General features: G+C 44.5%; 4 protein-coding genes across 7 annotated transcripts; 3 read left to right on the top strand and 1 right to left on the bottom strand.

Moving 5' to 3' along the window:
• Positions 1-36,208: 36,208 nt before the first annotated feature.
• Positions 36,209-202,286, top strand: ABTB3 (ankyrin repeat and BTB domain containing 3). Of its 2 annotated transcripts, XM_065743074.1 has the most exons (18): positions 36,209-37,190; positions 132,247-132,396; positions 144,904-145,108; positions 154,460-154,612; positions 167,384-167,549; positions 170,652-170,741; positions 173,970-174,071; positions 175,191-175,284; positions 175,387-175,522; positions 177,217-177,437; positions 178,780-178,958; positions 185,036-185,107; positions 190,139-190,244; positions 191,039-191,141; positions 192,518-192,599; positions 193,587-193,655; positions 196,983-197,096; positions 200,317-202,286. In XM_065743074.1, exons 1-18 carry the CDS (start codon positions 36,209-36,211, stop codon positions 200,524-200,526), a joined length of 3,234 nt encoding a protein of 1,077 aa, XP_065599146.1. In that variant the 3' UTR covers positions 200,527-202,286. The 2 variants fall into 2 exon arrangements, with proteins under 2 accessions (XP_065599146.1, XP_065599147.1); XM_065743075.1 differs by lacking the exon at positions 185,036-185,107.
• Positions 202,287-218,343: 16,057 nt separating this feature from the next.
• PWP1 (PWP1 homolog, endonuclein) lies at positions 218,344-230,127 on the top strand. Of its 2 annotated transcripts, XM_065743090.1 has the most exons (15): positions 218,344-218,417; positions 218,498-218,556; positions 219,189-219,373; positions 219,799-219,884; positions 220,939-221,035; positions 221,579-221,689; positions 222,139-222,269; positions 223,180-223,253; positions 224,878-224,974; positions 225,282-225,343; positions 226,713-226,824; positions 227,275-227,365; positions 228,449-228,570; positions 229,023-229,128; positions 229,819-230,127. In XM_065743090.1, the coding sequence occupies exons 1-15, from the start codon at positions 218,352-218,354 to the stop codon at positions 229,932-229,934; spliced, it is 1,515 nt and encodes a 504-aa protein (XP_065599162.1). In that variant the 5' UTR covers positions 218,344-218,351; the 3' UTR covers positions 229,935-230,127. The 2 variants fall into 2 exon arrangements, with proteins under 2 accessions (XP_065599162.1, XP_065599163.1); XM_065743091.1 differs by lacking the exon at positions 218,498-218,556 and having other exon boundaries at positions 218,380-218,417.
• A 2,119-nt stretch (positions 230,128-232,246) lies between these two features.
• On the bottom strand, positions 232,247-246,940 carry PRDM4 (PR/SET domain 4). Of its 2 annotated transcripts, none has more exons than XM_065743067.1 (11): positions 246,856-246,940; positions 245,603-245,736; positions 244,808-244,993; positions 241,709-242,503; positions 239,630-239,779; positions 238,272-238,411; positions 237,434-237,519; positions 236,915-237,042; positions 236,073-236,387; positions 234,166-234,334; positions 232,247-232,599 (listed from the first exon to the last, which is right to left on the bottom strand). In XM_065743067.1, exons 1-11 carry the CDS (start codon positions 246,864-246,866, stop codon positions 232,293-232,295), a joined length of 2,421 nt encoding a protein of 806 aa, XP_065599139.1. In that variant the 5' UTR covers positions 246,867-246,940; the 3' UTR covers positions 232,247-232,292. The 2 variants fall into 2 exon arrangements, with proteins under 2 accessions (XP_065599139.1, XP_065599141.1); XM_065743069.1 differs by having other exon boundaries at positions 238,272-238,390.
• A 5,905-nt stretch (positions 246,941-252,845) lies between these two features.
• Positions 252,846-254,849, top strand: ASCL4 (achaete-scute family bHLH transcription factor 4). The gene has a single exon (XM_065741316.1). The coding sequence runs from the start codon at positions 252,991-252,993 to the stop codon at positions 253,555-253,557; it is 567 nt and encodes a 188-aa protein (XP_065597388.1). The 5' UTR covers positions 252,846-252,990; the 3' UTR covers positions 253,558-254,849.
• The last annotated feature ends 7,035 nt before the right edge of the window (positions 254,850-261,884 follow it).

The following is a 261,884-nucleotide window of genomic DNA, read 5'->3' as shown; positions in this document are numbered from 1 at the left end:
TTCAGGTAGGAGCACCCATGCAATTAGTTTGTGAGCAAATGAGTTCAGCTCTGTCTAAAGCCCCCCGAAGGCAGAAGGTGCCTGGTGATATGGGTTCTTGGCAGCACTGTGCAGTCCTCGTGGTTGCTCAAACTCACGGCTTTGGGGCATTTTCAGCACGTACCAGACATGACATATGTGATTTAAGCTTTTTTCTTTGCTCTGGGAATGTTGGTTTTGAGGCACTTTTAGAAGAAACTCAGCAGGTTGCACTGAGGAGAAAAAAAAATAGCACACCCAAAGAAAGGGTTTTATATATAAAGAAAACTGGAAAAAAGTGGAGGGATCAGAAATGTTGGTAGGTCTTACTTGTGACACGGAGATTACTTGTGACACGGAGAAAAACAATGAAATGAAAACGCTTTAGATGGAAAAGGGACTTATTTAGATCACTCATTTTAATATCCATCCCATCTCTGTTTATATTTGAGATAGTACACAGGGTGAAACTTCTTTGTTCCATTCTTCTAGAAAGACTTCATGCACAACCACCCTTTCTTTATTAAAAAAAGATTTTCGTAGCCAGCAGTTGTATTAATTTGGGAAGGATGGTGGTAGTCAGGAGAAGAGGCAAATGCGTACATCTGCTCTGTACAAAAGGTGTTATATTGTTCATTCCTCATTTACTGCCATCTAACACCATCTCTAATGGCAAGTGCTAATGACTGCACAGCTACAGAAAATACCCCAGGAAATGGAGTACACCCACTAAGACCCTCCAGCCAAACGGAGGTTCCCTATAAGATCTCCATTAATTAAAATCTCTACAGATGGGCTCCCCTAATTGTAGGAAATGGAACACAATACCTGTAATTAACTCCTCACTCCAAGGCCTTTTTTTTCCCCAGCCTCCAAAGGGAGTGGCTACCATTGTTTGGTGTCTCCTTGCTGCAGTCCCTCCTGTCCCCCCTGGCTGATGGTGGGGGTCCCTGGGTGGAACCAGCCTGGTCTCATCACTCAGACCCCTCCAGCAGCCCTACTGCACTGAGAAAGTTTTGTGGATCACCACGTGGCATCCACTAGCACAGTGCCCGTTGCTCTTGGCTGTGGAAGGGGAATGCAGGTTCCTCAAAGGGACCACCTCTGCTGGGCTGTAGGGTGAGCACCTCCTCACTGCTGCTGCACAAGGAAAGGTGCTGAGCTGGGGAACAGGTCCTTCCTTTTCTTCCTTATAGAGCATCCCCTCAGTCCTGACACTTAAGGAGAAGTGGTGAAGCCAGCGCCTGTGCTGAGTAACCCTGCTGAGTAGATCCATGCTCCTTTGACTGACCAGCAAGGAGCTGCCTGCATCACATTGACCTGTTGGAGTGCATCCACAGGAGTGCCACGAAATTGTTCCAAGTGGTGGAACACCTCCCCTGCAAGGACAGGCTGAGAAACCCAGGGCTACTCATGCTGGAAAAGGCTCCAGGGAGGCCTGAGAGTGGAATTTCAATATCTAAAGGTGGGGAGGGCTATATAAGGATGAAGTTTTTTTATGATAAGGATGGTGAGGCACTATTACAGATTACCCAGAGAAGCTGTGGGTACCCTGTCCCTGTAGGTCAGGCTGGAGGGGCTCTGAGCATCCTGACCTATCTGTGGGCATCCCTGTTCATTGCAGTGGGGTTGGCCTAGATGGCCTTTTAAAGTCCCTTCCAGCTGAAATGATTGTGTGTAGCCCAGCAAACAGGAAGGTGTTTCCTGCTTGCCCATTGTCAGAGGATCTTGGCAGGATGGATGTGGTGCTGGGATGCTGCAGACCTGCAGCTTGGAGGAGACAGAGGTCAGAGGACAGAGGGAAGCTGTGAGTCAAAGCCTTTAAAGCCTAGCTGAAGTCCACGCTTAGGCTGCTGGAGAACAGTCTGTAAAACTACAGGGAGGGCTGCTCTGTTGGGTTGGAGGCAGGCACACTGTCTTCCCCCCAGCTGCTCACAGTGACTGCATTCCCTTCATCTCTGTGAGCTGCTTATAAATGCCTTAGTAATGTATTTCCTTTTATCTGAGAAGAGGGAAGGATATTGTTATCCTGCTCCTTTCTGTTCAGGTTTTTGCAGTTCACACCTGTCTCATCTACTGTTTTTCCTTCACTTTTGCTGCAGTGTGAGGCTCTGTGGCACGGTGAAGTCACGGAAGAAATCTTCCTGAGAAATGTGAAACAGGGCCACACAGACTGAATATTGTGTTCCAGCCCTAAGACAGCAGCTTGGGAAAGGACCATGCTCCATGCTGCCCTGCACCCCCGCTTTTCTCTTGTTTTATGTCAGTGTGTGAGTATCCACTCTGTACAAATCTTTGGGTGGTTCTACTGAAGATATTTCCATGCTGTGCAGCACAGAAAGATGTTTTACTGCTGCTGCTTCCCACGCTTATCAGGAACTGAAGCCAATAGTGGTTGTCTAATCACTTATATGCTCTCTCTGTTCTGCAACAGCGTTGTCAGAGTTTTCTATCTATGGCAATTGTTTTGTTTGTGCTTTTTTTTTTTTTCTTTCCTGATGTCTAGGATGAGTTAGTTTTAGGAACAAAAGTCTGCTTTTAATCAGTGTCTTAAATAAGTTTTTCCTGGAAATAGCTCAAGGAATGGCATCACTGGCGTCACTTGCTCCTTGAGACAAGCTTTCAGCTGCTGTGAAACATGAAGATCTGCTGTCTCTCCTGCAAGGTTCAAGGTGTGTAGATACTGCATCTTTGGCTTGTTACAGCCAGCCCAGCCACCCTTCAACCCACAAGGGTTAATGTGTGGGGTGGGCAGTACCTTTCTGAGTGTAAGCTTCTTGTAAATGTCTTACTGATATGTGTTCTTTTATCTGAAAAAGAGGAAATAACAATCTTATTCACCTGCTCTTCATGGATTTTATGAATGCTTCTTCTACCAATCCATATGGGTACATCCAGCTTGTGATTTTTCACCATAAGGTTTTGCTAGGTGCATCAAGGGGTGCTTCATGTAAAGCACTGCCTCAATGAATGTGCCCTGCAAACCTGCAAAATAATTTATTTCACTCTGTTAAACTCACTTAAGCAAAAGCATTTCCTATCTCAAAGAAGGGTGTACCCTTTGTAGCTTTTACTCAATAAATTTATAAATGCCTCTTTTTTTTTTCTTCCTTTTGGTTCACTGTCTTTGTTGCTGAGCCATAAGTATTATAATCAGAATACAGGAAGGTTTATCCCGTTGCATGTGTAAGAGTGTGAAACTAGAAATATTGATTTGATTGTGCATTCAGCTTGTAAGAGTTCATCTAATAGCCACATTGAAGTCCTGCTTTTCTACTGCTTACAGAGCGAAAAACAATTCTGTTTTGCTCTTCCTAGCCAAGGAGCATCCTGTTGGCCTTTCACACTGTAGGCTTGCCGATAGGCTTTTTGTCACTGGTTTATTTTTTCCTTTATGCTTTATCTTGTAAGGTAGGTTGAAGCGAAGTAGGATGATATGGTCTGATCATGTCTGTACTAAAGTCAATGCACAATGTTAGTGGATTTTGGTTCCTCTAGATTAACTCATTAGTTGTACCTGCATTAGCAGGGAGGCAAGGACTGTGACAAAAACATGCCCAGATTATACCTGTATAATGTATAATATACCTATGGACACAGTCTTAGTTTGACTTCCTTCACTGTAAGCATACAGGAAATCACTAGGTACAGGCTCAACAAATTCCATCTCTCACAGTGTTCTACCACTGACAAATTGCAATAGATGTAAGTGTGAGATAGAAATATAAGAAACAAATGCCCTGAAGAGATGGGTGGCTCTGTCTAGTTGTCCTTGCTCATTACCTTGAGGGCATTGATGTTCCCTCACACCAGCTGTACCCAATGCCCATCACATGAGATTCTCCTTTTTGTGTTGCCTGTAGGGAGACGTGTGCCATAGCATTTCTTTAGGAGGATGTGTTCATAAATGCACGTGTGCACTAAGTCATCGTTCATCCTCTAAGGGGAGCTGGGACTCTGGAAAATGCAAGAGGACCAGAAACATTGGAGAACAAAGGTACTTGCCATCAGCTAAATGTGCTGGAAGAGAAAATGATTTCTACTGTTCTTTTATTATTTTTTTTCCTGAAAGTTCTGGGGCCAAACATGATCCCTTAATACTTTTAATTTTGCCTATTTCCGATAGAAATATTGATGCATGGAGTGACAGCTAACAACCAGTCTTCTTTTATGGACTGCTTCTGCTTCTTAGCTCTTCTAGTTAAATATTATTTCCTTAGAAATGTTCTCCCAGTGTGTCCTAGCTGGTTAGTTATAATCCTCTCCCTTTGGCTGTAAAGTGTCTCCTGCAGATCAAGTGCAGCAAAGTGCTACTCCTTACCCAGGCAAGCATCTCTGCAGTTCTCAAGGGCTCAGGGTGACAATGTGCCCCTATGGAGCTTGGCTCCAGGTCCCACTCAGGTCCCCATGTCTGCTATCGACCAAGGGAAGCCACCTCTGGGAAGGGACTCTTTCTTTCTTAGCGCTCAGATTCTCCCTGCAAGCTTAGTGCAAGTGGCTCAAGTCAACCCATCTTCGGTTGGGGTGAACTGGTACAATGGAATTCATGAAAGAAATGGAAGGAAAACAAAATAAAACCAGAAAAACAAAATAAAAAACTTCTCCAGCTTCACTGAATGTGGGTCCAGGTCAAATGTTACTGAAGTCCGTGTAGATGAGGAATACCACTTTTCCCTAATCAAGACAACCCATTATTCCAACAAGTTTACTCTGATGCAAGCTGTCTTCCAGTTGCATTTCACCTCCATTTGTTTCTGCACCTTAATTATTACTTCCTTCAATATGTGTTTGAAACTTTGTATATGATAGAGGTCAGACTAATGTTCTGTACTTTCAGAATGGTTTCTTCCCCGGCTCAAGATCTACCCTAAACTCTTTAAAGCTCTTTTAGTTATAGAAGTGCCTGAGCAGTCTCCACTGCTTCTACTTTGTTAACTCTGCAGTGCTCGGGGAAGATAGGTGTAACCTTGAATTGTCTGTATACGCAGGTTCTCTGGCTGTTCAACATCAATTGACATTTTCAAAGAAATTGAACACCATGCAGGTTAAGTCTTCATTTTCAGCTTCAAGTATGTACAGATTGTGACATAGCCTCTGCTCAGTATTGCAGTCATATCAATAGTTAACAGATGTAGGCAATGTGTTTCATTTACTTGAGGCTCTCAGATCAATAGAAAGTGTGTCACTTTTTTTTTAATGCAAAAATGTCATCAATTATTAATCAAAGCAGACCAAATTTCATTGAAGATCTGACTTCCTGCAGCAAGATACGGTATCCTTAAATGTTAAAGTGCATTAAATAGTGCATGCTGGAATAGTTTTTAATTGAGATGTGGAATGGATCTAGTAGGAAAGTGTAAATTGAGAGTAATATGAGCTTCAATATGGGTGTGGAAAGGACGCAGAGCAGCATGCCATAGAAATGATCCTGCAGGCTCTCAGACCCCATATAATCATAGAATTGTGAAGGCTGGAAGAGAGACCACTAAGATCACCCAGTCCAACCATCAGCCCACTCCCACCGTGCCCATAACCTTGTCCCTGAGTGCCATTTGGTTCTTGAACATCTCCAGGGATGGTCACTCCACCACCTCCCATTTCATCACCTCTAAGGATTTATCTGCAGCTATGAGGGTCAGCATGGGTGTTCATATCTGTGCAGAGAGCCAACAGGCCCCAAATCCACATCTGTGGTCCATCCCCTCATGAGGAAGCAGGGGATGCCAGAAGCCAAATGTTGAGGCTGGGGATGTCTTCCATGCAGTGGTCTCTGGTGATCTTCAACCCTGCTCTCAGTGAGGTCCTGGGTACCCCTGACCTGCTGGGGCTGTGCTGGGCCATGCCAGGAGCCATGCTACTGAAGGAGCCATGATAATTGCTGCACTGGACCTAGGCCTTGCTTTAGCTTCCAGCAAACAGCTTCCAGTGTTTATTTCCAAGCTCTGGCTTTTAAAAAAAGCTCCATTTGAGCCATGGCTGTCAGGAGCATTATGTTCAAATGTGAGATGAAATGACTTAAAGACTCGTTTAGAAGGACTGCGAACCCTGTCAGAACTGATAAGCAAGGCCTTGCTTGCCTGATTATTTTCCCATGCTCAATTTATTGAGTGTGTGCGGGGAATGAGTTGAAAACAAAGTGCTGTGTTTGTGTGACATATTTAAATTGTCTAGCAGTAGCCTAAGACGCTGTGGTTAGCCATTAAATAAATCATTGTTAACAGGCCAATACGGAGTGATCTATTTTGGTATTTATGCTTGTGGCCTAGGAGAGGAAACAGGCTTTTTGCAGGGAAAAAATGACCCATCCATCCCAGGGTCCTCCAAGTAAGGTATCAAATGCTACTGAAAATGGTATTTTGAAATATAGTATGGAATGAGTTTCCAGCCACTCCCAGGGGTGGAAGGCAGGCCAGTTTCTGTGCTTTGCCCTTTCAGTTTTTACATGATGTATGTGTTCATTTTGAGCTAAATGGAAGAACAGCGTGCTGATTGGGTATTTTTATTTTACTATTAGAAAATTGTTTTTCTTTAATAAGATTGGAATCCATGCCTTTGGAACTCACCTGCTGCCGATCTCAGCAGGCGAAACTGGACAGCCTTGCCATTCATTAATTGCAACAAGGCCAGTAGAGATGGCAGTACATGTGATGACCTCACAGGCTCTGTGTTTGTGTGTGTGCATGTGCTGGTGCTTCCCATTCGCAGGAGCAGCTCCTGGAATCGTGAGGGTGCTGCTGTGTTTTTGCGCCTGCTTGGAGGATCCCAGCATGGGGGTTGCCAGAGCATCCTTGTGCAAGCAAGGCCTAATATAGCAATGCTGAGGTGGTTTGGGGTTTGGTTCGTGCTCTGCTTCTCAGTCGTGGTGTTATTTATTTAATTGAGATCTCTTCTGTGTTGAGGAAAGTAAAATTCAAGTTCTACTTTGTTCTAGCTCTTTTAAGGCTCCCTTTTGTGTCCTTTGGTGCAGTTCTGTAACAGTTAGCAGGACCAAGCACGCTGAGGGGGCTGTTTGCACTAAGGTTTACATTTCTAGTGAAAAATATATACACAGAAAAAAGAACATTTTCATTACTTAAAGACTTAACTCACTGACATCCTTCAGGTTTCACCTCAACTCACAGTAATTCCTAATCTGGAGCAGTAAACCTTCTGTGATGATGCCAAGCTGAATGGTGCAATTGATGCAATAGGAGGAAGGGACACCATTCAGATGGACCTGGACAGGTTTGTGGAGTGAGCCCATGAGAACTAAATGCGGTTCAACAAGGCTTAGTGCAGAGCATTGCACTTGGGTCAGGGCAATCCCAGATAAGCACAGACTGATGCATCATGTCTCAAAGAAACCCAACCACAAAGCTGCAGAAAGAATAGCACCTCAGGTTTGCTTTCTCCCTGCATAAACATGCTGGTTTGAACGTGTGTGGGGAACTTGAGAGGCTGCATCTCAGCAACAGAAGAACATTCTCCTGTATTGGTACCTCGTTAAAAGTGGAACAAGCCATTTGTTAAAAAGAAGAAATGTCCATCTTTGTATGTGTATGATGTTTCTTTCACACTTGACCAATATTTCTGAATTTCTTCTGTCAAGAAAAATGCACTGGGAAAGAATCCCTTAAAAACCCATCTCAGTAATGTCAGGCAAGCAAACAACACCTCTGTGTACATCACTGCTTCTAAACCTGTTGAGCTAAATGTTTGCCTGGGTATTTCTGCTTTTCTTCTCACTCTGTGGTGTGTCAGCATTAGCAAACAGAGTCTAATGTCTTTGTATGCAGTTACCCACTCTGCCTCCTTCCCTCCCTCATAGCTTTTATTCTGGAGAGTTCACAGAAGGAGAGGGGGTAAAAAAGAACTCAAGCTTACTTGATATGGCTCATTCTGGTGGGCAGCTGTGCTCATCCCCATTCCCAGGCAGGGAAGCTGAGGCATGGAGGCTCATGGGAGGTTTGTCTGAGGCTGGAGAAGTTCTGGAGCAGAAATGGGAAGAGAAGAAAGCACATCTCGTGATTACACCACCACAGCTGTCCCTGGAGTCTAGCATGTGGCATCAAGGAAGCATCAGGCCCTGGTTGAAGCGCTGCCAATTTTTTCCCCTCTTCAGCTGGTAAGTGAATTTAAACAGACTCATTCCAGTCATCCTGGCAGTGGTTTAGTGACGGGGATCTGTAGTCAGCTTGCTGTTTGGACTTGATGGTCCTGAAGATTGTTTCCAACACAGAGCAATTCTATGCTCATTCTATGCTGTTCCTCGCCACCCTTAGAAGCTACACTAGTAAAAGGGGCAGGAATTGATCTCTTCTGCCTTTGAGTTACTCAGAAGCTTTATCTGTTCCTTTGAATCATGACCTGGCCTTGTTGTCTGTCAGTTATTTTACTTGATGCCAAAGGGGGCTGTGTCACGAGGACTGCAGCATGCCCCACATGCCCTCTCATGCCCAAACACACAGCCATGGGCCACGCTTTAAGGCTCTGGGCAGATAGGAGGAAGAAACTGTTATAGATGTGCCAACACCTGCAGAGCATGCCTGCTGTTTCCTACTGAACTGGGGCTGTTTGTGAGGCACGGTGGAAGCAGAAGGGAGCTGCAACCCTTCTGTCCTCTCTTGTCACCCCTCTTCTGGGGGGTCTGTATCCTGTCCCTGTGCAGAGCAGAATTTGGGATCTGGAGACAGCAGACAGAGCACAGAGCCTCGGTAAAACAGAGCTCTGTTCTTTCCTCTTTACACAAACAAAAGTCCCATTGAAAGCAGTCAGACATTGAGTCTAATGATTGAAATATACATACGCGTACATATAAAAAAAATTGGAGTATTACTGTTTCACTCTGCTCTCCCTTGATTTTAATTTTCTCGGTGGAGTTCAAACATAGAGTGTTCCTTCAGTGCTTACTTTCAAAGCCTTTTTTTGTCTATCACATCTAAACTCTCTTAGGTTCTTCCCCCAGCTGTGGAAGGCAAGGACAGCGAGGGACAGAAAAGTCAAAGGCTGACTTCCAGCCCAGACACCTTTAAAGATCATCCTTGAAATATAGGAGGAAAAAAAAAGCTGACAATGAATAACACTTCAGTATTTTTAAAGCAATTTTTTCCTGAGTGAGGCCTTTCCTCAGTTTTGGAGCATGAACTAATTAAAGTGCGTGTGTTTGCATATTCAAGCTTTGTCTCTAAACCTTCCAGGATTGCTTTTTTTTCCTTTTTTTCCCCTCACTTTTGCTCCTGTTTTATCACTTGTATGTTACCGACTGGATACTGCTAGTAGAGTAGGTGTCCTTGGAAAGGAGAAGTGCCTGAGCTTATGCCAGCACCACTGTCCTGGTTTTTCGGCACAAGCAGGTTTGTGACACGTGTCCTGTGCCGCACGCGCCCTGCCTGAACTGCCACCAGCTCTCATGGGGTTTTGATGCCATTCCTCACTTGTGCCACAGTTTTGGGGCTCTGCTTTGAGCCCTGAACTCGATGGCTGAAAATTTGCACCTGTTCTGTTCTCCTGTTGGAAAGCAAAGTTTGCTTTATTTATTTTTCTCAGAATGAATGAGAGGACTGAAGTTAGAATTCTAGTAGTAATACTGGATCCACTGCATCATGCTTCCGCTTTGTTGTCCTTCCTCCGCAGACCTCCTTGTCCTCTGCAGAGCTTTGACATGTGACATGAATACTGCAGCCTGTGCTGGATCTGGTAGTTCTGAGTGCCAGCTCTAGTAGCAGCAGCAGCTGGGTTTGTTTTCCTAGGGTAGAGTGAGCTACAAGCAACTTTGGCAGGTTTCTCTTAACCATTTAAGTTGGAAAAGACCAATAAGATCATCTGGTTCAGCCATCCACCTACCACCACTATTGCCCTCTAAACCCTCAGTACCACATCCACTCAGTTCTGGAACACTTCCAGGGACAGTGACCTCACCACCTCCCTGGGCAGCCTGACCCAGTGCAGCACTGCTACTTCAGAAAGGAAATTCTCCCTAATATCCAACCTGAACCTCCCCTGATGCAACCAGATGCTGTTACTTCTCACCCTGTCTCTGTGACCTGGGAGGAGAGGCTGACCCCCACCTTCTTTCAGGTCACCGTAGAAGCATGGAGGTCATCCAAGTGCTGGCTTTGACACACAGCCTTCCTTACCCTGGATAACAGGGAGACTGTCTTCCCATGCAGAAAGCTACTCCAGACGATGCTGAGGTGGAAGAGGAGGAGGGTTTTGCCAGAGCATCTCGAGCACTTTGGAGTGTGTGTACCAGGACCAGAGGCTCCTGGTGTAGCACCTGCCAAGAGAGGGCATGGGGAGGGAAGGCAGCAGCTGTGGATGTGTGGTGTTGGTTTATGGAGTGTGCTGTGTGTTTGTAAAACACCTCAGCAATACAGCTGGGGAGGGCGATTAGCTAATTTCTTCCTCCTTTATTTTCTCTGCATGAGGCAGTTATTTCTGCAGTGCAATTAGTGGGGATCTGTGCAGGTGTGTACCATCTGGAGAGCACCCAATTAAGTCAAGAGAATAAAAAATGGGCTGGGAGAAGATGAACAGGAGGGAAAAGCTGGGAATAACACCTCAGTGGGGTCCTTGCTCATCCCAGTGGCCAAATGCCTCAGAAAGTGGGAGAGACTCAGGAGTCCCCAAGCTCATTTTACAGAGAGGTTTGTTGTGTCAAAGAAGCAGGCCCTGATGGGGGTCCACCAAGTAGATCACCTTTGTACCTCAGAGCAGCCATTGCTTGTCCAGCATCTTGCACATTCTTGTGCCACCAGAAGAACAGGGTTGGGGTTGGCTGTACTGCGGAGGACTGGGGAGCAGAAGATGCAAATCTGTAGAAAAACAGGCTCCTTTAATCCCATTGCTTTATAAGTAAGGGTGTGAGGAGTAGTCACTGGCCAGGATGCTTGTGATCATTAAAACAATGCCACGAAAGCTATGAAATTAACATGCTTAGGTGCATTACTTCTCTGGATGCTCTTATTCAGAAATCACTTTTTTTTTTTTTTTCTCTCAGGTCTTTGGTTAGATTGTTAAAAAAAAATAATTAAAGGGCCCCAGCCAGAGCTCAGAGTGGCAAACTATGTGTAACTTGAAAGATTTTCTGCATACATTATAAAACTCTCGGCATCTCTTGAGCAGCTCAAGTATTTCTTCTGTTTAAAAAATGTCACAATCCTGCTTCCTGAACCAGATTTCCAGACGTGTTGTTAAAGGGGTCAATGAAATGTTTGTTAATTTAGAACAAGTAAATGTGCCCTGCTCTTGAGAATGTGGCCTGTTGCAGCTACCTAGACTGCAGTGCAGACTGGGGAACCCATTGTAACCATTGGTGTCCACTTGTGCAGCAGCACCTGTGGGGTCTACATTAAGCTGGGCCATGCTGGGAGCACTATTGCACCACCATGTGTCAAATGCATCTCTTTCAGGGGGAACTCCTCCACCCCCACACTGACAATAAAAAAAACAAACCACATTTAATGCAATATAATTTGCTGCTTTTGGTCCTGTATACAGCAAGCTCGTGGCTCCTCTGGACTCTCATTTGCTGGGTGCTGTGTGTTGTTCTCTCTATGTGATACCACTGTGACTGCTGGCAAAGCTCTCGTTGGCTTTGATAAATGCCACACTGAGGCTGGATTCTGCCTTTCTTCCATGTGCCTTCATGATAAAAAGCTGTGATTTTCAATATTCCAGGCATATTTCTGGAGCTATACAGAGAGAAATAGTCTGGGGGCTGGGTGACCATACCTCGTGAGCTAAATTGGGAGTCTTCCTACTGTGGCAGGTGTACAGAGTCCCATGGTATAACTGCTGTAGACAGAAAACAGGGTCCCCTGGGCCTTCCTTAATAACCAGGAGGCTGAAGAAATCCTTATGAGCCATTTATTGCCTCTCAGGATATGAAGGTGGATTTAAATGGGGCTCATTAGATGTCTCCTTTGCACTTTCAGTTCCAGGCTGATGCTCCTCGTCATGCCTTCTCAGTCTCCTTACCCTTCTGTTTCTCCTTTCTTTCATACACAGTTTTGAAGATGCACGGGCAGTTAGCAATTCAGTGTCATCTTTAGTTCTTTTTCTTAAAGCTGGAGAGTTAGATACTGGCAAGTGCTTGTGTGTTGCTCCTTTTCATCCTTTTACCTACCCAGGGCCCCATCCAACCGGGTGCTGAGTGCCTGGAGGGATGGGGCATCCACAGATGTCAAACAGTCAAGCCCGTAGCTAAGATAAATCTGAAGTGAGGTCATTTGTGATGTCAGAACTAAAGTCGCCTGCTGCAGGCCTGCCTGTATGGCTATATCAAGGGAAAGACACAGGTGAGCAGGGCCCTGTGCACCCAAGGCTGCAAAGCGGATCGCACAGGGTGGCCTTGCTGCTCCCTTTGCTTCAGCCTGGGTGGCCAGTGAGGGGCAGCAGTGCTGGGGGAAGGGGAAAGGCATTGCCCCCAGAGAGGAGCCTGCACAACCTTCCCTGGTGGCTGCCAGAGACAAATGTGCAAACCATTTCTCTGAGGTGATTGATATAAAATGTAAAGGGATTAGTGAAATTGGTTTGTAAGACAAATTAATGTTGACCTTTCAAGTGATGGGTTGAAGCCAGCAGCAAGAAAGCAGGCTTTGACAGAGACTGGTGTTGACTGGCTAAAAGCATCACAAGGTAAATGAGGGTCTGTTTGGTGATGCATAGGAACAAGGTCACACTGTCACGTGGGGATGCTGCTGGTCAGCAAGGTGATTGCTCTGTGCTTGTGAGCCACTTTCCTATAATATATCTGAGCCACCACTGCTTGTGTGTCAGTGTGTACTGTCATTGTATCCATCAGGTAGCTACCATTTGTGTAAAATGATAACAAGGTTAATGGTGAGAGTTGGCGTGTCGTTTTATGAGATGGTCCCTCTCTACTCAGCACTGTGAGGCCTGCACCTCGGGTACTATGCTCAGTTCTGGGCCCCTTACTGCAAGAAAGACATGGAGGCCCTGGAGCGTGTCCAGAGAAGGGCAGCGGAGCTGTGAGGGGTCTGCAGCACAAATCTGATGGGGAGCGGCTGAGGGAACTGGGTTTGTTCAGCCTGGAGAAGAGGAGCTCAGGGGAGACCTTACTGCTCTCTATAGCTACCTGAAAGGAGGTTGTGGTGATGAGGGGGTCGGCCTCTTCTCCCCGGTAACAGCAATAGGGTGAGAGGTAATGGCCTCAAGTTGTGCCAAGGGAGGCTCAGGTTGGATATTATGAAGAAGCTCTTTAAAAGAATGGTGCTGAAGTGGCACAGGCTGCCCAGGGAGGTGGTGGAGTCACCAACCCTGGAGGTGCTCAAGAACCGCATGGATGTGGCATTGAGGGACATAGTTAGTGGACAGTACTGGTCGTAGGTGGACAGTTGGACTGGCTGATCTTAGAGATTTCTTCCAACCTTAATGATTCTACGATTCTATGTAATAAAGAGTGCATAACCCAGTGATCACACTGAACTCAATGATCCCTTATTAGTAGAAATAGAAATTATCAGTAGAAACTATCTAGCAATATTGCAATGATTTCTCCAGCTCTTCCTGGAAACCAGGGGCATTCAGATTTCCTTTTGCTGCCCACTGTGAGTGCACAGACAGCCACGTCTCTATCCTGGTGTGACAATGAAATGAGAAAATTGTATCTTTAAATACCAAGTTAATCTAATCTGGGACAAAAACAATGAAAGGCTTTAATCATAATTGCATGGTGCCTGCAGGTTGTCACCAGAGGGCAGAGACAAGGTTGTTTGTTGCCACGTGTGGATAGTTCAGAAATTAAATCTTCTTTCCACAAAGGCAATAGATTCTGATCTAGCTTGTGTCCTTTCCAAATATTTCAGCTCTGTAACCAGATCACTCATTTCATCAGCATCTGTCACAAACACTGTCTTGCTTCTGTCAAGCTATGTACAAAGGGGCAAGGAGAAATGTCTTTATCGTACCGTGGGTGCCTGACTTTACAGCATCACAGCTTACACGAAGTACTGGCTCACAATATAAACAAGAGACTTACTTTACCTTCACAAGGCTTGTCCAGAGGTTGGTGCTTGCAGTGCCTGCACTGAGTTCTTCCCAGCTGGGCAACCACAACAGGAAAAGGGGAGCCTAATGGGGATCCATCTTTGACTGGGAGCTGGTCTTACACAGTGCCTGTGGAAAGCTCTGCTGTCTCAGCTTAGGAGAATGAAAATTTTAAAGCCCAAGGCAGTAAAAGGTACAACTTGTGTGACGTTCATCCTATGTGAGGAAGGCAGATTCCCTGCAGCTGGCAGCACGGGTGCCTGGGGTGGGGCAAACAGAGGAGCATTCAGGTGTCTACTCTCTGTGGCTGCGTACCTGTTTGCTGGAACCAATGAGCAGATAAGTTTGTTTAGGAAGAGTTTAAAGACTTTACTGCCCTACCTGATGCTCCCTTGGTTGTAAAGTGGCATGGGAACACCTGGGGGCTTTGCATCCTGGTGAGGCTGAAGGTGCCACATCAGATGGTGCTATGCTGGAAACGTGTCTGAAAGGTCAGGATTATATACAGGGTCAGAACAGTGTCCTTGTGTTTCAGCATATAACTTCAGGTGAAACACTCAGCACTGTGCGTTTCCCTTTCAGTACTGGTAAAAATTATTGGAGAAATCCATAGGTGGGGAAGGATTTCTGCTGTGGCTGAGCTCCAGGGCCACAGTGATGCAGGCTCTTTGCAGTGTGTTGGCTCTGCTGTACCTCCAGATCTATAATTTCACCGCTTTTCAGAATGAAGACAAAGAAGCTAAGCTGAAATTAGCCAGTGACCTAAATATGACATGGAGGACTTGAGGGAAGCAAAGTGGACATGCAGCAGGAAAATTCAGCATCGCCAATGTGAACCATGATGTTACAGATGCATGATCAGCTTTTTGTCCATTGGTTCCTTGCTGCCAGCTCTGGCAGGTGTGACTTCTGCAAACACACAAAAGCTCTCACTATTTTTTTACTTCTAAAGTAAGATACAGAGACTCTGTCTTGTTCTCTGCTTTCCACCCATCATGTTTTTCAGTTAGCTTGCATGATGAGGGATCTGATGCTTACAAAAAGCTTGTGGTCTTAAATTTAGGATCAAGAATAGAATAAAAGGTACAAGGAAGTAGACTCGCTCTTTCACCTGTCACTTCTTTTGATTTCCTAATGATTTAAGGGTGGTGAAGCGCTGGCACAGCTGCCCAGAGGAGCTGTGGGTTCCCCATCCCTGGAGGTTCAAGGCCAAGTTGGTTGGGGCCCTGGGCAGCCTGAGCTGCTATGTGGCCCACAGCATGGGGTTGGAACTCAGTGAGCTTTAAGGTCCCCTCCAACCCAAGCCATTCTTTGACTATCAGAGGCCAGCCCCTTCCCATCTTGCTCCAGGTTATCTTGTTCTTTAACTGGAAAAATATTTATACACTATCTCAGGCCACAGGAGAGGGAAGAAGGCTTGTCAAAGCATGTTGCAGAGATATTGTAGGGAAATGTTATTTTGTCTTACTGGCTCACATTCAGATTCTGCATTTATCACTTTTAGAACTTAAGCCTTAAATTGTTGTTAGATAACTGGACTTTAGCAGTCTTATCACACCTACATGCTTGTACTTTTTTTTTTGTACTTTATTTTTAAGTTTTATGATTGTGATATTGAATCCTCTTAAAGAAAATGCAAGCTGCTTTGACTTTGAGTATTATTTCCATGCTCAGCTGAGCTTGCATTTTTTCTCTGTGCATCTTTCATTCTGAACATCTAATGCTTACTTTCTGGATAACTGTAACCTCTGTAGTGCTTTATCTCAGAATGCAGTTTTGGACCATCTACCTTCTAGAAAAGCTACATTATACAGAACAGCTCTGCTAGTCTGCAGAATGAGCTTACCAGAAGAACTACTGCTGCTCAAGCGTCTCTGTGCCACGCACTGCTGGACAGCCAGGCATGGTGTCTACAAACAAGCCCCTGGGCCTGCTGTTTGCAGCTGTGGTGCCAAGGCTTAACTGTGATAGGGATTCCACAAATGAAGAAGGCAACACTCTTAATCTGAACCAGGAATCATTGGTATTTCTTGCCAGATCAGACCAAGAGGAGTTTATACGGCCGTTATGAGAACTCAGCATAAAGTGTCTGGGCATACAAGACATTGGTACATAAACATGATGTACCCTGATTTTTTAATTATTTTGGCCTGCAACAGTGAAGACTATTTTAAAGGCTAGACCCTTTGTAGTGCTGAATATCCTCAACATTAGTATCACACCTCAGAACACACTGTGCTCAGCGCCTTCCCATGAGGTGCCTTGGGTAGAGCCCCACTCTGCCTTCCCCCCCAGCCAGCAGCTGCCACCACCCTGGGGGTGGAAAATCCAGGGGCAACTTGACTCCATCGAGAACCACAAGACATTCCTTGTACCTGAAATTTCTGCAGATTCAAGATTTCTACATAGCTGTGCTGCCACTTACTTACAGAAACATGTTTTCACAGCTTAAATGCATTAACCTCTAGTGGGCCTTAGATTTTTGTGTAGGGTTTGACAAGTCTTTGGGAGATCCTCAGGACAGGAAGACAAAACACCACTCCTGGAAATTAGAAAATAACTGAATTTAGATCAAACGCTTGGAAAGTCTGGATTTGGCTTTAAAAGTTTGGATTTATTTATTTATTTATTTTGCCGTGGGAGATTCCTTGTGTAGTTATTGAAAAGCAAGATCAAAAGCCAGCATCATCTTTTGAGTGCCAATGTCACGCCTGGACAAAAACAAGCTAGATCAGCCCTAATGATATTTGCTTCTGGACATACTACAGAATCCCTGCCTATGCTTAGAATAGGAAGGAATTTCCTCATGTAGTGAACTGGCAGAGGTTTTGGGTTTGTCTTGTTCTCGTGTATTGCTCAAGGACTGTCTCTTGGAATTTTATTTCACTTTTATTAATTTATTTTTCTTTCTTCAGCCTCGTGATCAGAGCTGACCATTAGACTTGTACCCACTCTGAGCCCTGTTTTGCTTCTAAGGATTTCCTCTGCTTTACTGAACAGGTGTGGATTGGTTTGATTATTTTTTGCATTACAAGAATACTCTGGTAGTCACAAAAAATCATCTAGATTACTGTCCACCTAGAAATGAGATGCAGGGAAAGGAAGAGAGTTAAGAGAATAACCAGCTGCTCAACCAGTTACAGCCTTCTAGTCCACTCCCTAGGAAATCAATGGATTGTAGAGTGCTCCAATGTTCAAGATTGCAATCAAAGCACACATTGTGTCAGATGCAGTACTACACATAAGCAGCAACCTCTCAATTTCTGTGTGATCTACCAGATCATTGCCAGGCCTAGAATAAGGTGAACAAAATTTCTAATCTCACGATTAATGACAACATACCTTTATTGTTCTACTGTTGTTATGCTTATGAAAACAATCTGTATGTGTGATGGATATTTATCCATGCTGACTTTTCTTATTTCAGGCATGTTGTTTCTAGGTCTTTATAAACATCCCCAGGGTTTTCTTTTTGTGTGTTTTTTGTTGTGGGGTTTTTTGGTTTTTTTTTTGGCACATAATTGGCCACACTTGAAGCTGATGGGAGAGTTTGCATTGGACTCAGAGAGTGGGCTTTGCCTTGGGTTAATCACAGGATCACAGAGTTGTAGGGATTGGGAGGGATCTCTAGAGTCCAAGCCCCCTGCCAAAGCAGCTCCCTAGCCCAGGTTGCACAGGTAGGTGTCCAGGCGTCCAGCAACTTCTACTTGATCTCTAGTTTTCATCTTCTCCAATTGTCTTGTCTGTTCTGCAAAAGCTAAGTTAATTACAAATAATAGGCCCTAACTTGACATACACCTCTCTCATATTCAAGCCCTATGATTTGAAAAACAGCAAGACTAGATATCTGCATGAAAGCTATCTTGTGATCATGTAGAATAGCTGGAAACTAGACCTCAAAGAGAGGAGTAAGTCAGATTGTTCCTCCAAAAGGGATATTCACTTCAACACATTGTAGCTATGACTGGCATTTGCAATTCTGTATCTCATCCCATTAGTTAAATTGGTTTGCTGCAAGGGAGGACGGGGGAGTTTTCACAGAGAAGGCACTGATGTCCTCCTTTCCCTCTAATGCCTTGGCATTAAACCAGATGAGACAGTGTTCAACTGGTTTAATATCTTTGTTGTTCACAAGTTTTCCCTAGATCAGAGGCTGCTGAGGAGGCTTGTGCAAGGCAATAGCCCCAGCTATATACGTGACCAACAAAGTGCTCTTTGCTGCCACCAGCTCTGCCAGAGCACAAAGCTTAAAAGGCTCTTTGACATGGCCCAGCCCCTCACACTGAAATCTCTTTCATTTAGTAAATCAATAACAAATGTCCTTTGACTTCTGCTGTATGTGAGCATGTGCTTTTCTGGTCCAAAAAAAGAGGATTTGGTCCTGCCAGGGTAGACGGGTGCCCATTGAAGTGCACAGAAGGCAGGTGGACAAGCTGGAACTCGTGCTCCTTCTACCATTATTTCATTACTGTTCATCATTTATCATAATTGTGATTTCATTGTTATTGCTATGTATCTGAGGAACACACTTCCTCTTTGCACCTTTGAGCACACTTCCTCTTTGCACCTGACAGAGAAGGGAGCATCTCAAAAAATCCCTAAGGGTTTTTGAGATCACAAAGCTCAGAAAGATAGCACAATTAGTGCACATAACTCCCCTTGGTTTTCTTGATGCCTGCTGACAGGGTTAGCAGTAACCCGTCTCTGTGAGGGATTGTTTTGTCTTCTCTACCAACGTATACAGACTGGCAAGCTTTAGGTCTGACTTATTATAGTGTATCTCATTTCTCTTAGGGAAACTGGTGAAATTAGAGACATACTGCATAAAGACATCACAAGTTATAAAAGGGTGAATACCAAAGGAAATTAATAATTAAAAAAACACCCCTTTTATTTTTGTTGCTAACATGAAGCCTGATCTGCAGACTATGAGGAGCTGTACAGTGAGCTTCTGTATGTCCACCTCTAGCTTGAACTGGGTCTGGTTTAAACAGCTCTACTGGGAGGTGAATGGTGAAGCCATAGCTCAGTGAAGCTGCAGTGATTAGACTGAGTGTGGTCCGTGATTTGGCTGCTGGAGCTGGAGCCAAGCTGGCTGTCCTCAAATGAGCTCCTCTTGAGTTACAGTAACACAAGCAATTCTGACTTTATCCTAGATGCCAACCCTCAGCTATTGCTGGAATTAGATTCTAGGCTAGGAGTGTGTGTTTTAATAGAAAAACATCTAAACAATAGATGTTTAATAGAAAGACATCTCCAATTTTTTCATTCTCCTAAAGAAATGTTAATTTTTCTAATTTCTTTTTTTTTTTTTTCCATGGACCCACTGATCCTCCCACACATTCTGCCTTGTGATAGAAGCGCTTCTGTGATGAAAGAAAGTAGGACCTATTCATGGGAAAAGGTAGACAGTCTGAATGCTTCAGAGGATCATCTTGTAAGTAGCTTGTCTTTATTGCTTCATGGTGCAAATGTGAGTTGCAGTCCTTGCTAATCTGGTTGATTCAGAGTTAGGAATTTTATGCAGTGATATTGATGGATTATCCCTGCGGCTGAAGAGTGAGAATGCTTCTGTTTGAAAGTCTCAGTTACGTTCTCACCAAAACATCCTCATTTTCTCAGGAATTTCTGTATACTCAGCACAAAATGCTTGCACAATAGGCACGGTGACTCCTGTAAGTACTGTTTACAATCTGCCGGCTAATCCTTTCTGTGAGCCAGGCGGTGCCTACTGGGTTAGGCTTTTGACTGGGATTAGAAACTGGTGCTGATGCATACTGCCATGCTGCCTGAGGACCTCAGCAGGATCATGGTCACATTGTGCCAAGCAGCACACAGACCCAGAGCTTGTTGTTTGAGTCTCTCCCCTCTAATTCTGCATTTGACCCCATTTCTCCTTCTAGCCCTTAAATAAGGCGTGTAATCCTGTTCCATTTCCATATCTTTTCAGGGATCCGTTTCCTACTATCAGTGTCTATAACCTGCTTTTGGAGGGAGGATGCCAGGATGGTGTCACCCAAAGGCTATAGCAAACTACCATAGCTCAAGCAGTGGGAAGCTGTATTTCCTCAGCTCAAGTACCTCTACTGTTCAATGAAATTGCTTTTTCCATGGGAATCTGTGCTCTCTCCAGCAGTGCTGCTGTGCCCAAACCATTCGCAAGCAAGGAGGCATGGCAAGTCTCAAGGTTGAGGCATGGAGTTGCCCACTGATTATGGGACACGCAGTAAGTGACTTTTAGGATTTTCCTTCTGGCCTGTCCCTGTTGCACCAATGCTACTCCAGGGTCTGTGTGAGGCAGCAGGGAGCCCTTCCTCCTTCCAGTCCTTTCAGGCTTCAGGGGTTCACTGTTCCAGTTTCACGTCAAAAGGGTGCTTGCTGGGTCTAGGTACAGCACACCTGCTCCTCAGGCTCCATCCGAACACAGCCACAGCCTTGCATCCATGTCTGCAGTTAACAGCAGGCCTCATCTGCAACCTGTTGCTCCTGCCCTACAATACTACTTAAATTCAGTTTAAAATCTGTCCATTTTACTGCTGCATCATCCCGCATTCCTCAAAGACAGTGGCAAGCTAATAACAGTGTGCTGGTGCCATCTCAGCCATCATAGGCTGGAGCTGGCATGCACAGTCTTGTTTCATAAACTTCTTTGTCCCGTGAGAAGTTTGAGACTTTAATGCATATTTGGTCTGTACCTCCTTCTTTGAGGCTGACCAATCTGAATCACTTTTGATAAACTCTGAACAGGAATTTCAAACATAGTTAAGTTCCTATCACTTTAATTAAATTAGGTAGGGAAGCCCTGTGAAATGTTCCCATTGAGAATGCTGTGCTGGGTGTGCCCCTGAGGAAACCACCAGAGAATCTGTGCAGGGCCACGGCTGTTATCACAGGGCACTGAGGTGCTTTACTTGAAAGTAAGACCTCTCACACTAAGAAAAAGTTGAGACAGGAGTGACTATGGAGTAATCACTTCTGTTATATCATGAGAATAGCTGAGAGGAAATAGAGGAGCCACCACCAGATGATATGAGACCTAGATCTGTAGGAAACTGGTCTGTACGAGAGACTGTCTGACATGGCTAAGATTTCTAGACACTTTAAATACTTTACTTTAGATAATATTTCTACAGGAACAAGGTCAATTTGTAAAAGTGTTAACAAATTATATTTAAAGGCTTTCTTTACCTACTGCATTCTAGCTATGTGTTGCACTACATTTTTAGGATGTAGCACTGTGTGGATATGAGAAGCTGGAAAGAGAAAGCGGGGAGAAGAAGGCATTTAGGGCAGGTGTGGCATGGAGTTTACTTTGCCAACACTGGCAAGTTACTGGTGCTGGCCACAGTGATGGAGGACACCTCTGAGGGACTCAGATTCATTTGAGAGGCTGTTCCATAGCTTTCATTGTGTCTTCTCTGAAATCAATGTTAGTAGAAATTAACCAGAGATTAAAATCAATTACTGCATTGCTCCCATGGGATGCAGACTATAGGGCTTAGGCAATGCTCTGTGGCTAACATGAGCCAACAAGTTTTACCTGAGTCATCCCTCTGGGTAAAACGTGCCCTGCTCCAGTGATGACAGGAGATGCCAAATGTCAACACAAGGGCAGTCATCTCCCATTGTGATTAACCATGCAGAGCCTGCTTGGAAGAGCCATCGAGACGATCCATCTTATTGTTATCCGGCAGTGATAGCAGGCTGCCAGTGAGATTAGAAGGAATACACTTAATGTAGTCTTTTGGTAGTGAGGGAAGATTTATATTCTTAGCATAAGCTGCTTAGGAAAAGCTGCTTTTTTAGCATTTACCATTTGTTATTGACATTTTATTGCATTGATAGCCATCCCAAGAAAACATTTTACACTTCCTACCTGTTTCATACGTGAGCAGTATTCTCTTTGAAACCAAACATATTCTGAGAAAACCAGACTGGTGACAAGCTATGTTAGACCTAATGAGTTACACTAGTGTAAACTTAGAGTAATTATTTTTTAGAGCAATGTAGCAGTGTCTGATGTTTTTCCCAAGTCATTGTGTTTTTTCCTTCTGGCACTGATGCATACAGCTGATGGTCATCTCAGCTCTGTGGACTGTGCTCAAGAGAAGCTTCCACTGAGCCAAACAGGATTTCTGGTTTGAGCAGGAAATTCCACATTTGATCTTGTAAGGTGAAACATGCTGTGTTTCCTCAAACATGACTTTGGTCCACATTTTTATTGTGTTATATTTTTTCCCAAATGAGCACTGTCTAGAGCCAGACACGTTCTTGCTGTAAATGAAATGGTCTTTTTTTGTTTGTTTGTTTTTTTGGTTTTTGTTTTTGTTTTTTTCCCCCACATTCTTTATATATACAGAAGGATAATGCAGTGTATGTGCATCATCACCTAACGGTGCACGTAAGCAGTACTATGCAGAAGAGTCCCAAGCTGCAGTACAATGAAATTCTACAATAACCTTATTAACAAAGAGCAATTAAGAGCAGCAGTTAACCTATATTTTTCTACCCTACTTTAGGTGTCAATGTATACCCAGGAACTGCAAATACTGGTTGGAAACACGTTTGCTGTCCAGAGGCATAATTACAGAAAGCTTGTAGTTGTCTTTATCACAAAGTTTTAATTAGCAGGACACATTAAATAACCAGCTGATATAGATCTTAATGAATCATTTATAGGCCTACATCTAGGATAATTATATGTAGCTGGTCACACAAAATCACTTGCATACGCCTGGGCTTATGTGCAATGGAATAGGCATTTTCCTCATAAAATAAGAGTGAAAGAGAGGGATGAAATGAAATTGGGGCACAAGCCTACCTTCCCCGAGCTGTTTTTGTGTAGTATATTGCCAACAAAACAAATATAGCTGTTTTCAGGAAGTCTGCCGAGCTTCGGGATGGGCACCTGGGGCAAGATCCCTTTCTCTTGGCTGGCTTGTCTCTCCTACTGTTCTGGGTTCCCTATAGCACTCATTTTCCACCTTCACTGCATGCTGGCCCATGGGCAGGGGTCTTGGTCTTAGGTCTTTTCACAGAATTGCAGGGGTTGGAAGGTTGACCTCAAAAGATCATCGAGTCCAACCACCCTGCTAAAGCAGGTTCCCTACAGTAGGTTGCACAGGTAGGCATCCAGGTGGGTCTTCAATATCTCCATTGAAGAGGACTCTACAACCTCTATGGGCAAACTGTTCCAGTACTCTGTCACCCCTACGATATCCTTAACTTGTATAATTGGCAGCTGTTTTTATTTTTCTTAATCAAGTGGTACTTCAGCTGCTGGTTCTGTGTACTGTGTTATGTGCAAAACAAAATAATGACCTCCTGTATGGGACGGATGTGTTGTCCAATGATATTTTGTATAGTGGCCTACTTGGCTTGCTCAGCAGGAGCCCCAGAAGGAGCAGAGCCCATATTCGTCTGACTGTAAGTCAAAAGTGAGGCATAAACACACCATTGCAAGTGTGTATTTGAAAAGATTAAGAGCAAAGTGTTACCAACCCATGCAATATTGTAATCAAAAGTCCTTTAAAAGTGGCGTTGACTAATTTTCTCAATTATCCACAGAGTCTGCTGTTAACAGGTTTCCCCAGTTTCTCAGCACCAGACGAATTCTGCTGATCTCTACAAAACGTCTTCCACCTTAAGTACAGAGTTCTCCTTAAAATTAGTGGTTTTTTCAGAGTTAATATGTTAGTCTCCTGGTGTGCCACAGCAGGCGTCTGGAGCAGATTTTACCAGACTGTTTATGCTGTGCTTCCTCCTAGGTCGGTTTGAGGCAAGGGAGCAGCTGTGGCAAGAGCCAATGTAGTGCAGGGTTTGATAGAACCTTTCCACAGGTAGGTTTTGCTTTTGTCAAGGAGGATCCAAGTATGGCTTCTGAGTTCTCATCAGGGGACAACCACAGAGCAGGGCATGGACGTGTACCCCATTTCCAAGGTGGCAGAGATGTCCTCTGCCACTTTTTTCTAAAATAAAAAGAGAAATATGTTAAAAGGGATCACTTTCTCCCCCGAGGCAGGAAATGGTCAGTATGTGATCCATTCCTTAGACCGTGCTGCATGGTCCCACCCAACAGGGTGGACATGGTCAGAACCACGTGTGATAGCACGTTATGTGCTGAAGCCGACAGTCTGCCTGGACTGATGGCTGTAATAACTTTGCACATTGTGGTTGTTGGTGTTTTTATCCTCCTACCCCCTTGGGAAGTAAGGAAGTTCTATTAGGCATTTTCTGGGGAGAAACTGAGATGTGGCTTGATGAGGCCACACAGGGAGCCTGTGGCATAGCAGCTATCAGACCAACCATCCTTGTTCCTTATCAGCTCTGCTAGATACTTGTGCATAGCTGTGAGGAATAGGACAGAGGCAGGGAAGGGGAAGAGCAGTGCCTGCTCCTGGCACCAAAGAGGTGCTATGGAAATGCCCTTTGTGGTGGCAGAAGGCTCCTGCCCTATGCCTTCAGCGGAGCAGATTTTTCCCAGTTTCTTGTTAGACGCCCAGTCTTGGCTTTTCAGCCACCGCCAACACTGTCTGGGCACTGAGCCATGTTTACTCTGGCTCTACAGCCAGAAATATGGCTATCTCTGGTTCATGCTGGTGTGTGGTTGGGCTGAATGCATCAAAATGCGTCATCAGGAGCCACCAGCTGCATAACGCCGAGCCATGGCAGGGAAATTGGGGGGCATGTAGCACAGTGCTGAAGAGAGGAGCCACACCCAGCAACCAGACACACAGAATGCTCTTAATTTTCAAATCACTTTATTGGAAGGTCACTTCCTAAAGTAAAGCATCTCTTTCAGAGTGCTGTGTTTCAATTTCTGAGCTGTATCTGGAGTGCAGTGTTGTTTTGCAAGAGCCAATGTACCAATTACAGGCTGAGGCTTTGAGGGAGAGGCTTGAGGGACTCAACCACACATCTTCCATTAATTATCTCTTGGCCACATTAGTGGTACAATGATAGCACCAGTAATATGTCACAAGCTCATTTTCTGTCATTAAAATCAGCAGATGTGACCCTGATGCTTGCTGGGAGCGCATCTTCTCAGCAAGAAGAAGCTGTTTTATCACAGGCACTTTTAAAGTAGAGTGCCATTTAAATGCCAGATTGTGCTGGAGTAGAGCTCTGCTCCTGCTTCCCCAGACCTCCTGCAGCAGGGGAGAGCTGAGCTCTGCAGTAGTCCTCACAGCAGTGATGAGCCTGGACTGAGCTTGTCTGTACCACCTTTGTTCTCTCGGTGTGATAGAGAAATGGTCAAAGTTTCAGGAAGTTGGTCCACAGGCACTTCTGGTAGACACGAAGCATCAGTTGTAGGCTGCTGGAATGCAAATAATTTGGCTGTTGTTTCACCTTAGGGTGCCAGATCCATCATTGTGGGCTGCATCATGTTGGGCACCTTCTCCCTGCATCCCCTGCAGCCACGAGCTGGGCTAAGAGTGTCGAGCCCCAGGTTACTGCTGTATTCCAAGTCAGAACGTTGTTCCAACTTCCAGCTCCTATTCCCTCTCCCATTCTGCCATAAATGTTTTGGGGGCCAGAAAGCATCTCTTTCCAGGTTATGCCTAGTGCCAAACTCTGTGCGTTGAAACTTAGCGATCCACTCACCTAAGCAACGATAGCTTAGGCAGCAGCTTGCTCCGCCAGCCTGTTCCTTCTGTCTCTGAGGAGAAAAAGAACAGAAAAACACTCCGGTTGGAATATTGTGTAACACTGCCATTCCAAAGAGAAAATGTGGAAAAACCCAGCCACTGGTATCGGCCATATCCTTCCTTTACCCTTCACAGGGAGCGGTGGTGGTGCACAGACGCGTGCCTGCGTCTGTCCATCTGGCTGCGTGGTGCCTCTGAAGGCGGCAGCTGGGCTGGACGAGGGCAGGAGGTAACCTGCTGTGGGAAGGCATCCAGATTGTAAATTAGTCCCAAAAACTAACAAGAAGAAAGAGATTGCACTGTCCAAAGATTAGAAGTTGAAAGGGATGGGATGACACCACATTAAGCAGCCTCTTCTGGTTGCAATATGAGCGGCAGGCGTCAGCAGCGACAGAGCAGGTTGCCTACACCCCCTGTAAGGTGCTCCGGCCTCTTCTTTCTGTGCACAGACATTGGTTTGTTCTCTTTCAATGATTAGCTTTGTAAGATCAGAGATGCGACTGTGTTCCAGCACCAGCAATCTCATTTCTGTTGCAGGGTTACAAATGTGTCTGGGACCTTGGCATGCGTCTGCATGGCCCAGGGGCTCCGAAGCATACCTGAGTTGCAACCAGGAGGACCTGTGGCCATGCACACAGCTCTTGCACTGACACAGTGGCATAAAAAGGTAGGTTGGAAGCTGCTGCTTCAAGGCCAACAGGAAAATATATTGCACTTTCCTTTTGTGTGACACAGAGCCTTTTCTAACAGGGTTGCTGCTGTAGGGCATGTTGCATGCTGCTTCCCCATCTTGCTGCTGCACCAGCAAGGCTGGAACATGAGCCTGGGTGGGCAAAGGCTGATACTGCTTGAACAAGCAAACACAGATGAAGAAATAACTCTTTGTCAGAAATGTTATAAAGCAGCAAACATTAAAGATTACTATGCAGTGAAATACGAGAGCAGTGAGATCCATATACATTCACCATGGGCTATATTTTGTGAACCTCACAAGAGAGATAAGATTTCAGGAATAAGAGGAAACTGCTTTTAAGCTGATTTCTAATAAAACCAGGCTTTATTATTTGATGCTCTGTTTTACACCAGGAGGACTATTGGTAGAGGCTGTCACTGACGTGCTTCAGCCTGGCTCTTGTCTCTCAGGAAGCAGTTATCAGATAGAATTTTAATGGATCTTATGGGCCATATGAGGGGCTGGTAATATCAGAGGGAATTCTTAAACAGGCTTGTTCTGAGTTTTTCCCGATGCCTCCTTCTTCACCTTGCTGCAGAAGCACAAGCCCTCACCTCACACCACAGAGTGCTGTGGCTGCTGAGTGCCCCAGTGTGGGGTGGTGGTGACTGTGTCCCGGGGAGGGGTTGCATTCACTGCTGTCTGTGATAACCTGGCTCCTGGGCTCTGCTCCTTTCTGTGAAAGGGCCACACACTGTGCTCTATCCCGTCCTCCTGGATGGAGCCATCTCTGGGGCTGTGGTTCAGCACGGGTGTTAGAAGCTGAGCACAGGGAAAGAGGGAGATCAATAAACCTCAATGAGAGGATAAATAGGGCAGTGGCTTCAGGGAAGATCCAGAGAGCTTGTAGTTGTTATTAGGATGGACTAGCAGTGTTGTCTTGTTGCCATATCTCATTAGAAAGTGCTGGGAGCTACTGAACTGGACAGTCACTTCAAATGCCAGTGACCTCCAGAAGCTGGATGTGAATGTTGTAATTGATACAGGGATGGAAGCTGCTGCACTACAAAGTGGCATTTCGGATACTGTGGGAACAGGTGATGCGAAGCATCCGTAGCAAGATCTGTTTCCCTCCACTCTTTTGACTCCTGTCAGAGGTGCATGTTCGAGCTTTTTTCCAGGCAGATGGCATCTGCAAATAGAACCGGCTTTGAAATACAAAGTTTTGTCGAATTCATTATACACCTTCTAACTTCAAAGGCTTGCAGTTCCCTCTCCAGTTTCAAACAGAGTCGCATGGCTGAACCACATTTACGGCCACAGCTGGAGCCACACGGGCCTGCACTTACCTGGTCCTTGGTGCTCTCCTTGATGGGGATGTCCCTGGCTTTCCCCATTAGGTGAGGTGCAGCCACGTGAGCCTGTCCCAGCTCTTCCAGACACAGAAGCCAGGGCACGTGGGCTGGGGATGGACTTCACCCTTGGAGATGTCATGCCCAGCTGGGCGCCAGACCTCCTCACTGAGGGGTTCTCAACAAGAGGCTTCCTCCTTGGAAGGAAGGAGCTGTACAAGTACATCTTCACGTCGCTTTGTTTTGAATTTACAGCTCCTAAAGCTGTCTGCATTACTTCACTTCAGCTACGTGTGCTTAACTCTGACCGAAGTTTTGGTTTTGGGGTTTCACATCTCATTTTTTTTTTCTTTTGAGGATGTGTTGGAGATGCTCTAAGGGATGTCAATTAGAGAGCTTTCTCTTTGTATCTGCTTGCTGCGCAGAGAGATGACATTTTTTTGGCCAAAAGTTTTCTTGGAAAGAAAATGTCACTTTGTGAAATTGAAATGTCAGTTTAGTCAAGTTGTTCGTATGCAAAAAAGAAGTGCAGAAAAGAAGAACCCAAACTTCAAAGCAGTAGAAACGCTCCTTTCGACATCTTCTGATTTGCCATAACTTCGTTTTGAAAGGCTTCAGGTTCATTTTGGAAGTTTCAAAAGGCTCGAAGCCAAAATGTTGCGACAGAACAAAATGTTTGCTCCATCCTCTACTCATTCTTTTCTTTTTTATTATTATTTTAGAACTGGCATCAAATAGAAGATCTCTTTTCTGTCCTGCTTTGGTTGTCTACAGCATCTGGATAGGCTGAAGACAGCATTTGCTAAACTGAGAAGTATTTAGGGAGGAAAAGTTCTTTGTCCGCACCTCAGCTCTCAGCAGCTGGACCCTTTATGGGTGCTCTGTAAGGGTGGTGTATGACGACTCGCATCATCCTTCCATATACCCTTGCATCGAGAAGCTTTTGTGGGATTTCTGTCTTATCATTAGCACATTATAAAAATGTCAACTATATCCAAAGCTTTCAAGTTTCATTGGAAGGACTATTCTGAATTTCAGCCCTGGAGTTGGTTTATGTGTGGTTTGATCATCTGTTCTTTCTCTCATGCAGATGCTCTCAATGTGGGCAGCAGAGCAGTCCTGTCACAGCAGATTAATGGCAGAATGCAGCATTGCTTGTGGAAGCAGAGTAACTAAAGATGAACAGTGATGCTGTACCATCTGAATAAACTCTGAAATTAGAACAATTTTTCTCAGTGTTTTGGCATCCTAAATACAAAGTAATAACCCTGTCAGGAGCAATATTTGCTGCTGTCTTGTGTGGATGCATCGGAAATAAGCTGCAGCCTCCTGGGCAGAAGGCAGGTGTGTCGGTGGTGGGACGCCGAACTAAAGGGAAAAGCACACAAGAACCTTGGTCGCAGTGCAGGGTGGAAACCTAATCCTGCAGGGAAGATCAGTGCTGCTTTGAACATGGTGTTTGGTTTGGTTTCCTCACGGAAAGGATAACGGAAAAATGGGTAATATATATATATTTGTGTAGCGGGCAAAAGGTGCTGTGGTGTCACAAAAAGAGAAGTAATCCCTTAGCATATACTGGGATGGGGGAAGTCACTTAGCCGTCTTTGGAATTTGTTAAACTACTTGCTTCTGGACTTCCAAGTGCATCCATTTCAGAGAAGAGAAGTCTCAGAGGAAACCTCATGGCTCGCTACGGTGACCTGTGTAAGGAAGTTGTGATGAGGTGGAAGTTGGCCTTTTCTCCCAGGTAACAGGGATAGGATGAGAGGGAACAGCCTCAAGTTGCACCAGGGGAGGTTGAGGCTAGATATTAGGAAACATTTCTTCTCAGAAAGAGCAGTGCTGCACAGGCACAGGCTGCCCAGAGAGGTGCTGGACTCACTGTCTGGAGGTGTTCCAGAACCATGAGGGTGTGGCACTGAGGACATGGTGGGGATGGGCTGATGGTTGGACTTAGAGGTCTCTTCCAACCTTAAAAATTCTATGAAATGATTTTCAGAGGGGCCAGCCAAAAGATGCTTGATGCTGAGGAAACTGAAAATTCAGCTGTTCTTAGCTTTCTCGAGGTGAGCGCTCAGACATTTAAATTTTGGAAATGCCAGGTCCAGGACATTGCATAGAGAAATGGATGCACGATTACGTTGTTTATCCTATCTGCTCACAAACATATTGAACCCCAGCCAGCTTTGAAATGAAATCCTCCTCCTTAGCACATCCAGCTTTGCAGACGTTTGACAACAGGAAGGGTCTGTGCCTTTGGTGGGTGCTTCCCTGCCCTCCTCCCAGGCCATGCTCATGGGCAGCACTATCTCTGGCACTGCTGCTCACACGTTTGTTTTCCAATGTGTAACCACTGGCCCTTTCACCACTCCTTTATGTGACGGCTACCCTGCAGTCTGGGCCACATAAACAAAACCCTTGCATTTGCATCTTGCTGATATGGGTGTTCTGAAATCCTTTCCAAATACTTTTGCCAGTGACTGCTGCAAAGATTTTATAGCAGTAAGAATGTGTATACTGGGCTTTCTTCCAGAGGTGGTGAGAGGGACACTTTATGTGCTGGTGGATTATTTTACCAACTGAATAAATGTCATCCCTTTTTCAAACAAGCAACTTGGAGTCTGGCAAAAGAAGTATTTAGAAATGAGCTCTACACATCCAGAGCAAGAACTGAGCTGTTTGTTATGCAGAGCTGCTCGGCTAAGTGGCAGACTCCAACTGCCCAATACTGCACACCTTCCTCTCCCCCTTGAAGGAACTGGATTCTTAAGGCAGCAACTGAGATCAAGGGGAATATGTGAATACCCAGATCCAAGGGGAAAAGAAATATTTGCAAAATCTCAGGTGGTTTTGGGCCACACCATTGTAAATTTGAATCCCTGACTTTTATCCCCCCTTCCCTGTTGTTCAGGAGGATGATCAGGCTGTACCTGTTCTATATGAGGTGGTGGCCTATTGCAGTCTCAAGACTTGTTTAGATGTAAAGCTATTCCACTTGCTACTATGTTGCTGGAGTATTTTTCCTTTGAAAAATGTGAATGTACCAGGAAGATGTCCTCAAGGGATACATCATGTGGCTTCAAATTTAGTGTGCAAGGAAGGAAGGCATTGTGTTAAAATAAAGTTTGTTTCTAATTAGGAGATAATCAAGGTGCTGTTCTCTAGCACTCATAGAATAGAATCATAGAATCATTGAGGTTGGAAAAGATCACTGAGTCCAACCATCAGCCCATCCCCACCATGCCCACTAACCATGTCCTGTATGTCACATCCACGTGGTTCTTGAACACCTCCAGAGAAATCCTCTACTCTGGAAAAGTCTCCCGGATGCTGAAATGCCTTGGGCAGCACTGCTGTTGAGGTATAGTACAGATGGTGGCCCTGTGGAGTCTGTCTCCTCCAGACTTGTCTAGATGCCCCAGCCAGCAGCACAGTGCAGGGGACACAGCGTCCTGTAGCCATGGGGGCTGTGGAGCCAGCTTCTCCAGTAGTCTCTTTAGAAAAGAAAACCTCTGCATAAGCCTACTCCCCTCCTTCCCACCTGTGTGACTTCAGAAAAGGCAGTGTAGCACCTACGGTTCCTGCAGCTCTGTGTCTGTAGAAGGGAGACAGGCGGAGGCTGGTACCCAGGGTGCATAGCCTTGCATGCATTCATGAGTGGATAAAGCTTCCCTGTTGCTTGTCCTTGTTATAAAAATGTACAGCTTGTGGCACTGTAGGAAAGAAAGGTTGGACATTAGGGAAAACTTCTCAGAAAGAGCAGTGCTGCAGTGGCACAGGCTGCCCAGGGAGGTGGTGGGGTCACTGTCCCTGGAGGTGTTCCAGAGCTGTGTGGATGTGGCACTGAGGGATGTGGTCAATGGGCACAGTGGGGGTGGGTTGATGGTGGACTAATGTGGTCTTAATGAGGTCTTTTCCAACCTCAATGGTTCTATGAAATCAGTGTGTTACAGTCTGAGTGTGATAAGTGTTTTTGCTGTTGTTGGCAGCTCTTCTGATGATTTAGTCAGTAGTGCTGGGTGACAACCAGGGTGTCAAGAGGGAGCGGGAAGCAGGCAGTTCCTCGGCCACAAAGTGGTTTAGTGCCTTTGGGCTGGCTTTTAGTGGAGAATGGAATTAAACTAGTTCCTTCTGGAGCTTTCCTAGAAGAACCTTAAGTTAGTTTGCAGGTTTGCCTGGTAGTTGGAGTACAGGAGATGTTGGTCTGAGCTTGTGTGCATGTTAAGTCAGCTGACCATTGTCAGCAAAAAGGACAGTACGTTTTTTAAAGTTTTAAATCGTTAAAGCTGATAAGTGCCTCTCTTTGACAGAGTGTTAAACATTTACATGAACTAGTAGGGTGCTTCCTTCATCAAACTCAGACGTCTGATCTGCAAAAATGGCCCCAAAAACAAACTAAAAACTATTCTCCTCATATGCAGAAAGCTCAGCCAAATACATTTTCTTCCTTCTGTGATCAAAGTGGGAAATATATGGTTCGGTTCGTGCAATAGAGTTAGGTTTTCCTCCTCCCTGTGACATAGCTTTAGTCAGTTGTCAGCCAAGAGATATGTTTGGATTTTTCATCCCCATGTGGATTTGCGAGAACATGCACTAAGAGACCAGACCAACATTGTCATGGTGCCTGCATTGATCTAGCACAGTGTTTATGTGGACTCCAGCCATCATTCATTCCTTCCCCAGCATCCAGAGGCTGTAATGGATTATTTTACACATAGTTATGATAGTACTTAGCTGTTGCATTGCAAGGCATTTTATAGAGCAGGTCAATACAATTACTGCCATTTTGCAGCTGGAAAACAGAAGAGGGTGGGCTCCTGGAGTCTGTCTCAGCCCAGCCTCCTGTGCAGGAGGTATTGATATTGATTCTTTTGCAGATAGTGCTGGCATGTGCCCCACACGAGGCACAGCATGGAATCCAGCAGGGAAGCTTGTTGGGATAGGAGTTTTGGCAGGTTTTAAAGTGAAATACAGCCCCTTTGTGAGCCTTGTGAGGTGAAGTAGTTACCGCCTCTGTCCCTCCTGTGCTCCCAGAGCCTTTAGGCAGCTGCAAATGCAAGAAATACTTGAAATTATAATTGGAAGGGACAGGTTGGTAGTTCATATTTCTTGCAGTGCATGAAATTCCAGTAGGTCACTGGCTGGGCAAGGTGTATAAAATGTAATCCCTGTGCAGACCGTAAGTATTTTGTCTGCTACTGGCAATGGAAGGGGAAGAGGGAGAGGGGATTTCACGATGACTGGGGCTGAGATTTCCCACAAATGTTTTATGCTTTGCTCACACCTTCACTGTGTGTGAAGCCAGGGGCTAGCAATGACTGTATGACTCCTGAAAGCACACTGGCTCCATCTGGAAATCCACGGTGGGTTCGTGTTGGATGTCTGCTCCTGCGTGGAGCTCCCATGTGGCCATCTCACGCCACATCAGAGCCCCTGGGGTGATGGAATGGGTGATGAGACACAGCCCCTGGTGGAGCTGGGCAATGTCAGGTCTTGCTGCATGGTGCTCCCTACTGCTAACCATAAAAACAATCGAAAGCAACATCCAAGAAAAAAACTCTTAGTCCTCAAAAACTAAAAGAGGTTTCTATAATAGATTGTCCTGCTTACAATTTGAACATCTGTATATTTTTAACTGTCTATTTTTTAACTTGTCCATCCCGTGCATCAAGACATGGTTTGTTGTTGAGCCTGGTGGTGTGCTGCAGGGATGTAAGTCCCCTGCAAAGAACTCTGACAGCAATATGAGCTTTGCTGGGGACAGTTCTTGTTGGTTTTGAGGCTTTTGTTGTTGTTGGCTGATTTATTTGCAGTCATTTCAGCAATGCTTTTGGTTGCTCAAGGAACCAACAGAATGCTGTAATATTAAAAAAAAAAGCAAGAAAAGAAGAAAGATTTAATCGTGTTTTTAAGTAAACTGTGAGGAAAACATGCAAAAGGAGTTGCAGGCATTAGGGATAAAGGAAATGGAACAGCACAACGCTGCTCAGTTCCTTAAACCTTATCTTATGCCAAACATGCCTGGGTTTTGTTTTCTTTTTTTAAGCGATGAGCGAAAAACCCTCTTTGTATTAAAATGACTTCTTTGTGCACTTCTCCTGCAGTTTGCCTACAGACAGCGAGTTCCCCTTAGTACCAGAGCATTGAATCTGCCTCTGATCTCAATGGCTCAGTGCAGGTGGGGGCTCTGGAGGCCCTCCAGAACCAGGAGGAGCCCCTGCCCATGAGGTAAATTCCTGAGGGCTGCTTTCCCTCTCTTTGTCAGTCCTGAACTGCTGCATATTAAGAGGTGGTGATGGATAGACGGGGAGAAATGATCACTTAAAATGCAGAGTGAGTTAAACCACTTCTGTGCCAGATGCCCTCTCTACTGCAGACCAACACAGCAGTCACTGCTCATCTCCAGCACGTGTGTTGCTTCATGTTTCATCTTTAAACTGTTTTCTCGCATACCTGTGCATTTGTCCCTGTTGCAGGCTCGATGTGTCTGGGTGGGAATGGAAATTCCCAGTGGTGGAGCACAGCTGTTCCTGTCCCTGGGCTCAGGGAAGCCTGCTATTCCTGTTTCCTTTAGTTCTGATCAAAACGTAGCACGTATGTATGATCTCACTGCACACAAAGCATGCAAACACTGTTATGCTTTATGGGAGGGGTGTAGTAAATCGTGAGAAGCACCCGGAGCCACTGGCTGGAGGATGGCTTTGTGTATCCTGCTTGGCTCTATTTGCTTTCAGTGCTGCCTAAGAGGAAGTGTTGTAAAGACGTCTGTCCAGGCCACTAACAAAGGTTGGGAGCATCTTTTTACTTTCTACATTTGCGCCAAAGAAAAGCTTAGATCAGATGCTTGGAGGGCTGTTCCTGGCAGCAGTGGGACTCTGAAAGGGACCATCCAAGGAAGCTGTAGAGTCTTCATCACACATGGGTTGAGCAGGAGGGGAGATTGAAATCTGTCAGGATGGGTGTAGAGGTCACGGCTGAGCCTTCCTGCGAACCAAGGGCTCGAACCAAGGGGCAGCCTCGAGGGCTTTTATTCCATCCACAGCACTGTCTCTGCTCTCACAGCTGCCAGCTGCAGAGCCACGAGGCACCAAGCAGTCACAAAGCACGTCTTCCCCTGGCATCACCTCCCCACTTCTGGCAAACAGCTGTTGAAAAACCTTCTGAGCTGAAGATCGCAGTGCATCGTCGTATTTAATAGTTACCAGCGGTCTTAGCCTGCAGGAATGCGTCAGCTCTCTCTGAATTCACTTAAGCTTTTGGTTCCAACAAAAACCGAAGGAATTTGGCATATGGTGGTGGCACGGGGTGGCCTGCTCCGGGGCCTGCCCTGCTGCTCCCTGAGCTCCCACTGCAGTGCAGCCTGCAGGCAGCTCACCGCGTGGGGAAGGTGAAAGAAAGCACTGTGCCCATCGCTGCTCACCCCACGCCATCTCATTCCTGTTTGCTTCAATCTGCCCTGAGCACCTCCCTAAACTGTGTTTCAGTGTAGTCATTTCGGAGCTCATGCCGGCACTCATCATCCCCTGTGGGTACTTCATCAGCTCCTGCCTGAGCTCCCTGCTCTGCCCACGGATAACTGATGCCCATGGACCCAACCAGCAGGAAATTGCCACTGCCTCCCCAGGGAGCGGAGGGCAGCGCTGAGCTCAGCTCTGTGTGACAGCGACAGGGCCCGAGGGAACGGCATGGAGCTGTGTCAGGGGAGGGGCAGCTGGGGGTTGGGGACAGGGGCTGCACCGCAGGGCGGACGGCACCGCTGGGCGTGCGCTGCGGGGCTGCGGACAGCAGAGGGCTCTGCTGAGGGATGCTGGCGCGGCCAGCCCCGACGTGCCGGTGCTCTGCTCGCAGCGCTCGGCTCACGGCGGGGTCCTTCCCACTGCCATCCGTGCCGTCCTGTTGGAAGGGTCACGCTGCGGCAGGCACCGGCGCCCAAGCAGCCCGAACGCCTCGGAGCGCGCGCGTGCAGCCGTTAGCCCGCTCACAGCACAGCCCGCGAACTGGCGGAGCGCAGCGGGGCTCTCCGCCTCCTCCCAGAGGAGCGCTGCCGGCTGTCGCGGCTCCGTCCCGCGGGCAGCGCCCGCACCGCGCTGCGGCTCCGCACCCCGCCGAGCCGACGGCTAGAACGGAGGGGCGGGGCCTGGCCTCGGGAGGCGCCGCCCCATTGGCCGCGGGGCGCGGCGCTTCGCGTGTCCCCGCCCCCCCTCGCCGTCCTATTGGCTAAAGGCCGGCGTCGCTTTGCATATCCCCGCCCCCACCCGCCCCCCCGCGCCGCCCGGCGCTGCGGTGCGGGTCGGGCCGGCGGCGCAGTGCAGGAGCCGGGCAGGCAGCGGGGCGCGGGCAGCAGCGGCGGAGGCAACAGCCGAGCAGCAGCGGCAGAGCAGCAGCGCTAGCGACGGCAGCAGCGCTCCGAGGGCCGGCGGTGCTGAGAGCACGGCAGCGGGCTGCCCCGCGGGGCTCCGTGCTCCGCCTCGTCCCCGCCGGCCGCCGCTCCCCGCCCGGGTCCCGCGGGTGCAGCATGAAGCGCGGCGATGATGGCACGGCGGGGTAAGACGGCGGCGCGGACGCTGGAAGACCTGACGCTGGACTCCGGCTATGGTGGCGCGGCGGACTCGGTGCGCTCCTCCAACTTGTCGCTGTGCTGCTCGGATTCGCACCCCGCGTACCCCTATGGAGGAAGCTGCCGGCCGCACCTAACTGACTCCATGCACAGTCGCCACAACAGCTTCGACACCGTCAACACCGTCCTAGCGGAAGACTCCGAGGTGCTGGACTGCGCGGGGCAGCACTGCTCCCGGCTCCTGCCCGACCTTGAGGAGGTCCCCTGGAGCCTGGAGGAGGTGGAGGCGCTGCTGCAGCCGCCGCAGCCGCGCCGGGATCCGCGGGCGCCGGGCGGAGGCGCGGCGGGGCGGGATGCGGCGGCGCGGCTGTCCACGCTGGTGAGCCGGGCTCTGGTGCGCATCGCCCGCGAGGCTCAGCGTCTCAGCCTGCGCTTCGCCAAGTGCACCAAGCACGAGGTGCGCAGCGCCATGGAGATCGTGCTGGGCTGGACGCTGGCCGCCCGCTGCACGGCGGCCGCGCTCGGAGCCCTCTCGCTTTACAACATGAGCGGCAGCGGAGGGGACCGCTTCAGCCGCGGCAAGTCGGCGCGCTGCGGGCTGGCCTTCTCCGTCGGCAAGTTCTACCGCTGGATGGTGGACAGCCGCGTGGCCCTGCGCATCCACGAGCACGCCGCCATCTACCTGACGGCCGGCACCGAGAGCCTGTTCCGCGATATCCACGCGCGGGTGCTGGCCGGGGCCGGGCCCTCCGCCCCGCTGCCGCCGCCGCCGCCGCCGCCGCCCGGCCGCACCACCCCCGCCGCAGCCGCCGGTCCGGCCGACAGGGAGAAGGAGAGCGCCGAGGGGCCGCGCTTCACGCTGGAGGCTCTGGAGCAGACGGTCAACAACGACCCCGAGCTGTGGGGGCTGCTGCAGCCCTACCAGCATCTCATCTGCGGGAAGAACGCCAGCGGTGAGTGAGAGCGGGCGGCCACCTGCTGCGCCGGGTACCGCCGGGGAGCGGGCCGTGCCGGGCAGCGTCGGCAGCTCGGAGCTTTCCGCAGGCGAGCTCGGCGAGAGCAAACTTTGCTCCCCCGGCAGGCAGCGGTTCGGCAGGCTGTCCGCACGCATCCCCGGCGTGTTGCTGCTTGTTTACCCGGAGCTTGACGCGGGGGGTTTCTGTGCGTTTTCTTCGTTTTTGTTCCCGAGCGAAGGCGTGGGGGGTGATGCCGCGAAGGAGTGCGGTTCCGTAGAGCAGCACCCCAGAGTTGACGGTCTCGGGGGGGCGGGAGGGAGCGCGGTTGCAGCCCGCAGCCGGCACGGGAACCGCGGTCGGAGCGGAGCGGGTGTTGTTCTCCTACGTATCAGCATGCACGGGCACATCGGCTCCCATACAAAACAGCTGTCAAGCAGAGATGCAAATGTCAGAGAAAAAGAAACCGGGTAAACGGGGAGAACTGGAAGCGCAGAGCAGGTTAGCCCTGCCGGGGTGCCTGCCGGCGGAGCGCGACCGCACGGCCCATAGCCATTGTCTTCCCTCCCCACGGAAACCCAGGGGGAGGATGCTGAGAGCAAGTGAAGGGGCGAATCCCACCCCTAACCCCCTCTTCGATCTAAATAGCGGTGTCCAGGCTGCGTTTGCCCCCGGCTGCCTTCCCCAGGGCCGTGCCCAGCCTCCCGTCGGGATGCTGTCGCCGCAGGATCCCTCTGTGCTTTGGTGCTGTGGCTGCAGGCAGGCGGGCAGCCTTCCCCGAGTGCCTCTTGCCCTCCCGTCCCGCTGCTCTGCCCGCAGGGCTCAGGCAGCTCTGCGCTGCCACTCCGGCGTTGCAGCACTGTCTCCTATGGAGCCAGTTCCTATCGCAGAGCGGCTCCCGATGTGCCGTTCATTTTGCTGTACCAGCCTGGGGGACTGACGCGAACTTCAGCCTGCCCTCATCCATCTCCCTCCGGGGACATGATTCAGAGTTTTCGTCTCCATTTTGTTGCAGCTTTACCTGGCACAAATCTCAGCCCTGACTCGAGCAAATGGCATTTTTTGAAGGTGTTTGAGCCGGACCCCAGCGAGTTGTCCATTTTGTTTTGTCTCTCCTGGTGACGTTATGTTTCCCACGCAGTTTTAGCACCTTATAGGATGCAATTTGACGTTCTCTTATGTGCTCTTAGAGTTACAGGTGCAAATAAGATTCAGGCCTTCTTATAAAAAAAGCCGTTTTTTATTGCTGTTTACATTCGGGGCTGCATACCCTGAAGTATTTCCGTGGCTGGCAGCTAAAGCAGACATAAGTCATTAAAAAACATCGTGCTGCTCCTTCAGCAGGGAGAAAGGCATCTGGTTATCGAGCCCTCACCATTCTGATGTTTGAGTGTTCAGTGGTTGCTTGTGAATGTTTCCTTCCCGGGCACTTGAAAGAGGGGGGGAAGTCCGATGGGAGAGATTATCTGCCCCGCTCAAAAGTCTTGGGAAATCTGTGGTAGGTAGCTAGAAGAGCTGGAAGCCGTGTCTCCATATGGTGGCATAACCACAAGTTGCTTATTCTTCCTCTATGCTCAGTGCTTGGAAGACCACGATGAACAGGCTGCCCAGGGAGGTGGTGGAGTCACCATCCCTCGAGGTGCTCAAGAACAGTGTGGATGTGGCACTGAGGGACATGGTCAGTGGGCATGGGGAGGGTGGGCTGGCAGTTGGACTAGATGGTCTTTGAGGTCTTCTCCAACCTTTTTGATTACATGATTCTATGAAACAGCACGTAGCAGGCTTCTCCTTATGTTTCTGTTCCAGGAAAAGAGGCAGGTCCTGGTGCTACAAAGAGTTGGTGAACAGGACAGTGTGTGGGCATGCAGACATTGGAATGGGTTGACTCGGTCCATTGGACATGGATGGATGCCAGTCTCTGGTTGAGTCTTTTCCAAAGGTACCACGGCTGTATCTTTTGAGTGGCCGTAAAAGGGAAACAGGGCAAAGCAGACCCTGTAAGCAATAACTGTTCTGCTCACAGTTCTGGTGGGGAGAGGCAGTACCTTCTCTGCCAGGCAAACGTCAAACCACAAAAACATCTCTCGGTTAAATTCAACACCTTAAATTCTGTCTGGACCGTGAAACAGGCAGCCCATGATGATCACAGGATACAAGTATGAGAGGCACATGGTTGGAGTGTGAAGTAGTCAGAGGCTGCTTGAATACAGGCGGTGAGCAGTCTTAGGATCTGAAAAGCCCAACCATTCTTACAGGGTTTCCCTGTTGGCTGTGCTGAGCACTTAGTGGTTACAGCTGAGGTTTTTTACTCTTGTGTCATACCCAGTCATCTTGGAAGCTGCTGAATAAGATCAGTATTGCAAGATCACCCTCTCCTTCCCATAAATGATGGTCATGCGCCTTCAGATAAGGATGTTGTTTTGGTAAGTGCGTCAGCCCGCTGGGTTTGTCATGGGTACATCTGTTGTGCTGTGGCAGCTGACTTGGCGTGAGCCCTGCTCTCATGCAGCCTGCTTGTGGTTTCTCACGCAGGGCAGGAGGTACATGGGTGAAGGTGATGGCACTCATGCGTTGCAGGCCAAGACCCCATCTCCTTTACAAACCTCTTGGCAACCTCTTCTGTGCTGTAGGAGTAGGGATGGGAAAAGAGAATTAGGTAGCAGCACCAGGAAGAAGCTTACTGGATCAGAAGGAATAGACCTCAAAAGCACTCTGAGGCAGTATTTTCTTTTTCCTGCACAACCAGAATTTTAATGTCACATGAATGAAAATTAAAAACGCTACGCTTGGGATTTCATTGGCTCTCACATATTTCAATTATGAGCTCCGTCTGAACAGTGGAGTACACATTTAGATCCCACAGCAATCACATGGAGCATTATTTTCCTTGAAATAGTGGGAGCAAAATATTGTATACTCAATAAAAGGAGTAAAAAGTGGCACCTCTGTGGTTTAAGCTAAATTATTATTTTTTTCTCTATTGCTCACGAAACCCCTGCTTTTACGCCAGATCTCAGAGCTGCTTTGAGAGGAGTGGGAGGTTTCCCCAGCTCTCGAATCCAGCACAAAGAATAGGAGTAAGTGCATGGGAAAGCTTGGAGGGGCAGTGCAAACTGCTGAAGTTATCTGCCCTGTATGATAAAGGTATTAGCCTAAGTCTAAATTCACAGTCGTGGAATGGCTTGGGTTGGAAGGGAACTCAGAGAACACTAGCTCCGCCAGCCCACCGTGGGCAAACACACTGTTTCTGTCCAAGTCTTGGGGGGGGTCCTCTTTATTTGCTGCAAAGACTTCACTGAGCATTTCTTCCCACTTCAGCATCTGAAGGAGGCACTCGGGTTGGGGCTGGCTCCGAACTACTGTGTGGGGAGGGGAAAGGGGAGGGCTGGGGAAAGGGGAGCAGGGTTTTATGGAGCAGTCAGCATGCACAGCTAGCCCTCATCTGCTTGTGCACAGCTCCTACAAATAGTTATTTGGAACACAACCATAGCCTTGTGGGTTCATCCTATTCTTAATAGTATTCTTAATAATATTCTTAATATTATTTAGAGAGAAAGTCACAACAAGTCAGAAGAAACCAAGGATTAGGTCAGGCTTGGCTGACATGTGCCAGCTAACCTCAGTTTAACCCCAGCCTCTCCACTTCTGAGCGGGACTCCAAGCAAATGAAGGAGAGACCGATTTATTAGCAGAGCTGAACCAAGTCAGTTAATGCTTTTAACTTCTGATGCACACACGTACGTGTGTGTGTACAGGGACTGTTCCCTTCATTTACCGGTGAGCACGCTGTGTCAGTAGCTATCATGGCTCTAGGGGTAGTACAAAAATCCATCTAAAACTTATTTCAAGTGCTGACTTCAGTAGCAGTGCAACGTATGAGACGTGTTTTCCCTCGACTCTCTTAACTGACAGCCTCCTGTGCAGCTTTCCATGGCTGTGGGAGGAGTGGGGCTGGGCTGGAGGTGGAGGCCCAGCGGGACACTGCTGCTGCCTGCCTGCCTGATGAAGGGCTGTTTCCCTCTGGACAATTTTATTCGTGTAATTTGTTTCAGTAATGAGAGCAGCTTAAAAAATAAAAATATTAAAAAAATCCAGAAATGATTATACTAGAAACACCTTAGTGCTAAAGCATAAAGTTGATGTATGCTGATATAATTATTCCCTTTATCGTATTGGAAAGTACCTTAGCAGCAGGGAGTTTTAGGGCTGCAGCTATAGCACTCTGTTTCTGATGTAAACGAGACTTCAGGGTTGTGAGGAAGAACCTAAGTAGGGGAATAACAGTGTCCCTTGGGCAGCGCAGTGGTTTCCTGCCTTTTTGGCTTTCCCCATGCTTTCCTCCCTGTGGCAGTGGGAGAGAGGAAAGCTGTGCTCCACTAGGTCACAGAGGAAGAGAGCTTGTTCCCTAAATGTGGGCGTCAAGAATTAACTCCTGCCAGCAGTGATTTAATCCAGCCTGTAGCAGAAAAGTGTGTGGCACTGGAGGTGGTTGGGGGGCTTCCTTCAGATGGCTCCCTGACACTAGCAGCTTCTGCACAAAGTAGCTGTTGCTGGTGTAGTAGAGGATGAAGAGAACAGCGAGGCTGCCTGTCACCAGGATGTGCTGTCTTGCACTGCTACTGTTAGCAAGGCACCTGGGCAAGGTTCTTTCGATACTGCCTCCCTCCAAAACTCCCATATGATCTTTGTGGCTTGCATCAGTGCTTGGCCACTTTCCCGTTGCCCTCTCAGTTTCACCGTCTTCTGCTCTCTCTCTGTCTCCTGGGTGGGATCGTGCTGCTGCCACATTCTTTCCAGTGCTGTGTACCAGCCCCTCCATGCCAGCATTTCCTTCACAGGGCTTTCTGCAGGGTGTTTTCCTTCCTCTCGTGTGCAGGAGAATCCAGCAGAGGTGCAGAACCAGTAGGGACTTTCTTCTTCCTTTGCTTTTTGTCTTGTTTTCTTCCCAGCTGAAAGCAATGTACTGCACTGTCTCTGTCGATCTGCAATTACAATTTTTATGCACCTGGTAAGTATTTAAAAACTTTTAAAGACATACAGATGGAGTCAGAGTTACCCCAGAGTTTGTGCAGTCAGCTTAACCTAGAGCTGCTTTGCCAGAGGTGTGCAATTGAGCAGTCTGAAATGTGTAGACGCTACAGAATAATTTAGAATCATAGAATCATTTGTGATGGAAGGAACCCGTAAAGGCCATCTAGTCCAGCTCCTCTGCAATGAACAGGAGTACACACAGCTCCATCAGGGTGCTCAGAGCCCCTCCAGACAGACCTTGAATGTCTCCAGGGACAGGGGACCCACCTCATCTCTGCGCAACCTGTGTTTATTTTTTTACTTTATTGTAAAGAACTTCTTCCTTAAATCCAATCTAAATCTTCTATCTTGCAGTTTGAAATCATTTCTGCTTTTCCTGTCCCAACAGACCCTATTGAAGAGTTGGTCTCCTTCTTTCTTATAGCCTCCTTTTATGTGCCAGCTGAAGTCTCATGTGCAGCTCTCAACCTGTCCTTGCTTCTAGAACTACCTACAACAAAGAGTTCCCAGCAGTGAGCTCAGTGTGGCCACGTTTCTCTGTCTATGCATAATATTCTCATTATTCCAGAAGTAATAATGTAGTCCTTCTGTAGTAGGCTGTGAAGAGAGAGCATCTCGTGTTCAATTGCTTGTTTTGCTTTCTGTGAAGAGAAATCTCTCTTCCTGAAAAACAGAAGAGACATGGCCACTGTTGAAGGGAAATGAATCAGTTAAAAAATTCACAAAAAAAAGTGTTGATACATGGGAACAGGCTGCCCAGGGAGGTGGTGGCATCACTGTCTGTGGAGGTGTTCCAGAACCATGTGGATGTGGCACTGAGGTCACGGTGGGGATGGGTAGATGGTTGGATTAGATGATCTGAGTGTTCTTTTCCAACCTTAATATCTCTATGATTCTGTGATGTGGTCTTCTTTGGATGTGTTTCTGAGCATACTGCAAGATCTGAGAGCCACTGCTGGTATTGATACACTCAGTGGAACAGACAGGTTGTGCTCACTTGCACTGATGCCTTGTGAGGGCTGCAGAGACTTGTCTTGATTAATTAATTTAATCCCTAATACTGAGCTGATGCTTTTGAATTGTCTCATTCCTTCCCGTAGCGTTTTGTGGGTGGTGTAGAAGTTTCACAGCACGGCTTACAGTTGGTTTCTGCTGGGGTATCTAGAGAGGCTTCCAAACTTCCAGTCTAGAAAAATGCAAAGTGAAGTTCTGCTGGGGCAAACTGGGTCTGTGTGGTCTTCCTCTTCTCTTGCCTGAGGTCAGAATTGAGCTTTAAAAGAAATGTGGCCCTTTTCTCTTGACCCATTGTAGGGGAAAACAAAGAAAAAAAGACTTGGTTTACTTAGAGTTCATTGATGATGGATTGGTAGGAGCAGTGAGAAAATTATACCACTCATGCAAATGGTGGGCACTGGAACAGGTGGTGGAACCCTGCTGAACTGACAGTGGGCAGGGCAGGAAGGAAGGTGTTGGTGAGTTGGGTCCACGTTGTTCAGTGGTGCCCTATTTGTTCAGTATGCTGGGGCCAATTCCTGGTCCTGGTGACTCTCTCAGAAGACTGGTGTAGATCTGCATGGTGGTTTGTGGCTGTCTGTTGCTGGTGGGCCACGGGCTTGCTCAATGGGAATTTTGCTGACGTACCACTCCAGCTCGTGCTACTGTTGTGCTTAAGACAGAAGTGAGTGTTTCCAGTTAACTGGGGGAGAAGGGTTGAAAGATCCCCAGGTGTAGAAGTATAAGAGACAGAAGCTTTGTTCCCTTGGTGCTGTAAGGCAGCTGAAAGCAAAAGTGTGGGGAGGGTGTGAGCTGGGGCTGTGTGGGAGGCAGGATCCTTGCCAGCAGATAGGAGCCCACGCTGTGTTCAGCTGAGCCAAAGAGACAGGCAGTCCCTTTGGGTCAGCTCACACATAGCCTGATCCCCAGCCCTTACACTGCTGGGGCCATGCCTGTGAGCGGCACCTTGGCTCCAGACAGCCACAAAGGTCTCATGAGTGAGTGGATGAGCAGGAATGCCTAGGAGATTACAGAAAGAGGCCTCTTCAAGGAGCGGATTTCTATCCTCGAGTGCTGTGGGGGTAGCACCTGGACCTGTGAGAATGTGAGGCTTTAAAATTAATAAAAACCACCCTGACTTTAAATTGCAGTGCTGTGAAATACTGCTCCCAGGTGCAGTTGCAGCAGAGGTATGGAGAATGCATTTGCATTTTCAAGACGGTCAAATAATTCGAGGAAACTCTGTGTCCTGCAGTGTTTTCCAGTTTTGCTGGCCCTGTGGTAGTCTTGAATAAACACTGCTGGGCTGTAGTGCCTTTGCTAATATATTGTGTTTGGCTGTGTAGGGAGTGCCGGGGCTGCAGAGCCCAGAGATGATGGGGAGTGAGTGAGGAGCACAAGGAGGGGAAGGATGGATTTCTCCTGTAGGGAGCTGAAGAGGACCCTGCCAGCTTCTCTCATTGGGTACCCACCAACAGGAGGTCTTGGGGAAGGTTTTTTTAATATGGGAGCACGTGTGGCTTGGAGGGACGTGGTTAGTGGGCATGGTGGGGATGGGCTGACTCTTGGACAAGGTGGTCCAACCTTACCAGCCTTAATGGTTCTGTGATTCTATGTCGTAGCACACCAGCATATCACAGAAATGAGTGTCACTGAATCGTCAGAATGAACGATTCTGGATGAAGTCTTTGTACACAGTTTATTTCACGGTGAGCTGTTGCAGCGTAGTGAACAAAGACACTAGGGACTGAGTTAGGAGCCTCAGCTACTTGATGTGTAAAAAGCAGTTACAAAACTCAGTGCTTCAGAAAAGTTATCCTGGTGCTGCTGGTGTTCCACTTCTGTAGGTCATGTTTGGTGGGAGTGACACAGGATGAAAGATGCCCCAGATGAAGTCCCAACTCAATCCTGTAGCACCCACCTGGGTAAAGCTCCCACTGATGCTAGCTCCAGTGATTTGGTAACAAATGAAAGGAACTCTTGCGTCAAAGCTGTAGGCCCAGATTTAGTTTTGCTAAAAATAAGCTTTTTCAAAACTGAAGATCAATATCAGTATCTGATTGTCGGTATTTATTCTTATCTTGAAAGGAGAAATGCTGGTTTTTTCATTGTTTTACTGGTTCATTGTGCTCAGCTTGAAGGCTGCGAAGCGAGCTCTGCCAGGAGCAGCCTGCAGCCCGCCGCGCTCACTGGCTATAGCCTATTTCTGCTGGCCCACATAGGAAATGTCCTAAAAATAGTTCCAGCAGCATATGTTTTCAAAACTAAATTAGATTTTAAAAATAAGAGCTTTAGTTTAATTATCTGGCAGGCTCTCAGTAAGAAGGGTTTTCAAAATACCCCATGCCCTTAACGTGGAAAAAAGGGGATCTAAACAACTTGCCTCTGAGTAGCTGGGACATGCTGTTGCTTTGCTGTTGAGCTTTTCCTGTTAACCACTTCGTTGTTACACCACTGTGTACTGAGTAGTGCAAAGTTGTGCAGGCTGAGTGAATGTGGGAGAAATCTTACAGCGGAGAATTCCCACCTGTACGAACGCCGTGTGATGCCTTGCTTTCCACCTCAATGGGCATGTCTGGTTAACCACAGTTAAGAGAAGCAGGAGTCATTTCAAACGTTTTACAGGTTTAAATTTGGGAATGAGATAAACACCCATTTCATGCAAAAGTTGGCGAACTTCTGCAGCAAAATTCTTGCAGCCATCAGGAGCCAGCGTAGATAAGTAGGTGATGCTGCCTGCCTGGCATACATCAGCAGTTAGCTGTGGGGGCCAAATGCTACCACAGCAAGATTAAATTCAACAGGAGAAAATACCCTCACCAAAGCTTACCCTCTTTAAGTATACAGATAAGTTGATTTTCAGGAAGGATGTAAGCTGTCACCTCTCTTTAGCACATTGATACTGTGTGCACATGGGATAATTGGTGGGTTCTGCAAGGAGAGCTGTGGTGTTGGAAAGGTCAGTGTCTGCCAGCCCTGCCTCTCTCTGCTGACCATAGACATCACAGGAAAGTCATGCCTGGGATTGAACCAGCAGTGGCTGGGCATGCAGTCCTGGAGGGGTGCTCTCAGATGGGTGTGTGCTGTCCTACAGAGGCACCTTTAATTACACAGATTGTGCCTGTGTGATACAGGAGCTGGTGAGTCACCAAGTGTTTTCTAAGATTTTGGCTGGCCCTGGATGCTCAGGCACTGGCCTTTATCGCATGTAACCTGCGGAGGTGCAGCCATGGTGAGCTTCTCTTTAGAAGGGGCCCTGCTGCCATTACCCACACCACTGTCACCTTGAGATGACACCAATTAGCCCAACCTAGGGCTATGCTCTGAGACTCTTTGGAGTTTACTTGGAGTGCTGCTGCCTGCTTAATAGCTGCTTCTCACACTAACAGTGCAACAACATCCAAACTGAAAATCTGGCTGCAAAGCTAGCTGCTGTATCATGGGAAGGAGCTGCATGAACACCTTGTGCAATGTGTGTTGCAACTCCCAGCAGCGGTGATGAGATGTCCCTTGGCTGGAATGATAAGGTGTTGATGGCATGTTGGAGTCTTTAGGATTGGGATTTATGCCTTTCATTGGTCTGATAGGCTCTGAAGTGGATGGAAATGTCTGGTCAGCAGGACTAGGGAGGGCACCTTCCCTCTGTACTTGGCACTAGTGAGGCCACACCTTGATTGCAGAGTTCAGTTTTGTGCCCTTCACTATAAGAAAGACATCATGGCGCTGGAGCGGGTCCAGAGAATGGCAGTGGAGCTGGTAAAGGGTCTTCTCTCAGGTACCTAGTGGTAGAATGAGAGGTAATGGCCGCAAGTTGCACCAGGGGAGGTTCAGGTTGGATACTGGGAAAAATTTCTTCCCAGCAAGATCATTGCTGCGCTGGCACAGGCTGCCCTGGGAGGTGGGAGAGCTACCATCCCTGGAGGTGTGCCCAGGAACTGTGTGGACTGAGGGACATGGTTAGTGGGCATGGTGGGGGGTAGGCTGGCAGCTGGACTGGGTGGTCTTAGGGTTTCTTCCAACCTTAATGATTCTGTGCTTCTATCAAAACATACATTTTTGGGGTAAAGACAGCAAGAGTTGAGAAAATGAGGAATTAGTAGCTTTTCTGTTTTTGATCATGGCTTGCAGAGCAGTTGTGTGGATGGGTTCTGGTGTTCCCAGCAAAGGTTTGCATCACTGCTGGTGTTGCACTGACATACCCTGAAATAGTTGTAGATATTGAAGTAAGTCTATGAATATTGGCTCTGGCATGAGAAAAAATAGGAACAATTCATCACCTGCGTAAAACATCCTCTGAGCCTGGAGTAATTAGTTCAGTTTCAGTAGCCTCATTTCCAGAAAGGAAAAGAATAGAGCAACAGCAGAAAAGATAATGGGAGACTGGAGGCCTAGGGGGAGTGTTTTGGTACGGTGATAGTCAACTGGAGTGGCATTATTTGGTGAAGAAAGAAGGCATCCAGAAGAAGCTATGATTGAACCATGCAAAGAATGAGTGGCAGAGTAGAAGCAGATCAACAGCTTAATTTTATTTTTGCAGAGAGGCAGGATGCGAGAAGATTAAATGAAACTGAGAGTAAATTTAAAATAACTATAAAGAGCCCTCTCCTTTCAGCAACATACTGGGGCTTTGAGGAACTCAGTACTGCAGGAAGGGATAGGAAACAATTGACTGGGATTATGCAAGCAAAGGAGGATATTTCTACAGATTTGCTTTATATTTGCTCATATTGCAGAGGAAGTACTATTTCATGTTTTAGCCCAGGCTTCACTTGGACAGCCTTCCCAGGCATTACACAACACATGGCAGGCGTTCCTGGCCTTCCTCTGTGCTGCGTAACCATTTGCTGCTGACTAGGCACTCTGCAAACAGACTCAGAACGACAAACTTCATTCATTTCAATAGTTGCATGAATGAGTAAGAGCTGCAGGATCAGATGATCTACCATTCTGGGCTCCTTACATCTGGTAGCTTCTGTAGGCTTTCTTCTTCAGTTTGGACACTGGCAAAATGTTTCTCCCTGGCTTTCATTTGGGGTCTCTATGTTACAAGTTGGTGACCCTCTAGATATACCTTTTTTTTCCTTAACATCACATAAGTCTTGCTAGTTTACTGCATGGGTCTCTGAAAATAGTCCGTCCAAACGATGTTGTAGAAGCAGTATTTAGAGACAGATGCAATTTTGAGTTGTATCAAATAGAAACCCAAGTATTCATGTTTGATTAGGGACAGGTGTTTAACTTCTGTACAGCTGTTTTTGTGTTGTTTCTGGAATTTCTGACCTACTGGCAAAGGAAACCCTCCCTAAATTTGGCACCAGCGCTGCAGCACAGTGAGCTCAGTGATCAGTGGGAGGCACGTAGAGTACTGCTTCATTACACCAGACTGTTGCATCAATAATGCAGTACTGTAATGTCTTAGAGGAAAAATAATGGGCTCTAATGGTGTAACTAGTGTGTTCAGTGTTGGTATATCACAATTAATTGTGGCTTTCTTGGAATTTAGTGCTGCAAATAGTTTCTGTTAAAAGTGGATGCAGGGCATTCAAGCTTAACCTCTCTAACAAGGAGGCTCGTGCCTTTACCCTGTACCGTTGAGAACACCTGCAGAAAAATAAAAAGGTGGCTCATGAATTGAAAATGACGGGAGTGGATTTCTCTGTTCATTGGGTAGTGGCATGTTAGGGCTTGATAGGTGCTCTGCTTTCTCAGGCCTCTGCTTTGTGCCTTCCTGCAGACTTTGACAGAACAAGAGGTGATGGGCTCCAGTTGTGCCAGGGAGGATCAGGTTGGGAATCAGGAAGCATTTCTTCTCTGAAAGAGCAGTGCTGCAGTGGCACAGGCTGCCCATGGAGGTGGTGGGGTTACCGTCCCTGGAGGTATTCCAGAACTGTGTGGATGTGGCACTGAGGGTCATGGTTAGGGGGCATGGCAGGTTGGGCTGATGACTTTCCAATCTTCATGATCTTACAGTTCAAGTCTTTTCACCTTTTTCTTTTTTTTTCTTCCCAGTGGGACTGTGGGTGGTGTGAGAAGTCTTGTCAGGAAGATAACAGACCTGCACCAGCACTACTAGCTGGTGCCTCCCAAGTGCTGTGCCCTCTGAGAAGTAAGACAGGGTCTCTTCGCAAGATCACAGTGGCTCTTTTGGGATAGTGGATTAAACCCTGCTGTGTTCAGTGAGTCATTTGCTATTATGGCCAAAACCCAGGAGTGGAGGGCCAAGGAGAGCTCCGCATTTGGGTTACGCCGAAGAAAGTTTTTACCCATCTTTCTGTCATCTGTGTCACTTCTCTGATGCTTACCATCAGCATTATGGTCCAGGGAGAAGATGACACAGTTTCTTCCAGATCTTTGGTTTTCATACTCTTTGCAGAAACACAGTTATTGGTGGCCATCTTTTGCAGCATCTTTTGCTTGGGAAGAATTGGGTGAAAGCTGCCTGTGAGTGATCTGGAAGGCTGCTGGGGGCGATGGAGGGACTGGCAGGCACAAAGAACTGCAGAAATCTCATTTTCTTAAAAGCTAGGTAAGACACGCAACTTCCCGCTTTGCGAGGTTTTTGAGAAATGGTCTTCATGTGCTCATTCATGTTTCTTGTAAACTCACTTAACAGTCACGCTCATGTCACGTACAGAAGATGGAGAATTACAGCTGCAGCTCAGGCTCCAAGCAGTGGTTGAAAGCATCCCTAAGGATCTCAGTACCTTTGGCAGGCACAGCTTGCGCTGTTTTTGTATCAGCGGGCTCAGAGATGTGTCCTGATTTCTTAGCTGTGTATTATTGAAAGTGGAGATACAGAATAGGAGGGAATACATTCCTTAAAGACTTTATAGTGCACCCTTGTCCCCGCTTTGAAACTGAACAGTATGCTTCTGATGAGATTTTAAGTGACAGTTGTCTGCTAGAAGAAGTTTTCTTTTTCCTATTATGAAATGAAAGAATGATTCAGTTTTATCTTCTAGTTTGTTTCAAAAGAGCCGAAATGATACATTCAGTCATTTCATAACTGCTTACTTTCAACACTGTGTTTATCTGATCTTTTTTTTGCCGCAGTGGATAACTTATTTATACAGAACTAGGTATTTTCTGGTGGCTGTTTTATCTGCTCTTTCACATGTATGTAGCAGCTTTGTTTTAAAAAGACTGTGTCAGAGAGAGGTCATAACTTCAGTTCACAGAAGCAACACTGTGCATTTAAAAGTAGGACACTTGGTTTCCTTTTATGTAGCGCAGAGAGGCAGTCAGAGATGTCCGTGTGATGAGAATGTGGGACTGGGACTTGCTGAGAAGATTCCCCGTGTAATGAAGCGAGAGTTCTTTGGAACTTTGCTGGTGGCACTTTCTGATGATAAACATTTCCCTATTACCTGAAGATGCAGGCAGACATTTAGCTTATTATAGGCTACCTGTAGCCATGAGATCCAAAGTGCATAGCCAACTGGTGGCAGTTTCCTCCCCTGGAACAGGAGAGAGCTTCTGATGTGCTTGACCATCAGAATAAGCCTTGCTCATTTTTTCTTGCATTTGCTACATTAATTTGATGTCAGCTTTCTTCTAAAGAGTACAAAATCATAATTTATCTTATTTTTAGAGCTGCATGATTTATACCCTGAGATATGTCTCAGCGGTTTCAAATTACAGAGGAGCATGGAAATACTTGCTGATTTCTCCCTTCCCCCAGTCCATAGATTTCAAGCTGTAGGTCCAAGCTTAGAACTCAGCAATTTGTAATGAAATCATAGTTTGGTTTCGTGGCCTCAAGTCCTTCCTTAAACCTCTGCTTCCTCTTATCTGATGAGGACGTACTGCAGTGATCTTCCTTACGATCTACCTCATTATTGAAAAGGAAAGCTACTTCCATTCATTTAGGTCAGATGTGTTATCAGGCAGGCCTTCTGGTGCTTTAGGAATGGAAAAGTTCTCCTGAAGTCAGTGAAACAACAACAAAAAAAAACCAACAAAAAAAACAGCCCCACAACAAACAAGTCTGTGACCTGGTATCTCCACCAGTTATAGAGTGTTGACCTAGAAAACATTCATCCATCCTCCTGTAAATCACAGTGTTTTACTGTGGTTTCTATTACTGGAGCATGCTTGTTGGCAAAAAACATCTTTTTATATTTGAGCTTTCATGTAACACTTCCCTCCTCTTGGACAATTTTCAGCAATATCAGTCTTTATGTTTCAAGCACCGCTGCTAATGGGGGCGGCCCTTGGAAGGCACACACTCCAGCCACCACAAAATAAATGTCTAACACGAGATGTTAGCGCTTTTTATGCCATACTTTTGGCATGCCACCCGCATGTGAAGGCAGCTTCAAGGATGCTATCCAGATCTAGCAGATATGCCACAGCCTGTTGCTGTCTGGTTGCCTGATGCACGTGATTCTCCGACACGGCATGGTTCCCAGTGGCCCTGCTGCCTGGGGGTAGTGGGTAAGCTGTCAGCTAGCTGAGAGCTTGTCTCTGTTTTACATGCTGGGAAGTAGTGTTGGGAAGAACCAGCTCCCTCAAGCACACACAAATGAATCCTGTACTTGCAACATGCGTTTTAGTCTGAGGATGCTGAGGTTTGCAGTCACCTTGCTTAATGCAAGAGAGCACTCTCAGGCAGGTGCAGCTGTAGGCAGTTGAGGCAGTAATACATCTGATACCTACATTCTAGTGTTGCTTCAACTTCCTGACTTTGGGAGCTCTTTTCCTTGACTCTAGGGAAGCTGGAAGGGATGGGAAATCCCAGGCTTTGCTCACTAGAATTGATACAGCTGTGTCTCAGATGGAACTAAAAGGGATGTAAAGCAGGGGTGGGTGCTGCCTTCACATATGGAAATGCCACATCTCCAGGCATGCCCAGCCTGGCTCCTTGCCCTGCTTCAGTCCTGGTCCCTGCCAGGTGGAAGGTGTGTGTTGTCTATGCAGCTGTGATCTGTTTGCTGCCCTTTCCTTAGCTAGGAGCCTGCCTCAGGAAACTGATGTGCCTGGAAACACTGCCCAACTTCAGACAGCTTTGTGGTTGGAAATTCCTCTTTGTCAGCTCCAGTTGGTGTTTCATTTCTGTCTTTGTTAGCAGGATGCCTAGCTTTAAAGTCTTCAGAGAGAGCATCCTCAAAATGTAGGAAAAAGAAAAGTCTTAAGTACTTTGACTCCTTGATACTCCTTGCAGAGCCAGAGCACTCCTTTCCAACCCACGTGCTGTGAAGCAGCTACAAAGCCTCGCAGTTCCCAAAGAGCTGGAGCCAAGGCACAGGGGCTCTGGCAGCATTCTTGGGGTGACCTGCAGTGTCGCTGCCAGCTCCCTCCTCAGCTCAGCAGCCCTGGGAAGGCTCCACCGGGAGGGATGTGAGTGCTGAATTGTTTCTAGGACCACAGCAGAGCCTCTGCACAGCAGCTGATCGTACTCAGAAACTCCGCACCTTTTTATGGCAGCAGAGGGAACCAGAAGGCTTAACGAGTGCTGTTGGCTCCTCCAGAAAAGGAAGGAGGGATTTATGTTGTTCTCCAGGCCCTTAAATAAAAACAGTAGAAAGCCAGAAATATTCTCTGGCCTGTGCGAAGTAAATGCGTAAACTTGCTGGAAATGGGAGAAATGTTTGCATGCTGTTTTGCACCCACCTGAGCAGCTTCTAGAGAGGAGGAAATCTTTAAGGGAAGCAGCAAAGAAGGACAGATCCCCATAGGAGTAATGACTGCCTTGCTGTGGGAACATGGGACATTGCCCGTTCTGTTTCTGCACGCATACATTGAATTTCCAAGATCTGTTCAGCATTGCTGGTGAATATGTATTCAGAAAAATGACAGACACAGGAATAACTTCACTCTCCTGAGAAGCCACCACTTGGGCATCAGGATTAGTGCCTTTTTGTTTGTTGGTTTGTTGCTTCAGAAACCAGCAAAACCTGAAAAAAGATTCCTCCCCTCCAGAGAATAATTAAAGTTGCTGGAAAGTACATGTGTCTGTAAAGAGTGTGCATGTTTGCAGTGTGTTGATCTGGATTTGCCTGAGATTTAAATGACCGCATTTGTTTGCTGTCTGCTGTGAGACAAAGCAGCAGGAACTGGGCATGCATAAGGAGGAGAAAATGCCTCTAACCAGGAGCACTGTGACAGTTCCGAAAACTGAGTGACCAGCCAAATTCAGTTTTAGTTTTGACTGTTCAGGAACAACGTAGATAGCAGCTTCCAGAATCCCCTCGAAACACAGGAAGCATGTGTCACAGATCACGCCTTCAGCATCGCCAGATTTTGATAGGCCTCAAAGAAACGTGTGCGGTGGTTAGCTGCACAAGTCTGGCTCTGTCTGGGCTGCCCATGTTTGAAAACCTGGCTCAAGCATCCACCTGCACGGTTTGCAAGGTGTTGGTGGTACCTGAGGCACTGCTCCTCCAGCACCTTGCCAGGGTGTGCTTTGTTACAGATTCAGCAGGAGCAAGGAGAGCCAAGCCTGTAGGAAATGCAGTCATCAGCAAGTGGTTAGGGTCTGCTATGAGTCTGGAGTAATTCTGTTGCTGCAGCACTTCACTGGTGTGTCCGTAATTGCTTTTTTAATTATTATAGGTGTCCATTGTGTTTATTATCTGTAAGGAAAAGGAAGCAGGGAAGACCAAATAATGTACCTGTGACAACAGCACTTGCTGAATTCATGGAGTGAGCTCTGGAGCCACCTTTAGTTTTCCTACATGTTGGTAAATCTGTGACCTAACATTGTCTGAGCTCAGTGGGAATGTGCTTCAGCAAGGCTGGAAAGCAAAGCATTCCCCTGTTTCACTCCTCCTCAAGTAATGACCAAGCCATAAGACACATGTCCCAAGTTTCTTAGTGTGATGATGTTGGGCTGACTAGAAATCTCTGCAGCTTCATTCAGTGCATGATAGGAGACCTCACTGGGCAATTGATCTTCTCTGCCCTCTCTGTGAAGGAAGCCAACCCCATTCACTCCTCCCCTGTTCTTATCAGTAAACTAATGTCTAGGTGGATTTTGAGACTGAAACACAAAAGGAGGGTGGACAAGAACTCTTCTGCCCATTTATAATGAATGAGGCTCTGAGCACCCTGCTCAGATGTAGATGTCCCTGTTCATTGTTCGGGAGATGGACCAGGTGGCCATTAAAGGTCCCTTCCAACTCAAACAATTCTGTGATTCTATGATGCAATCAACCTGGAGCAGTGTGGTTAAAACCATAGCTCTACTCCCACTCCTGTCATGGGTGCCTAGAGGGAAGGATCCTCTTCTATGCAGTGCCCAGGAAGTCTGCAGCAAATCTGCTCAGTGTTCGAGTGTTTCAGCTGCTATTGAGGCCATTTGCCTATTTTAACTCATGCATATGCTATGCAAAAGTAAGAAAGGTGGGTTCTCAGAGGCAGATAGCTCTGAGTGAATCCTCTTCCAGTCTCTGTCTCTTTCTTCAACATTTAAGTAGCAGAGTCAACAGCAATGACCAAGTTACTAGGTGAAGGTGAGGTGTAGAAGTGCTCTCCGGCGTTTTGCAGTAGCAGGAGCACTGCAGTGCCTCTGACTGGCAGTGATAGCAGCAGCTGTGTCTCCTTAACACACCCAAAGCTGTGTCGCTGCTGCTGGTGTTTCTCAGAGGCATGCTGCAACACGGCCTTCTGCCCGCATCCGTACTTGATACCTTCATGACAATGTACAAAGCAGCACTCCCAGGGAGAGGCTTCTTTGTGAGAGCTTTGCTTTACTTCTAAATTGGAACGGTGAGATTTCATTTCAAATACAAAATCAGCTGGCAGTATTGGGGCTGATTTGGGGTTTTTGCCTCAGACATGACATTCAGCTTTGTCGTTCTACGATTAGCACTACAAATCATCCTTGGAATTAACTGCTTAAGCTCTGTGTTTTGTCAGGAGGCGTAATCTCCCTCCTGTCTCAATGTCACATACCACATATGATGTAGCATGTTACTAATTATTGAGCACAAACACAGGCAGCCCCATTCCATACATTCTCATTTCTGTTTGATGCTAATTAGGAATTGTCATGCTGCTGGTGGGCTCTGGTGCTCCGTCTGTACTGTCTGTAGGGTAGGCATCTGCCAGAGGGTGGTGGTTACTTCGAGTTAGATCTGAACATCCGTCTCACCCCTGCGATTTTCTGCAACATTACAGACTTTCCTAGCTTTAAAAATGCCAGAAGTGGAGAATTCAGGGTAGATGATCTTGCTGTCATTCATAACCTGATGCAAAAGCTGGGAACGCCAGGCTGTGCAGTACAATCCTATTTAGCTTTAAAGGATGGTTAGGAAATAGAAAGCGGGTGTGGGAATACATGGTGAATTCCTAGAGGTGACCTGCAAAGCGCTTTAAAAATTGAGCTGTCCCTTTAGCAATATGCAAACAGCAATAGGAAAGGGAGCATTTAGTCACATACCTTTTCTTCTAAACCTCTGAAGTTCTCGGAAACTGCAGCAGCCTGTCCCCAGTGTGCCATGATGCCTCAGAACATCCTGATGTCTCTGGTACCCCACTGGGTGACTGATATACTCTGTACAGGTACTGTGGTGATTTTCTATTGTGAGGGGAAACAGTTTAGCATGGCCTATGATCATACCGTCTTATTTCCTTTTGGGATAGCATAAACATTATAAAAGATTGTGAAAGAAGTGTTGCTCTTTTGTAAGCAGAATTTTCCATCCTTCTTTCTTTTCAAATCTGTCCTTTTTCCAGGGAGAAGAGAAGTGAAATGAGTGGAGATAATTGACTTGGCCATATGGGCAAGCCAACCAAGTGGATGGACTTGGTATTTTAATTTCTGAGTTCCTATCAGTGATGCTGAAAATAGTTGGCTTTTTAAATGCTATTGGTTCTGCCACTTTAGGATGGCATGAAATTTGTCTGTAGCATTTTGTAGCTTTTAGCTTTCACAGTTTGGCTTCTGATGGCCAAGTTGGCTCAGTTTTCTCTAAGGAGCTGCTCTATCTCAAGTTCCAGCTGGGCTGAAGCACATGTTGTGCTGGAATCAGCAGAGGAGCAACCAAATTTCTTTCCTAATGGGTGCTACAAAACTTAATCAAGTGAGCTGGATCTGCTGAGCATGGCTATATCAGTTAAACTGCTAACGTATATTAACATCCTACTTGCATGGGGCATTAAGGGACAAAGCAAATTACCACTGCATCGTTAATGGAGAAGATTCAAACAGCCTAGGATTTGTGTTTTGGACTTCTCAACTTAATTCTGTTCCTTGTAGTTGCCAAAGATGTATTATTTACCAAATTACTTCTGAACAACATCATCACGCCATGCAGGTGACTGGGAGAAAATTAAGGGAAATCTACAGTGAACATCTTGACCAAGTCCATGTCACTGGAAGATGCTGATACAGGCCTGAAGCTCTTCTAACTATGTTTCCAGAGTCTTTCTCTTCCTCTCAGCACTCTGCTTTCCCAGCTCAATGGTGTCCTGGTTTACAGGGAAATTGCAAATCCAGACTCATGGCCCATAGTGAGGTGTGAAGTCCTGTGCTGCCCGTGGCTCTTCTCTGCTGGTGGTGTGGCCAGTGGCAAGGCTTACTGCCACCAAAGGACTGAGCTTTTGGTAGCATTGTTCATTGAAGCTCGCAGAAACCAGTGGTGTGGCCAGTACCTCCTGGTGCAATGCCTGGCATTGACGATCAAGCCTGGCTTTCCAGCAAAGGACATTCAACCTCTCCTTCTGGAAAAGGACACTCAGCAAAGGGAGAGACAGCTTAAGACAGACATGGGGAGCCACACAACTTGTGCTAATCTCTGGCTAAGCCACCTGGCATCAGGCTTATCTGCCAAGTTGCTGATACAGCAGTTGGAAATCTGTTGCTTTTCCACAGGGCTTCCCAAGCAGCACTGGCTGTGTCCTGCTGGAGGGGAGTCACCGGGGTGTAGACGTTGCATGGTGGCCTGGCAGATGGTGAGCAAGCTTGTGTTGGCAGCCAGAAAGTGGCCAATTCTGGCAAAGGCCAAACAGAGATGACGGTAGGTTTTGAAGTGCTGTTTAATTTTAGTTGAGGAATCCATCACTGGGAATTGAACATTGGGAGAGTCGCTCAAAAAAGTACAAACCTGCATTTCATTTGTCGGTTCATACCGGCACCACAATAAGCCTTCATGGCGGTGCTGTTTCTGCACCATACATAGTTACAGGAGAGACACAAACTGAAAGCCAGGTTAAATGCAGATGTCCTGGAAATCCTGTCTGGAAATGCCTGTCACCTCTCAGTGGTGAGAGCAAAAGAAAAGAAAGGTATTTTCACGAGGGCCATGAACTCCAGACAGGCTGAGCGAGCCTGAATAAACTTGTTCTTCTGTTCCTGTCTCGACAAGGTGAACTGCCTCCAAAAACACAAAGCACGCAAGAGAAACTCCCAGCATTGTTCCAAGAAGCAGGAATCACCGTGCTGTGGGCCTTTTGATCTACAGCTGTGGCAACAGGCCTGGCTGGGTGTTTAAATGCCCTGTGACGTCCTATGGCAAGGCCTGGCACTCACACCCATCCCAAAGCATGGGATCAGGATGGCACTGGGGTGCAGAGCAGAGTTGCTCCCTAGAGTGGGTGCCTCGTCTCAGAGCCAGACCTGCTGCTCTCTCCTTCTGTGTGAGGGATGGGAGTATAGAGTACGGGACATATCAAGAGATCTGCAATAAATAGTGATTTTGCAGTATAGAGCTGGAGTGGAGCTGTTTGGGTAGGGGGCATGGAGCCCGCACCACGGCTATTCGGTCTCTGCTGCTGGCTGACAGCCTCTGCACAAGCCTTTCTTCCGAGCTGCTCACGAGTTTCCATCTTTTGCACACTATCCATCCTCACTGCCACATACTGCTATTTTTCAATTATGTGTAAATTGTCTCCACTTCCTCTTCCTTCCCTGAACTAATTTCCTCGAAGCCTTCAAGCCTCCTCGATCTGCAGATCATTTTGGCAGCCTCTCCAGCTGTGTCTCCCCCCCCTCCCTCCCCCCAGTGCCTCTGTGACCTCCCCATGCCTCAGGCAGGCAGGATCACTCCAACAGCGTGCACTTTGCAGACAGCTGTGGGGAGCTGCTGCCAGAGCCCCTGTCTTGCAGCTGCAGAGCCCTGCAAGCCCCTTGCAGTTGCCCCTACCATGTTTTGGATCCTTAAGGGAGGGCTTCTCCATTTTGTGCTTCTGCTGGGCACGGGTTTCACCTCTATTACTGTCCGTTTTGTCCACATGAAGACTTCTTCCTGAGTGTGTGCGTTGCCTCTGGGCTGCGAGGTTGCTATGTGGTTGCTCTCAATCTTCCACCGTGCTGGTCATGCTCCTCTGCCTGGTAACATCCTCAGCACTCATCAAAGCAAAATACATTTTCTTATTAGGCTCTAAGTGGAGGGCAGGAACAGATGCATATCAGCCCTCTTCCTGTGGCTGGTTTGTAAATTTGTAAATGTGATCAAGATATTTACTTGTGGTCTTCAAGACATTTTGGTAAAAAACAGTGATACAGCATTTGTAACATGACAGTGGGAGATACAGAGGTTCTGCAGGCAAAATTTTGAATTAAAATATGGTATAAATTGTGCTTATGTGTACACGTACATTTTTTCAGGAGTGCCAATTGCCTCGTTTACCTCCTTTTTAGTGGGTTCCTGAAACTCACAGTGGCCACACCAGCGGATGTTGGGGCTGTTTGGTTCATGTAGCTTAGTGAATGTCTCTGGGCACATTCCCATTAGTCATGCTGATCTCCAGCAGTGTCGGCACTCTGCATTCTGTTCTCAGCTCATCCAAATCAATCCTCCCAACTGGCTCCTCTGACCAGTGGCAATCTATTTACCGCCTTCCTCCAGCATGAGCAGTAGTGTGCAGGGCATGCTGTGCAGCTTTGCTTTCCAAGACAAGCTGAGAAGGTCATTATCCCTGTGTGCTACGTTAGCACCTTTCCTAAGAGCATTAGTTCACACTGTGCAGGATTGGGTCCAAGGCTTGGCTTCCAGCTCTGCTGAGCTCAATCTGTGGTGGCCAATGACTGTTCCCCAAATTCTTACCAAGGGAGATGAGCTCAGACTATGGCCTGGGATGTGCCCATTCTTCTCTGGTTTTGTGGGGCTGTTCATGAGAGATCATATTCTTTCTTGGATGTTTGTAATCCTGCAGTAAAGACTGTTTAATTAATCTAGAATTCATTCCCGTCAAGAGTTGCATATTTAGAAGGCACTGCAATTTCTCCAGGCAGAATCATTCTTTATTGAACCTTTCTTCATTGAACCTTCTCATCATGCTGTTTTATGCTGTGTACTTTACTTCTTCTAATAAAACAATTGATTGGAATTTCCTAATGTTAGATCTTACCCCATCCTGAGGTTATACCTACTTTCTACAAACTATTTTCTCCACACTGCTGGTGTCTTGCTAGTTCCATATGAGCTTCAAGACTGCTCAACAGCAGTTTTACGGTGTTTGTGTATATATGGTTTCTTTAGATCCCTTCTGTGCATCTCATTTGGTCTTACTGAGTTATAAAATGTAGGCTAAATTTATCCCTTGTTTAACTCTGCTAACTTCAGTGGATGTTTGCTATAGAAAGAATTTGGCGCATTGATTAAATGGGTGTACTTTCACATTTCTTTATTTTTTTTCAGGCTTGCCTAGATCATGAATTTTATCTCCTGCCTAATTATTTCTGTGTGCTTTGTAGAGAACACATAGAGAAATATCTACTGAGTCCTTTATCTGTCTGAATTCTTGTTATGTGATCCCCTGCCTGACTCAACAAAAGACCCATTCTCTCCCCTGTATTTTCTTTGGTTATATTTATAAAAACATATACTTGTTTCCCATTACTCTTTCAAGCTAAAAGCAAAACAAAAACCTTACTGTTCGTTTCCTTAACTTTATTCCTTATAATATTTTACCTCCAGCATATATTCAGACTTTTCTGTTTCCTCTCTCTCTCTTTTTTTTTTAATGTTTTTGTCTCACTTAAGAAATGAGCTCACTTCACACCAAGAGCCAGAGGAGCCACTTATTTTCACCCAGTTGTTTCTCTCTAGCACTGGAATTGTTTTCACGTGTATTTCCTCCAGGTGAGCCTTTAGGATATTCTATTCTGTGCATTTTGAAATGCTGTTTTCTCCATGGTTTTAACTGAAGATCAGGCTGTTTTCCTGAACAGAGATGGAAAATACCTTTCTTAGTACTCAGTTCATGCTGAAGGGACACCAAGATTTCTCTTTTCTTCTAGGTTTTTAGTAAACACCTCCTAGTTAGCACCAAATTTAGCATTACCTCATGTCTCATTGTATTCCCTGTTGAAACGTGTTATCATTAACTTTACAGTTCACGAGGTCCTCTGACCTATATAGTATAGAATGGCAGGTCTTTCCCAGGAGCTGGCTCAGCAATTAAAACTTCCCACTGGCACAGATGGTTATGATAATAGGACATCATATATTTACATAGGGAGAGTGAGAAAGAGAAGGAGAGCACTCCTACATTTTTCAAAGCAGTGTACAAACATTAGCTAATTAACCCTAATAACAGCTCTGCAAAGGGAATTAAATGTGATTATTCCCATTTTATAGATGGAAAAGCTCAGGAAAGCAGTCTAAATGATGAGACAGAGGCCAGCATGAGAAGTTGTTGTTGAGAGCTGGGATGAGACTTGAGATCCCAGTGCTATCCTGGCACCACTGCTGTTCAGGCTGCCAAATGCTAGGTGAGACCTCTACCGAAACCCATCAAGTTCACAGCTTTTGTATGGTTTTGTGTTGTCCCCATTGGGAGAACTGGTGTGCTCATTTGAGAGAGTTAAACTGCTACTTTTATAACTCATCCTTCTTTGCATGGCTTGGTTTTGTCACCATTCTCAAGCAAGAAGAGGCTTTTGGCACTGGACATTTATTTTCTATCTGCATTTTTGGTGATAAAAACAAGTAAGTTCATTCTGTAGCTGCACCCAGGACCTCCACTGGGTTTCAGGGCAGGGTGCTTGGTTCCCATGTGGCTGCTGTTGCTTCGAGTTCAGGAGTCATCACTGTAGCCTAAGGTCTGACAATGCTGAAAAGTGGAGAAGTGATTACGTAGTGTGTTGTTAATCATTCTAAATTGATTTTTGTGCCATCTGAACAAGGGACTCAACATAGACATCACCAGCCCTGGCTGGGCATGTGCGTATTCATACCTTAACAGGGCAGTGGCTTAGGATCCCATTGAGTCTCACAGTGCTCATGGAAGACATGTCAGTGTTGGAGTCAGTGGGCAGTGCCCCAGGGCTGTGATGGCACTTCAGCCTTCAGGTGGCTCCTAGGATTTGAAGGTAGGTTTGGATTTGGTCCTTCAAATGAGATGTGAAATCCCGAGTTGGACCTCATGCACTTTCCTCATCTTCTCTCACCTTGTCTGTCACTTCTGGTTTTTGAGTGCTGGGCAGAAGTGTTGTATCATGTTATCAGCTGCTATTTTTAACCTGTGCAACTGGCACCAGAGGTAACCTGCGCACTTGCAAGCCATTCTGGGAATGTCCATCTTTCCAATAACCTGCCTCTGAAAGAACGCATACAAAGTCAGGTGCAGAGGTTGCAAGTGGTTTGGAAAAAGATGGTGAATTTTGCATGCCGTTTGCTCTTTATTTTCAGGTAACCATCTAATCTGGCTGAACACCTGAAGTGGGGTAGCAGTATGGTGTTTGCTCTGTCATTATCAGTCACAGGTCAGGCTGTAGCAAAGCTTGTCCCCAGGGAGAGCTGTCCCGGTGAGGGCAGAGCAGAAGTATTTGAATTGAAAATGCTGGTGCTGTGTGAATTTTTATGTGCCTTATGGAAATCGCGGGGAGCTGGAAGAAGCAAAAAACATTTCTTTTTCTGTGACTTCACTGTCGTAATTTACAACGTCACGAAACCTAGTGTATATCTAGATAGCCTTCAACCCAGAAAGCACGGGGGCAGCGCAAAGCTGCGGCGCTGGGGTGATGAAGGGCTCTTACTCATCGTCCCACCCCTCCGCACAATAGAAACGCTTTCTCAGCAGCCGGCATGTGCAAAACCTGAAATCCCTCTGCTGCCCCCGAGCCTGGGAGCTGAAGCAGCATGTGGGGCTTTTTGTTCATGGACAGGCGTTTTGCTCAGTCCCCGCTGCTGGTGAAGTGCAGTTATCTGTGCCTTACAGGCAGAGGGGACCCAAAGAGGGGCTGCCTCCCCACAGCTGGGATCTCTGCTCTGACTGCCCACGGACTGAGCCTGAGCTAATGCCTTCAAGAGGAAACTCTGCGGTGCTTTTCATTATCTATGGTTCGTGCTCAGGCTTAGTTTTTAAACGGATCATTCTGCATAGTGGTGGAATTAGACCCAGTAAGGTTTAAAGTGGATTTGGTTTATGAAAGAATGCAAATCTAGCCATACTGCTTCTGGAGAAGCCTCGTGGAAAGTGGCACCACTTAACAAGGCCCTAAATATTTTGGTTTGTTTGCTTTTTTTTTTTTTTTTTTTGCTTTTTTTTCCTTCCAAATCTGGCATCTATGAATTAATTTTCATATGTTAGGAACTATGCCAGCCAACAGCTGCTGGCTGGTGGCAAAATTCAGGAGCGATGCTTACCTGTGAGGTGAACCCCATGCAGTGAGCTGAGCTGGTGAGGTGGGGAACTGCCCTGTTCTCCATAGGAGCCCAAGGTTCCTAAGTCTTATTCTAAAAGCCTGAATCCCTCCTTCACCCGCAACTTTGGCACGAGGCCCACACCTTTCCTATAGGACTGCCCCGTGGAGAGCCTGTTGCCCCACAGGGGCTGTTTCCAGCATGCTGCAGCAAGCGTATGGGCCAAGTCTGTGCACTATGAAACAGTATCAAAACAATACACGGTATGATTAGAAATGCTCTCTGGAGTTTCTGTTTATGTTCTGAATTAAATTAAGGTTTCTGAAATTTCAAGTCGAGGGGAAAGGGAGTTTACTGACTGAGAGGTGTAGCTCACAAAAGCGCATTACAGAGGCTGGGTAAAAAGGCCCCGAGGAATCTGATGGAGTGGTTATATGGGATATTGAGGAAAACCAGACTGTTTTCCAAATTTTGCCCTTAACTGTACTTTTCTGTCTTCATTAAAGCCGGTGGCAACCTTGCATATACATCTGGGGCCAGTGTTTCGTGCATTAAAAGAGGCAGGCTCGGGGTGTTTATTATTGGTGCGCAGATTTACTCTGTGGGGGATAAATGCAGTTTATTTTCATATGGTGATGTATAAGAATGCTTCAAGGAATTGCAGGCACCAGCAGGGGCTTAAAGCAAAATCTAGAAAAACGCTCACATATTTAAAAAATTAAACTACAAATCATGGCTTTATTTCCAGCTTAACATGATATTTTCATTCCGCAAAATAAAAATAAAAGATTAAAAAAATCAGTTTTCATATGGCACTAACAGATTGGTTTGAGCAGATCTATGCTCACGCTATGAAAGATGTCTCGCGACGAGGCTGTGCGGCGTGAAAGAATACTGATGCTGTCTCTGCAGAGTTTGCTGTGCATTGGCAAGTGGCCTGGCTGAAGCAAGAGGTAAGCAGTGTGATAGCCAGTTCCATGAAGAGGGCACATCGGGCATGCTTTGCACATAGCAGCAGCAGCAGTGAGACTGAGCAAGTAGAAGGGGGGAGAGCTAAGACAATTGGGCAGCTGCTTGCGGAGCTGGAACTAGCATAGGTGTGTGGAAACACTAATTCGCTTGGGGTGAAAATACTGTCAGCTAAAAATTAGAAGGAGATTATTAAAATGCAGAGGAGCAGGGAAGGCCTGAGGATACCTCACATAACTCGCTGATCACATGTGAGTATTCAGTTTGATGTGTTGCAGAAAGCAAACGTTATTTGCCTTCCAGGACTACAAGAGAGTATGTTCAAGAGCAAATAATGCATTCTTAAGTGTACCTACTTAGCATTCCTGTGAGCTGGCATAGCATAAGCTGGTTTGTACTGGGGGTTATAAGAAGGGCCCTCGATTTCTTTCTTGATGTTGGGATCTGCCAGCAGGAACTAGCTGTGGCTGGAAGTCACACTTAAACTCATTGTACATTTGTCCGTCATGCAGCCGGCTTAAAACTGAAATCGCTTTGGCAGTGGTATTTTTTTTTCATTTAATACCATTTTTCAAAGGTTCTGGGAAAGTGCAGGAGGAAATAGCGGAGATTTCTTGTTTCGCGGCTGAAGGAGCAGCCTGCTGATCCATTGCTTTGGTGTTGGGCGTGTTACCAACCTCAAACGGCCCATTCTCAACCCATTAGCACAGCTGTCATGGGTTGATTCTGATTGCTTGCATTGCCTGGCTGGCCTAAGAGGGTAGCTGCACTTCCCTATAATCACATGGCAAAAAAACGAAAGAAAAAAAATCCCAACCAACCAACCAACCAAACAAAAAACACCAAAAAAACCCTAGGAGGTCTTTTATGTGCTTATCAATAGCATTAAGAGATAGGTGTTAAGACCTGAAGGCGTGTTGTTAAGGGTTGTGGCCAGATTGCCAGCAATGATGTGCTTTGCTTTTCAAACTGCCGTCCATTTCAGGTATGTTTGCTGATAATTTTTGCCTGTCTGTGCTCTGGTCATTCCTCTTTGCTTATATGAAAGTATGACCTTTCCTATGAAGGTCATGTTCCCATCTCTATGAGCTTGCAGCTGGTGAAGTTCAGGTGATGAACGAATTCTTTTTGGCAAAGAGTTTGCCTTGTCTGTCATTTCCAGCAGAGTAGTTCCAGCTAAACATGGGTTAACAGAATCTGATTTCGGTACTGCTTATTTTCTCCTGCTTGCTGAACGTTTAAGTTTATTCTAATTTCAGTCATGCTGTGCCGCAGCCCAGTCCCACGGAGTTCTGGTTCACATCCTGCGTTGGTAGCTTGAAGTCAGCCTTGCTTCTCAGAGACTTCCATGAATGCAGGCTGATTGTGCGTTGTTTTTTCCTTCCCTCTTTGATATTGCAAAGTGTTTTATGTGAATGTCAGCAGAGGTATTAGTAAATGAGTGTGACACTGCTGTTTTGTTGTTCTGCAATTATCCTCATGCTTCTGAGAGAGCAACCTGGAAGGAGTTTCTTTATTCTGAACGCTCACTAATGCATGTGCATACATGCATAGTGACAGGTGAGCCATGCTCAGCAATGTGCTTTGTGTTCTCTGTGATCAGCCTGTCCCGCCAGCACTGCTCTCTGAGCTCTGGTCAGTCTGTGGGCTCTGACTGTCTGGAACTCAATAGGGGAAGGGGATAGCATTGCTATCTCCCCTCAGTCCAGCATAATCTCCTCCTGTCTGAGGCAGACCATGCTGCCACCCTGTGCCTCCTTAGCTGAGCTCTCCACCTAGGGTGTGCTCACAGCAGCTCACAAAGTGCATCCACCCCATATCTGCCCTTGCTTGCTGTGTGCTGCGCTGCTGGGTGAGGCTGTGCTGCTGGGGCAAGTCAGAATAACTGCAGTAGCAGAACTTCTTCAAAGAATGTGATTTATTTATTTATTGACTGCAAGATGGACTTTGTTGCTGGGCAGCTTTTGTCCAGCACTTGTAAACTCTTTCAGGTTAGCCTGGTGCTGGGCTCTGTGGTCCACCAGCCATAGTTTCTGCTCTGGATTGTTTCCCAAGCATTTTATGTAGTTGCTGCAAATGTTTCTTATCTGCTGTCATTTTTCTGAGCTCCTTGATCTAATCTTCAAGGCAAGCCCAGGATGTGGCATACCAGCTATATGGAAATCATACAATTGTAGGGGTTGGAAGAGACCTCTAGAGATCATCGAGTCCAACCCCCTGCCAAAGCAGCTCCTAGCCCAGGTTGCACAGGTAGGCATCCAGGTGGGTCTTGAGTATCTCCAGAGAAGGAGACCCTGCAACCTCTCTGTGCAGCTGTGCCAGTGCTCCGTCACTGCACTGTGAAGAAGTTCCCACACACATTTGTGTGGAACTTCCTGTGCAACAGTTTGTGGCCATTTCCTTGTCCTATTGCCACACACTGCTGAGAAGAGTCCGGCCTCGTCCCTTTGCCTCCCGCAACTTAGATTATTTATAGATGTGTATGAGATCCCCTCTGAATCTTCTTTTTTCATGTTTCTATTTTCCAAATGTGATTACTTTCCTACATTAGTAGAGGCCTTACTCACTTGCAGAGCACTTTCTGTGGTTGGAGCCATAGAGATGGGGCTGGGGGACCACACCTTCCAAGGACATTATGGTGATGGAGAATCACCTTGAATTGCTGAGAGCTCTATTACTGTCTGCTGGAAACGATGTTGTGCTGCTTGTGGTGTGGCCCTAAGTTTAGGTCCTGTCTTTCGAGCTTGCTGCAGTGGCAGCAGCAGAAACTTAGTGAATGAACCCAGAGACCCTGACGGGACACAGAACAGCTTCTGGGGTGACTTCGTTCCTTTTCAATTACTGTGTGTGTTTCTATGTATACTGAGGAATGCTCTCTGCAAGAGGTTCAAACTGCTGCTAACATCTATATCCTCTGTATCATGATGCAGCGTTCAGATTAACTCCTTCCACTCGAACCAGATTGCATTCCAAGAGAAAATCTCTTTTCAGGGAATGAGATCAGGCAGCTTGACTGTATCATTTTATATTGTCATTTGTAAGAATCATTTCTTCGCAGCTGGGACCATTCCTCTGGAAGAAGTGAAGGTTATAATTTACTTAGCTCCAGCAGGGCAGTGGATGCTGCATGGCTATACTCACATCTTATTGTTTTCACAGTGGCAAGCAGCACCATCTTCTAAAATTCAGAGCCTAGGGTTTAATATAGCTTTAGAGAAATGGCAGCTTTTGTGAGAAAAGGGCGTAGAAGTGTTAATCTGAGTGTCTTCGTAATTCCCACATGAAGTGAAAATTAGCTTCCTTCCACTTTGCAGGAAAATTTTACTATGTGGACATCTGAAGGAAGGATTGTTTTATTTTTACTTAACATGCTATATTACATTTTACCTGCCTCTTAGCAGCAACTGAAACCAAGTGTAGTTGGCAGAATGAATATGCTGAGCACATTTTGCCTGCTTGTGTAAGGCTATCTCCGAATATTGAGTCAACGCTTGGTCCTGGATGGCCACAGCTGACCACTGGATGGTCATCCTACTCCTGCAGCCTCTCAGGACAGCATTTCTGGTCTCTTATGGTCAAGGCCTGCTCCTGAGCATGTTAGTGGAGAAGCCCCTGGAGTCTTCTTTGGACCTGCACTTTGAGACTTTCTGGGCTTGCTTGCCTGCGGAGAGGGACAGGACCTAATTTCCATGATGCAATGAATTATTTTAACTTGATCTCCCAAGCTGTGTTGCATGCTTCATTCCTTAGGGTGACAGGAAGTATTTTCTCACCAGCAGTGCCTTGGGGCCAGGGAAACATTCCTACCCTTCCTGCAACAGCTGGCGGAGGAGAGCACCTGCCAGGGATCCCGTTGCCTGCTGTGTTGTTATTTCTGCTTCAGTCTGTCAGCTGTTGTAACAGGAGTTGCATTTACTGTCTTCTGGTGCTGTAGGGTGAGATCAAATTGCTTCTTATGGGCTGGAAGACTTTAATGCATTGGTAGATACTGCCATATATAGTGCCTTTTCCACTCGATAGAAAGGCTACCAAAATAGTGCAGGAGCAGAAGGTACACAACCAACTGCTCTCTCCATCTCAGTGTGAAATATGATGGCGCTGGAGATGAGCTCAGCCATGTCCTGTTGGAAAAGTCAGTTAGAAGTCAGGAGAGAAGGGCCCAGGTAGGGAAAATCAGCTGTGTGTGGAGTAGTGTGGCTCTGCCAGTAGCTCCTTGCAGTTCATGAGGCGTTGTTTGATGGGCATGCAGATTGGCTGGGTCTAGGCAGGAGTGAATATTAATTGACTTCCAAAAAATAGATTTTATACAGGTTTATATTCAACAGGCCAATGTGCTTGAAATCTGGTTGCAAATCAGTGGGTTTTTTGGTTTGTTTGGGTTTTTTTTTTTGATACTGCGACTTGGTTTGATCTTTTTTTTCCTTCTTCTCTTTTTGTACTTTGGATGAGATAACTGGAGTCTTGCAAGAGTTCGAAGAAGGCAGATACAGGTAGATGTGAGCATCCCTGATGTTCTCATGTAAAGATACAGGAAATACATATTTTATTTGTATGCATGAACAGGCATAGAGGCAAATTTAGCAAATTACGACATGAACTGAAAAGCTTATTTTTTTGTTCTTCTTTATAATGCTATTTCTAGTTCCAACTCTTTGAAAGAATGGCTGGCTTTTTTTGGCTATACAGCTCTGGAAACTGAGTCCAATATTTACATATACTGCTTGTGCTAGAAGTGGTACAGTCCTATTGCAGAGCAGTTTTCAGTCATCGATAGCAGTGTAGGTTCACAGAGGTTAGATGATGCAAACGTAGATCAGCAGAAGTTGGGTTCCAGTGAGAGTTTAAGTTTTCAGAGCCCTGGAAGGCACTGACAAGTCATCTTAATGTGGAAAACTAACACACAGACCATAAATATGCTGAGTGCAGTGGATTTTGTGGCCATGAGCAAAGCACATCAACTTTTATTTTATTTATTTTTAAGTAGCTGTTTGTCTATTTTTGTGCAGCATTTGGTTGTCACTGCCAGTACAGCTCCCCTTTGTCCCTTTCTCAGCTGTAATAAAACAATCTCTGCTCCTCCACCCCTATCCTCCCACTCTCCTTCATCTGGGGAAACCCAGATTTCACTGTACTGTGTTCAGCAGCTGTAAATAGCGATCTGAAAGTGAAACAGCAGCTTAGGAGGAGATGTGTAGTTCTGCAGCTTGTACAGTATACATGCATGCTCTTTGGAGCATGGTTTTGCCCCACCTATCCGGCTGGCTTCCCCCTCCTGTGGTTTCACAGTCCTTTGGCAATAGTGGAAAATAGTTACACATATCTGAAGTAACCATAAATGATTTCTCCATTTTCTTCCTGTTCTTTCCAGTTGCAATATATTTTCCTATGTAGGTTTTGTGTTTCAACTTTTCCAGGCTTTCAGTCTTGTGAGGTAGACATATTCCTGTTTTTCTAAATTAAGTAAGCTTGACCCATGCCACTGCTGTTAGGCTCTCAAATCAAACCTTGTAATCTCTTCATAAGCTGTCTTCTAGCCAGATCATGAAGTTTGCACTTAGATAAAATCCATAGGCATTTGCCTGAAGAAAAAACTCAGGGTAAGGTTTTTGAAGAGTGAGCTCATTATGTATTTGAGTTCAACCCTTCTCTTTAAGAAAGAGGTCACCAAGTTTTCATTCTTGCCTCGTAGTGTTTCCTTGTTTCTATCGTGAAGGCTTTTATTTTGATTCTGACTGCTCTCTCATATATGACCATGAAGGTCTTTTCTTGGCCCTGCCCTAGGGTACCCAATGTTATATATCTGTGCATCACTTTTATTTTGGAACTAGTGGAAGACAGACCTTTGGCTACAGAAGCAACAGCTCTTGCTCTTCAAAAAATTGAATGAGGAAAGCACCTATATGGAGCTTAACAAAGTGAGGTAAATTGTCTCTTTTATGTCATGATACTCCAAAGAAGTCAGTGGAAGAATCCAGTCATGTGTCAGGGCAGAAACTGGGTCCTGTGTTGCAATGTGTGCTGTGGAGATAAGCCTGTTAGGTGGATGAGCATCCTTCTCTCTCTGTTTTTTTTTGTTTTGTTCCAGTTCTTTTTTTTTTCCTTTTTTTTCTCAAAAGCTGTCAAAGTAGCAGCATAGTTCTGGACCTTTTAAAATACTGTCACTTATGAGCCAAAAGAAAAGAAAACGTGGTGTGTTAAAATAATGAGTAGCTTCAACAGAAGGATGTAATTGTGCTGGGGATTCTGGTGACCTCATAAACCACACGAACAGATTCAGAGTCGCTTTTCACCAAATTCCCAAGGTGGAAGACTCTGTGACTGTGAGATTGAGTATGAAAATGAAGCCAGTCATAACTTCAGTTGCCCCAGCTCGCTTTTCACACATCTTGCTTGTGATTGTTTCGGATCTTTCTCTTCTTCCATCCACTGCTCTAGGAGCTACTTGTGAATGTGCTGTGTTTTGGTATCAGGAGCCAAATCTGAACGGTGTGGGGCTCTGGTTACTGCTCTCTGTTGGCTTTGTGTTTTCTGCTGTGGTGGCTCCTCTTGGCTTCCTCACTAAGTTCTCTGTTCACCCGCCTTGTGCCTCCAGTCAAACCCCTTCCTGTTGCCACATCCCAAGGCAGCCCCTGCCTTCTTTGTGGTCTCCACCATCACCTTGCTTTTCTCCACAGGCTGGGAGCCTATAAACATATCTTTGTGCAAAAATTCAGCACTAGCTAGTGGTGCTCATTACCCAATCTGTGCTCAGTAATGACCTTGTGAAATTAAATGTCTGGTGCAGCAGCCCTTGAGTGCACGTGCTCATGTGTCACAATGCCCATCAATGCCATTAAGTGGCAAGCTTTTGGCACACTGCTATTCACACCTAGAAGGACATAAAACTATTAGAGTGTCCAAAAGAGGGATGCAGAGATGGGGAAGGGTCTGAGGGCAACATGTGTGAGGAGCAGCTGAGCTGGTGAATGGCTTCTTTGCTGCTCCTAGGGAACAAGAGATCCTGGTGTGAGCTGGCACCGTAGTGCTAATCGATAGCTCTGCTTCTGCAGGCTGTCATGTGCCAGAAGTGCGGTTTTATGCTCTTTCTTGCTCAGCCTCTGCTGCTGTCTACAGGTGGACTGTGTTTGTGTGGCAGTGGCTCATGGGACACTATGCATGGGACTTCTCCTGGGGTTGGGCTGGTGGGCTTTTGTGTGGGGCTCCCACCAAGATCAGCAGGATTACCTGGGTGTGGGAATGACAGCAATATTGAACTGACATATACACAGCTTTAGTCTATAAATGGCACCTTAGCAAGCATTGGTCTGCATACAGTCTGCACTTTGCTCCTAGGTTCAAAATTTCTATGTCTGTCTGCAAGGTCTCTTGCTCTATAATTCTAGGTGTGAAGCCTTACTGTAATAGTGCTTTGCTGTCAGGAAAAATCCCAGGTAAGCAGATGCCTGCCACACTCAGATCCAAAAACTGCAGTGCAGGCTGGGGATGAACGTTTTCTACCTTCCATGGGGAGAATTTCATGCTAGCGAATAATAATAAAATGACTGTTAATGGCATTAGTAATAATTAATGATAGTTTGCATTTCTGCTATGCATTTATTCCAAGAATCTCAGAATGCATGTAGTTTCAGGATGGTGTGGAATAAATCCTGATGCAACCAGGGAAGAGTTCAGTCAACAGAGTCCACCTCTGCTGTCACCAAATGAAAGTGTGAGAAGGCTGGAAGGCGGTGCTTGGTGACTGCTCCTCGTTGCTTGTGCAATAAACCATGGGTAATACCTCTCCTACCTGGATGTGCCTGCTTGTCAGATATCCTGTTAAATATATTTGCTTTATTGTATCTCTTGCCAGCATCAGCAGAGATCCGTTATGCTCTCTGCAGAGCAAAGCGTAAACAGGAGGTGACCACAGATGTGGAAAGTTTGTAACCTAAAGACTGACCCCACAGAACAGGCACCTGGTGCCCTAGTGTCCCAGCCTGTGTGCAGTGTGTTCTGCTGCTGCTGCCTGATACGCACTGCTGGTAACAGGCTGCTGGTAGCATGGTGAGAGATACCTGGAGCAAAGTGGGTCTGTCACAGCTCGTTTTGTTTAATGAGCGGAGCCCTGTGGAGACTTAAATTCATTCAGTGGACAGAAGGGCTGAACTTGCTTCTCGATCTATTCCCTGTGCTTATTCTTAGCATTTAGCTGTGCTTTTTATATTACTCGGAAGACTGAAAAGCAAGATCATGTGTGTTTATTAATCTCTGCCTAATAAAGATGACTAGCAGATATGTTCTTTGGCCTTAACAAAAAGGTATAATTAGTGATGAGATTAGACACGACCCAAGAGGAAGCATTTGCTACGGATAAAATTGAGCAATGGCATATAATACAGCCTATGTGAGGCACCACATCCTCCCTGGGGACATCATCTCGAACTGAGCTGTGACCCTTTCTGGCACTTTGGTGCTGCAGAAAATCTGGGACGAATATTAATGATAAAGGGATACACAAAGTGAGCTTCACCTCAGTCAAATTATGCGCTGCCAACCCAAAATTATTTAGCAGAAGTTTAGTTGGCAAACTTAATAATTGATGGTTCTGGCTGATACCACCACATGCAATAGCTGTGTGTGCAGGAGCCCCAGACCTGATTAAAAATTCATGGACTCATTGGATGCAATTTCAGTGCAATTAGTGTATGAAGGCAGAAAGAGCAGTGTCATTTATGGAGCTATACCAAAAGACTTGAGTAGTTCTTCCTTTATGATGTTGTACAGCTTAGTAATTGTTCCACACTGTCTGTATTTAAGTATGCTGTTGTAAGGGGTGGCTTCCCACAGTGTTACCTGCTACAGGAGAAGACAAGAACTCTGAGTGTCACCAGGCTCAGGGGCTGCTTGGAAATAGCTAGCTCAGGACTAGAGAAGACTTGTAGTAAATCTTCCACATGTGCTGAATTTGTATGTGCTGGCAGCACTGAGCACAGTGTGAGGAAGAGGTTAGAGTGGAGAGGACCATCGATCTCATTTATTTTTCCTTTCTTTCCTGTAGAAACTTGTATATTGTGCTCATCCTTAGGCCTTCTGAATGCTGGGTGCAGGAGTTTAAGTATTTGTAGAAGCACTTCAAACAATAAAGGGAAAAATGGTACTTGGATACTCCATAAACAGCTTTGTCAGCATCTGTGTCTGTGTCCTGGCAATATACCAACTGCCTGAGCTGCTTCACTCCTAGCACCATCTTGACAATGTTTGTGTTTCAGCCCCAGCACGGACAGTTCCTCAGATAGAGATGAATTTGACCAGTCTGCACCAGCTGGCATCTGGCTTGTTTGGTTTTGTGATGAAAATCCTCTCTCCTCTGCAGCTTGCTTCGTTCTCTTTTCTCTCTTTTGCCCCTGTATTTTTGTATGGGAACTGTTGAATCACGGCCTGAACCACTGATTCATCACTCAGGCGAGCACTGAGTCAGTTGCGGGAGCACAGGTGAAGGCAATGCACCTGTGTGACTGGAAGGGGTAGAGTCTGGCTCCAGCTCTCCCAGACCTCATTTAAGGGCTGACCACCACTGGGGAAGGTTCTTTTGTTGGAGATCCCTCCCCTGTGGAGTTCTAGGCGAACCTTGACTGTCACTGACAGGTGAACCTTTCCTAATTTACTGGTTGTCTTTATACCATCTGGATAAGCCATACAAAAATATATCATCTATCTTAATTGTTTTGTGTGGGTGCTATTCTTCTGGGGTATTCACCCTACAGTTTTCCTTCTTCCTCTGCACTGGCTGCTTTCTCTTTCCTGCTGGCTGTATGCTGTCAGTCTGATGCCTGCTTGTGAGTCCACGTTTTCTGACATGATTCCAGCTCCTTCAGTGTGTGCACACATATGCTTTGGTAAGCATGTAAAACACATCGCTTTACTAGCTTGTCACCAAACAGCTATTTAATCATGACAGCCATTGGATTACCTAGATTAACTGCAGATGCAGTCCCCTTGGTGCAGTCACCTGAATGAGCAGCTCCCTGCAGCAGCTCCAAGGGGAACACTTGGCTCAGTAGTGCGTGACTAGAAAGGATTTTGAAGGGAGGAGTGGGCTACAAACTGATGCATTATCCATAGCACTTCAGTCCTCACCTGTGGCAAAAGCATCACAGTGCAGGAACATTACAGTCACAGCAGAGTTGAGGTTTGAGCAGACTGATGGAGAGTGGCTCATCTAACACCTGGCTTGAGGAAAAACCAACTTCAGATTTAGGTCACATTGCTCAAGGGCTGACCAGTCAAGGGTGGTAAGCAGAAATAACAAGAAAAAGAACCTGTGTTTCTGCTCAGCAAATACATTTATAATCCGCTTCTTTTGGTTAGTCTGTGTGAATTGTTCATGCTATGAGAATTACTTTTACACTCTTGTTTGTTTTTTGTTTTGTTTTTATTTTTAATCCTGGAGAAGTGCAACCTATGATATATTTATTGGTATGAGTTCATAAAGATGCTTGCCTAGCTGTTTGATCACAGAATCATAGGGGTTGGAACGGACCTCTAGAGATCATCGAGTCCAACCCCTCTGCCAAAGCAGGCTCCCTACACCAGGTCATATCCCTGCCTTGTGCCTGTTTTTAACGTGACAGTATGGAGCTTTGGGGATTTCCCTTCTTGTGTTCCCATGATTCCGTCTCTTGCACTGTGATTTCCCAGGGAGCCCAAGGGAATGCCAAAAGCTTGGTGGGAGTTAGATGCTGAGGGCTGCCTGGATGCTTATTTTCACCCGTGTGTGCTAGTGTTACCTGCTGGTTGGCTTCAGCTGCCTGTCTGCCCTTCCAAAAACCCAGAGCCACTGGTTTCTGTGTACAGGAACCTGGGAATTGAGGGCAGCTCAGTGCCTCCCTTAATGCCTTCTGGTCTTCTTGAGCGTGCAAGCTCTCTTCTTTGGCTTCAGTAGTTTGGGGATAACACAGGTGTCTGCTTCTTGGAGGCAATGGGAAACACTTTGGAGATGGGCACATGGATGCAGGTGGCATTGCAGTGTGGCAGTTGGGATTTACTTAGCAGGTCAGGTAGGGCAGCTTGAGACGTCCCTGGCTGAAACTACGGCCCCTGAAAATTTTGTAGTGTGCAAAGGACAGCCTGTGCTGCCTCAAAATAAGCATGTGCCCCAGTTTCCACACCTGCTGCCAACACTGCAGACACAGATGCGAATGCAGCTCAAAAGCAAGTGCATCCTTTCAGATGGAATTTTTGCTTTTCAAGGCATGTGTTAGAGTTTCTAGTGGAGTTAGAGGCGTCTGTGACCAGAAAAGGTTTCCAGAGGGAGGCTAATTTATTTTAAATTATAGGACAGAGCTCCTCATGTGAGATTGCTCAGCAGAACTCTTTCTACATCAGTCACTTCTCTGCCTGTAATGGCTTTCTGCTGGCACTGGGAACACGTTCAGAGGTAGATGTACTCCATAGGAGAACGGGCATTCCATCTTGTTTGCAGAGCCCAGGAAAAGGGCCCACACAGTTAAACACACACTTCTTAAATCACCTGTCACTCATGCAGTACCCCAGAAAGCCAGGCAGCTCCACGTGGATGATGCACTGGAGGAAGTCCATGCAAATAGCTCATTTCACCCCGGGCACCGTGGTATTATTGACCTTTAGAAAACACTTGGTGCCTCTCATCACCAAAGGTGTTACTCTCAGCTGGAAAACAACCTTTTAAAGTAGGTAGCTCTTCATAATGTGCTGTACAGAGGCAGCACCTGGGCACTAAGCAGCCCTGAGTATTGCCTGGGAAACCAGCAGCTGGGCAGTGCTGGAAATTAATGAGTCTGTGTGATTGCCTGCCAGGCTCATCCCCGTTTTCCGCTTTACCGCTGAGAGGGTGGAGGACAGGTTTGCTTTCTCAGAATGACTGCTTGCCCTGTTTGGGTGTTAACCGTCAAAATTCTGTGACACAATTTCAGTGAGTGGCTGGTGATATGGTGAGAGCAGCTCAAAGAAGACTGGAGCACAGAGAAGGGAAATGAGAAGGCAAACTAAAGGAAGAAGAAAAATAGAAGAGGGAATTATGGTTCAAGAGCAGATGTGCTCATTTATGTATAAATCCATGTGGAAGGATGCTAGCTGCTACTTACGTGTTATCTCTGTAAGGTGCATCGCAAGTAAGTAGGTAGAAGGAAAAACACAGCCCGATGAGAGGGGGGAGAAAGGCCAGAAAAATGAGGGATCTTGAAAATATGTGCTAAGGTTCTTGCAGCTCATTGGAAAGTACCTTTTTTATTATTTATTTATAATAATAATCTTTTGTCACCTTTTAAAATCAGACAGTATTTTCTTATTGCATAGGTATTTTGTATTCATTCAAAAATAAGAACTTAAAACCATTCTTATAAAAGTTTTGTTTGGAGCTTACAGCTGTCATTCATTTATTTATATTTTTTGTTATTTTCCTGTGTGAACAGGTTTCCCATACTTTATTTTTCCGTGTCTTTACTTCTGGAGGATCTGTTCTTTTCTAGAAATTAGCTATTGCACATCTGGTTGTCAGTAGCACTTGTGTCTCGTTGGGTTCTTTGCCAACACAGGAATTTTCCTTGGGTTGTAACCTAATAAAATCAACGTCAGTTCTGTACGTGAGGCTACTGACCTTGAATACTCCGTTGTTCTTCCTTGCAAGCAGTCCTTCAGGATATTCTTACAGTGTATTCAGAAAGGTCCTTCATCAAAGAGAAATCATGTTATCTTCAGTAATAAGCTTTTTGTGGAGTTGAATGGGGGGAGACTCTTGAAAGTAAGGAGAACTGGGTATAAAGTGTTTGCTTCTTTCTTTATGTGAAGGTTGTGTAAGTACTGAAATACACTGCTTAGAGAGGTAGGCAGGGAATTAGCCAATGAAATGTTTTACCAAGTGTTTTGCTGTTATTTGGAAAGTTGAACTTTTCTTCACAACATTGGTATGTGCTAGTACGTGGTATGTAAGGAGAAACATCTCTGGTTAAAAATGGCCTGAGAATTTTCCAGAACACTATTATAAAAATTAATTATTGCAAGCCAGATATTCTTCATGGAAGGCAGTTAGTAACAGAATAAAGTATGTATGTAGGGAATAGATTATTGCCTTTAAGGCAAAGATACATTCATATTAAGTTTTGCATAAATAAAAATAGATACATAATCAACTCCTGCATATTCAGCAGCTCTGAAAGAGAAATGGTTTCATATCTTCCATCAGTTTTCAACAATGGAAGTATGCAAATTACTTTCTCATGAAAATTTTAAGTCAAACGTTTGCAACCTTATTAATCTGATTACTCAAAACAACTTTTCTCAAACAGTTAAGCCAAATTTAATAGTTAATAGTTGAATGTTTGTCTTCCAAAACAAAACAAAAAGAAGCACAATGTTTCAATGGAATGTATTGATTAATTGGAACCAGGGGAACTGTTTGATTAGTAGTGTAACTTTTAATATAGCAGTATTTTAAAATAATAGGGTAGGCAGCATTTAAATCCTTTATTATTTCCAGAATATCGGCCGATAATTTCAACGTAAAAAGAAAAATAGGAATTCTTCATTCACAAAGCATGGTGATACTGTCACGTAAGTGAACTGGGGTTACTGTGGATTTCAAATAGGAATGTTAGATGCATAAAAAAACCTGCTGCTAGCTTTGTTTTATCCCAAACCATAGGGTGTTTTTGATTATCTAGTTATTCCTGGCCTCTCAAGGGAGAGTTTGGCAGCTTGGAGTAAGAAGCAATAGCAAGACAAATAGAGGAGATTAACAGTGCTCTGTTTCGCATCAGCTCAGATGGTGTTTGGGACAGAAGCAGTATGATTTAAAAGGTGACCACAAAGTCCATCTTTGACTGTGGATTTCAAACTTTTGTTCCCTTTTTTTTTGGCAAAGAAAAGCAGCACACAAAGCATGCTGCTGTTGGCATATAACCTGCACTTTTTTTCTCTTTCAGTGCTGTGTGGTGGTGATGGTCAGAGGTGAATTTTGCATTGGGTTTGGATATTAAGCAAGTGGCAAGTCCAGAAGCGGCCTTGAAACAAGCCCAGACCTCCAAGCCCAGTTTCCAAGGGGGCATTTTTATTCAAATCTGTGGCTTTGATAGACCTGAAGTTTACTGAGATCTGGGTGCTGATGCTATACTTCATCATGAATAGAATCATAGAATGGTTTGGGTTGGAAGATCACCTAGTTCCAACCCCACTGCTATAGGCAGGGACACCTCCCTCTAGACCAGGTCGCTCAAAGCCCCATCCAGCCTGGCCTTTCAAGGAATTCCCTTTCCAGGAAGGGAGCATTCACAACATCTCTGGGCAACCTGTTCCAGTGTATCACCACCCTCACAGTAAGAAATCTTTTCCTGATACCTAGTCTAAATGCTACTGCTAGCTTCTGTGATTTTACTGCTCATATTTCAGGGATTATTTCCTTATTCGTTTTTAAAGCCCCGTCCACTGCAAGAAGACTCAGAAGAATTGCTACGTTCATTTAGCCTTCTTCCTTCCCTCCAAATCCACACCTACCACACATGTCAGTTTCTGCATGCTGTGGTTGCACAAAGAGGCTTGAAAATATGCAGCGTGTATACTCCAGAGGCTCAGCAGCTTGACAGCAAATAAAAAGAATTATGGTTTGAAAACATATACATCGAGCTTTTTAAGAGTCATGTTAGGGGGAAGAGGGCAGCAGACAGATGAATTTCAAATATTTGTGGTTGACTGGTCAGAGCACCTTACCCCCACGTACTGCTTATTTGTGACACAGGAACTCTGTCTAGACAGGCGAGTGCAGCACATTTGGAAAGGTGTTAGATAACTTATTAACGTGAACTTTAGAGTTTGCAGTAAATGGAGTTTAAGTGTTTTTCTGTTTAAATAATTAGCCTTAACATTGCCACTCTTGCCCCTAAAACATAAGCTTCCTCAAGGATTAACTGGTCCAAGACCTATTGGAACATCATGTAGTTTACCCAAGTGGGTCTTACAGATTGTTGAGAAAATATACTACGGGAAATGGCTATGACTGCTGAGTGGGTTTTGGGTTGTTAGTCTTAGGTTGGTGAGGCCATCGAGACATGGCTGGCTTCAGCAGATCCAGGGCTAGAGCTATGTAGAAGCTTCCTTTGACCACAGCACCTGGAGTCACGGTTCCCCACCAACCCCCACATTCACTACTGCTAAATCCATGCTTATGAAGACAACTGACAGAAGGATTTATGTACTACTTAAATTATATTGGAAATGCCAAAACATAGCTTAATGTTCTTGGTGTCCATGGGTGCATTTGTCATGGACTACTTTTTTCTCCTAAATTCTTACAAAGTAAGAAGCAGCAGTACCTAGTAAACAGAGATATAAAATACATCAATTACCTGAAGACTAACTACTAACAACCTACAAACTGGAGTTTGTGAATACAAGAATTGTACCAGATGTCAGAGTACCATGCAGCCCTGTAATTAAGTGCTTTTACCTGGAGCTTGTCCTTACTTAAAAACAAACAAAACTCGGTGGTAAAAATGTCAAGAGATGAGTCTGCCAAAAGAAGTAAGCATTTTCTACCTGTCATGAGCACTAAAAATATAGAAAGTTGCAGAACAAATGTGTTTTGGGCAAGGTTCTGTAGAAAAATGTGGTTCAAACACAGCGTTAATTTAAGGGGAAGATTTGATAAGATTTAGAAAATTGAAAGGACTGCTTCTTGAGATCAGTTGACTGGAAGCAGATGCAGTGACGTTGTTTTGGGATAGGTGGGTAAATGCAGTTTTCTGGGTAAGACTATACACAGTATCCATTGGTAGGGTCTTGTCTGGGTGGGTAGGGAGGTCATTGGCATGGAGCAGGGCTCCTAGGCTTGGTTCTTCAGGGTTTTGCATCATACTGAGGTCCTCCAGAGCCACGCTGCAGTGATGGGTCTGTGTGATACTTGTATCCAGCACCTGCTGCTGGAGAATGTGGACCTTGCTGAGATGCTTCCTGCTTTATTGCCATTTTGGGGGTGCACAGAGTGTGTAGTTTTCTCTTTGCATTGTGGTTACCGAGAAAAGGCTTAGGCCTTTCTGTCATGTTGGATGGCTGTTTGATTCCCATCCTGCTGTGGCCTTCTTTTATCAGTGCTACAGCAAGTCTGCTTTAACTTCAGATTTTCCCAGATGTGACCCTTTTTTCTGGATTCATTCAGGGTGTGAGATCTGGAAATGCAGCTTGTGCTCCTGGGCATATCCTGACGCTTGGAGACATCTCTGCTGCAAGCTGAGACCATCTCAGCACAGCACATAAGAGAAGTTACATCAGAGGTATACAGCATACTGTGCGCATGTCGTGTACTGTTTGCTTGTAGATGGTGGATGTGCAGCTCGTTGGTTTTGTTTGAAATGAAGTCTGATACGGAATGATTGAACAAATGGCTCAAAGCTTGCCGAGGAAGAGTGAGCACACATGCAGTGTAATTCAGGCAGGAAGGAGTATTTAAATATACCGAATATCAGGATGTAGTATGTGTGGAGTAAGCATCCCAGAGAAAGAGTCAAGTGGGTTGTGTGGGTATTTTCATGGGGCAGTGCTCAGAGAGGGCACAGGCCAGGCTGAGGTTTGAACCTGCCACTCCAGCTGTGAGATCTGTTAAGAATATCCAGGTGTTTGGGTATTTTTAGAGCACTTCTTGATACTAGGTACTTCTCACAAAAAAAACCCCACCACCTTGTACTTCAAAGAGATATATCGTGCTCTTTGAAAGCCAAGTCTCTCTAAGTTCCCTCGAGCTGGCACCCAAAGTCACTTGTTAGTGAGTCCTTTGGCCAACTGCAGCAGGGACTTCAGGAACCTGCCAGGGAAGTTCACTGTGTTTTGGTTGCTGCCATTACTGCTGTACTTAGTTTGGGGTACCACTGTCAGTCTAAATTGAGTAGTCAAAGTGGATCAACAGCAACAAGAAGAGATTTGGAAGCAGAAGGCTTGTCACAGAAAAGGCTTAGGATCAGCCCTGTGCGGAAAGGAGTCAGAGAGGCCCAATATCTATAAATACATACAGAGCAGTTTCAAAGCGGGCAGGGATCAATTCTCTGCAGGCAGTTGGAACGTAAATAGGGATGAATTTAGACTGCAGCAGAGAGAAAAAACAGCAGAATAGATGGGAGGAGAATGAAGACCGCTTCCATAAGGGCCTTGGGATCTGTGCTGTAGATGTGGGTGGCTGGGCCTGATGGGTCTGCTCCCCTGCAGGTGGCTCAGGCAGCCCTGAAGGCAATGGCAGAACTCACCCCAGCGACACCCAGTGCTCTGCTGAGCACCCTGCTGCTGGTGAGGGCTAAAAATTGAGGAGTGGATACTGTGGGAGGACAAAGAGAGCTACGGGGAACTATTTTCCAGGCCTCAGTATTGAGAAAGTGTTTGAGCACATACTTGCTTTGAGGCATGATGGTTTCAGCAGCACGTTAGGTGTACTTTCCTGAGTCATGGCCTCGCAGAAGTGGAACTCTTCAACTTGTGCAAGTCTAGATCATCTCAAAGTGAATTTTTAAATGGTTATATTAGCCCAGAGCATTGAAGAAAGCATTTCCAGTGGTCACTAAAGCTATAATACAAGCTGTTAGTTCCAGCTCAGAGGCTGAATCTTTGCAGTCCCTCAAAGCTGGACTGACCTATGAGTCAGTGGAGGAACAGGGCTTGTTTGTAATGGGGTGAAAGTTATTCCTGATGCCTCTGGAATAAATCCTTGGAGTACTGTGAGTGTAAATAAAGAGTTACCAGGATGTTGATTTGGTCAGTGGTGAGCATAATGCTGGTGATAGAAAAAAAAATTAATGGTTCCATTTATACCATTTCAGACTTTTTGCCTGGCTCCAACAGACATACCATCATTTAAAAGAGGTCTCTATGGGTTTGAGAGCAGAGGTGGGAGCCGTGCTCAGCACAAACAGGGACAAGTTTTATTTTTATTTTTTGGTGTTATTTTTTGGAAGCACAGCCTACTTCTAGAAATCAGTGTTACTTCCTCAGAAACCTGGCCATCACTCCTCCTACAGAGCACTTTCCTCTTCATTGGGAAAACACGGACACCTTTAATGCTACCAAACTAAAGTTGCTTCAGACTCAGTGAGGCAGGCATTGGCTTCTCTTAGGGCAGTCAGGTTTTTGGTTTGAGCAGACATCAGGTTTGAAAAGCTTTTAGCTAACATACTGAACACAGATTTGCTTGTTGGTGTAGACTTGCTATTTTGTTGGTACCCACCAGTCTGAAAGCAAACTTTACTGGTGGAGAAGTTATGTTTACTGTGCTGTGGGGTAAATTTCGAGCTCTCTGAGAGTGAAGAGCTTGTCTTCAGGTGCCCTTGCCTTCTGAAAATGGATGCATGGCCATGTATGTTTGCTCAGAAGGTATCCCTCTGTGTGCTGCTCCTTCTGGGAGGAGAACATAGAAATGTCTGAGAGTTGGTGGTCATCCAACTTCAGCAAACACATGAGAGCTTCATGTCAGAAACCATATAGGTTGGTGTGTTTATTAGTATTGACTCACCACATTCGCAGCCACACTAGTCATTTTTACCTGTGGTAATTACCATCTATATCACCTTTCTATTCATTTCATTGTAGGCTACAAGGAACTGAACTCAATTACATGCATTGCACGCAATGCAAACACACTTGTAGGAGGCCCAGTCTGTAGTCTTCAGCATTTCTCATCCGAATGCAGTTATTCTGGTTGTCACATTTCAAGCCTTTCTACAAGTATTAACCCTCTCCTGCCATCTTTTTGTTCCTTCTCTGCAGATCCTTTAAATTCCAGTCAGCTGCTTTGTCTGTGTAGGAGATTTCATGGTCTTATGATTCTGCTTTGATTTAATTTTGATGCAGTCCAGCTTCAGCAGAACAGGACATGGGTAGGCATGAAGCCTCTGTTGCATTGAGCCCAGCAGTGGGGTTTAGAAGAGGGGCATGGACCTAGCCAGGACAGATGAGGGAGCTTGTGAAAGAGCCCGATGCCACCAGCCCAGTACTTTCTGCAGAGATGAAATCATCCCTGGGTTCCAGGGGAACCTGTTTCCCATCAGTTGGCTGAGAAGATGGTAAGGAATGTGGCATGCAGCAAGCTACTCCTGCCCTACTTGTCCTTCAAGCTTCTGACAGTCTGCAGCTCATATGCAGCGTCCCTGTGAAATAAAGAGAATCTGGGTGCTCTGCAAGGAGGCCTAGGACTGAATTACAATCCTTAAGGGTCTGAACTGTTCAAATTTAGCAAAACACTTAAGCATGTGACTTTGTCCCACTGACTTTGGTATGAATTCGTTACGCACATGGACGCTCAGGAAGACTCAGGCGTACCCTTTGTGAATACATAGGAGATGCAGTTGTAGCCTAGAGGCACTGGAGCTCAGATAAATTTCCGTTTTAGCATCCACACTGTTTTCATTCCTTTTCTTCTGTATCTGTTTTCTTTGGCACTAGAAATTCACAAAACTTCATTATCTTAGGAACAAAAACAAAACAACCATTTCTTTTTATTCATGAAGTGATGCCTGTTTTGAAATCTCATCAGGAGGGGAGGGGGAAGAAAACACATCCGATTCTTTATTTGTGTGCTGGGTTGTTTATCTCCACTCGGTGCTGTGGGTAGAAATCCTGCAAAAGGCACTGCAAGGCAAAAAGCGTTTCGGGAGACTGCCTTATTTAGAAATGTGATTCAGCGGGGTCCTAGAGCAGAAGCTTTAGTGCATTGTGGAATTAGGAGCTAAAATCAGACAGAAGGAGAAAAACAGCAGAGCCTCAGATGTAAAGCGAGTTATTTGTGATTAAATAACTATTAAGAAGGAGCTATTAAAAGCAGCTTTCTTAGTGGATTTGTGTCACCCAACCACAAGAATCCCGAATCCCCAGCTGAGCTTCCAGTGCCCCGTCTGTCCCCACATCCCTAGACTCCTTCCAGCCCCTTCCCACCCTCCCTCGCTGCGGTGTGCCCGCTGAACCCTGCTCATCATTTTTCATTCATGGCACGAGACTCCACATTTTGAGATCCTTGCTCCCTCTGTCAGGTAGATGTGAGACGTTGCTAGTGGATGTAAAGGTGGTCAGAGAGGGCTCAGGATGCTGCAGACTGAGTGAGCCTCCCTGCCCTGAGGGGAAGGGAAGGATGCCTGGGAGGCTACTCCTTGGATGGAAAGGCAGTGATGTAGCTAACAGCCAGCTATAATCCTGTTACATTTGCTGCCGAGAAAATGGAAAATAATAATAAAAAAAACACCAACTTCAGAGCTTTCTGTCCTGTATTGCAAAGTATAATACAGACTTAGAGACGGTGAAATTTTGTGTGTGGAAAGTACATCTGAGAACGGGAGATTTGGCTTATCGGTGCTGATTATTTTTCATTTTCACTTCTCCTGAAATTACGTATAATAACTTTTTTAATTACCTTTTCAACATTGTTCGTTTTCATAATGGTTTTACTTTTTGAGGCCATTCTGTGTTTTCCACTTAAAAATTAATCTTTTCCTTATGTTTCCTCTCTTCCCTCACGCCTGTTAGGTGCTGTCGAGTCAAGTATCAAAGCAGATAATTTTTTCCTTTTTTTTTTTTAGGGATTATATAATTTTATGTCAGATACTCAGTTATGCATATGAAAATAGAGCTAAACAAATTTCATGCTTCAGGTTATAGCTGCTTCTCTGGAGATCTGGAGAGATGGTTTGCCGCATTGCACAGCTGCAAAGCAGTGGTCCCATGGTGGCCAGCTCGCTCTGCAGGTGGGGGTCCCCAGCACCTGGCAACATTGGTCAGGGTTTTGCAGTGTTGAAGGCTGTGGCTTTCACCTTCTGCTGGAGCATGAGGACTTGCTCATTGCTGGAGGCAGGAATAGTGAACTTCCTAACTCGCTGAGCTTTGCATTCAAGTGAAGCATATGCTTCTGCGTATCTGATGCAGTCCTTCCCTCTTTTACAATGGGATTCCCATCTCTGCTTCTCTAGGAGTCTATGAAAGATGCAACGCAGGTAGCAGCTCCATAAATCAAGATGCTTGACTGACTTGTACTTTGGGACTTAAATTGGCTCTTCGTGAGGCTGCCAAACTGTAAATCACCATGCTGAGATTTCCCAAGAAGGTCAGCAAAAGCAATGTGTTTGTTTATTCTAATTTTGGAGCAGGAGGGAGTTTCAGCCAGAATAGTTCAGATGTTTTTGAAAGCGGTGTTAGGGGGAAATACGCTGTGTAGGCTAGGTAAGATATTTTGGGAGCAGAGGGTTGCGGTCTGGCAGAGAAGCTGCTCTGTGCCAGGCGTGTTATCGTGAGGACCTGCACATTTAGGAGAAGTGCAGAGCAGTGGAAGATGACATGCCCAGAAGAAGGCAGTTGGTTGCTGTCTTCTCCCCACATCAGCACAAAATTGTTTGAGTCGGAAGGGTCCTTTTAAGGCCATCTAGTTCACCTCCTCTGCAGTGAACAGGGACACCTACAGAAAGAGCAGGGTGTTCGGAGCCCTTCCAGCCTGACCCTGAATATCCCCAAGGATGAAGCATCTCCTTTGCTGTAGCGTGGCCATCTCCATCAGAGCAGCCCTTGCTGCCACAATGCTATGCCCAGTGTTGGTTGTGGGTGACACAGTGACAGCAGAGCTGCCCTGACAGGAGGAGCACCCTGCTGCATTGCACTCCTTTTCCCTCAGCTCCAGCCTCTGGAGTTTTAGTAGGTGAATAAAGTAACACCCAGGGGATTTTGCATGCATTTTTGAGGCAATTTAGTCCATATTTAGGTAATCTAGGGAGTTGTTCTTGATATCTACTGCCTCTTCATGTAGCATCATGTCTCAGTGTCCTTTCTCAGTTCAAATTTTAATGGGCTCAGGTGTGTAGGGTGCCCTCCAGCCACTGCAAGCACAGCCCGAGCAGCAAGCCTCACCCTTGCCAGGGCTTGCAGCTGCAGTCATACCCACTGACAGACTGTGGTGTCTTTTTGCAGCCTTGTCTTTTAACATCTCCTGTGTGTGCCTGTGAGTCTGCTCAACACCTGTCCTATATTTTCTTTTTTATTTTTTTAAGTCATGATTTGTCAGGATTCATATGCTACCCTCCAGACTGCAGCCTTATTTGAGATTGGGGGCAGGCTGGTTCTCGGCGTCACTGCTTATTCCCAGTGCATCTACCTGAGCAAAGATGGTGCTGGGGAGAGGGGAGGGTGGGAGAAGGGTGGGCAGGGGCTGAAACAAGACAAAGGGTGCACAGGGAGGAAGAGAAAGGCAAGAAGGTAGCACAGAGTAAACCAGAAAGCAGTGTGACGCTGATAGATCTTGCGGTGGTGAAACCAGGCTGAGTGCTGCACAGAATGTGTCTGAATGGTTTAAGTCTTGGAGAATTGTTTTGATGGAGGTTTGCATCCTGTTACTGGAACAGAGAGTGGAGTCTGATCAGCAAATTACACAGCCCCCTGTCAGGGCCCTGCCTCTTCCAGCTCCCGCAGATCCCATCACCGCAGCGGCTTTGCTGGATTAATTTTCTCCCTTCAAGAGAGTTTATGATAGGTGTCTGCTGCTATTTCATGCTCCTTTTCTCTTGTGCTTTAGGTTTTTTTTTTTTATTGTGCAGTTTTCCAATAACTGAGCAATAGTTTACTTTTGCTCCACAGTAAATTTAATTTTCAGTGTACTGGCCTACTTACATAAGTGATCTGAATCCCTATGGATCTCTCTTGTGGTTGCTTTGTATTTACTACTCCCTTCAGTTTCATGTCATCAGCAATTTAGCAATTTTACAGCTGGTTTCTCCAAGTAATTTATAGACACTACCAACGGGGAGAAGTAGATACTGAAAATCTGCTGCATAGATCCCACTGACTCTTGATGAACTGCTTTTGCAGGCACAAGAATAAATGACAAAGGGATGACGGCAAATATTCATGTTTCAGGTGGGCATTGTGTGGACGCTGATGACTGGGATGTAGCCCAGCCATCAATTTTGATGGCAGCATTAGGGTGTGTGGGATCAGTGCTTCTGAATGTTTCCAGTTGGAGGCCTGTGTTGATGTATAAGCTCTTGCAGCTACACTAACAGCAGACACTGCTGTCAGCATCACCTTGAAGGGTGCTGGTAGTGAAGAGACTAGTTTAATTTCTTCCCTTGGGAGACACAGGTATTTCTTCTGCTGCTTCTTGGGAAGGAGTGCTTGGGGCAAGGATGCTAAATCTCTGTGATGCTATCCACAGAGTGGGGCAAAAAAAAAAAAAAAAAAAAGATCCTGAGAAGAACCACTTAAGCTCAGAGTGTAAAGCGGAGTGGAGGAAATTCTGTGTAGAACCATCCCTTCAGGGCTCACTGCACCCTAAGATTTTTTCATGGAAGAAAGATCATCAAATCCAACTGTCAGCCCATCACCACCAAGCCACTGACCACATCCCTCAGCGCCACATCCACTCAGCTCTGGAGCACCTCCAGGGACAGAGACTCCACCACCTCTCTGGGCAGCCTGTGCCACTGCAGCACCAATCTTCCTCAGAATTTTTTCCTAATACCCAACCTGAACCTCCCCTGGCACACCTTAAGGCCATCACCTAGAAGGCTGCTGTTGTGCAGAGCTGGCCTGTTACAGGTAATATAATATAGAGACTTGGGACCAAGGCTGCTTGTAGCTTCATGTGCTTGGTGGTAGCTGAAGACATGGCACAGGGGCTCTCTCTACAGCTTACCTTGCCCAGAAGCCCAGGGTACCCATCTGTCTGTCATCTGCACCCAGGGATGGTGAGTGCTTCTCAGGTGGCTGTAGGAGGGATTTGTATGTGGAAATGCAAGCTGTCCCCATTAAATATATATATATATATATATACACACACACATATATCAGCACAGCCTGGAGGCTGCCTCCTCCCTATGTAAATTGCAGGCATAAAGATAGCTTTGGGAAAAACCTTGGAAAAACATAAAAAGCAAAGGAAAAGGAGGAATTATAGCTCGTCCCCCAGCATGAACCTGCCCTATTGCCTGCTTGGTGTCCAGTGAGAGCTGCAGGGGGCTAGGGGAGTACTGGGGGGGCTTTGGCCTTATCCTGCTGCCATCCCTGTGGCCTCTTTCCTGGTGCCTCCAGAAGAGGAGCAGTGAAATATCCTCAGGAAAGAACAACCCCAGCACTTCTCTTCATTGCACGTGAAATCAGTGCCATTGCTGGTCTAGATCCCGTGATGGCTGATCAGGAACTAGGGAGTGACTGCTTCATCTGGTAACATAGACTGTGAAAGCTGATGTCTCCAGCCTTTCTTTGACATTTCAAAGGTGTCTCCCTTCCCTTCTGAGTGAAATAAACTAGGACTGCCCATTGAGTCATGCTACTGCTGTCATTTTGAAGACTTGCTTTACAACCACAAATGCTGATGGTTAAGTTAAAACACTGCAGTTAAATAATAAATAATGGAAGGGACTGGTCCTCCCTCCCCCTGCTCATTGTTCATCTTTGAGGGGAACTGGAGCTCAGAGAAACATTACTGTAAACATTTATTCTAAAGGGCAACAAACCAAATTCCTTCTCATGGGAAGTATTAAATGTTGACCTTTAGCAATAATTTAATGGGTGTTAAAATCTTTAGTGAATAATGCATGGGCTTCCCCAAGAAGCCTCAGATAATCCAGGGGCAATCTGTGCACTGCACCTCATTTCTAGGTGGTAGAGGAACGCAGCACAGTGACCTGCTGTCCCCTGCCACTGGGGAAGTGTTGTGAGTGTAGCAACAATTTGCTTGGAACATTGGCAGAATACATTTCATCCCTGTCAGGGTTTCAAAAAAATAATCAGACAGAACAGCCCTTGGAAAATGGTTGGGACATTAGATGGTTTTAATTGCTTTTCTTGGCAGCGCTAACAAAGCGGTCCCCTCCCCACCACACATCTGTTACCACTGTATTTTCCTTTGGCTTATCTTCACATAACTGTTTTATATTTTTGTGGTGACACTTCCTACCTGGTTTTGACACTCTTTGTTTCACTGCTTCTGCTTTGTTTCTGAAAAGGGATGAGAAGAGCTCAGCCTTCCAAGGTACAAATAAACCCCTTATCATCACAGAATCAGAAGAGCGATTAAGGTTGAATCTCAGGTCTTTTTTTCTCCTGTCTGTTTGCCTAAGTAATTCCTTGATCCAAAAGCTGTCTCTGTTGATTTTTCAACTGATTGGAGCAGTGCTCAAGCAAAAAGCAAGACTGTAAAATGATTGTCAGGAAGAGCACCTATGTAATTTAATTACTGGAGTAGAGTGGATGCTCCTTAAAACCCCTTACTTTTAGTCCAGGAAGTTTAGGTATGGGAACAGTCAGGAGTGATGATGATGTCTACAAGCATATAAAAGCACATGCATGTACTATTACCAATAGTTTTAACACAGTAAAGGCTAGCTGTATAACCTCTTGAGTTTCTCTTTGGAGTTCATGTCCAATGGCTTGCCATTGGGTTGCCCAGTCCTTCCCACACCCCTCTCCTGCAGTCCTGCACGCTCCGCTCAGCCCTACAGCTGTCCTGTGTTGGTGGGGATCCATCAGCACAGAGCCTGCACCACTGGTAGCTTTACATGACCCTGGGGAGGCTGAATGCTTGCCTGGACCTGGCCAGAGAAACGAGGCAATCAAGAAGCCAGAGTATTTTTCAAGGGGAGATGGGCTTGCTTGCAAACGGCTGGGTTAATGAAACTGCTGGGGAGGAGGAATGACAGCCTAAACGAGTGTGTGCAAAAAGCCAGTTATTGCAGGGCTACGAGCAGGCCGTTTTCAGGACAACATGCTGTTTTGGTCTTGCAAACAGTCTGTAATAGTTACAAGGGTGACCGCTTGCCAATGTAAATAGTTGGATAAACGAATGTATAGAAGAGCAACTGTGGTATGAATAAGCCTCTCTTTATTTAGAGGATATGAGGACATGTGTAGCTCTAATCAAATTTGCTGGGGAAGTGGCCACAGAGGGGATTCTGGTGTGATGAGGAAATGGCAGTGTTAACCTGGAGGAACAGAGCAGCTGAGCACCGTGTCACAGACCTGAGTCCAGGGGCAGTGCCTCTGTCCTTGGAGCTCTGCTTGTCTGCAAGGCTGGGTGAAAATCAAGGGCATGCTGAAACTCAGCAAAAAGCTCTGCAGTACTGTGCTAAATATATAGCCATCAGGACTAAGGGTGCTTTAATTCAGTGAGTTTATTGCTTGTTCTTATTAAAGACACTGTGGGGACAGCTTTTCAGGTGGACATGGTGGGATGGAGGTACAAAGGGGAGCTGCTGCAGTCTGTAGCCAAAGAATCTGTCCCAAAGGCATTCTGAGCAGGATGAGCCTGGAAAGGTGTTTTCTCACAAGGAGTGATTGATAGCCTAGGACCAGAGGAGAGGAAGGCAGCCAGGAACAGCTGAGCTCATCTCTGCAGGCTGGCATGGGGAAAGAAGCTGTCCTGTGGTACAGCAGCTGAATAGTGGGAACACAGGCAGTAGGGCTGTGACTATGAGGCAAGGTTAGCTGAATGGAGAAGTGAATTTTCTCCCCCAAGTCCTCTTGCTAATATAGGAAAATAAAGGGTTTGAAATGTGCATGCTTTCTACTCATCCTTTTCCCCACTGGCAAACAGGAGCCTGTAGTTTGCTTTCCAGAGCTGCTGCCTAAGTGTGTATAAACAGCTTTAGGGGATGGTGCTGTTAGCTGTGCTTTCCAGAAAGGTAGCTGCTGGTGAAGTACCTGGCAACACCTCCTTGTAGTAAGGTGTTTTGAGGATGGATAATATGCTTCAGACCATGGAAGCTGCAGTAGGATGCTGTCTGGGGTGCACTACCAGTCTCTTGGGTTTCACAAAATGTCAAAGAAACACTGTCAAAGTTGTTCTACCAGGTGCAGCACAGACAAAACTCCAACCTGCTTCACCTGCCTTACGCTGTTGATTTATTACAAGACAGAAATGATTCCTTTTTAGCCTGCCTCTGGATTTTTAGCTACTTGATGTAAAACACTTTGCACAGTTACAGCTTTGTAAAGTCTGAAATATTCTTGTCCTTTTGAGTAGTATTTTTTTGTTGGTTTGTTTTGGGAGGAATGCTAGGGAGAATGCACTCATTCAGTGAGTACTCAGCACTCAGCAGAGCCCTTGAAAAATGGGTCCAGTGTGGCTCTAACCTGTACTTGACCTACTTCAGACCTAGAGGTGTGATAGGAGAAATCTTCAAATGAATGAATGGTTAGATATCATCTTTGTCTTTATTGCATTCAGAATAAGCAAATGGTTACATGTGTGTTCTGTGATGTTTTATTAGGAAAATAAAAGGCAAGGTGCAGTCTCATGAAGGCAGTTGAAAAGAGGCATTCACGTGGGCTGTCATTTTAGCCATTATCGTTCAGTATGACAGTTAATTATATGTAAATACATAAAAAGTTTAACTGTTGCTCACCTAATCTTTACTGCTAATTGGAGTTGTGAATGGCTGTGTTACATTTGGTAGTCAATGGATTAAGCAGAACAAAGTTTGCATGTCTCTATAACAGAGGTAGTTGAATTATTCAGACAGATGCCAAAGATGATTATATGTTGTCCCATAGTTCATAGATGCTTTCTTCTCTGGTAGCACCCTTAGTTTTCAATAAGTAGCAGTGGGTTTGGTATTAATGTTGCCATGATTATAACATGGCTTTTGTGGATGTAGGAATAGGTTTAAGATGCACCGTAACCTGTACTGGAAGTTGGACTTGGAGACTTGGTCCCATCCATCAGGATGACGGACTGAATTATTTATCAGTGTACTGTTTCTCAATGTTGAACTGATGTCCAAAATCATTACATATAACAGTAGCATCCTTGGGAAGGTGAGCAAGAATGATGGAAAACACAAATTTGTACGGAAACATCTTGGATTCAATGTATACTTAGAGCTGAGAGGAGGCATTAGGCTGCTGTGCTCAAAGCAGTGCAACTCTGTAGGTGGCCCAAAGCAGCAGTTTTCAGACAGATGCTCAGGTGTTTTTTATTATTTGTTTTCCTTTAGAAAAGTTGTAAGATCTCAGGTACACAAGGTAAAAAGCTCTGGAAGTTCCCCAACAAAGGCAGCTGCAAGAGGATAATAGGACTGAATCTTAATTGAGATATTTTTGGCACTTTTCCTGCAAATTTTAAATGATTCTGTTTGGCCATTTTTGCCAAAATGCTGAGCCATTTTGTAGAGATGTTTTGATTTCTTATTAGCTGTAAGATTCTGAGATCCAAGCTGAACCTCTCATACACCACTCCCCCTGTCACTCCCAGGGAGGTGGTAGGAGAGGTGTATTGGGGTGAAGAAGGGAGGGAAAGGAGAGGGAAACAGAAAATGTGACCTGTTCATGCTGTCCTGTTCCTGTTGAGTATCTCTGTTGCTAATTAAGCTTGTAAAGCTTCTAGCTTCTTAGACACAGAGTAAAATCCAGAAAGGTAAATTAAATATAGTTCTTAGCTAGAAAAAGTGTTTTATCCTGGGAAAAAAAATAGGTCTCTTCTGAGCAGCTGCTCTTTCTTGGGCAGTTCTGAAACTTGGGAGCCTGCCCTGAAGGATAATACTGAAGTCTGCATGTGTAGAGATCTGACAGGAGAATGTCTTTTTCTGTGATTGCAGGAGTGATCCTCTGGGTCAGAAGATCTGACATTAGTATCTAAGGGAAATCCATGTTTCATGGCTGTACTGTACTGAACACAGCATGCAGTAAAGCCCCTCCTTGCATGGAGGAGGTTGTAGATAAAATATGTTGTAAGATTGCTCCAGCAGCTGAAAGTCAGGTAGGAACATAGCAGCTCGGAGGGTGATCTAGTGATTGGAGAGTATAGTGGGGCTGTTAACTCTGCGCTTGTCTGAAGACATAGCATGCATGCTTATAAGGTGAGACATCAGAGGCTGAACCCTGAGGATGAAAACTGAACTGTGACCTGCGCTTGTTTGAGAACCCTTCTCCTGCAGCTGATGGGCTGCACCCAGGAAGGTGGCCCCTAACAGCAGGGATTTGGCAGCGCATGGGGCTCTGGGTGGACTGGCTGCTGAGCACTTGATGTCATGTGGCAGATATCCTCTGTGAGCAAAGCGATATTCTCTATCCAGCCAGGAGCCCAGCACTGTTGCACAAGCCATGCATTGTATGCTGCTAAGTCTCTGTCTGTTTGAGAAACTGAATATGTTGGTGCTGTTTCCTCTGCACAGCTGAAATGATGCTGCTGGTGAGGAGGCTCATGCCTAGCTGGCTTTGCTGAGCCACAGCTGACAACAAATGACCCAGGCTGTTTGGGGCAACTGGATCCCAAAAAAGCCTTCTTCTGAAGCTCCCAGTGTGCAACAAGTGATTTTAGTCTAATACGTTTCATAACCTGAGAAATGAAACTCACAGAATAAATCTCTTTTGACCGCTGCTGGAGTCTTATTAGCTTGTTTATCAAATCTGTACCAGCATTTCAGTGAGTATGAGGAATGATGGTTTGGGCTGATATTTCCTCTCCCAAACCCCTGTTTGCACTGGAACAGCATTGTCTTTCTTGTAGGGATGGTAAACATGTGAGTGAACACTTGGAGCAGATGCTACATCAAAAGTAACTGCACTGTCATTCCTTTCAGTTGGAAGCATACTTGTAATTTTAGGCCCAGCGATAGAAATTTGGGTCTTTGTCAGATGCTTTCATACCTGCTTTTTTTTTCCCCAGTGAGTTACTTATCAGTCCTCCTGACTTATATCAATTTAGGGAAGATGTGCAGTACCCTTAAGTAGTCACTGAGAAATCAATGGATTTAAATCAGCTGGAAATCTCAGGGTGAGGATCATGAATGCTTTGCCTGGTGTGTTTGTAACTCCTGTCACCATTCTGTCTGCAGAAAACCAAGTCAGCCCTCTGTGTGAAACAGGAATGCCAACTCCTGGAGCAAAAGGCTTGTTGAAGTGCTTTGAGGTCAGAGTTGGAAGGATGTATGCTTTGTTATATGTCTAGTTGTCAAAATTGTGTTCTTGCTCTTTCTCCTCTGATATGTCTGTGTTTAGCACTAAATAAGCAATGCATGTATTGTGGACAACCCTCTGTGGAGCAACGCAGTCATTAATGAGTCTGAGCTACACCAGCCAACAAAAGTTGGGAAAGCAAATGACAGCCTTCCACTCATCCTTCCTTCTGTCCTTGCCCACAAGCATGAGGAGCTCTTATTGTGTACCGTGATAATGACATTTACTATCTCTCGGGAGAATCAGGAATCTATTACTTACTCATAAGAATAGTTCTGGAAGTTATTTTAGGTGTCTACACTCTTGTCTCTGGTGAGGTACCTTTGCCATTTTTTGGCAGAATTTGCCTATTTGCTCCAGTAACTGTATTCGCTATGGGAAATTTACAGCATCCCCCAACAAACCTCTCCAGGGTTATCTTTACCACTGGGAAAAGCCTTCCCTGATGCCTAAATTAAATCTCCTCTGCTGTACTTTCAACCCATGAGTTCTTGTTCTGGTCACTGTCATTGTGGAGAAGGAATCAGTTCATCGCTATTTGCAGCAACCTTTATGCATCTGCAGATCTCTGAACAATTCTGTTAGCTTCAATCTCTTCTCACAGGTACAGTCCTTTGATTATTTTTATCCTAGTCAAAGCGTTTCCTTCAGCCACCCAATTTTTTTATTCCATGTACCGATGACGCAGATAGATGCACAAGTTCAGTGAAAGAGCCTGTTTGGTGGACTGAAGTAGCTTATGAGTCTTGAAAACTTTCCTCTACAGACTTGGTACCATCAGTGTAGTTGCTATTCTGGTAATTTCTTCTGTACTTATTTCAGTCTTCCTATATGAAATCTAGCATTTATTTCAGAAGGCTGAAACTTCAAGGAGTACTAGTGTTCTCTTTCATTTCCCTGTGAGATAAATGATAGGTTGTCTTTCCAATTTTGGATGGCAGCAGGTGACCAGCAAGGACACAACACCATGAAGTACATAAAAATCATAGGTATGGGGAAAAAAGTCTGAATGTCAGAAATGTCACAAACTGGTAAAGTCTGGGTTATACTTTAACATTTGTGGTAGTTAGGCACTGCTTGACCTCTCCCCTATTAGTTTTGTTTTACTTCCTGGCTCTGTACTTTTCAGCCGTGTTTAGCAGTTTACAGTGGATGAGCTTTGAGTTGTCTGCAAAAACACAACTAAGAAAAGCAAGCTGATGGTCACGCAACTGAAATGTGTGTCAGTGGTTTCACTAGAAAGCTTTTGGGAGCTGCATAGTGAAAAAGGGTTAAATTCATACTTCCTGTTGCCCGAGAGACCCTCCCTTTTCTAAAGTAAATAAATGCTATTCATATTCTGTCATTGGGCTGTAAGTCCCTTTCCTGCAGAAGTACTTTATTTGTTCTTCAGCAGAAAAAAAGCATATTTTAAAATATTTTGATTTCATTTGTCAAGGAGAATAACTGCTATTTTTTAAGTTCTTAATGTTCAGAAAGATAAAGATCTGGTCACCTTTATTGTTACCTGTTCATGAAATGCAGCAGTAAGTCCAAGAATGTTTTGTAGGATAAGAAGAACACTTTTCAGTAAGCGTAAGCAGTAAGTAAAACTAACACCAGACTATGCAGGTTGTAAATGACTCCCTGGCAGTTTGAAAGGTTGCTTTCCTTAATCATGCAATCAAGTAATTCACAGGGTCATAGAACATTTGCAAATAGTCACAGGTAACCGTTTCTGCAGAATGGCAGATGAATGAGGAGTCATAAATAATGACAGTCTCTTCTTTGCCGTTGGGTTGGAGGCACGGTAGCTATCTGGCAACTGAATGGTGAGCTAAACATATTTTCATAAGCTATTTGTTTTGTAGTTGTGGATGTTGAATGCACTGGAAACTTTTACAGCCTCCTTGAAGATCATTTGTAGCATATAAAGATGAATTATTTAGGTAAATAATGTGCAAATAGCAATTTGACAAGATTTAGTTTCTACTATTCTGAAAGGCAGGGCCTTAAATATCATTGTAATGATATTTAAATAAAAAATCTTGACTTATTTATTGTACAGTTTTAAAGACTGAGAAGGTTTGCTGAGCCTCTGTGAAGCATTATGAATCACCTGTAATAGGGGTCTCGCAGTGACACTAATAAAAAGGCAGCAGCACATCCAGGAAACATTATAGCACTCATTTATAAGGACTGAGTTTTCAGCTGTCAGAAATGAGAGGGCAGGGGAGACTGGAGTTTTTCTTCTTTTCCCTGTCAAGACAGAATTTGTGTTAGAGGTGGTATTCAAGCAATGCTTAAGGAAGTTCAGCAAACCCATCACATTTTTCAGCATTTAATCACTCAGCTTAGTTACAAGTCTTGAGAAATATCTTACTTAATCTATTTTTTAAATAATTTTGAATCCTATTCTTGGGGTCTGGATGGCTTTCAATAGTAGTCAATAATAGTTGGACATGTTGCTCAGAGGCTGCTTTCTTAGCTGGTTTTCAGAAAGAATGGGAGCAAACAGATGGGTATGAAGAAAGTTCTTTGTAGAGAAACTTCAAAGGTCTGTTTAGTCTGTAGAAAGCTAATCTGCAAACTGGAGCTGGAAGCCATCAGGGCTATTTTTTGTGCAATTTTCATAAGCAAACACTGGCGTGCAATAACATATTTGCTATTCTTTTGGGACTTTTCTTTTTTGGTTTGGGGATTAATGTTGCTGTACCTATAGCTCACTTTTAAGTATGTAATTTCAGAGAATACCATATTTTTTTTTTTCTTGCCTGTTGGTATATTGCAGACTTGAAGAAAGACTGAACAAGAAGTTTTATTAACCGTAGCCATAGCAATTTCAAAGATACTGGTTGTGCTGGAAGCTTTTCTGACAGGACTTATTCATAATGGCCTGAATGTGTTGAAGGCAGCGTGATCTGTAGCTTTTAATCAGCTAATGGATTGAGCCTCATGGTGGAACTTAGCTGGATTCAGTTAGAATCAGAACAGAAAGGATTTTGCAGTTTTACAGTTCTCAGACTGGGAGTTTCTGAGGAGAGCAGCAGCGTTATTCCTGGCTGCTGGATGACAAGGCAGTGTGCAATGCAGAACAAAAGGCTGTGTTTAGATGAGTTTTGCAGAAGCCTTTGTTGGGGCCTTTGCCCTTGTCCTGCTTTAGGATTTTAGATCTTTATTTGGCAGTGTTTTGGTCTTGCTACATGCAAGAACAAGTAGAGCAGAGCGTTAAGGGATTACTGTGATTCAAGGGTGGATTTCCACTGTAAAGCTTTATAATCTGTCATCTTCCTCTGGGCCTGTGTGGTCAAATAGGTAGAAGAAAGAGCTGGTAAAGGAAAATATGCAGTAGTTAGTGGGGGGTCTCCACATCTTGTCCTGGTCACTGCTGTGACACAGGTGTGTATATGGTGCCAGAAACTGTGTGCTGGAGTCTCTAGAAGTTCTCTTGTCAAGGTTTCTTTGTGTTTGAGAACTCTTTATGTTGATTAACAAGGTTCCACATTTCTATTTCCAGTTCTTCTGTCAGCTGTTTCCTTTGCTCTTTTAGTCCAAGCGTCCAAAACTGGTATCAGAGGAAAAATATTTCCATCAGACCTTAGAGAACAGGAGTTGCCGAGAGGTAGAGAGAAATCATTCTGCTCAGAGCAGAGTTCTGGTAGGAAGGTGAAAATTGCTGTGTAAATGTGAATTTGACTTTAACGTACTGGTGACGAAGGCCCCAAGCTCTGTAGCACAGGTACTTGCCACATGTAGTTGCAAAGTAAGACAAGCCTTTTTTATTTTCATTTTTTCTCCCTTCCTTTAAGAAATACCTAAGGGAGCAAGCTGAAGATTGGCCAGCATAACTACAGGTGATGCTGCTGGTGGCCACACTTACTGTACTTCGGCTGGAGCTGGCTTGCCCACCCTTCCTAGTTACGTGCCTGGAGGGTAAAACAGAATCTTTTCACCTTAAACAATATCAGATATCCTAAATGTTAAATGTTAAATGTCACATTCACACCTGGCATTGCACAATGAGAACACTGTCTTTTAAGTGAGATTTCTCTGTCCCTGCAGAGTGGGGTGCTGTTACAAACATAGCATGCCAAGCTGTCAGGCACTCCCATGTGCTGCTTCTGCCACCCGCAGCGGGTGGGAGCATCCTGTCTGCACCCTTCCCACAAAGAGCAAGGCAGGGCTGTGAGCAGCTTTTCCTTCTCTCTATGCAGTGATGCCATGTTGGGTGATGCCATGTTGGGTGAGAGCAAGCCAGAGGAAATAGACTTTCAGTTGTTCTTCATGTAATTCTCCTACCTTCTTTGTCCTTGGATGCCCTTCTTCTCTCTTTCCTATCTCTTCCCATCCCTTTGCCTTTCCTAGTGCTCTCCAGCTTCCCCTCTGGTCCCCGACTAAGCTATGCATCGCTCCGAGCTGTCATTTCTTTCATGTTTCAGCCTTAACGGCCATCTTCATGACAAGCCCTGGGCCACAGGCGCAGCTGCTGTGCCCTTGATGCTCAGCCCTGAAGGAAGCAGAAAGTCAGTGCAATCATAGATTTTGGTCTTTACGGGAATGCACACAGCCAAACACATCCCTTTTCTACAGCTGCTCAAAGGAGGCTGTGATAAAGTATGTACTGCTAGGAGAAACACCAAGAAAGTGAAGGCGCCGTGCTTCAGGAGTATTTGTTGTCTCAACCTTCTTGGGTCATGAAGCTGAGCTGCTTTGACCAGCACAAGTCACCATAAGGTTTCTCCTCTCCTGCAAGCGACATCTCTGAGCAGGGCAAATACCACATCTTTTGATCTCTGTCCTTGGGGCTTGAGACCATGTGCTGGCCCAAAGTTGTGGCCTTGTGATGGAGACACAGCAGAGGAGAAAGGTAGTGCTGGCAGTAGGTGTGGGACCATACTGGCTTTCTTCCTGTTCTCAGCAAGGGGATGGTGGCAGCAGGCCCCGTCACATCGCTACGCTGATGTGAGTTCCTCAAGCAGTTTTTTAATGGGATTATTTCACATGCTGTTACTACACAAGCTGGAACATGACTCAGACCTTAATTAAAATGCCATAGTTAGTAGCTATCTGCATACAAGCAGTGCCATTTTCCCACGTGCAGACGGCTCATACTTCAACTTTGCCGTGAGACTGCTCAGAAAAGCAAATTTTGGATTCATGTGAAGGAACTTTTCTTTTGCAGGGTATCATCTTGAGCAAAGTTTAATCGTGTTTAAGGATTGGTCTTGCCAGCAGCAGAGCTGCAGAGCCTCGTGTGCTAACCTGGAGGTTGTTGTTTTTGCTATGATGGGTGGAGAAGGAAAAGAAGGAGAAATGCAGCCTTGTTTCACACAGGACAGGAGTGATTCACTGCCCACCTTTGTTACTGCTGTGACTTAGGATTTGCGTTGCTCAGGAGTCATGTATGTCATACCACATTTACTGCTCGCAGTCATGTCATGATGTCACCAAAGTAAACATTGTAATTTTAAATGGGAAGGGAAGAAAGCTGGTGGATGTCAGGGAAAAGATAGCATTTAATGCATTTGCAAATATGAGCCCCACATCAAGCAAGTATATCTGCAACAGATCTTATGTGCATCCTCTCTGCTTTCTGTAAATGAATCTGCAGGAGAGGTGTTTGATAAAGCTGTTCTCTAATTTTTAAAGAGAGGGAGCGAGTGAGAGTTTATTTGATTGAGAAATTAAAAAAATCATTCAGTATCAAATTTTTATGAATGCCTGGAATGGGCACGTTGCTCATTTTTATAAGTTTTAATGAGAAAAAGTCTTTGGTCTGTTGCTCTGAGCACTGTTAGCTATTGTTTTTGCTATCAAATCTGATACAACGCAGAGTGGGCTGTTATACTGAAGTTCCTTCTACTGTGAGAATCATTATTCCCAGTCTGTTTCAATGGTTTAGATGTATGAAGAAAGAATTTTGAATATGTTTCTATTTTGGCTTATTATTGCTTTCAGAAAGTTGTAGACCAGAAGCCACGTGGAGTTGGGTGTGGAGTCAGGAGTTAGACTCGGTGGTCCTTGTGGGCTCCTTCCAACTCAGGATATTCTCACTGGTTCACACCCATCCCACGTGTAACTTAGAGTCCAAGGGAGCCCCAGTGTGTCTGAAGTGTGATGGTGCCAGTGGGTGCTGGTGCTGTGGGGACCTTGCACTGCCATGAATTGAGGGAGGCCTGCACATTTGCATGTAGGTTACAGTGCAGCACGTCAGGGTAAGGAGCAAGCCTGCTAACATAGGGCACAGAACAGCTCTTCTAGCTGTTGCATTCACCCCACATATGGGTATGAACATCTGGTTGGGGCACGCAGCTGCTTCACAGCTCCAGCTCCTTGTTTGTCATTAGATTTCCCAAACCCTTCTTTGCTGCATCCTTCCCAGCTCTTTGTGCTTCCTGAAGAGGAAGTTAATGTCCCGATGAATGGGGAGCAGCCTTGCAGAAAAGCTGAGTGGAACAGAAACCTGCCAGAAAGATGCATGGGTGCTGGCTGAACCTAGCAAGATGTACTCACAGGACTTAGATAGCATGGGAGAAAAAAAACAAGCATCTATCAAGAATAGCAAAGCAGATAGAATCTGCAGGTGCGGAGGCTGGTGTGCGCAGAGGTGGGAAGTGGAGGGACCAGGTGTGTCCAGGACTCTGCTTCAGGCCAGTGCATGGAGAACTGTCTTGTCTTAGGTAGTCCTCCTGGGCTGTTATTTGAATTTCCCTTACAAACACTCATAAACACACCGGATGAGTAAGTCGGAGTGCTGGCAGAAGGCAGAGCAATGTCCAGTAAACCTTTCCCAAGCATGACATAAAAACAAGTGCAGCAAATAGCAGAACAGCTCTGTGCAGGCGCTGCGTGCAGATGTAATGCAGCAGGGATTATTAACCTCTGCATGCAGCAGGGTTATCTTTCATCTTTGTGTTTGACAACAAAGCATAATTCCTGAAGTGCAGTAGTTCTTCTCTCCTTGTACACTCCATCTGTAAGAGATACACTTTCAAACAGTTACTCTCCGTGGGGAGAAGGTGTTTTGTCCTTTTCCTAATGCGTATACCAAAAAGATTGCCCTTTCAAGTCATATTATTTCTGCAGGTGGAACTTTAAGCACACCCTCTCTGGGGTGGTTGCTGTCAGCTCCAGCTGTCCCCAGCAGCTTTCTTTGACAGACAGCGTGCTGGGGAAGTGATGGAAATCCAGTGCCAGCAGAAATTAGTAGGAGTGGGATTTCTGCCAGGGCCATAGGAAAGGTGGCTCTTTCTTGCTGCACCTGAGTCTTGTTTAATGCCATGTTACTTCCCTCAGCAAGATCAGTAAGGTTAAAGGATACTTTTCCTATCTCTGTTATGAGCATAGGGACCTCATGATCACCCTTGAGTGGCTGAGGGAGGGTATGTATTTGTGTGTGGTCTGCAGACGCCCCTCCAGGACAGCCGGTTTTGTGGATATTAGGACCTGTTTTCAGCAGACAGGCTTTTTATCTGTGATTCAGACCCTAAACAGAGGTAGGCGCTGCCAACAGTGGGAGTTGGGTTCCTGAAATACATCAGTGAAAGTTGAGCTGAGGGTCAGTGGCAGTGAAGAGGCAGAAGCAGAGCCCCGGGCTTGGGTGGGTTTGTAGATGGTTGCAGTTTCAGGCACGTATGGCAGGATGCATCCCATTTAAGTTCAGGCACCTGACCAGAGCTTTGGAAGCAGGAATCGAATTTCCAACCTCCAGCTCCAGAAGAAGCAAGGAGTTCAGGCATGTAGGTGGGAGAGGGGCTGGGGCAGATGTGCTTTCCTGGTAGCCCACCCTTCCAGGTGGACTGGGAGGAAGGCAGAGGTCCAAGTCTGACAGAGGAAGGAAAAACAGTTTGAAATAGACCTAATCTTCTTTAATTAGAAAACATGGTAAATTAAAAAGCCTAGGAGTGATCTCGTGGATGTCGGCTTACTGGGAGATAATAATTAATCTGAGAATCTCATAGTTGGCTGAGCTTCATATCTGTATTTGATAGCATTGTTAGGCTTTTATGTACTTTGTTACACCAAGATAAACTTGACCCAAATAGAGAGCTCAAGTGTTGCTTTCTGACTTCTTCAGGACTGGCATTGAACAGATTTACTTAATAATAATCTAATGTCTGTAATCTCAGATAAAATAACAGCTAGTTTTAGGAGGCTTTGGAGAACAAATCTCTTAATGATTGCAGCTGTGGGCTCAACCTACAGCTTTTCACAGCAGCACCTTTGGATATGTTTCTAGGAGGACACATCTGAGGCATGGATGCTGCTTGGGATACACAGGGCAGCGAGCAGCAGGGATGCTCTGGCTCTGCTCAGCAGCAGGCAGGCAAATTGGCTGTTTCCTGATTGAATACAGCAGGGAGATTTCATCTTCTTAGAGAATTCTTCTCCTGCTTTAGGGCGGTGCAAGAAGGTGCTTGTGGATTTCAGCGGCCTTTGGATTTGACTTGAAAGCATTTTGTATGAGCAACAGCATTAGAACAAGTAAAGGTAATCATGAAAACTTCACTGATGTAGACACAGTTACAAAGAAACAGAGAATGTTCTCTTCGGACTGGCCTTCCGATACAGTAATACAGTCAAGCCAGTGCTTTTCTCAGTAAAACCAATTTTATGCTAATGTTTACACCAAGTGTGATGGAATTACTCCCAGCTTACACTGGTAAGTGAGAGGAAAATCAATCTCAGTGCATCGATCTCAAAATGCACTAATTACTTGCAGCATGGGGCAGCACGCGGCCACTCTCCATGTTCGGTGGGGCTGCTGCACCCTTCCTCCTGCCCACTACTCTCCTCCTGTGGTTTCACTGCTCAAACAGCCAGCACCACTTTCCTGCCCCGTCAGATTTTGAACCATGCTGATTCTGGAGCCATTCGATCAGCATTCTGCAACGTGATGGAGGAAGGATGGGCTCCGCTCTCACAGACGTTCGTGCACACAAGTTCTGTGTCCTGGGGGAAAATGAAAGCCTCGGACATGCTGTCGGCTGAAATTTGTGTCTTCTGTTTGTCGTGCAAAAATGCCAGCTGAGAGACAAACCAGGATGCTCTGACTAAGACACTCGGAGGCGCAGCCCTGACAGCAGAGCTCTGCAGGGAGCCAAGTGCTGGGGCTGGGAGGCGGTGAGATTGGGCTGGAAAGCTGGGAGCCTGCCAGGGGCTTTTCCTAATCTCAGACATCGATTCAGCAAAGTGCTGCATTCAATCCCGTGCTTACCCTTAACAGCAGCAATAATAATTACAGTGTGACTTATAATCAGTGTTTGCCACCTGAAATTTAAGTGCTTGCCTTCTTGCTTAGCCAAATCGACGCCTGATGTCTGAAATATGTGTGGGAAGGGGAGGGTAGTAGATGCTCATGTCTCGTCGAGGCAAGGCTTTACACGCATGTACCTGCACCGGTGTGGGTATGCTTGCTGGGCAGCTGTGCCTAGCTGAGGGTACCAGCAGCAGAGTGCCATTTTTCAGCTTTTGTGTCCTGCAGTGACAGAAAGGGTAGTGCATGCTGCAGTGACAGGTGTGAGGGAAGAGCAGAAGCATTCCAGCCAACGAACTACAAACCCATCAAGAAAAACTGTTATCAGTAACTGCACAGCCTCTAGAACAAGAATTGCATTCACTTTGTGTTTGTAGCAAGGGCTGGTCTCGTATCTGGAAGGTAAGTGCTCCCTTTTGTTTCAAACATAAGGAAGTCCTTTTTTGGGTGACAGTTGAGAGAGAAAACCACGGAAGTTTCCCCTTCTTTCAGTGCACGCTGCCCAAAGCGTGTTTGCAGGAAGTACTTGTTCCTGCCTTAGAAATGAAAGCTCTGCAGTGCACAGCTGTGATGCTCTGCTCTCCAAATACATACTACAAAAAGTGTGATGCTGGATAATTTCATAAGCCGTTACCAGAACAATCAATTGTCTTAAAATAAAGGAAATTCAGAGGCTAAATAATGCTGAGTAGCTGTCAGTAGCAATCTAAAGATGACACCTCAATAAGCAAGTTCGTCTCTGAAGAACCTCCTAAAACTACTGTCAGTCCTGCTCCTTTTTAGCCAGCTTGCAACTTCTGATTGCTTGTTTCATTTGTACAACCACAGAACATCCTTAATTGGAAAGGACACACAAGGATCATGGAGCCCAACTATCATAGCCTTCTTGTGTTATCTTAAAACATGCTTTACCTTGCTGAAAACTCTGGCAATTATAGCCTTTTAATATCATGCTCTAGATAAAGTAGTGCCCATTTTCTGTTGGGTAAAATGACTTTGCAGCTTTTCACGTGCTTAATAAGCTGGCTGCAGGCCTTGCTTTCATTTCTGAAGAGAAGAACAGGTAAATCCATCTCTTTCCTCTTTTAGGCACAAGTAAGACATCTGAAGTGGGCAAAAGCTGTTTGTCTGACTTTTCATTAGAGCATTAGCTCTCCATCCATTTTATTTTAAGGCCTTTCAGCATTTTGTATTCAGTGAAAAGCCTACTGTTAAATTATATAAAAGCAACATCTCCTTTTTCAACGATCCGTGCGATTCTATTGATTGTTTTGTGTAAGTTTTGTGCAAATGTCAACGTTATGAATTGATGGTGCTCGGCTTGTTTGTGACAGATAATGATTGATGTGTTTTGGCACACAGTATTTGTTCATAATTCATGAACTTGCCTTTCTGTGCGGTTTCATCTGTGGCCGGAGTTTGCAGCTGTGTAAATCCAGAGAGCACTTCGGTGCTCCCAGTCCCCCGTGACCTGGAAGTCTTTGTTAAAGATGGCAGGACTGTCTCATCTCATTGTCCGATCTGATGTTTCCATCACCATAGGGACTGAAAAGGTGCTGGTGGCAAAGTCTTGCTATCTGCTTTCTTGTGTACTTGTATCTGAATTTTTGAAGAATCATAGAATGGCTTTGGTTGGAAGGTGCCTCAAAGATGATCTAGTTCAAGCCTCTCTCTCAATTGGTTTCCAGTAAAGTGTCTGAGACATTTAGGGCAGGGTCTTTATTTCAGACACCGCTACAAATGATGCGCTGCCATATTCTGCTTTCAGACAGACAGATGTGCTGCTTATTTCATATAGAAACTGTGAAAAGGTGGCTTAACAGTAAAAGAAAGAAATATTTGGCTTTGTAGGGCCCTTTTCTGCTCTCGTTCTGTTTGCAGGATGTGTGCTGATAGGAAGCTCTGTTTTAAGCATGCTCTCTTGCTTCTGACCCAGCTGGTGACCTTCAGAGTGCCCTAATCCACACAGTGCTGTCTGTGGACAATATTCCAGCCAAATTACTCATCACCACGGTACAGTCCCCGAAAGGCTTTAAATGATGCATTAAGTGATGCAGCAGCATCTGCCACATGTGGTTCCTCCTCTTGGGGATGTTCGCATGCGGGAAGCTCTTTGTTCCGCTGTGTGCTCTGGAGGGTATGGGAGGGGGTACATATGCATGAGCAGGAGGGAAGGGCACATTACTTGTTTTTGTGGGGACCACGCTAAGGAGGGATATCTGGGTTCAGCATTGCAGCATTGCCCAACAAAGCCTTTAAAGGTGCAAACAGATGCAGAGAATTCATAGAAGTGCCTTAAGCGCTATCTTATCGAAGAGCTTGATTTCTCAGTACCTGCAACAGAGGTCCTTAATGGGAAGGGAGGTTAATAGCACTGCAGATGCTTGGCCTGAAAGAAAAGGGAAGTGCCATCTTCTGTGCCTTGGTCAGTGTTGGATTGGAACTAGATAATCTTTAAGCGCCATTCCAACCTTAGTCATTCTATGATTCCTGCACAGATTACTGCAGAATTCAGAGACAAACTTGGCAACGGGGCTATGTTTGCAAATAATAAGATATGCCTCAGCAAATCACAACTGTAGCACGTCACTCGAACCATCCACATTTGGGAAGCTGGAATTAACTGTTATGGTTTTGACTTGCACCTGGGAATAAGTAGCTAATTACCAATTGAACCAAGGTGCTGTCGTGGGCTACTGCTGATTTTCATAGAATCAGGAATCATAGAATGGCTTGGGTTGGAAGAGACCTCAAAGTCCACCTAGTTCCTGCTCTGTGTCATGGGCAGGGCTGCACCCCACCAGCTCAGGCTGCCCAGGGCGCTGTCCAGCCTGGCCTTAAACCTAAAGGGATGGAGCACCCGCAGCTTCTATGGGCAGCCTGTGCAGCACATCACTACCATAACAGTGAAAAATCTCCCCAACATCAAATTTAATTGTAATGTTATCCAGAAGCTCCATCTGCATATGCATTGTGCTTTTTTTTTTCTTTTTCTTTTTTTTTTTTCCATTTAGAAAGAGCTAGCTTCTCTCCCTGTGGGCACAGAGCAAAGGGAGCAGGCTGGATATGAGAGGTTCACACAGGTGCCTCATCTGGGGCCCCTTTAGGAGTCTGCAGAAATGGAGCCTGGTCTTCCTCGTTTCAGTGAAGCGCTGAACACTGAGATTGCCATTATTAATGGCAAAGTGAAAAGGAATGACTCAGGAAAAAGCATGGTGTCTGTGAGGCTGACAGGTGCAAAGTAATGGTTGTTGGGAGCCAGGGCTTGATATTTTATTGAGTGTAAAGAACCTCAGCGTGTTCCCTGGTAAGATTAATACCTGCGAATCAACCTGGTGTACAGCAGGAAAAAATACACAGATTGCTGCTTGTAAATTATTTTAGAATGGAGGCAACATTTCAAATCCTCTTTGGAATTGGTAACGGCATCCAGATAATCAGTGCAGTGCTTCTGGGTCTCCGCTTCCCTCCTGCAGAGACAGAAACAGCAAATCAGTGCCCTGGTGAGATTCGGGCTGGAACAAACTTTTGCATGAGTGGGTTCAGGTGGCAGAAATCTCAGTGCAGCCCATGGGTCTCTCCACTGGGTGCAGCTGCGCAGCAGTGGTTATAACGGCAGAGACCTGGGGCAGATGCTGCCACACAGAAACGTCTGGTGGGGAGTGAATATGAGCTGTATTTCTGCTGTGGTGAAAGGAGAGGAAAATACTTTTACAAGGTTTTGCCATTTTCCCTCTCAGTATTTGAGCTGCAGAAATCCTCCCCTTCTTGGAGGAAAACTCAGCATAGATCTGAGAGATAGTGGGAAATCTGGTGACCAAAGGAAGATGTTAGACCTAGAAGGGGATTCTCTGCATGTGAACCATCAGAATAACCAGTTTCCTTTTTGCATCTTGACAATGGGTGGGCAACGACGGCTTTCTAGAGCACAGGTGAAATTGCTGCTAACTGCTTTGTCAGCATATTTACCTTTCTATTTGCATCATCCCTGTCTTAAAAAAAGCAAACAGAAAGAATGAAGGGAAAAAAAAAAAAAGCCAGCTCATCTAGCCACATCAATGCACGGCCTTAAACTTTTTGTCAACAAACAGAGTGATTCTAAGGTTACGCTTTAGTCCGGTGTGGAGATATTTAAAACCTCGTCAGTGGCAATGCTTGGAGAAATAAAGGGTTTAGAAACAGAATATAGCTTCATTTGGCACAGAGGAGGTGCGAGCCATATGGAGCCCAGATGTTCCCGGTGCCTTCCGAAAAGGTAACAAATCCAGAGTCACTGAAGGAGGAATTTCAGACTAAACAAATGAGAAAAATATGTGGCTGAACACAACAGGGCTTTTCAGTGCAGCCGTCCGTCCCTCTTGTCTCTCACCTCCTCACTATCGCTCTGTTTTGGTGTCGGCTGTGGGAATTCTTTAAAGTAGCGAAACCTGTGTCTTGATAGGCAGGATTGTGTCTCAGTTTCCTCTCCAGGTCTGTCTCGGCATCTGTATGCAGTTTGAAGTTGGCAGATGAGGCAAGATGCCCTGCTTTGAGGGATAATAAATGCAAAAAAAAAAAAAAAAAAAAAAAAAAAGTTTAATGGGGAGAAATAAATAGAATAAATAGAAAATGTAAAACATATTCCTTTGAAAAAAGAAACAATCTGCTTTCTCTTCAGTGTTTCCCATTTTTCTACTCCTTTCCTTCAGTATAGGCCTTGATAATTTCTCTTTAAATCATCTGTGTTGAATGGCAATTTTTTATCAATAATGCATAATTTGCATTTGCAGCACATTGCTTCATTTGCATTTTACTCTTCAAGCAGCTCAAACACAAAGAAATGGAGGCCCCTCTCAGCAAACATCAATATGTATGAGTAACAGTTCAACTAAGGAAAGACATACACATGCATCTATTTGTGGGACTGAAGCCCGTGTGTTCCTTCTGAGGTCATTTTGCAAGTTTAGGGTCTATTCAAGTTGAGAACGTTTACTGATAGCCAGAATACTAAATGTCAGTTGCTTCAGTACTTAAAGGAGAAAGGAAGGGTGGTAAAACTGTTTGTGATGGGCAGCACTTGGATATGCAGGACCATATTCCTCAAAGCCTTACACAACTGGTGCTGCACTGGCACAGGCTGCCCAGGGAGGTGGAGTCACCATGCCTGGAGGTGTGGATGTAGCACTGAGGGACATGGTCAGTGGGCAGAGTGGAGATGGGCTTGGTTGGACTTGATGTTCTCAGTGGTCTTTTCCAACTTCCAATGATTCTGTGACTCCATTCTGGCTTGCAGTGCCTGCATTTGATGCTGAAATTGCCAGATCTTTCAACTTCGTGTCTTGTACCATCTCCAGCTGCATAAATCCCAGCAGGAGACCCATGCATAGGTGCAGACAAAAAGGCAAATCTGTCATCAGGTTTTGCTTGAGGTGAGAAGAAGGAAAAGAAAAGAACTGCTCTTTAGTGAACTGAAATTGTCCTAGCCATTAGGGAGAGCCCATTTCTGCAAGCTGTTTGCCTGGCTGTGTGAGTGTGACACTGCCCTTGCACACCTGCCTAGGAGAGCTCTGGGTGTGAGGTTATGCCTTGGAGTACCCTCATGCTTTTCTCTACCTATGTTTGAGGGACTGATGAGCAGCAGAAAGGGTGAGGCCTTCTGGAGTGGCTGCTGCTGCTGCTAGCAGAGGGACCCCAAGATGGAAGTCAGCAACCTCTTTCTGCCCTGAGTTCAGACAGCAAGGCAAGCGTGGCTGCAGTATCTTCTCATGAGGTTCACCTTGTCCAAATTAAGCAAGGAAATTGGTTTTCTGGAGGCATGCTCCTTGCATTTACTCTCATTAAAACTTCTTGCTAATGTGAATATTCAGCAGTATATTGCCTTGGCAGATTTCAAAGCTAATGGGTGTGGACTGCAGCTAATGAATGGTCTCCTCCATTCCTGTGAGAGGAGAAAAATACATCTCATCTTGGAGGATTTCACCTGACAGCAGCACTTAGTGTTTCTGGATAGCTCTCGCTTTGGATGTTAATGAGGCTCACATACTGCAGGCCAACTGTGTCCTGGCCTTAGGCTGCCGGTACTCAGGAGCAAGGGGCAGAGAGGCTCGGGCCCATGCTCAGCCAGCTGTGACTGTCATCCAGCAGTGTGGTCAGGCTCTTGGCTGAGGTCCTGGCCTCTGCTGGTGCTGTCACAACACCTTGCTGGGTGTCACAGACCCTGCAGAGTTGTTGGCCTCATCCCCAGGCTGCTCAATTAACAGAGCACAGATATTTTGGTGGCTGGATAACTCTGCATGGGTGAGATTTTGGGAAAAACAGCTAAAGCTACAGGAGGACTTCCTTGGATGTGCTAAAGTACCAGTGATGATGTGGTTCTCTCCCAATCTGTGCTGCCTAAATTCCTTTCTGTTTGCTCTGAATGAATTAGAAAAAAGCAAAAGGAAGTGAAGTGGCATGAAACAGAAGAGTCAAAGTGCATTTTCTTGTAAGCAAAACAGTGTTTTCAAAGGGGCACTTCCTATAAAGGCTTAAAACGTTTTGCTTTTTCATGTGTGGGCACTGCCTTATTAGATGCTTTGAGTCTCAAGCTAGAATCTTTAGTTCCGCTTCCTTTCCTACTTTAAGCAAGGTGTTGCTTTGTTCCTGCTTTCAAAGCTGGGGGTGACAGTTTTGTTTTTTTGATATCCCAATTCAAGTGTGCTGGCACCACAGCAACAGCCTGCTGGTGTTCCTCCTAGAAATTGCTTATTCTTTGTATTTCTTGCCTTAAATCAACTGTTTTTCAGACAGTTTGGCTGTTTGTTTGCTCAGGTAACATCTGTAAGGGTCTGTTGTGCCAGGAGCGGGATGAGCACACCTGGTTTTGGTCCTGAAGCATTTACCATCCTAAGGTTATGAAGGCTGTCTTAAGTTTTCACTTGGCTTCCTTAAAGTGTTTTCTACGAGTATCTGAACTTGCAAATAGGTGCGACATGTGGATGATGATCAGAAGTGCAGTTTATTATCTGTTGCCTTCTGGGACCAGAAATGAGGCCCCATTCTCTGCACAGACTGTGCATTTGTGGTGTTCAAGAAAATAAATGCAGTTGGGGCACCTTGTTTCTTGTCCCGCACATCCTCTGCTTTTTTCCTTGGTTCATTCATTTGTTATTTCAGAGAGGATCGTTGTGCAGCCAGGGAGATGCCACCGAGGATACAAATACCGGTGTACTCTAGTAACCTTCGTTTCTGACCTCAGATAAATTGTATGAGATTTGGGGTGTGTGGACCAGCAGGCAGTCCTGTAGAGGTTTAAAAACTGACTGCAGCAGTGCCATAATGCTCACCACCCCATGCTGTTAGTGAACCTCGCCCTTGAAACGCGTGCTTTTTTGTGCTTCATGAAGTTTCTGTTAAATAACTCATTATAATGCAAGCATTTTTACCTGGAATTTGCAGAAGTCAGAAGGATTTCAGCAGTGGAGCTGAGACAGGTGATTGAAGGGCCCAAATTTATAGTAGGCAGGGAGTGCTAATGATTGGTATTATGAAAGACTGTACTTTCCATTGGAGATTTAATGATACAGAGAACAAACTGAAGGCTTCCACCCTTGCCATCAGGGTCCTTAGAGACACCAGGCAAATCTTTGCTCAGTGCAACAAAAAAAAAAAAAAAAAAAAAAAAAAAAAAAGGCTTTTGGACATCAGCAGTCCCCCAGTTCTCTGGGGTTTTGCGCTGCCTGTTCAAGCGGAGATCCTGCACGATGACCCAGATGGGCCATTTAATGAGATGTTCCTCTAATGAGAGGTTATCATTTCTAAAGCCAAGCAAATAAAGGGTGAGATCTAGTTTCGGATGCTTCCTTTTTGGGTTTGACTGGGCATTCAACTGTCCTACTTCAGATGAATGAAACTCTGGCACTGCAGAGCAGTATTTCACAAAAAAAAAAAACAACAAAAAACAAAACCAGATTGGTGCCATGTTTCTATATTCCCTGGAAGATTACCTGTTACAGACTGAAAATCTTTGTATTTTTTTTCTCCCAATGGATGTTATCGCTCTGTAGATATTCAGTCAATGAAAAGGTAGCCGGCTATGTTGGGAAATCTAGCATGTAGATTTTAAGCCATCCATCTCAATGACACAAGGGTAAGCTCATGCAGTGGGTGTTCGGGTTTTCTTTTTCTTTCTTTGTTACTGTTTTTCCCCAGAATCATGGAGTAATCACTGTAATCTCCTGTTATTTCTGTTTCCCTTCCAGTTTTGCTGTAGTTTTTGCTGGTCTCCTGTCAGTTTTGTGAAAAAAATCATATGCGCTCCTGGGATAAAATTGTGTGTGGTAGTGCACATGCACAAGAGAATAAAATTACTGCACTAGTAAATTTAATCTGGCATTTCCTAATTTTAGAATGCCTGACACTGTGACCTTAACTTCCCTTTAGTGTGGTTTGGGCATGCAATCAACCAAGTTGTTCAAAAATATTACATTTTCTGATTACATCACGTGCAGGAAATATTCTAGCTTAAAAATCATTAACTCAAAGGTATTTATTTGTATTTTGATATCTGTGTATTGATGAGTACAACCATATTTTTGCATGCATGTTGTTTTTTTCTTCCTGTGTGTTTGTTTTCATGATTCTTAGGTATTTATTTAGTGCTTATATTCAAATACATGCAGTTTTTGACAACTATGAAATATTTGGCCCTGAGGTCTAATTTTAGTCCAGGTCATGCTTGCAGTGCTGGTCATTTAAATGTTAGTGGATTGCTAGTAGATCCAGCATGTTACACGATGTATGTTAGTTGAAAGGCAATTGCATTTGCCATTCGGGTGAATTGACGTTGCTTTAAAAAGTCACTCTTTTCTAAAATCAGCATTCATAGTTTACAAACTTAAATGAAGGAAGACATAATGTGTATGCAAAGCATTTATAGAAACATTAAAATTGTAAGAATGGAAAGAAGGAATTCCTTCATGTAACATCTCATTTCCAGTTGTCAATGTCCTCGTCTCTTGAGCAATGACTTTTAAATGTCCTTAAAGGCTATCCAGTCCAACTCCCCCACAATGAACAGGGACACCCACAGATCAATCAGGCTCGGAGCCTCTCCAGCCTGACCTTAGGTATCTCCTGAGATGGGTCATCCACTGCTCCTCTGGGCAACCTGTTCCAGTGCCTCACTACTCTTATTGTAAATAACTTCTTCCTCCTATCCAGTCTAAATCTTCCCTCTTTTAGTTTGAAACCATTTCCCCTTGTCCTGTCCCAACAGACCCTGCTGAAGAGTCTGTCCCCTTCTTTCTTACTGCCCCCCTTTAGACACTGAAAGGCCGCTCTCAGGTCTCCCCAGAGTCTTCTCCAGGCCACACAACCCCAGCTAGATAAGCCTGTCCTTGTAGCAGGGACGTTCCATCCCTCAGGTCATTTTTGTGGCCTTTCCACATCCCTCATTTTCTAGCAGAACTCTATAGAACAAGGGGACAGGTTTATGGCCATTCCCCAAATGCTTGCTCGTGGGAAGCCTTGCTGTTCATACGGCACAAGGTTGGGCTGTGTTTTCGCTTGTGCAGAAGCTGCAGCTGGAGCCATGTTCCTGATGCTGAGCCCAGGTGACATAGGGTAGGCAGAGTCTCCTGCTGTGGCTTCCACAACCTGGCTGGCAAAAGCCCTTTCGTTGTCTGTATTGCTCCAGCCAGGATTTAATGATGTGGTGTTATATAGACTCACATCAGCTGAAGGTGAGGAGAAATTACTCCAAAAAGCACACGTGGGCTTGCAAAGCATCTGGTATCACTTCCACCTTTCCCAGGTTTTCTTTACCCCATCTTCTGCTCTGGTTGCATCTCTACCATACTTGCCAGATGTTTCCAGCCTATTTTTTGAGTTATCCTACAGACAAGAGACAGCCTTGGAGTAAAAGCTTGCATTTCTTCTCATTTTATGCATCTTTCTTATACACTTGCTTCTAACAGCATTTGCCTTTAACAATGTACATATTCCTTGTCTATATATGACAGCAAGAATAACATCAAGTTAAAGACTGTAAGAGTTTGAGCTGTGCATAATTTTTTTAACAGCTGAATCCTATTTAAGATGCAAAGCACAAATGCCATCTTTTCAGTTGGTGACATTATCCCAATTGGCTGTGAGTTATGGCCAATTATTCTATGAACTGCATCCCTTCTTGTGAGGTGCAAGTTGTGTTTTAATTACAATTCTTCCTTTGGAACAGCTGCTAGCTCTGGGGTCAACCCATTGGCCTTTATCACATCTGTGTGTTGGCTAAGTTACGCCTGGAAGACTTGGGGACTTTGGGAATGGCATGCTTTTTGTTAAACCATATATTGTTACCATTTTCAGTTGTTCTCCCAGTAGAGTCACCGCAATTCCCAGCTACAGCAGCGAGCAAATTCTCACTGATCTGACACCAGTCTTTATTCTGAACCATGTATTAAATCTGCATTTGCTTTAAGTATTCAATCTGCAGCTTGGTATAAAGACTAGATGATGTAATTATTTTTGTTGGCAAGCCTAACACTTCAAGATGTTCCAGAGTGAACAGTGATGGAGTCTGTCAAGTACTTTCTTGAAATCTCTGAAGTTTATGATGAGTGAATTTTGCCATTCTGTGCTTTCTTTGGTGATTAGTCTTAGAGTGAAAATCTGGTCAACACATGAGCTTTTGGGTCATACTGTTCACTCTTTTTCTTTCAGATATTCATGAGCTTTTCTTTTTTCCTTTTTCTTTTTTTTTTAATGCTGACATTATTTCCTTGTGTTCAGTAAACCAAAGTTTCTCATAAAATGAACGAGAAAAGTGCCTCTGAAAAAATGACAACCCAAACACACTAAAACTTGCCATGTACCTTGTTGCCAGGCTCAGCACCGTGTTATTGGGAGTGCCCGTTGCTGAAGGCTGCAGGGGCTCAGGGTGAGTGCCAAACGTTGCTTCAGGCAAAGACTAACAAACCCCGTGATGAATTTTAGGTTCAATTACTTGTAAATGCTTGTCATCCACATGTGTTTTCAGCTGGGATTTTCAAACAAAGGCTTTGCAGAGATAAGTGTGTTCTGCCGGAGAGCAAGAGGTCCTGCTTTTGTGGGCTGCACGCCTGCCAGCCCGCTCCATTACCATCTGTGATTTTCCCCTGGGTCTGGGAGTAAGTAGTTAGGTGAGGACTACTTCCACCCAAAACAGAGAGGGAGCACTGATTTCTGTTTTGGAGTGTTTTGCCTGGTGGCACCCTTCATGACTGTGTTAGGGTTGCTCCTTGTTTTTCACTGCAGTGACGGAGAGCTTGATCAGGTCCGTAATCGTTATGGTGGGGTTTAAAAAAACAAAAAGCAGATGAGCAGGCAGATAAAATAGTCGTGCCATCTTTGATCTTCACTGTGCTCACAATGAAATCAGTATGAGTTTTGCCTTGTCTCAAACCTGTTTCTTATGGGCTTTGTCTGGCTAAGAATATTCTGCTAAATCCCTGGCCGAGTTGAAGTCATTTATCACTGTCCCTTGGCATTTTCATTAAACTTTCCCTGAAGAGTGACAGGATGGGTCTTTTACTGTAAAAGGGTGTCACATTTGCAACAACACAGAAACCAAAGAAATGCTGACAACCAAAGCCCAAAATTTCACACTGGGACACCGTGTTTTAATTTTGAAATGGCGGTGTTTCTCACAAATGTTCATTCCTATTTAATCCCTTCCATCATGTTTGCATTCAAAGCATGATCTGGACAGGGGCATTTCATTCTGCTTTGGTGCTGTCCCTGCAGTCCCAGACATTCAGGGCAGGCTGAGCTTGGTGTTAGTCCCAGCAGAGCTCAAGCTGCTGGGACATTTTAAGAAAGAAATATCAAGTCAGAATTACAGCATAGAGAAATGACCTCCTGCCCTGGGACTATTGCATTGTATTTGGACTATTTTATGTTTTTATCAGTATAGGCTCCTTTTCCTAGAACTGAATTATTTTTACTGTCTTCTCTTTTTCCTCTTTCCCTGGCAAACTGCACAAGTTGGGGTTTTTGTATTCCTTTTTATCCTTTTTTTTTCCCCTTCTTTATTCACAAAAGATGAAAGAAAAGTGGAAGTCTTTGATAGATTTATTGCCTGTAAATCTCTGAAAGTTGCCGCTAAAAATCTCCAACTGAATGCCTGCAATACCAGCAAGGATCCAGTTATGAAGCATGGACGAGCTGGTCAGTATAAGTCTCTGTGTTCGATGACTTTCCTAAAGCCCCAGCTCTTGGGACACCGGGCTTTTGCCGGAGTTTTTGTTCTGACATGCAGAAAAATGTAATTTATATTCTTCTTGTTCGAAGAGATAAGTTTGACAACATGACTAGCACTGAGCATATGCTGAAAGCTGTGAAAATAAAGCAGCAAATGAAAGGACTGCAGTTTAACTCATATAAATGTATTTATTTTTAAGCCAGTTTCAGGATTTTTTTGACATTTGGATTTCCTGATAATGAAATGTTTAAAAGTATCTTTGAGACTGTTAAACAGTTCTACTAAGCTACTTCATAATATTTCACTGCCCTTGAATATTTGTTCTGTTTGATTCAAAACGTCTGTACTTGGCATTTTTTTTCTCTTTCCATCAACTCTCCCAGGTAGGCTGTGCAGGACTTTAATGGATATAAAATGTGCTCTCCTCCTTGCATTTTTCTTTTGACCTTTTTTTTTTTAATTTTAATTTTAATTTTTTTTTACAAGGCTCAGTTTCTAAGAATTGAAATCTTAGCCATCTGGATTTATTTAAGTCCTCTGTGTTGGATGAGGGGATTTTTTTTTTATGTGCACTTTGTTTTTCACCTCCACGTAGCAGAACTGGCACTGAAGTGCACCCATTTCTGTTTGCAGGGCCACGTCCTCTGCGGCTGTTTAAATATGTCACCATGATGCTCCGTTTTCTATATTCACTGCTCCTTTGGAGAATTAATTCATTAAGAAACCTCCCTGTGTAGTACAGCATGTCCCACAGGGCATTTTTAGCCAAAGAAGGTGCCCAAGCATCACCAATCTAACGGGATACACCTGTGTATGGTGGGGCTTGTTGGACACCTTGCAGCCCCATGGTAGAGTGGTGGGCCCTGATGCACAGTCCTTGAGGCATAAATGGGGGCTATGTGTTGAGAGAGAAGCTCTTCTTTCTCCACGCTATTCAGTGCAGCATGCTCCGCTGGTTTTCCCCATTTTTGTATGGTGAATAGTGTTTTGGGCTTGAAGTTGGGGCTGTGTATATGGCGCTGTAGGTAAGGAGCAGTACCCCGGTGTCAGTGTGTGGGGTGAAGGCACACTGTGTGAAGTCAGGATGCAGTCTTATTTTTGTTTGTTTCTTTGCTTAATGAACCATCCCTGGATCATTATATCATAGAATCATGATACGGCTTGGGTTGGAAGGGACTAAAAAGCCCACCCAGCTACTACCCCATGCCATGGGCAGGGCTGCCAGCTCAGGCTGCCCAGGGCCCCATCCAACTTGGCCTTGAACCTTCAGGGATGGGGCACCGCAGCTTCCCTGGGCAGCTGTGCCAGCGTCTCACCGCCCTGAGTAAACAATTCTTCCTAATATCCAACCTAATGAGCTCCCTTCAAGTACTGGATCCACGTCCTGCTGCCAACTCATTCATTTACTATAGAAAAGGAGGCTTGGGCTGTTGGATTCAGACTTCTCATCCCTGGTTTTGTCATGGGTGTTGATATCTCTGCTCACATTCAAGGCAGCAGATTTAAAGTACTGCACATTAAACGTGCCAATAAGAGAGCCCTAATCTTACCCGCCTGCAAAAAAATTAATGCACTAATATTTGTTGCTTGCTTTGAAGATGTATTTTGAAAATAACTTCTAAGTACCTTGGTAAATATTGCTTCCTTTATTATGGCAATGTGTCTTACACTGTTATAGTCATGTGCACAGCATTTAGCTGACATTAATGAGGCAAACCTGGCCTCATGCCTTCCGGAGCAGTGCTGGTGAGGGTTTGGTGCGTGCTCGTGACCCCACAAAGCCAACGGATGCTCTCTGGTGAGCGCAGTGGAGCAGGCATTGCACACACACTGTGTGCGTATGCTGCTGACCACAGCCTGCAAACCACAGCACCTGAAATGTCACGTACATGCCTGCAGCCTCCCACAGCTCTGCAGAAGAAGCTGGTCCCTTCTCACGAGCTGCAATTTATGTTGCTGCAGAGCTGTCCCCTGCTGCCGTAACAGAGCTTGGGGGAGCTGTCCTAGCACAGTGGTGGCAGCACTGGTTTTCCTGTGCTCTTGGCCTGTTCGTCCCCACAGCAGTGCCATTGGCCACCAGGCTCTTCTTTGCCGCACTCAAACTCCAAGCTGTAGTTTACAGCATTTGGTTGGCAGCCAAAATAAACCAACAGAGAGAATTGAATAAGAGCGGGTGTTGGCAAACATACACACACACACACACATCCTGACAGGGAGCTGGTGCTGGAACAGGATTTCCATGGGCAGCCAGCTCACCAGGATTTTCCACTAGCCAAGCCCCAACAGCAGGCGTTTCACTTGCCTGCAGAAGTCACCATCCACATTTAAACATTCCCACTCTGCTTTGCAGCACATTTCCAACCTGTCCTGCTGGCCCACCTGTAGCTTTTTAAAGCTAAATTTTCAGCTTTCAGGCTGATGGGGTTGTTCTGACGTGCACCAAGTAAAGGTAAAGCAAGACACGTGGGTGTCCTGCACCATTTGATATCCAGATGGGATATTAACTCAGTAAATGTGCCTTGTGTGTGGACTGCGGAGCAGTGGAATGCCATGGAGCTTTAGGTCTGAGGAAGTGATGGCTTAACAGCCTGTGTGGCTGCGGCACTCTGCCACAAGCCAGGGTATGCCAGGGCACAAAGGTTTTGCTATTAGGAACTGCTGTTGTCCAGCTGATTGACAGCAGAAGTCTATATCCTTCCACCTCATCTAGGTTCATCTCTAATAATACATTTCTTTTGACAAGATGTTATCTCGGACACCTCTCTTGCTGAATACCGGTACAGTCTTGCTGCCATCAAGATCTTGATCTTTCTCTGCATTGGTGTTTCTCCTTGCTTTACTTCAGATTCGTTTCTTGATCAGTCTGTTTTTAAAGCTCTAAAATGAATGTTTTCAGTATAGTCAAAATTAGGTGCAAACTGGTGTTTGCTTCTACAAAGCTGTCCTCATATGTTACTGCTATGCATAGCAGCTTGTTACTATTAACTTGTAGAAAGTAGGAGGATGGCAGATCACACAAGCATTATTGCACACTCAGCTGTCAGATCTTTGCCCAAAAGCATGCACAATGGCAAAGTGTGAGGATTACTTTCCATCATCTATGTTTTTACTGTTTTCCCTCTCTATAGTTGCTTGTATTAATCTTGTGTGTCATACTGATAAGCCACAGTTCACAAGCTCCTTCTGTTTCTTTTCTACATCGTACTCTTGAGTTATGCACCTAAGGACGTTTTAATCACAGTTCCACTTGCACATGAAAGCCATTGCTTCATCCTGCATATTTCCCATGATCCTGAAGTCATCCTAAAAATATTTTACCACTTTTCTCCTTAGGCTTGCAAGTACTGTCTAGCAGTCATATTTTTTCTTTGTTCTTCTCCCAGGATTTGCAGATGCTGGAACGTGTTTTTAGCTTCTAGGAACAATCCAGGTTGAATTTTTCAACAGATTAAGGCTATGGATCCTAAAAAACAAGTTGTCAGTGCTTAAGGAGGGCATTTGACTGCACCTGCATCCATTTCCCTACCAAAGAACATGCTGGGGAAAGCCACACTGCTGGACTTGCCCTTTCGGAGTCAGATTGTTTCTGAAACACTTCTTGCTTAAAAACTCCACTGGGTAGACTTTGCAAGTGTCAGCCTTACGGTCAGTTCATTATTGACCTGAAGGATGGTTCCCAGTTCCTCTTTCCAGCTCCATGTGAAATAACAAAAGTCTGTCTCAAAATTTCCAGTCATTTCTTTCATTCACGATCAGGGCAAACGTGTCAAATTGCCCAGCTCTGCTTACGGGTATACTAAAAGGAAAAAAGTTTCAGCATTTTGCTCTTTTTGGGAAATATCAAAAACAATAATTTCCACACGCAAAAAAAAAAAAAAAATTAAAAAACCCAAAACAAAACCAAAAACTCAAAAAAAATCACCAAAGTGGCTCACTTTTTTTTATCAGAATTTGTCTTCATTAAACGTGTGCCCATAGAGAAGGCTTTGCCTACTGCACCTGTGTTCGTGGTTAACATGCTTATTTTGCCATTTATCATTTCTGGAGTGGCAGTATTCCCGGAGATGGGGAGAAAGAAGATTGGTTCCAGGTCTAAGAGAAATTCATTTACTCAACCAACCATTTTGAGCATCCTATAACCCATTGTTAGCTACTGAGAGACATGATTAACGTGAGGAATTTGGGCCAGAAGAACTGTCTGTGTCCTTTAGACAAGCCTCATGTCAGAAAAGATGACCCACATGCAATATATTTCAAGTACCGTGTCTTTATATATAATGATGCAAGGGAAAATGATACCTTTTCCCATTTAAATGAACAGTTTTGCTGTGCCTACAAATAGTCTATAGATAGAAGTAGGGTGTATTTTTGTCCCTATTTATATATATATATAATATATACATGAACTGTAATTCCTTAATGAAGCTCGTAGCTCACTTGGCACGCTCTGTGGCTAAGGTCAGTGGCGGTGTAAAGACCACTCATGGCTGGAGGCCATGAATCCACAAATGATTTAAACTGGGAGGCTCAGCCTTTTCACTAGAATGGAATTAAAATAACTAATTATAACATCATTTGAGAATTAGAAATTGAATCTGTTTTAGTTTTCCTCGCGATGTGCAGCTGAGGCGATAAAAACTTGCTTGTAATTCCTGTTTTGCAGTGTGGTTAACATTTTGTGGTGTGCTTCTATGCGACAAAATCACAGTTCTCTCTGAATCCCTGTCTTGTTTGATTATGATGATCTTCATCATTCCCTAACTTTTATAATTCCCTGTGGTTCTTATCACTGTTAACATCAGAAGATACAAACCTGGGGAGCATTGTGCTGGGTTCCACAGAGCCTGGAGTAAGTGCAACATGTCAGTACTCTTAAGAATGTGGTTGGAGTAAGTTTATTTAGACTAGATTTATCTTCAGTTCCAGTGTCCTTTAGAGCACGTGCTGCTCCTTAAGTCAGCCTGCCTGTTAAGTAATGCAGCCCGCTGAAGCCAAGTCTGGAAGTTCGAAAATACCAGTTGGATTCTTTCAATCTGCTTAGAAGAGAAAAGGCTGAATAAAGCCAAGGGGTGAGATGTAAGAGGCGAGGCAGTTAGCGTGGCCTGCTGTTACGGCTACCTGCTGATTATCACTACAAGCCCCTGATCTGGGTTGCTGTAATATGTTCCAACTGCATTTTCCATTTTCTAAGGCAGATGTTCCCCTCACAGCTGATTTAAATATATATATATTTGGAACCATTTCATCAAACTGGATGTGGAATCATTTCATTCATTAGCTCAGCCATTTCTAAGAAGGACGCGTTGGGGGCAGAAGCAGGGCCTTCACTGCCCCATAGTTTGTTCTCCCTCCTAGCTGTGTTGTCATGCCATAAACTGCACTGAACCAGAAGGGTATAATATTGAGTATCTATTTATTCCTTATCTGCTGGCTAATCGTTTCCTCACAGTAGGGTCTGATGGGGAAATGCTTGTATTCCTTTACTGTATGGTTTTTGGTGTTTGTGAATTAGTATGTGGACATCTGGGTGAAGAAGTGGAGGAAATGAATAATGCAGAGGTTCAAATCTGAAGCTTATGCATAAAGTGAGAACAGAGTTTGACCTTTAACTGCTCTGAGAATAAATACACAGCTTTCTCTGTCAGGGAAAAGTAATAGAGGGCATCATTTTCAAAAAATGAAATAGGTTTTTTTAGGAGTAAGGCTGTATATCTTGATGTCATAAAATTCAGAATGTACAAACTGATACCCTATGGAGATCAAAGCAAAAAAAAAAAAGTTAAGAATTAAACCCCTGTTTGTGTTTGTTTAACAATTTTTAGAATTCTTTCTTTGGTTAATCTGGTAGCCCTGTAATGAGTTCATGCACCTGAACGCAGCTTTATTGTAGCTGGCTGGGGGAAGAAGGCTTCTGTCAAGTCTGTAAAATTGGAATTATTTGGAATGGGGTCAGCCAGCCAATCTGTGGGGCAACCAGTCATAAAAGTCTGCCAGAGACGTAGTCTAATGTCTCTTCTCGTAAATTTTATTCATTGTCTGTAATGATTTTACCATATATATGTATATATATGTACATCTAGGCTAACCTTTACTGGTCAGAACTGATTTATTGCTGTAGGTATCTATATCAAAGGTCTGGATGGCAAAACACGTGCTAATGACAAGCCGTGTCTATACAGTAAGCCAAGTGGAATTTTTGAAGAACGTAAAGGTTACTTTTAGAAAGGACCGTCCCCTGGCCGGCATCCAGGCTTTCCAGTCAGTGAAGTTTTTAGACAAATTCTTGGCTTTAAGTACATGGCAAAAACCCCTTGAAGCATGTACTGAAGTCAGAGCGTTATTCTTCTACTGAGGTTGGGGGGAAAGGGGGTACTCCAGACCCACGCAGCTCACAGCTGTCCCTGGTTGAGCTCGGGGAGTTCAACTGCTGGAAATCCCCCACATCGCACAGCCAAGCTGGGCTGGGGGCGGGTAAGGGGCTGTAGGGCACATCCTGCCTTGAGGTTATGACTACTAAAGAGATGGTGGTGGTCCTATGCCCTCTGCCTTCAGGAGCGAGTGGTTTTTGTTCAGTTTGCTCAGCATTGCGCATTGTGGGGTGGGTGGGAGCGTGGTCAGTGCTCCTTGGGGTGATGGGATGCTGCCCTAGAGTCAGTAAATAGCAGTGCTTGTTTCTTCAACCTCTCTGCTTTCATTAAGCGTGGGCTTTCCTGGGGAGGGAGTGGCTGATCTGATAGTCATCTCCACAAGCGGTAGAAAGGAAGTTCTAATTACGTAACCTTTGCTGTGGGCTCGGCACGCTCCAGTTTACCCAGAACTCATTGCTCAGGGATAAACCCAGCCTTGACATACTAAGTTCTGCCCAAATGGTCTGAGTTTCCCCCAGAGCACAGCTCTGTGCCCCAATGACTGTGGATTTTGCTCGTTTATTACCTTATTCAATCCCATGTTCTTGTACCCTCCTGGAAATGGTGAGGGCTGATGATTTGTCCCCTCTCACTGAACCGTGGTTGTCATTGCATTATTTCTTGATATCACCTGAGCGTTCTCCACGAGAGGGCCCAGCACTTTGGTGTTTGAAGATCAATGAGCACCTAGCTTTGCAGAAACGTGTGTCACCTTCCAGTCAGCCCATTACCCCAGCCTGGTAAGGGCGGATGTTCACTGCTTTGAATGTATGAGTTCCATAAATACGTGCACGTGACTGTAGAGAGTGACTGCATGCATACCACAGAGGCCTTGTACAGGTCCCACTCTCCTCTGCCAGTTGCTGGCTGCTGACACCATGCCTGCTAGTGAAAGTGTAAAGGATTTGGTTGGTAGCTGGTTTGGGAATGCCCTGTATTCAGTCCGAGCACTGAATGTCTTTGCTATTATGTATTATTCATGTTTTTTTTGTACAAGCTGATGGTATTTTGAGGCGAAGGGAGGAATTTTGGCAAACAACTCCTTCTGTAAAAGGCATACTGATCTTTACAAATACTGAAGCAACCAGGGGAGGTATTTTTTTAAGATGTTCTAAATATTCTTGCCAACTGTATTGTAGAGTACTCAGAAATTGCAAGCACATCAGTGTTTTTGAAATGATGGGGCCACGCCTTGGAGGGATCTGATGCTTGGTGCCTATGCGAAATGAATGGAGGTACACAGAGAAAGCAATGGACAAAAATGCTCAGTTGCATCAAGCATTTTGCACTGCCGTTCTGTAGCTGCAGAACCTGGTGTAGGAGTTTGTAGTGGGGGAGTACGTGCTTGCATGAGGTTATTCATTCGCAATTGAAATACTCAGCCTCTGTTCTCATGAGGTCCGCCCTACCACAGCATGGTTACAAGAAACTTGTCGCTCCTAAAAAACCAGTCTCAAGCACAGCCGTTTGTGATAATACCTGATGAGTTGCTGGAGTTTTGTTTATCACATAACGGATGAGCCCTGGCTGGGCTAGGAAAGATGCCTTATCGGCACAGCTGGGCTTCCATGCCGTGCATGCGTTCCGGTTGCTGAGCAGGAAGTCATCCGTCGCGGCCGGGCATTTTGGGAGGCTGGTGGTAATGAGTGGTGGAAATTACGGGCTCTAGGAAAGCATATTAAGCTATGAATCACTGAATCCTCGTGTTCTGCTGCTGTCAGGTGACAGGTCTTCTTTTCTGGGAAATAAAAAAACTGCTAATGCATTCTTGGTCATTTTCAGTGACTCAAAGGCTTCGACCTTCTACAAACTCTCAGCCTAATGGGAGAATTCGCCTGTTTTTAGACAGACCCATCCTTGCATGAGTTAGTACTGCAGTGCATTCCCAAAGTCCATAGTTGTTCCAGTGTAGACATCCTTTCCTCTCTGTACTTTGAGTGCTAGCTGGACCTGGAAGAGGCATCTCACTGTCAGGTTGCATGCTGCAAACTCCAGATTCATCCCTAAGCCTCCACCCCAGCCAGTACTGCCAACACATTCATCATTCTCTTTTCTTTCTGCACATTTCCCACAATCTATCAACTTCTAGCTGATATTGAGACACTGAAGGCAGCATGTATTGTATTTATTTGCATGTAGCAGAGAAGAAAGATGACAGCTGTATTTTTTATTATTATTATTTATTTACCTCGATGCCTCCTGTCAAAGAGTTTGATAGAAAGCCTTTCTCCTCCACATTGCTATTTCGAGGGCAGCACAGCTCAGACCCGGGTAATCTCGAGCCGATGAGTGCTCTGTGTGAAATAAATGTACTGTGTCAGCTCAAACATCTCTGTGCCAAAAAAATCCCAGCTCGTACTGGAACTTTTATGACCACTGTGACAGTGGAATAGTCTGGCTGATCACAGCATGCTGTCAAGCAGTTTCCTGTTGTGAAGTCCATAAAATGCCACTTCACGGTCAAGAGGGAGAGAGGTGTTGAAAATCACGGGAGGGTGAGGGCTCATCAGTCTTCTCACTGTGGAAAAGGGAATTTCAAAAGCCATTCAAGGGAATGCGGCTTCACGTTGGGTGCTGCTCACCATGCCACCAGCAGGTGCTGGCTGTCCAACATTCAGTGGCACTGGCTGCTTCGTGCCCAGCACAGGGCCATCAGGGCCATCTCATGCCCAACTGGAGGACCACGAGAGCCCCTCTTGGGACCTGGGAGAGACCTGGGGAAAAGCATCAGAAGGTGGATCTCCATAACTTCTCTTGTTTGTGGACCAGCTTGCTTTGGGATTGCTCTTCTTTTCTTTTGGTGGTGGTTTTGAGGATTTAAAAGTTTCACAATCGATTTTGGAGGGACCAAGGTTTTGCTTTCCTTATATCTTAATAAAAATTAATGTTAAGCTGTAGCTGCTGATCTGAGAGTTTAGTTTCTATGTTTAGCAGGATCTAATCTCCCGATTCTTCTTTCTTTTGTAATTTATAATCTAAGCAATCAATTCAGTCTGGCGTTCCACTTGGTTGTGCACCACTTAACTGCTTGGTACCAGCAGAATATATCCTAATTTAGTTGAATTGTTGTTACTTCAGTGCCATTTAAAGCAGCAGTGATTGCCACTCATTATCATTAGGCTAAAGCGATTGCCTTAGAAGGCTCCTAATAAGGAGAACGTCCCAATTAAGTAGAATGTGTTGTGCTAACAAACTCCTTACAAGAAAAGATGTCACAGCCGTGTGTAGCCATATAATTCTATTATCTCGTCTTCCTATAACATCTGTTCTAATAACTCACAGAGGTATTCTGCTTTGGATAACGATCATCCATTCTGGCTTCTGATGAAATCAAATCCAGCTCAGCTGGGGTACTGCCCTGAAAACGATCACACAGCTTTGAAAGAAACTGCTCTCCAGATATGCAAACAGTTGCTGAAATTTCCAATTGCAAGGAGACAGAGATGAAACTGCTGAGACGAAACCTCCACACTTGGCCAGATGAAATAACGAAGCAGCACTGGCGCAGCTCAGATTATTGCAGTTGTTCTGGAAATTCCTGCTGGTAGGATCCCAGCCCCTATGGCTTGCGTAACTTCTGTTTGTCGTTTGTCAGTGGTTGCTGCTGTTGATCACTTTCTGGCAGATTTATTAGGATCTCCGTTCTCATTTTTAAACATTTTTCGTTTGCTCTTCTACTGATTTTTCCAGGAGAGAAAGGGTGATCTCTTGTGGTTAAACAGCATAACTAGAGGCCTGATGCTCTCTTCCTGCTTTTCTCTGACATTTCACCTTGAATTAGCTACTGAACTTCGCAGTGCTTTACTTTCATTTCACATATAAATTGCATGTGAATATTATCTTAGCTGCTTAACACCTGTTCCTGTAGGCTAAGTGGAGAGCTCGTAATGCTTCTTAATGGCTTTGGTTAGTAGGTGTTAAAGACACACCAAGCGGTATTACTCTCCTGTTTTGCATTGGATTCCTGCGCCTATCCCACGTTTCCTCTTTTGGGCTGCTTCGCCTCCTCTGCGACTTTGATTCTGGAAACTTTTTATCACCTTCTAGCTTTCCCAAGTGCTTTGCATTTTCTCCACGCAAAGCCACTCCCTGTTATTTAACCAGGCTGGAATGTGTGGAAAGAAGACGCTTTGCACTCCTTGCCTTGAATACTTTCCAGGCCTTCAGTTAACTGAAAGCACTGGTTGATACGATAAGCATTAAGGTTTTCCCCATAGTCTCATTTCTGTAAGGAGAAGTCAAGATGTTTTCCATCTGCCTTTCCCGTCAGTTTGACAGGCTGAGCTTAGGAGTCGTGCAGGTTGCCTGCTGTTGGCAACCCAAGTTGGAGGGAGCCTTCTACATAGTTGAAATGAGTTAGTGTTCACCATCTCATGGAGTTGGACTCGATGATCCGTATTGAATCACAGAATCATAGAATGGCCTGGGTTGAAAAGAACCTCAAAGATCATCGAGTTTCAACCCCTCTGCCATGGGCAGAGTTGGCAGCCACCAGACCAGGCTGTCCAGAGCCACATCCAGCCTTGCCTTGAATGCCTCCAGGGATGGGGCATCCACAACCTCTCTGGGCAACCTTATCGGATCCCTTCCAGCTCAGGATATTCTACAATTCTATATTCTCTGCATCAATACTGGGGTGCTGAGTTCCTGGTGTCCACAGTATGCTTCAGAATCTGTGGCATGGTTGGTTCATCCTCCCACGTGCTTGTGGCTGCCATGACAGCCAAGTGTGGGGACAGGAGAAAGGTCTTCTGTGTGTCAGAATATCAACTGTGTGGGGTTTGCACTTGCTGAAGTTTATTGCTGTTGTAAAGGTAGTTGCCAACACTTTTGTACTTTTTTGCTCTTTCCAGTAGTTTTTCTGAGTTTTGAGGACAGTTCAGGGTTAACTACCATTTTCAGGCTCAATTTACAGAGTAATTTGCCCAGTACCTTCACAGTGCTCTTAATCTCTATAAACTCATGGAAGAATCCATGAAGTGGGAGTATAAGAAGTTTTCCAGGTATGTATGTTTGCTTAAGATGTAAGAGGTAGATAAAGAGATATCAAAGATGCTTCAAATTACTTTCTACTATAAGTGGGAGCCCTTAATTAAAGGAAAAAAACAAAACAAAACAGTATCAGTAAAACCTTTCATCTTCTGTCTAGACTGCAGATTCACATATAGTGAAAAATCTAGTAGTATTCTGAAAGGAAAAGAATAATAATGTGCAAAAACTGTTTTACAGTCTTTATGATGCTTATATTTTTAGTCAAAACAAATGTGTGTTAGGTTCCTGCTAGATGCCTCTGTGTGGATCATTTGAATCACATTGTCTAGTGGGCATTTATATTAATTTTAGTGCCATTGGAAGTTTGTTTTGTTTTAGACCATGGGATTTGACAGAGAGAGAAGACAAAGAATTTAAAACGCAGGCAACCTTTGGTTTATCTCTGTGTGTATACATATATATAGCAAATGGAATTCAGTGGTACCTGCATGATCTTATGATCATACACAGTCAGTTTTCTGTATGCTCAAGTAATAGCTTGATAAATGCCTCTGGGCTCCCTGAAATACAACAGTGACCTTCAGAAAGGAGTTCATGCTAGGTAGGTTAGAAGAGGAGGGGCTGAACAGAAACTTCAGGCCTGCAGTAACTGTAACTGCAATTTAGGTTCTGTTTAGAATCATAGAATGGTTTCAGTTGGAAAGGATCCTTAAAGGCCCTCCAGTCAAACTCCCCCACAATGAACAAAGACACCCACAGCTTGATCAGGGTGCTCAGAGCCCCTCCAGCCTGACCTTGGATGTCTCCAAGGACGGGGCACCCACCACCTCTGTGGGCAACCTGTTTCAGTGCCTCACCACCTTTATTAATAACTTTCTACCTGGTATAAATCTCTCAGTCTTATAAAATCTTCTCATCCTTCTGAGATGTACCTAGTGTTTGAACTGTTTCTTTAGCTGGGGAAGTTGGTGTGGGACCGAACTACGAAATGTTTAAGGATGTAACACACCTTTGCACAAAACATTGCTTCCCATTCCAAATAAACAGACTTGCCATTTTATTATTTAATGCATTATGTAGTCATTCATGGTGGTGTAGTGAGTGTGCACAGAAGACTGCACATATCAATTTTTTGCTGTTTTGCCCTTTGACCTGCCTTTGCCCAGTGCAGATAGCTGGGTAGTGACAAAAGCAGACCATGGGAAGCTTCCAGGCTCCAATATTGCAGTGGACATGAAACCCAATCACTAATTCTGGCATATGGGCACTACAGGTCCCAGCACTCCAGGAATCAACTGTTTTGCAACTCTTGCAACAGTTGGCAGATAAATAAATGCAGGTAACTGTCTAAATAGAGGAATAGTGGAGAAGGCTGAGATTTTTTGATGTCTTCTCTGTGTTTGGGTAAAATTTGAGCTACAAACCCTGTGCTTCTCCTTCCCTAAAAGCTAAGGTTTCCAAACTGCTATTGTGTCCAGTATTGGAGTTGCTATGGGCCCTCAAGTTTTTTCAGACAGGAAGGAGCTGAGACAAATTAAGCTAGGACTGCTATGCAGCACTGCATTTGGGATGTTAGTGGGATGTGCGCACGCCTCTGCCATGCTGTAAGAACTGTACCCACAGCTCTATGCCAGCTCTGTCAGTGTCACACCAACGTGGCATGTGTTTGTACCGAAATCTGCCTTCCCAGCACAAGAAGTGGGAATTTGCATGGGGAAAGCAGAACAGAGCTTCCACGTACTTCTGGCTTTGGAAGAGGTTGTGTGAGGGTTTGAAAGACTTGTTGCTTCTGCAAGTTCAAGCATCTTCGGTGTCATTCTGTGCAATACTTCTTTGGTTTGGGATTTTTAGGTCTTTGGGGATTGAGCTCTGGTTTATGCTTTCACAGAGACCAGAGAACAGGAAAAATGTAGAGTGTATTAATTGTGCATTGGATCTTCCCTGTGTTGATTGTATTTTTCTCCCTGAAGATTTGGGAGTAGAGCACTAGGAGCTTTTCTCTGTGAGTTTTTTTTTGGTATGCTGCCAATTTTCACGTATTTTTGTTGTGTTTCTCTGCAGTCTTTTACCTACAGACTGCAAGGCAAGCTGAGGTCAAGGGCAAAACAAAAACAGACGCTTATAAAGCAAACTTTGGGTTTGACCCATTCTGGATGTTTTAGACAGATACCTGCCCCAAGGATCTTACAGCCAAGCATGACAAGAGGAGACAAAACCAAATACACAGGAGTGCTTTGGTTGTTTCTCTTTGTTCCAGTGATTCATAACAGCCATAAATGCAACGTATGGCTGCCATACATCACCATGGGCATGGAGCAGCCAGGGGCATGTTGTGTGTGGCCTCACATTCATCCTGATACAACAGACTGCTCCATTTCTACTCTAGTGAATTGGAAGGAAGACGAAGGATAGAGTAATGGGCAAAGAAGAGCACAGGGCTGAGTAACCATGCAGAAAGGAAGGACATTTAGCAGTGCCAGGCGAGAGAAAAGACAGATATTGTAGTTGATTTCTGAACATACTACACAGAAATGCTTGGTTTGGAATGACAGCATCAGCAGCAACAGTCAAGAGAGCAAAAAAAGCAAGGGCAAAAGCTGTATCTTTCAAGCCTCTGGAAGCATGAGATCCTTACCTGTGCATCAAGTATAGTGCAGTGGGGCTGAAGCCGTGGCTGACAAAGCAAGTGAATAATGCCAGTCAGCAGGGAATTAACATGAGGAGGTTGAACTGTAGCCAAGCCAGTGAAAGCAGGTGATGGCTATTTAAATGTTTCTATTTATATAAAGAAGACATAATCACAAAGTTTTTACCATCTCTTCAATTCGATGTGTTCTCTTCTTGCTAGGGAGCAATTTCTTTCCATAGTCATTCATCAGCAAGTTTCAGCTTTACATGAAACACTGATAAAATAGAGCAAGTTTTTCTGCCCAAAAGCATTTCAGTAACTTTTTTTAGCTGTTTTGGGGGGAAACAGTTGAAGCTAGGAAAGTGGTGGAGTCGTGTGCTCGAGCATAGAATTTCCTCTCTCCATTATGGCAGTGTTCACCAGCAAAATGATGAGGGTTATAAAAAAATCTTCCAGCACACCACTGGTCACCCGCTGTGGTCAATTATAGTTGTGAAGCTGGCGTGTAAGTATCAGATGTTTGGCTATTGCATGGCTTTAATCATGTCACACTCAAGTGAAAAAACCCTTTGGCGTGACATATCCTATAATTTGCTAAGTTTTCTAACAATGGTACATTTTGCATTTCATTTGCACTTTTCATCTGAAAACCTAAGAATACACTCCCCTCGCTATGGAACAGAGTAATTAATCATCAGGGCTGTTTGTAAGGGAGAGCGTGGCTGTGGGAGCAGGCAGAGACACAATGGAGAATAAAATATCTGTATGCCACTGCTCATCACTCAGAGACTGCTCTCCTGTGCATCTAATGGTTTTAAACCATTTAAATCCTGTTCATAAAGGTGCTTTAAAACAGTACTTTTTCCTACACTTTAGGATATATTTTCAATAGACTATTTTCTCATTGGGTATTCTTTTTGTTTTAAAGATAATGTAAAGTTGTTTGTACTGTTCCTTGATTTTAGAAGTCTTTTAGAGTATTTGATGTTACACATCTGTTTTCTTCAGGGAAGAGTCTTCCAATTTTGTCTTAATTTCTATCCATTAAAATTATGAGGAGTAATCTAAATAAATGAGAAACATTTCCAAGAGAGAATGCTTATTAAACTATGCAGTCAAGTCTGCATTCTAAATCCAGGTGTTGAACATCTCAAGATCTGCGCATCTACAGAATATAAATGTCATGCTGAGTGTTGATTCAAGGCAAACACTAAGCGATCAGAAGTGAATTTGGAAAGCTTGTTTGGTAATTTTTGATTGCTTGTTTGATATTTTTTCACTGCTGCCCCTCGGTGCTTTTAGTCCTTCAGTCCCTTATGCTGCGTCAGATGCCCTGTATTTTTGCCCACAGCCCTCCTCATATGCATGTGGTTTGACTGTGGCGGCCACAATCCTGGGCCTGCAGTCAGGACTGGGATTATGTCGGCTTGTGCTCTTCTATCCCCAGTGCTCAAACAGGCTATTTTAAGGCATTTGTTTTGGTCTTGCTGTTGTGTGGGGAGGGGGAGCCAAGTTCAGCCTGCCATCCTACAGCTGTGAGCCATGAGGCCTTTGGTTCTGTTTTTTTCCAGTGTGTGTCCCCCGCTTTTCACCGCCTCTCTTATATCAAAGTGTGTGTTTTTAGGTCCGTGCTGCAAGTAGAATTTTACACTGGACTATTTGCAGGCAGAGAGGGGATGGATGTGAAGCTGGTGGAGCTAACAAAGTGTCTGAGAAACATCCCTTTCCAGGCCTTGCAGTGCTCCAAAGCAGTGGTGTTTAGAGGGCTCTTTAAATACCAAAATAAACAAGGGGTTAAGGCAGCCATTCATCAAGGGACTTACAATGTTGTGCACCTACTGGTTACCCAGAGGAGTTGTGGATGACCCTTCCCTGGGTCGAATTCAAGGCCAGGTTGAATGGAGCCCTGGGCAACCTGAGGTGCTGGCTGGCAGCCATGCCCGTGGCACGAGGTTGGAACTGGGTGGGCTTTGAGGTCCCTTCCAGTCCAAGCCATTCTGTGATTCTATGATACTAACAGAATTACTTATTCATAGGGTTAGTCACCAGTTACTTCCTGAGCTGAGAGTTCTCACTTCTGAAGAAAGAAGATATGTAGCTTTTTCTTAATGTGTTTTGTAAAGTGTTTTCTTAAGGGGGATTTTCTCCCCTGTGCTTAAAAGGAACAAAGAGTATAAGCTAATTGGAAAAAATACATTTCCTACTTTATCTTATTTTCAAAGCAAATTGTTGCAAATCCCACAGTCAGAGATAGGATGGAATTTAATCGCTACAAAGAGGTACAACCCCACTGCCTCCCAGGGTTGTCCACTTGTGTGGTCCCAGAGGGGTTTGGAAGGCATTGCTATGGAAGAGCATGGCCATAGTCACTTGTTCTCAGATCTCAGGAGGGGTGGAGAGCTTACTGTCCATGCTGAGCTTCCATGTATCTGTTACTCAAGGATGGTAATGAACCATCTGCTGTTGTACTTAAGTTATGTTTTCTAGCAGGATAATGATTTGACTAATAAATTCATGCCCTCTTTCTGCCCCTGTGGTTTAGATATCGTGGCAGAAAGTGACTTTTGTGCCAGCATAGATGTGTACTGTAATTTTTTTTTATGTCCATAGCTTTGCTTATGCCTCTGCATAAAAGTAAACTGCTTTGAGGGCTTCTGCATGATGGGCTTTTGAAAGCTATGCAGTTCAGTTGTCAGGAGCTGTATTTACAAAAGAAATTCAATAAACTCATCGATGACACAGCAGGCATCTTGATGCTGTCCATTATTTTGGCAATTGTCAGTGGAATTCCCCATACAGGAAAATCCTGTAAATGCATCAGCCAAAGTTGATCTTTAAGGAGTCTGTTGCTGAGATTCTGTGGTTTTGGAGTACTTTCTTGAAGGCTTCTTTGGAAGCCTCTTGACCTCACCTTGGGCAATTACATGGGATTTTCTGTAAGCATTATCCCTTGGTGACATCATGAGTGATTTGGGGATATTCAGAAGAGTTAATGGGGGACCACTTCTGAGAACATGAGTCATTTGTGACATTGAGTTACAAATGCTTATTGTCTTTGAGCTCTGCTCACATGGGCCTTGGAATGTTCCCAGAATATGCTGTGGTGACAGCAATAGTGGCTGAAATTACACTAAACTTCTTTTTTTGTTGTTTTACCCATTGTAGGTGTTCTCTGCCTGCCAGACAGCCTGAACCTTCACAAAGACCAGCAGCGGTCAAACAAACCTGGGGAAGTGCAGATGTTCAGCCAGTCCGAGCTAAGGACCATCGAGCAGTCTTTACTGGCTACACGTGTGGGGAGCATTGCCGAGCTCAGTAAGTATGAGGTTGTTCACATTCCTCAAAGTGAAACAAAGCCACCTTTGTTCTCTAGCTGTGCAATGGGAAGATGGGTGCATGTGTAACACTGGAGACATTGGGGCAGACTTCAGCCATGTTCATGCTCTGTAGCTGGCACTGAAACTTGAAGTTGGAGCCATAGGAGGAAAGAAGACTTAGCAATGGCTACAGCTTGTTTGCATGCACTGCTCCTGTTTTTAAAGGTGAGAGATCCTTGAGATGTTAAAAGAAAAGATAGATGTAGCGCTTAAGCACGTGCTTTAGCGAGCAGCATTGGTGGTAGCTGGATGGTTGGACTAGAGGGTCTTTTCAACCTGAATGATTCCATGATTCTATTTTATCTTCCTTACATTATGCTTGAGAATATCTCACAGCTTCACTAGGCTTGCAAATATCTGACATACTGATGTCCTGTTTTGAGATGTGCGGGCAAAAAGATGAAGGTTGCAATACATTAAATAAATAGTCACAGGCTGAAACAGAGCTACGTCCATCTGTGTTACAGGAGAGGTCCCTCGCTCTTTCTGTCTTTCTCTAGTTTTAGCAGAGGAAACAAAACATTGCTCAAACCTGAAGCAGAGCAATTAACACCTGGAAGATAAGTAATTTGTTATTAATCAAAACACTTTTTGAGAAATATGCCCAATTATTCTATCTGAAAGCTTTGATTACAGCACAGATAAATTATTTACAGTTTTCTGAATGCTACCTAGCTGCTCTGATGGCAAGAGGCAAATGCCTGGTAAGTTTTAGTTTACAGTTAGCAAAAGTCTTGGATTTTTTTGTTAGTAAAGGAGCCTTCCAGTCACATTTATGATATAGAGAGAAAGAGTTACGGATGGGAAAAGTTCATTTTCATGAGCTCCACTTTGAAATTTTGGGGAGAAACTGTACAGCCAAATGTAAAGACACATGCAGCTCAACTTACTGTTGTCAATGTTGGATTCTTGGTGATCGGCACTAAACAATACACATTGTGATCTCAGGTACAATTTCTCAGCCTTTTCTGTAGCAACAGGGGCAATGAAATGCAGCCATTTCATAATGTCAGGGCTCACTTTACGTGCTGTTTATGAGCCCTGTGGATGAACCATGAATGTTTATCTGCAAGCCACAGTATAAATTTCTGTTTTCAACTTGCTAATTTTCCTCTGTTCTGGTGAAATGTCAACAAGCCAAGAGCTCTTACATGCCTTAGCGTGAAGTGTTGCTCAGTCTCTGGAATCAGGTGCTCAGTATTATTCAAATAAGTAATTTATGCTTATTTATTTCACACATATGAAATACACAACAGCCAAGTAAATTAGTCATGATACTTCTCCCACTCTTAAAGTATGTGTGGTTGCATTTTAGTAAGTAATCTGTGGATATTTCAGGTTTTGGTTGTTTTTTTGTTTTTTGTTTTTTGTTTTTTTTTCCATCTTGGATTATTTTCTACCTCTGTACACAACAGAAGACCCAGGATCTTTAAGACCCCCTCACCTCTGGTGAATACAGTCTGCTGTGCATGTGTCTGTTGACTCCAAACACAGGCAAAACACTCTTCAGGGTGGCCAACTTGAAGAACACAGCGCCTCAGTGGGAGTTAAGATGCAGCTGTCAGAGAGAGCTTGGCACGCAGCAGGCTGACAGCACTCCAGAATGCCCTCTGGACAGCAGTGCGGGCAGCTCCCCATCCTCTGCAAGCAGATGCATGTCGTGGAAGAAATCGTAGGAGTAGTGGTAACTGGCAAAGCTTGCAAGGCTTTCTGTTCAAGTGGATAGAAATCTGTGCTGTGGAGCGATGCTGGTGCAGAGTTCAAAACTTAATTCTGAAGCATAGAGGGAAGTGCTGGGTGTCAGTGAGCAGAACGTGGTGGATTTAGGGGAAAATCATTAAACAGAGAAAAACGTGGGGATACAAGAGGTACTGGTGTCTGTCTGTTCAGCCCTTGTGCATTTGCCTCTGGAATTAATGCTAGCAGTGATCTGTAGGTTACAGCAAGCCATGGCTATGGAAAGAGACTGGGGAAGCAGCAGCAGGGCAGAGCCATGGGGAACACCTGGGCATCACAGTGCATCAGCGGGACTGGGGAAGTGAAGGAGGATATCTGATTGCCACGGTGTGGGGTACGAGTTGCAGAGCCTTGGTGCTAAGGAAAGAAAAGAGGATAGCAAGTTCTAGAAGGGAGAAAGTGGTATGTGAGGAAAGTGTTACCCATGCCTTTGCTCTTGTGGGTATGAATCCAGGGAATGGGCACAACTTTGAAACAGAAGGGAATTAAGAGCATAGTAGCTGTGAAGGGAGGAATTGGTTGAAACCAGGGATGAGTGGCAAGGATGAAAGCTTGACCCATGGTGGTAACAGAGCAGCAGAACCCAAACGTGTGTCTGTAACATCCCATGGCTTGCAGCACCCCAGGGGTCAGGATTTAATTTGTGTTCTCCATAACTGCACAAGAAACAGGGACAGAGTGATCTTTCAATAAAGAAACTTAATTCTGTTTCAGAGTTGGAAAAAAAAAGAGTGATTCTAATTGAATGAGATTTCCTATAGCTTATCAATAATAATAATTCAAGCATTGAGAGCATGCAGAATAATTGGATTTAACCAGTGCATGTACATTTCATTGGAGAAAACATATCCCTCACTCCTGGTTCCGCCCGGCATGCTCACATGTACCAGTGTGACCAGCTGCCAGAGACATGGAGAACAGGTAATCAAATCTATCCCTTGGAAGATGACAGCTGGCAAGCAGGGACTGCTTATTGGCCAGCATCAGTATTTCTGCTCAGGCCTTCTCAGTTTCTTCCCAGTCTTTGCCTTTATCCCAGGTGGAGTTACTTTTCGTAAATGAAAAGCATTGCACAGTGTGGTATCCCCATCTTCTCCTATGTGTGGAACCCTCATTCATCTGCTGCCATATGGTGATAGCTGTGGGTAAAGTTGATGGTCATCTGATCTGTGTTATTAGCATTTGTTCGTTTTTGCTGTCAGCACATTAGAAAAGGCCGTTTAGGTGAGCGTTTGTCTCCCCAGGGGTGACAGAGGTAAGAGAGAAGATGTGAAATGGTGTGGTGATGAGCACAACTGTAGAGGAACACTAACACACTGCAGAGGAGAAGGCTGACCTTCAGTGAGGTGTCCTCAGGTGCAACCAAACTCACGGATGCTGCTCTGGTGCCCACAGTTCCTACTTGTCCCTGCAGCATGGTGTTATCTCTGCTATCACCTTACAGAGTCAGCAGGTTGGATGCAATGGTATGGGCACTAGTTGTCTCTGAGACGTCCTAGCTTGGCAGAGCAGTGCTGTGATGCTCTTCTGAAAACAGGAAGAAGTAATGCTGCTGACCGATGGAAAATCAAAGCGAGATTTTGTCTCTGGGATTCAAGAGGAGAATGTAAATAGAGACCTAATTCTGTAATGCAATTACTGAGGTAATATGTGATTCTGAAGAAAAGGCTTGAAAAATTAATGTGAAACCTTATTCATTAAAATATAATGAACATAGCAGAAAGTTAAGGAACAACAGTAAATTTTGCCTGTGTTATATTGGCATTTTAGTATTCAGGAATTGTAATTGCCTACTACAGTGTGTTTTAAAATAATGTCATTTCATTTGAAATGCTTATTATATAGAGAACATTGGGAAGAACTGAAGCACAGCTAAAATAATAGGATTTTAAAAAGCAGCTTGACAGTATTTCAGTGTTTATTCTTAGAGAAAATATTTCAACACTAGGTGGGTTCTTCTAGATTTCCAGTTTTTCCCTTTAATCTCCCTTCCCTTTTAGACAGAGAAAATTAACTAGACAGAATAGCTAAAATGAGAGCTCTGGCTGTTGAAAGATCCCATGATACTTACTGCATTTTGACCTTTGGATTTTTTCTTCTAACTTCTTTCTGTGCATGTTTGCAATTCACAAGCATTTGTTAGATTTGAGGACATAACACTCTCAATGTACCTACTCATCGCTCATCTAAAAATACAGGTGTCAGCTCAGAGACTAGCTTGAGAAGGGATGAGATTTACAACTGGAGGTTGATGTCCTTCATGACACTCTCTTGTGCATGCATGTGTGGCAAGAAAGAGCAGAGCCTTTTAGGGTGTGAACAACACCTCTAGCACAAGAAATCTCCTCCATCTCTGCCTTTGGGTAAAGGCTGTAAGGTTCTAGTGTATGGCCAACAGAGGTGGCCAGTTCTCTCCGGCCTTCCTCGGTGGGAAGTTGGCTGTCCAGTCTTGTGCAAACCATGCTGATTGGTAATGGGTAGGTACTACTCTTGAGTGTTAACTGGGATGAGTAGGTGTTTTTATTTTAAACCAGGGTAATCTGAAGATGAGGATGTAGCTTAATACTGCTGATTTCAGCACTTCATAGCCTTTGAGTGGTGTTTAACTTAAATAGCTTCTACGTTTGATGTTCAAGCTGGTATTTCCTCCACATCACCACTCAGATCTCAGTCATGTTTTCCTTTTCACCGTTGGAAAATTGGTGCTCTTCCCCACCATCCTCTCTGTGCCTCCACAGTGTTGAATGTACGTATTTCCAGAATAACAGACTCCCAGTAGATCTTGGCACGCTTTAGGGATGAAAGGAAGGTTTACTGCTCAAGTGTTAGTAGAAATGTGCTTGTACATACCAACACTGTTTTTCATTTATGCTCTCAGCCCCAGCCAAGGAAATGATGAAAATCAGCCTTCCCTCCCTTGTCTTTTCATCTAGTCTCAATCCTGTACAACTTACAGGGGGAAGGGCTGCAGGAGCTGAACAAATTGATTCCCATATTGTAAATGAGAGGTTAAGTCTGGGCTTAAGCAAACACTGTGATAAAGGTGCTTGCTGGAAGGGTGGCATCTAAGGAGAATTGCTGGAAGTGCGGTGCTTATTTGCTGCTAGAACAAAAATGCTGTTTGTCAGATATTTTTTCTTAGACTAAGCAGCACCGTAGAGAAAGACCAGAGCTTTTCCTTGGTTAACAGTTCTCTTCACGCAGTGCAGCACAGAGCTAAATGGAAATACTGGCTGAGTCCTGCAATTCATATAGCACTCCCTTCAGTGTAGAGTTTGACCATAGAACTGACAGCTTCAGTGGGTACTCCCTGGATGTGACAGTAGAGCTCTTATTGCTGACAGTACAATCATCACCTTGGTGGATAGAGGATTCTGAAGCTCCAGCTCTCCACCACTCTCCCCTAATAACTCCCAACATATCAGCTCAGGACTCCCTTGCATAAATCACTTTGAGGTACAGACTCTTAAATCAGCATTTTCTTTCTCTTAAGTTTGCTGTCATCCCAGCTCGTGCTGTGCAGACCACAGGCAGTCAGCTGGGGCAGAGTGAACATGCTTGTCCTGGCCTGTTCAGACACGTGGGGCTCTTAATTCAGTGTACGGGTCCATGTCAGGCCAGAGAAATAACCAATTATGGTGGTTCAGAAAGGCAGAGTGAAGGACTCGGCCTCAGGTTATCAGATGAATTTCTGAGTCAAAGGCTGTTTTGTTTGGAGCTGACATTGTGTGAGGGAATCAAACATAAACATTATGCTTACCTCATTGGATAGGAGATTTTGAAGGTAAGAATATTCTTATAATAGGTATGTAAAGTTGAAAAGGTTTAATTATTCTTGTGGCTTTTTTATGTGATATAATCAATCCTTTTTCTATCTTCAAAGGCTCTACAAACACTAAACTGCACACGAACATGTACTTTGTCATATAAATAGAACCTTCTTGTGATGGTAGGATGAGATAAAAGGTTAAATGATCTGTTGGGGGCCACAGAGGAGCTGAAAATGGCTGCTTGTGTACTGGTCCTGTCTTTTGGTGCCAAATTCAGAGCTTGGGACCACAGCTCCTTCCTCTGCTGTTCTGTAGGAGAGATAAGTGGCTATCAGGAAAACGGAAAATTACATGGGATAGCAGGGAGCAATTTCACACAGAGGCACAATGTGGGTGCCACAGACAGGCAGATATGACAGAAGCGGGGTGGTTAGTGCAAGGTGAGCTCAATGATGATTCTGCAGCAGGTGGGGTATTCCACTGACTGCATGTTATGCCCCCCCAAGTGCACCCATAGCCCCAGGCAGCTGGCTCTTGGACCTGGAGTATAATGTATGCCAAGAAGAGCATAGCTCCATGTTTAAACATGCATGATGCATGAACACAGTAAGGTATGTGATAGACACTTTCTTGTGTGCCCCCACCCTAGCCTACTGAAGACTCCTTTCCTAGTACAGATAGGAGTTACGATAAAGACCTGCAGTAAAATCTTCTGAGGGAAGGTTTTGCTCAAGCAGTTTTTGCTCAGCTGACTTTTGAGACATACAGACTGATGGACTACCAGAGGCAGAACAAACATGTAGGAGCAGTGCAGCTGGAATCATAAATGTATGGATGCTTTGGGCAGCTGACTGAGCAGATGACTGCAGGCACTCTGCTGTCATACAAGAGGTGCAGTTAAACTGCTTGTATTCACCTGCATTCATGCGCTCACAGGCATACGCCTGGGTGAGCTGTAGCAATACATCACTTTGATGCAGAAACCAGATGCAACAGGCAGGCAGGAGGGGAGAGAGACTTCACTACAGTGCAGGGAGGATGCAGGATGCCATGGCTACCAGACAGCAATCTAACTGGATAGGTCTCGATTTATTATCAGGGTTATAATTCATGTTTTCAACACAGTCTCTCCAGAGCTGGACCTGAGCAAAAGCTGTAGATCCAAGGCCTTAATGCTGAGCTGTGAGATGAATCCATATCAAGAAAGGGAATTTGAACCCGAGTCATGCTTGTAAGGGGGCAGGCTTTGGAAACTGCTGGCCATGCTGTGGAATTTGGTATCTGAAGTGCAGCTCTCTGTGTTGAACTTCTTTCAGTGATGCAGGCAGCTCTGAAGGACTGACAGAACTGCATGCAGCTCGTGGCTCTGTCCCACTCTTGCAGGAGGACATGTTCACCCAGGGAACACTGTGAAACAGCGATGTCCATAAGCCCCGCTGCAGGGCATGACTCTCCAGAGCAGGCCAACATACACACTGGAGTCATGGAGAGCTGGAGGGGTGGTCAGACCACTGTTACTGAACCAGTGAGTTCTGTTGGTGGTATATTCTCACATTTACGGCCTACTGCTTAGTGCCCTAGGGTCACTCCTGAAGAGATGTGTGGTGGCACCAGAGATCTGTCTCTCTCCCCTGAGCTTTGAAGGAATGACACAAGTTGAACAAGTGTGTGCAGAAATATTGTTTCTACATTGCTCTTGGAGCAAGAAAAACTTGAGATTGGTGTCACTGGGAGTGGCTCAGCATCATTCATCAGTTGGTCATGGCAAGCACACATCCAGCTGAATGTTTTAGGCTGCACAACTTTATCCCTCTGAAAACAGCCTGCTCCTAAGCAGGAGGGGATGGAAGATCAAGTCCATCCTACAAGAAGTTTGTTAGAGGAGGGATATTAGACATTTGTTGTTTCCTCCTTTTTGTTTTTCCGCTTTATTCCCCATCCTGTGTTAAACAGTGCAAAGTGAATATGTTACTTTAAAGCAGTGGTGATAACAAGTTTTACTGAAGGCATTCACCATCAAAAATGTTTAGCTGGTTGCTGTTGAGAGGTCTGGAGCATTCCAGTTGCGTGCTTCGGGTTTCTGAACGTAGTACCCCAGTGCAGCCTAACCCTCCCTGTCACATCACATCTCTGACTTGCAGTCAGTGAAGCTATTCCTTAAATATTCAGTATGGCCTTAAACCAGGCCCGTGTCATGGCACGCACATTACATAACATTCTGAATCTTTAAATTAAACGTATGTATGTGGGTCTTGAGTACATAAAAAGCACTGAGGGGCCCTTCTTCTTATAGTTGTAGGAAGGCCATAGTGCTGGTGGCTGCAGCCCTGCTTTCTCTGGCCCTTTGCAGGCAGGCAGGCCCAGCCTGAGGGTTGCCAAGCTCATCCTGGCCCTGCCACTGTTTTTGCTGTGCTCCAGGAGCCTTCCCTGCAGTTCTGGCTTCCTAGCTTCACAGCACAGACATGCCTGCATGTCCCCCCGCCTCACTGCTCACTTCTTGTCTGTCCCACACAATGTGATGTCTTCCTTTCCCCGCTTCTGCCAGCACGACAGTTGGTGTGGTGGCTCATTTGGCTCATTTTGCATAAATCATGGAAGTGTTTATTTGGTTTAAATTAAAAACAAAGTCATGTTGGTGAGGTTTTTCATCAGGCAGTTCAGTTCCACAGTCTGCTCCGCAGATGGGTTGCAGGCCGTGGCACAGGGGCAGGAGGGAGCGTAGGGGATATGGGGCATGGATCTGTGCCCAGCCCCCTGCATCATGACACCACAGCCATCGGGAGCAGCATCAACAGCTTACAAGAGCAACACCAATCTGGGATTTATTGTAGTTTTTTGGAAATGTTGCACGCAGGGATTTATTGGCCTTTTGGATGCACTCAGCTCGTATGTTTGAGATATATTTTGAGGGCCAGAAGCTGGGATTTTCACATGTTCCCAATCAGGAGTGAAGGAAAAGCATGTAAAACTGCAAGCTGTGTAAGCACACAAGAACCAGCAATGCTGTGAGCAGGTGAGCTCACCTTGCAGAGCATTGCTGTAGCTCTGATGAGCAGAGCTGGCTGACACAGTGATGTGCCTCAAATTGAAGATTGTCCTCAATGTTCAGGTAGACCGCAGCTTTTACAGCTGGCAAGGAAAGCCTACGTCAGCATGGAGGTGAGGCTGTGTTCTGCGTTGAGACTTGAGCTGGCTGAGCTACTGCTGAAAGCCAGAGCAGGGAGTCCCAGCAGGGAGCTGCATATGCATGGGCTGTGTGGGCCAGAGCCAAGAAGAGTTTCAAGATCAGTGAATAAAGCAACTGAACTCAATGGATTCTTTGTTGGAAGCAAATAGGGAAGCAGTAGCATCTTAGAGAGGAAGAACAGACAAAGCAAAATGTAGCATAGCAGGGACTGAAAGTGCGCACGTGCATCTCAAACCAGATGTTACGCTACACCACATTTCACAGAGTGTGCATTAAGTACTGCTGTACAGTGTGCACGCACCTCAGCCCTGATGTGCACAGACACCACCTCTGCCCTGAAGATTTGACACTGTAACTAAATGTGGCTGGAGAAGAGAAGGGTACTGGGGGTGTGGTGGCTTCTCCAAGGTTACATAGCAGAATAAAACTGAAACCAGAGATTCTTGTCCTTCCTCCAGCATTTGGCCCACTGGATAGCAAGCTCATAATGCGGCTCTTTATGCTTACTTACTGCCTACTTACTGCCCTCTGTGAAGCTCAGTACTTTATAGGTATTGATTATTTAAGCCTTGAGTTGTGTCTGATAGAGGAATGTTATAATAATTGTTAGTATGCCATTTATTTCAAGTGTAACCAGAGATAACATAGCAAAGGGTAAAGCAAGATCTAAGCCAATCAATTCTTGGTATAATGTAATTAAATGATACTTTATACATAAGAAGCATTAATTCAGCTTTAATGGCTTGAATTGGTTTAGGTTTCTTAAGAAGCAATTGAGGAAATGCAGAATAAAAGGATGAACTCCTGGCCATGTTGAAATTGATTGGAGTTTTGCCATCAATCCCAGTGAGGCTCAAGTTTCTCCAGCTTGCATCAGCAGTGATGCTGAGCTGGCTGCCCTGCACTCGTCATTCCTTCTGCTGCTGCTTCTCCTTACTCAGCGTGCCATTCCCTCCAGTGCTGGATGTGTCATACAAGTCACATCGCCCTGGGACTCGATGAGGAATGTGGGTGAAGTAATGTTGCTGACTGAGTCTTGGACTAAACTGTATCCTGATTTTATTTGTCTTTTGGTACAGAAACTAGAGGAGTTCTCTGATGCATACCATCTCAATCAATTTACGACTGTTCATGTGTCTAGCTGTAACCACATGCTGCAGCGCCTTGATGGCTTGGGTCTGAAAAGACTGCATTTGGTGTGACTCCCTTTACAGATGCACATCTACACCATCCGTTTTTTTTCCTTTCTTTCTTTTGGAGAATAAGAATTTACTTCTGCTCTCAGTGAGGTTGCTAGCAGTTAAATATCCCCCCACGAGGCTTGGCAGTGCACATCTGCTGTGACAGAGCAGGGTGAGTGAAGGGTGTCACAAACTTTGCCACTGTTTGCCTGCAGATAATTTTGAACAGGACAGACTAATCATGTCAGGCACATCTGTTTCGCTGGTGGACCTGATTCTGCAGGCTTTCCACATGCACAGCTTCTCTTGGAAATAATGTATATGGAGGGCTGCAAGACTGGTCCTATCATGACTATTTCCTGGCAGTGTGAAAAGGCAGAAACTATTTTTAAATGAAAGCTTTGAATCAGAAGAATATTGCAGAGTGCAGCAAAAATTGTGTCAAAACCCTGAAATCATGGACTCGGCAGTTTTCTCATGCCAGCGGTTTTCTTCTGTTCATGATTTTACGACTGTGTTTTTGGAGGATTGGGCTGAGTGTTTTTTGTTGAGATGTTTCTGTTCCTCATGGTGGATATCATCTCATCAGCAGCATTCCCTGTGCTTGTCAGGCTGGGGAGAGACAATGCATTGAGGTGTGTTAACAGGGGTGGGCCTTTGCAAAAGAAAAAAAAAAAAAACTTTTGCTCTGCCTTGCACCCAGTCAAAATGGTTGCTTCAAGTTTGCCCTTAGGCTCATTATTTAGCTTTTTTGTTGGCTTTCAGATTTTGTGTTATGTTTCTGCCTTGGCGTGCATTTCCAACTTCTCATTGCAAGCACTCAGTGGTTGTTTAGAAAAAAAAAAAAAAGAGAAAATCTTTGTTTCTTCTCCTTAGCACCAGGAAATTATGCTCTCTTTACCCCATCACTTGCTTTTGCATAGCTCAAGGATGACTCAAAGGGCTTTTGCTTAGATTTTCATTTAAAACAAACCATCTGATTTGATCAGAGATCATTATTTCCCCTCCCCCGAAGAACTTCCAGAATGATTTGAAGATGTAAAAACAGGCAGTTTATAACCAAAATTGTTTTGCTGTCTTTTATGCAGTGGTCACTAGACAGCTATTGTCATAAAATCCACTGCCTCTGAGGGAGATGTTTTAGTTAATTAGTTGCAATCAGTAGAGTGCTTACAGAGTCAGTGCTCCTGCCTGTGTATTTTCCTGCTAACATAATCATAGGTTAGCGTATTGTGGCTTATTTCCCATACCTGTAATGCAAGGAAACTTTCTGAATCGCATGATCATAGAGGAAGACAAGGAGCATCTTTCTAATAGTCCCTTTTCCATTCTCTGGATCCACGAATAGCTCAGGTGAGCCCAATTATCTGATTTCCTGTTCTCCTCTTCAGCATCTTTGCTAATCATTTGGATGGAGGAGGTTCAGGGGGATCTCATCACTCTGTGCAAATATGTGAAGGGAGAGTGCAAAGAGGACTCTTTGCAGTGTTACCAGAACAAGAGACAGTGGGCACAAACAAGCATGGGAGATCAGGAAGCACTGTGATAGTGTGATGGTGACTAAGCATGAGTAGGCCAGGGCCTGTGGGTGTCTCTGCTTGAGCTGGGATTGAAGCAGATGCATCCAGAGGTTCCTTCAAAGTTCAGCCATTCTGTGATTCCGTCCCCCTGTACTCAGCACTGGAGACGTCACACCTCAAGTACTGTGTTCAGTTTTGGGCCCCTCACTGCAAGGAAAACATTGAGGCCCTGGAGCGTGGCCAGAGAAGGGCAACAAAGCTGGTGAGCGGTCTGGCATACAGGCCCTATGAGGAACAGCTGAGGGAGCTGGGATTGTCCAGTCTGGAGAAGAGAAGGCTGAGGGGAGACTTTATTGCTCCCTATAACTACCTGAAGGGAGGTGTAGTGAGCTGGGGGTCGGCCTCCACTCTTGTAATTAGCGGCAGGACTAGAGGGAATGGCTTCAAGTTGTGCCAGGGGAAATTCAGACTGGATGCTAGGAAATACTTCTCCAAAAGAGTGGACAAGCACTGGAATGGGCTGCCCAGGGAGGTGGTGGAATCACCAAACCTGGAGGTATTTAAAGAACATTTAGACATTGTGTTGAGGGACATGGTTTAGAGAGAACTATTGGTGATAGGTGGACGGTTGGACTGGATGATCTTGTAGGTCTTTTCCAACCTTGGTGATTCTGTTATTCTAATTTTCAGAACTAGGAGTCTGGCATTCTCCAAGGCCCATAAATATCTGTGACCCTGGCCCCAGTGATCTGGCTATCGTGGCAGTGCTGAGATGAGCCAGCTTGACACTGCTTAGAGTCACTGAGCACACTGTATTCACACATCCCTTTAGGGGCCTGTCTGCAGCCCAGATATGTCACCACACTGTGTAAACAGACAAAGCCTGGTGATTGCATAGATTCTACCCTTTGCTGTTTAGGCACCCAAAATTAATGACAAGGGAAAACAACCTGGTATATCTTTTGGTTTGAAAACTTGGGTGAAAAACAGTAACACGAGGGATACAGAAAGAGGTAAAAGCCGAGTGTTCACCCAGGTCTTGCTTTCCAGGTGACCTTGTATCCAGAGCCATGCACCACCTCCAGCCACTGAACGCCAAGCAGCACGGGAACGGCACGCCGATGCACCAGAAGCAAGGATCACTCTACTGGGAGCCGGAGGCTTTGTACACCCTCTGCTACTTCATGCACTGCCCGCAGATGGAGTGGGAAAACCCTAACGTGGAGCCATCCAAAGTCACGCTGCAGACTGAGAGGTAAGAGGCACCTTAGAGTGTTTTTAATATCCTTGTGAAGACATTTTGCTGATAAATCAGCCTTGCTGGCTAATTGCTAATTACAGCTTGTGCATAGGAGGCTGCAGAGCAGTCTGTTTTGGTTTGAGATCACCTTTTTGAAATCCCGTTTCTCTTGCTGAAATGCTCCATGGCTGACCCAATATATATCAAAAGTGACACCCAGTGGCTACATTCAGCAAATTGGTTCCAGATGTGCACTTGGTAGAGATTTCCGTTTTCTTTCTTTGTTGCTCAGCTATTCTGTGTTTTGGAAAAGAAAATGAGAACTTCTATTTCTGGCTTAGCAGGTCTGGGTATAAATGTGTCTTTCTACACATTAATAGGGTTTGACAGCTGTGATTTGGGAAGTGGAAAATGAGTAGAGTAGTGTGCAGCAGGGAGGGGTTGTTAGAGACACAGGGCCCCAGCTGCACGAGGTGCCCAGGCTTGTTATGTACCCAGCACAAGAGGAACTTGGGGGCTGCAAGCTCCTGCTCATCCATTGGGGTGTCCTGCTCGGGATGTGCCTGCATCCAGCTCTGCTGCTTTCATCCATCCTTTAGTATCAACCAGAGCAGAAGAAGTAAGTTCAAGACTCAGAATCTTCTGTAAAGAAAGGAGATGTCAGTAAAGCCATCTTGTCAAAAACCCAGCAGCCACTCTAGTAACAGGAGCCAAGCTCTGCCTCCACTTGTAGTCTCAGGCATGTTCTGTTATTTCGCTTCCATGAACCAGGAGTTGCCACTAAGGAGAGGAGAGGAGTGACCAGTGCTTGAAAAGAGATGGATATTCATGTTTAGGATGGTGTATCATCATGGTGCAAATGCAAGGTCCTTTTCCAAGCTGAACTCCGTATTCGTATCCTGATGTATCAGTGTGAGCCAAACTGATGCACACATGCACTGACAGTTGCATGTATGGAGCTTGGTTATTGTGAGAATGTCATTATATATGTAACTGAAAGTGGTATATGGTATCTTCATTGAAATAGTTTTATATCAATTATAGAAAATCAGACAAGAGGAAACTCTGGCATTAATGATGCTACTGGGAACTTTGCCATTTTCATTTCGATGGCATTTTGTTTCTTTCCAAGTTTGGGCCATTCAGCATGATCTTTGGTTTTTGCTCTGTTGATTCCCACGTATGAAAGAAAACAGAAGGGAAGCTAAAAGAACCTGAAATTTTTATATCTTTCTACATTAGTTTTATTTCATTAATTGTTAGCTAACCTTGCTCTTGCAGCAGGCCTAACTCATTAGCAAGAGCTCTCGTGGTTAGCACTACACTAAAAGTGGTGACTGAAATTAGAAAATATCCTCACCTGATTTGTAATCGTCATCTGTGGGAGTAATGCCATTGGGATCAGTGGAACTATGAAGTTTAGTAACAATGAGGCTCTGTTTTTGTAAAATTTCTAAAGACTTTCCTGTGGAAGGTGGAAGGGGCAGGAATATTTGTAGAATCTCATTTAGCATTTGCTTTAATAGGTTTTTCTTTTCCTGAGGTAGTCTTAATATATCTTCTCTTTGTTAGAGCAATTGAAATGCTGATTATATAAAGCCAGATGCAATTTCTCTTCTTTGCTATATTACAAGTATTCCGTTTGGCAAAATGTCTTCCTTTGGAAGACTGGTTTAACAACTGTGGTGTGTGGTTAGGGCCAAAGTAAGTACTCAGTGTTATTGCCAAGAGTTTGTGGTCAATTTTGGAAGGAACAGATACTCCTTCTATTGCCTAATCAAACATGCGTTTTTACTTAGTGTTGGAAAACACAAGTGGAAGTGATGCAGGGGTAAGCACGTGCCCAGATATTTCCACTGGATGTGCTGTTTAGCATGCCTCTCCAGCACCAGCTGGATGCAAGTATCTTGGGCTGCCCGGGAAGTAATCTGGTTCAGCTGATTTCTATTTAGTGCTCTGGGAAGCCTCCCTTCATATTTCCAGTCAAAGACTTATCAGTGCTGTTCTTTATATGCAGGCATGCTTTATGGTCCATGACTTATTTCTGATGTTTTCAGTTTTCGTGATGGGTTTTTATGCATTATGAGGAAGTGGGTTTGTTAAACATGACATTTTTATATGCAGAATATTTGCAGGCTTGATGCCTTATCTCTGTTCCCTATTCCCTCTCTTTTCCTCTGGCTGTGACAATGACTTTTATGTTGGAAAAAGCACAGACAGAAGGAAGGCAATCCAGGCAATTTCCCCCTACCCTGGCCTCTCTGGGTCCTGGCTTGTGCAGAGAAGCCAGAAACCGAGTGGATCTGGCCACAAACAGTATTTTCTTGGAACGAGGGTTGTCCTTGGCTCATGTGAAGATAACCTGGCTACTATTTTGGCCCCCTTTCCTGACCATGCATGCCCAGGTTGGAGAGTGTTGTGGGATGTGGCCAGAGAGCTCCCTGTGTGCTCAAGGAGCTTCTCCTCCTTCCCACCCCTCTCCAGTCCACTTGGGTTTGGACTCTCAACCACAGTTAAACTGGGTTGAGTTATGGAACCACAAGGGCCCTGCTTGTTCTTCTGCAGCAACCAGTTGTGGAGGGCAAGGCTGGAGCCTAATCCCTGCAACCAGGATGGCTGTAGTCCTGCCTGGGTTAGCACTTTCTAGCACAAAAAGCAACACCTCCTGTAAAGTCTCATGGGATGCATAAGATTGGATGTTTACCTTTGAATAAATCCAACACTTGGCTTCTAGGGAGTATTTTCTAGGGAGTGTTTCTCTGTGTTTGCTCTTCACGGAGGTAAAGGAATAAGAATGCAGTCTATTTATAATAGTGGTTGTCTTCACGTAAAATGAAAGGGAAAAAATATTATGCAATAATGAGGCTGGGAGAATAGGGAAGTGGCTGTGATTTCTCAGAAAATCTGGAAAATACTCCCTGCTTCCCAAGCTCCAGCAAACCCAACCAGAAGATAGATGTGTGACAGTCCTCCCACCTCCGAATTCATATGCTTCTTTCAGTCTGATCAGATTTGAATAAACCCTGTGCCTTTTGGCTGTGTTGTTGGCACTACCAGAAGCCGGTCCTGATGGGATGGATTATCTCAAGGCTCTGGGTACCGTGTAGATGGCTGTTTTGGCAGGTGTGAAGGTTCAAGAGTAATTTGGACTTGTTTGTGGGTCCACTGTTCCTAATGCATCCAGTCAGGATGCAATGGAGACATTTGTGCTAGATACTGTCTGTGAAACCATCATTCCTTTGGTGCCCTCACCTGTGTGCAGATGCGGATTATTTAGGTTTGTTCATTCTTCTGCTTTCCTGGGAATTAAAAAATGAAGGATTTGTCAATTAGACTACTGTTGCCAAGATTTCTTTCTAGCTTGCTGCTTCTGGTTTAATAAAAGGATCTGTCCTGTGGTTGTGTTTTGCTTTTCGGCTTCCAAAATTATTGCAAGTAATTTCTTAAGCACCGGAAAGCACAGAATCTGTAGTTGGCAGATTTGTATGATTCTTTTTCCTTAAGTGGTTCCTTACCCACTTTTACCCACAGCTGTATTGACAAAGTCCTCATGACTTCCTAACTCTCCATGTTCCCCATTAACAACTCATTGAGAAGCAGTGGCTCAGCACTCAGCCTGTCCAGGGCCACCCATCAGTTCTGCTCACAAGGCAGCAAAGCACCTTCCCCAGCGATTCCTCAGTTCCTTCTGCACTGGTACAGCTGTGTCCATAGAATGGCCATAAAATCATTTCACTAAGAGCATAGCCAGGAAGATGTGCCCCTGCTTTAAATCATTCTGTGGTGCGAACTCCAGCAACGGCCAGCAGAAAGCAGAGCGACCCATCAGGAGGGCAGCTGAGAGCGGAGAAAGCACAAGCATTGCACCTCTGGGAGAAACAGGAATGTGGAAGCTGTGGTATGAAACTGGTTGGTATGAAACTGGTTTAAGCTGCAGAATGTTTGCAGAAGATACTATATATGCTTGGCGTGCCAGTATGGCATGACCCTGTATTAACCCTATGGTAAAACCACGGCCTCGCTGAACTCCGGAATTATTGCCATGGCTTTATTCTCTGGGAGCTACTGAAAGGGAATCCCAAATTCATCCTCGTTCATCCTCTGCATTCACATCCTAAATATCAAACTTCCCACTTGTTAAAAATCGCTTCAGAATTGGTATTGGCAGCTGCCTGCAGTGTACTGGATTGCACATGGCACACGAAGTAGTACAGACAGCATTTGTAGCTCTGCTGTCAGACACCATATCCTTAAGGTGCTGGGGCTGTATTCTGAATCTAATCTACCAAGCAAGGCTTTAAGCTGTCCGTGTGATTGCTGTAGGATTTGTTAAATAGAGGCAACTGTGTGCAGTGTTGAGGGGAGTGCAGCATTGGGGCTGCTCCACACTCCCGTCAGTGCTCCTGTGGCTGGCTTTCCAGGGATTCATGTCGCAGCCAGGCGTGTCACATCCAATGTCAGAACTGCCTGGGACATACCTCCCCACTGTCACTGCTGGACAAGTCATCGCTCTGACCCAGTCGTGTTTCAGGTCTTGCACAGAAATGCTTTCAGGAGAGGCGGCAGGGACTGTGTGCCCTGGGTGTGAGCTGAAGGCCCCTGACTTGCAGGTCTCCCAGTGCAGACCCAAGTTCTGCAGGCTGAGTGCATGGCTAAATGTTGAACTGCCTTTGTCAGAGGTTTGGGCCATGCTTAGTGAGGCTTCAGGAGTCACAGAGGGGTTGAGCAGCCGGCTCCCTGTGCAGCACCTACGGAGTGCAGTGGGAAGCACTGGCTCTCAAGGAAGACAAGAAGTTTGTGGTTTAAATGTAAAATTCATGTTTTGCAGCCCAGAAACCCCTCCAAAATGCCTGCTAAGGATTGGAGAAAGTTTACTTTTCTGGGCTCCAGTAGCACTAAGGATGGGCTAGAACTGTATATATGGTTTTGCTGTTTTTTTTTTGTAAAAGAGGACTATAAGAATTGAGAATGCTTTTCATTCAGCATATTGGGATTTTCTTTCAACAACACCCATGTAAATATAAAGACAAACAAATGAAAAGATCTTTTCATCACTTTAAAGCTGCTGACTCATATCTGCAAGCAGGAACATCTCCCCCACCTTTGTCTGAATATGCTTTTCTGGAAAAGATACGGCCTTATGTGCTGGAGGGGAAGACATGTGAGGAGCAGCTGAGGGCCCTGGGTTTGCTCAGCACAGAGCAGAGGAGCTGAGGGGAGCCCTGATGGCGGCTGCAGCTCTCACAGGGAGCGGAGGGCAGCGCTGAGCTCCGCTCTGTGTGACAGCCACAGGGCCCGAGGGCACGGCATGGAGCTGTGTCAGGGGAGGGGAGGCTGGGGGTTGTGGACAGGATCTGCACCACAGGGCAGTGGGCATAGGCCTGAGGTGTCAGAGTTATAGGAGCATTTGGACACCACTGTCAGACATAGGGTCTGATTTCTGGGCGGTGCTGTGTAGAGCCAGGGGTTGGACTCCACGATCCTTGTGGTCCCTTCCAACTTGGGATGTTCTGTAATTCTTTTCTCAGAAGCGCTGCTCTCTCAAATGCCAGCAATGACCTGTGTTCTAAGGTAAAGCAAGTTTGGGTCTGTACAGTTGTGGCCGCTTTCCATCTGCTGAAACTGAGGGAGGGATAGCAAGAAACATCCGGTTAGAATGGTTGTGCCTGCAGATGTCTGCAAGGCAGAGGACCTCGTGGGTCCCAAACTGTCCCAAAATAGCTGTGAGAGAAGTGTGGGGCGTGGTGCTGCAGCAGGGAAGTGCAGAGTGCTAGAGAGGTCAGGCTTTGGCCTTCTCAGCTGTAGCTCAGCTGTAGCTGTAGCTGTCACCTCCCCATGTGAGTATGAAGTAGGTGTGGAAGCGAAAGAGGCCTGGGATGCTGCTTCTATAGGAATAGATGTCTGAATGTAGAGAGAGCAGCCCTGATAGTTCTCTTTTCAGTTTAAGCAGGAGTCTGGTGAGGGCATTTTCCAAGAGGAGCTGTCTGTCACCTTGCCGGGGACTGGGGACATTGCAGAGAAGGGTCTGGCCTCTTGGGAGCTCTTCATTCTCCTCCCCCTGCAGCTCTTCTGCATGGGACCTGGGCTGCCTCCACACAGAGACCTCTCTCTGCATCCCCATCTGGGAGAGTTTTTCCCTTAGTTCAGGAAAATGTCAGAGCTTGTGCCAAAATCCATTCATTTTCAAGACATGACTTAAGATCATGTTTAGCTTCCCAGCAGTGCATGGAAGTAGCCTGGAGTGTGCCCTTACTGCTGAGCACAGGTGCAGGGGGGCTGGAGGAGGAGGTCAGTGACTTCTCTGCCCTGGATCTCCTTGTTGCTGCCTGCCTTTGTGCAGCAGAGATAAATCAGTTGTGAGTGCTACAGTGATGTGATGCATTCACCTAATCTGTTTTTGCAGAGTGTTACTTGGAAAGTGATACATATCTTGCTGATGTCATACTATCTTGTGGATTGCCACCTTCCAATAACTTTGTGATCCTCTTTCTCCTTTGGCACACAAATAGCATTCAAAAAAAAAAAAAACCCAACAACTTCACATGATGCATAGACTCCTGAAGGGTATTTTTAACCTATTGCTCTCAACCATATTTGGTTCTCCTCTCAAAACACAAATTCCCTGACATGCTTGGATAGGCAGTGGCGGGGCTTTTTGCCCTGGAAGAAAAAATGTAATATATTCTGAGTGAATCTCACATCCTCCCATGCAGAGTAAAACCGGCCTTTAGAGAAAATCCTGCAGCTTCCCCAGAACACTGCTTCTCTTCCCTTTCAGGATTTATTGCACCAAATAAATTCGTTTCTATTTCTCTGCTGAAGCTTGCAAGATCAGGAGAGAAAACATGACATCTTTGCAGCATTGTTGGTTCAGTTCCTGTAAGTAGTATAATTTGCCTTTCAGTACTGCAGTATTTGTACTGCAGTGGGGCAGATCTTCTGCTGGGTGAGCTTCTGCCCTGCTCAAGAAGGGAGAAGTAATGAGCCCCTGAGTTGCCTGTTTTAGAGGAGGGCAAACCATAGCCTAGGATTTAACTTCCTGTTAACTGTTTCCAGTGCACCAGGGTCTGTGTGTAATTATATGCTTTTTTACACTTCCAGCATGATTTGCACTGTTTGCTCAGTGAGTGATGAAAACAGCTCCCACCAATCAGTTGTTCCCAGCAGTCATGAATGCAGGGAGCTGCCTTGCCGAGCCCTTTGCCACCAGCCTCCCTCTTCTTATCAGCCTCCTTCCATGGCAGTGGCAGGTCTGGAGAAAGGGAAAGCCTGGAAATAAATGCAGCCTGGTCTCAAGGTGATGGAAATGCATTTGAATGGAATAATAATGGAAGTGTCAAGTCAGCAGAAGTTGTCATATTTCAGAAGGAGGTTATTCGTTTACGTGCCCATGCGAATTGGGAACCTGGTGTCCTAGGGAAAGTCAGTGGCCTTAGGGCTTCTGCGTCCTTCAGCGCTTTTGAAATATCTCATTCCTCCTTAGGGATATTAATATCAGAGCTCTGTAAAGTTGGTTCATCATAAGAAAAATAAATGGCATAAAAAGCTATAAATAGGAAGAAGACATTCCAGAATCAACATTTGATTAAATCATTTTTCTCGGGGTAGATTCTTTTTGGGTAAAGTTAGGTGTTTAAAATGTAGAGTTTTTGCCTGCAGGGTACCTAATCCAGCCTTTGCTCTGTTGGATGGGACCATGGAAGGCAAGGCAAGTCAGGGAAAGCAATATCAGATAAAAAGGAGCAGGAGAAAGGAAGGAAGTGGAAGTAGGGGATGATGCTGTGCTAGCAGAATGATACTGAACCAATAAACATAGAATGTATGGCTAAGAAGGAGGAAAAAGGGAGCCACCAAGGAAAGATGACAAAAGGTGTAGGGTTGCTGAGGAGAAGGTAGAAGCAGATTAATTGCAGATGTTCCTACAGCAGTCATTTACAAGCTTCATCTCTCTATCTTATTTTATTTTTAATATTATAACAGTATCTGTTAACGTCCCTTAGCCATGGTATCTTTTTTGCAGGTTGGATAGAACTATCTTACCATGTCTACATAGTTTTCAGCAGTCCTATCTTAAGTACAGAAATTACAGCACAGTTTACATGCAGCTTTTGGGCAGGGTATTTTTTTATTTCTTTATTTTTATTTTTAATTTTAGAATTTTGGAGTTTTATGCTGTATCTTCTACCCTACCTCAGCTCTTCTCCACCCAGACTTTGCCTCCTCCACACTGTGGAGGATACTGTCAGCACTGGGATGTCCACAAAAGCCATCTGGGGATGGAAAAGCTACTACTGTGACTTGCATTGCTCTCTAGGTTTTGTTCACCACAGTCTCCCAGGCAGTGACTTTCCAAGATGTTCAGCTGCAAATCCTCCTTGTTAATTTATTTTTACCCTAAACACAGGCTTGGAGTAACCAAGCACAGACTTGGAGTTACCAAGCACAGGCTTGCTTCTCCTTCACAGTTTGGCATATTTCTCTTTATCTCTAAATAATTTTGAGCGTAGATGTGGGCAAGCAGTGTGCTGTGTGCTTCTTGTAAGGCGTGGGCTGCTCCTGCTAGGACATGGGGCTGTCCAGGTGCCATGGAGTGAATGGCCATCTCTGGGAGTGGCCACACACTGTCAGTGACAGAGTGGGGGCTGCGACCAAGTCCCACTGTGCCCTCTGTGGACAGTTGTGTGTGGTTTTGCTCACATGGCAGAACAGCCGGTACCCAAAGGCAGAGCAACTTGATACAAACAGCAGTAGGTTTAAAAGTGAGATGATCCAGTCTGATTGCTGATGGCACTCAACAATGCAGAGGAAGCAGCTGTTAAGGTCCCACTTTGCAGCGAGGTCCACATTGTGTCATTGGAAATGCTGGAGATGTCCTTGCACATTGCCTTGGCGTGCCCTGCATCCTGCAGGTGTCAAGGTCGGGGTCTCCTCTCTCCACCCTGGATGGTCCTTGTGTGGCACCAAGGAGAGTTCCCAGCCCCAGTGCATCACCCAGAGTGGGGTGCCATCCTGTGCTGGCTGCTGCCCTCTTTTGTGATGCGTGGTGCAAAGGTGGGGGAGGACTGTGTGTGTGAGTGCACTGATCTCACAGGGGGCCCGTAAATGAGCGTGGCACATAAATCTCAATTTTGACTAATCCTGCTACAGAGACAGGACGAGACATCTTGATTTAAACCCGTGTGAAATTTGCTGAGCTGGTTTTGCTCTCCTACAGTTTCATTTTGTATCTTTCCTTCTCTCTCCCTGTGTTTTGCATCCTTTCTGTACACTGCAAGCGCATCCATGCGCTCATCCCCTAAGCTACCACCCCGTAGCTGTTGTTTTGCTGTTCATACCGTAGCACTGATGTCTGTGTGCTTCCCCCAGGCCGTTCATCGTGCTGCCGCCCCTGATGGAGTGGATTCGGGTCGCCGTGGCTCACGCGGGGCACCGGCGCAGCTTCTCGGTGGACAGCGATGACGTACGGCAGGCAGCCAGGCTCCTGCTGCCCGGAGTTGACTGTGAACCCCGACAGCTAAAGTAAGTGCACAGAAAGATGAGATGCTTTGTGCAAAACGTCTCCCTCTCTCCCAGTGACGGCGAATTAGCAGGCAGGCAGAGGGCTCTCTCATTTCCCCGAGAGGTGCACGGATGCTCGGGCTCGTCGCTGCGTGCGCTGCGAAATCGGCTCTAGGATTTGCTCACATCCGTGGATAAGCTGGTTGCACGGTAATGGGTGCCTGAATATCTCACAGCTGGGCCGAGCCCGTAATCTGCTCGCCTGTTTTTTTTCTCTTACTGTTAGGTTCTGCTTGGTAATGAGGGGCTGAAATTTTCTGCTAATTGTCTGCTTCACATTGCTTCGCCCTAGAATACTGAGATATAACTGGCAAGGCTGCAGATATTTTCAGTGCTTTGTTTTCAACGTTAATGGTTAAAGGGCAGATTTAAACTTGTAGGTAAGACTGCTTCTCATGGTAAAATTGTATTTTTCATGCTAATGTCAGTTCAAATTAGTTGTAAATGTCAGCCTAGATAATTTGACTTTTTCATGTATCAGATGTGACCTTTTGGTTTTCTAATGAAGTCCTAAAGTATTTATTGCCAGAATGTTTTTAGTGTCTGTTTTGCTTCAATGTTATATGCATGTTCAAAAGCATGATCTAGGGCTGTGCTATAGTCAAGAATATAGTTGGTTTCGATTTCCACATGAAAAGGCATTACGAATCTGTCTGCCAAAGGAGAAATTACTCACTGATAACTACTTTATGAATTTGTACCTAAAAAAAAAACCCAAACAATTTTCATCAGTCTGCTTCTCCTACGGCACTAGGTGCATTCCTCCCTGCAACACAGAAGGCAGAGAAATGAGCTATATGATTAGCTGTGACAACCTGCATCAGAGCAGCTGGGTTGTGTTGACTCTGGCCTTGACATGCTCTTTCACCAGAGAGCATAATACTTTACTTTGTGATCTGCATGAGATTTTTATAGTCGAAGCTATTGAATATTTAATTGAAGAAATATGTTGAATTTCAAAAGCTAAATCTGGAGCGTTTCATATTTCAGATATTGACTGTAATTGCTTCCCTTCAGTGTGAACATCTTGACCCTCATTTCCAGAAGTGCAGCATTCTGCATCTCTACTGAAATGTCAGGACTTAGGGGCACAATGTGCTTTCTGAGGACCTAGTGCCTGGTTTCTAAGAGGCACCATAAATTAAATTCCTGTTTTGGTATTTGGGTAGGATTTCAAATAAGGCAATAATGTTTGCACTGTTAATAGTCTGTCTTAAAAAGGAAGGTAGGTATAGTTAAATATTTGTGCATTTAAAAAAGTGCTCTGTACCATTCTTCAGGTTTGTCACTGTGCATGTATGTGGATAGATAGATAGATAGATAGATAGATAGATAGATAGATAGATAGATAGATAGATAGATAGATAGAAAGAAAAGAAAGAAAAGAAAGAAAAGAAAGAAAGAAAGAAAGAAAGAAAGAAAGAAAGAAAGAAAGAAAGAAAGAAAGAAAGAAAGAAAGAAAGAAAGAAAGAAAGAAAGAAAGGAAGAAAGGAAGAAAGGAAGAAAGGAAGAAAGGAAGAAAGGAAGAAAGGAAGAAAGGAAGAAAGGAAGAAAGGAAGAAAGGAAGAAAGGAAGAAAGGAAGAAAGGAAGAAAGAAAGAAAGAAAGAAAGAAAGAAAGAAAGAAAGAAAGAAAGAAAGAAAGAAAGAAAGAAAGAAAGAAAGAAAGAAAGAAAGAAAGAAAGAAAGAGAAAGAAGAGGGAGGGAAGAAGGGAGGGAGGGAAGGAGGGAGGGAGGGAACGAGGGAGGAAAGAAGAAAGCAAGAAAGAAAAAGAAAGCAAGAAAGCAAGAAAGCCAGAAAGCCAGAAAGAAAGAAAGAAAGAAAGAAAGAAAGAAAGAAAGAAAGAAAGAAAGAAAGAAAGAAAGAAAGAAAGAAAGAAAGAAAGAAAGAAAGAAAGAAAGAAAGAAAGGAAGAAAGAAAGGAAGAAAGGAAGGAAGGAAGGAAGGAAGGAGAAAGAGAAAGAGAGAAAGAGGGAGAGAGAGAAAGAGGGAGAGAGAGAGAAAGAGCTGGATTGGATGGGGCCCTGGGCAGCCTGATGGGTGGTAGCCCTGCCCACAGCAAAGGGCTGGTCCCTTCCAACCCAACCGTTCTGTGATTCTCTGAATAACTTGTTAGATAATTTTCCAAAAGTTTCAAAATCACTTGAAGTTGAGGAGAGTTGTATTATGACCAAAGAAAAATTATTAGTGATGTGGCAGGAATGAGCCTGAAGAGCGCAGCCCAGAATTAATCAGGTGGGAATGAAAAACTAAGTCATTCTGGAGATGAGCTCTGGAGTTCACAGAGACCAGACATTACAGTGTGCCCTTGTTTGACTCAAGGGGACTGATACACCTGCTGACGTCTCATAGTGAGAGTCTTTCCCCACAGCATGGACAGAGGTCTGCAGATGAGTTTCATGGTACTTGTGTTTGGGTCAAGGTCTGTCCATGGTGGAGGTTGTTTCTGGCATGGGCACTCAGGCCCTGTGTGCCTGTAATCCTGAGATGCAGAGGAGAGCTGTGCTATTCTGAACAATAATGTCAAGCATTGAGATATTAATTTGAAATCTTGCAGTTGTTGGTTTTTATTTGTATTTTATACAGACTCTCTCTGCTTCTCATAGCCATCAAGTCAAGTGCCAGCATTTCATGCCTCCCTGTGAGGGAGGGAGTGTTCCCAACTATCCTTTCTTCAACAAGCACCGATGCCATCAATGTAAACATTGGGAGAGGACACAACAGCTTTGCAGGGGATGGCTTTACAAATAATGCTGTGTGATGAATGGCAGCTGAAGGATTTTAAATGCAGCGAGCTTGATATATTTTTGTGACTTTCATAAAAATGTCTTAATAAGTAGAGCCTTGTGACCCATTCAATTCCTAGACTTTTCTTAGCATTCTGCTTTAGTCCCTTAAATACAGAAACCCAAACCAAAAAAATCACCACTGTTAGATCCCATGGCCCATGTCCTGTGCTGTGAAGCTGCATCGTTCTGTGGTGTTGATTCACAACCTGTCATTGCTAACACATAAAGCAAAATCAGCTTCCATGCCGGAAAAATGCTGTTATGGAGAGAGGGAGTGCTCAGGCAGAATCTCAAAGGCTATGAAGTTCAGATAAAAAACAAATGTTCATTGTCTTATCTGGACTACAGCATGGTCTCCCGGTGGAGCCATGTGCCACCTCCCAGCGCAATCACATACTCCTACAATGAGGTTCCAGATATATGTTTGTAAATCATCTCTGCTGTCTTCCTGCCTTTCATTCCAGTACTTCCTCTCTTTCTTCCCTCTTCTTGATCTTTAGAAATCCATCTCCATAATTTCTTGAAGTCTCCTGAAAGGGAAGCTGCTTTTGCTCTGTGTATAGGACTGAGGGAGGTTGATATCAGGCAGAAGCTGTCTGTCTCCTTCCCAGTCTCCTTTCATTTTACAGCAGCAGACGTGCCAGAAAGTTTCTACCCTTTCTCAGATTTGGGAGATGAACAAGGATTTAAATGTTCAACCTTACCCCAGGAGTGGGAGCTTTAAATAGAGCAGTTGTCTCCACCTCTTGCAAGGAGGTAGGTTTCACAGATGGGTTGACTGCTGGATTTACAACAGCTAGCTGAGACTGAAACCCAAGATATTCTTTGTCACAGTGGGAGACCAGACCTAAATAACATCCTAAGGCCATCCAGGCCTTCTTGTGCCACTTGAAACAGCTGGATGTAGCCAGTAGAGTCATGTGCCAAGCAGCTCCCCGCTGGCATAAATCTGGTGAAGGTGGGTGCTCTGCCCCCAGCTCTAGGCTTTTGGTTAGTGAAGGCATCAGGGATGAGGGAAATTTGCTGTCAAAGGGGTGTGGTGGTATCATTTGTGTTGGACCTGCTCCTGTGCTGCAGTAAGGCAGCATTGTTCTCAAACTGCTCTGGGTCTGTCTGGCTGTGAACAGATGCCTGCCTTTGACTGCTCCTCTTCATCGCATCAGCAGAGTGTACCTTCCCCTTGCTCAATCTAATACAAACAGCTCTTCACACATCTCCTTCCTTCCTCCGTTCTGTAGGACGATTGTTTAAAAAAGAATACCAAATGTGTTGGATGTACTGGGGGGAATTGCTAATGGATGACTGCATATGGGGTCTGGAGGCTGAAGGCGGGGAAATAGAGCAAAGGAGGAGCATCCTGCATTGTTCAGTGCAAAGGCTGTTAGTGGCAGTCCTGGAGGATGCAAAGATGCTGGAACAAATTGATCAGAGAGGGGTGGCTGTGTCATGCACAACAGAGACTGTTACATGGTCAGTCCTGCACGTGACTGAATGAAGCTCTATTTTCAGGCCAGTCAGAAGTTAAAAGAAGGCTATAGTCTGGGGTGCAGGTGCATGATGTGGGCATGCATGTTCATGCTGGTGTCCAGAAGCAATAAAAATTTGATTGCTTTTCAGGCTAGCCAATTCTTTGTGGTTGCAGCAGTGTCTGGAAACCCTCTCAGGTTTGTCAGTGCCCTGTCCCCTTGCTCAGTTCACTGGAAGGCTGTAGTGCTCCCAGCTGGTTGCTGGGAGAGAAGCAGAGATCAGTAGCGTCAGTGGATGGTTTCTTCTTTTCTCTTGATGAAAATGCTCGTGTCTTTACTTGAACACTAGAGAAGCAAGAAGGTTTTCTGCAGCATTCATGACTGTCTAGCATAGGCCACAGCTGCTTCACAGAGGCATGCGTTGGCAGGAGGATCCCAGGGCAATTCTTTAAGCAGATCTTAACTCCAGTCAGGCAATTGTAACCAACCAACCGGTACTCTCCCAGGTGAGCAATGACAGAATCAGAGGGAACTGTGTGGAGCTGTGTCAGAGGGTGGGCCAGGTCAGATGCTAGGAAAAAGTTATTCACCAGAGGGTAGTGGGCATGGAGCAAGTATCTCAGAGCAGTGGGCATGGCCCCAGCTGCCAATCTTCAAGCATATGGATAATGCTTTCAGACATACGGTCTGATTTTTTGGTGGTGCTGTGTGGAGCCAGGGGTTGGACACCATAATCCTTGTGAGTCCCTCCCAACCCAGGATATTCTATGACTCTCTGATTCAAATTCTTACTGCCCTATATATGCTTTGACAAATGTTGTTGGAGACGACAGCGTCACTGCTGCTTGTCTCTAAGATTGCTGGGCTTGCCTACAACGATGGCAGCAAATACTCCTTTCTGCTCTGACTGGCTGAGAACCTGGGTCCTGTCTATGCTCCTGACCACGGACACACCAGATTTTCTCCTCTCTTCCTGCAGTGCAGAGAGGAAACTGGTATATTTATGTCCCAGCCTTGAGAAGGCGCCTGGGAAAAGTGTGCAGCAGTGCTAACAGATGCCATCACCCAAGAGTGAAGAAGAAGGAAGAAAATCATGATGGGGAGAGAAAACTAAATAATAACATCAAGGTTATGAAAACAGAAAAACAGGCGTCAAAAAGGGAATGAACTAGGCAGCATAATGCACTCAAAATTGTGCACTCCTCTCTATCCCGGAGATGAGAAAGAGCCGCCTCATGAAATCAGAAGGTCAGAGGGAAATATTTTTTACAAAGCCCAGAGTGGTACCATAACTCTGAGGATTAGTAATAGCAGTGCCCAATATTTGAGAAAGATGAAAAATAATCCAAGGAAAATTCCAGCCCCGTAGTGTAACATCAATAACATGCAAGGCTTTAGGATGGTTTTAGAAGCAAAGACTAATTACAGAGGTTGTTGAGGGGAAAATGGGATAAAATGTGACACAGATTTTCTAAAGATAGAGCTTGCCAGACTAATCTAATAACTTCTTGATAAGTGATTTTCTACCCCAAGGAAATTCAGTAGATTTCATCTTTCTAGACTTGAGTGAGCTATTTGTTGCAGTCCATGCAGAGAGCTTTTAGTTAAAACACATGAGCTCGGGATTAGTGAAGGAACTGAGAAGTGAGCAGAGCCTGGCTTAGAGAGAGGTGACAAGGGGTGGATTGGCTGCAGTGAGGTTACAACCAGAGTTATTCAGCTCTCCTTTTTTAATTCTCAGAAAGGACTTTGGCACAAATATTAGCAGTGTGCTCATGATGTTAAAATTTGCTGATGCCATAGTATTGAGAGGCATTGTCCAAACAGAGGAAGTTTGGGAAATCATCCAGGAAAAAGTGGACGACCTTGAGGGCTGAGACAACAGCAATGGGATGAAGTGCAGTTTTCCACAACTGTAATGCAGACACATGAAGCTTAGTTAAAAACCAATACCTAGGGTGGTTTGTGTGTAACTTACACGCTGTATATATTATATGATATATTCTGTATCAAGAGCTGACTGTTTGAATGGGGTCAGTAGAGACTATTGTGCAGTATTTAATCACAGAATGATTGTGAACCATGCAAGTGACTTTTTTCTTAGCTGTGTAAAAAAAACAGTGCGATTTGAGGATGTACGAACTGGAAAATACTGGTGCTCTATGGGTGGAACTGATGGGAAGTGATGTGGAATGGCAAATATCATGTCCATGTGAAGAAAATATTCACAATGGACCTGGCAGAGAGAAATGGGCTTGGGCAATTTGAATTTTGTCAAAATGTTGTTTTAGAGGAAGGCTGGAAGAATGGGTCTCATGTAGCTGAGCAAGGTGACTGCTGAGGGAATGTGTGGCTATTTTCTATAAATACATCAGGAGTAAACACCACAGAAGGGAAAACACTCTGTTTAAAGGGCAGCAGGGACACAGAACTATGTGGACATTAACAGGCCGTGAGCAAGTTTAAGCTGAAAGTGCAGATGAATTCAAGCCTTGCTACTGAAAGAGACAGGGATTATTAACACTTCAGTGTTGTATGCTTCTATAGTGGCTGCCCCATCCCAGCCTCACCCAGATCTGCCTTTACAGCTCTGATCCAGAAAGGTCTCCGGGCTGTTTCTGTATCTGAATGCCTTTGAAAATCTGTCTTTAATTGAAAATCCTCCTAATTTCCAATGTGCCTTGAACCAAGAATATATAGTCTGCTTTTCTGTCTGGGACCAGCCCTCTTAATGAAGGTTCTCTAGGAAAATAGGATTATCAGACTCAGGAATGAAGCTCATTTTGCATGAGGACATCATTAGCTCACTGTAGAGAGTTTTCTGAACACCATGGAAAGGGAAAGACACAACAATGTAAAGGCAAGATGTGCTATTTTCTCATTTCAGAGCAGTTTCTGCCATTTGCCATGTCATCTAAATACCATACTGCACATACGCTCTTCTTACTTGGAAGTGAAATAGGAAGAGTTGAATTTAATATTTTATTTATGGAAATCTTGTGCTTGTACTAGAGCATGAAAATATAAATAGACTTAATAAATAGAGATTTGGAAGCACAAAAATATTTCCACTGCTCTTTGCTCTCTTTTAAAATGCAGAGTAAGGGGCTGAGGTTCTGGAGAGAGAGAGTAGAAAATTGCTAAGAAAAATCCACTATTTAATTAGATACAGCCACAGTTAAACAGGAACGGTTGGTGTTCGCCTACCTCCTTGGATGTCCTTGTTCTCCCACAAATTTCCACTAATCCTTTAACACCAGCCATGTCTATTGCCGTAATTAGGCACAAAAAAGCCAAATGAGCAAGCGGTTGCAAACAAGCTGCTTGACAAAATCCAGCAGACCCTTGGGGCAGATGGTGACGGTGGATGAAGGAGACTTTATTACTTAAAAGATAGAGCATGGGTTTCTTGAGGTGAATCACAACCTGTGCTGCCAACCAACTGTTTGAAGGCAACAGTAATGAAAAAAAAAATATTGATCAGGAGGACCTTCTCCTTGTGTTCTCCTTCACTTGCACAGTAGAACACACTTGTATTTTTGTAGGCTTAAGAATGCAGTCCTTTTCGTTTCGTTTTGTTTTTTGTTTTGTTTTTCCATTGCAAGTAAGTTCAGCAGTGTTTCATATACTCCTCTTCTACATATGGTCCTGAACACAGTCAGGATACAGGTAACAAAATATTGTCTTCCACTAACTAGAGAAGACTTGTGTTATCTATTGGTTTGAAAGATTAATTTGTACCCAAGCTTTCCTCTGCTACGATGACCTTATTCAAAATCTGAAGTCAGATTCTGTTTTGAGTATGGTTTCTGGCCTATATACGTGGGACTGTAATACTAAAAGTGTTCTGAAATACAGATTTCGGTCTTGATTTTATAGTTACATCACTTTTTAAGTCTGTTTTCCAGTGTCTGTAACAAATCTGTTTTCAAGCCTTTGACAAGAATAAGAGATTGCTTAATAAATATCCAGTGGAGTTTTATTTTCTTGTCCAATTTGGCTCCTGATTAAAGTAAACAGAGATACTTTATGTCCATGTTAAAGAGTAGTGCTCTTCATCACTTTAATCAACACGTTTGTACTTATGTTTTGCTTTCTCTAAACTGCAAATGCAAATGATTGTCTCAATATAGTATTTATATTGCAGTCCTATTAATATCAGCTGTGTATTCCCTTTTAAATCATGTCATTGAAAAAAGACTGCTCACAAATTTAAATCAAACCATCTACCGCTCCTGCTGCTGCTGTTGTGTCTGTAGTCTCACTGAAGAGCCCCAGGCAAGGAACAGGACCCTTTTGTGCTATGGGCTGTGCATACCCAGATCAAAACGGTGATCCTTGACCCCAGGAAATTAAGCATTGCAAATGCATGCATATTGGTAGCTAAAATGTGACTCCTTCTAAACTCGCAACCAGCTGAACTATAATTTCTGACGTGAGACCTCATTCATATTTAGGACAGAGGCATAGTGAATAAATTCAACAGAGCTGAAGAGATGGACTTAATTAATAGATTATCATTCTTCTAATTGAAAGAGCTGGTGATTGGGTCCCAAGTGGACAAACAAGGTTTTGCTTCTTGGATATCAGGATGATGATTTGCTCTTTTTACCTGAGGGAGGCATTTGTCCTGCTGCTCACCACATTCAGCTTTCCATTTCTTTTAAATTAACTATTAGCTTGTGGTGCTGGCACATATAGCTTAGAACATAATTAGGATGTTCTTTTTTTTTTTAATTTATCTTCATTTCTATAACATTTACAGAGCATTGCATTTTTTAATTGTCCACTACTGACTATGGCAATAATCCCCTCCAAGAGAACAAATAATTAAAAAGCAATATGAGAACTGCTGCATCTACCAGTTACGATGGAAACACTTTGAATCATCTGTTTTCCCAAATGTATTCAGTCCGTGAGTAACTTATTAAAGATCCACGCAGACCCTTTCTTGGACAGTCCAAATGAAAATGACAGAACTTAATGTTTGTAACAGCTGCCGTAGAAATGCTGCACTCTGTCGTCATAAAGCGAGTTTGGGAAAAGATAAAAATAATCTGCTCTGCTGTTAGGAGCCATTATAAATGAAGAAGATTACCTTTGACTCCTGTCAGAAATGTGAGTATTTTGGATTAGGATAGAATGTCATGGTCACCGTGCAGAATTTGACAGTGGCCATTCACAAATAATTAACATTACCATGGCATTGCCCATATGATGCCACAGTGAAGGTAATTATGTGCAGTGGCAACACTGTAGTGATCTTGAAGATAACTGCTGTAGAAGCAATATTGGTGAGGAATTAAAAGACGTTTAGGAGCAAACCTCATTTTTAAAATATTCAGAAATATGGTTGCAGCTTAGCTGTAAAAACAAAATGAAGATTTTACCTTCTAGTTTTCCTTCTACTTAAGAAAAAGCAATGCTTTGCTTGATTTAGGAGAGGGAATGTTGGTGAGTTTATAGGCCGTGTGACTGAACCCCTGAGTTATGGGGACTACATCATCTCCCGCAGCCCTTGAAGCTGGCAGCCCTGGATGGATCCTGCCCTCCTGGGACTGTCCCCAGCGAGAAGAGGGGGAGAGCACTGCCCTTGTGATCTGCTCCCCCTGTAGCTGTCCCTGTTGATGAAGAAGCACCTTTTTACAGGATGAGGATTTGAAAAAGGACAAACTGTGAGCACTGGCAGCCGGAAGATCTGGCAGCAAACCGAGGTGGCCTTGGAGGGGACATCCAGCTGTCAAGCCGGTGTCAGTGTCCTGTGTGACTGGAAAGATCACAAATACTTCTTGGCAAAAGGGCTGCAAACTGGCTGTGCAGCCGGGGATGTTTCCAGTTTCATTTCTTTGCAGGCACAGCTTCACAAATGCTTCACAACTCTTAAGAGTGACCCTGAATGTTTAGCTGACCTTAGTCAACCTACTATTTTGAGCTTCTTTCCCATCCTTTCCCTACTTCTTCATAGCTTGTCAGTGTATTCATTGCATTAAAAAGATGGGAAGTCTGAATGTGTCAAGCCTTGGTGCCTGCTCTCTTCCTCCATAGCCTTGAATCGAGACTTATTTCCCCAACTGATTGATGAGTACTAATCTACTGATACCCAAAATGAGTGGTCATTAATGACTCCCCTTCACTGCCTCTGAGCAGGCGAAGTGACGTGCTCCTAGGGGAGCAGATCCAGCTCTCAGAGGAGTCACTTACAGAACAGTAGGTGTTGTCTGAACCCATGCCAGAGCAGAACTCTGGGCAGCCCATACAGAATAAGTAAGATAGGCCCTTGTTCCTTCTTCCTTCTTTGCGTGGGTGTGCAACTCAGGTCAAAGTCATATTTTTGGGGAAGAGAAGATCATCAGCTAGCATTCTGCACCAAGTCTGGCTGACGTCAGTGAAGCTCTGCCTGTTTCTGCCAGCACTGATTTTGACCCATTTTATTCAGTGTATGTTATATATCTTGGTACAAATGATGAAGCAGTGGCTTGACACAGTCAATGATTCATAGTGGCAGACACCTCTGCAGTCCTCAGAGGATGTCTAGATCTTTCCATAGCCGTGCTTCACAGAAGAGCCACCTTGTTTTCAGCCCAGAGTCATCTGGAAGTGGCCAGCTGGCCCAGGCACTCCCTCTGGGCACTGAAAATCCCAACATCTACTTGTGAGCATGCTTTATCTTTGTTGTACATTAAAGGAGGGCACAGATGATCTCTAGCATCCTATGCTATGGGGGTAGCAAGTACCAAATGTTGCTGTAGCTCTTGTGCCAGAAATGTGCCATGCGGTGTGAACATGTAAAAGCAGCAATTACTCCTGTGGATCTCGGTGTTATCAAGCTCAGCCCTGCATATCTGTGCTGGTTTTTCTTTTTCCTTAAAATTGCTCAGCAACATCTGTGCAACAAACAGCGTTGTTATGGTTTTCATTGTTCATCTCCCTTGTAGGCATATCACTTCTGCATATCCCATTGCTGCTGTTACAGTGTATTTATTGTGGCTGTGTTGTATGTTGATCTGGTGGCATGCTGTTGTGAGGAAGAATCATTTTGCTGCCCCCCCCAAATAATGGTACTCCAAGCTTGCTTTGTTTGCATTTGTAGGGCATCAACTTTTCAACAGACAAAGCCAAAACTGAACATGTAGAATGAACAGCACCAAAATACCTTCTGGTTTGTGGTCCAGTTGCAGCCTAGCAAGGCAAAGAGCAAGCTCGAGCTCAGATGCCAGCTTCAGTACTGAGCCCTGCAGAAGCTTTGATCAAAATGCTTTGTATTTCCAGTTTAATTTTCTCTCCTCTGGTGAAGAGCAGTACCTGTTTCTACATACCACTGCTTCTACATAAACAGCGTATTATTTGCATATTGCTGTTAAATATTAAGCAGTGTTATATATTTTATAAAGCACTGATACAGCACTTTGAAGAAGAAAATTAAATGATAATGATGTTCTGTTTATATTTTTTTTTTGTTCGCTCCATTTTTTTCCCATTTGAAATAGAAAACAAATACATGATGTCAGTTTGCAGTTTTCACTTTTGATCTTGATTTTGTTTTTCATTCATAAGTAGCCCCTTGTTTTCTGACCTGGTGTCACCGGAGAATCAGAGTGTTGTTTTTCCAGTTCTTTATCCAACTTCACACCAAAAGCACTGTGGATTTGGACTCCACCCTGTACCCAGACTCTCTTCGGCATGAAAGAAAAGCAAATCTGTCTTTTAATGAGATGAAACCGAGTTAAGTAAACATCAGATTTGAATTACCTTCTCTCTCTGGAGCTGTAGATTCATATCTTGGCTAAATAACTCCTAGCCCTTCATCCATTTGAAATGGAGATCTTGAGCAGCTTACAGTTTGTAGATCTTTTGAATAAGATCTTAAAAGAATGATATCCCATTTTGTTATGCACAGCCAGCAAGGATGCATGGTATTTTGCCACAATTACCTAGCAAAAATGCTTTTCTCTTCCCTACTTGTCTATGGGACTTGTTCTTTCTGCTCCGCAGAGGTTCCTCTGTTACTGGGGCTGTGCTGGTAAGACACTTGAAGGCTTTTGGAATGATGTTGTTTTCTCTTTGTTGTATTGTCAATGATGATACATTCATTTGATGTTAGTTTAAAGCTAATTGAACCCACTAAAACTTTTCAGAGTCTGGGGGGACTGGATCACCTCGCCATGCGGAGAAAGAACTTGTGGTGAGAATACACTGTGTGTTGCTTCCATAGGGGAAAAAAACAAGTGAAAGCTCTTTTTTTTCCCATTTTTAAAAATAGAATATATGATTTGTCCCATGAAAGACAGACAAAGGGCAATCTCCATTAGTATGCATTAGCATTTCCCATTCAGCACTTTCCTTGAGCGTACAGGTCAAAGGAGAATGAATATGTGCATGACCTACATCCTTCAAAGACAGGGCAAAGTATTATTTTCCTAAGGGCAGCAAGGTCTGTCCTCTGTCTGTCCTCTGAAGGTGTTATTTCTCACGTTCACAGAATCGACGACTGTTTTTGTGCATCTCGGAAACTGGATGCAGTTGCCACTGAAGCAAAGTTCAAGCAGGACCTGGGCTTCCGGATGCTCAACTGTGGCCGAACAGATCTAGTTAAGCAGGCCATATCCTTGCTGGGGCCGGATGGGATTAACAGCATGAGTGAACAGGTAACAAGACAGAAATATAAAGAAGAATTGAAACGTGAGAGTTTTTACTGTTTATCAAAGAAAATGAGCCCCAAATGCCAGTTAAATGTAGGCTTAATGCTTTCCCTGTGTTATTTTGCACTGAGTTAAAGCCCCACCAGGTGAACCACTAAACTAATTTTGGTCATTTCAAGTCTTACTGATTCTTTAGAACTGAGGTAACTCAGCATGAGGGTGAATATATCTCCTGGAATCTTCTTAACAGAAAAGTGAATCAGTCAAAGCCAGGAGAGAGCTTAGTCTTGTGCTGAATACTTAAAGCAGTTTTAACGTGGGGCAAAGCTTTGTGAGGTGAACACATTCCAAGAGAAACTGCCCTAGGATTTGCAACACATTTCGCATCCACCACCAACCCCCACAGCAGGAGAAAGTTAAAGCACACTGAGTCGAACCCTGTTTGAATTGGTCTTCTAGATGGGAAAGCTTCTCTCCAGTGTTACCACTCTATTAGTTTTTGTGGCCAATATCCACCTACCAAAGAGCCTTGATTTCTCTGGAGTTACTTCTCCAGGAGGCCAGTGGTTGTGTCAGGGGATAAATGTACCTGCTGGCAGCAGTCTGTTGGACTGTGATGCTGAAGATGTCATTCCCCATTCCCATGAGGGCAGTGATGGACACAAATATTACAGTTTGCTCTTGAAAGGAATTTCCCTGAATTTTCTGATGCCCCCAAATGAAAGTCATGGTTGGGTTCTGAATGGGTTTAGGTCCTCTGAGAGGAAAGCTGCTCCAGGAATGTGAGTTATGTTGAATTCAGAAGCTTCAGTTTGGGTCAATATTGGGGATTTGTTTGAAAGAAGCTTTAGAATAGGGCAGTACTCTCTGCAAAAAAAGATTATTAGAGAGCCCATTCTAAGGTTCAAACATTATACTTTAAATCATTAGTATTTTAAGTTAGTCTGAATCTGGAAACTTTTTGCAGCGTATTTCCTCTGTCCTCCAGGCTGAAAGCTGGGAATACTCTGCCTTGATGAATCAAAGTACTTAATCACATGCTTAACTCTGAACACATGCTTACATCCCATTTGAGTGAAAGTTCTTAAATGCTTCCCTGAACCAGACATCCCACGTCTTACAGGGCAGAGCCAGAAGTGATACAAGGCTGAAAGAAAAAGAATCATTTTTATTTTGCCAAAACCCTAGTGCCCTGGGTGTTGGTTGTTACCGTGTTCCTTTGTGTACAGCAGTAATGATGGGCTCATTAAAAACCCATACGTTCCACGTGCAAAGAGTGGGGTTTGAAGGATGCTGCAAGGCTGAGCTGCAGAGCAAGCCTGGGGATAGGTAGCAGGGGCAACAGTGCAAGGAGAGGGGAATTTGGAAACCCTGTAAAACCCTGATACCACAGCATAACATTCAGGACCCCTTTTCATCAGTGGTAAATCTCTCATCAGTTTCAGTGGGTCCAGAAGCTACGTGTGGTGCACAGGCAGCTCCTTTGCATACACCAGGGTGCTGGAGTTGCCATGGGGCTCCTGGCTGTGCAAATGCTGGGTCGTGCAGGTTTTCAAAGTCATGTGCTAAATGCTTGATGCAATCATTGACTGACACCATTTAGAGAATTCGAAATAATAGTTTAAGTTGCCTTAATTTTAAGCTGCCATGCGATCACCATGTTTCAAGACCCAAGCACATTTTTTTGTAGTTCTGGTGGACTCATTTGCTCTGGTACTGTTTATTAACTGCCAAAGGAAATATTTTGCCACTGTCTGAAGCTGAATTCGTTTCAAATTCTCCTTGCAAGTAACTTCAAGTCACCCACACCTGTCCTTGCCTGGGGTGAAGTTCTTTCTTAATAATAGCAGGAGGCCCAAATTCTTGTTCCCTTTTGCTGTATCTCCAAAAGCACTCTGCTCCGTGCATTTGAAGGGAGCTGTGTCTACCTTGAAGGGACAAACCATAATTTTTATTTTTTCCACAATCCTTCCACACATAAAGTGCCTGCTGCCTTCAACCCAGTGTGCAAGCAGGAAGAACGGGTTGTTCAGCAAAAGCAGTGATGTTGGGCTCTGGCCAGGAAAAGCGGTGCTAAGGCTCTGTGTCTGGCCATGCAGGGCAGCCCCCATGCCTCTCATAATTTCAGTTTGTGGCAGCACTCAGATTAAACAGTGAACCCGCTGCCTTCTGACTGGAATTTTGTCAGGGAACCTTGAGAGAGGCTACAAACACACATCAGAGGTAGCCACATGCTGCAGTAAATGTACTGCAAAACAACTGGTGGCTGTTGGTCAACACCACATATTGTATTTAATAAGCAGCCTTTTCTATTATAATTTATAGTAGATTTAATGATTTTTTTCATTAGTAGATTTAATGATTTTTTTCATTGTGTCAACCACAGTACTACTTATCTCAAGGGAAATGGTGATCAGGTATTTCAGATTAATACAAATTGCATAGTGGTGGTTCTGTAGTGAGGGGTCAGTTAATCTAGTTCTCCTCCATACAGGAACTTGCTTTCCTAGAGACAGCAGCTGTTAAGCATTTCATTTAAAGTTAAGTCTTTGTTTACCAGAGAGTGCTATACAAAGCATTTGCATCTCCAGCCCCTGATGGTATCCATATGGAAAAAGCTGTGCCCCAATCTACTTTGTCATAAGAGGAGCTCTGGATGTTTTTAAAGGCTCTGTCAGTAATTGAACAGTTAGATTTTAAGAAACAATGAGCATAGAAAACGGAATAAGATTATCATTTTGTAAAACTATCAGTGGGTATATGGTTGTTTTGATAAGAACACTTCTCTGTGGAGTCCCGCAGAAAAGGCAAAGATGCTGAGTTTTGAACATGAACGTGGACTTACAGGCCTGGTTTCAGTGGCTATATTGAGAATGTCAAGGGTAATGTGGAAACAAAACAGCCAAAGTGACAATGAAATTGGAGATTTTTCAAAATGGTTTGTTTTTGCTGGTCTGAGGGGCATGTCTGTAACAGAGGTAATGGATTTCATTAAATACATAATGTTAGTTTTGATTATATATACTTAACTAATTATTAAAAAAAATCAGAAGAGTTCTGTGTTAAATTTGTCAATTCCTTTGTTTTTTAACTCCAAAAAATGACTAGGGCATGACTCCACTGATGTATGCTTGTGTCAGGGGTGATGAGGCTATGGTGCAGATGCTGCTAGATGCTGGAGCAGATCTGAATGCTGAGGTGAGGACTTTTTGTTGGTTGTATCTTTGTTCTGTTGTTTGTTGACATCTTAAACCACCCCCTGAAACAGCAGCAGAGGGAAAATCCTGAGAAATAAAGATTAAATTATCTTGTCATGGACAACACCACTTGAAATGAATAGTGAGATGAGACTGCATTAGGTTAACATTTGGATTCACTTCACAGAAAGGGTCAAGTCATCGGACTCACCCCACAGGTAATTTTTAGTTAGTTGTGTTTGCATACTGCAAATGAAAACGGGCATTAACGTTAGCACAGAGTACAACTCTGATAATAATGCAAGGAATCCCTGAATCTCAGCCGAGTTAAAATGAAGAGGGTAAAAGAAATGTCTGTCTGATAGCCTGCTACAGCTTGTGCATTTGTATGTCTTGGGATGTTCTGTCTAAGCATTCCCAGCACACAAGTGCAGTGTACGTTCCCCTGTTTAGTTATATGAAATGCTTTGGTCTGAAAACTGTTGAATGAGGAGCTCGAAGCTTCCAGAATATTAACGTCTCTTTGGTGAATGCACATCAAAAGCTCACACAATCTGTCCACCAAACAGATCGTGGTCTGACTCAGTGCAATGCAGGTATGTACATTTTTAAAGAGCTGTTTGAAAACCCACAAGAGAATTATTTGTTAATGATTCCAGTTTCAATTTGTGGAGGTCATGAGTAAATTAAGCTGTCTGCTTCACTTATCTGTGTTCCATCTGTTCTGTTTGGATTTGAATGAGCTGATAAATCGTAGGTGCTGCTTTCAGCCAGACATTTTGCACTTCTAAAAAATTTAATTTAAAAGTAGAAATAGATACTACCTGTACAAGACTGATAGTTGTTACTATCTTATTGCTCTTTGGTGTCCTATGTAAAATCAGCTGATGATTCCTCGTGGAATCCACTCTCACCTCTTCCTTCCCACAGTTCAAGTGAACTGCCTTTGTAGCTGGCAGTAACTGAACACTTGAACCCTTGTTAGCACTCCAGATAGATAGACCAGAGATTGGATGAGCATGGGCTGATCTCTCCTGCTGTTCTGATCCTATAGCTCAGAGCATTATGTGGTTATCACTAGGAGCAGAAATCCTGGCCCTTCCAATTGGGCCAGTAATCTTCCAGACTTGAACCATATGCAAATTTAAACAGTTTTGTCTTCCTGAAACTGCTGACATCTGAGAGAACAGCTTCAGTGAGAAATTTGAACCTCCCTGATTCATTTCTGTAGAGTGTTTGCTCTCAAATCAAATGAAAACACTTTGGGACAAGAACTATGAATAATTATGGTGTGCAATTAGAAGATGATTTGTGCACACCACAACCAACTGTGCAAATTGGGCAATTACAGCAAAAAAAGGCAAATCAGCCATGAACAAAAATAAATACCCTGTCAGGTGCCTGCATCATTTTTCTTATTTCACTTTGCAAATCAGTTATATATATATATATATATATGTATGTATATATATATGTATGTATTTCCAAAAGTAGCCTCAAAGGCTGGGTGCTGCCTCCATTTCTGTCGAAAATGGACTAATCTCCAGATGTCCTGAGAAGCTGCAATCCACTTTGGAGTGTGGGACCTTTAGATGCACAGCAAATCTCAACTGAGGCTTTAAAAGCCCTATCAGCCACAGGTCTTTTGCAAACACCATGTCAACTGAAACAAATCACTAACCAAAAAGGAGCAAAGGAGTTAAAATGACTTCATTTTCTTTGCCGCTTGCCACGGGCTGCCCCAGACAGCAGTGGGAATCCATGCTGAAGGAGGAGGTGTTGGACACTTATCTTACTGGACCATGATGTCCATCCTTACCCTCTGCTGCTCTTGCTCCCCAGTGTAAATTCCTGGGCTCAAAACTGCTTTATCTTCTTCCTTCTGAGCAAACTCACACCTGAAGAATCCCAGTGCCTGTGCTCAGGCACCAGCAGACTTCTCCACTTGCACCAGGGCTTGCAGTGTGCTGCTCCATACTGGGCATAAAAGCGAGAAAGGGCACTTCAGCCCCCGCTCTGGCAAATCTGAGTGATGCAGCCAGGCACTGGTGCAGATCCACTCTAATTGTGGGATCTGTACAGACTCTTCAGATTTTGTCCTCATCCCTTGTTCTCGGGATTGAGGGCTTGGTTAGATGCTTCTAACAAAATGCTGCATGTGGTGCTTGGAAATGTGATCTGCTCATGCAACTAAGCATTTAATAACTGGCTTTGGTTCCCTACATTGTTAAAAGTATGTCAGACGAGTTAGCGAAGGCATAGGTGGCTGATAAGACAGAGAGGTGGTGCATCTTTTACTCTGATTTTAATCCTCATTCTAAGATCAATAACAAGATTTTGAATTTTAGTATCACACTCCATCCAAGTGTGCAAGCTCAGATTGCAAATGTTCATTAAATATTACCTCCTCTGTGAACCTTATCAATATTAATATCCCCATCTTTAAGACAGGGAAACTGAAGCAGAGAGTGGTTCTCCATCTTCCCCAGTATCTACATTAGAGGAACCAGGCACAAAAACATAAAAAATTGAAAGAGCAGTGTAAAAAATACCACTTTTTCTGAGAATACAGTTTGCATCGCTTTCAGTTAAGCCACCCTGCTCTGTTCTAACTCAATTCAGACAGGAGAAAGCAATGAAAAGGACTTTTCTTAAAAAAGAAAAAGTCATTCTGCCTCATCAGTTCTCAGCTGTCTTTTTCCCTCCGGTGGAAGAGGAGGAGCCTGGAAGCACTGCTGGAAAACTCCACGGCAGGGACTGTGATGTGTCTTTCTTGATGTCAGTGACAAAAGTCATACTGATTTATGCAGAAAGAATTCCTTTGGGCCTGAAGCAATCCCAAGAGCTGGGGCTGTCGATACACAGTCTGCAGAAGTCAGTAGGAGCGGTCCTTAGCCATAAGCATCCAGATCCATCCGTGCTCCCCCAGCGTGCACTGCTGTAAACAACTGTGGATGTTTTGACCTTGTCCAAAATTGGTGGCCAGTGGTTTAGATGGAGCTACAGTAGTTGGTAAAAAGACTTCATTTGGTTTAACGCTATTCAAGCTGTCAAATCAGCGTGAACAGTTTTAGTATTAAGAAATTTTTTTTCTGGAAAAAAATGAAACCAATCATTTTACGAAGCACCTTTCCCAGGTTTTCTATTTCACGTACTCCCTCACGTGCCTGGCTTTCAGGCAGGTTGATTTTATTACTCGTTAAAAAAAATAACTTTAATTTGTTTGTAGGTTGTCAGTACTGCTCATAAATACCCATCCGTCCACCCTGAGACCCGCCATTGGACAGCTCTGACATTTGCTGTGTTGCATGGACATATTCCTGTAGTTCAGGTATTATTGTATTTCCCTACCTGCATCTCATTCTTTTGTTTCTCCTCTTTAGTTCCAATTACACCCATCTCAAACCAGTATCCTCTTGTCATACTCATATTGGTTACTTCTGCTTCTTCTAGAGTGTACTGATATATAATAGAACTATTATATAACAAATACGGTGTTCAAACCTTAACCAATATGAGGTTTAAGTAGGACAGTTTTAAAGCAAACTTGCACCAAAGAAAGTCTGACAACTCCTTGTGCTCCTTCCTGACCACTTGTTTTATGTGTCTGTTTATTCATTCATTACACTTTCTTATGCTATAATACTCTAACACACACCAGACGGCTGCCTTGGTGGGGAGAGGCAGACAGCCACAGCCATCACTCTGTCCCGAAGGGAGAGAAGCTCTCGGTCTCCTTACCTGAGCAAGGTGTTCTGTGGGATATGCTGGTTCTCTGCTTTGGCATCTCAAAAGTCGAGAAGGTTTATTCTTCAAAACAGCTGTGTCTATGGCACATGTAACGAAGCACCAAAACATTGAAAGCCTAAAGACATAAATGGCCAAGCGGGGTTAGAGGGCGGGCTCCATCCTGCTCTCCTTGGCCACTTTTGTTTTCAGCGTTGTTATTATTCATGTGGATGTGTACCCGATGGAGACCACAGCTTCTGGATTCATTGCTGCGATTTGTTCTTAATGGTTGCCTTTCTTTGGCCATGTCTTTGTATAAAAGATGGAGGCAATTGAAATCTGTTCCATTTTAAGATGATACTGGGCTTCTAGAAGACCATAAAGGAAGGATGCTTGTTGGGCTGATATTCAGTATCTCCATCTTCAGTGCATTACTTCCTAACACTGATCTTATTCGCATTTCCCATTCAAAAACACTGGGTTACACTTTTTTGGCTCTGCGCTTGGACACCAGTGCTCCTGGTGCCTTGACAGCGTAAAATGAGCGAAAAAAGGAATCAATTTGCCTCTAAAATAATGGGCAGAACTTGCATGTCACTTGTCTCCATTGTATCTGGTTTGCAGATAACAAGAAGCCTTAGACTTTTCATTCGTCACTGTTCATCAACTCTTGAACACTGTGGTACCCCCAGTTGCTCTAAATGGTGATATTTCTTTCTAGCTGTTGTTGGATGCTGGAGCAAAAGTAGAGGGTTCCTTGGAGCATGGAGAGGAGAACTACTCTGAAACTCCTTTGCAATTGGCAGCAGCTGCCGGTAAGGACTTTCTCCTCTTTCTGTTACGAATTGTTGAGATGTGTGATTTAGATGAGCAAATAGTGGATTCTAAAAGAAGTAAGTGTATCTCTTGACTTGCAGGAAATTTCGAACTGGTCAGTTTGCTGTTGGAGCGAGGAGCTGACCCCATGATAGGAACAATGTACAGGAATGGCATTTCCATGACTCCACAAGGTGACATGAACTCTTTCAGTCAGGCTGCTGCGCATGGACACAGGTAGAGTGGGAAGAAGTCTAGTGGCATCCTTCACGTGGTTGTTTTCTTCCTGGGAGTCTGGTTTGAGCAGATGGGTGAAAGTTCTGCATGAGCAATTAAACAAGCCACCAACTGAGCAGAGATGTAAGGCTTTTTGCTAGCATGTGAATTTACCAGTTGGTGGTACAACCTGCTCTTTTATATTTGATTGGAAAAAAAAGAGGAAGGATATTCCTCGTGGTGTGCTGCAATGTGATGTTAAACGGTAGCTGATGTGATGATGGGAAGGAATGCCAAAGACATTCCTTCTGAATTTCTTGTTGATGTATTTCTGAAGTTCGGGGTGGATTGTGTGTGTGCTGCTGCAGCCTTCACTGTCACTGAACAGAGTTTCTGCATCTGTGTTTACTGTAAACCCGTGTGCTTATTGTTGTATGTATGCTGCAATTTTTTTTTAAGAAAGTAATGAAATGAGTACCTGGCATGCATGATCTTGCAACATTCAGGAGTTAACTGCAGCGTAATGGATTAGTATTATGATCTTCACGTTCCTGCTTTTCTGATTGTAGCCATCCAGAGGAACATAGATACAGGTTAGAGACAGTACCTACCGTCTGTTTGCTTAGAGAACAGCTGCCAGTGTAAACAACATGCTCACGGCATGTCAGGGTGGGTTCAAACAACACTGCCCATCTGGAGCCTGCGAGGGATCTCTGGGAGGACAGACAGGACGATTTGTTGCTGGATTCTCACATTCACTGCTCAGGCCTTGGTTCCAGCTGGTCTGAGTGAAGCCATGTGCCTGAGGAAGACTTGAGGCTCTCTGAGGCTCAGCTGCTGCCTGTTCATATCACAGACCCACAACTTACTTCTGAGAACTGGCTCTTACACTCCTACCTCTACACTGCCCACACAGGCTCCCTTTTCTTTCTCTCTCTCCCCAAACCACTCCTTCGTCTGGGGCACCCCATGGCCTGCTGCCACCCCGCGCCAGGTTCCAAGCAGGTGTGGGGAGGATGTCAGAGTATGATGGAGATGGGATGGGGGCCAGCCTGGCTTCTCTTCTTATAGCCTTGGCTATGAGCAACTCCTTTGAGATTGATGAGTTTACACTGGTATGAATTTGAAGGTACCCAGTCTCCGGCTGAATTTGGGCTTTGGTTTGTGATGGCCCAGATTTGATTGCCTGGCCAGAGTAGTCCCAGATGTGCTTGAACCTGCCCTGACTGGCCTTGTTGAATGTCTATTTGCTCTAGCTTTCCCAAATCGCTTTGAGTGTTAATTGAGTGGTGGTGCTTTCAGTAGTTCCAGACAGCTCCCTTTTCAAGTGGCCTCCTTGGTGAAAGTCCTGAGAGCTTTTCCAAAAGTAGTTCAACCTTAATTTGATGGTTGGGCAGGTGCCAGAAGTCATGAGACGTGTGGGAGTCATGTTTAGCTCATGGGTTTGTGTTCCCACAAAGTTCCTGCCACTTATTTGATGTCTGTACAGTTGCTGTCATTACAGCAGCATCTTGCAGTCATGGTCTGGTGGGCTAACAGATGGGCTAAAAGGAGTGGTGCTTGCCTTAGGACTGCTGTAAACTAGTCCATTAATTGGAGTAATTTCTGACCTGCCTGCTGTATAGGTGTCCTGCACCAAGTACTGTCGCCACTAACTCTACTCTCCTGCTCTCTCTTTCTCTCCCTCCCTCTCTGTGTCATGCTGTGATTGCCAGGAATGTCTTCCGTAAGCTACTTGCTCAGCCAGAGAAGGAAAAGAGTGATATCCTGTCGCTGGAGGAGATACTGGCGGAGGGGACAGACTTACCTGACTCTGCAGCAGCTCCACTATGTGCCAGTCGCAACAGCAAGGCCAAGCTGAAAGCCCTGAAGGAGGCCATGTACCACAGTGCCGAGCATGGATATGTGGATGTGACCATTGACATACGGAGTATAGGTCAGTGCTGCTGCCTTCTCTGCCTCTTTGGAGATACCACTGTAAGAAATGTGTCTTAGCTCAGGTTAGCTCCACAGCATACCCTGCTCAGAGGCACTTTTCTGCAGGACAGCGTAGTTTCTACCAGCAACCATCTTCACTGCTGCTTGGCAGAGCATTAGCTAAGTCTCTGGGGCAGCGTTTGTCTGCTGCTTCCAAAAGCTTCTCTTTTGCACTTTGCCATAATGCAGTCCACAGTTTAAACATCTTTTTTTTTCCAAGGTTTATGAGCCTTTGAGGGAAAAAGCAGTGAACTGGCTTCTCAGTGTTCCGACTGTGCCAGCATGGGGCTTGAGCATCATAGCAGACTGTCTACTTCTTTTCATGGCAGAGGTGGTCAGGAGCAGAGGAGGGAATCCATCTGGACTGTGTGTCCATTGTTCTGTGCCTGATCTCCATTAACCTGTCCTCAGAAAGAGGCCACCACACCTGGTGTGCCTCCCTGCAGTGCAGCACTCCAGCCCTGGGGACCTTTATGCATGGATCAGGGTGTGCAGTCTTGGCTTGTCAGGTGCACAGGGCAGGCAAAGCTCTATGGGCTGAGCCAGATGAGAGAACAAGGGCTGCTCTCAAGGTGCTGGGCATTTGCTGAAATGGAAGGAAGGTCCTTTTGTTGCCAAACCCCAGGCTTGTGTTTCCTCCCACTCTGTTCTGCAAGTACAGAAACTAGGTCACGTCCAGCCTAATGTTTGGAGTACTATATTAACTTGGCGTGTTTTCTCATTCAGTTCATGGGAACATTTCCCTTTAAGTTCCTAGAGAGTGGTTCTGCTGTGACAAACAGCTACCTGAAAAGGCTAATCTCCTTAACTCACCCAGTGCTGTTTAGGGGAAATAGTAATCATCAGTAGAGGACATAGGGTAGTGCTTACAGAAAGTTGTAATCTGAAGACCACCAGTTTGAATACAGGTAGGTAGTGACCAAAATCCTTTTTTTCCATTCGGTGGCTCTCTGGGGCTACATTCAAACAAATGAGCTAGTGTAAATCTAGTTTCCAAAAGATTTTTGCATCGCAGAGCACCACAACAATTACCTCAAATTGGCAGTCTCAGCAGAGAAGCTGAGGGCTAGATGAGCAAAGAGACCACAATCTTCTCTTAGCACTTGGAGGAGAGCCTCTGTGCATTGGACTGGGATGTCTTGATAACTGCCTTCTCAGCTGTGGGTAAATAGGAATTTTATTTCTAGGGTTATTTGGCAGCTTTTGTTTAAAATCTGGAGATTAATACAAGTGAAGACAGAAATAGTAGAAGGGCACATCTTTCTTTGGAGCTGGGAGTGAGCTCTGTCCTCTGTCTGTAGGTGTTCCCTGGACACTGCACACATGGCTGGAGTCCTTGCGAACGTCCTTCCAGCAGCACAGGCGACCCCTCATCCAGTGCTTGCTAAAGGAATTCAAGTCCATTCAAGAGGAAGAGTACACAGAGGAGCTCATCACACAGGGGTTGCCTCTGATGTTTGAGATATTAAAAGCCAGCAAGGTAAGATAAATTATGTATTCGAAAGAAATTAATCTCATTCTGATCCTGTACAACAGAACTTTGCAGTAATGTTTTTGCACGGAGGTCCCAAAGCTTGCTTGGAGCTGTATAGGATTATTACTTTTTGTACCTTTGTATCTCATTTTTCTCTACTGTGGAATCGTGGGTTAAAAACACACAAGCTAATTACATCTGCTACACAACAGCTTAATACTGATGCTAGCAATGAACTGAGGAGACAACAGGAGCTAATGCATAGTGGGGAAATTAAAATCACAAAGGTCACTGCAGCACAGCAAGAGACTCTGATAACCAAACCAACCCAGAGAATAACTTGTTTTACAGCACCATGCAACAAAGCTAATGCTCACATTTGCTTTGGATTTATTTAACCTCTCACACCATTTTCTCTTCGTGTGGGATTGTGACTTTTAAACTTGTGAGGAGATTGGTTTCTACATGCATATGTGCAGAAAGATTTTTTGAAATCCTGTATGAGTTTGTATTTGCAGCCTCCCCAGATTTATTATTTGAGTTAACATTGTCTTGGTCAGATACATCAGTCTAACAAAACCTTTTGAGGGAGGGAAGTACCATTAGGTATGTGAGTATAACAGCAAAGAAGAAATGATCATTGAGCAGCAAGGAGAGCGAAGGCTGTTTTTTTTCTTATGCGTTAACGGTACATGTTGGTACAGTTTTCTATTTGTTGAACTGGGAAGTAACATTTCTCACCCAACTCCACATGCAACAGCAAGGAGCAAGTATTTTTAGCACCTACAGCAATAATGTGAATAATTAAGTAATAATTAAATAGTGTGAAATAAATAATGTGAAAAGAAGAGAGCTCTGGTACAGACACCCAGTACTAAAAGATTCCAGACATAGTTAGTGAAACTATATGGTCTTATTGCATACTGATGCAAAAGGGGGCTTGGAGTACAGTCCTGGGGAAGTGCTGAACATTTATCCCAGCAATTGTTCTGATTTCTGGTCCCATTAATTTTTCCTTTGGGGATAGCTTGGGGTTGTTTTGTATTCCATGGGTATTTATGGAGAATATTTAGAGATAACTTTCAGGAAATCGTTCCAAATCCTCAGATTTGTAAAGTCTGAACTGCCTTAGGTTAATACATGTTCATCCAATAACTACCAGCAAGGTTGTGTTTGTTTTGATAGCTGATACAAAACTAATCGTATTGGAAAACTTAATGGAGATTAAGTTTAGGCCCTGTAATCTAGGACGAGGGATAGCTTTAGCTGAGGTTGTCTTGGGTGGCTGAAGCCAAAGCCAATTGGTTTATAGATATTTGTCATTAGTATAAGTAATTTACACAGGATCATGCCTTTTGGAGATGTTAGACTGGGTCATCTAGAATGCCCTCTAGGAGACAGAGCAGCCAGTGAGACTGCTACCTTTTGCTTTGGGTTCGCTTAAAAGCTAACATGTGGAGGAGTAAAGCAACTGATACATCACAAAAAAAAAAACCCAAAAAAACAAAACAGTATGATAAAAAAATATGTACTGATCTTTGTTCCCACCTATGGGCCTAGAGGAGCTGTCCATCTTTGCTGTTCATGAACATACATATTCACAACCATGTGCACATACAGTGCTTCATATTCTTAGAAAAATAATGAATCACTCTGGGATGCTGTAAGGGCTTACAGGTGGTCTGCAAATGGCACGAATTCTTGCCATGGTCTTGCCCAAATAGTCTCACAAAGCTCTCAGAGTCAGAAATGAGGACAGACTCTGTGTAGCCCATTGGAAGGAATCAAAATGAATTCATTTGCAGGAGAAAGAGACAATGAAAGCTCTCCCTGATCACTCCGTAGAAGTCAGATAAGGAAAGCTGAGATTCTAAGGATCTTCTTCTCTAGGGGGGTCTGAGAGCAGATACTTTTCTTCGTATATACTCACAGAATGGAAATCCTTGAAGAGGATTTTTTACAGCTTGAAGGGCTGTAGCTGTGGTTCACGTCCCTCTGTTTCTACAGTGAATTGTAAAGTCCTGCATTTTGTGGCATTATCAGGAGAGGAGTTTGATTTGTCCACATGAGCATCCTTTTTCCTGTGAGCTGGGAACTTCAAGAGAGATTACAACTCCCACTAAACATTGCAGTCTGTCCCAGTACATTTCTTTAATGAGTTTTTCAGGGCAAAAATTATAAAATAAGCACCTAGAAAGCACAAAGCCACTTAGTGCTCCTTGGCTGATGTAAAACAAGATGTCCCATTTGCTACATTGTGATGCTCAGTATATTTTAATTGCATGGCAACTTGTACCTAATTGAAATGGAATTTTGCAGTCCTATAAGTAGTCCCAACTATCCTGAAGTCTCAGAACAATTTACAAATATTAATGAGTTGAGATATGGAAGAAGATCTTAGCCTCCTTTTACGAACAAGGAAACAAAGGTAATTAAACAGGCAGATTTTCAATGCCTTGTAGAGTTGCAACCTCGGCTTCAGAAGCTGTGACAACCCGGCTAAGCCAGACGTCAGTTTATAATTTGAGTAATTGGCCTGAAAGACTCTTCAAAAACTGCACAGAAGCATAGATTGGATCTCTCAACAGGAAGTGGGCCTCCTGCCCCAGCTTCCACTTGCACTGTAGGACAAAATGTTCTTACTGGTTCTCAGGATACGCAGAAAGGGCAGATATTGTAAAAATGAAAAGACTAAATTAAAACTAAGTACTTTCTACAAGGACACGACCAGATATAAGGAATGTCTTTTTGTCTTAGAGATTTTTATTTTTTTTTTAATACCCATACTTAGAGGATCTCAGGGTTCAAATGGGAGAACCTGCATGGGATCTTTGCTACCACCACTGATTTGAGTGTCCCAGAGCCCAGTAGGTTGGCATTTATATGACAGGACAACAGTGATGGAAATAAAAATAACATTTTGTGAAGCTCGGATGCTGGAACAGAGCGGTAACAAGAATTAGCAAATCAGGCAAAACTGCCTAACCTGTAGTTCCTAGTGTTACTGCCTCTCCTAGAGCTGTGAAATAGGAAGGGAAGAAGCGTTAATAAATTGCACTTTGGTTGATCACTGCTGCACTGAAGCCCTGGGGAAAGACTTGCAAAGGCACAAATGAGGATTTGGTACCCAGCCTCCTGGTGGCTGCCAGTAGGACTGAGCACTTTCATTTCCTTTCATGCCTTTCAATGTTTTTATCAGCTGCACTGCTCAGAATTGGATTGAGAATGGAGGAATGAAGTATTTCCATGCAGCTGAGGCAAAACTACAGGAACAGGCAGATGGCTTTGCCCCCACTGCTGTCCTTCAGTCAGCCCAGATCCCTGCCAAACAAAGACCAGACGAGGTGCTCCAGAGGAGGCAGTGGTGGTGGAAGGGATGTGGAGAGCCTTGTTTAGGGCAGTTCCCTAAGAGAAGGCAAAATTCAGACCTAGTACTAAAACTTTCAGTGAAGCTGTGTGGTTCACTAAGGGATTTAGGACATCAGATGAGGAGGAGAGGCTCTCTCATTTTGAGACTGACTGGAGCTCTGAGGGAGATGAGCTCATGGACAGTCTGCTTAAAGTCGTTTGGACAGGGCTGCATATGACAAAAGCTGGAGAGACACTTCTGGGAGCAAGTAGCCCTGAGCTAAACTTTGGCTGCCATGCAGGGCAGGATTGAGTCCCTCAAAGCTAAAATGACACTGGAGATCTTGTGACAGAAGAAAACAGGAAGATGCAACTGAACTGCTGCCTGTATCTGTGTCACATTCTTAATGGCTCGAAATGTCCCTCCAAACTTCTTACTGGGCCCTTTTGTTTGCCTACAGCCAAGGCTGATGTTTGCATTGCCTGAGCTTGTCCCTGAGCTCATTTGCCATCTTGTCCCCATGTCGTAGTGCCACATATTTGCTTGACTAGTGCCTGTACTTGCGGGCCAGCGGCAGCATTGAGTTTGAGCCCCTCAGATGAGAATTTAAAAAGAGTTTTAGGAAGGAAGCACCCAGATTTATGGATTTGTAGTGCCTGAGGTGGGGCTGGCAGGTCAGCTGCAGCCATCAGGGAGAACAGACACAAGGCTCTCAGACCTTACCTTCAGGCATGCCCTCAGCCCTGCAGTGGAGTAGGCTAACCACATGTGGTAACAGCTAATAGCCATTCTTGTATGATAGTGGGCAGCAGTCAAAGGGAAGAAAACCTGCAGCTGTCCTGAGTCCATGTGCACACAGAATCGTAGTAGAATCACTAAGGTTGGAAAAGACTTCTCAGATCGACTAGTCCAACCATCAGCATTTGGAAGAGGTTGATTTTAGATTTCCACTCTGAGGTTCAGTGTGAGCTTGAATTGTCATTAAAATCAGCCAGCTCCATCCAAGCAGATGAGCCAGCGCTGTTGCTGGCAGTACTGGGTGGTGAGCCAGTTTTGTCCACTGCTTTTTCTGTGTAATTTAGATCAGATTGTCTATGGCTGAGTTCTTGGAGAAAGAAAAGAATCTTTTAATTTCAAGTAATCTCTTGCACAGCCTTCTCCCTCCCACTTGTGGTAAGGCATGGAGCTGCTATTTGCCATTACTTTGAATAATTTGGAGGAATGTATTGGCAAAGTTTAACTGTATGTTAAGTGCGTGTGCTGAAATGTTGTATGAAACCCTGCCTGGCACTGGAAGTGCTTTACACCAGGAAACCTTGGCTTAGGACTATGAGTATACCTGCTAGTGTATTGCCCAGGGCAAAAACAGCTTGAAAAATTGTGGGAGGTCCTTCACTGCCCTTTCCCCGTATCGTCCATCCTTCCCATCAGGTTCTGGCAGTGACAGGGTAGTTTATTTTGAAAAATAGCCCATTAGTGAGGTGTTGATTACACTGTGCATTAAGACTGGATGAAAGATGCGGGAAACTATTTGCAAAGGTGTTTCCTCAGAATTTCAAATTCCTGCTGAGTTTCACACATGCTCTGTACGCATCTGTCGGCAGCTGAAAAAACCCACAGGAATGCACAGAGTTATTTGGGAAGTTGAACTGTTTGAAAAATAGCCATCAGTACCATGTTGACTGTTATTTGGAATAAATAATAATTTAAAACAATAGCCAGGGTTTTTTTTTTAATTCCAAAAAGATTCAAGCATGTAGGTTATCTTGAGAAACGTTGTCCTATTTAATTTAAAAGCCAAAATACTCTTTAATCAGTGATTTTGCCACACGTAGACCAAAATCTCCTAGAAATTAAAGAATATATTTAATATATCCTTTCAGAAATAGCAACATGTAAACTCTGTCACAAGTGCACTAACTATTGGGAAAAAAAAATGTTGATGGCTCCAGCAAACAAAAAGCCTGAAACACCTGCCTGCTCTGATGCAGCAGAATGTATAGAAGCTGAAGCTTCAGATGGGTGTCTTGTTCCTTTATTGCTGTGGTCTTTCTGGTTTTAGTTCCTCTAAAACAAACGCAAGAAAAAGTTTCTCAGAGTAATGTCAACAGAATCATTTTATGCTTCTGTTCTACAAAGTCCAGGAACAGTGGTCAGCGAAAATCATCTTTTCTTATATGCCTGCACATGACTTGTAACATGGCATTGGCAAATGAAGGAGCTAGTGAATTCTCCTTCCTGTTCCCTGCATCACAGTGGGTTGAAGTGAACATTAATTAAGGTGAGCTTAATGAAGTTGTTTTTTGCTATGTGAAGCCAGACTGTCCTCTTCTGCAGGAAGAGCTTAGGTTAAAGGGCAGAGGTTTCCTTTAGTATATTCATTCTCCATGTAATATTTCACTTTTGTTGAAAAAATGAAAACCCGAAAATCGAATATTTTGTCCAACAATTGGAATATTTTAAGCAAAGAAAAACGTGGACTTTATGCAGAGGAGGCAGACACACCAAAACCAGCACTAGAAATAGCCCTGAAGACCTCCACGATCCTGAAATGCCTGCTTACAGGTTCCATGGAGTGGCTTATACCCTCCCATGTACTCGCTAAGGCTCAGCCTGAGCTCAGTGATTGATCTTCTGGCTGAGACTTTGATTTCTTGAGGCAAGTTTCACTGAAAAATTGCAGTGGTGTGTAATGTTGCCCATTGTCATTTGTAGTACTTCTGTGTCTAAACAGTTCAGAATAACCAGGACGCAAGTTATCCACACGTGTACATCATGCATTCTCCGTGTGAGATGTGAACGCCAGGTACCAAGTGGCATGTTAATAACCAGCTATTAACCCCGTGTTGTGTTTTCATAACACAAATTCAGCTTCATACTAACACAGGTTTGATTTTTTTTCCTACTCTCCATTTGCCTTCTAAAATGTTTCCCTGCCAGAGGCAGAAGCCCTTTCCTCATTGACAATAAATAACTGCCATGGATGTGACACCTGCCCTTTTATGGGCTCTCACCCAGGGATTAGACCGTGCCCGGGGATCTCAGCTTTTTACATACAATGCACAGCTGTGATATAAAGAGCCTTTTGAAAGGAAGACTTGGCAGCTTTCCCAGAGCTAACTGAAGGATCCATTTGTGCCTTACCTGTGATTAATTCCTTTCCGTTTGTATTTGCAGTGGAATGACTCGAGCCCAGCACTAACAAAACCCATTTTGTTATGCAGTTCACTGCCTTTAACTGTGTCTTCAACCTCTGGGGCTTCCCTACCTTTGCAACTGTTGACTAATATGAATTATGTGTGTGCTGCTTAATCATCTAGGAGTGACCCTCTAAAGCGGCATTTAATCAGTTTGGATGCAGCTGGTAAAAAATGAATTATGCTTGAGGACTATAGTGGAAACACCGGGGGAAGGATGACAAAGATTCAGAGAGATGGCAAAGAAAGTCTCATAGCAGAGTTTGAATACTCAAGCTTAGGAGGTCTGAAAGTCCTCTCTATTGCTTTAGCACTTATCGACTCTGTATGGGAAGAGGGGAGGATAAAAAGAGGAATAATTCAAAGGCATCCCAGCCTGTTGTGGAAGGAAGTTTATGCATGACTCCTCAGTGGATCTGAGGCATCTTGAGACTTCACTGCTGGAACAGTAGCTGGGGACCACATGTGGAACGGGTGACTGGAAGCAGCACTTCTTCTGCTCTGTATTTAGCAGAGAGCTGGGTCCTCCCAGCATCCTCAGGACCAGCAAGAGAAAAGTTATCTTTGCCAGCACCCCTGTGCCCTGAGCAGCATGGTTTCTCTGCTTGCAGGGCAGATGCGTATTAACTGACAGACACTGAGCCCAGAATGAGTGTGTTATTTTTCAGCTTAACACTGTGTTTGTTTTTGTGGCTTTGTGGTAGAGGAATTCGTGGGCCTGGCATTCTTGGGCTAAAGAAAGGCAGCCTAAATTGTTACCACTGTAGAGGGCAATGAGATGGAGGTGGTAGGATATCTCAGACCAGTAAAGACTCCTAACCACTGGGGTTTGAGCAGTCCAGTGAGAAACCTGTGAAGAGGAGGCAACTAAAACAAAGTGCTATCTCACTGGAAAAGCAAAGCCCAAGACCTTAGCCTAACCACTGAATCCAGCCTAGGTTTTCCCCTTGAGAGTTTGGAGCACGAGCCACCAAAATGACGCGTAACTTCCACAGATCCTGGAGAAAACTGGTTTGGTATATTGCAGCTGTGTCCATTACCTTGTAGGACAATCCAGAATGGCTAGGCCAGGTTGAACCCAGTAAGCAGAAATGTAACAAACTCTTCCGTGAGTTGTGCCTAAGTCTTGAGGAGCCTTTCCTGAGTTGTGCTGCAGACCTTCATCATCTGAAAGGAGTTCAGAAAAAGATACCCCACCCAGTTCTTGCTCTCAGATCATTCAGTTAGTCATCTCTGCTCTGGCAACTTGAAAACCTTCAGCTTTGCTTCAAAAGAATTTATGAATTCCTCTCACAGTTCAAGTGTGGGGAATTCCTTTAGATCTTCTCCAAAGAATGCTTTTAAGTCAGGAGGCCGCTTGTATCTACAAAGCAAAGTTGCTTGCAAACCGACCAACTCTCTGCTGGAAACATCGTCTCCTTCAGAAGATTCACTGTTGTTCCTTGTTCCCTTTTGCCTATTTGTAAACTACCCCATGGCTACGTAAATATTTTCATTATATCTTACGCCAAGCTTTCTTCCCCCTCCCATAATAGCAGATGCACACAGAGCTCCCTTTGACTGCAAATGAATGCTCATATCTGAGAGGAAGCCAGCCTTGATCTGGATCTCAGCATCACACATCTAAGGCAGATGTTTTCCAACTCCAAACTCTAGCAAGAAAACAAACTTGGGTTTGCTTCTCTGGTGTTGATATCACCCACAACTGCTGCAGAGAGCTCCTACAGCTGTTCTTTCTCGATCAGCTGGTAGAGTGATACATAAGCAGGAAAGAATAATGCTCAGTGCTTAAGTAGGTTGGATGTGGTAACCGACGTTGCTTTGGAGCTTCGTTACATCGGTGCACATACAGTGGAACGTCGTCTTTGCTCAAGCAATTCTGATGTACCAGGTTGTGGTCTCTTATAGTTCTTTCCAGTTACTTCTCAGGAAGTCAAGCTCAACTTGCTCCAAGAGCAACATCAGGCTTCTGAAAAAGCAAGGGTTTTTTCATCAGCAATCCAGTTGCGGATTGTACCTTTGACAAAGCGTCCATTTTATCTCTCCACTTTGCTGCTTCTTTCTGCCTGCTTTATTGGAGAAGCCCGTAGGCTGTGGGGAGCCAGAGCAGGTCCATTGCCAGGGCCCTGAGAGGCTTGGCTGTGTGCATGTTTGCAAGGGGAGCAGTTGTTCTTTTTCCCTTTCCATGTCTTTTTGGAAGAAAACTTGCTATATTTTGTTAGCAATGTCTCTAAATGCTTCATCTTTCTAGCTGAGCAAGTTAAAGCTATCAACAGAAGCCAAAGGTCTCCAACCTCCTCTCTGCCAAATGAAAGCAGTGTCCTGTGCGAGAGCTCTGAATGTCCATGATGCATAGCATCTCTGTCTGCTTGATAGTCCCGCTTCCTTTGACTCATCAATCCTAAAGTCTCCCTTTCTTTTGTTATTTTTCCCTTTGTTCCATCTTTGTTCTGCACCACAGTGTTCTAAAGCCTCTTTTTATGTGAGTGGATCCCATTTTGAGTCAATTAGAGATTAATCTACACCAGTTTCCAACGGGGTTGTGGGCAGTCAGTAGCAAGGTAGCTATATAATGGGCTGCCATCCTGCGTGCCCTGACAGTGCTCATGACCCATTTGGTGCTGAGGGAGCTGATGAGCTCCACAGGTTCGTTGCCATGTGACTCGTCCATCATGCCAGTTCAAGTTACAAGAGTGGATCCCCTTCCCACCCCTGCATGGCTGTGGCTGGCTCGTTTCTTCCCAGTCTCAAGGCACCTGGACTTCCTGGTCTGCAGTGGGCGAGACTTCTGGATCCTAAATGAGGCTGTGGGAGGTTGATACCAGTTTTTTTTAATCATCACATTCCCACGGACACCCCAAGGAGGAGGAGATGCTTTATCTTTTTTGAAATACATGTTTGTGTAGGTAGGCACTGGTCTTATACCTCTCCTTTTTGGAAGCTTCCCTCCACTCCAGAATACGGTATTAGCCTCATCCCATGTTGTGTTTATTGACATCTTAGTGTCTGCCACCTCCATCTCAGAGCTACCCTGCTGGTAATCGCCATCCCCCTGGACATGCTCCTCCCTGGCTGACTCAGCCAGCAAGGCTTCAGCACAGCCCTTCCAAGCAGAGAAGCAATTGCTCTTTCTGCCCTGTCTGTCTAGAGCTTTCCCTCCATCCCTCCCAATGGCTGAGTCACTTCCTTCAGTAAATCTGGCTTTAAATCTTCCTTTTCTTTTTGCCCTGTGATTCACTCCCTTTGTGAAGCGATTTGCAGAGCTCCAGCTTTGAGACACTGAACAGATTGATGCTCCTGGGGCACTGCATCCTCGTTGTCCTGGGGCCACAACAGTGAGCCCTCACTGGTGGCTGCTCCCATGCTGTGCTGAATGGTTTCTCTTGGTATCAGTGTTTCTTAGTATCTCTCCTATCCCAATATTTCTTTCAATATTATGTCTGATATAGTTATAGGAGCCAACTTCTGCCTGCAGGCGAGTGCATGTAATTTCCTTTGACATCAGCGTGTGTCTATGAAGGCACAGCTCGTTTCCTTTTCCCACCCTGTTTAATTAGATACGGTGCAAGAGTTATTACAGTATCTCTGCCACTCCTCCTCATCCCTTGTGGGATTTAAGGAATTTCTACTTTTAGAACTGAGTTGAAATGTGCTCAGAGAAGGAAGACTTCGATTTCTGGTTAATAAGCCTGGAGATATTTTTAGAATAACAGCTAAACTCCTCCATTGTTTATATTGTTATTATTCTGCTCCCTTATCTGCTTACTTCCTTGGCCTTGGACCATTTAAGCATCTCATTTTTCCATGGTTTCCCAGTATGGAAGGGAATTGCCAACCAACGTGGTAGCTGAAAGTCAGGGTACTTCATATTCAGGAATTAGCTGTGTGGCTCCATTGAATTTGATAAGTTCCAGTTACCAGCAAAGGCTGAGATACAATCTGCAAAAACTTTTAAATCCTGCTTTCAGATGTGACTCAGGTGGTTAAGCACTAAATTCATTTCACTATCACTGAAGCTTAGTCTGGGTAGAGCCAGGGACCTTGTTCTGTGAGGGTCCTGGTGGCCTCCTCAGAGAACTGGTGCCAAAACCAATGTCAGGGGTGTAAGATCGTATTAATGACCTGTTTGGGGTTAAATGAGGAGCTTCTGTGGCATGCTGTGATGCTTCTGTCATTCTGTGAAGGAGGGGCTGTTTGTGAGGGTGTCGTGCTTAGACATGTATGCTGGCTGTGCAGCTCTGTCTGTTCAGTAATGCTGGTTTTCTAAAACATGATCAACAACCCTTTTCCAAAGAGCAACAAGAAAGTATTTTACACTGAAGTAAGTTTGAAAATAAAATGAAATGGCTATTGTAAAGGAGCATGGCTTATTTGGAAGGGATGGTAGCTATTGAGTTCGTTGGGAAAATAAGGGCCAAGGAGAGGACTTTCCATGTTACCTGCTTCCTACAGGAAGTGTAACAAACAAGTAAATGATAACTGTAGTTTATAACAAATACTGATAATTGTAAGTTCTGTGTTTTAATAAAGCTTCTGCAATCACATTTTTCAGCTTCAAAACAGGCAGCTCTTGACAACAATGTAATGTCTCCCTGTGAATACTAAGCTTATGTTGGTTGTGTTTGCTTCCTTTTGCTTAGAACGAAGTGATAAGTCAGCAGCTGTCTGTCATTTTCACTCATTGCTACGGACCCTACCCTATTCCAAAGCTTGTTGAAATTAAGCGCAAGCAGACCTCTCGCTTAGGTAAGCATGACTTGGAGATGCTCTTTGGTACTTCAAGGAGAGCTATGGGAAATGCCCATTGCAGGCTGGGTGCACAAGTCAAAGAAAATATGAACTTGAAAGGCGGGACTTGAAAAACGAGAGGCCCTGAACTTAGCCTGTCCTGAACACGCACTGAAGTCAGTAGGACCGTCACATACTGGAGTGGGACTGTAAATCTGCACAGATCTGTGCTGCTAATGAGGCTGAGATCACAGCCTAGGGCCCAAAGCCAAATGTCTGTCTATATCTCAAACCACTGTGGTTGGCTGTGAGTGACATTGCAGTGGCATGGCCGTCCCAGCCCTGCTGACAGAGCCCATGTTGGTTTAATGTGACCTAGAGAAGAAGTGAGCCAATTTTCCAGGACACTTTTCCCCGTGGCACAAAGGCTTACCTGCCTAGGGAGAGGGTGAGGGTATGCACTGAGTGTATTTCTCTGCAGTTTGCTTCGGGGAATGAAGCTGTGAAGCTGTGCCAGCTCCCTGTTGTGGGGGTGGCTCGCCATCATCTCAGCAAAGGTCAACACAGATTTCAAAGCATTGAATTTCCTTAGTCTGAACTCCATGTGCCTGTCTGTGGGTCTCCTGTCTCAGACTGTCCAAAATAACTTCATGGGCTTTACTCATTATAAACGATATCCTTTTACACCATTGTCTTCTTTTGTCAAAACAGGAAAATATTATGTACATTAATGAACTCTTCGAGACCAAATTTGTATTGGTGGGACTTCTATTTATTTATTCATTCATTCTGTTTTTTTTTTGTAATTCTAGATCCCCATTTTCTTAACAACAAAGAGATGTCAGATGTTACATTTCTGGTGGAAGGAAGACCGTTTTATGCACATAGAGTGCTGCTATTTACTGCATCACCACGGTAAGATATAGAGACATTACTGTTATTTTAGAAAAATAGAAATTGATTTTGTGCTTTCATATTGTTGTTGTTGTTAAGACTCTTTGAGGGCTAATGGCTCAATCTTCAAGCTTTTCCTAATCAGCACATCTCAGCAGCCTACTTCTAATTGATCTGCAGGGCACTAATAAGTGCTCCCATCACTAGATTCCCACCCTGTAAATGTTCCATGCTTCTGGCCATGCAGCTGACTTCATTCCTCTGAGGCACATTTGCATGGAGCTCATTGCTGCATCCAGCCCTTAAACATAGAGAAGTCTTAATAGTTAGCTTCTTAATAATCATTTATCCCATGAGCAGCTAAATCCTGTCTTGCATCGTGTGCACAGTCTCGAGGAGAAACAAGTTATTATCACTTGATTCACTGGGGATTTTACATATATTTAATAAAATTAGATGCATACGAAACACGTCATGCTGTATCAAAAGGCAGTACTTATGGTTTCCTCCCTGTGCTCAGAAGGCTGGATGTGGGTCACACAGCTCAACTCAGCATTCAAGAGTATTCCTTTCTTTGCATGGATCACAAGCCATATTTGTGCACAACTTTATAATTATAAAGATGTGCAAGCACATTCCAAACTTCAGCTCTAAGCTTATTGAATTGCCTTCAAAATAGAGTTTGACACTAATAAGATCAAATCAATTGTTACCCATATTTTAATTAAAATGCAGTCATGGTGTGGAAGAGGTTACCATCCAGCAAATGCTGGTCTTGACAGATAAACTAAACTGCCTCTAGAAGGTCAGATGAATTACTGAAAAGAAAAAGTACAAGGGCAGATGTTTCTGACAGTGCACTCACCTTCTAATCAAATGAGAATATCTAGTAGTAATTAACTTTAAAAGTGTTTTTATCTTGAAATCTATGTCTGAATTTCAGGTTTTGGTAATCAGAGAAAGTAGCATTCCCAGTTTTCTCTCTTACCTCTTTTACACAATTGTATCACGACTGTAGAAGCAATAAACTTAATGTAGTTGTTTTAATGTTTTGTTCAAAACATTTTTACAGCAGCATAATAGAAATAGGCAAAAGTTGATTGAAAAAAGTTTGATTTTGTAATATGCATCGTTCCAGTAGCTGTATGCACTTTACTGTTGTGACATCAGAAATATTTTCCCAAAATTTAAAATTGAAATCTCTTCTAAAAGAGAGGCTTCTTCCTTTTGATTTGAACTTTATTTTATCTAGCTGTCTGAATCTGGATGCGTTTCGGTGACAAATCCATTTATTTCAGTGTACTGTTTTTGCAAGAGCTGATGCCGTCCTTCCACTTTGCCATGTTTTCCATGGAGATAATTGGGCTGGTATTTCAATCTTGCTCCTTTCTATTTAGGTTTAAAGCATTGCTGTCTAGCAAGCCCTCAACTGACAGTACTTGTATTGAGATCAACTACGTGAAGTACCCCATCTTCCAGGTAAAGTCAGTTCTCGCACTGAATTTGAATGGAACATGGAAACATTGTATGTACCCTGTCCAAACTAATCCATGTGTATTTGATAAGCACGTAGCTCTGAGTAGTGGCTTCATGAGCACGGACTCCATCTCCTTGCATACACTAAGCTGCATAGTGCCACTGATTGCAAATGTCATGCCCAACCATATTCAGTAGCATACATTTCACTTATACGGGGTATGCAGATAAAGCAGAGCATGTCATTGGGAAGTACTTGATTTCTTTTTCTCTTGCTTACTTTTTCTGTATTTAATGGACAGGCTTCCAGACACAGTTCATTTATCAATGTTGTACAATAGCTTGGGTTTTTTTTTTTTTCATGAAAATACAGAGTTTGCTTTCTGCATCTGTAGCATATACAAGTATATGCTTCCCTACCCTCGAGTCAGAACCCAGGCAATTCCATGTATCGACTGTTGTAGATGAAGATATTTCCCAGCTGTCTCCAGTGACTTTAAACTTGCTGGAAGTTCACTGCAGAGAGATCTTAGTTGGCTTGCATTACAGTGCAAAGCCTCCACCGTTATTTATCGTCATCCATGCATGCCCTCACACAGCTGAGTGGAGGTGTTGATCCCATTGCCAAGGGAGGAATAAAGGAATAACCATTATATGTGATATGTTATCATGAAAAAATGATGCACTGTACATATTGGAAAAGATATTGGAAACTCATGATGAATTAATCAGCTTCCTGCACACTGTTTAGGCCTCAAGAGAAAGTATGGACAACATGGCTGGTGAGGGTTAAGACTACCCATGAGAAGGAGCTATTGAACTGTGCAGAGAGAGAATAACCAAATATATCCTGAAATTAGGGGGATTTGGACAGTTTTATCTACAAATCCTTGGTGATGTTTGTGAGCCTCTGGTGTTATCTTCAATCTCTGCATCACCCCTTGCTCCCTTTGACTGTTTTTTACAAACACTCCCTTTGTTTTGTTACAGCTGGTTATGCAGTATCTTTACTATGGAGGTGCAGAGTCACTCTTGATTAAAAATAATGAAATTATGGAGGTAAGAGACATTCATCTTAATTTCAGTGGAAGCAATGCTTAATAATCTGTTTACTATTCACCCAAGGGTACATGGTATCTGGGCAAGACATGAGCACTCCTGTAAGAGACATCACTGTCTCTTGCTGAGTGCCTAGGTAGAAAAATCATGATGACTAAGCAAAACAATTTGTCTGAAATAAAAATGTTTAGTGAGTTGATTCGTGAGGTTATTTAATGGAGATACAAAGCAGGTGTTACTAATATCTGGAAACAACTCCCAGCAGCATAATATCCTGTCTTCTCTGTCTCAGCCTGGTAGGTGAGGTGCTCTGTTGAGTTGGGCCAGTGAGCTTCTCTACAACATTCTTACTTCTGGCTTATTAGCCCAGGCTTACATGTCTGTACCTATCTCAGCAGCTTTAAAGCATCCAATTTGGTCCATCACTCTGTAGAATTTTTGGGCATGCACCTGACTTTAACCGCAGAACAAATCCTACTGGAGTTCAGTTCAATTTCAAGCATACGACTGTCTCATTTTCTGAATAAAACCTTAAGCTGCTCCCTGAGATATTTCTTTGCCACTTTCTTACCGGGTGTTAAAGTTCTTTGCCACTGTGCCCATTTGCAATAGCCACACCAAGCCCTTTGGAGCTGACTGAACCTTCAGCATAGCCACACATCCATAACTTGTATGGATGTTGGGTCGTTCTCTTCCAAATACTGTGCACTGTCATTTCCATCTCTGATCAACCTAACAATTCCAACTCAGCAGAACTAAGACACGTTAGAGCAGATTTGTGATAGTCACTCAGGAGCTTTCCTGTTGACATTCAAGTCATGGTAGCCAAAAGGGATACTGGGCAAAAATAAGACCTGCTTAGATAACTGGTAATCATCAGCGTGGATTATGGTCTGCCCCCATGATCTTTTATTATTGCCTCCATGAGTTAATCTGTCCATATCATAGAATCATAGAATGGTTTGTGTTGAAAGGAACCTTTAAGATCATCCAGTTCCAGCCCCCTGCTATAGGCAGGGACACCTCCCTCTAGGCCAGGTTGCTCAGAGCCACATCCAGCCTGGCCTGGAATGCTTGCAGGGAGGGGGCATCCACAGTCTCACTGGGCAACCTGTTCCAGTGTCTCACCACCCTCACAGTAAAGAATCTTTTCCTGATACCTAGTCTAAATCTTTAAACTCTTCGAGTTTAAAAAACATTTCCCCTCATCCTGTTGCTACTTGCCCTTATAAGAAGTCCTTTCACAGCTTTCCTATAGGCCCCGTTCAGGTACTGGAAGGCCATTATGAGGTCTCCCCAGAGCCTTCTCTTCTCCAGATCGAAGAGCCTCAGATTTCTGTATGACACTGCTGTCATAGGGCACTGCTGTGGCTTGACTCTTACCAAAGTACTGCTAACCATAAATTGGGAGCAACTTTTGTTTGGGGTACAAAGTGGCTGAGATGAAGCAATTCAGATGGGTACAGGGGTATCTGTATGAATCCTGCTGGCAACCAGAGGGTTGAACTGACCCGGACTGAAATCATCCCTCTCAAGTGCAGGTGGTGGACTCACAGTGGCTTTCTGAGTTTTACAGGAAAGGGTCACTGGCTCTCTCATTCACAGATGTGAAAAAAAAGCTCCTTAAATTCCTGGCCCTTTCTGAAATAAGGAGTTTCAGACTACACAGCGCAATGGCTTGATAGCGACGCATACGTAATCACCTAGGTTGTTAAAAAAGTTTGTGCTGCAGTTCAGCTGGCTGCTTGCTCTACTTTTGTGGCATCTCAAAACTTCTGTGACTCCAGAATGTATGGCTGATTGATTGATTTGTTGATAACAGATCTGGCTACGGTTCCTCACAGTTTAAAGTAATTACAAACCGGCACGTGACTGCTTGAGCCACAGAGGCAGCTGGAATAGGATTTAGCTTTATCTTTCAAAACTGCATTTAGCAACTTGCCTTATTACAAATATGATAACAAGAAGCACCAGAAATACTCCACAGAAATCTTTGCTGCAATTCATAATTGAGGCCAGCTGGCTGCTATCACATCAGTGCTGCAGATTTCCAACACTTGGATTTATTTATGGGACTAAAGCAGAACTTGAGCGGACTGCATAGGAGAAGTCAGAATAATATTATGGCAGTTTCAGGGTTTTGTTCCCCAGCACACCACCTAGTAGCACAAGGGACGTTTTGGGAATCATTAGAAGCCTCTGTGTCCTTGAGGTCTGCATTGATAAGGACCTTATAAATGGCAGAAAATGTGACCTGCTCAGCCTGAAGGGACCTTCCTGGGATAGAGCAAGATGTAAAGCAATGAAGAACCTCAGCCTCCTTTCTAAAGCAGAGCAGAGAGCCAGAGGTGATGATGGACTGTGGAAAGGCAGAAAATGAAGCACACTCCCCCAGATGTAATAGGACAGAAAAGGAGCAATAGGGGCAATCCAGGCAGTATTGAAATCAGCTGGAGAAGGCACAATTTAAGCAAGGTTTTCATGCTGCAGGCTTCAGGTCATGCTCAGCATGCATGGTGTCATGCTGAGATCTCCAGAGCAGTGCCAGTCCATGCTCCCTATCCATGGGGTGGGTACGGGGCCAAAGAGAGAGGTCAGCATGAGTCCTGATGGCACAAGAGCTGTTATTGCAGTGATACAGACACATTACCCTCTTGTTAGTGGCACTAGGTGCGGCCTTGCATCAAGCTCATTCCCAGTCATTTGGAGCCAGGCAGCATTTTAGCACCCATGGCCCAGACATAACCTTACTGCTGCTGACGAGCTAGAACAAGGAGCATATGGAGACCTGACTCCATTTCCTCTAGCCTGCTGAGGTGAGAGGTTTGAAGTTTATTGCCTCTATAGGTTTTTAGGACTACCCAGAGTGGTTATCGTCATCTGGCCTGAATTCATCTATACTCACAGTCCTGGCCCTTCTGCTGACATCCACATCAAACCCACATGTTCTGTTTCAGCCAGATCTGGAGAATAGTTGAATACAAACCTGCTTTTCCTGGAATGTAGCTGCAGATCCCTCTTTGCTTGTCTGCAGAATGACCGAGGAGTCTCCAGTCTGCCACTTCTTTACACATTCACATCCCTGTCCCAGGGCCAGCATGTGGACCTGAACAGGCAGTGGTGGTCCCTCCATGTCCACCTTCCCACAGTGTGATCTAGAGGAGACTGCAGCAACCCTCTCATTCTGACTGTCAGGGGTCAGAGCTTTAACGCAGACTGAAGCACGGGCAGAAAAACATTATAATGAAGCAGTAAATAATCAAGCTCTGAATGTGTACTGCTCAGCAGTTTTGACTATTTTTCCTTTCTTTCCTATTTTTTTTTTAGCTTCTCTCTGCTGCTAAATTTTTCCAGCTTGAAGCTTTACAACGACACTGTGAGATCATCTGTGCAAAGAGCATTAATACAGAAAACTGCGTGGATATTTATAACCATGCCAAGGTAAAAATAACCACACATGCATGTTATTTGTCTGTCCTCATAGGTCGCTTCTATGATAAGTAGTAATGCACATGTCATGTGCTTAGCATGTTTGTTGTATATTTAGCATTTGTCATTCATGCACTGGGACTCTAAGAGGTACCTGCGAGAGTGACAGTCCTTAATCATGTCTAAGAGTGCCTGTGGCAGCTTCTCACCCTCCTACCTAAACGGTTCAAACTCTACTTGTGGCAGATCTGTCTCTTATCACAGCGACTCAAATTGCTGAGTTACTCAACAGGAATCATCTAACTGAACAAGATGTCTCTTTTTCATCTTCCAGGCTGCATTTTCCTATTAAAGTTCCCATAGCCTCCTGCTTAAACCCCACAGTGCTGGTGACAGCTTTTCAATATAAGAAAATGTCATGTTGTCAAAGTGATAGTGTCTCACAGCCATGCAAGGACAGTAGTGAGAATTTTATGTCTTGGAGAGGAAAGATTGGAATTAAATCATTTACCTTGCTTGCGTGGAGGCCACAAGGCATAAAAGCATGGCATTTTTTGACCTAGAAGACCTATTTTAGGTCACTGATGAAGGTGATAGCCATGTGGACAAGTTTCAGTTTTTCCCCTCCTCATTTGCGAAGTACTAAGTCTTGGAAGACAGACATGATACAAAAATAGTTGCAATAAATAATTTTAAAGCAATCCTTGAATGATTTTCCTCACATATGAACAATATGAAAATATGAACAATATGACAATATGAAAATGTTGTAGTGTGGTGTTGAGGTTTGATTGAACAGAGTAATCCTGAAGATTGCTCCAAGCCCCTGCAGATCTGGCCTCCATTCCAATCAGGAATCTTTCCTGCATTGAGTAGTAATGTTAGACCTCAATATACAGATACCACACAATCAGTGTTTGATACAGCATAAAGTTCCACTTAAAATGAATAAAAAATGAGGAGTATTTGCAGGACCATTTATTGTAATAGGAAATAAAATCACCAGTGCAGTACTCTTGAAAAATACTTCATTTATCTTCTAGCTCATGTGGGAACTTTTCAATTTATATTACTTTTACCAAAAGTAAACGGAGCAATTTTGTTCTAAAATCACACGTTTTCTTTGGGTTGGGAAATATGGTTGTATTGTGATTGAAGGACATTCTTTTACCAAGCTTTAGACTTGCCTGAGGGACTTCTACTCTGCCAGTGCTGGGACTGAAGGAACCCCGTGCTCATGGCTAAATCTGGTTCCTTGTTTGCCAGTAACAGCTTCAGCCTGCAAGTTTCCTATGCTTTCATCTCTCAGTAGAGTCAGTGCAGATGGTTTGCTTGAGAGGTTTGCAAGGCCAGGGTCATGTTTGCATTGACATGCAGCATGTTATAGAGATAGCTAAGCTAGCTGCGAATGAAATCCTGACTTCTTGAATTGGTTAAACTACATCACTTCAGAGCTCTTCATGGGCTAATTGACCTTGCTTCCGGTAAATTACTGAGGCTAAGCTCCATAGTGCCATAGCTAGAAAGTTTTCAGAACGTGAGCTGACATATTTAAAGCTAGTTCAAATACCTCTCTGCTGTGCTGTCTGCACAGTAGACTTCTCCATCTTCTTTGCTCCTGGTCTGTGTGTTGTGCAGGTTACTGGTCTGAGCCCAGTTCATTTTGCTCCACCACACTGCAGCTTCATTTCTTTTTTATGTGATCGGTACATGGAGGAAGAGGCCAGATGTCCTCGTGAGCCAGGGGAGCTCACAGGCAGTTCAGACGCAGCTCGTCAGTGAAATGTCTGCCTTTCCATTTTGTAGGTACAATTAATTTCTAGACCTTGCTATTTTGCAAGATGAGCTGCACCTGCAGGATGTCAGGAGATGCTGAGATCTGCTTTTCCAGTTGAAAATATGCAAGCAAGCTGACCTGGACAAGGGGAGCATAGTCTTTCTCATCATGATTAATACCTAATCTGGTCGGGAGCATAGGGTGAAGTGAGCACAGATTTGGAACACTGTCTGTGGTAGGGGCATATGTTACAAGAGAGGAGTGTTTATCAGGGTGGAGAGCTGTAGGAATGAGAGTTTAGGGCCGCAGGTTAAGGAGGCAAAGTACTGCTAGGAAGGTGAGAGATTTTGTCTCACTTGCCATTTAGAAGCTGAATGGATAATATTAAACCATCTGTGGTTTTCTGTTCATAGGATTGCAACATCTACAAAGGCCATCTTTTGGTTAGCATCACTTTCGGGGCTTCATTTACATGTTACCTCCAGGAAAAGATGAAGTCGCTGGGAAAATAGCATTTATAATGGTGACTGATCAGTTACCACCAGATATCAGTTGTGTTTTACTCGGAGTCCCACCAAAATCAATTGGAGAGTCAAGTACTTACGTAAAACACTCAGTGCTGGCACAGCTTGCAATCTGAGCCTCAGAACAAGCCTAATAAAAGAAAAAAATATATATATGTGGCATTTTCTCATTACTGTGATATATTGAAATAATGAATAGAGATTAATGGTGTTTCAGAGAAGAATACAGATGCAAACATATGCTAGCTATCACATCCAGGTGCAAAATAACACAGTCACAATTTGCTGAAAACCTGCGTGGTTTGAAATCGAAGTTTCCTCTGGAAGATAGAACCTATCTACTCCCAATACGTATTCCTTGTCTTATTTTTTAGCAGTTTTTGGTTAAGGTGGTGTAGAGTAACAGTGCTGTGCAGTTGTTGCAGTCTGGATCCAAAATTATGAAATTTCCCAGCATTCCTCACCTCACAGTTGCACCTCAGAGTCAAAGATGGATGCTTTTCTCAGAGCTCAGGCTCAGCAGGAGCTTACCTGTGCAGGAGGATGTTACTTTGCATGATGGGCTTCTGCCGTCAAGAATTCCACTCTTGCTAAGGATGGAGTTTATGAAACTCGAAGGTTTCTTGTAGTTCTTCCCAAACTTACAGGCTTAGGATGTGGCTACAAACATGATATCATGGGTCTGGTGAACTCAGTGGTAAAACGCCTAGCTGTTTCCAAGGAACCAAAGCTTCAGCTGCTAAACATAACCAGAATCATTGGTATAAAATACTGTTTGATTAACACATGAGACATATATATCTGTAAATGTTAACTGGGCCAGTTGGAAAGGCTCAGCTTGTGCATTTGTTTGTGTGCAGCTCTTACACGCTGTTCTTGCTGACCAGGTTTTATCAGAATGGTTACCTTTCTCTAATTTCACTTCTTGTAGTTTCTCGGAGTCACAGAACTATCTTCCTATTGTGAAGGCTACTTTCTGAAAAATATGATGGTCCTCATTGAAAACGAAGCTTTCAAACAGCTGTTGTATGACAAGAATGGAGAAACGTCTGGTCAGAACGTACTGCAGGACTTACAGAGGACGTTGGCCACAAGGATTCAGTCAATTCATTTGTCTTCTTCAAAGGGCTCCATTGTATAAAGCTGAGGAAGACGGTAACGTTCTAATAAAGACCCTGCAAGTTAAGTCTCCTGTTGCAGTTGCTTAAACGAATACACACGAAATAGATTCTACTTCACCTCCCAATAATTCTGTGTTGGCCAAAGGTGCTGCGCTGAGGCCTCCGCCTCGCATGGATGAGGGAATACAGAAAACACAGCTCCTGTGTGCTCCTGGGCAGCAGGGCTACCAGAGTGCCCAGTGCTTCGGTGTTGTACCCAAATTCTGAACACGAAAGCGTGGTCGCGGAGCTAGATGCCAACAAAAGCCAGAACTCACATCCTTGAACAGCAGCAGCCTCTGCCTGAGCGGCGGTGCCAGGGAACACCTGAATTGACCAATTACTCCCTTAAGGCGAATGTTCCATCGTTTCACATTTAAGAACTATATCTATTCCAGAGTCCATTATCTCATACACTTAAAAAAATGTAAGAACTGTTGTTGCTGTTGAGCAAAGGTCGATGGCGTTAGAGAGTGGGTAAGACTGTTACAACTGAGGAAATACACATACTGGCAGATTTTTAGGGGTGGGAACTTTTTAAATTGTTCATAAAAATAATGGGGTGGCCTTGTAGTTTAAAAATTATTTCTTAAGCTTAAAATTTCATTTTCGACAGAGCTGTGTTCGAGAATCTATGTAACATGTTTTGTTTTTTTAAATGGTTAAAATGTACATTGTGTAAACACACATACGATCGAGTTTTGCTTGTATTCTTTCCTAAAGTGGTATAATCTTGCCTGACAGGCTATGGTTACACCAAAGAGGTACATTACCCAAACTATGTCTAATACAGTAGTTGGGGGGGGGCAGGAAAACTGCATGCTGTTTGTGATTTGGGGTTAAAAACAATGACAAACTCCACATGCATTTGCATGGTAACTGTACCTGTGAAATGTTTTGTTCGTGCTTCGTTTTGCCAAGACAAATGCAATGCTACTTCTTGTCAAACTCCACTTGTAAAATCAGCATATTATTTTATTCAGTGCAGTTGGTTGTGATATGATACCCCCAGAGACCTTCTCGAGATGCTGATTTCTGTTTGTTAAAGTGAAGGGATAATAACAGATCTTTCCTCTAGTGATGTGTCTATACTTTGCTACTGGCCAGAGACGGTGTCCGAGTTAGACTTTTTAAGTTATAATTAAATGTGTACTATAGAATGATTTCTCACTGTATTCTGAGAAACGTATAGGTTATCTACAGTGCAGGGTTTGGTTGGGGTGGGATGGGGGGGTGCGATTTAATGCCTGGACTTCATTTGTTTTGCAGCCTGTTGCCAGCAAGACAGATCTGCTACGTGCCACAACGTTCCTGACGCTCTGTCTTCGAATAATGCTTTTCATGAATGGTTTTGATTTAAAATATGGAGAAGACCACAGCAAGATGCAAGCAAAGATGCTGCCTTTTCCGTGGCAAAGTGACATTAATGTCTTTATTTTCTAACATGCTGTGCCCAGCTCATAGACTCTAGGAGTTTCATTTTGATGGTGCATGGTAGCCTCTTGTTCTTTGAAGTATCTGCATTGGGTGCTCTTCCACGTCGATGGTTTTGGGCATGCTCAGAGAATACAGTTTTGGCTTCAGTTATCCACATGGTGGGAAGCTGTTGTATGACTTGAGGTGTAAAGCATCCCGTATGCTTGGCCTTTTAATGCCTGTACAGTTTCTGCAAGAAATTACAAAAATGTCCAAACTGATGCTAATGTCTTAGAGACGTGGCATGTCAGCCCGTTTGTTTCCTGCCTAGTAAACTTTCACACAAAATGTCATTGAGAACACTTAGGTAACGCCAACTTTTTTTGGTGAATGTTTTGATTGTAGAGAAGCAGGGCTGTGGCTGATGGAGCAACAACATGTGGGGGGTGCTTGTTGTCGTTCGCTGTGCCTCCTCATCCAAAGAAAGCCATCCTTTGTGCTATTGATAGCAAGGCAGGAGCAGACCTCATCTACTTTAAAGTAAGAAAGCTTTTCAGACAGTAATCGTGATATTAAATTTTTTCCTTTGGGTACGTGTGTGGTGCCCAGTGAAGTCATTAAGAGTTGCACAGACATATATCCATAGGAAAAATATCGTTTTCTGGGAAAGAAAGCACATAGGTGTACCTTTAGATAGGCAGTCTGGTGTTGGATGTTGTAATGGTAGCCAGAAGTGTTGTGCCCCTGTTTCCAGCTCAGATATTAATAGTGCTTCGGTAAGGGGATAGAGTCCTGTGCACAGCTGCTCCATGAAGGTGATGGTTTTTGAGCATGAGTAGGAACCTGCCTTGGACTTCCAGGAAAGAAATACTGATGACTGTGCTAATTGTTTTCCTGATAAGTTGAATCAAGAATATCACTGTTAATATTCACTGTTTTTTCTTTTAGAGATGAAGGGCTTACTATGTTCTTTGGTGCCTGTATGTGAACTGCGTGGTCGTCAAGTTTGGGTCCTCCATGGGCAAACAAGAGGTTTTGCTCTAGCAGCAGAGTGCCCACCTGTAGGCACACACTGCGGTGTCTTGTCTGCAGTGCTGTGTCCCTGTGCTCCTCTACAGGCTTGTGAGTCTGGGGGATGACAGAAAGCATGGCACCCACTGCTGCCACCAGATCTGCTTTGCTGGTCTGTAGCAAACAGTAGGAGCTAAGGACCCCAAATAACCTGTCGTTCAGTGCTGTTATAGGAGCCACTGTCTCCACCAATCCCATCATCAGAAAGGTTTCCCAAAAGACTGTTGGGAATCTCTGGTGGAAATCAGAACACTTTTCCTTCTAGCCTCAGCCAACAGGAAGCACAGATAATGCACAGCCCTTTTAAGAAATTATTCTGTGTATGAGAGGAATTATCATACCTCCCTCACTAGTTTAAGTCTTCCATAGTCCTTTCAGTAATATTTTCTAAGCCTCTGAATTTTGCTGTCTTTCCCTTCACATCTTCCCAGCTTCCCCAGAATGTTCTGCTCCTGTGGGGTGTTTATACAGCAACAAACAAGGCTTAGTGACTGTCTCATGAGTGCTAAGTAAAGCATATCAGAAAACACATCCCAGAATATTTTCTACATCCCATGGCTGACTTTCATCTAATCTGCCCTACATTACAATTCCTGGGTGACTTACAGCTGCCTTCCCAGGAGTTCCTATTTTTACGTGTGCATTTGTTTACTCCACCTTGCAAAGTTTCAACACTTCCAACTTGTCTTTATCAAGTTCGTTCTGGTTTAATTGAGGCAATTTCCCCACTTGATCAAAAATCAATTTCAATTCCGATCCCGTCTCCTTGCCTGCTTCATAACCTCCCAGTTTTATGATATGTGGTTTCATGCATGGATTCCCCATTCCATTAATCTGAGTCTTGGGGAACGGCTCTATTGTAAAAGTAATCTAAAAAGCAGTGTGAGTTTCAGTGGGTGCCTGTGACCACCGTCCCTATCAGGTATGGCTCTTTCCATTACAGTGCTTTATTAGGAATTTTTTTGAGAGGTGGTATTATCACTTCAGAAAATAAATAGCCTTCTGCTTCTTTAGTCTTTCTACAAGTTGCCATAATTTCCATATTTTGAGGGGAAGATACGGCCTCAAATCTTCTCCAGCCACTCTAGGTAAAATGGAAAAAAAATGTATAAAATGCTTAGGAAAACTTGTGGGTTCTTTTCTTTTTTTTAATCCTGACTTCCCAGCCCATAGAGAGCAAAGGGCCATTTTGGTTCCTTCCGTGTGCCTTTTTTATAATAGCTCCATGCCGTATTCTTCGAGACTTGCAGGCATCCTGCCCCTGCCTCTCTACAGGGTCCTCCCTTCGCTTCCAGAACTTCCTCTCATGTCCACTTTGCCTCACGTGCTGCCAGGTTCCAGACTTCCCAGTTTGTTACTCTGGAGCCACACTGGATCCCTTCCCAAGCTCAGAGATGCTAGCTGCATTCTCCCGAATGGGTGATTTCCCAGGAATAAGCTGGGAAGAGGATGGGGAATGTATGAGGGCAAAGGTTTTGGACATCAGAGAGGAAGGCTGGTATTCTTTTCAGGACGTATTTCAGTGCTGTCTGCTCCTTTCTCAGATTTTCCCCTGCTCTGTTCCTTAAGCCTGCTGTCCTCTTAGCACAGCTGGCGGCCAGATGCTCTCCATCCTGGAGCAGGTCCAGCTCTGTAACGACAAAGACTTTTTCCCAGCTAAAGCTTTGCCTGCCTGGACTCAGTTTTCTCAGTAGATCTGTGCAAACGTCTGTTAAAAGGCAGAGGAAACCTTCTTAAAGAGGTGTGAGAGCTTAGTGGCCAGTCTGCTGTTGGCACAGTGAGAGCTGCTTGCTGAACGTCCACAGCTTGCTTTTAGTCCACGTGGACTAAATCCCAGAAGAGACAGAGGTCCTGCCGAGCTCCTAGAAGTCAGCTGAGGGTACTTGCTGCCCCTCAGGAGCTGGCTCTTGTTTTTAAAACCTGTTCTGGAAAGGTGACATCCTGAAGCCCGCATTCACTAAGGCTGCTCTGAAGTCAGTGGATGATTTCTTTTTTTGATGAACAACCGTTAGTTAGTTTGTTTGACAAAGTGTCTTTCATGTGAAGAAGCAAGTGCTTTACAGAAATGAAGTGCCTGACGTTGCTTTCATCCCCTAGCCCAGAGATGTAGGTCTGCTGAGATACCTAAGCATTAAAGAGGCTGCTTAGGATTTGTCCTAATATTTAATATACCAGCTTTCAGAAAGTTCGCTTTGAAATAGCAGTCAAATAATATCTGAAACTCCACTGATGAGAGCATTGCTAATTTTAGATGCTTGCATATAAGCTACTTCTGTACCTCTAACTCCTAGCACTTCCAGTCACGTCTTCCATGCGTTTATAACAAAACAAACGGTGCTTATTCTTTAACATCCTATTTATTATGAGGCAAGTTTCATTGTCCTCAGTGGGTGAAAATGAGGGCTGCCAGCTCTGAGCCAGTTGCCACTTTTCAGTGGTAGAATCACACCTGACCTACAGGTTATAACTGCCCTCCAAGGGCAAAAAATAGCGAAGCTGATGAGCTGTGAGACCACTGCTGAAAGCACTACAAGTGCAGTGTCCAAAGCTGAAGGAAAACCTGGAAATGTGACGAAGATAATGAGCATTTGTCGGCTGCCTTCAGTGAGCTTAAGAACTGGAGAAGCAAGCTTAGGAGGGGGGATTGGATTTTTGTTTTTATATTTCATTTTATTTGTGGTTGCCATTAAATTGCCATGCTTTTAGCTTGGTTCAAGACTCTTGCATGGTTCAGCTGTGGATGGCCTGGTTTACCTTACGCTGTTTCACGCAGAGGGCTCTAAATGTGGCAGCTCTTGTTTTCCTCAGGTAGGCGTAGTCTTGACTGGCCCCTGCACTGGGAAGCATGGCAAAAACTTGCAGGAGGGGTTGCATTGGCTTGATTGGTAATTTCTATGAACATCTTGTGTTTCTGTGAGCTGCACTGTTTAGTTGTCTTCATCTGTCCACCTGGTTGTACATGATGTACCGTAACAGCAATTTTGGTGTCTGTTTTCCTCTGGGAGGCATTTTTCCTCCTTCTTTGGGCTCATAGGTTTATTTTTCTACCTCTCATCCTGTGGAGGTGATGGTGCTATGTGCGTAGGTGTGCTTAGAGCAGGCACAGGTGTCTGTCTGGGTTGCTAATGAAAGGGTCTTAGTAAGGGTAAAGGATGGGGTCCAAGAATTTAAATGCCTAATCCCTGATCTTTGCCTTGAGTTTTTGAGGCATGGAGTTCTGTCTGTCGTGCTTCATCTGGTTTCCAGCTCAGAATTTCCATGCACCCAAAGGAGAGAGGAGAGGACAGGAGAGGGGAAAGCAGCCCCAACTCCCATCCTTCACTGATTATCTTCAACCAACCACTTTGGCTCTGGTCTCTTTAGTGCTCAGGGTTTGCTCTGCTCAGATGTGGCTGTGGAGCTCTAGCAATTGGTACCAGGGTCTGTTGTTTTTTATTATTATTATTTATTTTTTGGCCTTATAAATATCTCCACTGCTGCAGCTGCAAGAATGAATTTGCCTGAACCCCTTCGTGTGTGGCTAACTTTGGTCTTCCCACTTCCCATCATCTCTGCTGCTGTGTTTTCATTAAAACTTCCATTACCCAGCTTTGCCCAGCGCAGTGAGAAGCAATCTTCTTTCTTACTGCCTTTCTGAAGCAAACAAAGGGAGAAAAACTCCCTGAAATAACCAATCAGAAATCATTCACGGTTTAAAATAAGCTACATCAGAAAATGGAGATGCTCAGACAAAAAAAAGAAAAAGGCACATTAGAAAAGCCAGTCTGTTAGGAGGCCATTTTAATTAATTAAGGTCACAGCCTTCACACTTCTGATGTTTTGGCACGGATGGATGACTGCGACTCAAAACATCTGGACTTGTTCAAATCATGGGTTCAAGCCAAACTGCCTCACCCTTTCCTCTTCCCAGCAGTGGACAAATGGACTGCCTTGTGGAATAATGCGTGAGACGCTTTCAAATGAGACTTTCAGAAGTCTGGTTCGCTGTGCTTCGTGGCTTTTTGGATCACACATCTGTGGGCTGAGGTGGCAGGATGTAGGAGTGGTGGAAAGGCCCCAAAGTATCCTCACAGGGCAAGCTACTTCCCTACTGTCAGTGTTCACCCCATCAAGCACCTTGCTTGACCTGATCAAGCCTGGGTAAACTATCAATAATCAAGTTTGGGACAGTCAGTTCAATAGCTTTGGAAATTATTTTTGGCTTTTGATTATTGCACCAGTGACTGATATGCCATTTGGTGTTCATGGTTATGCATTGAATCATGCAGAATGACAGAATCACAGGGGTTGGAAGGGACTTCTGGAGATATCTAATCCAACACCCTGCTGAAGTAGGTTCCCTACAGTAGATTACAGAAGAAAGCATCCATGTGGGTTTTGAATATCTCCAGAGAAACCACAACCTATGGAAGTTCCTATGTTCCAGGTTTTGCCCACTGCCCCTTGTTCTGTCATTGGGCACCACTAAAAAGGATCTGGCCCCATGCACTTGGCTCCCCTCCATTAGATATGTATAAGCATTGATGATACCCTCTCTCAGCCTTCTATGCAAGCTGAACAGTCTCATGGCACTCTGCCTTTCCTCTTAAGGGTGGTGCTCTATACTCCTCATCATCTCAGTGGCCCTTTGCTGGACCCTCTAGAAGATCTCTTTCTTGAACCCAGACCTGGACACAGCACTCCAGATGTGGCCTCAGCAGGGCAGAGCAGAGCAGAGGGAGAGGACCACCCATCTTGACCTGCTGACCATGCTATTTTTAATATACCCCAGGATGCCATTGGCCTTCTAGGCCACAGGGGCCACTGCTGGCTCATGGCCAACCTGTTCCCCACAAGGACACCCAGGTCCTTCTCTGCAGAGCTCCTTTCCAGCAGGTCAGCCCCTCACCTGTACCAATGTATGCTGTTATTCCTCCCCACGTGTAGCGCTCTGCACTTGCTCTTGCTGAATCTCATCAGGTTCCCCTCTGCCCAGCTCTCCATCCTGTCCAGCTCTTGCTGAATGGCAGCACAGCCTGCTGGTGTGTCAGCCTCTCCTCCCAGTTTTGTTTCATCATCAAACTTGCTGAGGGTGCTGTGTATCCCTTCATCCAGGTCACTGATGGAGATGTTGAACAAAAATCAACCCCAGGGGAGCACTGCTAGCTACAAGCCTTCAGCTAGACTATGCACCACCCTCTGAGCTCTGCCACTCACCCAATTCTCAGTCCACCCCACTATTCACTCATCTATCCCACACTTCTGTGCCATTGCAAAGTAATTTGTCCTACATTGTCCAAGCTGTGAATTTTCTGCCGCTTTGATTTTAATTTGCTTATTACGATGTGGGAAAAAAAGGTTAAGGATATGAAATATAGCTTGGGCTTTTCATCCATAGTTATCTTTGTGTGTTTGTGTGTTCAAGAGAGAGAGATGGACAGTAAATAGATCCACAGGATATGTTATGAGGCGTGAAATCATGTTTGTAATGAGATTTCTTGTTAATGGCAGGCAGGCTTCCTTGATGCTAAGCATTAATGCAATATCCATTAGTGCAGCTAAACCTCCCTCCACTCCACTTTCCCAAAAGGGTTTCACATTTTACCTTGTTTAGCATTTATAAATATTTGATACAAGGTTCAGAAAGTAATTTACATGTTAAATGAAGGATACATGAATGTTCTAGGGAAAATACAAGTTAAGAATCTACTATAACCTCATTCACAAACCAAACATGAAAGTGCAGTGAAATTTGCCCCATTAAAATTGCTGGAAGCCTTTTTCATTGATTTTTCCAGCCCGTGGTTTAGGTCTGTTTTCTGTCTCTCTTTCATTCCGTGTCATCTTTGAAGTCATCCTGCACCTCATGCTTCCTAACCCAAATACATATCTGTAAATAGACCCTTGAACAAGGAAGAGGTCTTTCCTCCGTCATCCAATTCTGCAGAACTGGTTGTGTATCTTTATGTTTACCATTGAAAATAACAGCTGAGTGGGAAAATCCTGGTGCAAGCATCCTGGAAAGACAGAAGAGCTAGCACCATCCCAGTGACAACACTTTGCTTCCTTCATCCCTCTTCACATCCACTCCCACTTGTTTCTGAGATGCCTTTGATGTTAAAGATAGAAAAGAAAGATGAAAGCCAGAGGAACGGATGTGCTAGAAATAAGGTTTTTGGAGTGGTGCAGAACCACCATGAGAATCTTGATTTATTATATATATATTTTTATAAAGCTGTTGAGAAGATTCTTAATTTGTGTAATATAAAAGCCAGGAATGGTTACGATTGTTTTGCATTTGTTATGATTGTTATGAGTGCTGTTGGGTTTTGTGGTAGTTTTGTTTGCTGCCATCCACAGTTTTCTCTTCACTTTTTATTGAGAAACAAATGAAAGATCACACAACCCAACAGTGATCGCCAACAAAAAGCTATTGTCCTCCAGCCCACAAATGCAGCTTGACACTGGCTTGTGGCTTCACAGACGTGCCTGAGGTGATTACAACTAATGGCACAGGTGAAACTTTCCTCTTCTTTCCTTATCCTTTTCTGAATGTTCAGCATTTGAAACACCACGGAGCCAGAGGATAGAAGTCAGATGGCAGATGTTTGTCAGTAGACCAAGAGTTTAGCTAAGAAAAATGTTCCTGGAACTAAACATTTCACCGCAAAAGGACAGACAGACATCTGTAGCTCATTCAAAGATGTCAGTCTCTGGAGTCTGCTGGATGCTTCTGAAAATCCCCTGCTTGGCACTGTTACTGCTCCTGAGCAAACTGTTCCACTGAAAACATAGGGCACTTGGAAATGAGGCAGGAAGAAATGTATAAAAACAGAGGAGCTCAGCCACAGCTTGAAATGGTAGCTTTTGTCCACTGTGTATACAACTGTAACGCTAGTTTAAATTGTTTTTTATTATTATATTTCTCTTGATTTATTTTTATTTTTATTTTTATTTTTATTCAAACACGTTTTTCCCTTGAGTATGATGCCTTCAGTCAGCTGGATCGAAGAAAGCTTTACATGTTCGATCACATTATATGGTCTTCAGCATGAATGTTGGAGAAACTCTGACGGAGTGTTTTTGTCCACCTCATGTTCTTTTAAACCCCATTTGGTCCGATGCTAATCCTTTTAAAATCTCCAATGAGATTAAGGTTCATCTGTCATTGCTGAATGTCATTTTGTTAACACTGTACAAATGCAGGAAGGCAGATGAAAGTAGCAAGCTCTCTTTTGTTATTGTATTACTCTGGAAAACTAATCAGATCTTTGCTTCTAGTGTAAAATGCTCCTTGCTTCAGAGTACATTTGCAAAAACCTCTACTTTGAATGTCTCGTTGAAATTGAGCTACAAAATGGAGGAAAATGGTGTCAGGAAAAGATCTCTGAGAAGCTTACCTCCAGTGGTGCTGAACACGCACTTGGTAAACTCTCTCGTGATGTCAGTGGGAATACAGCATGGTTGCAAGGCTTTTTAATGCACTGGCAGATAGAATTTCCCCCCTAGTCATCCACAGAGTTGTGGTTGGTACAGCATAAAGGCAGAAGGCCAAGCAGGGATCACAGACATGTACTTAAGTTACATTCGTTAGCTGCACAATTTTGAGGCTGAAATGGGAGAGGGTGGGCTTTCCTCGTGCTCACTGATGGCAATCTTTGCTTTTCCAATGACTTTTATTAGAAGCATCTTATATTTACATGGTGCAGAATGAGGCCTTTCTGGGGTGGGAAAGATTTTTACCAATTTAGACCTGCCTGAGAAAACATCAACCATTCTAATTTTAGACAGTTTGCATTCCACGTCCATCTGCTTAGTGGATCAGTCTGATGTTTACTGTTTTGTGTTCAGTAAGTAAATTATATTTGATCTTCTTTAATTATTTTTATTTTTTTTTTATGTTTCTTTGAGTGCACTGCCTGCCATCAGCTTGGTGTAAAATAGTGCCAAGGACTTAAAGACATATCCCTAGGGCCAAACTGCATAGCTTCACATGCAGTCCCATTCAAAGCAAGGAGAGCTGGACTGGGCACATGAACTACAACCTCTGTGATGTCCAGTCACTTCATTTCCATCCTGTTTCATTTCATCAAGATTGATGACTTCCTGGAGAAAAAAAAGAACAGCAGCACATGATGCCAGTTCATCCTGTCTAAAATGTACTGAAGACAAAAAATATGTATTAGGTGTGACTGTAGCCTACCAAATCCAGTCTGGTGCGTAGGGAGAACTCCAAGGGAAAGTAGTGGGAGTTTCCATTGCAAAGCTTGCAAAACAAAGCCTACATAGCTATCTATGACAAAACGTCAACTTTGTGTAAACTCTCCTGATGAGTTTGTATAAAGGTTTGTAAGAAATTTTCACTGGAACACACCAGAGAATAATAAACTTGCACCTTGATAGAATAGCTTTATTTGTATATACTCTATGTAAATTTTTAACCAGAGGAGACGTATCATTCCTTGTACATATCTGACTAGAGCGGGGGCAGTGCTGTGCACTGCTGTTTAGGAGATCCAGGCTCTCCCTTCTTGGGTTTCCAACTGTAAAGGCTGCAGGAGACTGCTTGGAACCAGCCAAAACACAGGATGGATAGATGCTCACCACTCACTGCTTGTGAACGTAGGAGTAGGATTGGAACAGGTGTTGGCTATGGAGAAGACTGCTTGCCTCCACTCCTGGCTAAAGGACAAGTGCTTCCTTGCCGTCATCTCCAGCAGAAATGAGTTTCCCATGGCGTGGAGAACATGCAGAGCCCTGTTTGAATCCGTCTTTCACAGGGACCTGGGCTTACAAGGAACCCACACTGCCTGTGTAACATGGGAAGGAAGGTCCACAAAAAAGCAGTGTGTACATACATCTACCTATCGGTCTGTCTGTTTACCTAATATCCCAGTGTTTCTGTATTGAACGGTTTCAGTAACCTGTAAACAAGTGATTGCTCCTGTTGTGTTACTGCTTTAAAGTTTTTTGCATGCACTCCAACATATAATTCTTTAAGAAAAGAAATTATACATATGATATATATATATAGTAGCTTGCAAAATATTCATGTTGAAGAGCAATGTTTTGTGCAAATTGTACATTTTTGTTGTGAGCAGTACTGCAATATGAACTTTTATTAGTTGTTGGCATTAAAACATGTTTTTATTGATAGTAAATTTGTCACATTGTTTTTGAGTGTTTGTATGCATCCCAAGCTTTCAGACTCAGGCTTTAGATCAACTACCGAAGGAGACTTTTCTGTGCAGTAGAAATAGTGCAGACTTACAGTAAATAGGTGGGTATGCAAATCCCATGCTGTTTCCTGCCTGTTGCAAGGCTGATTATTCACAAAGTCTGCTTGTCAGGCCAATAATCTTTTGTCAGTGCTGGAGTTTGTGTTGATAGGAGGATGCCGTTGCCCTCACCTTTAACAGAAGTAAAACCCCAACCTAGCAAAGCAAAGTGCTTAATTCCTACTGCCCTCTGTCTCTGCAGGTGCTTTAATATACACACAGTGAGGTACAATGAGGACTGAAGAAACGTCCACTTTGCTGTCAGATAGCAAATGTTACAATAATTTCAAATGTCCACGCTGTGTACTTTTCAACGTAGGGGCTAGATAAAAGTGTAATACCACTACGGCTTTAAGAAAGCAACAGTGTTTGGAGCTTGACCTTAAAACTACTACCTGCCTTCCGAACATCATTGGTGGCTTTGTTTGCTCAGTGTTTACCTCTGAGAAATGTATGCTGTTGATTTAAATGTTTAATATATTGACTGCCTTTTTGTATATTTGTTATCATAAAGGTTTGGTTTAAATGCTAACAACTGTAGTCTATTTTCAGACTTTAAATTACCTACGGTTCTGTATTTGGAAGGCAAAGTTATTAATGAATATAGCGATTTGGTATTTTATTCCTATTTTATACAGCTACCCCCATAGGTTATTATCAGATGGCAACAAACATTGCTGAACAGTAGGTGGAATTCTCTGGAGCGTGATAATGAGCCATCTCTGTTCAATAAAAATTCCATTGTTTTCTAGCCTAGGCGATGGCTGCTGTGAGTGTTTTTGTTGTTCCTTCTGCTCAGGTGTTTCTCCTTGCACTTCAGACAGCAGACCGGGGCTCTCCTGAGGAAACATCTCCCAGAAACCACCTGTGTTTGGTGTTTCACATCTGGAAGGGCTGGTGCTCCCACTCGCTGCCTTCAGATTGGCTGCAGTGCCTGTGAAGAAGTGACAAGGAGGCCATACACAAAAACTGCCTGAGACTTAATCTGTAAAAAACGTGCACATAAGACTTGTGTAATGGAGTTTCGTGTCATGGTGCTTAAAATTAACCATCAGCAGATGTATGGTAGCTAATTGGTTTGGGTTCATGAAGACCCAAAAATGTGGGAGCTGGCTTTGTTACATAACATTGCTGCAAGCGCAGACAAGTACGTGGCAAAGTAGTAAGTAGGAATCACAAACTTGCAGCAAACAGAGCTGTCTCCTTTCCTAAGGAGAATATTGATACTGGAACTGTTTAACATTTCTGAGCATCTGAACTAACTCTTCACTGAGAAAATAGGTAAGTTCAGGCATACCCTCTAACAGCATTGCTCTGGCTTCTCTGCAAACTCATCTGTGTTTTTGTTATGGTCAGTTTGTGCTTTCGTAGGGTTTGTGGGCAATCTTAACCTGTAGAGACTTTGGCAAGCACCCACAGAACGAATTGAGGTTTAGCACTGTCTTGCCCACTGCCATGTTTCCACCTTTACTACACAGAAGGAGGTAGCACTGTTTTAAACCACCACTGCCAAATGATGGGGCTTACTTGAGAGGAGCCTCCAAACGGGACACTGCTGTCCAAAGTGACTGGTGGAGGCCTACATGTGGCATCTGCAGTAGAGGCCTCTGTGTAACTTCAAAAAAAAAACAAAGATGACTGTGTCAACAGAGCTTTATGCTTCAATGAAAGCTTTTGCAATGACTTTCACTGTTTCTAATGCATGTTTCAAGGGTGATGATGCAGAGTACGAGTAAGGGCTGGCTATCTCCAAGCTCTGTTATGAAGATGTAGGCCTGCAAAACAAATGGTGTCCGTGAACCAACGCACGCACCCTTGGAGCTCTGGAAGCTGCTGTACATAGCACAGCCCCACTGCCTCCAGAGCTTCTCAGCACCTCTGCTCTACAAGCCCAGAGGTTTGTCACTACATAGATGCTGAAGTAGTGTGTCCAACCACAGAGATAAATGCTTGTCCTGTATCTCCCATGGAGCAGCACAGCTGGAGAGGTGAGAGCCCTTTGATGTTTTCACTCCATCACTGTGAGATGTGATGTCGTCCTGACACGCTTGCATGTGCCCCTTCCTTGCCAAGTGCTCACTCACGTGTACATACAAATAAAGGCACAGGATTCACTCCATACTGTCTGTGAGAACAATCATGGTGTAAAACTTACAAAACTTGGCAAAGCCTCAGCACTTGGAGCACTGCCAGTTGGGTTTTCCCATGCCCATATGTTTGCTGACTTTCACTTACTAGTGAATCCTTAGCATGCTGTATCATTCTATCCTTATTTTCAACTCTCTCCATTCTCTGTGAGTTGGCCAAGAATGACATGCCTTGACTGTCCACCTTCACGTACCTCTTGGTTCTTCCCCTCCCACACTTATCTTTCTCCTCTACTGGTACTCTACCAATATATTTAAAGTATTTTTTTTTCAAAACTGGGTGGCAAACTGTTCTCCACAGCCCATGTGCCTACTGCCTCCAGCCTGCTGAGGGAGCACTGACTGCATTTCTCTCTTCATGCTGACTCCAGCACCACCTTACAGCAGTTATTGCTGGTATTATGGGATTCTTACATCCGAACTCTCAGCGCACAATTTGGGAGAGCAGATGCTCCATAAGCAATACTTCTCATATGAAACATTCACTGTTCCAATAAGCATTTAATGTCTTTTATGTGTATCTGGCTCACAATGAGATCATACTCATTGCTAGACATAGTTGATAAGGAACAGATCTAGTTTATTTCATAAAGGAAAGCAAATCTAAGATTTGGGAGAATAAGCCTTGCAGTAAGAATGCTTTATCTTCTAATGTGAGTAGGTTGGTGACCTCCCAGAGAACTCTTTGAGGAGATGGTGGATGAAAAAAAAACCAAAAACAAAACCAAAGCAGCCCTGTTTCAACTACCTGAAAACTTAACTTTATGCCTAGTTATCAGTTCTAGAGATTTTCCCTCCAGGCTACGCTGCTATGTGCAAGCAGTGTACTTGTCTCCTCTGACAAGATGCTGCCCTCTTGAGATCTGATCTTCCTTTGGTTTCCTCCAAATTCACGCTCTTTTTCTCATGGAAACACCCAGGGAATGCAAATAGAGAATCAAAAGGTAACCTTGAGGACTTTTGTGGCTACCCTTGGTATTTCAAAGCCATTTGTAAGTAGTTCTTTATGTCTGTCTTAAGTTAGAGTATATACTGATGTTCTGACTTTGCTTTCAGCTGTTCAGCATATCTGGGACTGCAACATGTATTTTGCAGCACATTTGAGAAAAGAGATTTTTTTTTAGTGAGGTGGTATGTTTAGTGCATGCTCAGTCCCTCTGCCCTGTCCTCATCTGAAGAGGTCAGCTGAACCACAGAGCCATGAGCCTACAGCATAACTTCTCAAAACATAGAAAATTCCCTTTGTTTTCTTGCTCTCAGCCTGTCTGATTCGCAGTATGCCTGGCCTTGCAGTACCTTCCAGCTGTCATATTTGAAATGCTCATGGTGTCTCTGCAGCACTCTCTCTGCAAATTTTCAAATAACTCCTGGAAAGCCTGCTGGCACCAGTGGCTTCTGTGTCGCTTCTTCACCAAGCAGCTCTCTTCTCTCCCCTACCCTTACTTAGTGTGAAGAGTAGTAATGTAGCTCTCTGGGCTCCTTGGCACATCACTCCCCCCAAAAGAGGCTGACCCTTCCCTTCAGAGGACCCATTGATTTTTCTGACTGACACTATTTTTCGTGACCTGGTAAGTCCATGCCAGAACAAAAGGTCCTTCTGCTTAGCTGGGCTCCATCACCCAGCTGAACTTCTCTGAATGTTTTTGATGCCACCCGGAACAAAATATACACATGCATCTCCTACTGATGAGAACTATCTGGCACTTTCCTCCTCGGATGAAAAGCAGAAGGTTGAGCTGGGTCAAATGCCTCAAATTCTGCATAAGCAGATCCAGAAATAGGGACAGTGCTTTAGTGCTTTTCACTTCAGACAGGCAGGAGGTGCTGACACCAGAAGAGGTGACTGAACTGAGTTAGTGAAATTCATTGCTATCAAGTCTCGCCTTACTTTGCAGAGATCTCTGGGGAGAAAATGAAATTCAGCTCTGCTCAAATGAAGTTAACAAATGGGCCTGAGGCAGATTTCAGGTACAAACCAGCTCTGGGGGAGACATACTGTCATGTCTGATTGATCACTGATGCAAAGCCTTTATGTTTTGAAAGCTCAGGTTTAGGAAAGGCCTAAGGCCACTTCAGAACACACTTTAGCATGGGAATATTTGATGAAAATTCTTGTTAGAGAACTCTAATCAGCATGGGACCTGAACTTGGTCCTTGCACACTTCCTGGGACAGCCACTGGAGCCCCTGCTTCCTGCTGTATGTATCAGTCTTCAAGGTCATTTCCTACACTCAGCAGCAATTCAGACTTCTGACAGCTATGTATCATCCTGGGACAACTTGTTAGGTTCATCCCCAAATTGTGTCAGAATTACATCCAAACTAAGAAACAAACATCTGCTTTCTCCCTTAAGCCTCACACCTCTGTGACTGAGTTATCTTTGGACACTAGATAACAAGAAAACCATTCTTACTGGAGCGTTACAGCCTGAGAGCTCCTGGCTGCTTCTTTGGGGTGTGTGGGCTGTATCACACTAGAGCTCAGACACTGTCCCAAGTGACTGCAGGGAGCTTCCTGCCTGGGGCAGCACTCTTTCAACTCCATCTCTGTAATTGCCAAGGCACTGTGGAACAACAATGCATGCAACAATCAGCCCACTGGTCTTTCTATTCTTAAGAAGACCAAGGACCAGCTCCACATCTTCAGCAACTGCATAACAGACAGAAGTGTCAGAATCAATCAGTTTTTATGGTACTTGAAAAATTATTTACTATTAATTGTAGTTTTGTAAACTGTAATCAGATATAGATAGACTGTAATCATATACAATTTGCTACCTATTTTCCATTGCTCCTCCTTCTTTAGATCTCTTTTCTGATACTTCTGTTGTTCACTATCAGCACAGAATATTGCTATTTTATAATTACATTTGTGCTGGGAGAGAAGGTAGAGCATGCGTGCTCCCTCTGGGTATTGCTTCAGTAAAAACAGGTCTGGCTCAAGGGCTTGTTGTGCAACCACGCACAGTGTAAATGAACAAAGCTGCAAAAAACATATCCAGGAGCCACATTCACTGAAAGTAACCTTTCTTCACTTGGCTGCTGAGCACTTCCCTCTGCCTGTCCTTTGGGGATAGCACTGGCGAACCTTCCCTCTGAATCTGGAGGAAGACTGACTGTAAAAGTGCAGCCAAGCCACGTGTGGGAGGACAAGAAGGATTTCTCCAACACTGTAAGAGTTGACCAGCAAAACAAATAATAACAGAAAAAAAAGCATATGAAAACACAAGGCTGGTAATTATCCACCAGTCCCTATCACAGACCCCAGACTGGGTGAGGATGCATATGCTACAAGGAGTTGGTAGTCATATACAGCTTTTGCCATGATGTGTTTTGGTTTTACCGTAAGACAAAATACAGCAAATGGGTGAAATGAACCAAAGTGTGCAGAAATATTTTGATAATTATTTTTCTCTCATGCCAGGACCACAGAAGAATCAAACTGAAGAAAATGCTACAGTGGTGCTGTCTAGGGATGTGGATTAAGAGACACGGCCACTCTACCTGCCAAGCTGAAGCTCAGCTGCCAAGTCCTTGAGTCTTACCACAAGGACTCAGGGCTCAAAGGCACGCACACAAGCTGACACACGGACAGATCCTCGTGCTACATCACAGGGGCTCAGGGAAGGGAAGAAACAAAGCATGGGGAAACGCAGCGCGAAGCCACACAAGGAGCAGCGCACACTACGGTTACAGAGCGGATTGCGGGACGCCGGCTTAGCCCGGCCCCGTAAGGCCGTCCCTAGCAACACCGCGCCATCTCCCCGCCTGCACCCCAAAGTACACGCACGCATCCTCACTTCCGGTCTCTCCCGGCGCTCAGATAAGACGTCACCTTCCATTCCCCGCCCAGGAGAAGCCCCGCCCCCGTCGACGTCATTCACGTGCGCCCGCTCGGTGCGCACGTGCCGCCGCCATGAGCTGCCCGGTGACTTGCGCCGCCTGGGTGCGCCGCGGCGTTGCCAAGGAGACGCCAGACAAGGTGGGGGAGGGGTGGGGCCGAGGGACCCCTCTGAGGGATCTCCGGTTCCATCCCTCACGGGGCTCTGTGTCCGCCCGCAGGTGCAGCTCAGCCGGGAGGAGCTGAGGCGGCTCGTCGGGGAGGCCCGCGGCCGGCTGCGGTGAGCGGGGACCTCGGGGCGGGCGGAGGCTGAGAGCGGCGCTGGGGGGGCAGGGGGAGGTGCTGGAGGGGTTCACTGGAGGAGGACGTGAGCGTGCCGAAGTCATCTTAAGCGTATGGGAGAGGCTTCTCTCGAGACGATTGCTGCCCTGTGGTGCAGCCCCTGTCCCCAACCCCCAGCTGCCCCTCCCCTGACACAGCTCCATGCCGTTCCCTCGGGCCCTGTCGCTGTCACACAGAGCTGAGCTCAGCGCTGCCCTCCGCTCCCTGTGAGAGCTGCAGCCGCCATCAGGGCTGCCATCAGGGCTCCCCTCAGCTCCTCTGCTCTGCGCTGTGCAGACCATGGCCCTCAGCCGCTCCTCAGACCCTTTGCCATCCTTGCAGCCCTCCTCCGGATGCTCTCCAATGATTGTCAGGAAAATGCTCAAGAAAAAAACTTCATCGTTATTCTCAGTCTGCCTGAGAAAAGAGTGGCTTGTATTTTGGGAAAAGGTAGGAGGGAGTGGATAGATTTCCAAATGATTGCCATAAAGGTTGTAGTGCAGTCTTTGTGAGCAGCCAGCAGGCTGCTGAGCTGTCTCCCAGCAGCATTCTGGCTGTGTTTCTCATGTTTAAAGATGCCTCTTTAAACAGGGAGGATGCTGATGGCAGCGATGAAGAAGATCCGGGCCAGGCAGCAAATGGCATGGATGTTGCCATTGCTGACGGGGCTGAGTCTCCTCCTGATGATGAAGAACAGGAGGAAACTGCTGAAAAGCTGTCTGATGAAGAACTGGCTGAGTATGATTTAGACAAGTATGATGACGAGGAAGACGGAGGTAAGAGAAACCAAAATGTTCGGTATGTGTTGTAAGCTAAGAAGTTTCTTTGCTTCTTTTTTGCTTAGGACAATAATTATCCTAAAAACAATTAGTGCTTTGATTCAAGTGCTGGACTTTCACATTTTGAATTCATTTCTTGTCCCAGTCTAGAAAACGATTCAGTGTGTGAAATAACTCCATGTCCTGCTGCTCCTTGCTGCTAGTTCTGAGTGGCATTGAAGGGCTGTTGCTCCCTCTGCTGCTCTGCTGGAGCAGAGCAGCACTGAACGGTGGAGTTGGCTGAGTTGTGTCCAAGTTGTGATTGAAACCTGGAAGTTCATTTAGCCCACTTCTGATACTGGACAGTGCGGGGACTGGTGCAGGAGTTTATGACTTGATTGGTCATTGACACATGTAAGAAGTGTTCTGAAATTCCCACCTAGGTGATACCAAACTTGGGGAAACTTTGGCTGGTCTGGCAGTATATGGGAGCAATGATCAGGATCCTTATATCACTCTGAAAAACACTGTAAGTACTGCAAAACTATTTAATATCTGAAATGGCATAGACTTAGAATTTCTTTGGATTTCTCACTCTACCAGACTGCCTCAGGGTGCTTGCAGTCCTTTAAAAAGTTCGCCACATTGGACTCAGACAGAACTCTTTCATTTTACAGTTGCTTTGTGCAGTCCCCTTTATGCATGCTTTTTATGTTGAAGTTAGATGTTGAGGTGTACCGACTCATGATTTAAGACACTGCATGTGGAGGTGGCTTGTGAGCTAGCTGACAGGACATGGAAAACACTGGAAGAAATAACAAATCTCAGAATCTCGGGTCACTAGTACGACAGTTTCTCAGACTGCATGACTCCTACATGCCCTCGAGCCTCTATTTTGGTGCGTGCATTTTGTTGTTCTTGGTATTTACTACCACCACTGTTGAAGAGTTAAGTACTACACAATATTAATTGGACCAATTTGGGGAACTGCAGTACTTGATAGAATGCAAATATTGAAAAATGCTTAGAGTGAATGAAAAAGAAGTTATTGCAGGCTTGCAACATGATGTCAAAAAGGTCTCCTATGTATTGTTTATTTGAAGGATGGCAGTCTGTGTAAGACTGCTGACTTTAGTGTACAGTTCCTAGTTTTCCACTAACAAAAATGCCCTGAATGCCTTCCATTCCTTGGAAACAGTGAGAACTGGATGGAGGCTGCATCTGTTCTGGTGCAGCTGAATGCCAATATAGCTGCAGGCAGATCTTCTCTCGAACTCTTTTCCAGAACGTGGACCATGTTTTAATGCTGTGGGAATTGCTTCCTCCGTGTGAGGAGCAGTGCCACAGTGTACTTACTGTGCAGACTGTGCCTCCCCGTGACAGAACCTGGTTCTGTGCCTTACTGCATTTAGCACTATACGGTGCTTTTGTGTGGGTGGGCTGCAGGGGTTGTTGGCTTATGTTTGTTTTCTGTAATGGTTAAAAACTGTTACAGATTCAGCCCTTAGAACTTGTGCAGTTTTGTGTGTGTGTGTGTGTGTTCTTTGCTTAATATATGTTGGCCTCTCCTTTTCACTGTTCAGGATCAATATGAACAGGAGGACTTTTTGATTAAGCCCAGTGACAATCTTGTCCTTTGTGGCAGGGTCGATAAAGACTACTGTAGTTTGGAGGTCCATGGTAAGTAACACAGGATTAGTGCCTTACAGGTAAACCTGTTTTGTTTTCATGTGGCTGTGTAGAAGGTGGAGTTGTTTTTTGGAGTCTTCAGTCTCCAATGTGAAAGCTGTTTGTCTTTTACCTAATTTCACATGTAACTGAATCTGGACTTCATTTCTTTTTCTCAGTTACTGGTTCTATAAAATGAATTTTTCAACCTACGTTAATGTCTCCTCGTGTAGAAAATGGTGGTGATGGATAGAGAACGTTAATGTTGAAGTGATTCTTTAAACAAAGTTGTGTGCATTGCAATGTCTGAATTTTGCTAACTTTTCGCTTCCTTAAGTGCACAGGAGAGAGCTAGTTTGTTTTGTAGGATTTTCTGAGCTGTAACGTTAGTACTTAGAGGCTCTGGCTTCTACTTTGAAGCTCTGAACATACTGGAAATTTGCATTCCAGATCTTCTTTGGAATTCAGTGTTTGCCGTGTCCTGTTTTTGGAGGGATGAGATGGTTTTGATTGCTTGTTTTTTCTCCTCACTGATATCACGTGTATCTTTTTCAGTTTATAATCATGAAGAAGACTCATTTTATGTACATCATGATATTATCTTGCCTGCTTATCCTCTGAGTTTGGAGTGGTTGAACTTTGATCCTAATCCCGAGGAGTCATCAGGTAAACAACAAAGGATACTGTAACTGTCCAATAAAAGTATTTGTACTTGAAAAGTGTGTAAATATAATGTTGTTACTGAGTAGTTTCCTCCAGAAATAAACCCAAGATGTTAAGAGGGGAAAAACTGGTTTATTTTCTCACTTGGTGATAGCTGTCTTGGTGATGCTGGCGTAACAAGTTGTACTACTAAAATATTGGTTTAATTAGAAATATTAAAGTTATTGTTAATTAGCAGAACAAAGCAAACTCTGATCTGTTTTTTTTTTTTTTGATATTTGCTAGTGAAAGGCTTCAAATTAATTGTGGCCAGCACAGTTGCAAGATTTATATGCATTTATGATTTTAGTAAGGTTTTTCCTGTGGTGCTTTAATAGGGCTCATTTGAACAGTTACTTGTACTGAAGGGGAAGTGTACTAAAGAGTATACTTCTATGTGTGTGTGTGTGCAGGAAATTACGTTGCAGTGGGTAACATGACCCCAGTTATTGATGTTTGGGACCTTGACATAGTGGACTGCTTAGAGCCCGTCTTTTCTCTTGGGAGCAAGAAAGAGAAAAAGAAGAAAAAGAAAGGAAAGAAAGTAAGTATTGGTCAAATGGAGGAAACTTAAAGCAAGGATAATCTTTTTTTTCCTGCAGTGGAAAAAAATAAAGCTGTAGGTGGTCTGGTTTAATTCCCTCTGTTGTGTTGAAGGATGGTGTCTAGACAGGTTATGGAAGATAATGTCCTGGTTGTTTACAGGTGGCTGAAACTGCTGTTTGCCTGTGACTCAGAGAGTTGAAAAGACATTGAGCAATAAAGGATAAGGTTTACTCTAATAAAACACAGCTAGTCCAGGTTCACCTCTGTTAGCTTTATCCATCTGAAGTTGAAGCAAGTTGAAGGTAGTCATCAAGACAATATAGCATGTGTATATAGAGGCACGCCCAGAGAGTGACTGACATGTCAGAATTGCTAGTAAAGATAAATAAACGTTCATAAATGTTGCTTCAGCTTGAAATGCTCATTGCTCTGTGCAGGGATAGTTAAAGCCTGGAGGAGAGAGCAGAGAAAGAGTGGGATAACTAGAAAGAGTGGGTGCCTTCCAGTGGCTGTCCCAGAAAACTCCTTGAGGCTTAATTGTTTACAATTAGAATTTCTAGGAGCTGGTAATTAAGGGACCAAAAGCGTGGTTGATTGGAAAGAGAAAGAAGGAAATGCCAGGAGCATTTAGAAAGAAGTTGAAAAAGCTGCACTTCAGGCAGTGGAAATTTCTTCTTCTATAGCCTGAAGGGAGTAACTGGTTGTGTGAGCTGTCCCACTGTGAATGGAGCAATGTGAGAGCTGGGGGAAGAAAAAGCACTACCAAAAGCCTTGCTGCAGTGAGTAAGGGTGATTTAAGAAGTGTAGCTGTTTGTGAAGGTGTTGTGGAGTTCCTAGCAGTGTGTTGTGCTGCCTGATTTCCACTGAAGCTGTAACATGCTGAATCTGTGCTGTGTCTGCCTGTGCAGGGTTTATCTCAGGATGGGACAGTGGAAGGACACGCTGATGCTGTGCTTGATCTCTCCTGGAATAAACAAAGCAGGTAAAGAAGTAGTTGAACAGTGCCTGGGTACACATTGGCACAGTTAATTAAGTGTGCTATTTTCACTAATTCAGAACCTTATGAGGTGTAGCAGTGAACTTGAAAGCAGCTCTGAAATCAGTCGATTCTGAAAAATATTTGCCCCTTAAACAAACAGGAAACCAGGACACCAGATTTCTTCTTCTTTTTTTTCTTTTTTTTTTTTTTTGTAATAAATATGTACTTCTGCAAATCATTTTTATTTCCAAGTTGTCCAGATGAGAGCGGGGCTAAGGTGGTTCCAAGCCATTCAATAAAGCAGCTGCATTTAAGTAAGATGGACAGATTGGAATAGCATGAGGTCTGGACCAGTCTGTTGGTGATCTAAAACACCATTTCAGCAGATAGATGTTTCTTTATAGAAGGTAGTTCTTTCTGTGTATTATTTTCCTCTGGCTTTTGCCCTCGAGATGTGAAGAGATAAGGCTGTAAAAGCCCTCGTAGCACAGCTATAGAAACACTTCTGACTTGTGGGAGTTACCTGATGACAGAATACGCTAGCAATAAGGTAGTGCTGTTGAAGAAACACAGAACTGGCATGTCTTGAGGGAGAGGTTAAGGATGATGTGCAGACTGGAATTAAGAAGCCACTCATTATTGCTTAGGTAGTTTTTAGTGAGTCAACTGTTAAAGGATTCTTAGAATGGGCCTTGAAACTGTCCCAGTGATAGATATTTTTTCCTGCTGTCATAAATGTCTCTGATTACACACAATCAATTCTCCATACGCTGATCAGCAGGTGTCAGCCTTTACTTTAAGGTCCTTGTTGCTAGGCAGCAAAGGAGGAAGCACCCTCTGCTAGAAACATACAGAAGTTGTGCTCTTACAGCATGTTGTCTGTTCTTATGCACACATACACAGAGTGGTGTCATTCCATCAGCCTGACTCAGACATAACGTTCATGTTACTTAGAAGTGATTGTCTTGTTATAGCACAGAGGTAAGTCACAGAATTACAGCTGCAAGAGTTAAAGTGTGTGGAATGTACAATGCAGTGATATTCTGTTAGGAACTCCATGATGTTGGTAGAGCTTTCAGGAAATGAAGGGTGTACAGCGTTGGGTCTTTATAGGAGAAACACTCAGATACTGGAGAGCTAAGTATTCTATTAAAAATAGGTTTGTCTGGCTCTTGGCTGCAAGCATTTGCTTACAAACTGAAGCTGTATTAATGCTGAAAAATGTTGACTTTGTGTCAAAGAGAAGAAGGTGCTTAAAAGCCTTTCTCACTTTGTTTTGCTCGAGAAGTCTTCCAGTAAGTTTTACTTTTAAGTACTGTGGGGAGAAAATGCGAGCAGGTCTTTCCTTGTAGTTAAATAGACCAGTGTACTGTGGGTGCCCCATCCCTGGAGGTGCTCAAGGCCAGGTTGGATGGGGCCTGGGCAGCCTCAGCTGCTGGGTGGCAGCCCTGCCCATGGCACAGGGTGGGACTGGGTAGGTTTTGAGGTCCCTTCCAGGCTGAGCCATTCCAGGATTCTGTGATACTTGCTCTGCAGATCAGATTCTATGTGTATATAGGATTTCTGCCCATTATTAGGTTTTGTGTCTATAAGATTTTTTAAACCTTATCTTTTCATATATTATCAGAAATGTTCTGGCAAGTGCTTCTGCTGACAGCACTGTGATTTTGTGGGATATGTCTGTGGGCAAGCCTGCAGCCAGCCTGACACTGCACACAGACAAGGTATGTAACAATGACTGTGTCTCTTCCAACGTAAAGCACAGAGAGAAAAATAATGCAGTTTGTTGTTGTTCTTCTACCTCTTCATCTTACATTTTTAACACTTGGGGCAGAACGCAGGTCTGTGTGAGTTCACTTGTGAAACATCTGAATAGCAGAATGCTTAATGGGAGTTTTTTGGGGGAAAGTGTTGTGGGATTTTTGTTTGCTTGTTTTGGGGCTTTTATTGTGTGCAGTGTTTGTTCAAAGGGAGGCCCTATTTTTGTGTTCTGTCTCAATTCTTGTATTAAATCAATCTCCTTTCATCTAGGTCCAGACATTGCAGTTTCATCCCTTTGAAACTCAGACCCTTATTTCCGGATCTTACGATAAGTATGTCAGGGTAATATTTTCAATTAGCTCAGTATTAATACCCATCTTAAGCCCATTTGTTTGCCTCAGGTTTTCTTTTCATTTGCTTGTAAGAGTGACAGATTTGAGAAAGGTTATTTCTTTCTGATAAGGTAGCCAGGTGTGTACATGGCCAGAATACAGCTTTCCTTCCCTCTGTCTCAGTGTAGCCAAGTGTTTTAACCATCTGAACTGAAATTTTCTGTGCCAGCCATCTGCTCCAAACTGAATGTATTTGTTAATTTGTTGTTACGTCTTTTCTGCTGTAAAAGTGTACCTCTGCTCATTCCTGTGTAAACTCCTCTGGGTTTTTCCAAGCTAGAAGACTGGGTTGGGCTTTGTGTTGTCTGGTTTGTGTTATGCACTTGCTACGTTGGAAGAGAACCCCATGCTGTTGCGAGCTGGCTTCTGTCCACTTTCCTTCCCCATATTCCTTCTGTAAAACTAAGAAAAACATGTCCAAGCACTCAGACCACCATCCTGATCCCTTGTTAGCTCTCCCTTTGATCCCTTGAACAGCTGCGTAGCAGTGCACTGTCTGTAGACCAGCAGGCTGCCTCTGTGGGTTCCTCCTGTAAAGCATCCAAGGGCTGCAGTTCAGGGCAGTTCAAGTCGATGCTGCTGGGTGCCTTCGTGACCTGCAAGTCAGACCGTAACAAATGATGCAAGTGCAAAAACTGTGTTTGTCAAATGCCTGCTAAAAGAGCTGAGAAATCTAGTCACACTTCATCCGCTTGACTTGAAGGATAAGAGTGGGAATGGACTATGCTGCAGGTGTTGGTTGCAGTGAGATGCTGCACGAGTGACGCATTCTCTCCTTTCTTGCACTCGTATCTGAGTGTCCTGTGGGTTGGGACAAATTGTGCTGTGGCTCAGCTGGGCACGTGCCCTTAACGAAGCCACCATAGCATTTGCCTAACGACTTTTCTTGGTGAGCATGGGTTTGAAAATGTCTGTATTCGTATCACAAATGGATTTCTGAATTAGAGCATTATTTTTCAGCTGTAATTAGTTAAGTTTATTAAAATCTGTTCATAATTAAGAGAGTAATTACGCTTTCCTATGTATTAAGTATTGTACATGTTGATTAAATTGGAGTTCTGCTCCGTTTCTCTATAGAGCTGCTGAAGGTAACCAAGGTGTAGCTTTGAAGTTTATGTAAAAAGCTTGTGATTACCCGAGTGCTTTCCAACATCTGTTAAGTTAGAGCACTAAACGTTGAAGTTGTTTCCATTTTAATTTTTGAGCTGCAGTTTACAGGCACCTTCTGGAGGTGCCAGTGGGAAAATGAACTTCACAGAGTTCTGTGGTGATTTTGCTTTTTTTCCCTTTCCTGTCTGTTTTCCTGTAGATCAGCTGTGCTGTACGATTGCAGAAGCCCACAAGATAACCATCGAATCTGGCGGTTTAGTGGGCAGGTTGAAAGAGTAACTTGGAATCATTTTTCACCTTGTAATTTCTTAGTGAGTATACAGTCTGCTCGGCCTGTTGGCTGTTTTGTTTAGCCCATGCTTTTGTATTTTCTCTCTGTATGATTGCACTTAACTTTGAAAGGTCTGGGAGGCAGCTGTTAGATGGCTCCAAGGGTTTAGAGATGAAAAGCTCGGTGTTTCAGTGCTGAGCATAAGATCTCAGTAGTGCGGGCGTCTTCAGTACAAAATACAGTTAAAGAAATTTGTATGGGATTAAGATTTCCACATATGTCACTGTTCACAAACATGTTCAAGCTCTAGATGTGTGGAGTCTGACTTTGGAGGTGCAGAACTGTGTTCAGGGGAACACGTCTTGCTAGGAAGTAGTGTGAGTCTGCCTCAAATGACAGGGATTTAATAGAGAATGGGTGTTACTCCACAGAACATTTTTTAAACAAATGACCACAGCTGGCTGTTTTCAAAGTATTGTGGTTTCCTTAGGCAAGCACAGAGGATGGCTTTGTGTACTGTCTGGATGCTCGCTCTGATAAGCCGCTGTTCACTCTGAAGGCTCATGACGAGGAAGTATCAGGTAAATCACGTGTGCTTTGTGTTTACCCCAGTGGTAAGGCTTATCTGGAAGATGTCTTCCGTTGATAGGACTGAGGTGGTGGTGATTTCTTGCTTAATAACTAAAAACCAACTTGTGCATAGTAATCATGAGTAGCTGGCCCATGAAACTGTGTTTGGAACCACACAATCCCATGGTGGCTTGGGTTGGAAGGGATCTCAAAGCCCACCCAGTCCCACCCTGTGGGTGGGGCTGCCACCCAGCAGCTCAGCTGCCCAGGGCTGCATCCAACCCGGCCTTGAACCTCCAGGGATGTGGCACCACAGCTCTCTGGGCAGTTGTGCCACTCCTCACTGCCCTCTGGATGAAACATTTCCTGGTATCTAAGTCTTCCCTCTTTTTGTTCAGAACCATTGTAAGCAAAGTATTTTAACAACAGTAAACTTGCCTCAGTGAGTACTGTAAAGATTAAGCACATCAGAACAGATATGTTCATGTGGGATGTGCTCCCTTTGCTTTTTGGAGTGAGAAAGGACAGAAACTGTGCAGTCTGGTCCAGGACTATGAACTAGAACTTCTGTATCCGTAACATTTTATAGTGGCATTTCACTCTGGTGTTACTTAAACGTGGCACATGGGAAGGTTTTCACTCTCTCTGCTTTAGACTCCTTGAATTATTCGACCAACATAAGAAATTCTAAAAAGCAACTTGAAGGAAAATCCTGGTTAGGTGCTCAAAAAGAGGTGATGTCAGTATGTCCTGTCATCTCAGGATAGCCGAAGAAATGGGCTGGAATGAAGAAACTGCCTGATTACATCACTTGGGAAGCACAACAACATCAGCTCTGCAGTGTTACTGTCATTACACTGAGAGACAAAATAGGTCTACGTGCAGTTTGTTTGCCCTCAAAAGGTTATTACTTCTGTCACTACAGGGAGCAGTGGTACCACAAAACTCATTAAAGTTTTGCTCCATTTTGCAGGAACTGAGTTTAGTGTGAGAAGAGTATTAGGTTTATAATCGTGCTTTTGTTCTAAATGTATCCTCATCTCTGAAGTGGTGATTGAGTGTTGCTCTTACACTGATGCATTCTTATTTTCCAGGGCTACAACTAAGCAGTCAGGTCAAAGGGTGCCTTGTGACATCATCTGCTGACAAATACGTGAAAATCTGGGATATCCTGGGAGGCAAACCAAGTTTAGTCCATTCCAGGGATATGAAAATGGTAATCTGCATTTCTTGCTTCTGAGAAGGTGTATGTATAACTGCTGAATCTGTTTTTTAATTTAAATCTTGTTTTATGTAAAGAAACAACAACAAAATCCCCACATCTGTGTACTCTGGCTGAAATGTTCTCATCACAACACAGTATTCAGTTCTGGAGTTTATTGGCAGAATGCTTTGAAGCCTTGGATCTGAGTGTCAGATATAGTGCTCTGCAGCAGAGCTGTTAGTTCTGCAGCATGCATCTTTGGGGCTCAAGATGAATATATGATTTACTGATTGCAATTACCAGCTCTTAAGATGATTTTCTAAGGACACAAAGCCAAATTTCAAGAAACAAAGGACTTGTATTTGTTAGAACTTGCCTGGCAAAAGTGTTTTCAGATGATAAAATCATCTTAAGATTATATTAAGGAAAAAAAAACTATAAATCTATTTCTCCCTCCTTCCCAGGGTGTTCTCTTCTGCACAGCTTGCTGCCCTGACTTCCCCTTTGTTTTTGCCTTTGGAGGAGAGCGAGAAGGGCTGCGTGTCTGGGATATAAGCAGCATTTCTGCAGGTAACGCTCTCATTTTCTGGGATCTTGAGGCTCTGCCCCCAGGTTATATCTGTATGTTCAGTAATGCAGCGTGACTCTGAGGAAACTGTGGTGTGCTTCTATTAAAGAAGTACCTGAAGTATATTTTCACACTATCAGCTTAAAAATTATCTCTCTCTATATATATGTAGATAGATATTTTTCATCTTGGAGAGCTGTATTTGCCACAGTCGATTTTCTTGTAACTGAAACATCCTCATTTCTCAGTCTTCCTTTTTCTTAATGTTCCCGGTGTAAACAAGCACTGCACAGAAGTGAAGACTGGTTTTGATCAGTTGTCTCAGTTGCATGTAGCTAAATGGTGTGAGTTTTTGGAGGCTTTCAAGAGCTTGATGGAACCCAGAGAGACTGAAACCAGAAATAAATAATTGAAACTGTTTTGCTCTGCAAAACTCATCCATTTCACAGCGCTTCAGTGAAGGAATTACGCACGGGGAAACATCTAGAGATTCTCTGGGGGAGAAATACCGTGACTTGTAATTCAATTATCATACATGGGGAAACAGATTGTTGTGATGTGTAAGCTCACAACTCCCAGCTCTGGGGAATGGGGGAAGGCTTTGAAACTGCATCAGGTGAGGATTTCCATTCTGTTATATCGCCGTGCTGTACTTGCTGTAAGAACTAAGCAATCCCTTGCCTGTGTTGCAGTGAATGAAGTGTTTGGAAACAGAGAGAGGCTTGTTCTGGCTGGTGCAAACTCTGTGGCTTGCAGCTCCTTGGCTGGTAGTAGCAGCAGCAGTTCAGAGACGGCGATGGAATCGTGATGGACCAAACTTCACTACATCCAAGTAACTGAAGGGTCTACAGCTCGGGTGCATTCTACCAAATACACTGCTGGGAGAGCTTTTGTGGAAATGACTCATGTCACCCAGAGAGGCTACCAGGTGTAGAGTTGATGTATGAGATGAAATCATCACCAGGAAAGCATTGTGCTGCTGTCAGAGGTTTGTTGAATACTGCAACAGTAAACATCTCCTAATGGCATTAAGGAACAGCACTTCAGCCAATGCTGTGTAATGTCAGTCAGATGCTGGGTGAAATGGCAGCTGTAAGGAGTCGGATCATTTATCCTCAATTGGAGACTGAATTGACAAAATTCCAATACACATTTGAAGCTTTTTCAGATGTATATGTATTTTTTAAGTAAGTCTTAAATGTATTTTGTGGGTAGTAAGTCCGAGTCCAGGAGTAGAACCCTGAACTTTATCACTTGAGATCACCAAAATCAAACCACAGTCATCTCCACTCTGTCCCACTACGACCAAGGGTTTCTTTCCCCTGGTTCCCTTTAACACTCAGTTAATTCACAGCAGCAGGAACCTCATTAAGGCTTCTCACATTTAAAATGAGCAGCAGCTGCCTTACTGTAGGCCAGAAGTTAAGTGGATACTCTTAACTCCTGTGAGGTGCTTCCCTTGCCACCTCCTGGGTGGTGGTTACTAAAGGCATCTATGAAAGCACTGCTGCTGCAAACCCCCTAGGTATTAAAACAACTGCTCTCACAGACAGTGGGGTCAGAGCACACAGTTTACGAGCTGTTAGCACTGCTTTCCACCCTGCCTCATTGGAACTTCCTCTGGTGATCAGCAGACTGTGATGATTGGCATGGACTGCCCTTAGGAAGAGGCGGGGCTGTATGTTTCTGTCCCAACCCTTGGAATAAGTGCCTGCTTCTTAACTCCAGTTCAGCTTCAAAAGGCTTTTTCCAGCGTGAATGCTTCTGTGATGCCCGTTCAGCTGTTCCCAGCCTGGTGCCATGTGTTCAGAATGGCTCTGCAAGAACCAACAAATAAATGTCTTGGATGTTCACTGCTGCCTGGCACCAGGGAATGGGTTTGTGAGTCTGAAGAAGGTGAAAGCAGCAGAACCACCTCTGGTCCAGTACTCTGCACTGAAAAACTGCAAGCTTTTCTGAGCTTTCATTTGAAATAAATGTTTCATGTTAAGCTCATTGAGGAGAGTTTTTTCTTTGCCTCTGAAATTTCTGGCTCTAGAGAGCTGTTTTTTGTTCCTTGCTCAGGGAACAGCTCAGCTGACTGTCCTCCCCTTATGGGAGAGACAGACAAGCCCCAGAGCCAAGATCCAAGTTTTAGAAACAAGTTGTTGGCCTTCTCTCTTTGTGGAGGCATTCCTGCCCCTGCACTGGCCCAGGAACACATGGGAGAGGTAGATGACCAAAAAAAAAAAAAAAAGCATTGGTTTTTGTTTTCAGAATGCTTAAATATTTAAAAAGAACATTAGAAAAGAGCCACATTTTTAATTTTTTTTTCTTCCAAAAAGAAAACAAGTGAATGAAATACACTTTCATTCCATAAATAGTATTAGCAGCAAACCCCTCCCATCACTCTACATGGTATAAGGTTTACAGCACACTATGACATACTGTAAACACCATCTGATCACCTGTAAGCTTCTTCCTCACTGATCTGTACAGTCCAGTCCTTACCTCTTCACAGCGTGCTCTAGTGAACAGGAGTGAGAGAAGGTAATAACCAGTAGCCAATTTTTGGTTTTCTGACCACTTCTGTAGTGGGATAATTGCTTTATCAGCAAGTGTTGATTCCGCTGCCTCCACACCAAAGCATTATTTTTTTGTTCTCAGAAGAAGCCCTGAGCATTGACAGTCTTTGCTCTGTGCCAAACCACATCCTTCAGTTAACACATATTAAAACAACAAATACAACTGCCACCACCATTTCTTTTTGTGTGTTGTTTTTCTTACTGTCAGGGTTGGGGCAGTTACGGAGGACAAGATGGCTTACAGGTCATAGCAATTAGTCAGTTACATCTCTGGGTTGTGGCTCTTCCCTCAAAAGACAATGCAGGGTGTGTTATGTATCCTAGCACTGGGTGGATTATCTGAGTATGCACAGCATGTGTGAAAGATCTCCACTCCCTGTATTTCCTTCCCAGACACTGCTCACTCTCAAGTGGGTGATCCATTCTCATGGGGTGTTTTGGCTACAGCGTTTAATTAAGTGGTGGTAGGGGGGAGAGCAGAAGAAAAGGAACTCCTCATCTGACATACGCCGCTGACTGGGGGAAAATGAGGCAGACTTCTGGAGCTGTTTTTTTGCCTTCCCCCATTTTAACATCCAAGAAAGTTTCCCTCTCCCTTCTCTTTACTTGTGTCCACTGAGGGCGTCACCAGTTGAGTAGACTCCATTGTTAATCCTACAGTCCTCAGTCCTCATCGAGTCTATCAGTTCCTCCTCTGAATCCTCCTCTTCCTCCTCTGGGGCTGACAGACCGGATGTGGGGCCTTTACATATTTTTAAGTGGCGAGTGAGGTGATATTTGGTTAGATAAGCCTTGGTGCATTTTTCACAGACATAGTCCCTCTTTCCTTCATGTGAGTTTAGATGCTTCTTCAGGTGATTTGTCCTCAAAAACAGCTTGTCACACTTGGGGCACTTGATCTGCCGTTCTCTGCAAGGGAAAAGAAAAGTTAGTTTGCTTCTGCAGAAAGGCAGCTGATGCTGTATTAAGTGGCAGCGAGGGGGGCGACGGTGCAAGTGGCAGAATCAGTCTTGTTCCTAAACCTTGGTTCCAATTCAGCTCAAGCAGCAGGAGTTCAGAAATACCAGCATTACCACTACACTGATGTGGAAACGCCGTTCTCTCAGAAAGCAGCATGTTCACAAAGCCCCCTCTTTGCTCCCCCCACGCCACTGGCAAGAGTCAAACTTTTTGCATCAACTCCTAGCCTGCAACCAATCTTTTATCTTTCCTGATAATAAATCAGAGGGAAAAAAAAAAAGAATTCTACTAATTGTTTTTGTTTGTCTTTAAGTGAGACCGAACTCTGGCTAAGCTCCATGGTTTGGCAGGGCAGAGGTGTTGCCCTGGCGGAAGGGCGAGCCTCCCCCCCCTTCTTTTCACCCTGCACAAACAGGAAGGGAAGGGAAGGAAAAAAAGAAAACAGAACAAAGCTGCTGAGTGTTAACAAACCTCAGATGTAAATGCTAAGCTGAAGCTTACCAGACTGCAACAGTCAAATTGCACATGACTGTGCAAAATGCCTCCCACCAGTAGTGCTCCTAGCTCTGGCTGTAAGAACAAGCAGCAGAGCAAATCTCTTCATTTCTCTCATGCTTGCTGCACTGTGTGCTGTTGCCTAGGCAGCAGGAAAGCAGCAGCAATCTGATTCCAAGTACATACAAGAACCAGATGCTGAAAATGAAACAAGCAGAGGGATTAGATTTGAGCAAGCAGCCTTTAAGGGAGGGACAGTAGACTGGGAGTAATTCCAAACAGGATAGAGAAAATTTGCAGAGCAAAGGGAAAGATCTGGCCTGGCAGAGCCGAAGGACTGGGAGATAACCTCCAGAAAAACAGAGGAGTGCCTGGGGGTGGTATCTCCCTGCACAGAAGGGAAAAGTGCATGAATGAGAGTTGAGGGGGGAAAGGGGGGGGTGGAGAGAAACAGCTGGGAACAGTTGCACTCCCCAGATGCAAAAAGAGTAAGAGAATTAACTAAAATGTAAGAACAACAGTATTAAGGAGTCATGTTGTGACTTGGAAACAGTTCTCAGCAGAGAACAAAATGTCTATCAACTGCAGTGACGAGCACTCCAGAACGCTATTTCACAAGACAGGATGTGTGCATGGAATTTCCTTTGGCATTAAAAAATTGCAAACACCAGAATAGCCCAAGAGCAGCAGCAGGGAACTTCTTCCCAGTGCAGTGACGGAGCAGTGGCACAGCTGCACAGAGAGGTGGTGGAGTCTCCTTCTCTGGAGACGTTCCAGACCCGCCTGGATGCCTACCTGTGCAACCTGGGCTAGAGAGCTGCTTTGGCAGGGGGTTGGACTGATGATCTCTAGAGGTCCCTTCCAACCCCTACAACTCTGTGATTTGTCCAGACTGATGTCTCCCTTATTTTAGAGGGTGAACCTGTACTCCTTAGGCCAAAGTATTCGCAAGCTGTGAATTCTCAGGCCATTAAGCTTTGTTCTGGACTGCAGCCCAGCACATCCCCTGAGCTCACTTACTGCGTGTGGGTAAGCACGTGCTGCTTGAGGTCCTGCCTCCGCATGAACAGCTTTTCACAGTAATCACACTTGAGATTCTTCTCCCCGGTGTGGATGACCATGTGTGACTCCAAGTGAGCCTTCTGGGTGAACGACTTGTCGCAGAGGGTACACCGATAGTTCTTCTGACCTACGATTACATACCCAGAGTCAGTAAACTGCACTAAGCAAACAATTCCAATCACTCCTGAAAAGCAGAAGTTTAATCCCAAAGAAAGGCAGATTCTTTGTGAACAGGGCCTATTTCCCCTCCTGCAGTTCTTTCAGACCCTGCATCAATACCTCACCAGTTGCCATCTCCACTCAGCTATGCAAAATAGGTACCCGACTTCACTTCATCATTCCCGAAGTGTTTCGACCCCCACCCCAAGTCAAAAAATGTGTTTCATGCTACTGTTTTCAAGCAACTGAACCCCTCATGTGGTGTGGGGCACTGTACTTGGCCCTTCGAATGACCATAATCCTGTTCTTGCAGCCATTCAGTCTCTCCTGTAGGATACGCTTTCCACTGCTTGCCTGCACCAACCACACCTGTCTGCCTGAGGCATTAAAGCATCACCAGTGTACTAGGAACCTTTCCAGCAAGAGACAAGGGTTATCCAGGGTAAACTCTTCACTAAAAATAACAGTATCTCCTTTCTAATAGCAGCCATCTAGTTACTGTATATCAGTACATTCCTTTCTCCACTGATTTCCCACAGGAACTGTATCTGATACCTTACAGGAGCCCAAACATATTCACGTGATGCACCTCATTCTCTGACTGAAAAAAGAGAAGCTAGCTCTCATCTAACACACTCATACAAAGCTCACTATGTTTGTCCCTATCCCAGTGAGTGCTCTGGGGCCACACATGCTAAACTTACACTCCACCCATTCACCACCCAGCCCATAGCTTCCTATGCTTGATTCAAGTGCACTGAACTCATGGTTTTACTCCCCTCCCCCACCTCCTCTCCAGCTTTGTTATTTGAACTCCTTGATTCCCAATTGCTATTTCAACCTTACATAAAAAACAGGCAGAAAGTATCCACACTACCTCTTGCTGGACTGTACGTATCTACACTCTCCCCCCCTTCTCACACTATGTTAAATGCACTTTCTTACTCCCTGTCATCTTCTTACGGAGCTGAAAAATCCCCCCTTTTTTCTTTTTTCATTCACCAGTTTTCTGGCAATTCCTTATCTCCAGAGACCCCAGTGATATCCAAATGCACACAGAGGTCACCAGCATGTTCAGACTGTGAGTTTTGATGAGCAAAAGAGCTGAGTTGTATCCACTTCAGTCTGACCCCATACTTACCAATTTCAGTCTTGTGCCATTTGCTTCAGAAGAGAAATCAGAACGAAGGAAAACATCTCAGCCCCACATTTAAGTGGGCAACTGTCCACATTACGAGCTCTCAAACTCAGATGGCTTTTTCCTCATAAGCAGAAGGGAACCCTTGTTCTATCATAGCTGCCAACAGCAGAGCTGCTGTGAGGGAACAAGGGGTTTCTGTCTTGCAAATGAAGCCTCACAGTTCCTCCCAACTGTAACGTACTGCAGCTCATCAAATGCTCTTTTAAGCATGGCACAGTCCAGGCAGAACACAGGGCTAAATACTGTCCTGTAAGCACTGAATCCAGCACAGTCCTATCCCATGCCAGCCAGCGCCCTTAGATGATGCCTGTCCATTAGCCAGGCTCAGCACAGACCAGAGGTCATTCCTACCAACACTTGAGATGCTACTCATCTTCAAAAGGGGGCAAGAGCTCAGCTTTATGGACATGAGCTCTACCCTGCGAGCTGGCCTGGGGATCAGAGAGCAGCTCCTGCCCCAGTGTTTGTGCTAGCACAGGATACCCATGAAGTCCCCAGCCCTCACCTGTGTGTATCTTGAGGTGCGTGCGTAAGTTGCTAGGATCACTGAAAGCTTTGCTACAGAAATCACACTTGTGTGGCTTCATGCCCATGTGCCCCATGAAGTGGACGTGGAGCTTGGATGGGGAGATGAAAGCCTGAGGGCACATGGAGCACTTCCACTTCCTTTCCTTGCCATGGCCTGGCCCGTGGCTGCTGCTGTGGCCCTGGCTGGGGAGATGACTGTGAATGTGGCTGCTCAAATGGGCCTTGAAGTCCGCATAGGAAGCGCATTCCTTTCCACAGTGGCAGATGTGCACATCCGGATGTTCAGGGACACCTTTGGGCACAAAGACATCACTTTTAGTGAGGCACAGCAAGGCATAATGGACAACAAACATGATCCACGTTAACGCTTTATAGTAGTAAAACCAGCCTAGGAGATTTTCACTCCATCTACCTCCAGCTCCAATGTTTGCTTTTCAGCTCTTTTCAAATAAGCCATTTCCACTGCTTTAGGAGGTAAACTTTGGATGGCCTGGAGCACCACTAAGCCCAAACTACCACAAACAAAGGTGGGGGAGAGTGGGAACATCTTTCAGGGAACAAGACTCTTGACACCAGATAGATGAACAAAAGAGAATCAGCCCCTTTTCTATGAAGCTCCAATCTTGTGCTCCCGCTCAGCAGAATTAGATAAGGGAATATTTCTTTTAAGTGCTGACACTCCCTTTGTAATGAAGCAGAAACTACGATGTGCACCACTGAACATTAAGTGCTCCCAAGTCACAGTACCCAGAGGTGGCACTAAAAGGAATTCATGCTGGGTAGTCCCTGCAAAGCCAATGAAGGTGAGTGCTTACTTACCAAGCTGTCGTGCGTAGTCCCGACTGTAATAAAAGAAAAGCTCGTGCTCAGGTGGGATGTCCCGAGAGGTGCAAAAGTAAATTTTTCCATCGTGAGGATAAGCCACCAGATTCTGCTCTTCCCGGTTCCTACAGCAATATGAAGAGGTAAGAAAAAAATGTGCTCCAGGAATACTCAGAAAATAAAAGAAAATAAATAGGTGATGAGGGAACTCAGTGCTATTATTAAAAATGTCTGTCGCTTAGGTCATTTTTTATCTGAAGGGAAAGGAAAACTGGACTCTGAGAACCAATCTGTTCCACCAAGCAAAACTATGAGATCTTATTTATGAGAAAGCGATGACTAAACATTGCAGAGGGCTGAGGGAACAGTGCTTATCATTACCTAAGAAACTAAAAAAAGCACATATCTTCCATAATAACCTCCTTAACAGTCAGTGCAACAGGCTGTGTGCTCTCCAGCACAGCCACCCATAAGCCCAGATTCCAAGATACTTTGCATGGTACAGCTGGCTCTCACCTGGCTTTGCGTACAAACATCATCCAGTTACATTCACTTTCATCAGTTGTAATGATGCAGAACTCCAGGACACCATTGTGATAGATCTACCAGAAAAAAAACCGACAAAAAAACAAATGCAATCTTAGGATCAAACACAGCAACCAACACAGTGAAAGAGCTTCTTTCTCTGAGAGATGACATGTTCACCTAAAGCGTACCAGGAGGTCTTCGTTGCCACTGTCAATGCCACAGCCCTGTTCTTATTCCTTATTTCCCCTTCAAACAGAAACCTTGACCTCTCTGCTATCCAGGACACTAGGAAAATTATTTATCAGCATCTTTCTCGATCACCACCTTCAGCTCCCAGCAGAAATGCATCTGGTTATTTTTCTTACAAGTCAAATTTCGTGAATAATACTGCCTGGGCAAACAATATCCGCTCTATTTATAAAAATTGATTTTATTTTCTCAGTATGAAATGATGTGGAAAAGAAAGCTTTAAAGCAGCTTTCCTACAACAAACGATTTATCACCCATGGAAACTTTGAATAAACAGTAATACAAAACAAAGAAGTGCTGCCTAGGAATACACAATCTCTGCTGCCACTCCACACAAATATGGGAAACCACGTGCAGCCCTTTAAAAGAAAAGGCATTCAAGAAGCTGCATTGTCAGTATTGATTACCAGAATACTACACGATAGAGAGCTATGATATACTGACACTAAGCGTTAAGCAATCAAACTGCATTAGTTTCAGGTTCTGGCAAGAATGATAATGCACAAGCTGCCGTGTCATGTGATGTGTTCCACCAGAGAAAGGCACGCAGCAGTCTGCAAGCCGCACACCCACTGACCTTCCAGATGTGACTTGCTGCTTTGTCCGTCCAGTCAGCCACCTCCAGAGAATGGCTCTGCTGCCCGATCAGAGGTCCAAAACAAGTCCTTACAGGAATGGTTTCTCGTGTCCACACACCTATCGGAAGAAGACCAACGTCTGCAGAAATCAATTATTTAAACAACTAAGAATGCTTATCAAAGAGGTGGGAGATCTAGGAGATAATGCTCCGAGGGTAATATCTAGGCATAAGATTGCCAAAGCTTCTATTTCACATGTAGAGCACACCTACTGCAGAGACAAGAACCACCACCACCACATGACACTACTGGGAGCCGCTTTGTTATAATTACAAATCTTAACGTGTTTGCCAAAAGCAAGTAATTCACTTTTTAGTAAGCTACAAAACTAAGATCCTAACCACTTGTACCAATTCACGTTTTTATGGCACTTTCTGCAGAAGCAGAAAATACTACTTTCAGTTAACTACATTTCGCCTACCTAATCCCCAGGAATTTCCAGAATTGTTGCTGGGCATTGTTAAGCAGCTTCTGCATCTCTCCCCAGAGCCAGCTGTATTTCTGTCATGGGCAGAGGGATTCCTGCGTGTATATTATTTATTATTAAACATTTATATATATAGGTCTACATGAATACACTGAACAGCTTTCAGGAATAAACTGGAAACTAGTGGAGCTTGAAAAGAACAGATGTAATCTACTCTCAAAGAGCAGCAACACTAAGCAAGTGAATAATCACATTCTTCTCTAGCGTTCAGATCCTTAGGGTGTTGCACTGTATTCTTCCATTTCCAGGTGACAGTGGTGTGTATGCAATACAGTTACAAGGTCCACATCCAATGACAAGGTCACATGTCAAATGCAGATGAAGAGGGAAAATAAAAAAAAATAATACATAAAAGAGGTTTGATCAGCTCTCCAATGAGAGTATCCAGAAGACCCACAGGGAGCAAAGCAAGCTGATAAATAAAGCAGGCAGAAATATCTTCCATTATTTCTACTTGTTATCTTCCCCCAAACTGCAATTGCTGTGTTTTTTTCTTATCAAAGCTGTGCCCAGGCGATCTAGCACATGATAAAAATAAACATCATACCTTGCTTGCACTTGACCTTATCAAATGTTACAGTAATGCTGTGTGGCAGCACCCCTACAGTCTAGCTGAAGCCTGAAAAGTAACAGGGGACAAGAAGTTCTTGCACATTCAAGAACAAAAGAAGCCAGGGTGATTGTAGAAGAGGGAATCACTTCTCTCTTGCGGTGTCTCTTTCCCACATTAAAATCCCTACAGTTATGGATTTGAGGCAGTGAGCACATTTCAAACTGCTGCACAGAAGTATACAGTAATCTGATTCTTACCCACTTCGGCTCCCATGAGAGACTGCCGTAGGACAAGCTGCTTAGGGAGAGAAAGCCTGGCTCTGCTCTCTATCGGGGTGTCCGGGACAAAGGTGACGGGTCCATGGTCAGGGCAGTCCGATGGATACGCCTTGTCACACAGTGTGCACCCTGCAGAGAAAGGAAAGGACAACAGGCACTGAAAAGATGCAACTGCCCCCAAAATGCAACCAGCTCCCTATCGGTATGCTATAGATCAGCTTCTGCAAAGCCTGCTTCTGTCTCGTTTAACTCAGCAGCTTTGTGAGCTTCTGCTCAGAATAATGTGTGCAGCATTATCACAGTCATGTTGGCACCGACGTATATATCACTGTTCCTATCACACTCAGATCAAATGTGCAGATCTCCACCTGTCTCCCTGCCAATCCTCCGTGCCATCCCTACAGGGGCAATCCAGCAACGAGACGGAGTCTTCTCTTCACCAAAACTGAGGGCGGTTTCCCCAGAGGTGGCAGTAGGGCTTGTGGGAGAAGAGCCACATTTGCTCTGATCACAAGCGACATCACCTTTAACAGAAGGTACAGAAAGCCAGGCCACAACAAACTTTCTAACTGATCGTGGTTTTTGAATTTACCAGGAGCAGAAGAATTTTAAGGCATGCAGACCTCAAGGATATTCATGCAGAGGGACAAGAAGGTTTTCTTTCTCAAGTTCTCCTAACTTCAGCCTGCAAATCCCCTTATTTCCATTTAAATTCAGACAGTGCACTGTTTCTTTTGAGGGACCCACTGCAATACATTCACAGAGTACACCTTTACAAGATGCTACTGAATAGAAGAAATTAAGTGTCCAAAAAGAGTCTGTGTCATCCCCTTCCCAGTCTGTCATTTAGAACACATAATGCCAGAAAGCAAAGCACCAGAACTTAGTCCAGTAACCTCAGGAAAGAGCACATTGTAAAATGCTCTCACCTCAAAAAATGATGCTATTTTAATCCTCCACGAACACAGCAACCTCTTCTGATAAACCACTTTTCCTTCTAGATAAAGATGCCTGGCTGATTAAGCCAGACCTCCACAAAGACCTTCTTTGGCCCCTTGACAGCCCAACTCCAGTTTAAAATACCTCATCACAGAAGTAGTCTTCAGTACACATAAACAACAGATCCGTTATTAATTTTGTAGAAGAGATTTCTGGAAAGATGTCAGCATCCACACCAGAACCTGATTCCATACAGAGTACAGTTTGAGCAACTACGTGGTTACAGATAGGAAGGCATTCAGGAAATCACCAAATAGAGCTTATATAGAACTGCACATCCTAGCAATGAGGAACACCAGCTGGGAAACAGCTTAGGTCTCACGAGTGATAACAAGACTCTCATCAGGATAAATAATAAGAGAAGCAGCTTAATCATGAGCATGTTGTGTATGACATTATTTTGATCATTTTGTCTTTGACAAAGCAACAGATTTTAGTGGGAACTCCCATGTGCACCAATTGCAAAACTTCTCTTCTAGGAATTGTAGCTTTACCACAAACCAGAGCCATCTGATTTTAAGTTAGAGTTTCATACAAAGAACAATTTTAATTCAGGTGTCTAACTAGACTGAGAAGACTACAGATTACACTGCACCTCTCCCACTGCTGATCAGGCACTATTTCTTTCAAATCTTGTCAGAAGTCAAGCAGCTCTGAGTTCAGTTCATGTGCAAGAGTAGTGGTCAGCAATGCTACCACAGCTGAAAGAACACAATATAAAAGCTGGCCTTACACTTGCAGGGCAGAAAGCTAGATATGCTGCAGGTAGCATTTCAAATCTTCATCTCCACTAATGAGGACTGTGAAGTTCTCAAACACAGCTCCTTTAACTATGAGAGGATTATGAGAGTGCTTCTTTTTTCCTAAAAGATCAACTAACCTGTGTACTAAAGTCCTTCGATGAGAATAATATTCGATATTCCCATTTCTGAGGGCTTGTTAACAGCTACATTTCTTCTACCAGAAATCTCTAAGACTGACCATAGGAGTTAGGTTATCCCTCCCGACAACAGCTACAAAACAAATCCTGCCCAAAGAAAGCAGCAAACGCACACTCACATATGGTAAACAAGGTTGCCATGTTCTCCTTGTTGGAATTGGAGTCTTCCATTTGCAGAGAGGACGGTACAAAGGCAAGATTGTCTGCAGACACATCCACGTGACTCGGCCCCATGGCTACTTCCTGATTTATGGAAGACACTGCCACTGGTTCGAGGCTGAGGCCCACTTCGTGCAAGGCTACAGAGTCCAGGGAAGCGAGGTTGTGTGAGGTAGAGAGTGCCACGCTCACAGAGTTGGTGCTCATGGCCACGGTATGAATGGAGTCATTTAGTGTGCTGTCCGACATCCCTGTCACCCGCCCAGCCATGTGGTCAGGCTCCATGACGACAGGGAGTTCCAAAGTGCTACTGTGAATGGGGATGACACCGCCGTGCCCCACTGTGTCTGGGGTCAAGTTACTTCCCACTGTGTCTACAGCTAAAGGTTCGTGGCTCTGGGAACCGTTTGGGATCTGCGAATGATCCCCAGCTACGTCGTCCATTGTAAGCTCCTCTGTCATCCCATCTGTAGAGATGGGGCTGGTTACCCTCGAAACGCTCTCCATAGTGATTGTACTATCCAGAGCTACCTCGTGGCTGTCACCAGGATGCATGTTTTGAGCACCATGTGCGTTGACTGTCCGGGAGTCCATGGGCACAATCCCTGCTTCCAGCCCCACAGTTCCACTGGGCTGGTAGGGGTCTAGGGCTGAGGGATTGCTGGGTACTGACAATGCTGGATTGCTATCAACATTTATAGTGTTGGGATGGATGTACTGAGGCGGAGGTCTGTCAGCCAAGTAAGACAAGATACCTATGAGAAAAGAAGGGAGAAGAGGTGAGACAACATTCGTTTTCAAAATTTAAGTGAAAACATCCCATCACTGCAGTGTAGAACATGAAGACCTAAATCCCCACCAGTAAGTTCTGTCTCGGCACCTGCCAACACAAGGAGATGCAGTCTTTATGTTAAGGCCAGTTAAAAAAAACTGCCTCACAAACACATGCCAACCTGCCAGAGTACCTTCTGACAACAAAAAACAGAGCTTCCATCCAACAAAGTAAGCCTCTGGTTATCTGTTAAACTCTAGTTATTTGTCTCTTAGCTATTTGTCAAAGAGTTGCATTTCTGGCAACATTCAGACTAGACTCCTCAGTACAAGGATCGAATGAGAACAGGCTCTTTGCATTTTAGGCATAATTTTTCACTCCTAAGAGCCAGCCCAGAAGCAATAAAGGATTTCTAGCGGAATATAACATTTGATTAAACCCTGGTTCATCTTCGCTAGAAGTAGAAACATTCTCCAGGATACATCCTTTTTAGCTCAGGTATTTAAGTTGTAACAATAACTACTTCCTTCCTCTACTATTCAGTGTCCATCAGTCCATCTCAGAACTCATCGACTGCATTTCCAAAGGACTAATGTCTCTCAAATGTATCTTGCATCGACCTGCTCTCTTTCCCTAGAATGAAAGTATACTCTTAAAGTACATCCTTATAAACAACAGACTGGTTTAAATTAGAAACCCCAACATCAAATATCCTCCAGACTTAAGATACAAAGAAACACTAAAGAAATGACTGTATTTACTACATTTACATAGCATCAACTTCTTCACCTAGTCTAAGCTGAAAAAAATCTTTGGAGTAAATTCATTGGCATCATCAAGTAAACAGTGCCTCTGGCGCAGAAGGGAAAGATTTTGCAGATTCTGCAAGATCAGAGTCAGCATGCTTCTTTTTGGCCTTGAACCCTATGACCCATTTGTTCTGTAAAAATTTTCCATTCAAACACATCCAGTACTATAAGCACACAATTATGGTTATTTCTTCTGCAACGCAGCCCCTCAAAAATGGCTAGGTGAAGAAATCAGTAGTAAATGGATGGTTAATTTGATCAGCTGCATTAAACCCTTCTTCAAGTGATGCTGCCCTGCTGCCTGAACAAGGAGGATTCTTGAAAGCAGGAAGGTGACTGACAGAAGAGTTCTATAAAACATCAGACTAAACATAGAATCACTGAGGTTGGAAAAGACATACAAGATCATCCAGTCCAACCGTCTACCTGTTACCAATAGTTCTCTCTAGACCAAGTCCCTCAACACAACATCTGAATGTTCTTTAAATACACCAGGGTTGGTGACTCCACCACCTCATGGGTACATCAGACTAGGAAAAAAAAAAAGCTTTAAAAAAATACAGAACACATTTCTGCACAAATTATTTCATCTCAGAAGGATGACAAATACCTTAGGCCCTCAGATGCACTGCCTTCTCCTCTACTTTTTGCCCACAAAATGGCAGGCATGTAAATGCAGTAGGGAAGGTTACTGCTAAGCAGCTGGCAAATCCAGACGTGAGTTGTCAGGTAGCCAGATGAGATCTGGGCTGCTGTATTTCTTTTCCTCATCCAGGCTGAACCAACAACACTCACAAGGTGACCTTGAAGTTTATCTAACCCCTTCCACCCTGTCAATCTTAGATACAAAACAAAACAAGGTCTACATTTAAAGCTCAGATTTCTGTGTCTTGATATAGTAACACAAAATGCTACATTTTTACTCTAATATGCACTCTAAAAGAGATTCAAGACAGGTATCAATATGTTAGGCCTTAGGGAAAAAACCCTGAAGAAAAATGAAGAAAAACTATGCCATGAACTAAGGGGGGGAGGGGCGGGGGGAAACAGATGAAACTCCTCAGGTGTTGGCTTGCTCCTTTTGAGCACTGAACTACTGGAACCACTTTATACACATAGCAAGTGCTACTTCAGACTGCAGAACAGCAGCAGCAACAACAAGATGGTCGCAGTTTTCAAACTCTAACAAGCCATTTGACATCAAAACCAAGCATTCCTTGCATTTTGTTGACCTTAAAGCTGGAGCAGTATGAGGTTCAGTTTAAGTAACTTATATCCTACAACTCTCTTCATATACAAATATACACATGCAACAACAGAGATCGGAAAGTGAAGGTGTGTAAGTGACACATCAGACCACACAGAAACTTAAGGGACTTTACAGTTCTGCAAAATGTTTCAGCTGCTTCAAGACAGAAACCAAGGGGCTCTTAAAACAATTGCTCTTTGCTTCCATCCATCAGCAGCAGACCACTCACCAGGTAGAATGTGTCTGAAGTAGCTGCTCTCCAGGTGAGGGTATGGCGGTGGAGGTAGGGTGTAGTTTCTCTCTGGTATACCACACATCACTCCTCGATCCCCAATACCCATTGGGAGCATCAGAGACAAAGCAGAGGGCAAGGAACTCAAGGAGGGGCCCAAATTTGGAATTGCAACAGGCAAACCTGTAAAAGAAAATGCCCATTTAAATTCAATGAACCTACCAGAGCTTGTGGACAAACAAGCCAACAAAAAGGTTACTAATTCCTCAGGAGCTCACTGCAGCTCCTGTCAGCTGGTGCTGTCAGCATAAGGTGACAGGCTTCAAAGAAAAGATCACAGTTGTAACAGCACTGAGACATGCCTGCATGTGGATAGATCTTCCTTTGAATACATTACGTAGGATCTGAATTTACTTTGCAATTGTAATGGACTTCTATCTGTGTAGTCCCCTGAATGAACACCTAGGAAAACAGTTCTGCTTTATGGATGAGAAATCATTATATTCACCTGAGCAAAGATGGACAGAAATGGAGGCATACTTGCAGTGACAGGTAATATTTCACACATCCATCCACAATGTAAAAAACCCCACTGGAACTAAATGAGACCCTCACTAAGGCATAAGCCTGGTAAGCACAGTCTACCTTTCCACAGTTTTACATCTCCTCATTACCTGCAAAAGATGTGACTAGCTACCAAGGCGAGCATTGTTACCCAATTACGAACCTTAATGAGCCAATAAAATGGAAAGCGTCAGTTGCAATACCCTTAATGGGAGCTTCTCCCGTTACCTGGTGCCGGTATGGCATTATGAGTGGGTGATGCTGCCAATCCCAGGTGACTCCCTGAGACAGGCAGGGCATTGCTGACAGAGGACGAGGTCAGCTGGTCCATCCCTACAGGACTCAGGTTCATTTCATTCATTCTAGAGGGCAGGGAACAGAAAGCGGAGGTCAAAAAAAGAGAAACAGAAGCAAGAGTATTGATGCACTGTGTCGAAGAAGGGCTGAGCAAACACAAACTCAAAATCAGGTACTGACGTGTAAAAAGTCTGTCTTAGAACATGAAGCATAAAATACATCAGCCACTCACACTGTGATCATGCCATGGCCAAGATGTACTAATTGCATTTGATAGTGATGACTGAGAGTAGAAAGCCAGACCAGAAAGACAAAACAGAGCACAGCTTTTTGCTTTCAATCCAGAACACAAAGTTTCACTTCTTACAGTCAAAGCCACCGTGAATGAAGTACTGTGATTGCAGATCAGCCTGCAAGCTGAACATCACAATTACTTGGACAACAGCACCCAATTCATATTTCATTACATCTGCACTCCATATCTGAAGATTAAAACCAGGTGAGAGGAAGGGGAAAGATGGGTTAAAATTGGTAATGGACACGAAATCCCAAATTTAACAAACCTGGTCCGTGGTGATACGAGCCACCTCTGCAGAACAGACATTTTACAGAGCTTTAACAGCCTGGTTCTTAAATGGTACACGCTCTCATCTTACTGAAAACCAGCACCACGGGTGACACAACCGCTGCTCGAGCGGCTGCACCTTCCGAGCCTGCTGCAGAGCTACAGAAAGGCCAGGGGCCGCCCAACAACCCAAACCCCCGGGCTGGGGAGAAGCGAGCCGTTCCACGGCACACCCCGGGGCGTGAGGCCGCACACGTGGCCCGACCCCGTCCTCGACGGATGCCAACGGGGCTCCACCGGCTCCAGCAGCGGGCAGCTTCGCGAGCCCTCGGTCTGCCCACCCGAGCACAGCCACGCTCTACGAGGGACCGCGGGCCTGGAAGCGGGGAAGAACACCCGCAGCTCGCGCAGGCCAACCGGGTCCGACCCCGCACGCAGAGCTATAGCCCGGCTCCAGCACGACGCTCCATCCCCGGCGGGGCAGGGCTGCACCGACTGCCATCCCGGCCGGACGAGGCCCGCGGGAGACGCCGAGCGAAGGGCTGCCGTTCCCCTCGCCTGGGCCAGGCCCGAGCCCCCCGCACACCTCCCCAGGCCCCTAAACCCCGGCGCCGCTCACCTGGGGTACATGGAGCCCGGCGGCGGGGCGGGGCCTCTCCCGGCGGCGGAGTGGCCGCGGCCACAGCCGCATCAGGACCCTCAGCCCCGGCCCGCCGCCGCCGCCCCACGGGCAGCCGCCTGCCCCGGCCGCAACAGCCGCCGCCGCCGCCGCCGCCGCCTCATGGGCGGGGCCCCGAGCGGCGCGGGCCCGGCCGCGGGCGGGGGAGCGCGGAGGCGGAGGCGGTGATGGCGGCGGGAGGGGGCCGGGGCCGCTTCCGCCGCCGGGAGCCACAGCCAGGAAGCGGCCCTGCTGAGGAGCGGCGGAGGGCTCTGTGTTGGTTACAGAGCAGGCCCGGGGCTGGCGTTCCTTGGTTGGCTGTGATTTGCCGCTAAATAATATGTTCTGGCTAAGGCTGGATGTGGCTCTGGGCGAGCTGGTCGAGTGGTTGGCGAGCCTGCCCGCGAAAGGGGGGGTTGAAACTCGGTGATCTTTGAGGTCCTTTTCAACGCAGGCCATTCTGTTAATCACATCTACTCAGATCAGTCTGCAGCTTGCTAAGTATGGAGGTGAACAGCTGTTTCCCAAAATGCTGTAGTGTGCTTCTGCAGCTGGATCATGTCTGACACCTACATCATAGAATCCTTAGAGATGGAAGGGACTGCAATGAGCAGGGGCACCACAGCTCCATCAGGGTGCTCAGAGCCTGATCCTGACTGACCTTGAAAATCTCCAGGGATGGGCCATCAACCGTATCTCTGGGCAACCTCTTCCAGTGCCTTACCACCCTCACTGTAGAAGACTTTCCTTGCATGTAACCTAAATCTCCCCTCTTTGAGCTAGAAACCATTTCCCCTTGTCCTGTCACCACAGACCCTGCTAAAGAGTCTGCCTCCTTCTTTCCTGTAGCTCCCCTTTAAATACTGAAAGGCTGCTCTCAGGTCACCTTGCAGCCTTCTCTCCTCCATGCTGAGCAGTCCCAGCAGTGTCAGCCTGTCCTCATAGGAGTTCCTATGAGGAACTCCTATGTTCAAGGAATTGTTCCATTCCTTGGGTAGAGGTGCTCCATTCCATGGCTAAATGTTGCCTCACATAATGAGAGATGCCTTGGTAGGGAGTCTGCACAGGAGGAAACTCAAAGTATTTCTCTGCCTGCTGCCTTTTGATCCTAAACGACTATCTGCAATCTGGAATCATTCCAGTTCGATGCACAGCCATCAGTTCTTTTAAGGGTGGAAAAAGCTTCTCCTCATTTGGCTCTAGCAGTCAGAGAATTGGGCACCTTTTGTACGCTACTTCATAGAATCACAGAATTGTTTGTGTTGGAAGGGATCCTTTAAGGCCACATCATCCATCTCTTATGGAAACAACTCACATATGTTAAAAATGCCGTTTCTAGAAAAAAAAAACTTCCCTGTCCATCTCTCCTACAATGAACAAACAGCTACAGTTTGATCAGGAGCTCAGAGCCCCTCCAACCTGACCTTGGATGTCTCCAGGAACTGGGCATCTACCACCTAGATCCTCACACTCTCTGCTGCTGAGTGCACTAACCGCTGTAGAACGCTTTATTCCACCCAACCTGACGTTGGTGTCTTCAGAAATGTTTCTTCTGACAGGGAAGTTTTTTTCTAGAAATGGCATTTTTAACATATGTGAGTTGTTTCCATAAGACAGCTGCATGATGTTCCCTGAAAGCTTACTTTATTGACTTGCGTGGCACTTGCTGCATGAGAACAAATGACACAGCTATTTTTCAAGCTGCATTAATATCCTGGAGACATCCCTAAAAATAAGGGAAGCTCATGGAATCACAGGGAAAAAGATGCAGTTAGCATGCATTAGTACCTCTCTGGAAGTGGACATCCCCGCTGGACTGTGCCCCATGTCATATCCATTGTCTCTCTCCTACTGATACTGATACTAACATGCCCTTGGGTTCTTCTCAGAGGGAGCAGAATTGCTCTGTACAGGGATTACACAGACAGCAGTGGCTGAGGCCAGCTGGTTAACATCAAATATCCAGATATCCTTCTGCCTTTTACTGGCTTGCCAGCACTTTGCAGATCCACCTGCATCCTGGTGACAGTCACAAGTGTGCAGCCTTGGTAGGTCAGATGCTGCCCTTCCTGCTAGCTATAGAGCTAGAGAGATGGCCCATGCCATGCGTGCAATGCACAGATTAAATCTCATATCACTCAATCTCAGTCTAAACTGCAGTTACAACTGTAATTCTGTGATATGCAGTTCATATGAGAAACTATTAATTTCATACCTGATAATAAATTATCTCAGTAAATTGCAACAGCCCAGACAAACCACAAAGTGTATAAAAAACCACAGTTTTTGGTATAATTATTGTACAGTAAAATATAACAAACGCATAATGCTGTGGGGACTTCTTTTTTTAACTCTTACTGTATTTTCTTCCTCCTTCTCCTCAGTAAAATGTTCACAGATAAAACAGTTGAGACCTCACCTGTTGGGGAATAGATGCACTTGCCTGTGTTCAGCTGACCCTTGTGTTTCTGCAGTATTTCCAATGACAACTTTCATTTCAGCTGCAGAGGGTGTTGAGGATAATCTGTTGCTTTGAGTACTTCAGAGTAACTAAGCAATCCCGGTGTAACACAAGGGTGTCTGTAGTGTTATTCACGATTCCTGTGGGAGTGCAAACAGGTTGAGAGTTCTTCTGTACAAAGATTACATTCTTGTACACAGTGTTAGGATATGTGCAATTAAAACCACAGTCAAGTTTCAAACAGAAACAGCACAGCTTCCAGAACCTCAGAGCCTGAACATCCTCTTGCAACAGCTCTGAAACAGAACATTTCTGCCATGGTAGATCAATGAATAATAACTGACTTCTACCAACCAAAGGCAAACCAGGTCCTCTGCTTCCCTTTCAGCTTGAGGAATCTCATGTTCACAACAAGGAAGGTGATTTGAGAAACAGCATAAGAATTAAGAACAATGAGTTTTCTTAGAAGAAAGATACTGTCCACAGAGTCTTAATCTACTCATTACACTATGGTGCCCCAGTCGTGCTGCTGTCTCTATGCACGGCTGCATGGATCGGTACAAGCATGACGCGTTGCCCTCAATCTGATTGTGCTCTCATGAGGGTGTGCTGCCTTGTTCTGTCTCCCTGCCCAGGTTCAAAGCCCTGTCAGTGAGCATGACTTTAGATTTGTCAACAAGATATGATGTTCAGCAAGCGCCTGTGGTGTGTTCCCTTGCTCAGAAGCACAATCTGCAGACTCTGTCATGAGATCAGTTATGCAGGTGAACAATTCACGTGTTGCTTTTGTTGCTGTTGTTGTTGTTGTTGTTGTTTTTCCCATGTATTTATTTAAGGAATTAACAATGGATTGTTATTTTATTTTTTTCTGTAGGAGGAGTTTAGCACAGGTGTGGTTCTGACCCGTTGGGAAGTACAGATGACCTGCATTTATAGTAAACATAGAAAAGAGCTCTGGCAGCAAAGAGCAGTGAATTTGCACAACAGAACTGAAACATAGCTGTTCCTTTGAACTCAGCTGGACTTTTGGCGGGTTCATGGAGGGCTGCAAAAAGTTTTGGCATCTGAGAGCCCCAGGAGGCATGCTGCCATTTCCTTATGTACTGCTGCAGAGATTGTAGAGACTGGGGAAGGTCTTTGCTTGTGCTGACTGTGACAGAGAACACAGCATTTTTCAATAGAAAAAAAGACAAACATCAAGTGTCCTTTTCCTATTTCAGATGTTTCCTTAGAGGCCAACATCCTCCCTGTTCCAAGAAAGCTTCTAGTCCTTGCCCACCTTAGCACTACAGCAAATGTGCTATTTTCAGAATTCAGATCTGGAAATGCTTCTACCGGAGAGCTCTCTGACAGCAAGATTTGTAGTGCAAGTGATGTTGAAAAGCTGTTGATGTTGTTCAACAGTTTCTGCACTTAAAAAAAGAAAGAAAGAAAAGAAAAGAAAAAGAAAGAGAAGAGAAGAGAAGAGAAGAGAAGAGAAGAGAAGAGAAGAGAAGAGAAGAGAAGAGAAGAGAAGAGAAGAGAAGAGAAGAGAAGAGAAGAGAAGAGAAGAGAAGAGAAAGAGAAAGAGAAAGAGAAGAGAAGAGAAGAGAAGAGAAGAGAAGAGAAGAGAAGAGAAGAGAAGAGAAGAGAAGAGAAAAGAAAAGAAAAGAAAAGAAAAGAAAAGAAAAGAAAAGAAAAGAAAAGAAAAGAAAAGAAAAGAAAAGAAAAGAAAAGAAAAGAAAAGAAAAGAAGAGAAAATTTGAAAAGAATTGTGTGTCCTACAGGGTGTGCCTTCACACCTTCCACTTGAGCTCTGACAGATGTTTCAGAAGGGCATTTAGATGTGACTTGCAAAGGTCTCAACCCCTCATGAAAGGCATTAGCTAACCACCAGGTAATGCTGCAAACCTTCAGCTTGAATCACCGGCAACATTGGCGATGGAGATGAAAGTGGATGGATACTTGCCCTGGATTTTGAGTGCTTTGCACTTGCATAATTCAGAGGCCAAGATTGTTCTCATTTACATCTATCTGGAAAGGTCTCCCTGTATGTTCATCATATTTTGAAGATTACAATCTAGATTTCTCTTGTACCACTTATTTTTTCTTTTTGAAGCAGCGGAGATACTGACTTGAAAGCACTCACTGACATCATTGCTGCTGGTTTCTGACTCAGCAGAGACACAGATGTGTTTCTCAGAGAGGAGGATGTTGTCTCAGTTACTCACGCTTCGGAGGCTGTTTGGCATGAAAGAACAAACAGGGTGGAAACTTTCACTTTGAGCAAAAGAACAGTTTTAATAGAGCCCACATGCTTGTACCTTTTCATGTCAGTCCTTTCCCACTGCTCTCCCAGGCCAAACACTCAACTCACCGAACTGATGGTGGCAAAAAGAAGGCAATCTGGTTAACTGTGGAGATGTGTTTCTGGAAAAAAATATGTATAACTATGGAGCTCTTGAACAACAAAATGGGGAAAGATGCTCCAGTCACCACAGAAAATCCTAGCATGATGGATTTCTTAGAGGAAGCACACAGATGATCACATGATGCCCTTGTGCTGCCAAAAGGCCTAGTCTTCTGCCCACTTCTCCTTGGCAACAGGTCTGGCACAGCTATGAGAGATTTTCAGCTCCTCAGTTAAAGTACTCTGTAGGATGCATCTAGAAAACCAGCATTTATGTAAACATCTGGTAACAGCAACACCAGGGCAATCAGGACATAACCTCTGTATTTCTGGGGAAAGTGATTATAACAATGACCAGAACATCTCTGCAATGAGCAGAAACGTGCAAAATGCTGCAGGCTTTCTTGAAAATGTTCATGTTCAATTTGTGAAACTCATACTTCTTAAAAAAGCCTGTCATCAGGAGACGAGAACAGTTTTCCTCTTATCACTTGCACGTATGCATTCTTGATCTGACATGACTTGCAACCACAAGAGAGCACTCTTTCCTTTGAAGATTTCTCTGCTTCTCCAGAAAGCTAGAGACATGCCATATAAGTTTGCAAACTGCTTGTGAGCTGTTTCAGTTAGACCAGAGCAGCCGAAACAACAAAGCTTGCAGTTGTCTTTTGGATTTCAATGTGAAAAGCCTTTGGGTAGTTTTCGGATGACAGAAGATCCTCGGTTCCTGAAAGGGAGGAGTTCTGCCAAAACTTTGAAGATCTCTGTAAACTTTGCAAATTACGCCACTTTTGGAGACAATTATATCAAACGATACTGTGGATTACAATACATGAGAAGTGTTTAGAGCCTGGAAGATTATTTATGTTTGGCTTTAACTCGTATGGTCATAATTTCAAGAAGGGAGAAAAGGAATACACAGGAACCCTCTTATTATCTTTTGAAATCTGAAGATCAGAGGAAAAGGAAGGTTTAAAAGCGTGGAGTGATGGTCCTCAAAACCTGTCTATAAATTAGCTGGCATCCTGCATCTATAAAAACAAGGCTTAGAGCTGATTTTCAGGCACTAGTGGACCTCCTGAGTCATCAGAAGTGCTTTGAGATCTGAGTTTCTACACTCTGCGGGAAAAAATTGCCACCCGTGGGGCAGAGTACCTGCACAAATGTTTCCTTCTTGCCTGGATTGACGCAGGATTTGGAAGCCAAATTCGGGAGCTGACTTTGCACTGTCGAGAAAGGAGAAAGCATGGACAGCAGTAAAGATGATGATGGACTGTTGAACAGGGTTGCATTTTCAGGAGCGATGCCCATGGATAACCGCCACATACATCCCCAGGGCGTTCCCCTGGGAGAGCCCTTCGGGGTTCCCTTCCGCCTAGAGCCATCATACTGGGAGCAAGCCTATGGTGGGCACACAGGTCGCATCTCCTACATCCCATTCCCTGGCTATGTGGGCATCTACGACTATTCCTTTGAGCCTGCCTTCATTCGGAAGAGGAACGAGAGGGAAAGGCAGCGGGTGCGCTGTGTGAACGAGGGCTACACACGCCTGAGAGAGCATCTGCCCAAGGAATTTGCTGACAGGCGCCTCAGCAAAGTGGAGACCCTGAGAGCGGCGATAAGCTACATCAAGCACCTGCAGAGCTTGCTGGACTGCCATCCTCTGGGGTCTAGCAGCAAGGAAACGCTCTCCACCAAGGAGCTCCCGGATGCACCCAGCCCTGGTCCTCTACGGGAATGCAACAGTGATGGAGAGTCGAAAGCCTCCTCAGCCTCATCCCCCTACAGTGAATTTGAGGAGGCAGGTAGCTAGGAATTGGCCCCCTGGAGACAGAAACCTTCAAGACCTTCTGAAAGCCAGAGCTAAATCCCCTGGGATTTTTCTGCAGATTAAGATGAATACCAGGAAGAGGAAAAACAGCTGGGAGAAAAGATAAAGGTATTTTCACTCTGTCAAAGGACAACTATGTTGTCTGCACAAAACTCAAAGATGATTTGTAAGCAGACAGACCTCGCTTAGGTTGTTCCAGCTGTGTTACTCAGCTTTGGATTGTTAAAACCGAAGCAACTTTTTGCATTCTACTTTTCATTCAGCTCTTGTTCTGTTTGTCTATTTTCATTTGCCTTTCACGTGAGGAAAGAACAAAACCAGATCAACCCATTTCAGGAAATCCCCCTTCCCTTTCTCCCGCTTCTTCCTTTAAGTTTTGTTTTCCCAACTGCTAAGTTGGAATACACTGGCTTACAAACATTTCAACTAGGAAAAGTAAGATTTAGATAACACATCTTTCTCTAGAATTTTTACTACACCACCAGAAATGCTCCTATTTCTGAAAGACAGTGTTTTTCTAAACTCATGAATGATTTTTTTTTTATGGCATCTTCTACAGTGAAAGAAGCAACTCATGCATGGGACTCTGTCTGTTTGGTTTTTATCGGAAGGATGATTTTCAGGTAGACAGAGATTTGTAAAACTGCACCTAAAAAGGTGCAGCTGCACTTCTGATATTGAAAAGATGTTGCTGGTCTATTTCTTTCTTTACTGAACATTGAGTTTGGACACAGAATAGTCCTGAGTATTGTTGACCGGTTAGAACTTGGAAATAGGTTCCCATAGTGGTTATGGAGTGGTATGTACAAAAAGGGTAACATTAAATACATTAATATACATCTGTGTGAAGGTGTAGGTGTTTCTACTTTAGATCAGAATATTGCATTACATTTTCAAGGAATACACCTTTTCAAATGAATATCTCAAAGTACACAAAAGAACTTTAATTTGGACAATGTCTGCTTAAAATGAGAACGTTTCTTCAAATTGCTCAAAAAACTTCCTTTCTCCAAGGCCAGATTTTGTTAATATTTAGCTATGTGCTTGAATCCCATTCTGAATATGAGGCAGACTCCTTCTTACTCATACATCTTACACAAACCTTCAAAATCTCTGCTTTTTCGACCTCACTTTGGTGAAATGGTTTTGCTTCATTTTGTCTTTCCTACACAGTGTGCCGACTGAACACCTGAATAAGTACTTGTGTGTAAATGAGAATGCATACTGATTAAATACCTCAGATGTGTCCATACATTTCATTTGAATAAAAAATGCAATACATCCTGACTATGGATTGGGTTTTTTTGTGGGTTTTTTTTTTCACTTGCAATGGATAATGAATGGGACAGCACTGTTTGCAGGAGCAATTAATTTTCAGGAGAAAATAAGGAAAATGGATAGGAAGTGCATACAAAGTGCTACCTATGAAACTATATTTTTAACCTAGATGTTTGCATCCCAATATTTAGCAGGTTTATACTGTTGGCGTCTAATTGAATTTATTAATTATAAAAATACCATGTTGATTTCTAGCACACTGCTATGGACCTCTGTATGATTTTACTGTTTACGTGGCTTGATAGTGATAGGACAAGGGGAAATGGTTTTAAACTAAGACCGGGGAGACGTACATTAGATGTTAGGAGGAAGTTTTTCACTCAGAGGGTGGTGATGCACTGGAACAGATTGCCCAGAGAGGCTGTGGATGCCCCATCCCTGGAAGCATTCAAGGCAAGGCTGGATGTGGCTCAGGGCAGCCTGCTCTAGTGGTTGGCAACTCTTCCCATGGCAGGGGGGTTGAAACTTCATGATCTTTGAGGTCCTTTTCAAGCCAGACCATTATATGTTTCTATGATTTAGCTACCGAATGCCTGCTTAGAAGTACTTGGCTCAAGCTAATGCTGCAGCTCTAAACTCAATTATCTCTTCTGAAGTCATATATGTGTTTTAAATAGTATTGAAAAGCAGACATTTAAGCACATTGCACACAACTCAGATATGGAAAAAAGCCTAAATATGTTGTCCAAGTGGCTTCTGACAGATCATTCCTTCAAAGATGTCAATGGCAGTCACGAGCTTTGTCCTTTATTCTTTAAGAGGTAGCCAAGTTCCTTTTCTGACAATTTTAGTTTAGTTTGTTTCTATTTTCCAGACCTCAGACATTTCATCCCTGTGATCTGAACAGTTCTCACTAAGGAGCTAGAGCTTAGGCACTGATTTTTGGATGCATCAGTGTTTATATTTTTTATCCAAGAAAGAGGAGAAGGGCAATACAGTGGTAGGATGGCTGCGTGGGTTCCATTCTTTTTTGTCTTTTCTTCTCTTTATAGTTTCTGACAGTGGACTCAAACTCTCTGTGCCTCAGTTGTGATATTTCTGGAAATGGAGTGGCACTGCTGGTAAGTCTGTGGGTAAGCTTGGGCTGCCTTTCTTTCCTTAGAGCAGAGATCAAATCTGTCTTATCTATGAAAAACATACATTCAGAGTACCTGAGATAAATTCTGTGAAATGCTTTTTAAAGCACTTTGAAGATGAAATGCACTTAACACACATCTAATGAAAGTAAGTAGACAAGTCAAACCAAACCACTAGAAATCAAAACAAGCAGAATGCCTGTTTCTATCTGGGTGGGAGGCATCAGATAACTCCCCAGATACATTTTTAGATCAGATGCTTATCATGGAGGTTTGAGTACTGCAGCGACACAGCCAAGAGTTGTAATCCTGTGGTTTCAAATCCTGGACAGAGGGTACAGTGTGCCTCCTCAGTGATCAGCCAGGCCAGTTGGCTGGAGAAATGGATGGAGCCACAGATCTACCCCTTGCCAGTTTAGTCTCACATGGGATGTGCTTCTAGGGGAGGCTAATCAGGGGAGAGTATCTCCTGTGTGTGGTCCTGGCTGTGCACTTGTTCTACACTGCTGTAGAGTGACCCTTCTCACGTGAAATGCAGGCTGACCTGCTGCACATCTAGATGGGCTGGGTTATTTATTGTGTGTCCTTAATGTTCCATTCGGAATCATGTCTGGATTTTCTGAAATAATGTTTTGGAAAGACCTTCGGGCCTCAAGTCAAGGAAATAGATGAAAAAGCCTATATTAATAAAAATATGCATGTATATACATTTTATGTTTTACATTTCACTCTTTGTAACAGCCCTGGAGATGTCCTTAAATTGCTTCTTGATCCAACCTCAGTGCTGAGGGTGTAAAAGCTAGAATGTCACATAGAACTTAATTCACTTTTAAAGGAAAATGAATTTCTGGATGAAAATCAAATTATTTCTGTGCAAAAAATCAGTGACAGGTTGAAGTGCTCCCAGGAAAGCTGGACACTTCATTTCTCAACATTCCTATGGACACGCATGCATGCTTCTAGCACAAGGAAGTGGAAATCAGCTAAAGTTTTCCCAAGTGTGGATCTGTGCTTCCTATTCATGTCAGCAAAAGTTTCAAGAGAATGCTACATTTCAGAAGATTTCTTAAGCTGTTTCTGTTCAGACAAAGGTTTTCTCCAAAGCTTTTGAAGTAAATCATGATCAGACTTTGAAGGCAGACAATGATCCGACTTGTCACCCTGAGAATTAAAGTTTTAGTAGAAATGGTGACCAGAAGCATTCCCTCTATGTGGTACAATCACTTCAAGAAAGTCAGCACTGAAATCCCTAGGCAACCGTGCTACAGCTTTATCAAACTCCCGCACACCAAATGCAGACTTTAATCTTTCTATCAAACGTGAAAAAAGTGCACATCTGTCGTCTTCCGTCTTCTGCCATTAACTTACAAATCCATTTGCTCCTTGATATTATCAGCATTTTAAGGATGTGTAATCCTGGCCCTGGGATTGCTTTTAATCCTCTAATAGCTATTTAGCTGATTTCTTTGTGAAAGCCCATCCACACTCCTTTCATGTTATATTACCCAGTGTCAATAACACAGCCAAAGAAAACCAGAAGGCACTATAGAGAAATCGTGTTCAGAGAGCAAAGCAATCAGGGCCAATTTATCTCACTGGAATAAATGAACAGGGAATAGCCACACAAAAGCAAAGAATTCTTGAAAACATTTAAAGGCAGCATACTCAGAAGGAAGCAAAAAAGGAAACAAAATGTTTGAAGTGGTACCAACAGGAGAGCTCTGCTGTAGTTGGCCAAGGTCAGTCATAGAATTAGAGAATAATTACAGAATAATTTAAGTTAGAAAAACCCACTAGGATCATGTAGTCCAATCATGAGCCCACTCCCACCATGCCCACTGACCGTGTCCTCAGTGCCACATCCACACAGTTCTGGAACTCCTCCAGGGACAGTGACTCCACCACCAACGTTCTCTGACAACCCAGAGGCATGCTTGCTGGCAGAAGTCTAAATACTCACTCATGTATTTCCCACATGATTTTTTCCCCTTTTTCTTAATCTCTGAGTACAGCCATTGGCAGAGTGATGGAAAACTTCTCTTAGCTGAGGAAGCTAGCCATGATGGAAAAACAAACCAGACTGGAGGCATGTCTGAAGGTGGATGTCTCTCTCCATTACCTCAGTTGATCTCCACAGTCTAGTAGAGGATCAAAGATGGAGAGGAGTCAGGCTAGGATGCTAGTGAAATTGCATCTGTTTGCAATTTACAGCAATTTGTCAAGGTGACACTGCTCAGAAGATGCTCCAGAGCTGGCTGAAAAGGTTATGAGTAAAATTCATTGACTAAAAAAAAATAAATCAGCTGTATTTCTTCCAGTAAATGATGGCAACTATCCTAAGCCAAGACCCTGGAAAGTGAACAGGGAACAACATGGTTGTCTGTTGTGCTTTGCTAGAGGCTAGCAGGTTGGGAGAAGAAACAAGGTACTCAGCTCCACTGGGGTATTCCCACAAGGCTTTACAAAGCAAATCTCTCACTGAGGTCAAAAGAGCTGTTTTTGCTGGATAGAGCCCTGTGAGAAAGTTACCTGGTGGCCCATCTATGCTTGGCTATCACCTCTGTTGCCAGAATTTGTCTCTTCATGGCTTGAGCGTGTGACAGTCAGCACAACATCTATCCAGAGCACATGAATGGTGTGGGTCCTTGCTTCCACCATGCCTGTGTTGAGATGGGAGTAAAGGCTCAGAACCTCACCTGGCATTGTGGTACAGCCTCAGAAGAAGAAAATCTTTCCTCAGTTTGTAAGTTGAGTAGAAAAATAAGTGAATAACAACAAAAACCCAGCTCAGGAACGGAAAGTGCAGGTATGTGCATGGTATGGCTTTACTGGATGCACTTCAAAGGAAAAACACAAGAAAAGCTAAGTTTAATTGCTTTCCTTTCATTTGCTTAGCTTACAAAAGAACCATTTTCCTGAAAGACTCAGAAGCTGCATGTATACAAGCTGGAAATGCTAGGGTACCATAGCCCAGCTCTGGAGTGGGGTTCCACCACTATCTTTTTCCTGGCGGAAGGAACAGCCTCCAGAACAGACACAGAAGACAGGTGATGATTCTGCTTTTAGCCACCTCCAGTCATAACTTGGTGCATTTGTGTAAACATGGAGCTTTGTCAAGGTCAGTACATCCATCTGTGAATCTGGGTGGTTGAAGACCCTGGTTCATTACCAACACTGTAGTTATGACTGATAGTGTCAATACCCCCAAAACTATGGGTTAAAGGTGCAGGTAGCAACTAGCAAGCTCACAGAATCATAGAATTAAGGAACGTTTAAGTAGGAAAGGACCTTAAATTTCATCTAGTTCCTACCCCCTGCTGTAGGCAGGGCTGCCAAACACTGGATATTTCACTCTGAATTCCCTCTCACTCCTTTTTAAAGTCTTTGAAGCCTTTGTTATGGGACCAACCTCAACCCATTTCAGATTTGAAGACAGAGGTCTTGAAGACATGGTATTCCTACAAGCTCCATGAACACTGGTGGCACCAGAGTGGAAGGAAACACTGAATTAGAATCCTTACAGATGGGAAAGCTAACACTCAGTTATATTTTCAGATTAACCTGCTTGATGGCCTGCCAACCTATGGGCATCAGAAGGCAAATGTGCTTTGTAGTAGTACAACATGCTGCTTCTTGTTCTGCCTGCTGGAAACAAAGGGTGGAAACGTGGGTATTTTGGGGCAGTGTTGGATTTGGAAGGATGAAACTGAATGAATGGACTGTGAGAGGCTGATGGATTGAAAATGCGATGAAAGCACTGGGCAGTGAAAGTGAGGAGAGTATAACACAGATGCAAGCCAAGCCAAGCTGCATTGCATCTGCTTCTCATAGATTAGCTACAATTTTGTCTTAATGCTCTGTGATTCTGAACATATAGAGCAAATTTTTGTGCCCCTGAGCTGTTCACCATCAGCATTTAATCCAAACCAACCTCCTCCATCTGTACCAAGATCACAAAAAGAACAAGTAGTTCCACATAAATGGAATTTTCAGGCCTTTTTATCTATTTCCTTTACTGACAGCATGATGCTATACTACGCTACTGTCTAGATGTAGCTCTTTACATTTAAGAAGCACTGAAGAAGTCCCAAGTTCAGCTACAAAATGTTTATCCCAGAGAAACGCTGTAGATGAACTGTACTTCCACATACCCTGTGGTATTAAAGCTCATTGGTGCTTAATGAATGAAATGGATGATAAACTATGCAATGTACAAATGAAATGAGACAGATGTACAAACACGGCATGCTGTGGTGTCTGCACATGAGAGAAGGAGGAAGGATGGTAGAGGAAGGGAGGAGAAAAAGTGGTTTTGAAGTGTGGCACACCGTTTGATATCAAATTATCTGCATGGCTGAAACCAGGGAAATAAGAGCAAATTAGATATGACACTTCTGGGGAGGATTAATTCCTAAAGGAAAAGAAAAGAACTTAAAGAAAACATATCTGCAGGTAAAGCCTGTGGAGACGTAAAAAGGCTGTGAGATCTTACATAGCAGAAATGCTATTGAGAACAAGCAGAGAAGAGACCCTTGCAGACCAGCACATACAGGGAAGCATAAGTAAGGCTGGAGAAGGCATGATGCCTCAATAGCCCTACTACCAAATGGCATGTGTGTTTTCCATCACTAAAAGTGCTTCCCACTTTCCCATTGCATATTTTTAGGCTAGCTTTGCTCTTTTGGCCCAGAGAACTATGAGTTTAGGGAGGACTCAATTTTCCCCATTGAAGCTTATTCTCGGCATCCTTCACAAGCTTGGCTGTGGTCTGTGGCAGCTGTTGTCTCTGTTATCCTCAGAAATGAGAGGTGGAGTGTGCTGGGGCTGGACTACATCATCCTGGAGGAGGAAAACAGAAAGGGAAAATATGAGGAGCTCAACACAATGATGAGAGCTGTGACGAAGAGCCCAAAGCGTGGACAGAGGCCAAACAGATGAGGTGTTTCTCCTAAATGAGGAATTTCTTTACTGGGACTGCTCTTCAGCCCTGGGTTTCCCCTTCATTTCAGCACCAGCACAGCCCTCCTCTTGCCACTGTGTTGGGACCACCAGCAGATCCTGCTGTGTCTCAATAGAAAATATCACTGGGCTGCCTTTCCAGTATTTCACCCCGAGTCCCCTGAGCGCATAGATAAACCTGCCCTTGAACATCACCCCGGCTGCACCCCATGCCATGGGTTGATGATGCCCTGCAGAAGCTGCTCATCCCAATGGGGTTGCTGGATGGATCAAAGCTGAGCCATGAGTGTGTCAGCATGAGGCATTTGCCTCTGTTTATATGCTGCATGCATTTTTCAGTGCTATCAAAGCTTCAAAAGCTCCATTTACGTTAACAAGCCCATAAAGCATAAGGATATTAAATGTTGTTTATAGTCCCCTGTCTGAGAAGATCATTCAGTTAGCAGCTGGCTCAATTTTTAGTTAAGTGAGTTTGGTGAGAGTGCCAAGATGTCTCTGTACGTGCTGTGGGAGCTCGTGTTGAAAGAGTAGGAAAGAACAGCAGCAATCCCTGTGCAATGTCTGGACTACTCTGTGATAAGAACAGTCAACATTTTCAGAGATGGCTTTGAGATTTGTGTTTTGAGGTCATTGTCTTAAAGAACACGTTTTGCATTTGACCTTTTGTGTAGAAAGGTACAGTTTAGATCATTCCATCATCTGATAGCTGCCACAAGATTACTAATGGTGTATGTGGAATGATGGGGATCAGAAACTGCATCTGGCTGTGCGGAGTGAGGACTAGGAGCAATTCATCCAGCACAGCATCTTGTGGAGCAGGCATTTTCAGACAGCAGCTGGAAGAAGAATGATTGGAAGGGTTTAGACTGAGTTAAAGTCATGTCCTGAAAATAATGTGAAAGGAGCAGAGGGTTTCATCCATATGGGCTTGTGTAT

Source organism: Cyrtonyx montezumae, unplaced genomic scaffold (assembly GCF_038088225.1).
Source record: "Cyrtonyx montezumae isolate F1298 unplaced genomic scaffold, pur_monq_1.0 scaffold_3, whole genome shotgun sequence".
Taxonomy (NCBI): domain Eukaryota; kingdom Metazoa; phylum Chordata; class Aves; order Galliformes; family Odontophoridae; genus Cyrtonyx; species Cyrtonyx montezumae.
This window is presented reverse-complemented; position numbering and strand designations above follow the sequence as displayed.

Bases quoted from the DNA above. Each gene is read 5' to 3' on its own strand.
- ABTB3 (XM_065743074.1), top strand. From the start codon at position 36,209: ATGATGGCACGGCGGGGTAAGACGGCGGCGCGGACGCTGGAAGACCTG. The intron at 154,613-167,383 runs GTAAGTGCACAG...TCACGTTCACAG, and splicing joins TGTGAACCCCGACAGCTAAA to AATCGACGACTGTTTTTGTG. The intron at 177,438-178,779 runs GTCAGTGCTGCT...CTCTGTCTGTAG, and splicing joins CATTGACATACGGAGTATAG to GTGTTCCCTGGACACTGCAC.
- PWP1 (XM_065743090.1), top strand. From the start codon at position 218,352: ATGAGCTGCCCGGTGACTTGCGCCGCCTGGGTGCGCCGCGGCGTTGCC. The intron at 219,374-219,798 runs GTAAGAGAAACC...ATTCCCACCTAG, and splicing joins TGATGACGAGGAAGACGGAG to GTGATACCAAACTTGGGGAA. The intron at 222,270-223,179 runs GTAAGTATTGGT...CTGCCTGTGCAG, and splicing joins AGAAAAAGAAAGGAAAGAAA to GGTTTATCTCAGGATGGGAC.
- PRDM4 (XM_065743067.1), bottom strand. The intron at 244,994-245,602 runs GTAACGGGAGAA...TTTCTTTTACAG, and splicing joins TAATGCCATACCGGCACCAG to GTTTGCCTGTTGCAATTCCA. The intron at 242,504-244,807 runs GTGAGTGGTCTG...CTTTTCTCATAG, and splicing joins CTTCAGACACATTCTACCTG to GTATCTTGTCTTACTTGGCT.
- ASCL4 (XM_065741316.1), top strand. From the start codon at position 252,991: ATGGACAGCAGTAAAGATGATGATGGACTGTTGAACAGGGTTGCATTT.